We start from the raw sequence: 288358 nt of genomic DNA, 5'->3' as shown, positions 1-288358 counted from the left end.
GGAAGAACAAACACCAGCAATGCAACAACTGTGGATTTCCGGACCTGAGTACCTGTAAGACAAGGGGACCAAGTCCAATAGTCGCGACAGTGTCGAGAGTGGGCAGGAGCATAGGAAATGCCAGCTGAAGATGCAAGGAAGCTGCCACCGGTTGGAAGAAGCTTGGAGTTCTGCAAGAAAGAAGAGGACTAGGGACTTCTCCTTTGGAAGACTGATGTCCCACGTCGCGATGAAGCTTGCAGAGGTGTTCCCACGCAGAAAGCCCGCAAACAAGCCTTGCTAGCTGCAAGGGTCACAGTAGAGGTTTTTGGGTGCTGCTGTGGCCCAGGAGGGACCAGGATGTCGCCACTTGGAGGGGGAGACATATGGGGCGCCCAGCAACTCAGAGAGCCCTCACAGAAGCAGGCAGCACCTGCAGAAGTACCACAACAGGCACTTAGAAGAAAAGTGAACCGGAGTCCACGCGAAGTCACAAAAGGGAGTCCCATGACGCCGGAGGACAACTCAGAATAGTTTGCACTGCAGGAAGGAGTACCGGGGACCCAGGCTTGGCTGTGCACAAAGGAAATCCTGGAAGAGGGCACAGGAGCAGCTGCAAACCACGCGGTACACAGCAATGCAGTCTAGCGTGGGGAGGCAAGGACTTACCTCCACCAAACTTGGACTGAAGAGTCACTGGACTGTGGGAGTCACTTGGACAGAGTTGCTGTGTTCCAGGGACCACGCTCGTCAGGATGACAGGGGACCTAGAGGACCAGTGTTGCAGTCTTTTGGTGCCTGCGTTAGCATGGGGAAGATTCCGTCAACTCACTGGAGATTTCTTTGGAGCGTCTGGTGCAGGGTGAAGGCAGGCTACCCCCAGAGCATGCACCACCAGGAAACAGTTGAGAAAGCCGGCAGGATTAGGTGCTACAATGTTGCTGGTAGTCGTCTTGCTACTTTGTTGCGGTTTTGCAGACGTCCTGAGCAGTCAGCGGTCGATCCTTTGATAGAAGGTGAAGAGGGAGATGCAGAGGAACTCTGGTGAGCTCTTGCATTCGTTATCTGAAGAATTCCCCAAAGCAGAGACCCTAAATAGCCAGAAAAGGAGGTTTGGCTACCAGGTTTGTAGGATTGGCTACCAAGAGAGGTAAGAGCCTATCAGAAGGAGCTTCTGATGTCACCTGCTGGCACTGGCCACTCAGAGCAGTCCAGTGTGCCCCCAACACCTCTGTTTCCAAGATGGCAGAGGTCTGGGACACACTGGAGGAGCTCTGGGCACCTCCCCTGGGAGGTGCAGGTCAGGGGAGTGGTCACTCCCCTTTCCTTTGTCCAGTTTCGCGCCAAAGCAGGGCTGGGGGATCCATGAACCGGTGTAGACTGGCTTATGCAGAGATGGGCGCCATCTGTGCCCATCAAAGCATTTCCAGAGGCTGGGGGAGGCTACTCCTCCCCAGCCCTTCACACCTATTTCCAAAGGGAGAGGGTGTAATACTCTCTCTCAGAGGAAATCCTTTGTTCTGCATTTCTGGGCCAGGGCTGCCTGGCCCCCAGGAGGGCAGAAACCTGTCTACAGGGAGTGCAGAATTATTAGGCAAATTAGTATTTTGACCACATCATCCTCTTTATGCATGTTGTCTTACTCCAAGCTGTATAGGCTCGAAAGCCTACTACCAATTAAGCATATTAGGTGATGTGCATCTCTGTAATGAGAAGGGGTGTGGTCTAATGACATCAACACCCTATATCAGGTGTGCATAATTATTAGGCAACTTCCTTTCCTTTGGCAAAATGGGTCAAAAGAAGGACTTGACAGGCTCAGAAAAGTCAAAAATAGTGAGATATCTTGCAGAGGGATGCAGCACTCTTAAAATTGCAAAGCTTCTGAAGCGTGATCATCGAACAATCAAGCGTTTCATTCAAAATAGTCAACAGGGTCGCAAGAAGCGTGTGGAAAAACCAAGGCGCAAAATAACTGCCCATGAACTGAGAAAAGTCAAGCGTGCAGCTGCCACGATGCCACTTGCCACCAGTTTGGCAATATTTCAGAGCTGCAACATCACTGGAGTGCCCAAAAGCACAAGGTGTGCAATACTCAGAGACATGGCCAAGGTAAGAAAGGCTGAAAGACGACCACCACTGAACAAGACACACAAGCTGAAACGTCAAGACTGGGCCAAGAAATATCTCAAGACTGATTTTTCTAAGGTTTTATGGACTGATGAAATGAGAGTGAGTCTTGATGGGCCAGATGGATGGGCCCGTGGCTGGATTGGTAAAGGGCAGAGAGCTCCAGTCCGACTCAGACGCCAGCAAGGTGGAGGTGGAGTACTGGTTTGGGCTGGTATCATCAAAGATGAGCTTGTGGGGCCTTTTCGGGTTGAGGATGGAGTCAAGCTCAACTCCCAGTCCTACTCTGCCAGTTCCTGGAAGACACCTTCTTCAAGCAGTGGTACAGGAAGAAGTCTGCATCCTTCAAGAAAAACATGATTTTCATGCAGGACAATGCTCCATCACACGCGTCCAAGTACTCCACAGCGTGGCTGGCAAGAAAGGGTATAAAAGAAGGAAATCTAATGACATGGCCTCCTTGTTCACCTGATCTGAACCCCATTGAGAACCTGTGGTCCATCATCAAATGTGAGATTTACAAGGAGGGAAAACAGTACACCTCTCTGAACAGTGTCTGGGAGGCTGTGGTTGCTGCTGCACGCAATGTTGATGGTGAACAGATCAAAACACTGACAGAATCCATGGATGGCAGGCTTTTGAGTGTCCTTGCAAAGAAAGGTGGCTATATTGGTCACTGATTTGTTTTTGTTTTGTTTTTGAATGTCAGAAATGTATATTTGTGAATGTTGAGATGTTATATTGGTTTCACTGGTAATGATAAATAATTGAAATGGGTATATATTTTTTTTTGTTAAGTTGCCTAATAATTATGCACAGTGATAGTCACCTGCACACACAGATATCCCCCTAACATAGCTAAAACTAAAAACAAACTAAAAACTACTTCCAAAAATATTCAGTTTTGATATTAATGAGTTTTTTGGGTTCATTGAGAACATAGTTGTTGTTCAATAATAAAATTAATCCTCAAAAATACAACTTGCCTAATAATTCTGCACTCCCTGTATGTAGTTGGCAGTAGCAGCAGCTGCAGTGGAGACCCTGGAAAGGCAGTTGGGCAGTACCCGGGTACTGTGCTAGAGACCCGGGGGATCATGGAATTGTCCCCCCAATACCAGAATGGTATTGGGGTGACAATTCCATGATTTTAGGGTACCTGACAGTGACGTGGGAGATGTACTGGGCTGCCAGGCACACCATTTGCACATTGAGTGAGTGGAAACTTTTCTGATTCCTGAATACCTGTTCATTCTGGCGGGGGTGGGGGGGACAAACTCAATATGTGTTCCGTCCATCGCCCCAATAATATTGGGTATGTGTCCTATTCCATAGAATCCTGCCTTCACAGTGGCCAAATCATCCACCTGGGGGAAAGCAGTCTAGCTGCACATGTGTTTGACCAAGGCAACCAGAACCCTTGCCAGCACGATTGAGAACATAGGCTGTGACATTCCTGCTGCCAAGCCCACTCTCATTTGGAAAGAACCAGTTGCCAGGAAATGGAGCACTGATAGGACTTGCACAAGAGGGGGGATCCCAGTGGGATGATGGTTAGCTGATATCAGATCAGGCTCCAATTGGGCACACAGCTCAGTGACTGTGGCCCTGTCCAGTCTATAGGTGAGTATTATGTGCCTGTCTCCAGTGTAACTGACAAGGGGTCTGTACATGGGGGCTTGTCTCCTCCTTCTATTCATCCGCAGTGGTAGGTATCTAGGGACACAAGAGTGAGTAGGCTGTCACAATTTGAACAATGGAACCATCATCTCAGTGTACATAGAGCATTAATGTGATGGGACAGTGGGAATGGCAATATACGTGCAATAATCAGCAATGACGCAATCATGGACTATCTGAATGTTCTCCACCACTATAAAATGGTGACCGCCTGTTCTGTATCTAGGAACAGGTGGAAGTGAGGTAACTCTGCCAACGTTGGGCGTGGTGGCGGAAGGCGGTCTTGCATCTCCGTGCTAATCCTCATTGGCTAACATTGGGCTCTATGGAGTACAGTGGCCAATGGGGATCAGCGGCACCAGCGGCACCAGCGGCGGCAGTGACGGCGTACACTGCCGCGGACGTGACTGCCATTTTCTGTCTATAACCTCACTTGATTCCTGACTTTTCACAGGACAATACCTACACTGCATGTGCTGCTGTGACCTGTGTCTGGAACCTACCATGGCCTGTTTGACCAGGGAAAGGGCCCCTGCCTTCACTTCGCAGGAGTTGTAGCCTTTGGTGGAAGGGGTCCTGCCCCAGTATGGACTGCTGTATGGGCCTCCAGACCAACAGGTGAATACACCTTGGGCACGATGCATGTGCCAAGGTTGCATGGAGATGTGTGTGCAAGCATCGTGTAATTTTGGAGGGTTGTATGTCTGTTGGCAATGTAAATGGTGGACGCTGGGTGATGTGTGCCAATGGAGATCGAAATGGGATTTGTGGGCCACATGCGTGACAGGCTGGATTGTATGTGTAAGGTTGTCCTTCCATCTGTATCACCTCTGCAGGTCAGTGCCCATCAGAAGAAGGGATTGTGGCGTGCCTTCGCCAAGGACATGCTGACCCTGGGGGTCTACAGCAGGCGGAGCACTATTGTCGGAAAAGGTGGGAGGACCTGAGATGCTGGGCACGGAAGACCGTGGAGGCCCAGTTGGGGATGGCCTCCCAACGAGGAAGGGGTGCCCATTGGCACCTGACCCCCCTGACGACCCGCATACTGGCTGTGGCCTACCCAGAGCTGGATGGGCACTTGAGGGCATCACAGCAGCCACCATCTACAGTGGATTGGGGGCCCAACAGAGATCGTTCCAGGCTCTAGCCTCCTCTCTGATGGCAGCCATTGTCCCTGTTCCTACCACCCTCCCTCCAACTACTACTTCCCAGTACCAGTCTCCTCAACCCCAACCCATCCCATGCACACATACAGACAAGCATGCACACAAAACATCAGACAAGAGTAGCACAGTCAAACACAGGCAGCACACTTCAGGCCACAAGCACTCACACAAACAACAGACAGTTGCACACACAACAACATCCGCTGCCTCCACTGTCTCCCCCTCCTCCTCCTCTCTCACAGTCACATCCACACTCACACCTGCATGCACTGCTTCCACAGCCAGCACCACCATCACCACACCAAGCAGCACAAACACCTCACTAGTAGACTGTAGTAATCACAAATGGAAGCTGAAGTAGTAGATGTTTATTGCTTGACTCCTCACAACCAAACCAGCTCATTACAATCTCAACATTCCATGGTAAGCTCCAGGTTGGTCCAAAGTCCCAACATTCCAAGGTGAGTGGAATGTACCACGTTAACACATATAGGACATTAAGGGGGTCATTCAGACCTTGGCGGACGGCGGAGGCCGTCCGCCAATGTACCGCCGACAAATGACCGCACCGCGGTCAAAAGACCGCGGCAGCCATTCAAACATTTCCGCTGGGCCGGCGGGCGCTCTCCAAAAGAGCGCCCACCGGCCCAGCGGAAATGCCCCTGCAACGTGGACGCCGGCTCAGAATTGAGCCGGCGTAATTGCAGGAGTGCGACGGGTGCAGTTGCACCCGTCGCGTATTTCAGTGTCTGCAAAGCAGACACTGAAATACTTTGTGGGGCCCTCTTACGGGGGCCCCTGCAGTGCCCATGCCATTGGCATGGGCACTGCAGGGGCCCCCAGGGGCCCCGCGGCACCCCCTACCGCCATCCTGTTCATGGCGGGTTTCCCGGCATGAACAGGATGGCGGTAGGGGGTGTCTGAATCCCCATGGCGGCGGAGCGCGCTCCGCCGCCATGGAGGATTCAATGGGGCAGCGGTAAACCGGCGGGAGACCGCCGGTTTACCCTTTCTGACCGCGGCTGAACCGCCGCGGTCAGAATGCCCTTGGGAGCACCGCCAGCCTGTTGGCGGTGCTCCCGTGGTCGGTGACCCTGGCGGTCACCGGCCGCCAGGGTCAGAATGACCCCCTAAATGTGTACATTTCTAAGTTACTCTATTTATCTACACTGAATTATATATATACATATATACACAATAATTACATATTCTTGTCTCATGTAATGATTATAACATATCTCCTTCCCTTACGGAAGGAGTACATAGTCTCTCTGCCACAGTGGAGATTTCCGGTCACAGGAACTTACTCTTCTCTGGAAGGTATTCGAAACATGTCCATCATTGTCCACATTTTCCGTCTCTTCTTCCTGCCTGTCTTTTCTTCCACCAATAGGTACGATGCGGTCCATGCTCCAAACCTTACCATCCTGTAGTTTAACCACATTCCGATGCACTTCTTTGATCTTAATAGGATCGGAAAATTTACTTTCGCTACCCTGAGTGCATCTAGGAAGACGAACTTTCACCCATTGACCTACATGCCATGACCTGTTTTTGGTTCCAAATCTTTTATTGTACCACTCTACATATTTGTTTTGTTTTTGTTTGAAGCACTCTGCAGATACATCTCTTCGTTCACAAACGTGTTCACCACCCTTTAACCAATTAGGATTCAATTTGGTACCAGGCTGCCTTCCCTTCAGTGATTGGAAAGGTGACAAACCCGTGACTGAGTTCGGTGTCGTATGATATGACCACAGCATCTCATTCAGTGCTACTTCCCCCTGCATTCCTGAAACATTGGCTCTTTGGATACACTCTTTTACCACTCTATTCATCCTTTCAACTAAACCGTTAGCTTTCGGATTGTACAACGCCGTTTTAAAATGATACACTCCCCATTTCTTGAGGAATTCTTTCATTTTGTCAGAGGTGAACTGCACGCCATTATCTGTCACCAAGGTGCTTGGGATACCTTCTCTCATAAATGCTTCTGTAAGAAATTTAATGGCCTCAGCTGTGGTTATTTGGTTAACTATCTTGAACATGGTCCAGTGGGAGTGATAATCAACCAGGACAAACATGTACTGACCCTTGTTCCCTAGGTGACTCATGGGCCCCAAGATGTCAAGACCAAGCTTATCCCATGGCTTCACAGGAATGTTCACAGGAGACAAAGGAGCCTTGCGTATTGAGTGAGATTTATCACTCACAGCACATGCCCAACAATCCCGCACTACACTCTCTACTTCACCATCCATCTGGGGGAACCAGTACGTGGCACGCAGCTTGTTTTTTGTGAGGCTGCGGCCTAAATGACCCTCATGTGCCAGTTTTACCAGTTTGCTCCAAAGATAGCAAGGGGGTACAATTATTTCGCCTCTCATCACCAAATCATTTGAAATGTGAAGTTCAAATCTAACATTCCAATAACTCCTTAAAGGTTCTTCCACATCTTTTACTTTACCAGGCCACCCATTAACAATTCTATTCTTGATTAATTTCAATGTTGGGTCCCGTTCTGTTTCTTCTACCCATTCTTTTTTAGTAAGGCTAGCCAGATCTATCCACAAAATGGATTCACCCACTTGCAAATCCTCTTCGTGTTCCGTAACCTTCCCATTTGCTCTGTTACCTCCCGTAGATCTGGACAGGAAATCAGCAATGTTGTTTTTGTCACCAGGAACATACTCCACCTTAAAATTATACCCTTCCAAACCTAATAACCATTTGGCAAACCTTGGAGTAGCACGTTCCCTACCTTGCGTAGTAAATACATTGATTAAAGGTTTGTGATCCGTTTTGATCACAAACGGAAAACCCCATAAGAAAAATTTAAAATGAGTTATGGCCCAGAAACAGGCCAACATTTCCCTTTCAATTGTTGAGTACTTTCCTTCTGCCTCACTTAATGCTCTTGAAGCGAATGCAACAATTCTCTCCTGTCCATTAGTTTTCTGACATAACATTGCTCCTAACCCTTGGCCACTGGCATCTGTCGCTACATATGTTTTTAATTTAGGATCAAACTTTCCTAAATATGGTGACTTAATGATGGCTTCTTTAATGTCACAGAATGCTTGTTGGCTTTCCCTACTCCATACAATTGGAGTGTCTTTCTTCAAAAGTGTCCTTAGAGGGGCTGTAATTATGGCAAAATTTCGTACGAACTTCGCCATGTATTCGGCTAGGCCCAGAAAGGATCTAAGTTCTTGTTTGTTTGAGGGAGCTAAAGCTTCTTTTACCGCTCTCACTAGATCATATTTAGGTTTGACGCCTTCCTCCGAAATTGTGTGACCCAGGTACTCTACTGATGACACCCCAAATTGACATTTTCCTTTTTTAATTGTCATTCCTGCTTTGTATAGAGCTTGAAGAACACTCCTTAGAGTGTTATCATGCTCCAGCCTACTGTCACCATAAATCAATACATCATCTTGGAAGCACAAGACGTGTTCCATATCTTTCAAAATATTCTGCATGATGCGTTGGAACACAGCCGCAGCGGATGCCAATCCAAAGGGCATCCTGCGGTACCTGTAAGCTCCGAAAGGCGTAATAAATGAAGTAAGAGGACGTGATGATGGATGAAGCTCCACTTGATGATATGCTGATGAGAGATCCAAGACACTGAAAATTTTTGCAGGTCCCATTGTACTCAGCATATCATTGATTTTTGGTAAAGGAAACCTCTCCACCCAAATATTATTGTTCAAATCCCTCAGATCTACACAGACGCGAATTCCATGACCTCCTGATTTCTTAGTGATTACAACCGGAGCGACCAACAATGCACTATCAATTGGCTCAATAACTCCCAACTGCTCTAAACGACACAACTCCTGTTTGAGAGGTTCCTGCATCATGAGCGGTACAGGTCTGGCCCTATGTGCAATTGGAACTGCACCTTCTTTAACCACAATTTTGTGTTGATAATCAACTAACCGACCCAGTCTATCCTCGAAAAGGCTTGGAAACTCACTGCACACATTATAATCATTTTCCGTATTTCCCACCAACAACACCGGTTCATCTCTGTTAGGGTCCAAGCGTATACCTAAATCACGCTGATGCTCCCATCCTAATAGATTTGAACCCTTGCTGGTGAAATACACCTTACCTGTAGTTGATCTACCCTTGAAGGTTATGTACATGGACATCATTCCCTTCAGGGGTATAGGATCACTATTGTAACCACCTGGACTGATATCAGCTGGTTGTAACTCATATCCCTTACTCTTGAATTTACTCTCAAAAGTGTCAAAATTTATAAAAGTGAATGGAGAACAGGAGTCAGCATATACTCTTACACGTTCTCCATTAAGATTGATTTCACACGACGGATAAGTGGTCTTCAAGCCTGTGTTCTCCTTGCTCTCTTTCACTTGCAGGACAAATTTGCTGTGAATGTCTGGAGTATCCTCCACTTTATGTACAACCTTCCTCCCATAACTCTAATTTTTCTCTCCCTTACATGCTCTTGCATAATGCCCCTTGGTTCCACATTTCCTGCATATGCAATTACGGGCTGGACATTCAGAGCTGTTAGCTAAATGTTTTGCATTACCACACCTGTAACACCTGTTTCTAGAGTTCCCAAAAGCACTTTTCTTATTAGAAATTTCTTGAATTTTGATTTCCTCCATTCCTCTAGGATCCTTGCTATCTTGGTTAGATATAGTTCTAACCTCCTTTACTTCTTCCCCTATGGTAGAATTTTTAAACGCTCTTATGCATTCTGCTGTTTGCTCAATGCTTTTAGCTACCTCAATGGCTTCTTTCAAAGAAGGGCTCATAATTAACAGTTTCTCTTGTACTTTGCTATTATTGGTACATCTCACTAATTGATCTCTAATAAGAGAATCTTCAAGGCTACCAAAGTCACAAGTTGCAGCCAGACCCCTAAGACTGGCCATATAACTAGAAACTTTCTCATCCTTCCCTTGAATTCTACTGAAAAATGTATGTCTTTCAAGCACCACATTTACTTTTACACCAAAGTGTCCTTCCAATTTTTTAAGAGTCTCTTCATACACATCCAGTCCCTCATTCTCATCCTCCTCCTCTTCCCCTAAAATTGTCAGATTGTCATAGACTTTACACCCCTGTACTCCTAAATTGTGCAGTAAAATATGTTGTTTCCTTAGTGGAGAAAACTTCTCTCCTCCAATCGCTATCAAGTAAGATTCAAACAACCGTCTCCAGTCCTTCCAAATAGACTGGGTTCACCCATATCATTCAGGAAAGGAGGAGGTTGAGACATACTAGCGACAGCCATGGCCCACTGCTAGCAGTTACTCTTATACTCAATATCTACTTACAATGTCTATATATATATCCTTAAAAACCACACTAATGTAGCTCCAGTAACATTTAACTTGATGCTCCTCAATGCATTCACACAAAAATATACATTTTAACTTTTGCGTCTTTTCACTTAATTAATCAATCTATTCACAAACTCTTGTTAGTAAGTAATACACAATTGAAAAGTTATTACTTGACACAGATAGTATTTTCCAAAAGTTCCCTATAATGACTTCACCTTCCTTTCTCTGCAGTTTATACGGTCCTGGTACTTGGGAAGGCAGAGGTTAACCGCAAATGACTTCCCTTCCCTGCAGATTATACCGTCCCGGGTCTTGGGAAGGCAAAGGTTAACCACGCTGTGACGCTTGAGAAGAAACGCCACGAGCGCTCAATAAGAAATGCCGAGTTGGTGAACCGTCGGGAAATCCTCTGGATGACGCTCCGGAGAATATCACCAAGCGTCAAGATTATTGCTGCCGGGTTGCTGAGAGGTCAGAGATAAACTTTCGATGACCTCGAAATCACCCGCAGCGCGTTGAAGAATAAATGCCGCCGACTTGTTGACAACTGATTTACCGTCCTAGTAGTTTTACGGCTTGCCGCTTGAGGCGTTTCTGACGTGGTGCCTATTCCACGCCTGTTCCGTCTGAACAGCGTTACTGTCACTTCGATTTTTCTTCAAATGGTGCCTGTGCTGTCAGCGACGGCACTTACAGGATCTCGCCGTTCTGAGTAACTCCGGCTCTAATCTTCCGTGGAGGTGGACGATATTTATCTTGCTACGACACTTGCAGTCAGCACTACATGTGCTTTACACGTTGTGTGGAGCTTGGAACTTCTCCCTTCATAGTAGTTATATTCAGAGACGCGCAGGGTGTCTGCCTTTCGTCATCTGTAACCCACTTTCTAACACAGACGCCTGGAACTTCAGGAACACAGGTAGAAGTCTTCACAGCGCCCTTCCAGATAACTCAAAAGCCTCAACACAGCTTCATATATCATCAGGTATAGGGGTGAGGAGTCACACTGCCCCTGCGCAGTTCTTCAACCGATACATCCCATCCTCGTCGCCAAAAAAGAAGTTCTGTAGTAATCACAAATGGAAGCTGAAGTAGTAGATGTTTATCGCTTTACTCCTCACAACCAAACCAGCTCATTACAATCTCAACATTCCATGGTAAGCTCCAGGTTGGTCCAAAGTCCCAACATTCCAAGGTGAGTGGAATGTACCACGTTAACACATATAGGACATTAAATGTGTACATTTCTAAGTTACTCTATTTATCTACACTGAATTATATATATACATATATACACAATAATTACATATTCTTGTCTCATGTAATGATTATAACATAGACACCTCCACAACATCAATCCACGCGCCCCCTGTGTCCTCTCCCACCCTGTCTGCCCCCCTCCTAAGGGGCACAAACACAGGCACTCAGACACCCAACAGCCATCCACCTCACATCAGCACACTGCTCATGCACCTTCACCCAAGTCCAGCAGAGGTACTCCTCCAACAACCACTCCCTTAACCTCCACTCCCATCCTTCCTCCCTCATCCCGCCTCACTGTCCCTAAAAAGCCTTTACTTGCCCAACTTGACCTTGCCTTCCCTCCCCCAGACCCTGTCCAACCAGTAAGAGCATGATCTCAACGACCCAGCTCAGCACTTCAGCCAAACAGTCCACGGGGACAGTCGAGGCACCTCCTAGTCGTGGAGGCAAGAAAGTGAAGGATCCCACTCCACCTGCCAGGAAAGGGAAGGATCCCACTCCACATGCCAGGAAAGGGAAGGATCCCACTCCACTAGCCAGGAAAGGGAAGGATCCCACTCCACCAGCCAGGAAAGGGAAGGATCCTACTCCACCAGCTAGGAAAGGGAAGGATCCAACTCCAACAGCCAGAAATGTGAAAGGTTCCCACTCAACCACCAATGACAGCAGCGGTTCCCACTCTCAACCACCAATGACAGCAGCGGCTCCCACTCAACCACCAATGACAGAAGAGGTTCCCACTCAACCACCAATTCCCACTCAACCACCAATGACAGGAATGGTTCACACTCAACCATCAATGAAAGCCAAGAAGTCTTCACCTCCAGCTGAGACACACCAGCCCTCACCTCCAGCTGAGACACAGCAGCCCTCAACTCTAGCAGAGGCTAGGAGACACCTCCCCCAGCAAAGAAAATGCAGCCCTCACATCTAGCAGATGCTGCCCAGGGGACACCTCCCCAAGCAGAGACAATGCAGCCCTCACCTCCAGCAGAGGCTGCCCAGGGGACACCTCCCCCAGCAGAAACAATGCAGCCCACACCTCCAGCAGAGGGCATGTAGGCTACCCTCCAGGGACTGTTGTACAAGGAGCCCCCTCCAGAAGCAGTGGGCAAGTTCCCCACTTCAGAGACTGTGACCTTGCACTCCCCAGCATTGGGAAATGGGCATGGAGCCACCTTCAGAAGCAGTGGATGAGTTCCCCACTTCAGAGACTGTGACCTTGCACTCCCCAGCATTGGGAAATGGGCATGGAGCCCCCTCCATAAGCAGTGGATGAGTTCCCCACCTCAGAGACTGTGACCTTGCACTCCCCAGCATTGGGAAATGGGCATGGAGCCCCCTCCAGAACCAGTGGGCAAGTTCCCCACTTCAGCTGAGGTGCTCCCCTTCCCCTTGAGGTGCCTGCCCACTTCCAAAATGTTACCTCTGCACAGTTTGGTGCGGAGAATGTCAGGATCAAGTTGGGGCTTGAACGCTGCCCTGTGGCCATGTGGGCCTTTTGTACTTTGGACCGGGCATTGGCCCTTTATGGACAATGGTTCATGTACAATATTTGTCACTTCGGTACTAATGGTGGTTGTTGGCATGCAAATACATTTTAAATTCTGCCTTACTGTTGTCCTTGCATTATTATGACGTGGGTCCTGTGACATTGTTTTTCGTCTGCAGCTGGTTGTGTGTATGGTGTGTGTGGTGCGTGTGTGTCCCTCTCCTTTTCCTCCCTCCCTCCCTTGTGTGCTAGGCGGCTGTACTCACCGTCATCGTCTTCGTTGGCATTGGTGTTCCAGGTGGAGCATGGCATAGAAAAGCATCGGGAAGACCTGCAGTTCCAGTTCCATGGCGGCGTTGATCTTCTCTGTGTCTCTAATGGTGAGTCTTTGGTCTTCTGTGTGTGTTTCTGCCAGGCTTTTGAAGGCGTTGTTACCACCCCAGAAATCGTGGTGGTGTGTTGTTTCATAATATGGTCGGCGGTACCTTGTCTTGTGCCTGCCTATCTGTTGATGGCTACCGCCGTGGTCAGTGGTGTTTACACCCTGGTCGTTGGTGTGGTACATTGGCTGTCTACGGGAGTTATCACCGCCATGGTCATAATTTGGCGGTAATCACCTCCAGCCTTTTGGCGGTATTACCACCACTTTATCACTCACCACCAATGTCATAATGAGGGCCTATATGTTTATTACAATAGAAATTTAATGTTGGTGTTTGAGACACAGTAGTTGTACTGCTGACATAGTGAACTTAGGAATGTTCAGAACTTTGTTGACCACAGTCTACTATTTAACCATGTTGTATCATAATGGCTAGCAAGATGCCATAGTAACAAACTACACACTCCTTCTATCTCCGTTTTGCATATTTGATGTACTCAGACCTTACTGAATGCATAATGGTAAGCATCGGTGTGGAGTTCTGTTTAGGATTTGTAACTTTAACATATGAATGTACAGGTATTGAAATTATCCTGTATTTGTGTGTGCTGTTACTTGTGTAGCAGTGCAGCTATTTCCTATATGGAAATTCCTGTGTATTTTCATTGTTTCCATCCCGAATGTGAAACCTCCACACTCAGGGCGGAGGCCCCATAGTTGGGCCAGAACCAAACGATAATACACAGTACATGACAAACAGGATCTTGCTGGTAGCCATGGGCATTTTGGGCCATCCTCACCTCAGAGTAACATCCTCTGCCATCCTGCTGCTCTGTTTATCCCTGCCCCAAACATGGCTGAGGGACTTGAGGACAAGGGACCCCCTTACAGTGAGACAGAATTGAACATCCTGAGTGGGTGTTTATTTAGTACGCTCAGCTTTATGGGTGCCCTGATAACCAGCTGAGTAAGGGAGCGCAGACCCAAATCTGGTGAGATATTGCTGTGTGCTGCATTGCAGTGGGTGTGTTCTAGCAGCAGGGCAAGATATGGGTGTAAGCGCTGGGAGGACCTATTACACTGGGACCAGAGTTAGGCCCGGGGCATCCCAGGCATATCCTTCCATCCCCATTCACAACAGCTCCACATGAGCCCACTGTACAGGAGGGTCTTGAAGACTGCCTGGCCTACCCTCCATACTCAGCTGGAGGACTTTGGGTAGCCAGACCTCATAAGCTCAGGAACTGCATTATATGTTTTGAAGTATGATGTGAATGGTGAGAGAGATGTACCATCATGCGTCTTTTGTCACTTGTCACTTTATATGAGTAATGGTTGCAGTACTTATAAGGTCTATGCATCATATGAGATATTGGAATGCTGATTTTGCATTCTAGGACTTGTGGTGATCTAAACACTGCTATGTACATTTCCCTTACATTTTTGTGAAACGTGCACGTACTTAATCATGGCTAGTGAACTAAGGCCCTAATATTTGTTATATGCTATGCTGAATGAATGGCTTGGACAATGTCTACTGTGAGGTGTTCGGATGTTGTATGCTGTATCATGCATGCTTTTTTGTGTGCCTTGTGTCACCTTTCAATTTATCATAGTAATGGATGCAGTACTTATAAGGTATATGCATCACTGCAACTATTGGAATGCTGTTTTCGGTGGGCATTCTCTGACTTGTAGTGTTCTAAACACACCTGGGTAGATTTCCCTTACATTTGCATTTTTGTGCAAAAAAGCATAATCATGATTAGTGAACTAAAGGTCTTATAACTGTTGTATGCTATGGTAAATGAAGGGCTTGGACAATGTCTATTGTTGGTGTGTGAGGTGTTTGGGTGTTGTATGCTGTATCATGCATGCCTTTTGAATGTTTTTATCTTGCACATAAAATATTATTTTTTGTAGAATGAAGTGAAGACTGACATTGTGTTACTTGTCTCACTCAAAATTATGCAAACATATCCAAGGTGTAATAAATTTGCACATAATCTCAATAGTGGCACATATGTTATTTCAAATATATAGGTAGCTGTACTAAGTAAGCACATGTGATTGCCAGTGTGCAGCACAAAGATAGCAGTTTTGTCATGCAAACTGTGGTCCTTGCCATGTAGAATTTCTGTTATCAAGAAATATGGCAAAAATTAGAACCACAACTTAGAAAAAGTCATATCCAAGGCCTGTCTTGCATATGTATACCAAATTTAGAATGTATGTTGTGTTTCAATATGCAAAACAACAGCTGACACTTGATAGTAAGTGTACGACTGTTCACACTGAGCATTACAGGATAAATCTGGATCCACTTTTAGGTGTGGAGATATCCATCCAGGCTGTTTACTCTATTCGCTTGTAAAAGTATATAGGATGGGTACTATGTGTAAATGTCAGGAACCTCACATTCCCCTATTGCTGAAGGTGAAGGTTAGTAAATACTGAAGAGTATACTTACTTAAATTGAGAAAGATGTTGATGTGTAAGTCATTTCTGGATATTACAGCAACAGTACACCTACTTTTGGGACCTAGCAACATATTGGTTAGTGAGACCGACGAAGAACAAAGTCAGCACTTGCTTTATGTTCTCTTAACCTTTATTGTATATTGTACCCCAACTCCATAATTGTTTGTCTTAAATTGAGGTGAACCAGACTGGCCAAGGAACATCAGGACCAGGGACAAAGCCTGAGATCTTCAGCTCGTCGGCAGGCACGTCCTCTGGACACCACCTGTGAATAGGAGGAAGACCAACCAACAGGCGGGGTAGTGCACCCACCATTGACATCAGGGGCTGAGGAGACTGAAAGCGGGACATTGAGAGGGACACCACCAGTACGGGGATGAGAATATGGGTCTGCCCTGGCCCACAAAAACTTGAATTTTAAATGGTGTCCCCAGGGCACCCCCCATCACCATCTGGGCCGACCATCGACCCCTCCAAAACTCTTGAGGCCCCCATTCCATCGGGGCCTTAAGCTGCACCCCCTGCCACTCCTCCCCTCCAGGCACCTGTCCAGAAAAACTGAGGGAGACATATGCCCCCAACGCCCTACACCCCTCATTGTTCTACCCAAATCTCTTCATGTGCAGTTTATCCTATGGCTGCATCCCTGGAAGTGATGGTGCCATCTGACATTGTTCAGATTGTGTCCACTTGGGCCTTACAGGAGATCCAGGATGAACTCTGTTTGTTCTGAGAGAAACAGTCCAGACAAATGGACAATATCAGTGCCTCCATCACTTCCTCAAGTGGAGCCATAGGCGGTCAATCTGTATGGGGCCCTGTTAGGGGGCCCCTGCACTGCCCATGCCAGTGGCATGGGCAGTGCAGGGGCCCCCAGGGGCCCCACGACACCCGTTCCCGCCATCCTGGTTCTGGCGGTGAAAACCGCCAGAAACAGGCTGGCGGGAAGGGGGTCGGAATCCCCATGGCGGCGCTGCTGGAGGATTCCCTGGGCCACGGGAAAACCGGCGGGAAACCGCCGGTTCCCCTTTTCTGATCGCGGCTTTACCGCCGCGGTCAGAATAGCCCTGGAAGCACCGCCAACCTGTTGGCGGTGCTTCCGCTGCCCTCCGCCCTGGCGGTCAGAGACCGCCAGTGTTGGAATGAGGGCCATAGTGTCTGATTAATACCTACGACCTGCCCAGACCACCAATGTTGTGTCCCCCCAGTGCATCTTCCGTCTCTGTTTTCCCTGCTACACCTTGTGTTTTCCGGTCCCATGGGGTGTGTGGTCCTGCATCAGCCATCCAAAGTAAGTCCACAGTGCAGACGATCTAAACATCGTGGTAATGGAGGGCAGTGAGGATGGCCAAAGAATGGACAATGTTTTGACTGTAGATATTTGTTTTTACCCTTGTACATATACTGGTTCCCTTGACTCTTACTGACGTGTTTATTTATTTTGCCTATTGACCGCCAAATTCCTTTGCCCACTCTGCCATAAGATTTTATTTAATTTCCTTTCTCTCTTTCCAATGGACAGTGTTTTTTAAATTTATTTTCCTACAAAATGTTTTAAAAATCTAAACTTTTCTTCCACACCATCTTTCTGTCTTGTGTTTTCCATTATATATGCTGGAATCAAAGTACGGGAGTGTACATTGGTATATGTTTAGCAATACTTTATACATGATACTTTGTTACATTGATGGTCTCATTAATCTACATGTCTTACTTACACACATTTTTCAACATTTATTTGGCTTACAGCGAGAGTAAGCATTTGACCATCATCACTTAATGATCAATAGTAGTATTGAATTGAATTGTGAAAAAAATATTTTTATTTACAATAATTTTGAGCAGTTTCATTTTACAGTGATCACAGGGCATCTCTCTTGCAACTTCAAATTTGTGGTGTTGCAGATCTCTGTGGGTAAGTGCGTTTTCTTTGTTGGTGCCAATGTGTGGGTGGGTGTGGTGCATCTGCCTGTGCAGGTGTGTTAGCTTGCAAGGTGGAGGAAGACAGAGCCAGGTTGTAGGATGCTGGCCTGGTTTGTAGTGGGTACCTAAGAAACTTACACCTTATACCAGGTCCAGTTATCCTTTATTAGTGAAATGTAGGCAGTGTTCTAGCAGCTTATGATGTCTAGAGGTAACTGTAGCAGAGCAGCCTAGGCTGAACTAGGAGACATGCAGAGCTCCTGCAATACCACTATAGTTACACAGTACTAATACACAATAAAAGACAATACTCAGTGTTACCAAAAATAAAGGTACTTTATTTTAGTGACACAAGGCCAAAAATATCTTAGAGGCAATACTCCTTCTGGAGGTAAGTATTATACACCATATATACACTAGTAACCCAAATCAGGTAAGTAAGCAGTCATAGAATAGTGCAAAGAGTAGAAAATACAATAGATTGCAATGGGCCAAGGGGCAACACAAACCATATACTAAAATAGTGGAATACAAATCACAAATTCCCCCTAGGCACATTTAGGGGGTCATTACAACCCTGGCCGACGGTGTTAAAGCGGCCGTAAGACTGCCAACAGGCCGGCGGTAAAAATTTGGGAATTATGACAGTGGCGGAAACCGCCAACAAAGACAGCCACTTTAACACTCAGAACGCCACAGCGGTACAAACAAACAGCTCGGCGGTCACCGCCAACAGACAGGCGGGAGACAATGTACCGCCCACACTATTATGACAGGCCAATCCACCACTTTTTCCGGGGCGGATTCACCGCGGATAAAAACACGGTGGAAACAGGCATTTCGAATGACAAACGCTCACCTCTAGACACTCCACGAGGACAGCATGGAGCCGGAACTTCATATTCTCCCAGCGCTAGTCTTCCTGCTCTTCTACGAGGAGCACCAACGCCGGCGGCGAAGACCACTGCACCTACGACATAGGGGAGGCAAAAAACAGGGACACACACACTCAACACCCCGACCCTCACCCACTACAACACACACACCAATGCATATCTATACATTACAGTAACACCCCCCAACCCCCCTGGAAGAATGCAAAGACAAAAGGAAATGAGTGTAACTATTGCAATATAGCAAAAATCAGTAAGCAAAAATATACATATATATATATATATATATATACACTATAAACAAAATATATACCACGATAAGTAGTCCAGAACATGACGGAGAGAACACTGCAGGGGCATCAGATAGAAATACAACAGGCACCTCAGGGGGAAGGGAAGGGGGGGAACCTCAGCCGGATGAGTGCACAACGCCAGATCCACGAGGGGGCACCATGCCCATTGATGTATCCTGGGGAGTGCAAAGCCACAGTCTCTCAAGTTTCTACAGTGGGTGGTTTGCCCACTGTTCCATCCTGGGGAGTGCAAAGCCACAGTCTCTCAAGTCTCTACAGTGGGTGGGTTGCCCACTGTTCCATCCTGGGGAGTGCAAAGCCACAGTCTCTCAAGTCTCTACAGTGGGTGGTTTGCCCACTGTTCCATCCTGGGGAGTGCAAAGCCACAGTCTCTCAATTCTCTACAGTGGGTGGGTTGCCCACTGTTCCATCCTGGGGAGTGCAAAGCCACAGTCTCTCAAGTCTCTACAGTGGGTGGGTTGCCCACTGTTCAATCCTGGGGAGTGCAAAGCCACAGTCTCTCAAGTCTCTACAGTGGGTGGGTTGCCCACTGTTCCATCCTGGGGAGTACAAAGCCACAGTCTCTCAAGTCTCTACAGTGGGTGGTTTGCCCACTGTACCATCCTGGGGAGTGCAAAGCCACAGTCTCTCAAGTCTCTACAGTGGGTGTGTTGCCCACTGTTCCATCCTGGGGAGTGCAAAGCCACAGTCTCTCAAGTCCTGGGGAGTGCAAAGCCACAGTCTCTCAATTCTCTACAGAGGGTGGGTTGCCCACTGTTCCATCCTGGGGAGTGCAAAGCCACAGTCTCTCAAGTCTCTACAGTGGGTGGTTTTCCCACTGTACAATCCTGGGGAGTGCAAAGCCACAGTCTCTCAAGTCTCTACAGTGGGTGGGTTGCCCACTGTACCATCCTGGGGAGTGCAAAGCCACAGACTCTCAAGTCTCTACAGTGGGTGGGTTGCCCACTGTTCCATCCTGGGGAGTGCAAAGCCACAGTCTCTCAAGTCTCTACAGTGGGTGGGTTGCCCACTGTTCCATCCTGGGGAGTGCAAAGCCACAGTCTCTCAAGTGGATTACAGTCTCCACTGGTTCTGGAGGGGGACTGGTGCCCAGAGTGCAGCACTCACCCCGTGACAGTCCCAGTTGCGTCACTGCCCCTGCCGCTAATGGGCTAGCGGTGCTTGCCATGGCGGTCTTCGCCCTGTTCAGCGGTGCTTGCCATAGCGGTCCTTGCCATGTTAAGCGGTGCTTGAGTTGGCAGTTTCTGACCTGTTCAGCGGTCCTTGCCCTGGCGGTCCTTGCCCTGTTCAGCGGTGCTTGAGTTGGCAGTTTCTGACCTGTTCAGCGGTTCTTCCATAGCCGTCCTTGCTCTGTTCAGAGGTGCTTGCCATGGCGGTCCTTGCCCTGTTCAGCGGTGCTTGCCATGGCGGTCTTCGCCCTGTTCAGCAGTGCTTGCCATGGCGGTCTTCACCCTGTTCAACGATGCTTGCCATAGCGGTCCTTGCCCTGTTCAGCGGTGCTTGCAATGGCAGTCTTCGCCCTGTTCAGCGGTGCTTGCCATAGCGGTCCTTGCCCTGTTCAGCGGTGCTTGCCATGGCGGTCTTTGCCCTTTTCAGCGGTCCTTGCCCTGTTCAGCGGTGCTTGAGTTGGCAGTTTCTGACCTGTTCAGCGGTCCTTGCCCTAGCGGTCCTTCATGGGTCAGCTGGGCTGTGACTTGCGGGGCCCTCCTGGGCAGCTGGGCTGTGGCTGGCGGTCCTTCATGGGTCAGCTGGGCTGTGGCTTGCGGGGCCCTCCTGGGCAGCTGGGCTGTGGCTTGCGGGGCCCTCCTGTGCAGCGACGATGGGGCTGGCGGTGGCCTCCTGGGCAGCGACGATGGGGCTGGCGGTGGCCTCCTGGGCAGCGACGATGGGGCTGGCGGTGGCCTCCTGGCAAGCGGGGATGATGGCGGTCTTCTCCGCCCTGCTGCTCCTCCCAGACTTTGCAGGTTTCTTCTGCCCCTTCCCCACCTTGGGAGGAGTCACAGCTGAGTCCACACTCCCCCTGGGACCCCTGTGAGCTGCTTGGCTGGCTGGAGTCTTCCCCCTCTCCTGCCGGGCACAGTCCAACTTCTGGCGCTTCACAAGGGGGGGACTGGCTGTGCTGTGGCTCAGTGATAGACTGGCTGGCCTGGTGGCCGGTGCACTCCACATACCTGTAACAACAGGCACCACTGGTCCCGGAGATTTTTTGGCTGAGGTGCTAGTACGGGACCTATGAGTTGGAGGGGGGGATGGTGGGAAATAGGTTAAGGGGGGACAGGAAAAGTTGTTTGGACACACTGGGATGGGTAGCTGGAGGGGGTTTGGGAGTGGAGGAAGAGGTGGTGGTTGTAGGAGGTGTAACTTTTGTGGATTTGGGTGCAGGTGCATGCGCTGGAGGCTGTCGTTAGGTGGATGGCTGTTGGGTGGGTGTGTGCCTGCGTTTGTGTATCTTCGGAGGGGGCTTCACAGACACACTGGGAGAGGACACGGGGGACGTGCAAATGGTAGTGGGGTGGTGAGTGCACGTGAGCGGGGTGTGGTGGTGGGTCTGCTGGTGCGGGACGTAGTGGCTGTAGTGGTAGTGCATGCAGGTGTGATTGTAGACGAGACTGGGAGGGAGGAGGGAGACGACGAGGAGGGGGACACAGTGAAGGCAGTGGATGTTGGTGTGTCTGTATGTGTGTGATGCTTGCGTGAGTGCCTGTGGGATGTGTGGTGCTTATGTTTGCCTGAGCTTCCCTTGTGTGGTGAGGTGTGTGCAGGCTGGTCTGATGGTGTGCTTGGGATAGGCACAGGTACAGGGGATTGGGTCTGGATGGAGGAAGTTGGAGGGGGGAGGCTAGACACAGGGACAATGGCTGCCATCAGTGCTGAGGCCAGAGTTTGAAGGGTTCGATGAAGGGCAGCCTGACCAGAATGAATGCCCTCCAAGAATGCATTTATGTGTTGCAACTCCCTTTCTACACCCTGGATGGCATTCAAAATGGTAGACTGCCCAACAGTGAGTGACCTGAGGAGGTCAATGGCCTCCTCACTGAGGGCAGCAGAGGTGACAGGGGCAGGGGCTGAGGTGCCTGGGGCGAAGGTGATGCCCACCCTCCTGGGTGAGCGGGCACGGGGTGAAGGCTGAGGGGCTGCTGGGAGGGCGGTGCTGGTAGGTGGGGGTGGCAGCTGTACCTGTTGAAGTGAGGGGCACAGATGTTGCCGCCACCACAAGGGAGCTCCCATCGGAGGACGAGTCCGTGTCGCTGGTTGCAGATCCTGTGACCGCCGTGGTGCTCCCCTCGCCCTCCGTCCCACTGGTGTATTCAGAGTCCGTAGTGTGGGCCTCCATGCCCATGTGGGATGCAGCTTCCTCGTTCTCCGGTGCCACTGTACCTCCTCCTGATGATGCTAATGCACAAAAGAACAGGGAGACCGCAAAAAAAGGGGGGGGAACAGAAGAAAGACAGGTTGAGTGCATGGCTTACCGCTACCGTTGGCGGACAATACAGACACAGAAGCCCCCTGCACTACGTCGCGCTGTTGGACTCTACAGTGCAATTCCTGGGAAATGGCCTACAAGGCTATGGACGACATCTGCACACATAGATGACCCTGGGACATAAATTGCTGTACTTGGCACTCCACAGAGGTGGAGTGGGGGGCCACAGGGCCATGCTTTACGAATGGGCCTAGCCTACGGAACTCGCCCCGGCCTAGAGAAACCCACAGACCTCCTCCCCCACCCAGACACCTTCACTGCGCGCAAAGTCAGGTGAATGATAGTGTACTCACCCCCTTGTGTCTGCTGTGATGCCCTCGAGCGCCCATCCAACTCAGGGTAGGCCACCGCCAGGATCCGGAACATCAGGGGGGTCATGGTTCGATGGGCACCCCTCCCACGTTGGGAGGCCATCCCCAGCTTAGCCTCCGCTGTCTTCTTGCTCCAGGGCGAATGTCCTCCCATCTCTTCCGGCAGTGGGTGCTCCGTCTATGTTGGACCCCCAGGGTCCGGACGTCCTTGGCGATGGCACGCCAAATATCCTTCTTCTGGTGGGCGCTGACCTACATGAAATGTACAGGGGAAGAAGAGAAGTCATTACCAACTGCACCGTCAAAGTGAGTGGCCCACATCCCTACCCTTGCCATGTGGCACATGCATTCACCATCTTTCATGCACGCAGAACTCTGCCCCCTTCCTTCTTTCAACCAGCCCTCTCCACACAGGCATAGCCCATACAACATGCTTCCTGTGTATTTACCTGTTGGTCTCGAGGACCGTAGAGTAGCGTGTCCTGGGGGAGGACCCCGTCGACGAGCTTCTCCAACTCCTCTGCAGTGAAGGCAGGGGCCCTTTCCCCAGACGTACGAACCATTGTCTCTTCCAGACCGAGGTCACAGCAGCACTTGCAGTGTAGGTCCTCTCCTGTCGAAGATCAGGTATCGAGTGATTAAACAGTTAGAAAATGGCAGTCACGTCCGCGGCGGTGCGTACCATCACCACCGGCGTACATCGTCATTGGCTCCTGGGACCCATAGGGTCCCATGTTAACCAATGCAGCATTGCGCCGCGGTCTTCGACCGCCTACCGCTACGGTGTACAATGCCAGCGCAGTTCCCTCACATCCCATTGTCCCGCTATAGAGGTCAGGCAGCCGCATTTCAGGGGCCCACATGGCCTAATTACCAACTGCGTCACACATACCTAGGCCTACTCTTAACACACATCAAGCCAGAGTTTGTGTGTGATTGGTGTTCTGTGTAAACTGTGGGTACATACCTCTGAGTTGCTTGACTCTGTGCTCGCTGTTGTCCTTCATAGGCACCGTCCGCTGGGACATGTGAGGAGATGGTGGAATCCTCCGGTGTACCGACCGCTTGTGGACCTGTCAACAATGGAGGAAAGAAATTTGATCATCACCTACAGGTTTGACTGTGCCACAATACAGGAACTGTGTACCCAGTTGGAGCCAGACCTGATGTCTGCAATTCGCCATCCCACTGGAATCCCCCCTCAAGTGCATGTGCTATCAGTGCTCCATTTCCTTGCAAGTGGGTCTTTTCAAACATCTGTGGCCATGGCATCAGGGATGTCCCAGCCGATGTTCTCCAACGTGTTGTCCAGAGTGTTGTCTGCCCTGCTGAAAAACATGCGGAGCTACATCGTTTTCCCTCAGGTGAAAGACTTGCCTACAGTGAAAGGTGACTTCTATGCCCTTGGACATATCCCCAACATCATAGGTGCCATTGATGGGACCCATGTGCTTTGGTACCCCCCACAGGAGTGAAAAGGTGTACAGGAACCGGAAGAGTTATCATTCCATGAATGTACAGATATACCATCTGGAATAGCAGCATCCTGTATGTGATGGCTCAACTACAGAGGCACCGGGTGTGGCTATTAGGGGACTCTGGTTACCCCAACCTGTCATGGCTACTGACCCCAGTGAGGAATCCCAGGACCAGGGCAGAGGAACGCTACAATGAGGCCCACGGGCGGACTAGGAGGGTGATCGAACGCACCTTCGGCCTCCTGAAGGCCAGGTTTAGGTGCCTCCATATGACAGGTGGATCCCTATTCTACTCACCAAAGAAGGTGTGTCAGATCATCGTGGCCTTCTGTATGATTCATAATTTGGCTTTGCGACAACAGGTTCCTTTTCTGCAGGAGGATGGTCCAGATGGCGGTGTTGTGGCAGCTGTGGAGCCTGTGGACAGTGATGAGGAGGAAGCAGAGGAAGAAGACATTGACAACAGGGACTCAGTCATCCAGCAATATTTTCAGTGAAACACAGGTGAGAATACATTCCTGTCTACTACAAGTACTTTTACACCTCTATCCTGTCTGTCGATTTCACCCAGTGTATGGTCACTGAGTTGTCACTTTCCCTTACGGTTTCACAGGTGTGGGTTCCAATGTGTGTCATCTGCTTAGATTCCTCATGGACTAGAGCTGTGTGACATAGATATGTTGACATTACTATTTCCGGGAAATTTTGTCACTGTAATTGCAAATACACTATTTCAAAATCACAGACAGACTCCAGATCTTTTGGTGCTTTAGGTGCGTTTATTTACATACAAAATATTGGAAGGGGAAGTTAAATGGGGAGGGGTGATGGCGGAGCAGTGTCCATGGCAGAGTCCAGTCTATTTGTCTCATAGGTGCATTGCCTATCTGGGCATAGGAAGTGGAGCTGGGGCAGTTCCAATATGGACAGGGTGACAAAGTGGGACAGTGGGTTGACAATCAGGGTGGTCTCATTTCTTGGCGGGGTCTTGGCATTGTGCTCTGTCTTGTTCCTGGATCCCAGGGACCGCTTGCGGGGTGGTTCTCCATCTGCAGGGGGTGGGGTGCTGGTGTGGTGGTCCTGTGGCGGTGCCTCCTGTCCATTAGCACCGGCGGAGGTGGTGGGCAGTTCATCGTCCATGCTAGTGTCAGGGGCCCCTTGGAGTGCCACAGTGTCCCTCCTGGTGTTGAGTATTTCCTTCAGCACCCCTACGATGGTGCCCATGGCGGAGCTGATGGTTCTGAGTTCCTCCCTGAACCCCAAATACTGTTCCTCCTGCATGCGCTGGGTCTCCTGAAACTTGGCCAGGACCGTTGCCATCGTCTCCTGGGAGTGGTGGCATGCTCCCATGATGGAGGAGAGGGCCTCGTGGAGAGTGGGTTCCCTGGGCCTGCCTGCCCCCTGTCGCACAGCAGCCCTCCCAGTTCCCCTGTGTTCCTGTGCCTCCGTCCCCTGGACTGTGTGCCCACTGCCACTGCCCCCAGGTCCCTGTTGTTGTTGGGCTGGTGGGTTATCCTGGGTTCCCTGTAGTGGTGGACACACAGCTGATTGACGTGTCTTGGGGATGGAGGTATGGGCCCGCTGGGTGGGTGCTGTGAAGGTGTTACCAGAGGGTGGAAGGTCTGTGGTGGCCTGTGCCTGTGTGAGGGGAACCGACTGTCCCGAGGCCCACGATGGTCCGGGCTGGTCATCTGGATCCAGTTGGACAGAGCTGCTGTCATCACTGTGGGCCTCTTCTGGGGGTGGGGTGGAGATGTCTGGACCCTCCTGTCTGGTGACGTTGGGTAGTGGTCCTGCAGGGGTATAAAAGCTTAATTATTGCATCTGTGTGTGTCATTGTGGGCAATGGGTGGGTGACCGTGTACCCCAGTGCTTGCATTCCTATGTGGGGACTTGTGTGATGATGGTTTAGGGGGGTGTATGGGTATGTGCAGTGGGCATGCTTTAGTGATGGGTGTCCATGCGTTGGTGCTGCATGCAGGGCTTGGTGTTGGGATGGGTGGTTTGTGATAGTGGGGTATATGTGAGGTGGTGGAGTGATGAGGGTGAGGGTACGGGTAGGAGTTTGTGATGGCATGCAGGAAGGGTGGGGGATATAGTAGTAAAGATTTGACTTACCAGAGTCCACCGACTCCTGCGAGGCCCTCAGGATGCAGAATCGCCAAGACCTGCTCCTCCCATGTTGTTAGTTGTGGGGGAGGAGGTGGGGGTCCGCCGCCAGTCCGCTGAACCGCCAGGTGGTGTCTGGAGACCACGGAACGCACCTTCCCCCATAGGTCGTACCACCTCTTCCTGATGTCGTCCCGATTTCTTGGGTGCTGTCCCACTGCGTTGACCCTGTCGACTATTCTTCGCCATAGCTCCATCTTCCTTGCAATTGAGGTGTGTTGCACCTGTGCTCCAAATAGCTGTGGCTCTACCCGGACGATTTCCTCCACCATGAACCTGAGCTCCTCCTCCGAGAACCTGGGGTGTCTTTGCCGTGCCATGGGGTGGTGTAGGTGATGTGTGGGGTGGTGTGTGTGGTGATAAGTGTGGTAATATGTAGTGGTGTGTGGTGTTTTGTGAGTGGAAGTTGTGTGGGCGATGGTGTTGAGTGCCTGTGGATGCTAGTTTGTGGATGGTGGTGTCTCTCTCTGGCCTTCTTTCAAGATTTTTTGTCGTAGGGGTTTGTGGGTGATGTGGGTGTGTGTTTTATATTGTAATGGGTGTGTGGGAGTGGTGTGTGTATGTGTATCAGGTGTGTGTATTTTGAATTGTCCAATGTGGATGTGTTTTGTAAATGTGTGTGTACCGCCAATGGAATACCGCGGATGAAAGACCGCCGCATGGATTTGTGGGTCCTGATAGCGTGGGCGTATTTCTGTTGGCGTGACGGTGGAGGTTTTGTTTTCGACAGTTTATCACTGACCTTTGGTGTGGCGGACTTTGTGGGTGTCTGAATTTTGTCGGATTTCGAGATGTGGGTCATAATAGCTGTGGCGTAATTCCGCGGCCGCGGTGGTATGTTGGCGGTCTTATGCACAGCGGTAAGCGGCTTTTACCGCCAATGTTGTAATGACCACCTTAGTCTGTAGAGGGGCGCTGGAAGTGTAGGAAAACACCAACGGTAAGTAAAGTACCCCACCTCAGAGACCAGGAAAGCAGGAGTAAAGTACAGCAAGTTTCCTCAGGACACGCTACAAGTCATGATAAGAGATTTTGCAAGAACCAAGCAAGACTGCAATCAACAAACGATGGATTCCTGAACCTGAAGACCTGTGTAGAGACGAGACCAAGTCCAGAAGTCGAAGAAGAGTCCAGGAAGAACAGGAGCCCCTGCCAACCTAGAAGATGGTGAAAAAGTGGATTCTCCAGTAAGAAGAACAGTACAGAAGAGCACCAAAGAAGATGGCTGTGGGTTTCTGCTTGGTGCAGGTGATGTCCCACGTCGAGTTGTTGGATGCAGGCTGTTTGCGTCACTGGATTCCGTCAACAAGCCTTGGTTCAAGCAAGTACGCGGTTTGCATCAAAAAGGAGCTGCCTGGACCCAGGAGGGACATGGGGGTCTCAACTTGGACTGAGGAGACAGAGGGGGCTCCCAGCACTTCAGAGAGCCCTCAGAAGACCAGGCAGCACCCACAGGAGTCCCAGAACATGGGGACAAAGAAGATGCAAAGTGCAATCATCGCAGCACCACAGAGGAAGGTCCCACACCGCCGGAGAACAACTCTGCGAGTTGTGCATCACAGGATGGAGTGCTGGGCTACACTGTGCACAAAGGATTCTTGGAAGAAGTGCACAGAAGCCCAAGGAGCTGGAGAAGATGTGGTGCACAGGGGTACTGTCTCAGCACATGGAGGCAAGCTCTTACCGCCAACAGATTTGGACAGCTGGACCTTAGGACAGTCCTAGTCACATCGATCTACCACCAGTGTTCCAGGGAGCACGCTCATTGTCAGGAGAGTAGTCCCAGAGTACCGGTCGCCATCGTGACTGGAGCAGGGAAGTGACTCCGTCACTCCACGGGAGATTCCTTCAGTCCTTCTAGTGCAGGGTGAAGACAGGCAGTCCTCAGAGCGTGCACACCTTGGAAACTGTTGCAAATGCTTGTTGGAGCTGAAGTTGCAGGTCACATGACTCATCCTGGATACTTTGTTGCAGTTGCAGTGGTTCCTGGAGCAGTCTGCGGTTGATCCGACGGTTAGAAGCTGAAGCAGAGGATGCAGAGGATTCCTGAAGTTCGGGGAATTGGCCCTGGACAACGTGGGGGTACCTTTGCTAGTACAAGGGTGCCCTCACACACAGTAACTTTGCACCTAGCCTTCAGTGAATGAAGGTTAGACATATAGGTGACTTAGAAGTTGTCTAAGTGCAGTGAAAACAGCTGTGAAATAGTGTAGGCGCTATTTCACTCAGGCTGCAGTGGCAGTCCTGAAGAAAGGTTTGTCTGAGCTCCCTGTAGGTGGCAAAAGAAATGCTGCAGCCCATAAGGATCTCATGGAACTCCAATGCCCTGGGTACCTAGGTATAATATACTAGGGACTTATAAGGGGGTCCAATTAGAATTGGAATATGGAGTCACTAAACTATAATGACACATTTGGTAAGTAGAGCGAGCATAAACACTGGAGTGCTGGTTAGCAGAAATTCAGTGACACAGTTAAGAATATTGACAACACACACATAGGCCACAAACTATGAGCACTGGGGTCCTGGCTACCAGGAACTCAGTGAGACAGGCAAAACATACTGACAAACAGGCAGAAACTGGGGGTAACATGTCAAGAAAGATGGTACTTTCCTACAGGATAAATGCCTGTACAGGTGGGGGACGTGCCTTACAAGTGGGGGGCGTGCCTATGCAAGGAGGGGAGATGTGCACAGGTTTGAGTTGTCTGTATACATGGATGGGGGTGCCAGTGCAGGTTTTGGTATAGGTGGCTAGGTGGGGTGCAGGTAGGTGTTTAGGGTCCCCTCCATGTGAAGGAAGACATTGGAACAGTTTTACCATGCCCTCCATCATCTTCATGGATAAGGCATGGTGTCTTGCACTCTCTTCCGTATAGATTGATATTTGATTATGGTGCATCCTTGACATGTCTTAGCATGATTCCAGAATGCTGTCCAAGACATAGGAGTGTCTGTCAATCATCCAAGGGATTTCCTGCATTGAGTCTAAAATGTCAGACAAAGTAGCCCCTATTTCACAAATGCCCTGCCTCACATCTGCCTCTTGCTGGAAAAAATCTTCCTCCCACTGGCAAACGTGACCTGCCGGCTCCCCTCTGCAAAGGATGCCCTCTGATATGATCAGCAGGTCCACCTGCCTATGGAGGGGTGGTACATGGGAGGCTGTCGGGAGGAGATTCATGCCTAGTGGATACCTGCTCCTCACCAGTGGTACTAGGTCCTTCAGATGCTTGGGAGAAGGCCCAGAGTGCACCTTCATGGGAGGAATGTATAGGCAATGCAACATCTAACTTAGATGTGAGAAGATTATGGTTGTGTTGGGGTAGATGAACGCTGTGGCTGGTTGGCTGACTGTAGAAATGGGCAATCCTTGTAGGGGATGTGGGAAGTGCAATGCTGGCCAGACCTGATGTATGCTCCAGTTTCTTGGCCAGTAAGCCAATAATGTACTCTTGGTCATCCAGGGCCTCCGGTGCAACCAGCACCTGCTCATCTTCTTGCTCCTCATCCTTATCTTGTTGAGCAGTGCATGTCCTGATATTGCTGCTAGGAGGAGACTCAGGTTTTCTCCCTGGATTGCTCATCGCCCTCCACTGGTGAATGGCTTAGCTTCATCAAGCAACTCATTGTCACCAGCACCTGTAAGATAGAGGTTGAAACATTAGTATTTTCCATTGTATATCATGAGCTTCAGCACAAGGGTTGGTACCAAAATTATTTGCATTTATCTGATGTTCCACATGTGATCTGGTTTCTGTAAACCTGCATGTGACATGTCACACTGTAGCTTTGAGGTATTCAGTGCAGATGTGCAATATCACACTCAGATAGCTCCAGTCACAGTTCTCTTCTGTTGTGAGATCCCCATGATGTCAGCTGCTGTATCTGGCTCCCTTTTTGTGTGTCAGAAAACATGATCCTTAATCCAGCAGCTTCAGAAGGAAGTGACACCTTAAAAATGTTCAGCATTAATTATAAGTGAAGATGCAAAATAAATGCAGACATCTCTGAATATGTTGGGAACATATCACACACCAACATTAGATGCTTAGAAAAATGGCTATATCTGCTAATTTACTTTCACAATGATTTGGTTATTGTACACTATTTGGAAAATGAAAACTGACAACACTCAATGGCACACTCACCTGACAGGCAAATGCTAGATGGCCTTACTGCTGCATCCAGAACGCCCCCCAAATCCTAGGATGTGGTACTTTGGATTACCTAGGTACACCTCACAGCAGCTGTAATGATACAAAAAAATCCATATTTCTACACAAAGGATGATGTGTATTATTTGACATGTATGTGTCATCTGAACACATTTTCAACACAGTTAGTGCTACTCCTCTCCAGATGAAACAATATAAGCATTTTTAAATTTGAATGTAGAGTCATCCTTTCATTTTCCACAACATTATGAAGTAGTCTACTCATGTGGACTGTATCTGAGCATATGGAGATGGGTGACAACAGAGAAATTGGACATGCACCAAATACTGCTAACATGTCATCCAATATCATAGAATATGAACTTTCAATACAGTTTATTGTCAGTCAACTTAACCTATGTCACACTTGTACGTGGAGCAAAGGTCACTATGGTATGTGATTTCTGGGAAAAATCATAGGGTCTAAAGGATATGAGTATAATTTATTTTTCATTCTATTTGACACATTGTAAAGCCAACATATACTAGTTAAGATCACATGTGTGAGACTAATTTTGGAGTTTATGTAACATATCTATAAATTGTCTGATAATAATGTAGTACATGTGAGCCAATTCTGGCCAGATATACATACCAGGTTGTGTTGGTGGTAGTGATTGATCTGCTCCGTGACGTTGCCTTCCTACAAGTGCGGGAACCTCCGCTTCAGTGGATGAATCGCCTATGGCAGTATGTGGAAATTAAATGAAGAAGTCAACAGATAAATACAGAAAATTATGATTATGTACAACGTTTTACGTAGTTACTTTTTTGCATTTACAATACAATTCGGTTGGTTACTGATTCATGCACAATTTCATGTGCCAGTTACAAAACTACATTGAAATCACCAGCAGAGATGGGCCACTGTTTGGGACGGAGAAGTGGGTAGTTAACATTTGCAGTGCTTAGGATTCTAGGCTTGTAGTGTGACAGAAAAAACTAAACACATGAGAGTCAAATTCCTGTGACTTCCATGGTCGCATTTGTGGTCCATATTAAACGGTTATCAAATAAAGTCATTGTTTAATCATCACATATCACCTGGTACCACATTAAGGTTTTCATTCTCAGGCAGCCCATACAGCAGGTCGGGGTGCATGGTGGAGAGGACGCCCTTCTCAAGTGGTCTGAGATGGAGACGGGGTCTGGTTTGTTCACCAGGGAGAGTTCTGCACCCCCCTATGCTGGTGAACTTCTCCTTCATCCATCTCCCAATTCCTTCTGATATCTATGACAGACCAGGCATCCTCCCACAACGCACTGACTGCATTAGCTAACTGCTGCTATAATGGTACCTTCTTTGTTGCACTGCTGAGAAATGGAGGAAGAAAATGTAGGTTTTTGCAGTTCATCACTATAAAACTAACAATCAGCTGGGTCTCCTCCTTTTAGGTTCTTCTTCCTCCTCACATTTAGCATGCTGATGGCAAGGCGAGGCGTAGAGCTGGGAGGTGAATTATGGGTGTGGGAAAACCAGAGCCTTGGATGTGTGCTAATTTTATGTGGTTTACAGTGCATGCGTGGCAGGCGGTATTAATTGTACGCAGGAGGTTCTGCACCGAGGGCAGAGATTCCACACTTGGGGCCATATTTATACTTTTTGACGCAAAACTGCGCTAATGCAGTTTTGCGTCAAAAAAATTAGCGCCGGCTAACGCCATTCTGAAGCACCATGCGGGCGCCGTATTTATTCAATGACGTTAGCCGGCGTTAGCCGCCGGCGCTGCCTGGTGTGCGTGAAAAAAACGACGTACACCAGGCACCGCCGGCGTAGGGGGATATGGAGCTTGGGTGCCCAAAAATGGGGCAAGTCAGGCTGAGGCAAATTTTTCGCCTCAACCCGATTTGCGCCATTTTTTTCAACTCCCAACCCCCATAGAAATGACTCCTGTCTTAGCAAAGACAGGAGTCATGCCCCCTTGCCCAATGGCCATGCCCAGGGGACTTCTGTCCCCTGGGCATGGTCATTGGGCATAGTGGCATGTAGGGGGGCACAAATCAGGCCCCCCTATGCCACAAAAAATAAAAAAATAAACACTTACCTGAACTTACCTTAATGTCCCTGGGATGGGTCCCTCCATCCTTGGGCGTCCTCCTGGGGTGGGCAAGGGTGACAGGGGGGGTCCCTGGGGGCATGGAAGGGCACCTCTGGGCTCCTTCCGAGCCCACAGGTCCCTTAACGCCTGCCCTGACCAGGCGCTAAAAAACGGCGCAAAAGCGGCCGTACGTCATTTTTTTTGACCCGCCCACTCCCGGGTGTGAATTTTGCCCGTGAGTGTAAATACGGCGCACATGCCTCGGAGTGACTTTTTTAGACGGGAACGCCTACCTTGCATATCATTAACGCAAAGTAGGTGTCCACGCAAAAAAATGACGCAAACTCCATGGACTTTGGCGCTAGACTCGTCTAACGCCAAAGTATAAATATGGAGTTAGTTTTGCGTCGGAATTGCGTAAAAAAAAACAACGCAATTCCAGCGCAAACAGAGTATAAATATGCCCCTTGGAGCGGATATTCCACCCTGAGTGCTGAACACTCAGCACTGAAGTTTGAATCTTCACACATGGAAAGATACTACTCATAAATCCCTTTGTGAATACCGAAAAGCAGTAAAGTTAGACTTTTGGTCTAAACTGAGTCGGAAGGTTTGTGAAGCACTGTAGTAGAGTAAAGAAGCTTCCTGGGTGACCCAGGGTAGTAGGTTGAAAGTGAGACTGTAAGGGGCAAATTTATGAGAGGGAATGCATTGCTTTTGCACCATGCAATGTGGTGCATGTGCAATGCAAGCCCAAAATGTGGTTTATCAAGCTACCCAAGCCCACCTTGCATGGCCCTGAGTGGCTTGATAAATGCAGAGTAATGTAACGCAGAGCAAATCACTGTGTTGAAATACTCTGCCCCAGGAAAGCATTCCATAGATGTTGCATGGGTGTTCCCATGCAAAACCAATGCATTTTGACACATTCCCAGATTTACCAAAAGTGGTAGATCTGGGAATGCCAAAAATGGCACGTCTTCCCAGGTGAGGCATAACAAGGAGAAATATCTTTACTTTTCCTTGTTACTTCCTCTTTCTATATGTGCTGCATTATACAGCACACATATGAAGAGGAAAATGCTTCAGGGGATAGTTTTGGCACAGAATGTGTCTCTTCCTGCACACAACCAATCCTCCTTACAACGCAGGTGTGCAAGCGTACCTGCACTGGCGCTAGGCAGCCAAAACGACACCAGCACAGGGACAAAGGCAGGAATGTGCCATATTCTTTTAAATATGGTGCATTCCTGCTCTTCTCCGTCACACAGCGCAGCGTGTCTGTGTAATAAATATGGCCCCTATTGTCTAGCTAATGCATTGCTTGAGTGTTGAATGGTGGCGTAATTAAATAAGAAAGTGGCTTGCGACCTTTCTTACTTTGTGCAGATAAGAAAACTACTGATATTGATAATAATAAGTAAAACTTGAACACTTGTTTGTTCAAAACAGCCACTGATGTTGATTTTGCATTGAGTTCCCATACAAATCATATATATGTCAGAGTTGCTACACTTAGTCAAGCTTGTATTTAAAAGTGTAGCTTTCGCTTACAGTAAGACTAATAAAACGACAATGTAAAAGGGTTATTTACATGGAAACGAGTTAGCCTCAAGGTTTGAGGATAACTGGTAGCCCAATAACACAAACTGTATAAAAACTTCTGGTGTGAAATACAGAGGTCACCATAGCTCTGACACACTTCAGTTATGGCCGCCATCTGATGCCATTTGTTTGAAGCCTGCATAAAGGAGTCAGTCCAGAAGCAGGACAGTATGATTTTTTGTTACATTTTCAGTTACATAAAAGGCAACCTAGAAACTAAACATATCAGAGGGCACATATCTATAATACATAAGATAGCTCCCTTATCAATAGGGAAGAAAGGTTAATCAATATAAATATGTCTATGGTCAGTATTTAAATTGTGAAAGAACAAGTGCCACGAGCTATATTTTTCTCAGAAGGCTGCATATTCTTGATTACACCTCATGCCTCTTTCATCCACCATCTGATACATTATGACACTTTGGCCCTCATTCCAACCCCTGGCGGTGTGGCTGTCCACGGAAGCACCGCCAACAGGCTGGCGGTGCTTCATGTGGTATTCCGACCGCAGCTGTAAAGCCGCGGTCGCCCAGCCGGGTCCGGCCGTTTCCCGCCGGATTAGCCCCGGCTGGGAGAATCCTCCAGGGCGGCGCTGCAAGCAGCGCCGCCATGGGGATTCCGACCCCCTTCCCGCCAGCCTGTTTCTGGCGGTTTTCACCGCCAGAAACAGGATGGCGGGAATGGGTGTCCTGGGGCCCCTGGGGGCCCCTGCACTGCCCATGCCACCACTGGCATGGGCAGTGCAGGAGCCCCCTACCAGGGCCCCAGCATGATTTTGCAGACAGTGAAAAATCGCGACGGGTGCAACTGCACCCGTCGCACCCCTGCAACACCGCCGGCTCCATTCGGAGCCGGCTTCTGTGTTGCAGGGCCTTTCCCGCTGGGCCGGCGGGCGCTCTCTTGGCGGGCGCCCGCCGGCCCAGCGGGAAAGTCTGAATGGCCCCCGCGGTCTTTTGACCGCAGAGCGGTCATTTGGCGGCGTAAGTTTGGTGGGCGGCGACTGCTGCCCGCCAAACTTAGAATGACCCCCTTTATGTCACTTTAACCCCTCCTCTGCCAGGGCTTTTCCCCCTCAGGTGCCAGGCCCTTTTTTGGCTATTTGGGGCACTTTGTGCCTACACCCTCATAACGTTTTGTCCACATAAGCTACCCACACCATATTTGTGTCCTTTTTTCCAACATTCTAGGGATTCTAGAGGTACCCAGAATTTGTGGGTTCCCTGAAGGAGACCAAGAAATTTGCCAAAATACAGCAAAAATTTCGTTTTTTTCAAACAAATGGGAAAAAGGGCTGCAGAAGACAGCTTGTTGTTTTTTCCATGAAAATGGCACCAACAAAGGGTTTGTGGTGCTCAAATCACCATCTTCCCAGCTTTCAGGAACAGGCAGACTTGAGTCAGAAAACCAAATTTTCCAACATAATTTTGGCATTTTACTGGGACATTTTAACTATTTTTTGTGCTTTCAGCCTCCTTCCAGTTAGTGACAGAAATGGGTGTGAACCCAATGCTGGATCCCGAACAGCTAAACATTTCTGACAAGAAGATAAAGTTCTGAACTTAGCAAGAGGTCATTTGTGTAGATCCTACAAGGTTTTCCTACAGAAAAAAACAGCTGAAATACAAAAATATTGAAATTGAGGCCAAAAAGCAGCCATTTCTCTCCAAGTTTACTCTGTAACTTTTTCCTGCCATGTCAAATTTTCAAAAGCAATATACCATTACATCTGCTGGACTCTTCTGCTTGTGGGGATATGTAGGGCTTGTAGGTTCAGCAAGAACCCTAGGTACCCAGAGCCAATACATGAGGTGCATCTTGCAATGTGTTTTCATTGCTTACCGGGTATACAGCAATTTATTTGGTAAAATATAAAGAGTCAAATATAGGTATCAGGGAATCCTTTGTATTTCCAAAATGGGCAGTAGATAAGGTGTTGAGAAGTAGTGGTCATTTGCACATCTCTGAATTCCAGGGTCCCCATACTAGCATGCGAATTACAGGGAATTTCTCAAAAAGACGGATTTTTTACACACTGTCTTACATTTGGAAGGAAAAAATGTAGTGAAAGACAAGGGGCAATAACACTTGTTCTTCTATTCTGTGTTCCCCCAGGTCCCCCGATACAAATGGTACCTCACTTGTGTGTGTAGGCCTTATGCCAGCAACAGGAAACGCAACATGGACACATCACATTTTCCCAAAGAACACTCACGTGTGGATTTTGGCCTCTAGCTCAGCCGGCACCTAGGGACACCACCAAACCTGTGCATTTTTAAAAACTAGACACCTAGATATAAAGAAATTCAGAATGGGGTGACTTGTGGGTCTCTCACCAGGTTCTATTACCCAGAATCCTTCGCAAACCTCAAAATTTGACCCCAAAAAACACTTTTTCCTCTCATTTCAGTGATGGAAAATTCTGGAATCTAAGAGGGGCCACAAATTCCCTTCCACCCAACATTTCCCCATGTCTACCGATAAAAATGGTACCTCACTTGTGTGGGTAGGCCTAGTTCCCATGACAGGAAATGCCCCAAAACACAACGTGGACACATCACATTTTCCTTAAAGAAAACTGACCTGTTTTTTGCAAAGTGCCTAGCTGTGAATTTAGCTCAGCCAGCACCTAGGAAAATCTAGCAAACCTGGACATTTCTAAAAACTAGACACCCAGGGGAATTCAGAATAGGGTGACTTGTGGGGGCTCTCACCAGGTTCTGCTACCCAGAATCCTTTACAAACCTCAAAATTTGGCAAACAAAACACTTTTTTCTCACATTTCGGTGATGGAACATTCTGGTATTTGAGAGGAGCCACAAATTTCCTTCCACCCAACATTCCCCCAAGTCTCCCAATAAAAATGGTACCTCACTTGTTTGGGTAGGCCTAGTGCCCATGACAGGAAATTCCCCAAACACAACGTGGACACATCACATTTTCCTAAATAATACTGACCTGTTTTTTGCAAAGTGACTAGCTGTGGATTTTGGCCTCTAGCTCAGCCGGCACCTAGGAAAACCTAGCAAACCTGGACATTAAAAAAAACTAGACACCTGGGGAAATTCAGAATGGGGTGACTTGTGGGGCTGTCACCAAGTTCTGTTAACCCAGAATCCTTTGCAAACCTCAAAATTTGGCAAAAAAACACTTTTTCCTCACATTTCAGTTATGGGAAGTTCTGGAATCCAAGAGGAGCCACACATTGCCTTTCACCCAGCGTTTCCCCAAGACTCCTGATAAAAATGGTACCTCACTTGCGTTGATAGGCCGAGTGCTTGCAACAGGAAATGCCCCAAAACCCAATCTGGACACATTACAATTTCCCAAAGAAAACTGACCTGTTTTTTGCAAAGTGCCTAGCTGTTGATTTTGGCCTCTAGCTCAGCCGGCACCTAGGAAAACCTAACAAAACTGTGGATTTTTCAAAACTAGAGACCTAGGGGAACCCAGGATGGGGTGACTTGTGGGGCTCTTTCCAGGTTCTGTTACCCAGAATCCTTTGCAAACCTCAAAAGTTGGCAAAAAAAAAACACTTTTTCCTCACATTTTGGTGATGGAAAGTTCTGGAATCTGGGGGGAGCCACAAAGTTCCTTCCACCCAGCATTCCCCTAAGTTTCCTGATAAAAATGGTGCCTCACTTATGTGGGTAGGCCTAGTGCCCACGACAGGAAACACCCCTAAACGCAGCATGGACACATCACATTTTTACATTGAAAACTGATGTGTTTTTGGAAAGAGCATAGCTGGGGATTTTGGCCTCTAGCTCAGCAGGCACTTAGGGAAACCTACCAAACCCACACATTTTTAACATTAGACACCTAGGGGAACCCAAGATGAGGTGACTTGTGGGGCTATCACCAGGTTCTGTTACCCAGAATCCTTTGCAAACCTCAAAATTTAGTAACAATAACATTTCCCTCGTATTTCAGTGATGGGACGTTCTGGAATCTAAGAGGAGACACAAATTTCCTTCCACCCAGCGCTCCTCCAAGTCTCCTGATAAAAATGGTACCTCACTTGTGTGGGTAGCCCTAGTGCCCCCGACAGGAACTGCCCCAAAACACAACATGGACACATCACACATTTTCCTAAAGAAAACTGACCTGTTTTTTGCAAAGTGCCTAGCTGTGAATTTTGGCCTCTAGCTCAGCCAGCACCTAGGAAAACCTACCAAACCAGTGCATTTTTCAAAACTAGACACCTAGGCGAACCCAGGATTGGGTGACTTGTGTGGCTCTCATCAGGTGCTGTTACCCAGAATGCTTTGCAAACCTCAATATTTGGCAAAACAAACACTTTTTCCTCACATTTCGGTGATGGAAAGTTCTGGAATCTAAGAAGAGTCACAAAGTTCCTTCCACCCAGCATTCCCCTAAGTTTCCCGATAAAAATGGTACCTCACTTATGTGGGTAGACCTAGTGCCCACGACAGGAAACACCCCTAAACTCAACATGGACACATCACATTTTTACATTGAAATCTGATGTGTTTTTTGGAAAGTGCCTAGCTGTGGATTTTGGCCTCTAGCTTAGCAGGCACTTAGGGAAACCTACCAAACCCACACATTTTTCAAAACTAGACACCTAGGGGGTAAGGAAATGTTGGGGGATCCACACAAGCCACACCTCCCTGAACTCCTTTAGGTGTCTAGTTTTAAAAAATGTCTGGGTTTGTAGGTTTCCCTAGATGAAGGCGGCATCCAGGTCTAAAAATGCAGGTGCCCCCGCGAAACACAGGTAGTTTGGTAATAGATCATTTTGATGTGTCCACTTCCTTCTGTGATGTTCCAAACACTAAAATTGTGAAAAGAAACACACTTAGGTTATGTTAAAAAGACCCCTCACCCACCAACCAAGTTGGCGGCATGCTTCATCATCGGGGTCCCACCCGAGACACCTCTCATGTCATGGGTGTGCTCTGACGCCTGATTACAGTGGAGCAGGTTTTTTCATTTTTACCACACATACTGGTTAGATTTGGCACGAGGGTGAGTGATGGTACAGTAAATCAAATGTTATTAACAAGAGATTTCACAAAAATGAAATGCACTGTTATTAACTGGAAGGCCAAAAAACTGAACCGATGACTCGCAGCTCGTGAACAGTAAAGCCGTGACAAGGCACCAACCGCTTTATAGTTAATGCACCCACCTTTCATACATGACATGCACAAGACCATTCACGTCTCCAGCTGCAGGCCCAGCACATTACAACACTAGCATCAACAGACAGCGCCATTCGAGGGCCCATCACTTTCACATGCCCATATGCTTGATACAGCAAAGTGTCACTTCACGCACACCACCAGCCAAGAGCCACTCCACGCGCACCGCCTGCCAAGCGCCACTCCACGCACACCACCATCACTTTTTTTTTCAACATCAAAGAAACCAATTATAAATGAGTACAAAACTACAAACACAAAAGCTCTAACTAAATACATGACAGTAATGCCAAACTGAACATATAAAAATATAAAACAGGCAGTTTACGCTCACGGTATTTCCCAGAAATGGTTTTTTGTGTGGTAACACCTGAAACAGCCAGCCACACACAGCCCAGGCTTTGAAGGACAGTCCGGGCAGTGCATCTGGCTCTCCCTCCAGATACCTCTTCAGGCACAGACTCTACATTTCTTAACGGGAAAGTCTTTTTTTTGGAGTGAGAGGAATCTGATCAGGAAAGTGGCGATCTTTCAATCTAGCCACATCCTCCACCACTGCTACTCTAGGAACTCTTGCATGATCCACCACAACAAGGCTCTCTATCACTGACTCCTGAAATTTACCAAATTTCATCCTTGACTCAGGGGAACAATCCTTGAACACAATAAAAGCAATATAAATTGCAAGTTTGAACAAGATTGAAGAAATGAATCGCCAACTTTTTATGCCAAACGTAAGACTTATGAACAGCAGTGTAAGGTTCCAACCTCTGATCTACTCTATCAACACCACCCATGTGCTTATTGTAGTCTAAAATGCACAAAGGTTTGCGCACTTCAGCAACTTGACCACAAACAGCCACAGGTGAAGTACTCTCATCGTGGATGGTAGTTAGCATGTAGACATCCTACCTGTCTGCAAATTTCAGAGCTAGCAGCTCATTATCCCGCAAGGCACTGCACTGTCCCCTCTCAGGTTTTTTTACAGACAAGCTCCCTTGGATAACCTTTCCGGTTAGAGCGGATTGTGCCGCAAGCAACAGTGTCCACTCTGAACAATTCCTTGAACAACTGCACTCCAGTGTAGAATTTATCTACATGCAAATGATGACCATTGTTAAACAGTCATCTACCAAGTTCCCACACAATTTCTCACTAGCCCCAAAAGTGGGCGGAGAACCAGCAGGGTCAATACTGGAATCCCTATTAGTGTTCACCCAGAAATCATAAACATATCCTGTACTATTTTCAGACAGCATATACAATTTAATTCCATACCGTGCTTTCTTTCTAGGAATGTACTGCCTAAAAGCCCAAAGATCCTTGAACAGGACCAAAGACTCTTCCACACCTATTTCTTTGCCTGGAATATTCACCTCTGATAACCGATCTACAAAGTGATCAAGGATAGGCCTAATCTGAAAAAGACGGTCACAATCAGGGTGATCTCGTGGCGAGGCTAATGCATTGCCAACAAAATGCTGCATCAGAAGAAGAAGCAAATACCGATTACGAGTCATGGTTGCAGGAAATATAGCTGTTGCCATCAAGGGACTAGTAGCCCAATAAGAAGCCAGTGGCGGCTTCCTTATCAACCCCATCAAAAAAGTCAAACCCAAGAACTTTTTAATCCCTTCCAGATTTGTGGGAATCCACTGGGTAGCTCTAGGCTGAGGCCTAAGTCTGGCAGTGTTGTCCCTCAAATACTGTTCCACATACAAATTAGTCTGCTCAACAATCTCTTCCAAAAATACACCGTCATAAACAACTCAAAGAAATTGAATGGGAAAAAGGTTTCCGAATTTACTCCACACCCTAGGAGACCAGTAAAGGCAGTCAACTGTGGCTGTTCCATGTTCGGGGCAACCCAGGTGTCAGGTCTTCCAATGGGAAACCTTTCAGCCTCAGGCTGTTGCACCATTGGCACATTAGTGTCCTCCTCTAAAACAGGCCCTTCATCTGCGCTCAGAGTGGCTTCCTCATCAGAAGATTCCTCTCGGACAGAAAACTCACTGCCAGAATCTCTCACTTCCTCCTCTGCCTCAGATGCAGAGTCAGTCTCATAATCATGGTCAGAAGACGACTCAAAAAGCATGCCAACAACCTGCTGAGCAGTCACTCTGCAGCTAGCCATGACCCTTTCCAAGAAGTGTAACTTCACTAATGTGCCAACAACAACCAGTACTGTCTAAAATAAGTAGTAAAAAAATTGTGGCTTTATCACAAAGAGTTATGTACTCAAAAACTATTCCACTCACTTGCCTGAAAAAGATAGACTCACCAGAAACTACTCTGCACAGACACAGCATTCACCAATGATATCCCACTAAAAAGAAAAAAGAAAAGCAAAATAGACATAAGACAACACAAATATCATTGTGCACAAATCTAAGGACAATTTCACACACAATCCTGCCTTTAGTACATCACCTACAAACATATAATTCATGCATGGCAACAATACCACTTTGGAGTAAGTTGTTTTTACTTACCTAAAACATGCAACCACACAAACTACAGGTCAACCACTGTCAAAACCGCAGCGAGCCACAGTAAATGAAGCAAAAGCATTGAACTAGAACAAAATGGAGAAATAAACTGTTATATTCACAAATGCAAATACTTCGCCAGTTGGTAAATACCCCACCAACAAACATTTAGACATTTTCCCAGGTGTCTAGTGGCCTCTGCGCAGATGGGCCTAAAACAGCTAGGCCGATCTGCAAGGGGGGAAGAAATGGTGTAAATAATATTGGTCCCCTTTGGGGGGGCGACCCTTGCCCAAGGGGCCACCCCACCACACACAAAGCACACACAAGATCCCTGGCGCGAAGTGGATTCTGCCCCAGTTGGGGGCAGATGGGCCTAAAAAAAATAGGCTGATCTGCCCCCAAGGGGGGCAGAACTGCCCAACAGTGCATTGCCCTATTTGGGGGGTGACCCTTGCCAAAGGGGGCACCTCCAACACAAAAAAAGGAAAGAAAAAAATCCCTGGGCATAAAACAAAGGCCGATCTGCCCCCAAGTGGGGCAGAAATGGCATAAAATATATTGCCCCCTTTGGGGGGTGACCCTTGCCCAAGGGGCCACCCCCCCACACAAAGCAAACACAAGATCCCTTGCACGAAATGAATTCTGCCCCCGTGGGGGAAGATGGGCCTAAAAAAAATAGGCCAATTTGCCCCCAACAGGGGAAGAACTGCCCAACAGGGCATTGCCCCCTTTGAGGGGCAACCCTTGCCAAAGGGGGCGCCCCAACACAAAAAAAAGGAAACAAAAAAATCCCTAGCGTCTTGGGGGCAGATGGGCTTAAAATAATCAGCAGATCTGCTTCCAAGGGAGGCAGAAACGGCGAAAAACATTATGCGCCCTTAGGGGAGTGACCCTTGCCCAAGGGCCTCTCCTTGACACACAAAACATAAGTTAAAAAAAAAATCCATGGTGCCTAGTGGGCCTTCCTGCTGCCAGATCGCATCGCAATCAGGCAGCAGGAATGCTGAAAGAGACATAGAGGGAAAGAAAAACCCTTTCCGTTCCCTCAATGACTCTTTTAGAGAAATCCCTCCCCAGCCGGAGAAGAAACTCAGCTTCTTCTCCCTCGACGCACAGGAAGCAATTAGCTTTCAGCGCGTCGGACGGCGGCTAATGATGTCAGCGCGCGATCACGCGCTGACCTCATCAGATGGGGTGGGGAGCCAGGGTGGAAGGGGAAGCGATTCCTCTTCCAGCCCTGCCCTGGGGGGGGGGTGGGAAGAAGGCCCTCGGGGGAGCGCTAGCCCTTCCCTGAGGGCCTGGTGTAGGAAGTAACGGTTACGTCCTGGGCACCCGAGCGGTGCTGCCCAGAACATAACCATTACGTCCAGGGCACCCAACCAGTTAAGGAATTTGGGTGCACCACATCTGAAGGGATGACTGCTTACATCAGTCACTGCTCGGGGGAGGGAAATTGGGCTAGGTGGCGCATGGTGGGGAGGGTGCGGGGTGACCAAAACAAACTAATTAAAATCAAACTTACCTTTTTCCTGCGCTGTGCCGCTCCATCCTCTCCTCTTCCGTCACTGCAGGCAGGCACAGACTCCCAGTCTGCCCTGCGGCCATTCCTGATGCTTTTCAAAGCAGCGTCAGGATTGGCAGGCAGACTGGGAGCCTGTGCAGGCTCTCTCCAGCCCGGCAACACAGTGCTAGGTTGGAGAGATCCTACTGCACATGTATGTTTGGCCGGTCCGAGGAGGCCAGCTAAACATACATGCACAGTGAGGTGGAGGGCTGTGCACTCCCTCCCCATGTTATGCCCTTGGCCCACCCACTTTTATAGAAACAAGATAATAAACTCAGTTTATTATGTTGTTTCTATAAAGGTTTTGCAGCTCCTGCTGCTGGCGGGGGGTGATGCTCCTCCGCCCTAGCGGAGGAGCTGCCCCTGACTTACACGCGTGCAGGGTCTCTAAAGAGACAAAAGACAGGAAAACAGTGACAAAATAAGAAAGAGGGGAAAAAAGAACATGCAAAAGTGAAATAAAGAGACACAGAGGTGGTCATTCTGACCTCGGCGGTAAAAGGCGCCTACCGCCGGTCAGAAATCCTCCATAATCCCGCCGCGGTCGCGGAAACCCGCCACGGTCATTCTGACCCGCAGAAGGCAAACCTCCGAAAATCCGACCGCCACAACAGACCGCCAGACCAGCGGTCGGCGGAAAGGTGGAGGTGACAAAACCTCCACCGTCACGCCACCAGAAATACGCCCATGCCATTACGACCCACGAATCCACGCGGCGGTCATTCAAACGCGGTATTCCATTGGCGGGACACACCGGCGCGGTCAGAATACACACAAACGAACAAAACTCAGCCACATTGGACGATTTGAATCCCACACACCTGATACACATACACACACCACTCCCACACACACAATACAATATAAAACACACACCCACATCACCCACAAACCCCTACGCTAAAAAATTTGTAAAGAAGGCAAGAGCGAGACACCAGCATCCAAAAAATAACAGCCACAGCCACTCAACACCATCACCCACACACTATCCACACACAAAACAACACACACCACCACACTCAACTCACTTAAATACACATACTCCACCCCACACATCATACACACCACCCCATGGCACCCCAAAGACAACCCCGCTTCACAGACGAAGAACTCAGGGTCATGGTGGAGGAAATCGTTCGGGTAGAGCCCCAGCTGTTCGGCACACAGATACAATACACCAGCATTGCCCGGAGGACGGAGCTATGGCAGAGGATTGTCGACAGGGTGAACGCAGTGGGACAGCACCCCAGAAATCGGGAAGACATCAGGAAGCGATGGAACGACCTACGGGGGAAGGTGCGTTCCATGGTATCCAGGCACAACATCGCCGTGCAGAAGACTGGCGGAGGACCCCCACCTCAAACCCCACAATTCACATCATGGGAGGAGGAAGTCTTGAACATCCTGCATCCTGACGGCCTCGCAGGAGTCGGCGGAGGAATGGATACTGGTAAGTTGAAGCTTCAATACTGCTTCCCCCCCACCTGCATGCCAAATCAGACCCCAACCCTCACCCCCATCCTCGAACCCCACCCTCACCCCCACCCCCATCCTCACCCCCACCCTCACCCCCACCACCATCCTCACCCCCACCACCATCCTCACCCCCACCCCCAGCACACCTATTCCCCGCCAATGTCTCACCATCACAACCCACACATCCCAAAACCTAGGCCTGCATGCGTCCACTAAGCATGGACACCCATCACCAAAGCATGCCCAATGCATATACACATCCCCCCCACAAGCCACCCTCACCAAAGCCCCCACACACGAATGCCAGCACTTGGGGACACGAGAACCCACAGATACACCCATATGCCACTCATTGAAACTATAACCATACCTCTATACCCCTGCAGGACCCGACCGTCAACACACCGCGGCGGAGGGGCCAGAATTCTCCACACCCCCCACCCAAGAGGCCGTCAGCGATGACAGCAGCTCTGTCGACCTGGACACCGATAACCAGCCCGGACCATCGGGGACCTCTGGACAGTCGGTTCCCCTCACACAGGCCCAGGCCACTACAGACCCTAACCCCTCTGGGAACACCAGCACAGCTCCCACCCAGCGGGCCCATGCCTCTGTCTCCAGGGCACGTCAATCTGCGGTGTGTCTACCACTACAGGGCACCCAGGATAACCCACCACCCCAACAACAACAGGGACCTGGGGGCAGTGGTAGTGGGCACACCGGCCAGGGGGCAGAGGCCCAGGGAAACAGGGGAACTCGGAGGGCAGCTGTGCAACAGGGGGGGGAGGAGAGGCCCAGGGAACCCACTCTCCACGAGGTCCTCACCACCATCATGGGAGCATACAACCGCTCCCAGGAGACGATGGCGACGGTACTGGCCCGGTTCCAGGAGATCCAGGCACTGCAGGAGGAACACTATCGGGGGTACAGGGAGGACATCAGAGCCATCAACACCACCCTGGTTACCATGGTAGGGCTGCTGCAGGACCTCGTAAACACCAGGGCGGACACTCAACAACACCCAAGGGCCCCTGCCACTAGCCTGGACCAAGAACAGCCAACCACCTCCGCCGGCGCTAGTGGACAGGAGGCCCCCGCACAGCAGCAGCCCACCAGACCCCCACCTCCTGCAGGAGAAGAACCACCCCGCAAGAGGGCCCTGAGATCTCGCAAGAAGACAGAGTAGGATGTCAAGACCCCCGCCAGCAATGGATACCACCTGATGTCATCCCACTGTCCCACATTGTCACCCTGTCCATCCTTGAACTGCCCATGCTCCATCTCTCCACAGGCCTCTGGACAATGCACCTGTGTGACTGTTACTCTGGACTCTGCCATGGACATTCCTTCACCATAGCCCCCACCCACTTGAAACCACCCATCCCATTTTGAGCACTTCAATAAACACCTATTTTGCACCAAAATATCTGGAGTCTGGCTGTGATTTCAATATATTGTAATTGACATGACAGTGCAAATATGTCCTTGTACATGGTGAAGTCAACAAACAGCTGCCACAAAGCTGTAGTCCATGGGGAAACGAAGCACAGGACTCGTAGTGGGGACCCCAGATCTGAAATAGGGAGGGAAAAGCCAAAACTCAGTCATCATACACTGGGGCAAATAGACAGGCAGCAGAGATGCAGGAGAGTAGTTAACATTTACTAAATTATCTTAGAAATGTTACCTGTGTCCTATTGGAAGTACTGTTCAATGATTCTGTCCCTGTTGTCTGTTTCAGCCCCGTCGTCTTCCTCCTCGTCACTCTCCTCAGGTTCCACCGCTGCCACAACACCACCGTCTCGACCATCCTCCTGCAGAAAAGGCACCTGGCGGCGCAAAGCCAGGTTGTGAAGCATGCAGCAGGCCACGATGATGTGACACACCTTCTTAGGTGAGTACATTAGGGATCCACCTGTCATATGCAGGCACCTAAACCTGGCCTTTAGGAGGCCAAAGGTGCGTTCGATCACCCTCCTAGTACGCCCATGGGCCTCATTGTACCGTTCCTCTGCCCTGGTCCGGGGATTCCTTACTGGGGTCAGTAGCCACGACAGGTTGGGGTACCCAGAGTCCCCCACTAGCCATACACGGTGTCTCTGTAGCTGTTCCATCACGTAAGGGATGCTGCTATTCCTGAGGATGTAGGCGTCATGCACTGACCCTGGGAATTTGGCATTTACATGCGAGATGTACTGGTCAGCCAAACACACCACCTGGATGTTCATTGAATGGTAATTTTTTCTGTTCCTGTACACCTGCTCCCTGTCTCTTGGGGGAACCAAAGCCACATGGGTCCCATCAATGGCACCAATTACGTTGGGAATATGTCCAAGGGCGTAGAAATCACCCTTCACTGTAGCCAATTCGCCCACCTCAGGGAAAATGATGTAGCTCCTCACGGATTTCATCAGGGCAGACAACACTCTGGATAACACCTTCGAAAACATGGGCTGAGACATCCCAGAAGCAATTCCCACGGTTGTCTGAAATGACCCACTTGCCAAGAAATGGAGTACTGACATGACCTGCACCAGAGGGGGAATCCCTGTGGGTTGGCGGATGGGGGACATCAGGTCGGGCTCCAGCTGGGCACACAGTTCATGGATAGTGGCACGGTTAAGACGGTAGGTCAGGATAATGTGGCGTTCTTCCATTGTCGACAGGTCCACCAGCGGTCGGTACACGGGAGGATTCATCCGTCTCCTCGCCCAACCCAGCGGACGGTGCCTAGGAAGGACAACATGGAGCACACAGTCAAGCAACCCACAGGTACGTACTCACAGCTAGCACAGTAAACGATTCTCTATGCAGTGAATGGCGTGTCTGAGTGGCTATGCAAGGCCTAGGCCTGTGTGACGCAGTTGAAATTGAGCCATGTGGGCCCTGGAAATGGCGGCTGCCTGACCTGTGAAGTGTGACAATGGGATGTGAGGTCAATGCGCTGGCGTGGCACACCGCGGCGGGCGGCGGGCCAAGACCGCGGCGCCAAGCCGCATTGGTTAACATTGAAGCCTATGGGTTTCAGGAGCCAATGGCGAAGGGCGCCGGCGGTGGCGGGACGCACCGCCGCGGTACGCACCGCCGCGGACGTGACCGCCATTTTCTATCTACTTATCCACTTGCGACTTGAACTTTCACAGGAGAGGACCTATACTGCAAGTGTTGCTGTGACCTCGGTCTGGAAGGGACAATGGCTGCTACGCCTGGGGAAAGGGCCCCTGCCTTCACTGGAGAGGAGTTGGAGAAACTTGTGGATGGGGTCCTCCCCCAGTATGCGCTACTCTACGGTCCTCCAGACCAACAAGTGAGTTTAATTCAATCTGGATTTGGGGCCACGGGCTGGCTTGGGGGCCTGGCGGGGGGCCTGGCGGGGATGGGGGGCATGTTGGGCCTGGCGGGGGGCATGGCGGGGGGCCTGGCGGGGATGGGGGGCATGTTGGGTCTGGCGGGGGGCATGGCGGGGGGCCTGGCGGGGATGGGGGGCATGTTGGGCCTGGCGGGGGGCCTGGCGGGGATGGGGGGCATGTTGGGCCTGGCGGGGGGCATGGCGGGGGGCCTGGCGGGGATGGGGGGCATGTTGGGTCTGGCGGGGGGCATGGCGGGGGGCCTGGCGGGGATGGGGGGCATGTTGGGTCTGGCGGGGGGCATGGCGGGGGGCCTGGCGGGGATGGGGGGCATGTTGGGCCTGGCGGGGGTCCTGGCGGGGGGCCTGGCGGGGATGGGGGGCATGTTGGGCCTGGCGGGGGCATGGCGGGGGGCCTGGCGGGGATGGGGGGCGTTGGGCCACTGGAAAGGAAAATGCTGACAAACTTGAACGTGGTATTTCTCCCTCCCTGTACGTGTCACATAGGTCCGCGCCCATGAGAAGATCGGGATTTGGCGTGCCATCGCCAAGGAAGTCCGGACCCTGGGGGTCCACCATCGACGGGGCACCCACTGCCGCAAGAGGTGGGAGGACATCCGCCGCGGGACCAAGAAGACCGCCGAGTCTCTGCTGGGGATGGCCTCCCAACGTAGGCGGGGTGCCTGCCGTCAACTGAGCCCCCTGATGTTCCGGATCCTGGCGGTGGCCTACCCTGAATTGGATGGGCGCGTGAGGGCAGCACAGCAGACACAAGGGGGTGAGTACAAGCATTATCTACTCTGTTGTCGCGCAGTGGAGGTGTCTGGTTGGGGGAGGAGGGCTGGGGGTCCCCCTAGGCCAGGGCGATATCTGTAGGCTGGGCACCCCCGTAAGCCCCTGTGTCCCCAGCCACCACCCTCAGTAGTTTGTCAGTACAGCCATCCCTGGGCCGTGTCATCCATGGGTGCAGTTGTCAACTCTAGGCGTGTAGGGCATGTTCCACGGAATGCGTAGCGGACCCCAAGTGCGCAACTTAGTGCAGGGGGCATCTGTGTCTGTCATGTCCGCTAACTGTACCGGAGATCCATGTACTCAATATCCCTTTATTTCTCTCTCCCCCCCCCCTTTTTGTTTGTCTTTCTGTGCTTGTGTGCATCAGCATCATCAGGCGGAGGAGAAGTGGCATCGGGGCAGGAGGGAGCTGCATCTCACATGGCCCAGGAGGGCCATGCCACAGAGTCAGACTGGACCAGTGAGACGGAGGGCGAGGGGAGCTCCACGACGGGGACGACTGGACCCTGCAGCGACACGGACACGTCCTCGGAAGGGGGCTCCCTTGCGGGGGTGGCACCATCCGTGCCCCCCGCCATTACAGGTACAGCCGCCACCCAGCGCACCATCTCCGCCCTCCCAGCAGCCCCTCAGCGTTCGCCCCGTGCCCGCTCTGCCAGGAAGCCGGGCATCTCCTTCGCCCCAGGCACCTCAGGCCCTGCCCCTGTTACCCCCGCTGCCCTCAGTGAGGAGGTCATTGACCTCCTCCGAACGCTCATTGTTGGGCAGACTACCCTTTTGAATGCCATCCAGGGGGTGGAGAGGGAGGTTCATCGCAGCAATGCGTACCTGGAGGGCATTCATTCGGGTCAGGCTGCCCATCAGCGATCGTTCCAGGCTCTGGCCTCAGCACTGACGGCAGCCATTGTCCCTGTCTCCTGCCTGCCTCTACTAACTCCCTCCTCCCAGTCTCCTGTTCCTCTGCCTGTCCCACCCACACCATCAGACCAGCCTGCACACACCTCAACACCCAAGAGAAGCTCATCCAAACATAAGCACCACAGATCACGCAGACATTCACACACGCAACATTCCGATGCAGACATGCCAACAGTCACTACCACCTCTGTGACCCCCACCTCCTCGTCTCCCTCCTCCCTCCCTGTGACGTCTACACTCACACCTCCATTCACCTCACCATCAGCCAGTGTTTCCATCACCAGCACACCCTCCACTCCAGTCCGCACACGTGCAGTCACCACCCCCACTGCCATTTACACGTCCCCTGTGTCCTCTCCCACTGTGTCTGTCACCCCCTCTTCCACACCACACAAACGCAGCCACCCACCCACCCAACAGCCATCCACCTCACGACAGCCTATCCCTCCTGCACCTGCACCCAAAGACAGCAAACGTGACTCACCTACAACCACATCCTCTCCCTCCACTCCCATTCCCACTGTACCTACCACTCTCCATTGTCCCAAGAAGCTCTTCCTCGCCACTACTAACTTCTTTCCTGACCCTGAGCCCCCCCCTCCTTCTCGTCGGGGTAAGAAGAGCACCTCAGCCACCACCAGCCCTGCAGCCCCCTTGACAAGGGTGCAGGGGTATTGGAGCCCGCCAGCCCGCATGTCTGGATCTTCGCCCAGCAGCAAGGGGACAGCCAGCCCACCCCCTGGGAAGAGGAGCAGAAGGCGGAAGGGGCGACGCAGGAGCCCGCCTTCTACATCCCCCCTGGACACCACCCAGAGACAGTCACCAGCCACAGCTCCAAAGGGAGGAAAGGGACACAGGCCCACGACTAAGGAGGGCAAGGGCAGCAAGTCGGAGAGGTCAGGCAGCAGGCCTGCTGCCCAGGAGGAGCCCACAACCCCCATAGCCGCTGCCCCGGGAGGAACCGGCACAGCTGCCCCGGGAGAGCCCACCACCCCCATAGCCGCTGCCCAGGGAGGACCCAGCCCAGCTGGCCAGGAGGGCCCCACCACCCACAGCCCAGGTGGGCAGTGAAGGAGCACCATCCCCGCTGCCCAGGAGGGCACCACCAGGCAATTAGCAGTTGGCCATAGACCGGCCGCCGTCTCAAGAACCGCTGAACTGGGCCCTTCAAGGCAAGGACCGCTGAACTGGGCCCCGCCGTCTCAAGAACCGCTGAACTGGGCCCTTCAAGGCAAGGAGCGCTGAACTGGGCCCCGCCGTCTCAAGAACCGCTGAACTGGGCCCTTCAGGGCAAGGACCGCTGAACTGGGCCCCGCCGTCTCAAGAACCGCTGAACTGGGCCCTTCAGGGCAAGGACCGCTGAACTGGGCCCCGCCGTCTCAAGAACCGCTGAACTGGGCCCTTCAAGGCAAGGAGCGCTGAACTGGGCCCCGCCGTCTCAAGAACCGCTGAACTGGGCCCTTCAGGGCAAGGACTGCTGAACTGGGCCCCGCCGTCTCAAGAACCGCTGAACTGGGCCCCGCCGTCTCAAGCACCGCTCCGCTGGGCCCCGCCGTCTCAAGAACCGCTCCGCTGGGCCCCGCCGTCTCACGCACCGCTCCGCTGGGCCCCGCCGTCTCAAGAACCGCTGAACTGGGCCCCGCCGTCTCAGGAACCGCTGAACTGGGCCCTTCAAGGCAAGAACCGCTGGCCCTTTGGCAGACGTGGCAGGGCAGGATCTATCTCGGGCAGGGCTGCAGGATGTCCTCTGGCCAACTTGCCTCCTCCAGTGGCAGTGGGGTCTGTTATGGACTGTATGGACTGTGGCTTTGCTCTCCCCAGGATGGCCCAGTGGGCAGGCCACCCACTGTATGGACTGTTTGGACTGTGGCTTTGCTCTCCCCAGGATGGCCCAGTGGGCAGGCCACCCACTGTATGGACTGTATGGACTGTGGCTTTGCTCTCCCCAGGATGGCCCAGTGGGCAGGCCACCCACTGTATGGACTGTTTGGACTGTGGCTTTGCTCTCCCCAGGATGGCCCAGTGGGCAGGCCACCCACTGTATGGACTGTTTGGACTGTGGCTTTGCTCTCCCCAGGATGGCCCAGTGGGCAGGCCACCCACTGTATGGACTGTGTGGACTGTGGCTTTGCTCTCCCCAGGATGGCCCAGTGGGCAGGCCACCCACTGTATGGACTGTTTGGACTGTGGCTTTGCTCTCCCCAGGATGGCCCAGTGGGCAGGCCACCCACTGTATGGACTGTTTGGACTGTGGCTTTGCTCTCCCCAGGATGGCCCAGTGGGCAGGCCACCCACTGTATGGACTGTTTGGACTGTGGCTTTGCTCTCCCCAGGATGGCCCAGTGGGCAGGCCACCCACTGTATGGACTGTATGGACTGTGGCTTTGCTCTCCCCAGGATGGCCCAGTGGGCAGGCCACCCACTGTATGGACTGTTTGGACTGTGGCTTTGCTCTCCCCAGGATGGCCCAGTGGGCAGGCCACCCACTGTATGGACTGTTTGGACTGTGGCTTTGCTCTCCCCAGGATGGCCCAGTGGGCAGGCCACCCACTGTATGGACTGTTTGGACTGTGGCTTTGCTCTCCCCAGGATGGCCCAGTGGGCAGGCCACCCACTGTATGGACTGTTTGGACTGTGGCTTTGCTCTCCCCAGGATGGGCCAGTGGTCATGGAGTCCCCTCGTGGATCTGGCGTCGTGTACTCAAGTGGCTGAGGTGCCCCCCCTTCCATTCCCCCTGAGGTGCCTGTCCTATTTTCTTTCTGATGCCCCTGCAGTGTTCTCTCCGTGGAGTTCTTGTCGTGGGACTGGGCCTTGCCCCTTTGCACAGGACCCCTGTGATCCACGGACAGTGGTTGGACTACATTTAGTAGCTGTATATATTTTGTACATAGTTTATTTATTTATTGGGATTACTGGTGTACATATTTCAATATATCTGCCCGTTTATGATCTCTTCTTTTGGTCTTTGCATTATTTCGGAGGGGGGTGGTTTGTGGGTTGTGACAGTGATCTGTGGGAATGCATTGATGTGTGTGTTGTAGTGGGTGTGGGTGGGTGGGTGTGTGCCGGTAATCTTTTCCCTCCCCTGTGTCGTAGGTGCAGTACTCACCGATGTCTTCCGCGCCGCCGGGCGTGCTCCTGGTATATGAGCAGGAATAGGAGTGCGGGGATGACCTGCAACTCTGGTTCCATACTGCTGGAATCTCGCGTGGAGTGCGTAGAGGTGAGCGTTTTCCCGTTCGTAGTCTGTTTCCGCCGTGTTCTTATCGGCGGTGCTCCCGCCCCGGAAAAGGTGGCAGATTGGTGGGTCGTAATAGGGTGGGCGGTACATTTTCTGCCGCCTGGCTGTTGGCGGGAACCGCCGCGCTGTTTGTTTGTACCGCTGTGGCGGGCGGAGTGTTAAGTTGGCGGGCTGTGTTGGCGGTTCCCGCCAGGGTCAGAATTGCATATTTTAGACCGCCGGCCTGTTGGCGGCTTGGCCGCCGCTTTATCACCGACCGCCAGGGTCAGAATGAGGGCCAGAGTGTATGATGGTGAACGAAAGGGACAAGAGGTGGCCCAAGAGTGGGTATTCTTGGAATTCAATAACGAGCAGCTCCCCATAAACATAGAATGTGCAAACCTTTTGCTAAATCAGGCCCTATATTTGTTCAAGGCAGTTAAAAAATATCTTGTGTCCAAAGAAGCTCCCCCAGTTCCGTGCCACTGAAGGTAAATACTGTTTGAGAAGACAAACTGACCTACGAAAGGAACTTCCTGGAAAATGTGCAGTGTCATTCTCCTCCTCTTTAGCAACAGGGTTCCTGTGCCTTGCAGTACTTGTCAAGACTGATAATTCTGCCTATGCAGATCAGCATCATTTGAGCAGCAGTGTGTTTCCAGACTACTAAATGGCTTTGGTTTGGTTTGCTGGCCATTGTTGTAATTTTTGTTTTGATTAAAAAGTAACTTTTATATTGGGATTTTCAGTAAAAATGGCTGCATCTTCTTCAGCCCTTTTTCTATCATTCTTCTTAGGTGGCAAGATGAAATAGAGGAGGACAACAGCAGCAGTTCCTCATGACTGTTACCTTTTTAGGTTTGTGAAACAGTGAAGTTTCTCTGATATGGCCTAGTTGAGAAGCTGTGAGTATGCTGTATTTGTCCCCTCTCCCAGGGTTAGTTTGGAGAATGGAGCAGCCCAGGGCTGCATATTGGGCTTTTTGGGCTAGCTTTGGGTTACATTGGGCGCTAGGGTATACAGTATAAGTGGCCATTTTTGGGCGCTTGCCACAATTTTATGTTAACCTTTTGTCTGGCTGACAATAGGGTACAATTGTTTTTTCCAGTAGGTATTATAAAGGTCGTTGTGCAGGCTATAAATCATATAATTAGCAGCAATAGAATAGAGTGCTTACTGTGATGGCCGTTGTAGGCGATGTGCGAGTGGCGCAGGCTGTGGAGCTCCTGCAGGAAGTGGGACGTCTGCACCTCTTGATCGCGGGCCCTTGAGATGCAGGCTGCCGACGAGGAAGGCATCTGCAGGGGTAGCAGCGGTGGTGCGGGCTTCGGCCCCGCCAGGCCGCCCTCATGCTGGTGGGAACAAGGTAAGTGTATGAGGCTGCTCGCTTACACGCAGAGCATGGAGGTGGAGGCGGGGGAGCTGAGAGAGGTGAGTATTTTGAGTAGGGAGGGATGGCTAGATAGGGTGCCGGGGGCAGCAAGGGAGCATCTGGCCTTAAATATATTACAAATGCCCAGGAATACATACCTTGGCAGTAGGGTGCAAGGATACATGCAGGCATTGGAGTGGAGTGATGAAGAGAAAGGGGGAGAGAGGGGAAATCAGCATCTGGGCATTGAGCTGGGAGTGAGAACAGGGAAAGACAGGAAAAGGGTGACAAAGCAGTTGAAAGTGTACACAAAGAAGAAAGAGGAGCGGTTCCATAGTTGGTGAAAGAGGGTTAGATGTGATGGGTAGAGTTATACGCAGAGAGAGATCGCAGGAAGGGGCACGCCCTGTACAGCGCAAAAAGTCAGCCAGTACAATAGATCTGATGCATGTTTTCCAGACACCGGAAAACAGCAAAGTCAAGGACTCGGGGTGCTCAGTACGGCCCCAAGACACCGAGAAGAAGAGAAGGTGTGGCCCAGGATGGCCAGCCAGAAATCAGCGATGGACGTCAATATCGTTGCTGCATGAAGGCCTAGTCTGGCCTCGGCAGCGCACCTTGTCAGAGAGCAGGATTCGGCTCCTGGCCAGGAATATCACATTACGTCCCGGCAGGTGTCAGGGTGCAGGGAAGGAGGGCATGGTACGGCCCACCCCTATCAGGAGACTGACGGAGAGGGAGGCATGTTATACCCAAGGCTGCAGTGGCAGGCGGCACATTCTGCCACAGTTACAACATATGAAACAGTAGGGTACGGAGTCCAGCTTGACTATGAGGCGGACAGTCTGGAGGAAGGTGAATTGGTTGAGGATGAACAACAGGAATGGGAAGAAGAACAATGGTGGGCACAGGGAGGGGAAGGGAGGGGGAGGCTATTCTCATGGATCTTCAGTTACTATTTTTCAGGGCCGGCAAGCGTCAGAGGCAGCAACACAGGAGCATATGAGGTGCGCTAGAGCAATACAGGTGGCGAAGAAGAGGGCTCCAGCACGGGCGCCGATTCTGAGGCCAGGTAAGACAGGTGCAGGAGCGCCAAAACAGGTGATCATGGTTTCGGGGGGGGTGGACACAATAGAGTGGCAAGAACGATGATTGAGATTGCACTGTGGAAAGTATGTAAAAGACACCGGGTAGGCACAGAAATACAAGGCAATCAGATGAGAGATACGGAGGGAAACATTCAGGAAGACAAAATAGGTGACTGCATGGCAACAGGGGAGATGGGGGTGCAGGGAACACAAGCGACGGACATGTCTCACAACAAATCAGAGGGGAAGGTTATAGAGAGTGATGGGAGATAGGAACAGAGAGATGATTTGGCAGCACCCAAGGAAAGCAAAGAGTTTAAGGTTAAAAAGCTGCCATATTTTGGGGTTTCAAAGCCACTAAGGGCTCATCTGATGCAGGAAAAAATTGGGAATGGAAGTACGTGGAGATGATGAAGCTTCTACACAGGGAGCTAAGGGCAAAAGAAGGATCAAAAGAAGAGGAATATGTGTTGGCCAAACGTCCGAAGGTTCCCTTGACGATCGAGAACTGGACGGCAGCCTTTCTGATTTATGCAAGCGTATATTGTGAAAAACATCCAGAGAGGAGTGTAGCAATGTTTAGATATATGGATACTATCAGGAAAGTGCAGATTAATTATGGGGGTTACTCCTGGGCGCAATAGGATGATGAATTTCGCGCGGAAATAGCAGCAGATCCTTATATACAATTGGGGAGTTTGACCCTGATTTATGGCACCACACAATGGGTCCAGTCAAGTTTGGCAAGACCATTTTCACGGCCAGCGGGTTGCCGGTCGTGTATCATCCCTTTCAAGGTAAAGGACAGACTTGACAGGTGGGGATATGCAGGCAGTTTAATAAAGGTGTTTGCACAAGGGAGTACTGCAAGTTTCGGCACAAGTGTTCTAAGTGCGCGGGGAGACATGCATTGGTGCACTGCTGCAGTGCAGGGGAAACTCAAGCAGCAACCGGAAGCTGGGCACCAGCGCAGGGCTCTGCCATGCATCAGCAGTATCAGCAATCCTCAGGCTTCCGGGGTAGCCGTGGGCAACAAGGACCTGCAGGGAAAAGCGCATACGCCCATTAAAGTGGACAGAATGAGGGCCTGGTTGGCCCACTACGACAGGACAGATGACAATGGCTTTTTAGAGGAGGGATTTACATGGGGTTTTTGTTTGGTATACGAAAAGCCTAGAGTAAGGAAGTTGGCACAAAATTTTAAATCAGTAGCAGCTTCAAAGGAAGTGGTATGAGAGAAGTTGTTGAAGGAGGTCAGGGAAGGGCAGATGCCAGGCCCATTTGACGATTGGCCCATGCTGGACTTGATTGTCTCCCCCATAGGGTTGGTGCCTAAAAAAGAGAAAGAAAAATTCTGCTTGATTAAGCACCTCTCATTTGCCTCTACTGGCAAGGTCAATGGTGTTCAGAGGAATGGCCCAGGGAATGGAAGCGTGGAGGTAGGAGTATCGCTTTTCTAAAATTCTTTCCTTTGGTAGTGGCAGTAACTTTATGGGGACATCAGCTACCACATAAAAAGGTGCTGTTTCATATTGACAATATGGCAGTGATACAAATAGTTACTAGACAATCTGCCATGGACACACAGGTATTGAAGTTAATGTGGATATTTTTCTATGACAATGTTTGAAGCATGACATTCCATTCAGGGCACAGCACATACCAGGCGTGGACAATAACAATGCAGATTGTTTGTCTCGCTCACAGTGGGAGAGGATCCGTGGGTTGGACACGGCCACAGAGAAGGTCAGGAACTGGATGCCACTGGAGCTGTGGAAGGCCAGAGACAGAGGATGCTTCAACTGGTCCTAGATTCCTTTGCAGGGTCGACAAGACGGGTGTACAGTCAGGCTTGGCACGATTTCTTGGGGAGCGGGGCTCAATAGAGGAGGGAGGTACGGGCTAGAGCGGAGGATGTCATTCAGTTTATCATGGCATTAATTGAGAAGAGGCAGTCTTGCTTGACTATAGCTAGGAAGCTGGCGGGTATTGCATTCATGGTGAAGTTATTATGGGGATATGCCCCATCAGCGGGCGAGCTTGGGGTACGCATATTGGAAGGATGGGCTCGGGGTCAAGGGCACAGAGGTCCTAGAAGAAAACTGTTGACATGGGAGTTATTCTGTGCAGTATTGAGAGGTCTGCCTCTGACGTGTTATGATGAAGATTAGATGATTTTATTCTCAACGTTGATGGTGTGGATGTTTTTTGGTGCATTCAAGGTGTCTGAATTGTTGGGCAGCAGAAGGAACAGAGGTATTAGATGGGAAGAAGTATCTTGGAGCAAAAGGGGGGTGAAGGTATGGTTACACAGGTCAAAGACAGATCAGAGCGGAAACGTAACGGAGGTTTTTTTGCGTTCTTACCCGACAGAAGAGGTGTGTCCATTAAGATGGATGGGTCGGTTGAGAGCAAGGAGGACAGCAGAAAAGGGGGAAGTCTTCAGGCATCTATCTGGTCGTAAAGTAACAGTGTATCAGCTGTTAGCTGTTTTTCAGAAGGTTTTGGTGAGTATCGGTGTTGAGGCAACTGGTTATGGCACGCATTCCTTTAGGATAGTTGTGACAACGGAAGCAGCGTGAAAAGGTTGGGGGAGTGGCAGTATAAAAAGATTAGGGAGATGGACATCAAAATACTTTAGGTGTTACATATGGGGACAAAATGATTGTCGATAAAAGATGGATGGCTTAGAGTTCTTTTGTGTTTTTCAGGTGCTGTCCCAGGCCCAGACGTACCAGCTCTTACAGCTTGGATCATGGGTCACTCCTTTGAAAAATGGGCCTAAAGCCAGGCACAGGATAGTAATCTCAGTGACAATTTAGGATTTAATTCTGCATTACTTAATTTTCCCTGCTATGGGAAAGGGGGTATGAGATGGAGAGAGCTCCTACAGTGTCTAAACAAACTATTGATTTGGGGATAAGGTCCTGATTTATTGCTGATACACCTGGGAGAGAATGATCTCGTAGTCAAAAAAGGGGTAGTATTAATGCGTGGGATGAAGGATGACATTTTGGAGATTCAGAAACAATGGTCAGGAACGCATATAATTTGGACTGAGTTCATTCCGCGTAGCGTATGGAGGGTGGCTGTGAAACCAGCTGCGATTGAGAAAACTAGGAGGAAAATGAATAAGAAGATGAGGAGTTTTTGTAGAAAACACAATGTAGGGAGAATAGAACACACAGATTTGTCATACGAAGCAGTTGAGTTCTTTAGGGGGAACAGAGTAAATCTGCCATTCATCGGGATAGAGTTGTACCTCTTGCACATCTGGGATATTGTGGCTCAGATGTTGTATATACATTGGGAAGGTGACTTGTAAGAAAACCGGGGGTTTACGTTTTCACCGCATGCAAGCAGGGGACAGTGAGATCATGAATGGGGGGGCAGAAAAAGGTGAAGCAAAGCTTTGTTTTTCTGGTGGCAGTTTTCGCAGAGAAGTTGGCATGGGTTAGCCAAGTTCTTTGCTGTTGGCAGCGGCAATACTTACACAAAGGGAATGGGTAGGCAGGAGCACACCTGGGCGAGGCACACAGTTTAAGGGTCAGTAACAAGTTTAATTAGTTACAGGGTTAATAGTTACAGTTAAACGGGATGGGAGGATGAAAGCTTCAAAGGAGGAAATTTAACCCAAAGCAAGGGGTACAGCTTTGCAGTTTAAATTCCGGGGAAGGGACACTTGTAGGGGAGGGAGTAGAGGGGGAATTAGCCAATCAAGTTCAGAGTGAGGTTTTAGTTTTGTAAGGCGTGAGGCCAGGAAAATGAGGTGATGTGCACCTTTTTCAATAAAGCGACCTTTTTCACACAAAAAAGTGTCAGTGGTCTTTGCTTGTCCCTTATCCTCCAAAAGGGACTTGGGTGGCAGTCGACCACAGGGAGGTCACCACCCCCCCCCCCCCCCCCCCCCCGGGTTAGTTTGGGGAATGGAGCAGGCCAGAGCTACACATTGGGCTTTTTGGGCTATATTGGGCGCTAGGGTATCTAGGTGGCCATTTTTGGGCACTTGCCACCATTTTAGGTAAACCTTTTGTCTGGCTGACAATAGAGTACCCACATTTTTCCCCCGCCCCACCTCCCTCCCCTTGAGATCACAAATTGTGAGATTGGAAGCTCTTTCTCAGACAAGTTGAGCCAGCATAGGAGGTGGTTTTCTTGGGACAGGTGCACAGGGAGGGTATTATGTTGGGTTGTCGCTGGAGGCAGGTGCACGGGCGGTTTTCGCAGAGAAGGTGGCATGGGTTAGCCAAGTTTATTGCTGTTGGCAGTGGCGATACATACAGAAAGGGAACTTGTAGGCAAGAGCACGCCTGAGTGAGTCACACAGTTTAAGGGTCTTTAACAAGTTTAATTAGTTACAGGTTTAATAGTTACAGTTAAACGGAATGGGAGGATGAAAGCCTCAAAGGAGGAACTTTAACCTAAAGCAGGGGGTACAGCTGTGCAGTTTAAGTTGCGAGGGGAGGGACACTTGTAGGGAAGGGGAGAGAGGGGGAATTAGCTAATCAAGTGTATAATGAGGTTTTAGTTTTGTAAGGTGTGGGGCCTGGAAAATGATGTGATGTGCACCTCTTTCAATAAAGCGGCCTTTTTCACACAACAAGGCGTCAGTGGTCTTTGCCGGTCTCTTGTTCCCCAAAGCTGTTCCAGCGCCGTTTCTGGGAGAGTCTGCCTTCCAGGACATTTGTGCTTAAAAACAAAATGGAGTGACATGAATCCAGACACAAAATATCATACAATAGTGCCATCATGTGGCAAAGTACAAGAAAGCCATGCTGTAAAAAGGCGTTGTTACAAGATCATTCCATTCCGCACATCAATAGTTTTATGCACCAAGATTCTTTGAAACCTTAAACGGAGTGATCCCCGTTTAAAATGTACAGATGCCTCCACAAAGTGTAGAATTTCACGAAGGGAGCATATATTTTGACACTGGCGGTGTAGTGTTTTCACAGTAACGTGAATGGGATACGCGTGCAGGATGGAATCAAGGGCGAGTCTATCATGGAAATCTTGACGAAGCCAGTGAGTAAGTGGTAGGTACGTAGGCCTTCTCTCTTCCAACGATTTATTTACACAATCTTCTTTCTCCCCCTAAAATCTGCAATCTGTAAAATAGTTACTAATGTTCTTTTTTCACTTTCTTGCTTTTGTGTGTCCCTGGGATTTAAACAGTACACAAGGTGGGGTCGTCTGTCCACCCGAGTATCCAGGCGGGGGCGCAAGTAGACTTAAACGTTGCTGGAATGGAGCGGGCTCAGCTTACTATCCTATACAGAGGGTTTAGCGCTTTCTCTCAAGGAATTTTTGCATACAAGTGGAAATGCATTGTTGAATATACATTGGGCCAGTAGACTTATAGAAGTTTACATTTCCAGTTCTACTTTTAGGGACAGTCAATAGAAAAGGATGCATTCCTAACCACAGTGGGCACATTCCATTGGTCTCGATAAAATAGACCTATGAAAGCAATATATAGATTGTATTTGGACACTCTCCTCCCAAATTATGTTTAGGAATATTAATATAAACTGGTGCAGATTAAGTACTTTTCTCTAGTTATTAATCTGTTGCTGTTGTATTTCCAAACAAACAATGCCTTTCTATTATTTGCAGAATTGGAAAACACTCCTACTGTCTGTGATAGGGATGCATCACGCCCAGGCTTTATAACAGAAAGAGGGGTAAATTTAAAAGGTGGCGCTGCACCACTTTTCCTGTGCCACGTAGCACCACCCCTACCGCCACCATATGTGAGCCGTATTTAAAATACGGCGCACCATGGCACAGGATAGGGGGGCAATAGCATCAACATTTGTGACGCTATTGATGCACTGTTCAGAGTTAGCACCAACATTTTGGCGCTAACCCTGAACAGTACATAGGGGCCTATTGTAACCAATGGTGGGGCATATTTATACTCTGGTTGTGCCGAATTTGCATCAGTTTTTTTAAGCAAACTTCAGAGCAAACTTAACTCCATATTTATATTTTGACGCTAGACACGTCTAGCATCAAAACATAGGAGTTTGCACCATTTTTTGGATGCGTATACCTACCTTGCGTCAATGAGATGCAAGGTAGGCGTTCCCATCCAAAAAATGGCGCTATCCCCATACCGCCATATTTATCCTCTGAGCAAAAATGATGCACGGGTGAGATGCGGCTCCAAATAATGGCGCTAAACTTGCTTAGCACCCTTATTTAAGTCCAGGGTCAAACCAGGCGTTAGGGGACCTGTGGACCCATTTATATGGTCAAACGCCATGGAATGGGCCTACAGGTGCAAGCCCCGGGAACACCCCCACCCACATCAGAGGGACACCACAGGATGGGGGGGCCATCCTAGGTAAGTATTAGGGGATCTTTTTTTAAATGCCATTGGGGGACTAACAAAGGGCATGGCACTGGGTGCAATGGCCATGCCCAGGGTACACTGGTCCCCTATGCTGGCCATTGGGATGGTGGGCATGACTCCTGTCTTTTCTAAGACAGGCGGTATGTTTTAGGATGATTGTGTGCCTGGAAATTACAGAAGGCTGGTTAGCGGCATTATTTTTGCCGCTAACCAACCCGTCATTTTTGGGCGCACAACCTCCTCACCCCATACCGCCACCCCCACCCAGCTAGCATAATTTTTGATGACGCTAGCCCAATATTAGCGCCAGTGTTAATATTTTTGTCGCACAGATGCGTTAGCGCAGTTTTGCTGCAAAAAGTTTAATATGCCCCGGTGTGCCCCCTTTTAATGCCTGCTCTGAGCAGGCGTTAAAAATTACAGAAAAAATGGTGCAAAGAAATCTTTTAGATTTCTTTGTGACATTTTTTCCGACCCCTAAGAGGGGAACAACCACCTTGGATACATTAAGCCTGGTGCAGGAATATTGTGGCGCAAAGGGTTACAAAGTGGTACAATGCATGCATTGCGCCACTTTGTAAATCTCGTGTGGCGATTTTAGCATCGTTTGGCCACATTAGCATAAAAAAAATTACGCTAATGTGCACAAGGAGGAGCTAAGCCCTTTTAAATCTGGGCCAGAATGTTAATAGTTTTACATGGTGAACTGCATTTCAAGCTTCCTTAAAATATTCACAAACATTATATGCTTGGGAACTCCTGGAGCCTGAAGTGCAGCCCATGTATAGAAAGATGTTGGCACTAGTAGCACATGCAGCGTAGAAATAGGAAACAGAGGGTGATCAATCCTGATATCAATACATACAGACAGACCTCACTTTTATGTAACCAATATTAGAAGTTGCCAGATCCGGCTTAACATTTGGTACCCCTACTACTGCCCATTTCCCCTGGTCTCTGTGTTCGTGGAGCTAATGGCACAAAAAGAAAATTAAAGTAGCTCCAAGCATCATTTGCATCTGGCTATATACTGAGTAGTAATTAGGAAGGCGTTGGGAGGCTAACTGGGAAATTTGATTCAAACATATGAAGCCATTGGTGTTCACAGTTCACCATAGTATTTAAGAAAATTACTGTCAGTGACAGAAAATCATAGACGCTCAAATGTGCACCACACCCAAGGATACTTGCAGCATAAGCATTTTCAAAAATATTAGCCTTAGTGGGAAATATTTGCCAATTGGTCACGAAGAATTGCTTATTGTAACTTTTGTGGAATTTGCACATTTTCATAGATGGCATTGTGAGTTTATTTAAGTGGAGTTCTTGTTTGAGGATTAGGGATCATGAAAGAAGAACTCTCAGGGAAATGTCCGGTAGTAGCATAACAAAGATGTTCCGAAAAAGAATTATAAATGCATAAAAACTGACTAGTTTCTACCAGGTATTATGGGACTAAATCAGCAAATTTAAAAAAGTGTCTAATAAACAAGAGTAGGAGATGTGCAAAAAAGGTCGGAGTTGTAGCTATACTACTGTGCATTGTGTTGTGCCAGGCTGGAAAATGGGTTGGTTAGCTAAATCTTGAAAAACTGAACACCAATCTCTTTTGATTTTCAGAGTTAGAATACTGTCTCTTCTGAGCAAGAAGCAGTTGCTCTAAGAGTAAATGCCCACCTGCTATCCTAGCTCACTCCTTCCTGTGGCCCTTGATCATTGTTAAATCTCCAACTCTCAGAGCCTCTTTGTCAGTGGAGACAGAGTTAAATGTGACTTTTAGGAACAGGCTTATGGAGCAGCTGGACAGTCTCTAACCTCAAAGTGGCTCGATGTGATCAGCCTCAGTATTTCTTGATCTGGTGAACCTGCGAACCACTCAGACTCATGGTGGTGATCAGGACTCTAGAACCTCCTATTTGCATTGAAGGACAGGAAGACACAAGTATATATGCACTTATATATTAACGTCGTATAATCAGCTTAAAAATGATTTAAAGAAATTCTTGTTTACGCATATGAAGTTTACAATACTCTGATGAAGGTTTCGCCATTTTCATTCATTTTATGAGCACTATTACAAAATGATTTTCTTTATAGAACTCCTTAAATCACAAATTGTTTATTGTTTTCAACAAATTTAAGCAAACTACGCATGAATGTATTTACCATCTTAGTGTAATCGCTATAGCACTTTTAACTGCAACACTTTACAAAATGACATAAAGGATGTAGTGACGTAATTAGCACAGACTTGATGGACAACAGTTCATTATGAAGAAAAAAAGAAAGCTAAGGTTAGTGAAATTAAATACAAATCCATACATCATCAGAAAATGAGAGTAATGAACCAGCTCAATATAAATATGAATTACTCCCTTGCAAATAGTGAGTTCACAAGGAGTTATAGCTATGTCTCTTTCCAATAAATTAAATGTAGGGTGAAGGACCACGACCTGCCAGCTGAAAACACTGGAGAAATGTCGTCAGACAAGAAGGAACACAGCCAAGTCTCAAAGATACAAGGGCAACAAGACAGCAGTAGAAACACTCAGGCAGTGGCAGATGGTAAGTCCTCTCCTTTCTGCTCAAGTCTCTTAAAATGGGAGCAGAGTGGAACTAGGAGCCAGAGCATTTAAAAGTCAGTGTAATGACTGCAGTCCCTGATGCTTCAGACAGCACCTGAGACGAATTCCCCTTAAATCCACCCAATTAGCAGCAGGAAGTTACATCAGGCCTCTGCATCCTACCGAACTCTAGAAAGACTCAGAGATGTCACAGGCAGCAGTCCGAAAGTACTGGACATGAATACCCACAGTAAGACAACGAAAACTGAGATGATCTGTATTTTATGTTGACCGAGGCATCACACTAATATAGCCTGTGCGCAGAGTCCTAGGCCTGTCCCTGACAATAAGCAGTCCATGCCCTGTACTGTGACCTCTTGGGAGATCCCAAGTGCACCCCTATAGAGATAGTGGATTATTGTCCAACCCACGTTTTTAGCACATAAGGCAGTGTGACAGTATACTTGTTTTGTGATTCATAGCGTGACCAGACATTTTTAACTCTGTCAGGGAACCATTATCTTCTGACTCCCATAAAGTTCTGTTATGTGAGACTTAGAAACTTTCTCTGAAATCTAGTATGCATTTTGAGTGTGCGTTGGGGAGGTGGCTCCATTAGGGCTTTTCTCCACTGATTATTTTGGCCCCTGACCCCCCAATAAATGCATTAGTAAAACTTTTTAAATGTATTTTAAAGTGCAGTATGTGAGTGCAATACTCAACTGTTGCGATCAAGCGATTTGAGCGAGGAGCGCTCCTGAGGAAACCAGGCTGGCCTGAGGGGGTGGGGCTTAAAATTGCAACAATGTTGCCAGGCAGTCATTCTCGGTAGATTCCCAGAGCACCTAAGTGCGCAGGTCGGGTTGGACGCATCTTTCCTCTGGCCATCCCGACATGCACACTAGGGCCCTGATTCTAACTTTGGAGGACGGTGTTAAACCGTCCCAAAAGTGGCGGATATACCACCTACCGTATTACGAGTTCCATAGGATATAATGGACTCGTAATACGGTAGGTGGTATATCCGCCACTTTTGGGACGGTTTAACACCGTCCTCCAAAGTTAGAATCAGGCCCTAGATCTCAGCGTCAGCGCACATTAGTGAGCCGGAGGTGACTCAAAGGAGTAGCCCCTGGTCTCCGTACTGAGCGGTGAGGTCCACTGCCCAAGCCAATTCTGGCGCTGCAGCAACAGCAGGAGCAGCCCCGGATTGGCTTAGACTGAGAAGCAGCGGTGCTGTTACTGGGTCACTCTGGATTCTGCAACTGCAATGAATGTGCACGTGATGTGAAGCAGCGTGGGGGTGCAAGGAGAATCTCTCTCCCTGGCACCCTTTCTCACGCAGCACGAGGGGAGATCGGCCCGACCAGGCCACATTAGGCATTGGTTGCTAATCTATTCCTGCCAGCACAGAGTAGTGGTCTTAGTTGAGTGTCCACAGGTAAAAGTATTAAAAAATGAGTTGGTGGAATGAATAATGCAATAGCACACATTATTAGTCTGAGTGCGATGGAGAACAATGTCCCAAAAGTAAAGTAGGCAATGGGGAACAGGCATGATTTAAAATAAAACTCACCACAATGAACTTTGATGACGTTTTATGGTTTCACCATGTTGAACATGGTGAAAAATTAAACTGTGCGTCTTTGACCCCAGGATTAACACTTTTATGTGTTAACAACATTAAAGTTGGAGGAACAAGGCAGGTAAAAATGCTGCCTCAGAACAGCATATTTTAATGACACAGATTTTGAGAAATATTGATTTAAACAAGCAGTGACTGGCAATGTAATTGTTGATGGTGCTTTACACTCTGGGAGTCGTTCGACAAAAGGTTCAGAATCTGTTTTAATCAGTCTCTGGTTTGCTGTGCGGCTCAAGACTTAGGCCCTCATTACGAGTTTGGCAGTTTCCGGGCAAGACCGCCATGCGAAATGGCACCAGCATACCGCCAGTGGTGGCGGTATAGCAACCACCAGATTACGAGTCACAAAACACAAACCGTCCAAATACAGACACAAAACCAACACTGCCAGGCCAACCCACGGTAAAAGAGTGACTGGTCAACCGCCAGCCCCACCACGCCAAGACCATTCCGACCGTCATATTAAGAGGCAACCTCCAGCACAGCAGAACATGCACGGCGTAAACCGTTGGTGGTTCACTTCACGGCAGAACAAAAAGGCACAGCGGAAAGTAGCCAACACCACATTGGCTATTTCGAATAGCCCACACCTGATAACCATACACACACCACACACACACACACCACCATATAACTCCCCCACACACACCCACAATCCCTTGCGACAAATATGAGCAGTCACAGCCACACTCGAGACGAAGCACACCCCAAAGACAGCAAACACATATCACACAGCACACATTGCACAAATCAACACCACATCCCACAAGCACACACAGCCAAACACCCCCACATCACCACACAACCCGCACTGCACCCGACATACACACCACATACCCACCCAACAACATGTCACGCCAGAAGCACCCACGGTTCACCGAGAATGTGTTGCAAGTCATGGTGGACAAGATCATCAGAGTATAGCCACAGCTCCTGGGAGTCCAGGTACAGCAAACATCCATAGCCAAAAAGAGGGAGTTATGGCAGAGATCGCCGACAGTGTCAACACAGTCGGCACATACCCATGCACAAGGGAGGACATCGGGAAGAGATGGAACGACCTGAGGGGGAAGGTCTGTTATATGGCGTCCAGGCAGAGGATAGCCGGCAACAAGACTGGCGTTGTGCCACCACCTTCTCCCCTTCAGTTGACATCCTGGGAGGAGAAGGTTCTGGACATGCAACCCGAGGGCCTGATTGGCATCAGCGGAGGGCTTGATTCTGGTAAGTCATCAATACCCCCAAAGCACCAACCGCCCCTTCCCAGCATGCCTCCCTACCACTCTACAACCCACCCCACTTTCCCGTCACAAACACCCCACGCTCCTCCTCTGCATGCCACACCACCCCACTCCCACCATCTCTACTCACTCACTCCTAATGAATGGATGACAACCACAATGTGAAGAACCACAGCTCCCACAATCCAATCCAAATCAATGTCTGCAGAGCAGCAGCTGTCATTGCCATCACTGGGAAGCAAGTCGAGACACTGCATGCATCACAACAGAGACATAGCAACTACAGTCACACAACTAACATCTACCATTTCCATCCACAAGTACCGCTGCCACTGACACCCTGCAGAGGGTGCCAGGCTCAGACAGCCCTCCCCAGGATGAAGGCCCCACTGGATGTCTGGATGAGGATGACTTGCCTGAGCCATCTGGGGCCACTGGACAGTCCACCAACAGCACACCCACCCTGGACACACCGGACACCCCTACCAATGTGGCAACAACACCACAGCCAGACCCTGAACACCAAACCTGTGCCCCAAGGACCTTTCAATCAAAGATGTCCCCCAGTAGCACAGGGTCCAGAGTCATGGGCACCCACCCCAGACAGTGAAGGCCCTGCTGCTACTGGGAGTGGGCACATTGTGCCAGGGGCACAGGCACAGGGGGCCAGGGTAGTGGAAGAGGAACCATGGTCCTGGGCTCGGGACAGCCACACCAACTGACTGCCCAGGAGGTCCTCAACCAAGTCTTGGGTGTATACCAGCACACCCAGGACACAGTGGCCCAGATCCTCGCCAGTGTGAATGAGACCCACCGGCTGCAGGTGCAATACCATCAGGAGGCCATGCAACAGTGGTAGGCCCACAATACCACCATGGCCTCCATAGTAGGGTGCTCAAAGACCTGACCACTGTCATGCGTGAGTCCACCACCCCTCAGCAGGCTCTCACCACTGACCACATCCCATCACAGCCCTCCACGTCAGCGGCAGCCAGTGGCATAGAGGCCCCGCCACAGGACTCGCGGGAAACCAGCACCACTACCCCTGTAGCTGAGGAACCCCTACACATGCGAGGACATCCAAGTAGACATCCAGCTGTACAGGATGCCCCGATCACGACCACCAACAGGAAGTGACCCTCTCCTGAACATTCTCCCTTGTGTGTGACTGTGACACCCTTTTGACTGTCCACTCCCATATCTCTGTCTACCCATGGCCAGCAGACTGGACCTGGACTACCTACAGCTGGCCTCACCACTCTGATAATCTCCGCCACCATGACTCCAATCATCACCCCTAACACTTGTCCATCCCAAATAAATGACATTAAGCACAGTTCATGCCTAAGAATGTATTTGTCATGCATGAGTATGCATGGAACTGCCAATATGTGTCCAACTGGCAACCCATCATCCAGCACATGCATAGGAGGGTGACAGAGGGGAGAGCAAAATGCCAGGAGGTCGATCGTAGAGCAGCCTCAGGCTGGAGATATGTGTCAAGGGAAGCAACAGGCCAGGGAGGGACCACAGTACACCACTACATTGTCCTGAAAGTAGAGCAAGACAGGGACAACAATCACTGTAGGAGTCACAGATGCCAACTCCGAGCAAATGCACTGTAGGAACAGGTATCCAAGGCAGATATGGCAGTCAAGTCCACAACCGTATGGCCAGTATCAAAACACAAAAACAACACATACCAACCCAATGGTCCCACCCTCACAGCACCCAGTGCCAGACCTGACCCCATACACACTGCCACCAACAACAATGTAGCAGTGCCACCCAATTTTGACTCCCAGGATAGATGCTGCGCAGATGCAACAATCCAGTGTGGCACACAGATAGCATTTGAACTGGCAGCCAGGGAAAATTCTACATACACATTGATGGCATTAGTGCAGCAGCACAACAGCTGCCTAACTATAGGCCTGACCTGTACATCATGACTACCTAAGTAATGGGCATGTGTGACACCCCCCAACCCACCCAGAGGCATGGTGCAACCAATACAGTCAGTGGTCACAGACAACAGGTGGCATCATGGACAAGGCAGACAGTTGTAGAGGACACATACCAAACAGTTTACACATACCTGTATCTCAGCCAAAGTAATGTTGAATCATCTCCACCCTGGAGTCAGCTGCATCCTCATCATCCTCCTCTTCATCTCTACCCATGTTGCCTTCATCAGCCACTGGTACAGCTACCCCCTCCTCTGCATCCAGCAATGGGATCTGACACCTCAGGGCCAGATAATGCAGCATGCAGCCAGCCACAATGATCTGGCACACCTTCTGTGGCTTGTAGAGCAGGGCACCCCTGTAGTCATGCAAACACTGGAACTTGGTCTTCAGCAGGCCAAAGCACCTCTCAAAGACTTATCTGGTACGACCATGGGCTTCATTAACAGTCCGAGCAGCTGAATTTGGCTGCCTCACGGTTGTGCGGAGCCAGAGCAGGTTGGTATAGCCAAAGTCACTTGTGTGCATAGAGGAAAGAGGCATGTCAAGACCGGGAGGGTGATAGGACAGGGACACAAGGGTGAAGAGAGCTGAGGGGCACACATATGCAGGGGTACATACCGATGAGCCAGGCCCGGTCCCTCTGGAGTGGTGCCGTCATGTGTGGGACGCTGCTGTTCCGCAGGATGAAGGAATCATGCACAGAGCCTGGGTACCTGGCCGTCACCTGGGAGATGTACAGGTCCGCGAGACACACCACCTGCACAATGACCGAATGAACATTTTTGTGGTTCCTTTACACCTGTTCACTCCTCCTGGGTGGCATCAGGGCAATGTGGGTGCCATCAACGACCCCAATGACATGTGGGACATGTGCCACATTGTAGAATGCAGCCTTGGCAGAGGGTAATTCAGCACGTTGGGGAAACCGGATGTAGCTGCACAGATGTTTTAGCAGGGGACATAGTACATCCCTCAGGATATTGCTGAACATGGGCTGCGACATCCCAGCTGCCAGGCCCATCGTGACCTGGAAGGAACCTGAGGCAAGGTAGTGGAGGACTGACAACACCTGCACTGTGAGGGATGGCATTGGGATGGCGAATGTCAGGCAACAGATCTGGCTCCAACTGGGCCACCAGTTCCAAGATGGTCACACGGTTAAGGCGATAGGTGTGGATGATGTGACGCTCCTCCAGGGTGACAAGGTCGACTAAGGGCCTGTACACTGGTGCATTACTCATCCCCAACCGTCCATCGTACCTGGGAACAGGAGAGAGTGGGTATAATGACTCGCACCATGGACAGTGTTGTTGGAGTTGATGTGGCCGCAGGCCAGCATATGTCAGTCATGACACACTAACTTTCACACACATTACACATTGGACATGTAAAATGGCAGCCGCCTGTGTGCATGCATGGGAGAGATGGAAGTGAGGTCATCCCGCCGGCGTAACACGTCATGGTGGTAGCTGGTCACTACGACCGTGCAACTCACCATTGGTTAACACTGTTGCCTATGGGAGGCAGGAGCCAATGGTGATCACCGCCGGCAGTGACGGTGATGTCCATAGCAGCTGTGACAGCCATTTAATGTGCTCATGCTCACTTGACTCCTGAACCTCGTGCACTGAAGACCTCCACTGCGTGTGCTGCTGTGTTCTAACTCTGGTAGCCAAGATGCCATGTCCTGCAGGAGACAGGGCACCAGCCTTCACCCAGGAGGAGTTGGAGTGGCTCGTGGTCAGGGTCCTGCCGCATCAGAGCAGCAGGTGAGCCCAATTACATTGTCCTGCATGCGATTTGTGCACATGGGTATACCGGCCTTGATAGATGGCAGTGTTTATGGAGCATGGACATGGGTGAGAGACCTCAGGCTAGGTTGGGTGATGACGTTTGGGTGTGGAAGAGTGATGTGTGCTGTGCACTGCTGTCCAAGGGATGCCACTCTACATGACACTGTCTCTCTGTCTGTGTCACCCATGGAGGTCAGTGCCCATCAGAAGAAGGGGATTTGGCGTGCCATCACCAAGCAAGTACGGACCCTGGGGGTCCATGCCCGGTGGAGAACGCACTGCAGAAAATGGTGAGCGGATCTTAGATGCTGGAAGACCACGGAGGCCCAGCTGGGGATGTCTTCCCAACGAAGGAGGGGTGCCCATCAGACCCTGACCCCCCTAATGGCCGCATATTGGTGGTGGCCTACCCTGAGGGTGATGGGCACTTGAGGGCAGCACAGCAGCCACATGGGGTTAAGTACTCACTCTCACTTGCAACATGTGTTGGCATGGTGGCTCTGTGTTGGCATTATTGGGTAGCTGTGGCATGGATGCCAGGTACAATGATGTCCACTATGGGTTGTGTCCATCTGGGCAGGATTGGCATCACAGGTGTAGGTAATGCCATGCAGTCAGTGGTTGCGGGGCAGATTCCTCCAATGTTGAAACTGTGCAGCCACCTACCAGCCAGCTCATGGCAACAGGATGATTAGGCCTGGGGTGTCAGGGCATTGTGATTGGTCCTGGCCAACCACTGTGTCAGGGGTGGACCCAGGACCTCAATCAGCTGGCAGGCACTGCATGTGTAGTGGGCTGGGTGCACCAAGTGGTGACAATGCTACTTAATCTTAATCTGATCTCTTGCACTGCCTCCTAGGAGGCCGAGGCACATTGGACAAAAAAGCACTTGTAACAGTAACCCCCACCGGCACCAAAAACAGTTTTTATCTTTCTTTCTTTCTTTTTTTTTATTTTTTATTCAGTACCCAAGAAAATACAAGTATAATTCATCAAAATGGACAATCATAATATATCACAATGCGCATAACAAATAAAAAAGCATTTACCCAAATCTACAATACTGCTATACAGTAATTTCCTGTTAGCTAACCATTCACCCAATACCCCCCATATGTCTTGCCCTTTACGTCTCCCTCTCTTCCCTTTTCAATCATACAGGGCATGTTCCAACTGGTATATTGCCAGGAGGCGATTTAGCCAACTTTGATATGTGGGGGGTTGTTGATCCAACCATGCAGAGGAAATACACAATCGATACATTGACATAGCTACGAAGATAAACTTAGAAACAGATGACTGACTTAACTCCGAAACCCCGAGTATGACAACCCCAGGTGTTATTTCAATTTCTAATTTGGCAACCTCTCTAATAAACTGCCCAACTTTATCACGCAAATTCACCAGCTTTGTACAGGTGGCAAACATATGAATTACATCCACCCCATATAGCTGACATCTTGGGCAGTGCACCCCATCTACACGGCCCCACTGCATTAATTTCCCAGGCATAATACACAGATCGAAAATTGTTTTATAGTGTTGTGCCTGAAGGGATGCTGAAATCAGGGAGGTCCGCCCTAACTCAAGGGACTCATAAAAATCCTCCTCTTCCACATTCAACTTATCACGCCACTTTTTACTATGCTTAGCCAAATCCTCGGGTAAATCATCAGTCAATCTAGCATATATTGACCGTATCGTAATCTTATCAGAGGAGATCATCATCTTTATCGTATCAGAGGAGATCATCATCTTTATTAAAGGGTTTACAAACCCTGCTGCCCAACCGGTTTACCGGAAAATAAAATTCCTTACTTGTAGATATTTTAAAAAGCCCCTTTGTGCTAGACCAAATTTCCCATGAAGATTCTCAAACGTAGTGATTGTAGAACCCTCAATAAAGTCACCTAATCTTTGTATCCCCTGTTGATTCCACCTTTCCATGATATTATCTCAGAAACTATCAGGGAGAAAAGTATTATTCTTAGTCAAAGTATAGTAATTATATCTTCCGAGCCCGAATTTCTTCCACCAAGGACCCCAGTCTTTGAAAGCTGCATTTAGAACTTGAAACCAAACCTTCTTAAAGTAACTGGGCTCCAAGAATGTGAGCAATGCTCCATTTACAGCAGGCCAATTAATACCTCATAAATACTCTGGACGTACTCCCCATCATTTACCAGGCATCTGTTTTTAAACAGAGGTTGCAAATACTGCATTGCAGCTGCCGTCTGGTACAATTTAAAATTGGGAAGAGACCATCCGCCCTTTTCCCTTGGTAATGTCATATATTTACTAGCTCTACGTATCTTACCATACGACCAGACAAACCGCATTATGAGTTGATCCAGTTTCCTAAACCAAGATTTCTCAAATTCTAGTGAGATAGCCCAAAATAAATACAGCACTTTAGGGAGGAACATCATTTTTATCATATTGCACCGCCCCATAATTGTCAAATGTAAGTTGTTCCATCTGCTAAAATTATACCCTAGCATTATCTATAGTAGGCTGAAGGTTGATCCAGACAATCTCCTCTACCTGGGGTCGGATCTCAATCCCTAGATAGACTGCGTGTTCTACTTTTCGTGCATCCGACAGGCTGCAGTGTTCATTCAAAACTATCTGAGTCTTATCTGTATTAAGAAGATAACCAGAGACTGCCCCAAAACTTTCTGCAGCCCCCTCGATTTCCTTAAGGGCGAGATATGGGTTGGCGGTAATTACTGCAACGTTGTCTGCATAAGCCAGAATTTTTGTTGCCCATCTATAGCGGACGACTGCCTGAACATTAACATTTATTTCCAAGAACCGCCGAAAGGGATCTAAGTATAATGCAAATAATATGGGTGAACATGGACATCCTTGCTGTGTACCCCGCTCAATCCTAAAGGCATTTGAATAGTCTCCACCGATCTGTATTCTAGCACTTGGTTTCTTATATAGGGTCTTGACAGCTGTAATAAACCTTCCGCCTAGGCCATATACCTGCAAAGTGTCCCGCAGATACTCCCAGTTGACTTTGTTGAATGCTTTCTCAGCATCCAGCAGAATCATAGCCAAGGGCTCTGCTGCTATATGTGTAGCATCGAACAGCGCTACCACCCTTCTAATATGATTAGTTGTGTCCCTACCGGGGACAAACCCATGTTGATTATGACTGACCAACTTACTAATACACGCAGCCAATCGGGTTGCAAATATTTTAGAGTAGACTTCGCATCACTATTTATAAGGGTGATTGGGCGGTACGAGCTTAAACTAATTTGGTCCCTGCCTTTCTTTAAGAACACTACAATATTAGCAGAACCCCAGGATGGGGGGGGATTACCCATCCGGCCCTACAGCCTTCCCATTTGGAAGCGCTTCAAGCGCATCTACCAATTCTTCCATTGTTACCTCCTGTCCCAGTGTTGTTTGATCCTCTGTGGGAATCTGACCACCCAGAGTCACCCTCAGCCAGTTACTATCGGTATGCTCCTGACCAATATTAGCAGCACTATATAATTCTATGTAGTACTCTCGGAAGGCTTCCCTGATGGCATCGGGTCCAGCGACTATCAACCCTGCCTTGTTTTACACTTTTAAAACTGAGCCTAAAGAAACCCTTTGACGAGTCCGCATTGCTAAAATATGCCCTGCTTTCTCACTAAATTCATAGCATTCCCTTTGCCTTGTTAGAAATTTTTCAGCTGTCCTCGCCGTTGAATATTTTCCTAACAGCATTTTAGCTATTGATACCTGGTGTAGGGCATCCTCGACCCCAACATCATTCTTGATCGCCCAATAAGTTGCTCTTCTGCTACCTTTAATTCCCCCATGAGTACCTGAAACTGGGCTGCTGCTTGTTTTTGTCGCCTTACACTGAAACCGAGGGTTTCCCCCCGTATAGCTGCCTTTAATGTGTCCCACACTATCTCTATTGGGGCGGTTCCCATATTAAAATCCAAGAATTCCTTCAACCGCATACTCATATGCTGTATGTACAGGTAGTCATTCAGCAAAGCTCTCTCAAATGTCCAACCCTTCCGGAATCTCTGCCAGTCTTTTACCATAACCTCCAGTACTAATGGATTATGATCTGCCATAAAACGAGGGTATAGCTTAATCTCCAGTTCATCTAGAAATATAGGTGAAACAAGAAAATAATCTAGTCGTGCACATTTCCTATGAGGTGCAGGAAAATTGGTACAGCCCGAGTTTGACCTCTCCAAAGTTGGCCGTACGTCTATCAATCTAATTTCCCTTTGCATATTCTTAAAGGCCTGAAAGACTCAAGGCTTCCGCCCCGGGTATCTTTCCTTCCTAACATCTCTTAAGTTCTGTACTCCATCCCATGACCCATTAAAATTCAAATCACCGCATACAAGATACGGAGCGGGCCATACCGCTAATTCTGCAGATATAAAATCAAATAAGGAGGGATCGTCATCCACTGAACCGTATAATGAGCATAACGTGAATCTGACATTGCCGAATGAACAATCCATCAATACCCATCTCCCAATCGCATCCGCTTTCCTCCGGGTAACAACGCACCTAGTATTCCCTGTCAGGATAGCAACCCCCTTTGTTTTAGACATCTGCTCAGTACACTCTAACAGACGCAGACCCAAGGTCTCCAACAGATTTCTATCTGTCTTTTCTATGTGCGTTTCTTGCAGGCGATAAATATCCGCTTTTAACATCCTCAGGTCACCTGCAGTTTTCTTCCTCTTGCAGGGATTATTTAGTCCACATATATTTATAGATGCTATCCGGATTGTTGACATATAAATAGCTTTGATTGATTTGCATGACTAACTCACCATTATCAACATTCAACTTGCAATTTATACAAAAATACTTGGTTCTACATCTCTGCCCCTTTGTTACCATTTTCATAGCACAAGTTCCTAGCAGCAAAACGGTTTGTACTTGCTGATCATGTCTTTGACTGCATTTCTTTGGGTACAAAGTTTTTCCTTTTACTCCCCACAGTGGCGGCTTGCCCCCTCCCACAGCCCCAACCATAGCCCCCCACCCATCCTCATCCTCCCCCCATCCACCCCACCTCCCCCTCTTAACCCCCTTCCGCCCCTCCCAACACCCCACCTTGATGAACCCTCCCCACCAACCCCCTCCCTCAGAAGCAATCAGACCAAGGTTGGCCTGGATGTTAGTGTCCCCCAGATGCAGACCGCCGACCCACCCCAGACTGCCCGACTTTCCTCCCTGAGAGGCCCCTAACCTTCTTAGTCAATATTCCCTTCAAACTTCAAAGACCTCATGTTTTTATTTTTAAACCTTTTTCCTTTTTTTTCCTTTTTTCATTCCCTTTCCCCCCTCCCCTCATTATACCTCTTTGAGCCCCAATAAATATTCTTTTGCCTGAACCTCTGAATTAAACAGTCTAACTTTCCCATTAAACACTGTCTTTAAACAAGCGGGTTCGAGCAGGTACGCCTCTCCACCTTTGTCCTGAAACAGTTTGATCAACTGTCGCAGCCGCCATCTTCACTCTACAGTGACATGGCAATAGTCTGGTCGAGTAAAAAAGGTTACCCCCTCTCCACTACGTGGGGCATCAGGACGGGCTTTTTCAAATATGGCTTGTCTCAAGAGGTAATTACCAAAATAGACTAATATAGCTCTAGGATATTTAGACTCCCCTATGCGACCCTCTCGTCGTACTACTGGAAATCTATGCACCCTTTGGACCTCGGACTCCCAGTCCCAATTGATGAGCTCTGGGAATGCATCACCCAGCATTTTAATCATATATGCCCTGATGTCATTACCCTCTGCCCCTTCTGTAATGCCTAGGAACCGTAGATTATTCCTCCTCTGCCTATTCTCCTGATCTTCCAATTTCCACATAATATCACTCAATTGTCCATCATGTGCTGTAGTTTGTTCTCTCAGAGTCACAACGTCTGCCTCCACTGCCATTGTTCTCTCCTCCATTGTACTTAGTTTCTCTTCAATTTCTGTACATGACTTTACCACCTTGCAAACAGTTCCTTGTAACTGTTTCGTGGCCAACCTCGCCCGCCGGCTCTCTGCCCTTGTCTCGGTTTGCAGCTCCTTAATCGAGTCGTAAATAGACTGTAGCATTTCTGAGTCTGTGTTCCTGGTGCCAATACTAAGATCCGAGCTACATACCGGTGCATCGGCCCTTTTCTCAGCCTTGACCTGAGCCTCAGGGATATGCGCCTCTGCAGTGCTCATCAAATTAGTTCCTGAGTAATCCCATTTTAGTGTCTTTCTGCTCTGGGCAGAGAGCTCCACCCCATCTCTAATGGGAGTCCGCACCTTTAACCCCTTACTTTCTCGTTGTCGCTGTCGCACTGTGGACTCTGTTGGTGACAAAAAACTCCCTGATTCAGAGGATATACTAGCTCCAGTTTCAGTCAAGCTTTGGTTGCTGTTGGTAGAGTCTGAATCCTCAGTCAAAGAATAGAGTTTATCGCCTCCATCTTTAGACCAGTCAGGGACTTTCTTCTTTGTCCCAATCGCCTCAACTCCTGCCTCAGGTGATTGGGCCATATGACTTAAATCCCCTGCATCGCCCACTGGCGGACCAGTGGCTTTCCCTTGGCTAGCTTGAAGGACATCATAAATTTCTGGCTCAGCAAAGCTTGGTTGCATATTTTCACCTAGGGGTATATGCATTTCCTTATACTTTAACTGTGCCGGATGATCCTTACCGCCCTCGAGCAGCTCAACCTCAGCATGCAACCTAGTTAGAAGAGAGTCCTTTCCCTTGGCTATTTCTCTTGCATCTTCAGAATGCCCCCTATCCCCACCGTCAGCGACACGTTTCCCATTTAGTGGCAGTTGGGTGTCGACTAGAAGAGGCACAGTGTACTCGGGATTGTTCTCTTGCGAGCCCCCCTTCAAATAACACATAATCGTAGGTTGTGTCTTGTCTTCTACTGGGGTAGATGATGGGGGAATGCTGCTCTTAACTTCCTTAATTACTCCTGCTGAGAGTTTCCCACTCAGTTTCCCTAGTGTTGAGGCTGGGCTTCTACTTCTGGGGATCAATTCCCCATTAAGTTTCTTAATCCGTGCCGCTCGGGCTCCCTCCCCTTTCTCGCCAAGGTTTTGACTAATTTTTGGTGCCATAATTGTGCTAAAGTTACTGGGAAATATATTACAAAATTCACCAACTCTCGTTAACCAAAAATCCGCACTCCATGCAAACAATCGAAAAGTACTTGTGAGGCGCAGTTTCACTAACTTCAGGAAGGCCTGGCCATACATGTCCAATTAATCTTATTTTGGTTCAAAGTCCTGTGTATATTGTGTATATATTGGTAAAGTATTGATAAAGTATTCACTGCCCTTTAAATAAACACCTTGCTGCTCAGAGGAATGTCACATTTTGGCAGATACGGCACCTCACCTCGGATCACCACGCTTCCCTGTGTCCTTTTTATAGCCAGGCAAGGTACTGCAAAGTACTGCAAATTAAGGCAGAAGAGAAGGGGCCAGGTGCCTCGACTCCAGTGTTACCGGCGTCTCTCCCAGCGCTCCTCCACTGCCTCCGTTTCTAAACAAGATCCGTGCCACGTTCCGATGAACCAGAACGCACCAGTGAATCTGCTCACACTGCTTTCTCTGCCCTCTGTACTTGCTACGGGCAGGGGAAACAACTCGGTCCGCGAGAAGCAAAGCGGTGGGGGCACCAATCCAGGGGCCCCCCACCACAAACAAAGGGGAAAAAAAGAAGAAAAACCACAAAAAAAATCGGACGCGCGTGGAAACTTCCAGCGCGTCTACCCTGGCTGCGGCACCATGACGGCCGGCGTCTGTTGTGGGCGGGGCCTAACGGCCATCATCTACCTGAGCACCATCTTGCCTCCATGGAAATCTTTTATCTTTCTTTCTATTGAGTTATAAAAACTTGTTGTTAGCACTGGCAGGGATCACACATACTTTTTCCACTACATAGGCACTATGCACGCACCAGGTCATTGCTGCAAGCAAGGATCGCCTTTTTGCTGTTGTTAATGTGTTAGTGCGAGTGGCATCTCCCTGTTTCCAGGAGGACTGGTCTGTCAGGTACTCAGCACTGTTATCTCAAAGTCCGTTATGAAGGTCTGTGGTTATACTGAATAAGCAACTACCAACATCATTTTCATATGAAATCTCCTTATTGATTTCATAACTACACTTTCACAATTGCTTTATTAACCTTCTTGCTTTCTCAAATGTACTTAAAATTGCACCATTTGCACACTCTTTTTTAAAAAAAAGGTTCTCGGGGGAAAACGCCCTGCACCCCTCTCATGACCATCGGGCGCATTCGCTACACTTGCTACAGGTCACCCATCCAGAACTTTTACACCCCTCCAGTTTCAAATGTCACCAGCTTCATGTGCAGCATATGTATGGTAGTAGGACTCTGTTTGTATGTGAGAGTATGTGAACTGAAGCCAATGGGATTCGTTTTGGATGCCTCTGATTTGACATGCCACAAGATGGAGGATGAGGACAGCTTCTCCGCGCAGTGCTATTGTATTACCAGCATTCATGTGGCTGAAGATCTAGAAACTTACATGAGCAGGGTGGAGCCCGTATGTGTCAGCACAGAGATGGGCTACAACTACCTTGCCTTTGGGATCCATCTTCACTGGCCTCTGATGTGAGTGGCACCTACCTTAGTGTGGACTCCCAGAAGTGGGCCATGATATCGAAGAAGCCAGATTGCTGAACCAACGGCCCATTGAATTGCAAATGTCTGTTCCAGGGAGGCCATACATGCTGAAGACGTGAGCTGTGCCTGTTCTCCACTACAACTACTACGGGAACAGCACACAATAACAGCAGGTGTAGATGCTTCAGGTGCATGACATTACGACAGAACAGAAGTTAATAGCACATTAGGAGGTCGACTAGAACACTAAAAAATTGTATGGTAAAAGTATTGTAATATATCAGCTAAGGTGCTTTTTAATAAACTGTGTAACAATACTACACAAAACCTTTGATTCTGACTGACTGTAGTAGTCCATAGAACACAATGAAATATTTAGGATGAGATATAGTCCTATGATTTTGAGTGTGTAATAAAAGTAACCTAACAGATGTATTCTATACTCATTTTAACCTCAATTTTCTTTAGAACCTTTTTTCTTCAGCTAGTAAAGCTATGATTTTGTGCTCTGCAGAGCACTTGTCAAAGTCGTTTTAGGATTCTGTGAAGAACAAGTGATCTGTGTGCTCATTGGTGGCTCTTATATTAATCTTAGAAAGATGAAAAGCTGAAAAACCCTGCTGAGAATTGAAAACACAGAGATTACATAAGCAAATAGTTCTGTCAGATGTAAACTTCTTGTTACATATGTACCACACAAATTAATTTCTATATACGAGAATGAATCCAAAAGACACATAGGTCTGGGAAGCTAATTAAATAGCATGCATTTTAAGCAAATACCGATTACAATATTTAATTCAATAAAAACATAGGAGCTCTAAATGTGCAAAAGTGGCAACGTTTTCATGCAGGCAGGCAAAGTTAAAGACATAAAAAATAAACATACATAAAAAGGACAAATTACAATGCATTGATAACAGCCTGTCCAATCTAACTAGTTGTACAGTCTCTATTTTTTTTATTGGGCCCGATTCATCTGTTCTTGTGGGCCCACAAAGTTGAGATTCAGTACATGCAACTTAAAACATCATTGATGTTTCGACCCTAATATGCAGAGTGAATATTCTATGCATCTGAATGGGTCCCCATCAGGACTGAGTAGGGAACGACTTTATTTAGAAGAAAGACTATGAATGAACTTCCTTCGAACAAAAATGCTTCCTCCACACATATCCACCTAATACTGAAATTTAAAGTCACTGGCGATGGCTTAAAATGCTCAACAATTCAGGGAGAATCCCAGTTACTGGAAAGGTGCTGATAAAGGTATTCATGCATCTCTTCTCGATTCATATTACTTCATACCTTTATTGGGACCCTTTCCCACTCACTGGGATGTTTACTTAAGCTAAGAAAATTGAAACGCAGCATGTTAAACAAATTGTTTGAACAGTGCACAATACTGGCCAATATATCCACCTGAATAAAGTTGCATATCATGTGTATTAAATAGAACGATCAATAGAGTATTTGCTTTTTTTCCCTATGCCAGAACGAAATATTGCTTCTGTTTCACGTACCGCATTATGAATGGCACCATAGTAGTGAGAAAATTAAACAAGCTACTGCTACGTGCATTGTCTTTGCATATGCCATTTTAGCGTTATATATTCGTCCTTTGGAAAGCAAACGTTTTTCAGCTTTGGCTAGCACTGACTTGTAATCGGCCACCAGGATCACTCTAAACCTCCTACATCTCACGTACATCTCATTAAACCTCACTGACCTCCACAGGCTCCCTACACACAAACAAGCACAGTACAAATTTCTCAATCTCAACTACGAAGCTCTACACAACACTGACCCTGCATACCTCAATAGGTCTATCTCCTTTCATAAACCCACCAGACACCTCAGATCAGCCAGACACCTACTAGCACACATCCCACACATATACAGGAACAGAAGGTGGGTCTTCTACATTGTTGCTAAAGCATGGAATTACCTGCCATTACACATCTGAGCCTCCTCAACAAATCTTAAGTTCCGCAAGAAGCTGAAGATCTGGGTTTTCAATTAGTACCTCCAGTCGCCTTAAGCAAAGCTACACCACACCTGCTCAGTGCCAGGATACACTCCTGGGTGATAACGTGCTCTACAAATCCTGATATCATAACTTGAGCTTTTTCTTTGTATTTTGGTACAGGGAATGTTAGAAGGCCCTCCTGTTGCTTATTTATGCAAATGGTGTTTGTTAACAACAGGTTTCTTTCTCCTGATCATTTTAAGTATCCCAAATTACTGCACCTTGTCTTTGAACAGAAGCAATTAAGCACTGAAATCAGGTCTACAAGTCCATGGAGCGTTTTGAAAATATAACTAGTACAGGCTTTCTAATGCTGAAAATTTCTTCAGGATAGTTAGCAAATACTTGCTGGCCTTCCGACTAGAAGCCCCAGCCCAGCTAGCTTCAGCCACAGAAACTGCCATGGGGAACTAACCCAATGGGTGTTGCACACCTATCTCCAGGCTGCCGGCCCATGCTGGCAGTGGCGGCTGGTGACATTTGAAAGTGGTGTGGAGTAAACGTCTAGGTACGACTTTTGTGTAGCGAGTGAAGCGAGCAAGCTCAATGGACAAACGTGAGGTCCAGGGTGGATCCTCCTCCCATGAAAAAAATGAAAAATGATCGACAAATGGTGCACTTGAATGGAAATAGACTTTGTGAGAAAGCAAGGTTTATAAAGTAGTGGGAATGTATAATCTTAAAATATAAAACACACTAAAAACTGACCCATATATTACTGCATTAATGTGTTCACCCTTTACTTTAATGTGAGAATTGTACACTGCAACAACTTCAGGCCCCTTAAAGTGCATGCTTACCCATTGTCTTGTACCCCATGCAGCATCAGCTTCGGAAGAAAATGCTCTAACCAGGCTTTAGGAAGAACCCACAGCTGCTGGCTGCGGTCAGTCATACAGAAATATGTGCAGACAGGTCTTTAAGTGGGATGGAAAATGTGGGGGCTCTCTAAAAGGGAATATGAAAATTAGATTTCTGTGATTCCCATAGTGTGCCACCTGGCCTGTAGTTTTATTTTTCTCGGAGATGGTATTGCATTCAAAAATATAACACAATAACTGACATACACATACAACCTGTCAGTACTGTTGGCTTTGTCAGTGGGTGTTAGCTCTTTAAGATAAACAAGTGACAACAATGATTAGTTATGAATATTTAACATTAACATTGGAAATGTTTCAATTCTGAAATTATGAGACTGTGAATTAAATAAAATTGAGGCCTGTGGAAGGAGTAGGGCCTTCAGTTATGTGTGCTTGATGTTAGATATGTTTCCCTTTTTCTCTTCACATCTCATCCATCTGCACATTTTCAACCTCCTCTCTCCTCTTTAGCACCCTCTTTTCACTATTGCTTCAATGCACTTCTCATCTCTCTCATTTTACCACCTCAAACATACAATGCACTCATTCACATTTAAGTACCTTAATCCTTTTTGCTTTTGCCTGCAACATTTTTTGACCTCTGTGCATCCCTTCACACACATTTACATTGAATTACAATTGTAACTGGAATATGTGACAATTTTTCTGTGTGCTCTGCAGAGACACCAACACACTGACAGGCACTTTGCTTTACCTTCAGCCTCAGCACTCTCAAACAAAGCCCCTCATAAACACCTGGCACGAGTCAAAGTGTGCACTATGCAAGAGTAATAAAATGCACAAAAAAATACAGAAACAGAGCATGATGAAACAGGTAACTCTCTTGGCAAATGCAACAATAATTAAAACATGTGAAATAAGAGAGGAACTAAGGCCCATATTTATACTTTTTTGCGCCGCATTTATGTCATTTTTTTACGCAAACGTGGTGCAAACTTACAAAATATAATTGTATTTTTCAAGTTTGCACTGCTTTTGCGTCAGAAAATGATGCAAATGAGGCACTAAAGAAGTATAAATATGGGCCAAAATCACTTTTTAACATTTGTTGTTTGCATGTCAATCCATGTTTTTGGCATTAATGCTAAGGGCATGATGATCTGGCCAGTTATAAAGCCATACAGCAGATACATGCCTTTACTGTAGGCACATATTTCTCCCTTTGCACTTGAGTCTGATAATTGGATCAATTTCACAAGGGACCAAGAACCCTGCTTGTCTTTTGGATCAATTTTGTGAGGGAACAAATACAGCAGCTTCACTTCTAAAGGAGCCAGCGATTTGCAGCCAGGGCCTGGGGTGTCACAGTGGGGGAGGTTAGCTTGACAAGGGGTCTCTGTACAATAAAAATAACTCAAGATTAACATTACAAGACTTACCATTACCAAAGCCAAGGAACTAAATCACACGTACTTGCATCCAATCCTACTGCATGACGAATGGGGAAAGGGTTGGATCGATGCCTGCGAATGACAGACAGCTGCCCTCAGGCAGGGATGAAGACTCCGACGCCCAAAATCATGATGCAAAAAGCATCACTGGCCTATAGTGAATACTGCCATAGACTACAATGGAAATGAAGGGCTTTAGAGCAGCCAGACTTGCATAGTGCATTACAGTGCAGAAAGCTGATTTCCTGCCTGTCTTCCGTCGCCACTTTCAAGGCGAGGCGGGCCAGGCAGCCTGGGACAGATGGCCTAGACTTAAATGCATGGATTTGTTTTTAGGGTTCTGATCGCTATGATCGCATCTCTGAACAAATCAATCTATTCATTTTTTTTTGCTATAAATATGTAGGAAGTTCAGAGGGGTGCAGCCCCCCTCTGCCCCAAAGGAGAAACTGTCTGCTGGATGGCCATTTATGCGTGTTGCACATCGTGCCATGTTGATGTGATTTCATCCTTCGAAGAGGACACCTTTTATTTCTTTCAAGAAAACAAAATCCCCGTTGCTGGAGGAATATGCAGTGAAGTCTCCATTCAGGAATTCTGTCAACTCCCAGGATCTTGCAGAAGCCGTAGCACAGGTATGAAAGTACCATTTAACACAAGTGCATCGAGTAGCCACGACTGCCATGTCAGATTCAGAGGTTTTTGTGGGGCGGCCCTACAAACTGAAGGAGTGCTCTTCAGAGGACGAGGACCTGTTTCAAAGTTTCAAAAAATATCCTTTTGAGAAAGAGAAAACACAGCAGCGTTAGTATTAGGCACCATCGAGATAGTGGTATGAGTGGTGTTAGTGGTCTTGTAATTAATAAATAGGGTGATTTTGTTTTAAACACAATACATGAATGTTGTAGCTTGGCACAGGCTCCCTAAAATCATAAGGCCTTCTAAATAAAGAAAGCTCTGACCTCCCTTCTGATGGACTGCTCCATGATCCAAGATGGACACAATGGATCAAACATTTTAAAATCTGCATTGATGCAACAGATTTTACGTGATAACGTTTTTTAAACGTGACTTTGGCTGAACTGTGCTTGCTCTGATACTCAAGCTGTCACTTTTCAACTTTCTTGGACATGAAATTCACCTACATTTGGATATACGTGAGCCTTCTGATATACATCAAGCGCAAAAAGATGGCAATTATAGGCGATACTTGTTCCACTCGACATATTCCAATGAGCATTTACCTTTTAAAGTAGACAAGTAACACCTTTATGTAATTGGAGGTGGTCTGGGTGCACATCGGTGCCAGTGTGTCCAGCACCGCACAAGAAATATGGACGTTCTTACCAGACGAAGTGAGTGAATCATAGGTGCTGCAGGTAATGCTGGACCCTGGCTCCACAAATGTTATCATCTCTCGGTTATATGCTGCCCTCAAGACTGATAGACAAATATTACACCCACCTGCGATCACTGGAACGGGGACTTGGAGACCCCCCCTTGTAGTCGGAGAATGGGGACGTACACGGGCACAGGTGCAGAAGTAGGCTAGGAATGCCAGATTTATGCTGGCACAGTTCTATTATTCGCACGGAGTATACCTGACAACACAACGCCAAACCAGGGTTTACCCAACACGATCAATTGAGTGTGTGCAGTGTGAGTTGTCCCCTGCCAACATTAGGACACATTACATGGAGCTGCTGTAAGGTGAGGCCCTTCTGGAAGGAAACATGCCACGAGGTGTGAAGGTGATGGCAGTGAATGTGGGCTTAACAGTGAGACATTGCCTGTTGGGGCTGCTGCCACTCCCTAGGAAAGGTAACAAGATGGAATACAGATTTTCCCAGTTGGGGCTAGTTCTGGCCAGATTGTGCATTGGCATTCACTGGGCCAATCCTCCTGCCCAACACAGGGCAAATGGAAGGCTGTTTTTTGGAATGGGAGGTGGCAGAAGAGTTAGGCTCCGGAAGGTACAACCAGATGAAAATGCGGAACAAGACCTGGAGATTTGAGGTGCAATGTTAGACTTGCCGGGTAAGAATGGAGAGATGGCAGCAGACGACCCTTCACCAAGTTTATATGATGTTATTGCTGTGGATGTGCATGTGTCAGGAGATGACCCAGTTGGGTTAGATGGACTCCCGAACTACCCTTCCCCCCTGACCCTCCCCAGCACCCTTTCTGGATAGGTTGGCCGAGCATGAGCAGTTGAAATGAGGGCTGAGAACAAAATGATGAGAGGCAGCAGCACCCAGCTCCTGACTATGTGTGTGTTGATGGTCTCTGTTACCTGACTTTACTGTGGAAATGGTAGTAGCCTCATTGGCGAGAATTGAGTTATACCCTGACAACTCAGCAGTGCTAACTTTTGAATGGGACAACTAAAAACGATACTTCAAAGTTTCAAAACAATCGTTTCATTAAACATAACTTGTTGCTCAAGTTGGATTTTATGAAACTATTGCACAAATTACAACTTTAGAAAATTGCCACTTTGTTACCCAAAAGTTTCTAGTAGTGGTTTATGGTTGCACACAGCTGCTGTCCTTGAGACAGCATTCTGCAGTCCTGGTGTAGGTGAGAACGACTCTCAGGAGGAAAAATATACAGTAGTACCTACTGAGGAAAGAGGTGTGACTTTCTCCTGGCAGGATGGCCGGAGTGGGTGTGAGCTCAAAGGGCAAGCTTCAAAGGGGAATCCTTTGAAGGGAAAATAGTTGTCACACATGGATGGGTCTGCTCTTTTGTGATAGTAGAAAGGCTGTCATCTTGGGCAGAGAGGGAGAAGCTGTTCTGAAACCAGTTTTGCAAGGAGAGTGTAGCCCCCAGGTAGCACACATCTGGCTTGGGATAGGGAGCTCCACCCACTGAGTGAAGGGTTGGGTTGAATAGGTCATTCTGGAATAGCTAGATGCCACACTTCACATGAAGTTGTCCTCAGGTGGGAGCCGACCTGGTAGCTCGTTGTCTAGTCAGTTACCACATTCCCCTAGGCTTGTAATCAGCATACAATTGGTATCCCTGGCACCTAGACCTCTGATCACATCTGTAGTGGAGAGAGGACAGTAGAAGGACTGGCCTACTGTTCTTTTGACCCAGCAAAGAGAGGCTGCAGCAAAGACTGGACTGCACCTGCTACACCTTGGACTAGCAAGAAAGGACTGTGCCTGTGGTGCCGTTCTCATATAAAAGTCACCCATGAGCCCCAGACATAGAAAGTGATTCAAAGAGTCAGTTGACTGGCTCTCTTTGACAGCTACGGGGCCATAAAAGCTGAGAAGCCTGCACCCTTGAGAATCCTAGCGGCAAGAAGCTTGACTAGCGCTGGACATTGAGGTGCAGGCTGAGAGACCAAGTCCTGACTCTCAAACGTTGCACCCCAGTCTGCTAGTCCCAGGAGAGTTGTCAAAGTGTAGTTTGGTTGCCCAGCACAGAAATTACCTCAATGAAAATTGAATTGCTGTTTTTGCTGTCATCAGAGATAGCAGACCGATGGAAAGTTGTTTTGAGCTGGACGTCACCTGGACTTCATGGGACATCGAACCCCGAGGCCAAAGTTGTTTCCTCCCCTGTGCTTTAGAGGTGGCCACAGGAAAACCCTCAACACCTTCTCAGCATTCTTAGCATCTTTAGAATCAGGCAACCCTTGCATAAGGACTACTCCATTGACTTCTATGGTGGTTCTATGGAGGTTCATCCTTAGGACTTAGAACCTGACTGAAGACTGCTTTAGCCAACAGATAACTGTCCAGCTGCACCTGACTGGTCCCCATGACTGTCTTTGTATCCAAGTTGGTCCTCTCTAGTGTAGCCATATAGCTGTTTTCAAGTTGTTTGTTCTGGCTAACCCTAAACTGTGAGTTGCAGTAGATTACAAATATTTATTAGCTCTAGTGAAAAGCAGTGATTTGTTGTTTCTTTGAAAATTCATATCTCTGGAACCCTTGGGTGGATTTCTGTCACTAAGATGTCTGTTTAAATATTAGAATACAACCAGTCTTTATAAATTGGACTTGAATTTTTATTGTGGTGCTTTTGCTTCTTAGTCAAAAATTGTAGTACTTTTAAATGCTTTACACTTGTTCCTTAGATAAAGCCTGATGGCTCTCACACACAGCTACCCAGGACTAAGCTAAGGTTTTACAAAAAAAGAATGTTCTTTTATTATACTGTGAGGTTGCACAACTAGACCATATAATAAACCACTTTTCTCAACTTCTAAGCTAATTAATGAGCAGAGGGTAGGACCTTCTCTTTGTATGCAAATATTTGCAATATAAACTCCATTGTGAATTTGGTGGCAGAGTTAAACCATGAAGGTTTTTTTGATGTCAGCATGCCAATCTACTGTTTGACGAGTACTTGCACAAAAGACACAAATGTACAGACATAGCCAAATCTGACGAGCAAGTTGAAACACTGACAAAAGTGTTCCAGGCCAGCCATGATTCAGATACATCCTTCTGAGAGGAAGGCAAAGCGTAACAACAAAAACAGAAACACTACACCGGAGACATATGACAAAGAACCCACAGAACAACATGTGTGTGACAACATATACACTATTAACAGCTGCCTGAAAAAAGATCATCAGTAGACATTGGAATATTCTGCATTGTAGTGAAAAGCGATATCAAAATCCTCTGCAACCAAATTGGGACAGCGACTAAGGGACCCATTTAGAGTTTCATGGGCTAGAAGACCAGCAATAAAAGAGTGGAGCTTTCGTGCTTCCAAGCTTGTGATCTTCCTGCCTTAATTAGAGGATGCAAAAGCTCCATGATTAAGACTGAGGAGCCTCAGCTGGATCTCCCATTATGAACCTTTGAGCAGTAGCCCATCCACCACTGGGCCATAGGTGAGTGTACGTATGAGGAAAGAGAAAATGTCTGCTGCCACAAACACAAAGGGGGTCATTACAACCTCGGCGGTCTGCATGGCAGACCGCCGAGGTTGCGGGCGCCAGAATACCGCCATTGCTGGCGGTATGGCTGGCTCCCTATTTTGACATTTCCGCTGGGCCAGCGGAAAAGTCACATCAACATTGCCGCCGGCTCGTAATTGAGCCGGCGGCAATGCTGATGTGCAGCGCGTGCAGTAGCACCCGTCGTGCATTTCACTGCCCGAAATTCGGCCAAGTGCATGGGCCCCCTGAGTTTCCTTACCGCCAGCCTCTTCCTGGGGGTGCAAACCGCCAGAAACAGGCTGGCGGTAGGGGAGTCATAATCCCCAGGGCAGCGCTGCTTGCAGCGCTGCCCTGGCGGATTATCACCGTCGGGGCTAAAATGGCGGTATACTGCCGGCCCCGGCAGTGCCCAAATACGCCAGGATGCACCGCCAGCCTGTTGGCGGTGCTCCCGTCGTTTTCAGGGTCATAATGACCCCCAAAGGATTGTAAATATCCTTTACATCCAGAGAGAAAATGTCCAGGTCAACCAAACCTTTTTATGTTTTTCAGAAACAAATATTTTGTTTCTGATGAACAAAAATGCTTGTCGAGCAGGGAAAAAAGAAAACAGTAACTGCTCAACTCTGGCACATGCAAAGAAGGCAGAGAAGTCCCTGACTATGATCTCATAAATTGAAAGGTGACCTTCTGCTAGTGACACAGGGGCCTTGACTTCCACTGACCTGGTGGGTTGGCAAGCCACCTGCCAATGTCTAAATTACCTACTAAAGATCAATTGGTCCATACCAGAACTTAGAAATTAAATATGGGCACTATCCAAAGTACACTATGATCTCTCCGTCCGGTTCCTTGCCACTATCCATGTGGACACGAGGGTGACTATCCAAGTCTCAGACCTGTTCCCAGCACAGGCGACACTATCACCACCTGAATAGGAAGGTGACGGTGGGGAACCTAACAAAGTAAGATCTGAAAGAAGATATCCAGCTCCATGAAGCATCCTGGTGTTGGAAGAAGCTGACCACTGTCACAGTTGAAGTAGACATGAAAGACTTACAAGGAACATGAAGAGGCTGAACTTTCATGAAGGACATTACTACTGGGACCTGAGGTTGGACATATAGCTTGTTTGGATGGGGATTGTTACTGGACCAGAAAAGGAAGCCCAAGCCACAAGACTGCCAAGACTGGAAGTTGAACACAGCCTTCTCACTGAAGTCATAGGGATGAGTCACATACATTCAGCAGGAGGGTGGTAAGGCTGTAGTATGCAGCCAGGGGTGCATTTTGGAGCACACTATCACAAATATATTACTAAGGCATGATGTGGTTATGCACCATTATTTACAGACAGCATATTTTCAATTTAAATGGACACAAAAATTTCATGAAAATGTTAGTTGATAAAAAATATACTGCGCACAAACAATAATATGTTGAAATTTGTATTCAGCAAATATTTATCAGTTGCACATCACCATCGCAGCACTGTCTAGTCTTGTTTTGTTTTGATCCTAATAAAATCTTTGTTACCATCAGTCTTCTGAATTACCAAAAATGTGTTTTATTTGTATGTTCCTAAGTGTTGTTATATTTTGAAATATGTGTGCAGTTTTTTACAGGTATTTTAATACAGTTGTGTGTTTGAAAATAATGACATCCTACAGCCTTGCCCTTCCCACTCACTGTACTAGAACAAGTTTGGCAGTTAGTTTACTTTACAAAATCTTTGCGGTCAGAGAAAGAAAAGTAAACACCAGTCTCCATGCTAAAAGAATTGCCATAAATGTGTTAGAAGACATAGCCTGACAATTGACCTCTGTCTTCGAACACACAGCAAATATGACATGACAAAAACAACAACATTCCTCCTTAAGTAAAATGATGAGACAACATAACACAATAACTATGACACGAAAGCAAGGTAAATACGGCATCTTACATTAGATGGTATCTCAGCTTCTGGGACGGAGCTGGGTTACTCCGCAGTGCATACCTGGTGTGGGTAGACTGCCCGGTATTGAGGTCTTTCACTTGGTCAAGGGTAGGTTCGACCCGCTTAGAGCCTACTTCAGGAGGGGTAAACCCCTGCACTGGAGGAGAGGGTGATACTTGCGGGGAGCTGCTGGAGTCAGGCAATTATTCACAGTCAACGTCCAATGGGAGAGCACTGAGGTCTATCCTTGCGGAACTTGAGCAGGGGTAGAACTTCTTGAACATGGAAATATTCCTGGTGACCGTGGATGTTCCTCAGCAGGCAACAATCATGCTACCACCGCAACGCACAACAGTCCAGGGATTCCGGTCAAAAGGTAAATGGAACTTGCTGCCCAGTGACTGGTCTTTGAGCAGCACAGCATCACTGAATCGGAGGTTCGAGGCTTTGGTGCACCGATGGCGACTGGCTTTCTGACTCACACTAACCCTCCTGTTGTGCACTTGGAGATCATCTATGACTCCTGGCAGCCAATGGTGATGGTGAGGTATGGAGTCCACAACTGCCCTTCCTAGGGATTCATGACCAGGAGCTTTGACAGTGGTGGAGTGTGGAGTCTGTCTGTAGCTCTGCAGAAAAGAGTATATGGCATACTCTATGGGCCGGCCATAGGCAGAGGCAATTCGGAAGTGTTTGCATAAAGTGCTCTACCTCCCCGTTGGCCTGGGGCCACCATGGAGTGATTTTCCTATGTTTGATACTGGCTGATTCAAAGTAGGTCAGAAGCTCATGGCTCTGGAATGGAGGCCCATTGTCAGTCTTTACTTCTGAAATGAGGCCATGGGTGGCTAGGATCTTTTCGATCTTCGGCATCACTGCGTCAGCTGTCAGAGAAGAAAGAATCTCTATCTCGGAATATTTTGATTAGTCATCGATCATTACCATGGTATGCCACCCATCAGGGAGACTCCCGAAATCCAAACTGGCTGATACCCATGGTTGGCATGGCCCAACTTCTGTCTCTACGGGAGCAGGCTTACTGGGTTCCCCGGAGGCTTGGCACCATTCACAGGAGTGCACACGTTCTTCTACTTTTTAATCCATCAAGGGGAACCAGACTTTGGTCCGTAGGCAGATCTTCGTCTTCACCATCCCATGATGTCCGTTATGAGCCAGCTAGACTAATCGCTCCGTGAGGAATGAAGGAATGACTAGACGGTGGCCTCTCAGCAGGCATCCGTCAAGGTCAACAGATAGCTCATTCCAGACGTGAGGCAGACTTTCTATTACTCGCTTGGAGTTAGGGGTCAGCGTGGGTAGTTGTCTTTTTACAGCATTCCATTGATTCAATCAGGTAGCTTCCACGGCCCTCTGAAGACAATCATCTTGTCTGGTGGCTTCGATGATGGCCTCTATGGAAATAGGTAGTGGCCGGGACCTGTTAAATATGTACCTCACATATTCTTCCACCTCTTGAGCATCAGTTATTTTCTGTGCTGTGGATGCTTACGGATGGCGGGGCAAGTAGTCGGCTGGGTTGTTGGATCCTTGCCGGTAATCTAACCGGCATTGGTAATCTTGTAGTTGAAGTAGCCATTTCTCAATTTGTGGGGGGGCTCCGAAACTGTACCACTGAACAGTGGTATGAGGAGTTTATGGTCTGTCGTCACCACAAAAGGTTGTCTGTACACAGATAGGTGAAAGTGTTTACAATCCCAGTGTACCAGAATGGCCTCTTTCTCAATTTGCAAGTATCTTTGCTCGGTGGCTGTTAGTGATCAGCTCACAACTGCTATCGGCGACCAGGGAGTAATGCTGACCCTAGACCCTTGGGGCCTTCGTCGACTGCAATTTTTGCTCTCTTTGTGGGTCAAAATAACGAGGATGGTATCACTCGAAAGGGCATCCTTGGTGGCTTCAAAAGCAGCCTGTTGAGTCGACCCCCACACCCAAGGTTCTGAAGCTTTTGTCGGACTCCTGATAGGTTGAGTTACTGTGGAAAGGTCTTTGATTAAACAATTGCAATAATTTCTTATCCCCAGAAAACTTCAGACTTCTGTTACTGTAGTGGACAGGGACCCCTTTGATGTTTTGTACCTTTTCTGGGTCGTGTGTGATTCCATCCAACAAAAATGCATATCTGAAGAGTTGGATTCTCTCCGTGAGAAACTCACATTTGGTGCGGTGGAGTGTTAAACTTTACTCTTGGATCCTTTGGGAACGCCCCTCAGTCTGGCATGATGTTCAGTTATGGTGGTTTCTTGTACTAGTATGTTGTCACTGATATTGACTACTCCAGGAAGGTCAGCTTGGAGCTCCTGTATCACCTGCCGAAACACTTCGGCAGTGCTGGATATGCTGAAGTTTAGTCGCTTGTAATGGCGCAGTCCCACATGCGTTGAGAAAGTAGTTATGTAGCGTGACTCCTCTGCCAGGATTAGTTGGTGGTAGCCTGAACGTAGATCGAGTTTGGAGAACCACTGTGCTATGCCCAGCTCACCAATTAAGTCATCAGTGTTGGGAGTTAGATGCCTCTCTCGTTTGATGGCAGCGTTGGGAAGGCGCATGTCCACGCATATGCTCACTACCCCTGGTTGCTTGGGCTTCCGCGCCACTACAATGGGAGATACCCACGGCGTGGGTCCAGAGACTTTCTGAATAATGCCTGCTGACTCCAATTTGTCTAGTTCTTTCTCCACTTGAGGCCTGAGGTGGAACGCAACGTGCCAGTATTGGAGCGCTACTGGCTGTACAGATTCGTCGATGTGCAGTCGGATTTCTTTGCAACGTAGACAGCCAATGCCATTGAAGATGTCTTGAAATTGGTGGAGGACGTCAGTTATGGATTCTTGATGTACTCCAAATGTGAATGTGACGATCCCTGTGACGGAGCGTTGGCCTTATGCGATGGATGTCTCAAAGCAGCCCTTTAGAGCCAGGGGGGTGCTTTGTCCATAGACGTAGACTGTGACCCTCACTTCTCTTAGACTTGGGGCCAGGGTCATTTGGTGGTAAATTTCTGATGCTAATATGTTGAAGGATGCTCTGGTGTCTATAACAGCCAGGGTGGGGTGTTCGCCTACATGTATGTGGCACCGCAGTAGTTGCTTCGAGGGTCAAACGACATCCATGTCGCTGCTATGATCCAGCTTGCTCATGGTCATGTTGACGGTGGCTTTCTCTGTCTGCGGTTTGCTTGACCAGCCCCCTCCCCAAGGCAATTGCAGGCCCCAGGGACCCCATCCCAGTGATCATATTTTTTTAATAATGGAAGGGAGTGTGCCGCCTCCTCCCCAAGCTCCTACAGTCCCCGAGGACTCCATTCCCTAAGATCCTTTTTTTAAATTAAGGGGAGGGAGCATGCACCCCCCTCCACAAGCCACTAAAGGCCCCGGGCCTTTTTTTTATTTATTAGGGGAGGGTTGCATAGCTCCCGTCACAAAGCCTTTACAATCACGGGACCGTATACCACACAGCCCCTGGTGGGGTGCCACGGTGTCCATACAGGACACCCACAAAACACTACATTGGGGCCACAGGGGGAGTCCTAGGGCCACCACAGCACCAGCTGGCTCCCCAGCCAGCACAATATTGGGTGATAGTGGGAGCTAGCAACTTTCCTATGCTCCCCCCCACCCCCCCGGGCCAGAGCAGAATTTTCTAACACTGGGCAGGAGCAAGGTGGCGCTCCATGTCTGCGAGACTGCAGATAGGATATGATCATACTCTCCCAAGTGGGGACCCCACAGTGTCAATTAAGTCATCAAAGATGCTGTTTGCAATATCATCAGTTATGTCATAAATGATGACATAGAACATGTCATGAGTGCTGCAATATATGAGGTCATAAACAGTGCATGGCGTGGGCTTCAGATATAGTCCACCCTGCTAATTATAACTGCTGAATGTCTTTTTTTTTTTTTTTCAAAATGTGATGTTGTCCCTGACATAGTAAAATCTGTGATCTAAGTATCCACAAAGCTCCAAGGAATGCAGCGACAGAAAGAGCTAAAACCTGATGAGAGTCTAATTTAAGAATGTGAAGAGCGGTGGAATGCCTACGAACACCTAATAACCTACATGCAGGAGCAAGCCAATTCCTACGAGGCACTGTATAAGCAGGACAAACAAATAGAACATAAGGGAGATTTTCAGTGTGGGTGTTACATACTGGACAAGTCAAACCCCCCAAGACAACCATTTGTAAGTAAATAATCTTAGTGGAAGAGCCCCCACTTGAAATTGGACATAGAGCTTCCTATCTTTGGGGACCAGAATCTCATCCCAATAAGCTTTATACATATACACACCTTTAAAATCAATAAAATCACTTGTCACCCTAGAATGTCCCACACCGCCAACTCATCAGAGTCTACTTCCCTCCAATAGTGCTTCTTTAAATCTCCTTTAGAAAGGAAAAGGGACAATCCTATAGCTCATGCAACCCAAGCTGATATAATGCTTCTTTGATGTTTCTAAGCCAGAGGACAGTAAGAAAATGATCAGCTTTCAATGCAACCTGGAGGGCGGCAACATAAGTGCCTAGCTCCGGAGTAGTCAAAGCCGCCTCCAATAAAGGAGTGGATGCAAGCAAGCTTTGGTCCCGATTCCCCTGATATCTAAGTCCTTGAAAAGAGGGAGCAGGGGACTTCTCTGAGGCAGAGACACAAGATTCCTCAGAAAATTATTTTCAGTTAAGGATAAGTCCTGAATATTGGGAAAGCCCCATAATTCTGCACCAAAAAGGGCAGAAACTGAGGCTTTAGCTTCATAAACCTTAAGTGCCAGACAAACAGGTTTAGTATAACAGGAAGCAAACTCCTTGGTAAGAACACCTGCGACCTGCTTGTGCTTTAGTGCCTCCTTAGCAATGTGAGCCTTCCAGGACATGTTCTTTGAGATAGATAAGCCTAGATAGCTAAACGATTTCACCATCTCAAGTGGGGTGCTTTGAGGGCAATGTTCCTTTAAATGATTTATGCGGGTTATTCAACATCAGTTTGGTTTTAGAAGAATTGATCCCCAGGCCCCTAGCGGAACAGAACTCCTCAAAATGAATTATACGTTTCTGCAACTCACTCAGGGTCTTGGAGATCAAAAGGGTGTCATCTGCAAATAACAGAATGGGAACTTTGGCTGCCTCCAGAGAAGGTGCATCTGTCTCTGCCTGTGCCAAAAAAGAGGCAATATAGTTAAAAAATAATGAAAACAAGGTAGGAGCCAATACGCAATCTTGCCCTACACCCCTTATCACTGGAATTTTGTTAGTTGGCTGACCTTGATCGCCCCACCTGATACGAGCATAGTTATTCTGAGGAAAGCATATAAGAGGAGAGAGACTATGGGGGGCATTGCCATATCTAAAAGAACCTTCCACAACTTGGCACAGGGTACTAAATCAAACCCTGACTTCAGGTTTACAAAAGCAACATAGAAATTCCTTCCATCAATTAAAACCGTTTTCCAATAGAGGAGCGGGAACCTGAAGACTTGGGGGGTCATTCCGACCCCGGCGGGCGGCGGGCGCCGCCCGCCGGGCGGAAACCGTCCAAACATTGACCGCGGGGGAGCATTCTAACTTTCCCGCTGGGCCGGCGGGCGATCTTCAAAAGATCGCCCGCCGGCCCAGCGGGAAAGCCCCAGCAAAGATGAAGCCGGCTCCATTTGCTGGGGTGCGACGGGTGCAGTTGCACCCGTCGCGATTTTCAGTGTCTGCTTTGCAGACACTGAAAATCTTGATGGGGCCCTGTTAGGGGGCCCCACGACACCCGTTCCCGCCAGCCTCTTCCAGGAACAGGCTGGCGGGAAGGGGGTCGGAATCCCCATGGCAACGCTGCATGCAGCGCCGCCGTGGAGGATTCCCTGGGGCAGGGGAAAACTGGCGGGAAACCGCCAGTTCCCCTTTTCTGACCGCGGCTTTACCGCCGCGGCCAGAATTGCCCCAGAAGCACCGCCAGCCTGTTGGCGGTGCTTCCTCCGTCCCCGGCCCTGACGGTCCATGACCGCCAGGGTCGGAATGAGGCCCTTGGTCTATAGTAGGGATATTCCTGCGAAAGCCCACTTGAAGTGGGCTGAGAATATCAATGTCAGACATCAAGTCTTGGATCTTACCCAACAGACAATGACAAAATCTTTTTGTATACAATCTAAGAGACCGACAGGCCTATAGTTGCAAGGCAACGACCTATCACCCTTTCTGTGGATCGGAACAACATCTGCTCCTTTCCACTAACCTGGAATAGAAGCACCGGCAGCAATTGCATTAGATATAAGAAGAATATAGCCAGACCAAAAATCAATGTTGGTCAGGAATAGGTCAGCTGCCCTGCCGTGCTTGACCACGCCAAGAGAGTACACAACATCAGAGAGTGTAAACAACTGAGTGGAGGCAGAACTTTGCAATTGACCCATAAGGGCAGGAGAAACCCAATTGGACTCTCCAGCTGGAGTGGAGAGGTCAACAGAATTCAGTTGTCTAAAGTGTTCTTCCCAATCTGCTGCAGCAATATTTGTTGCTATATCCAATATTATACACATATATACATTTGTTGGAGCCATGTGAAACCAAGGACCAGAACTTTAAACTGTCTTTCTTTAGTGAGGCATCTTTTAATAGTACCTACCACTGTTCATCTAGTTCCCATTTGGCTTTGGAAATGGCTGCCTTATAAGATTTCCTAATCAAACGAATAGAGATAATGTTCCCTGATTTGAAGGCTTTAACCAATGATTTACTTTAAGCCCTGCATTCCTTATTAAACCAAGGTTGCTTGCCTTTGGGTCTGCCACTACCAGATCTGATACCTACAGAAAAGTGTGTCGCGATCCTCTTGAAGCAAGTGACATGAGATGATATCAGCTGATTATTGTTCACTACAGCTCCTGCCTTGATGTCAGATAGCAAAGAATTAGAAACAGTATTCATGGCGCATAAAATGTCTGGGCGAGCTATCTGGTGCCATTTCAGGTGGCATTTGTCATTTATCATACTAGGGTCCACCGGCAGAGTGGCAAAATTACTGAATGTAAGTGAGTGGTTGCAAAAAGCAAGCATTTGGACTGAAAGCTGATTGTGGTCACTTTCTGTCCTTTCGAGGACCATTGTATCAAGAACATGAGCCCACAATCTCACAATGACAAGACATACGTCAATTCTGCTTGTGTGATTAACTCCATTATACATATGACGACCATCAACATCTGATCTAGTCCTTCCATTGAGGGCCCTAAGCCCGAATTCGATGGTCAAGGCTGTTAGATGGACAGCTGCCTGCAACCACTTGCTAACAGGATAAATATCCAGAGGGAAAAAACCACACCTAACTAACTCTGTGCCCAGCAAGCAGGAGCTGGGAAACTGAACTCGCTCACTGGGAGTGGGGTTATCATCTGTTTCCTTGTCCACTGTCATGTGGGCAGGGAAACAGATGAAAGGATTGCTCCTGCAAGCAGGGAGCTGCATTTCTTGCAGCACCCTGCATGCAGATGCAATGCCAGCTCCTACAGGAGGCTGGGAGCCAGCTGGGACAACAAGGGCACTCAGGCTGCCCATATCAATGCACACTGGGTGCCCTAGGTGGGGCAAGGGTATCCAGGTGTAAGTGAAGTGGCCGGGCCCAGGTGATGGCCTAGTGAGGTGGCGTTCCCAGGGCCAAAATCGGCCTGGGGAGCAGGCCGCATGGTTCTCTGCCCCTTTTAGTAATTGGCCAGGACCTGGGGCATAGGGTCTCCAGGGCCAAAATCGGCCCAGGGAGGGGAGACATGCGCCCCCTTTTAATAAGTGTCTGGGCCCCAGGGAATAGGGGCACTGTGGCCCAAATCAGGCAGGTAGTGGGGCCCTAAGGGGGTTTGGCCAAAGGCCTTGCATGGAGGGGGGTTGGGAGATTATAGGGTGTAGGATGCAGGGCTGGCCAAAGGCCAGGCCCTGCAGCCAACCACCACCTCCGTACGGCCAAAGGCCATGCGTGGGGTTGGGTGTTTATAGGGGGTTGGCAAACCCCCACCAGGCATGGCCAAAGGCCGCGCATGGCGGTGGTTGGATCAACGTAAAGTAATTAAATATTACTTAACATTAAAAAAACATAGAAATTCACTGAGAAAACTAAAGGTTGCAGGGACGTTACAGTTAGGCAATAGAATTTAAAACGCATAGAAATAATAGTTGGGTTCATATTTTATTCGCACAAACCCATAGAAATTCAGCAGTTATACTTATGGTTATCTCAAGTAACTATAACTCAGGCTCTAGGGTGACTATGCTCGCGCCCTTGCCATGCCCTGCTAATTATCCCACATATTGCATCACTCGTTACATCTTCTATGACATCATTATTAATATTACTGTGACATTTGCAGAAAAGTATTGATGAGAAAACTGTGCGTGGGGTGACCCAAACCCCTAGAGCCAAAAAATATATATCAAGGGGAAGAGCGTGGCAGCTCACCTCTCCAAGTCGTAATATACCCTGGGGATCCCACCCCTGTGGCCAAATTCAAAGAAAAGGAGAGGGGGCCACGTGACCCCCTTCCCTGAGTCTAAACCCTTTAGCTGCTAGGCATCCCCCCAGCCCCCCACTTTCCAGTGCGGAGCCCTGTTTTGACTTTTTGGGGTAATTTGTGCTTAGGCCTTCATAACCTTTTGAGTACATAAGCTATCTGTGCCAAATTTGTGCCCTTTTTAACAACATCATCGGTATTTGAATGGTACTCAGGGTTTGTGGATTCCCCTGGAGGGGACTGAGTAAATAGGCATAGTAATGGCCAAATGTTTTGTTTTTTGAGAAAACATGCTCCAGATAAAAGTGCCTGATTTTTTTACCAAAAATGGCATCCGCAAATGATTTGTTGTACTAAAGTCACCATCTTCCCAGCTTTCAGGAACATGCAGAGCTGAATAAACGGGACCTAATTTTTGTGCCACAGTGTAGCCGGATGGCGGACTTCCCGGCTACATCCAGTGCCAATTCCCGATCGGAACGGTGCTCCGGAGGGCTCGCAGAGACTGAACCTGCTGAAGCCAGGAATCCAGATGTGCGGATTCCCGGTAACATACCTGTCAGAGGACGTAGATCGGAGCGAGCGGAGGAGGGCGAAGACGCTGGAGCCGGGAACCCGGATATCCGGGTTCCCGAGAGTTTAAAAAGAAAATAAGGACTACACGCGGTGCGCGCAGAAAGAGAAAAGGACGCCGAAGGGAGAGGAGCCGAGAATACGGGAAAAGACGATAACAGAGAAGACGAGAGGACCTTTGGCGCACATTTTGGGGAAAGAAGACCATTTAACGGTCGAGACAACACGTCGGAGGGACAGGACAGTCCCAAGAAGCCCGAATTCCGCCACGTCCCTGGAGGGAAGTGGCTAAAGCATGTACGGTCCTGCCTGAGGGACAAACTGTGATATATGGTGGGATGGAAGGAGGGTGGAGGAGACGAGTAGAGGGAGGGGGGTGGAAGGAGGGAGCTTGGGAAGGGAAAACTCACTAACAAAGAGAGACACTAACCACTGAGCACGGGGGGCAGAGAGGTTAAATGGTACTTAAAAGGGGACTGAGTACACATAGGTGTAGACACAGGATTCTCTAGCCCCTACATATTCATTCCTACTTCATTTATTTTTCTTCTCTTGGGAGAGGACACTTATACCCTTTCACCCTATACACTCTCTCTCTCTCTCTCTCTAAACACCCTCCCCACACGATAAAGAATACCAACCAGCTCACAAAGACACTACTTACCTGTCTTTCGTTCCTCTTTTTCCGGTCTTCCTGACAATACCACCGCCGGGGAACCATCTTCATTCACCAGGAATCCTGAGGGAGAAGAGAACAGAGGAGATCACCAGCCAGAAAGACCATAAATACTGACTATTATAAAGATATAAGTGCATCACAATAAAATCACATATATTCACCTACCTAATTGAGTATCGTTTTACTCCCTATGACAGATCACAGAGGACAATATGGAAGTGAAACCCACATTGGAAGATATGATACAGCAACTGGCAGAAGGCCAACGTCATCTTCAAATGGTATGGGAGGCCCAACAAAGGGAAGCCAAGGAAGATAGAGAGGCCCTCCAGAATGCATTAAAATGCCAGGCCACTATTATGGCAAACAATCAGTTGGTGCACGAAACGGCCCTACAAAAGCTGACGGACACCATTGCGGCTAGTAAGGTCCACCCTAACGTACCGAGCTCGGTCCTCCAAAAGTATCAAGAGGGGGAGGGCCCCGATGCATTCTTTACAAACTTTGAAAGAGTGGCTTTCTCCGCCCAATGGGAACGATGGGGTCAGTATGTGGCCCCCTTATTAACGGGTATCCTACAAACTGCATATCAGGCAGCCAATCCAGATGGGACAACCCCATATAAAGACATCAAAAAGAGTATCCTGGAACGGGTAGGACACGACGTGGAGTACTACCGCCTATGATTTTGGAAAATAAAATGGGGCCCTACCTAAGACCCCCGGACATTATATTATAAAGTAAAGGACCTAGGACTCAAATGGCTAGGCCCCATAGGAACAGAAAGGGAAGACGTTATAAAAGCGGTCATCCTGGAACAGTATTTTTACAATCCCTTCCTCCGCTCACCCGGAGTTGGATCCGACAGCACCCTAACGTCGATACGACTATGGCAGTTGACCTGGCCTGTGCCTATCACAGGTCGACTGAGTTTAAAAGTGGAACCTCTAAAATGACAATTCCGTCAACCCGGCTTCAGCCAGTACCTGCTCTGTCTTTTCCCCGAAAACCAGTCGAGGACACTACTTTGCCCAGAGCAGGTGAAAAATCCCCTATGCAGCAACCTCAGTGCTACAGTTGTGGCGAATGGGGACATATAGCACGGGTATGCCCTCGCAAGGTGGATAAAACAGAACCTATGGAAATCAGGATTACTAGGGGAAGAGTCCTATGCACAGGGAAAGGTAACCCCAGACACATGCAGGAGATAAGAGTCAATGGAAAATCCATTACAGCCCTGGTAGATTCAGGATGTAGTCAGTCCGTCCTCAGAACCGGTGTGATAGACCTGCCAGGGCATCAGTCACCACAAAGGGTTTCCATATGCTGTATCCACGGGGACAAAAGAGAATATCCCCTGGCCTCCGTTCGTATTGACTGGGAAGGGAGACAGGATGAGATTCACATGGGGGTTATGGACCGCTTGGTCGAAGACTGTATCTTAGGGACAGACTATATACACTTTCCTGAGGTATTACAGAGAGTAAAAACCAGAATCCAACCAGACTCTTCGTGGGCAGAGGCTCCCTTTTCAGGTATCCCAATAGAGAGTGAACCTATCCGTTACAGACCTACTAAACGGGAGAAGAGGCGTGAAAAACTGCTATTGGACACAAGAGAAGGAAGAGAACCCAGGGAAGGTATTGGGTACCATCCCAACTCCCTTACCCTCCTTCCGGGGCAGTCAACGGGAGGATCCATCCCTCCAACATGCATGGAAAGCAGCCAAAACAGAAAGTACAGGCGAGGTGGGTCCATATTTCCTTATCTACAAAAATCTCCTATACTGCGTCATCAAACATGGTAATAGTGAGAAAAGACAATTAGCTGTGCCCGAACCCTACCATACACAGGTGCTCTATCTTGCTCACAATCAGCCGGGAGGGGGACACTATGGTAGAGAGAAAACAGAAGAATATTTATTACGCCGGTTTTATTGGCCGGGAGTTTATGCACATATCCGACGGTATTGTACCCAATGTCCCAAATGTCAACTAGTAGACCCAGTGACCCAGAGAAAAGCACCATTACAACCCTTACCAATAATAGACATTCCCTTTTCTAGAGTTGGAATGGACTTGATAGGCCCCCTCCTCCCATCCACGAAAGGGCACACATACATTTTGGTTCTCGTCGATTAAGTCACCAGGTATCCAGAAGCCATACCTCTCACTAGCATGACGACCAGAAATGTAGCCCAGGCTATGATTGGCTTCTTTGCCAGGGTCGGGTTTCCCAACGAAATCTTAACTGATCAAGGTACCCCATTCATGTCCGCCTTGATGGCACACATCTGTAAGGGTTTAGGAGTCAAACAACTCAAAACCTTGGTATATCATCCCCAAACCGATGGCCTAGTGGAACGGTATAATCGTACTATAAAGTCATTATTGAAAAAAATGGTCTCAGAATCAGGGCGAGACTGGGATCGGAAGCTCCAACTGGTTCTATACACCATAAGGTCCCATGAACAAGCCTCTACAGGAAATAGTCCTTTCGAACTCGTCTTTGGGCGACAACCCCGCAGTTTAGTAGATATGGTGGCTGAGCTATGGGAAGAAGAGGCAGAAAGTGAAAAAACCTTATTAGACTATGTCCACGAACTTAAGTCCCAATTGCAAACAGTATGGGAAGACGTGCGCAGTCATATTGAGAAAGCCCAGTGCAAGCAAAAGAAGTACTACAACCAGGGTACGAAAACAAGACATCTCCAACCCAACGATAAAGTTCTCATATTACGTCCCAGTTCCGACAATAAACTATTAGCCAAATGGCAGGGCCCCTATACAGTGTTAAAACCGGTCTCTCCTGTTACCTACCTCATAGAATTATCAAAGAACCCAAAACGAGTACCAATCTATCATATCAACTTGTTGAAGAAGTGGGAGGAGACCACTATGTCTGTAACCCCTACAGCTACAGGTTTTCTAAAAACACCTGAGAAATCCTTAGATATTGAATTATGCCCCACCAACCCGGATACGTCCTCAGAACGACCCCAAATTAATCCTGATATCCTAGAACACCAACAAAGACAGTTAGGTTGCCTCTTGGCTCAGCATACCAGCTTCTTTTCAGGAAAACCTGGTAAAACAAATGTAATCCAACATCACATTAGAACCCATGAGGGTCAAATATTACGACTACGACCCTACCGTATTCCAGTGGCCCACCGACATCTAATTTAGCAAGAAATAAAGACCATGCTACAAATGAAAGTGATAGAACCATCTGTCAGCCCTTGGTGTTCACCAGTCGTACTAGTACCGAAACCGGATGGTTCTATCCGTTTCTGTATTGACTTTCACCGGTTGAATGCCATATCCCTTTTTGTTACATACTCCATTCCCCGAGTCGACGATCTGCTCGAGAAGTTAGGCAAGGCCCAGTATATGTCAACTCTCGATCTAACCAAAGGGTATTGGCAAATACTTCTAGCACCAGCGGACCGGGAAAAGACGGCTTTCTCGACACCCTCAGGGCTTTACCAGTTCACAGTACTTCCGTTTGGCCTGCATGGTGCTCCGGCTACCTTTCAAAGGTTGATGTACCACCTCCTAAGACCCCTCCAAGATTGCACAGCCGCCTATCTCAATGACATAGTGGTATTTAGCGAAATGTGGGAAGACCATCTTGACCATCTAAACCGTGTTTTCCATGTTCTACACTCAGCAGGGCTCACAGCTAATCCAAAAAAGTGTCATCTAGCCCATGATCACATCGCATACATCGGGTAGTTTATAGGGAAGGGACAGCTGCGACCTCAGAAAAATAAAGTAGAGGCTATCCAACAGGTACCTATTCCAACAACAAAGAAAGAGCTCCGCTCCTTTTTGGGCTTAATAGGGTATTACCGACGATTCATACCCAGATATTCCACATTAGCAGCACCCCTTACCGATCTGTTACAAAAAAAACAACCATCCAAAATATCAGCCTTGACATCAGAACAACTATCTGGTTTTCAACACCTAAAATACTGCCTCACGACTGAACCTGTCTTAAAGTGTCCTGACTTTACTAAAGTCTTTCATCTTCAAACAGATGCTTCAGACGTTGGATTAGGGGCAGTATTGTCTCAATCGGACGAGAGTGGTCATATCCATCCCATAGTTTTAATTAGTAGGAAGGTGTTGCCTAGAGAACTGCATTATCCAATAATCAAGAGGGAGTGTCTTGCTATCAAGTGGGCCACTGAGAACCTACAATACTACCTTTTAGGGCACACCTTTATTCTGTATACAGACCATGCACCTCCCACTTGGTTGGCCTCCCACAAGAACACCAACTCACGCATCCTCAGATGGTTTATGGAACTCCAACCCTTTTCTTGTCAGGTCCGACACATTCCAGGTGATCTCCAGTGTGCTGCGGACTATTTGTCCCGCTTTCCTGAAACCTCGGAACTGTATCAGTCCCGTCCTTGGGAAGGGAGGTGTAGCCGGGTGGCGGACTTCCCGGCTACATCCAGCGCCGATTCCTGATCGGAACGGTGCTCCGGAGGGCTCGCAGAGACCTAACCTGCTAAAGCCGGGAATCTGGATGTCTGGATTTCCGGTAACATACCTGTCAGAGGACGTAGACCGGAGTGAGCGGAGGAGGGCGAAGACGCCGGTGCCAGAAACCCGGATATCCGGGTTCCCGAGAGTTTAAAAAGAAAAGAAGGACTATGCGCGGCGCGTGCAAAAAGAGGAAAGGACGCCGAAGGGAGAGGAGCTGAGAATACGGGAAAAGACGATAACGGAGAAGACGAGAGGACCATCGACGCACATCTTGGGGAAAGAAGACCATTTAACGGTCGAGACAACACGTTGGAGGGACAGGATGGTCCCAAGAAGCCCAAATTCCGCCACGTCCCTGGAGGGATGTGGCTAAAGCAGGTACGGTCCTGACTGAGGGACAAACAGCGATATATGGTGGGAAGGGAGGAGGGTGGAGGAGACGAGTAGAGGGAGGGGGGGGAAGGGGGGAGTTTGGGAAGGGAAAACTCACTAACAAAGAGAGATACTAACCACTGAGCACGGGGGGCAGAGAGGTTATATGGTACTTAAAAGGGGACTGAGTACACTTAGGTGTAGACATGGGATTCTCTAGCCCCTACATATTCATTCCTACTTCATTTATTTTTCTTCTCTTGGGAGATGACACTTATACCCTATTCACCCTATACACTCTCACTCTCTCTCTCTCTCTCTCTCTCTCTAAACACCCTCCCCACACGATAAAGAATACCAACCAGCTCACAAAGACACTACTTACCTGTCTTTCGATCCTTTTTTTCCGGTCTTCCTGACAATACCACCGCCGGGGAACCATCTTCATTCACCAGGAATCCTGAGGGAGAACAGAACAGATGAGATCACCAGCCAGAAAGACCATAAATACTGACTATTATAAAGATATAAGTGTATCACAATTAAGTCACGTATTTTCACCTACCTAACTGAGTATCGTTTTTCTCCCTATCGCTATACCCACGGCCAAACACAGTTTTAGCATTTTTCTAAGAGGTAGGACTATTTTCCATATGTTTTGTGCTCTCAACCTAATTCTAGTTTGTGGTGGAAACCAGTGTGAAGCCCATGGGTGATCCATAAACGTTATAAATTCCTGGAAAGTAGACAAAATTCTAAATTTAGCAAGGAGTCATATGTGAAGGTCCCTTGTAAGGAAATGCCTCCTTGGCATGGTTACCCCCTGACTTTTTGCCTTTGCTGATGCTATGTTTTGAATTGAAAGTGTGCTGAGGCCTGCTAACCAGGCCCCAGCACCAGTGTTCTTTCCCTAACCTGTACTTTTGATTCCACAATTGGCACACCCTGGCATCCAGATAAGTCCCTTGTAACTGGTACCTCTGGTACCAAGGGCCCTGATGCCAGGGAAGGTCTCTAAGGGCTACAGCATGTCTTATGCCACCCTGGAGACCCCTCACTCAGCACAGACACACTGCTTGCCAGCTTGTGTGTGCTGGTGAGAACAAAACGAGTAAGTCGACATGGCACTCCCCTCAGGGTGCCATGCCAGCCTCTCACTGTCTATGCAGGTATAGATCAGTCACCCCTCTAGTAGGCCTTACAGCCCTAAGGCAGGGTGCACTATACCATAGGTGAGGGCACCAGTGCATGAGCACTGTGCCCCTACAGTGTCTAAGCAATACCTTAGACATTGTAAGTGCAGGGTAGCCATAAGAGTATATGGTCTGGGAGTCTGTTCTACACAAACTCCACAGCACCATAATGGCTACACTGAAAACTGGGAAGTTTGGTATCAAACTTCTCAGCACAATAAATGCACACTGATGCCAGTGTACATTTTATTGTAAAATACACCCCAGAGGGCACCTTAGAGGTGCCCCCTGAAACTTAACTGACTATCTGTGTAGGCTGACTGGTTCCAGCAGCCTGCCACACTAGAGACATGTTGCTGGCCCCATGGGGAGAGTGCCTTTGTCACTCTGAGGCCAGTAACAAAGCCTGCACTGGGTGGAGATGCTAACACCTCCTCCAGGCAGGAGCTGTAACACCTGGCGGTGAGCCTCAAAAGCTCACCCCTTTGTCACAGCACAGCAGGACACTCCAGCTTAGTGGAGTTGCCCGCCCCCTCCGGCCACGGCCCCCACTTGTGGCGGCAAGGCTGGAGGAAACAAAGAAAACAACAAGGAGGAGTCACTGGCCAGTCAGGACAGCCCCTAAGGTGTCCTGAGCTGAAGTGACTCTAACTTTTAGAAATCCTCCATCTTGCAGATGGAGGATTCCCCCAATAGGATTAGGGATGTGACCCCCTCCCCTTGGGAGGAGGCACAAAGAGGGTGTACTCACTCTCAGGGCTAGTAGCCATTGGCTACTAACCCCCCAGACCTAAACACGCCCTTAAATTTAGTATTTAAGGGCTCTCCCTGAACCTAGAAATTAGATTCCTGCAACTACAAGAAGAAGGACTGCTGAGCTGAAAGACCCCTGCAGAGGAAGACCAGAAGACACCAACTGCCTTGGCCCCAGACTTACCGGCCTGTCTCCTGCCTTCCAAAGAACCCTGCTCCAGCGACGCTTTCCAAGGGACCAGCGACCTCTGAATCCTCCGAGGACTGCCCTGCTTCGAAAAAGACAAGAAACTCCCGAGGACAGCGGCACTGCTCCAAAAGAACTGCAACTTTGTTACAAGGAGCAGATTTAAAGACCCCTGCAACTCCCCGCAAGAAGCGTGAGACTTGCAACACTGCACCCGGCGACCCCGACTCGACTGGTGGAGAACAACCAACTCAGGGAGGACCCTCCGGCGACTCTACGACTGTGAGTAACCAAAGTTGTCCCCCCTGAGCCCCCACAGCGACGCCTGCAGAGGGAATCCCCAGGCTCCCCCTGACCGCGACTGTCTGAACTCCATTTCCCGACGGCTGGAAAAGACCCTGCACCCGCAGCCCCCAGCCCCCAAAGAAACGGAACTTCTGTGCAGGAGTGACCCCCAGGAGGCCCTCTCCCTTGCCCAGGTGGTGGCTACCCCGAGGAGCCCCCCACCTTGCCTGCCTGCGACGCTGAAGAGATCCCTTGATCTCTCATTGACTTCCATTGAAAACCCGACGCGTGTTTGCACACTGCACCCGGCCGCCCCCGCGCTGCTGAGGGTGTACTTTCTGTGCTGACTTGTGTCCCCCCCGGTGCCCTACAAAACCCCCCTGGGCTGCCCTCCGAAGACGCGGGTACTTACCTGCTGGCAGACTGGAACCGGGGCACCCCCTTCTCTCCATTGAAGCCTATGTGTTTTGGGCACCTCTTTGACCTTTGCACCTGACCGGCCCTGAGCTGCTGGTGTGATAACTTTGGGGTTGCTCTGAACCCCCAACGGTGGGCTACCTTGGACCAAAAACTGAAAACTGTAAGTGACTTACTTACCTGTGAAAACTTACAATAACTTACCTCCCCCAGGAACTGTGAAAATTGCACTGTGTTCACTTTTAAAACAGCTTATTGTGTTTTATGTGAAAAGTATACATGCTAAAGTAATGATTCAAAGTTCCTAGAGTACTTACCTGCAATACCTTTCAAGTGAGCTATTACATGTAAAATTTGAACCTGTGGTTCTTAAAATAAACTAAGAAAAGATATTTTTCTATAACAAAACCTATTGGCTGGATTTGTCTCTGAGTGTGTGTAACTCATTTATTGCTTATGTGTATGTACAACAAATGCTTAACACTACTCCTTGGATAAGCCTACTGCTCGACCACACTACCACAAAATAGAGCATTAGTATTATCTCTTTTTACCACTATTTTACCTCTAAGGGGAACCCTTGGACTCTGTGCATGCTATTCCTTACTTTGAAATAGCACATACAGAGCCAACTTCCTACATCCCTCAAGATTTTCCCAAGGGAAATAACTGTTGAAAAAAAATATTGAAAATGAGTAGGAAAAACAGGCGTTTGTGACAACACTTAGGCCCTCATTCTAAGTCTGGCGGGCGGCGGAGGCCGCCCGCCAGACTTCCTCCCTCCAGAATACCGCACCGCGGTCGGAAGACCGCTGCGGCTATTCTTAGTTTTACACTGGGCTGGCGGGCGACCGCCAAAAGGCCGCCCGCCAGCCCAGTGTAAAACCCCCTTCCCACGAGGACGCCGGCTCAGAATTGAGCCGGCGGAGTGGGAAGGTGCGACGGGTGCAGTGGAGACAGTGAAATTCTTTGTGGGGCCCTCTTACGGGGGCCCCTGCAGTGCCCATGCCATTGGCATGGGCACTGCAGGGGCCCCCAGGGGCCCCACGACAACCCATACCGCCATCCTGTTCCTGGCGGGAGAACCGGCAGGAACAGGATGGCGGCATGGGATGTCAGAATCCCCATGGCGGCGCAGCGAGCTGCGCCGCCATGGAGGATTCTAATGGGCAGCGGAAAACCGGCGGGAGACCGCCGGTTTTCCACTTCTGACCGCGGCAAAACCGCCGCGGTCAGAATGCCCTGCGGGGCACCGCCAGCCTGTTGGCGGTGCTCCCGCCGACCCTGGCCCCGGCGGTAAGGAACCGCCGGGGTCAGAATCAGGCCCTTACATCTGTAACTTTTCATCACAATGGCAGATTGACAAAAGCAATATATCATTATGTCCACCAGACCCTTCTGGTTGCAATGAAATATATGGTTAGTAGTCTGTCTAAGAACCCAAAGTACCCAGTGCAAACAACTGAGCTCCATCGTTCAATGGTTTTTCATTGAGTATCAAGTATAGACCAGTTCTTACAGCGAAATAGACAGAGTGAAAAATGGGTATGAAGGACACTTATGCATTTCAGAAATGGGCATAAGACATAGAGTTTGGGATTGTGGTTTTTCAAAATGCCATTTTTCATATACACAGGCTTACATTTGAAAGGCACAAATGCAGTAAAATCCACTTGATAATATCAAATGTTCTACTATTCTATGCTCCTACAAGTCTCCCAATAAAAATGGCACCTCACTTGTGTGGGTAGGGCCAGTACCCGTGACAAGAAATGGCCCAAAATGCAACATGGACGTATCACATATTTCCACTAAAAACTACACCTGTTTTTCCAATGTGGGTAGCCTAGATTTTGGACTCTAGCTCAGCCAGCACCTACGGAAGCCTAACCAACCTATACACTTTTGAAAACTAGATGCCTAGGGCTGACTTGCGTGCCTCTCACAATATTTTGTAACCAGAATCCCCTGCAAACCTCAAACATTGACTAAAAAACACTGTTTCCCCATATTTTTGTGATGGAAATTTCTGGATTTTGCGGGTAGCCACAAACTTTCTTCAACTCCGCATTCCGCCAAGTCTCTCGATGAAAATGGTACCTCACTTGTATAAGTAGACCTAGTGCCCCTAACAGGAAACAGCCCAAAACCCAACATGGATACAGCAAATTTTTCCACCGAAATCTGACCCTTTTTCCTATATGGATAGCTGTAGATTTTGGACCCTATCTCAGCCAGCAACTAGGGAAACCAACCAACATGTACATTTTTGAAAACTAGACACCTAGAGGTATCCAGGGTGGGCTGGCTTGTGTGGTTCACGCTATGTTTTTTTTTACCCAGAATCCCCTGCATATCTCAAACAATTACTAAAAAAAACAGTTTCCTCGCATTTCTGTGATGGAAAGTTTTGGAATCTGAGGAGAGCCACAAACTTCCTCCCCCCCGGCATTATCCAAGTCTCCCGACAAAAATGGTACCTCACTTATGCAAGTAGACCTAGTGCCCATAACAGGAAGCAGCCCAAAACCCAACATGGACGGAGCAAATTTTTCCACCTACAACTGCCCCCCTTTTTCCGATGTGAGTAGCTCTAGATTTTGGACCCTAGCTCAGCCAGAACCTAGGGAAACCTGGCCAAGCTGTATTTGAAAACCAAACACCTCGGGAAACCCAGAATGGTGTTGCATGCGAGGATCTCATTAGTTTTTATTTTTACCCAAAATGCCATGCAAACTTTACCTGAAATCACACATTTTCCTTAAATTTCTGTGATGGGAACTTTCGGAATCTGCAGGAATCCACAAATTTCCTATCACCCAGCATTGCCCCACCTGTGCCGATAAACCCGCCGACACACTTGTGTGACTGGGCCTAGTGCGGTGACAAGAACAGATCAAAATAAGGACAATGGGAGCCTCCCACTGACCTCGGTTGGATCCGTTGCTGTTAATGGTGCTAGGCCCAACCATACAAGTAGGGCAGAGTTTTTATCAGCACAGGAGGAACAATGCTAGGTGGTAGGAACTTTGTGGATTCCTGCAGATTCCGGAAGTTACCATCAGAACAATGTAGGGAAAATACGAGAGTTCAGGCAAAGTTGGAGCTTTGTAGGGCATTGTGGGTAAGAAAATGGTGTAAGGCGCATGTGAAGTACACTCCCTAGGCTCCCCCAGATGTGTAGTTTTCAGAAGTGTCTGGGTCTAGTAGGTTTTTCCAGGTGGCAGCCTACACAAGCCCTAAAAGTTCAACGGTTCACCAATGTAAGGCAGACGATCTTGGGAGTTAGCCAAGCTTTCCTGCCCTATATGTAAAATCAACACCCAAAGTGTCAAATGCCCTCTTGCTTGCCACTGGGATGAGATGCTTTATTACGCAGGGTGAGCAGAAAGACTGTTGCCCCCTTCAGTTAGGGTGGGGACATAACCATGCCCATAGTGGTGGGCAGCCCACACCCCTTTGTTTTTTTTAAATTCCCTAACATCTAGTTGGCTGTCTGCACCCCCAGGAGGCAGATCTGGGTAATTACCCCATCTGACCCCAAGGGCGGCAGGAAGACTTTGTCCCCATTGATTTGGGGTGGGGCATGGTCTTGTCCATTGTGGGTAGCCCACCCCTCTTTTATAAAAACTATCCATGGTGTCTAGGGGCTTTCTGCCCCTCCTGCGGAGCAGATCGGGGAAATAACCCTAATCTGCCCTCTGTGGGGAGGCACAGAGACTGTTTACATTTGTCTTTGGGGGTGAGTGATATCATTGGCATTAACATTATGGCCAGCATCCACCCCTAGGTATGAAAAAAAAATAATCCCTGGTGCCTAGTGGGCTTTCTGACCCCCAGGAGGCGGGGGGGTCAGAAAGGGAGGTGGGAAGAATATTTACATTTGTGTTTTGGGATGGATGGGGGCATTGGCATGCCCCTTTTGGGCAGGCACTACTCCCAGGGTATGAAATCCCGACCTCCGGGCCCAAAGCCAATAAAAAAGAGGAGGTGGCCTTGCAGCCTCCCTACCTGAGTCTTATTAGACCCCGGGAATCCCATCCCCCGGGGCCATATACAATTAAACAGGGAAGGTGGGCATGCAATCCCCTCCCCTGACCTTATTAAACCCCAGCAACCCTATCACCTGGGGCCAACTAATAAGAGGTGGAAGCGCTGAGCCTCATTAGGCCCCAGGGAATGTGGACCCAATTCCCCGGGGCTGAAATGTAAAGAAAAGGGAGAGGGCCACACATACCCCTTCCCAAGATTTTATGGGCCCTGAGGACCCCATCCCCCAGGGCCGTACCTTATTTTAAAGTGGACTGGGGCCCTCCCTCTACAAGCCTATTTAGGGTGTGCCCCAGTGCCCATCTGTGGCAGCCACCAACCAAAACACTGAGGGCAGTGTGGTGCCCCAGGCCCCCTGTGGCCCCAGCAGGCTCCCTGCCTAGTACAGGTGCCAGATTTGTTCCGACCCGGATGGAGCAGCTTCTATTTACATACGCCCTCCGGGCGGGAGCAATATATGTTTCGTTTTGGCAGGGAAAGAGAACACAAGTCTGCTCCCAGATGGCAGAAGTATTTTTCAATCTCTCACCAGCTGTGAACAGACTTGGGGCCTCTTCTGTGGTGCAGTGCCCTGCACCATATTAACAAGGTGGTGTCAAACCACTTTTTGTGGCTTAACTCTGCCTTGTAAATACAGCCCCTTAACACGCATCACTTTGAGTGAAAGGGACACGTAAGAGGTGTTTCTGTAGGCATTCCACTGCAACACCCGTTGCATTTTGACGCGGCCCCAGATTATGAGATATCGTAAAGCTGAGGCAGCACCAAAAACTAATGCCACCACAGGGGTGGTGTTAGAGTGGCTCAAAGAGGAGAAATACTTTTATTTCTCCTCGTTTTTGCTTTTTCTATGTGTGCTGCATTCTGCAGCACACATAGAAAGAGCAAAACGCCATGAATGATTGTTTACGTGCAGGAATGTATCCCTTTCTGCACATAAACAATCATTAAATAATGCCAATTTGCTACTTATATTTGTGTTTCATCATGCAGCACACATAGAAGTAACAAATCACTATTATTGATTGTTTATATGCAGGAAGGGACATAAACGTGCACATAAACAATCATTCCCTATCCCTTTCATTAAAATCGCAGCCCATGGGTATGAGGTCCCTTTGGCCTTAATAGACTCAGTGAGGGGGCCAGATGCCTCCTCCTCTTAAGTAATATGTCCACCACCCGCAAGGGCCCTGGCCCACACAGGTTTTTTTAAAGGAGCAGTTGCCTGTGCTTTTTTTTGCCATGGATTTGCAGATCCAACACAAATTTGTGGCCACATTTTAAAAAAAAAGCATCTTCTGCCTCTGTTTGGGTCCATCTTGGACCCCACCATCAGGCATTGGGGGTCAGGATATTCCTACCCTGCCCATATATGTCTTTTTTGGGGGGTTTTATAATGCTTGGACTGAGTCCTGAATCTTAAGATGGTTGCCACCGCTTCCTGGTTGATGTGGTGGCAGCCAATCAGATTTCAGACTGAGATCTGTGGCCTCCACAAACCCTCAGCAATGTGATATAAACAATTTTCTTTGAGACTTAGGGGCATATTTATACTCTGTTTGCACCGAATTAGCATCATTTTTTTTACGCTAATTCAGTGCAAAACTAACTCCATATTTATACTTATTTATAAATTTATGGAGTTGAAGTCATTTTTTGGAAGTGGAAACCTACCTTGCCTTAATGAGATGCAAGGTAGGCGTTCCCATGCAAAAAATGACTCTATGGCCTTAACGCCATATTTATACTCCTGTGCAAAAATGGTGCACAGGAGGGAGGAGGGGTCAAAAAATGGGGCAAAGCTTGCTTTGCTCCATTTTTTAACGCCTGGGTCAGGGCAGGCATTAGGGGACCTGTGAGCCTCTTTCCATTGTGGAACACTATAGAATAATACCACAGGTGATCTCACCAGGCACCAGGGACATCCCCCCCACACCAGAGGGACTGCAGAGGATGGGGGACCCAATCCCAGCTAAGTACAGGTAAGTATTGCATTTTATGTGGTCCCGCTTACATGGCACTGGGTGCAATGGCCATGCCAAGGGGACCCTTGCCCCCTGTGCTTACCATTGGGGTGGTGGGCATGACTCCTGTCTTTTCTGGATGGTTTTGCATCAGAAAATGACTCTAGGCAGGTTAGACTCATTTTTGTAAACTCTAACCTGCCTAACGCCATTTTTTGGTGCAAACCCCCCCTCTTCCATAGCACCAGTCCCACCCGACTAACGTCATTTTTTTTTTACACTAGCCCACCCTTTGCACCGGCTTGCACCATTCCATAAATATGGTGCTTGGCTGGTACACAAATGGTGTAAGCCGGTGCTAAACTTTTTGGTGCAAACCTGCGATATTGCAGTTTTGCACCAAAAAGTAGAAATCAAGGCCTTAACTTTTCCAAAACTACTGAATGTTTTTACACCAAAACACAAAAGCGCTCTCTCTCGACCATACTCTAGCTTTTTGTCAAATTTGGTAAAAATCCTTTCAGTGATTTCGGCTGTAATTGTGCCTAAAGTTCCTGTGGAAAAATGAAGAGGTAAAACGTGTTTAGGGACCCACACTTTTTCTCAGCCCCACTGGATGTATCACCCTGAAATATTCCACGTACCAAATATTCAAAATGAAGCACTTTTATGGAAAGTTTTGTGGAGATTCATCAAATGGTGCCAACGTTATTAGCAATACAAAAAAAGGCATTTCCTATGGAAACACAATCCTAACTGAAACCACCAAGTAGGGACTGCCACTGGGTAGTGTGTGTGTGTGTATATATATTTTTGTTTACCGTTTAAAAGATTTTACCTGAACCTCAGTGAAGGCTGCTGCTTTCTTGCGGCTTGCAGCAGCATCTTTGATATGCCCTACAGGCTACGGCCGCTTCGGTAAGCATCGCCTCACAACCCACTGCAATCATGACTTGTTCCTCAGTGGTGGTGGAATCACAACGGTGATGTCTACCGTTGCCTTCTTGATTTGGGCATTAAGGTGTTTTCCCTTCTATTTTAACATACAATTTCTGGAATAGTTCCCTGACCCCCACACCCACCCTAAAAAACACAAATACTCCAACCTTCCCACTCACAAAATAAAACTACCCGATACCCCCACCCACCCCTAAAAACTACCCTGACACCTCCCACCCACCCTGAGCCCTAAAACCTACCCCAACCCCCCCCACTCGTCCTAAAAACAACCGACCTCTACCCCCAAAAAGTAAAACGACCCTGTCCCTAAAACCAAAATTACCTCAAACCCCACCCCGCCCCTAAACACCCAACCCCCCGCCCGCCCTAAATACAAAATGACCCTGAGCACCCATTGCGGCCCCTAAAAGCAAAATTACCCCAACATCCCTACCTCACACCCAAAAGCCCACCCCCAACAGCCCTAAATACAAAATTACCCCATCCACCGACCCTGCCCCTAAAAACAAAATTGCCTCGACCCCCACCCCGCCCCTTAAAAAAAAATAACCCAACCACCCCTCCCCCTAAAAACTACCCCATCCCTAAAAACCACCTCTCCCAGCCCCACTTACCTGACCGCGTCCTACCCTCCACCCGCCCCTAAAAACAAAATTTCTCCCACCCCTAAAAACCCTACCCTCCCACCCGCCCTAAATACAAAATTACCCCGACCCCCACCCCGCCCCTAAAAACCCACCTTCCACCCACCATAAATACAAAATTACCCCGAACACCCACCCCCACCCCTAAAAACAAAATTACCCCGACTTCGCACCCCACCCCTAAAAACAAAACTACCCCGACCCCTCATCCCGCCCTAAAAACAAAACTACCCTAAAAACTATCCTCCAGCCCCACTTACCTGACAGCGTCCTCTTCCGATGCTGACTCCCTTTTTCTCTGCCTTAACCACGCATGCGCATTGTACAGCACATGCGTGGTTAAGGCAGATAAAAAGGGAGTCATTGTTCCGGTAAGCATGTTGATGGCATTGCGGTAAATGCGTCTCGTTGCATTTGCCACGTCGTAAGTGATGTTTCCCCTATTGGAAATGCCTTAGCCTGGGCAATACCACTAGTATCTGACTCCAGTCCTCTCCTTGATAATTTCCCTTCTTTTTTGTCAGCATTTCATCAGGTATTTGATCACTAGGATCATAAACTTACTGCTCAAGAAGAAATCCTAAAACTGTTATAAGGGTCAATGGAATTGCGAACTTATATTGCAAGGTTTAAAGCCTGGGCTAGGTAAATTGATTGGACTAATTCTACATTATTTACCCTTTTTCTGAGAGGATTCAAATACCCTGCCTTCATCGTTACCAACTTTTAGTTTTGTTCTTCTCCATGGAGAACTCTTACTTAAGTCTGGTTCCATTAATGCCCCGATTCTTATAGATTGTGTTGCTTCAAATGTATATATGGACATCCAGTAGCCCTTCTGTCACCAGTGTACAAAATTAAAGAAAAAGCTCTCTGTAGCTGTTGAAGCCGTTGGTAGTACTCTTGTGGGGTCTGGTTTAGTCATCAAAGAGACTCAATTTGTACCTTTGAAAATAGCTGCCCAACATGAGTTCATCTCCTTTGATTTAATTGCCTTTCCACATTTTCTGATAGTCCTTGGAATCAACTGGTTGGCACGCCATAATGCATACATAAATTGGACTACTAGAAATATTTTTTAGGTTCAAGATATTGTATTAATCACTGTAAATTGCTCCAAAATCATTCAGAATATATACCATCGAACAATTCTCCCCCTGCTGTGGGTCATTTAAAGGAAATTTAATGAAGCTATCACAAGTTTGAAGATGTGTTCCAAGAATCTTAAACTTAAGAGTTATGGCGTCATCATCCATTCAGCTTGGCCATTGAAATTGAACGTGAAGCACTAGTCCCTTATGGTAGAATCTTTCCTTTGTCATTTCCAGAAAGGCAAGCACGTAGAGAATACCTGGATGCTAATCTAGCTAATGGGCTCATAGTTCCGTCTAAATCTCAGGCAGCACGTCTCTATTTATTATGCCCAAAAAAGGAACATCCAAATTATGTTCATGCATAGACTACAGGAGCCTAAACAAAGTGACTGTCAAAGGTCGGTACCCTCTACCCCTAATTTCGGATATTCTAGAAGCTGTACAAGGGCCAAAACTCTATACCAAGTTAGACATGAGGGGTGCCTATCACTTAATTCCGATCTGTTCTGACGATGAATGGAAGACCTCATTCATATCTCCCTTGGCCCACCTTTTAGTATCGAGTGATCCCATTTGGTCTGTATAATGCCCTTGCTCTATTACATTGCTTTATGAATACTTTTTTTCTGATTTCCTTTTACATACTATGGTAGTATACCTGGATGACATACTCATTTTTTCCAAAGATCCAAACAAAGCATGAAGAACACGTAAAGCAAATACTTTTGAGATTAGGTAAAAATAAACTGTTAACCAAGCCAGAAAAATGTATTTTTCACCAACTGACTGTTAAATATCTGGGATACATGTTAACATCAAATGGTCTTGCAATGGATGACAGAAAGGTGCAAGTTATTCTCAATTGGCCTTTAATTACGACACTAAATGAAACATAATATTTTCTGAGGCTAACCAACTACTACTGAAAATTTATTAGGGAAATGTCTCAACTAGCTTTACTCATACATTGAAATGTTCAAGAAGAACCACAACTTTCAGTGGTCACTTTTTTCCTCAAGAGCCTTTTCTAGATTAAAATCTGAATTTGTAAAATCATCAATATTCTGCAACAACCTGATATTAACCAACCATTCATAGTTGAAACAGATACCTCCGAATATGCCATGGGAGCAGTTCTAAATTAACTTAGCCAAGTAAACGAGGAACATTCTGTGGCTTTCTTTTCTAGGAAGTTCACTCCTGCAGAAAGGAACTATACAGTGTTGGAAAAAGAGCTCTTAGCCATCAACGAGCCTTTCTGGAATGGAGGCATTTTTTTCTTGGGCACCACATAAGGCGGCTGTTAACACCAATCATAGGAATCTTCAATTGCTTCAACAAGCAGAATGTCGAAACTGTCGACAAGCCCGTTGGCCTTTTTTTTCAAGCAATATGATTTTTTACTAACACACATTTCTGACACTGAAACGTAATGGCCTACTCCTTATCCACAAAATATTCAGAATCATCCTATCAGAAGGAGCCCGAAAGAATAATTAAGGCTTTTGTATCTTCTAAGACAACGTCTTTCCTAGATCAGATTTGCACTTGAACCAAACGTTTCATCTCACAGAAACTAAAGGAAGACCATTCTTACCATTAAATAAAACATACAAATGGTCTTATTTTTGTCAACAAAACTCTTTTCGTTCCATATACACATTTGCAAAAGATTATACTACGTATATTACCAGATTCATTAATTTCTGGTCATAGGGGAGGATGAGTAAACTAACATCTTAATAAAAGAAAGTTTTGGTGGCCTGCTCTCCATCGTGATGTGAGGAATCACATTAAAACTAGTGATGTGTGTGCCCAAAACAAAGCCACAACGCGAAAAAAGCAACGTTTTTACTAACACCAGAACTTCCATCAACATCTTGAGAGATTGTTTCTACTAATTTCGTCATAGATTTGGCACCTTCAGATGGCTGTATAGCTATATTGGCAACAGTGGATTCCTTTACTAACAAGGTTCCTTTTTCAGCTCTTCCAAGACTGCCCACAGCATTAGACATGGCCAAAGTGTTATATCCAGACTTATTTAAATTTCATGGCCTACACTCCAAGATTATTTCAGACAGAGATTCCCAATACATTCACCGATTCTGGCAGTCCCTATGCAATAAGCTAGGAATCCACAGGATTTCATCCTCTGTCTAATGGTTAGGAAGAAAGATTCAATAAGTCTCTAGAAGAATGTTTGCGATTGCATGTTTCTTCCACACAAATTGGAAATACTTACTTCCTGCAGCTGAATTCGCCTATAATGATGCCATCCACACTACAACAGATTTCTTGCCCTCTTTGTTCTAAAATGGTTTCAACCACAAGCTATCCTAACAAATCCTCATACCACTGATTCACTACCAGCTGTTCAAACTTATTTAAAAATCTTGAAAGATGGAAGACATCAGCTACTTCTCATAAGGCACAGGCTGTGCAAAGAAAGGAGGCAAATAAACATAGGCATCTTGCACCCCCATACAAGATAGAAGACATGGTTTGGTTGTCCTCCTTCAATCTACCACATCCCATCTGTTGGTTGGAATTCTCTCCTCGACACTTTGGTCCCACTGAAATCTCCAAAATCATTAATCCTGTAACTGTTTGTTTAAAGCTTCCTCCTTCATGGAGGATTCAGCCCTCCTTCCATGTATCTCTCTTGAAACTGTACCTCACTTGTAAGGGGCATGCTCTCCTTCAACATCCACCCCCATTTTCTCTTAGATGGTCCTCCAGGATATGCAGTGCAAGGTTTCTGTGACTGCCGGTATTGAAGGGATCAATTACAATATCTGGTGGACTGGAAGGGGTTTAGCCCTTGTGATCACTCTTGGGAGCCTTCTGACCAGTTTCATGCACCACGCCTTGTGGCCGTCCTTTTGCAATCATCCTATCCAAAGCTCTTAAGAGAGGCCATAGCGTAAGTCTTGCAGTGGCGTTTTTGCCGTGCCGTATAGGCTGGGGTGACTTCAGTAAACATTGCCACATGGCCTACGGCAATCATTAAAATAGTGTTGGCCCATGCCGCATAGGATTGGTTCCTCATTGATGGTGGAATTGTGATGGCATTGTCTACTGCCATCATCTTGGTCTGGGCATTAATGTGCCTTCCTTACTATTGTAACATATAATATCTGGAATACACAGGAGTGTGTTTATATATATGTATAAATATATAATATTCTTGTTATACCCCTTTTTAGATTCAACTATCTTGCCAATTATGATTGTTTATTTTGTCTCTTCCTGTTTCCTCCCAATCCAATATGGCTGCCATTTGTACCTCCTAGGTCATTTCCTCCATACCATTATATAAGCAGACTCAGTCCAGGAATTAGTTGTGTTGCAATTTATTGTTCATTACTCGCTCCTGGGCTCCGTAGATTCCACATTCTCCAGTTCTAAGTTCCTCCTACTTCACCTCAAGTCTCTGTGCCTCATCATCCTTCTGAACCTGCAGTTTTTCACCTTCAGCTGTTTTATTTCCCTGGAGCAGTTCCGGATGTCTGCTGCAATTCTGGCATCCGCTCCTGCCTCTGGAGGTAAGCAGCCTTACCTTCATACCAAGAAACATCTTCCATTATTGCCAAGAAGACAAGCCCTTGACAACTTCATTGTATTTGTCTTCAGATCACTGACACCAGCGGAATGTAACAAGTAGCTTCATTGCAGTCATGTTTTCAGATTCCTTTATGTGTGACATTTCCATATTTCCTGTGTGCTGTTGTCAGGCTCTCGCCTGTAATCTATTTTGATAGAGTGAAATGGACTACAGGAAAATTCCCAACTTTCTGGAAGACAAGAAGTCCCAACAAAGTCAAAGCCTAAATTGACCCGCTGGGAAAAGGGAATGAAAAGAGAAAGTTATTGTCACAATGTTGCTACTTCTGGGTCCTCTGAATTCCTCGCACTCTCTCCTCTGAGAATCAAACAACAGTAATTAGTGCAGGAATACCACTAGAAATAGGTCTGCAGCTTGTATGGTATATGAATATACGTACCTTGTATCTTCTCCTCGTTCTGTCTGATGTTAGTGAGTCGCTCAAAAATGTATCCACTCAATCTGAAACATAAAAACAGACTCTTGTGATTTTAGGTATGCCTGGGTAATCTTAAATGCATAATCTGTAATGTTTTACTATTAACATACCCATACTGTTGATCATGCTGGATCATTAAATGTTCTAAGGAACTTGCAGATATCCAAATAACGTAAATACATCCACAGTCCTGTAGATAGATGCATCTGCTCATGTCTTCAATAAACATAAACAATAGCCTTAGCAGCCTTTACATATTAAGACTCAATTCATGTGTATTAGCCCAGAATCACTACTTTCAAATAATAAAATAACAAAATAAATTAATTGTAAGGCAGAATAGCAAATGTACATGAAACTACTACATAAATGTCCTTTTGCGTTTTTTTAGGTTCCCAATTCATCACTATGTTCAATATCATAGCATCAAGAATGCCACAATCAGATAAGTGTCAATAGACACATTTGCGCCTTACCCCAGGAAGAACGTTGCAGGCTTTTTACATTGTTGTCTCTTTTTGTGTTTCCTTCTTTAGATCACGGAAGATCCCTCGAAGATGATGCAGCAATGAAGCCTGATGCAACCTGACATTGAAAATGAACCAGACGCTAAAAATCTCCACAGAATCCCAGGAAGACCGCAGGACGAAGGAGCAAGAATGAGAATGCAATAAATAGGTAGTGTTCGGCCGAGAAACAGGAAATCCTCTACAACGAGCGGCTTCCAGCAGTGCAGTGCACAGCCTTAAAGGCTACGCGCTCCACCTCTAAAAGGAACTGCACACTTGTGAACCAGCATTCGGGCAATCCCGAGTGCTGTGTGTGACTTAACTTCTGCTCTTGTCTCACTCCAGTCCTTTTACATAGACCATGTTTACCCCTCAAGACAGAGTCCAAAGCAACCAAAAGACAATGCACAACCATCTCTCTGTGGATATAACTTGGCCGCTTTTATTAACATAGAAACATGTACGATTGCCCATTAATATCAAAATCATTGTCCTGGCGAGGCATTAATTTCTAACACACAGCCCTCATAATCACTGCTAACATAATCACATTTCTGTTGTTACGTCATTACCAGTTGTTGGTGGTCTCATAAATCAAACCAATCAAATTCAAAATAAACAGGTCAGTTCTTACATCCAGAAATGGCAGTGACTGATTGGCCTTTGAGTCCTGGCATCTGCTTGTCATGTCTCTTTGACCCTTTTCTCTGTTGGCAATCCCACATTTCGTCTTGGAGGGGGCTCGCTCCACTGTGTTCGTTTTACCATGTTTCTCTGAGGGGGTAGCCTCTAGTTTTTTGGATTAGGCCCAGCTCGCTACCTTGCGTGTGTCTGTACCCTTCCATATGTCTTGGCAGGTCTGGGCTTCGAGTGCTGTGTTGCGCTTACTCCCCTTTGCTGGCCCCTTTTCACCCTGCCGTAAGGTATCCCCAGTTGAGTGACCTTCCATTAGCTCACTGCCTTACTAAGTGTGCTTACAGTCAACTTTGGTAAAACCTCCTTTATTATCCACCACGCTGCCTGAGAAGCTCACGTCTCTGGGCAGGTCCTCCCTTTTCTCTTTTGTTTTTGAGCAGCCTCACTGTGCCAATTCTGCAGCTAGATTTGTCCAGAAGATTTCCATTCCTTCTGATGATAGGTGCACACTGTCCGGCGCATACAATTCTGGGCATCTGGGGTGGATCAAGCCATGACGTATGCTCTCCAGCCCATTCGCTTTGCAGTACTTGCATACTGCAATGTTCAACTTTCTCGTGGAGTTGTCTACCGCCCTGCTCCATATGGCCCCTCGCCAGTTGATCCTGGGGATTATTTCTGACCATATGATTGTGGCGCTGCTAAAAAGCCTTGTTATTTCCATCAAACTGTGCCTGTTCTCGTTCAGGAGGACTTTTCTCCCCACTGGTGCCAAGTCGTTAGCCCCAAGGTGTATGATTATGATGTCTGGCTGCCTCTGCGCTGTCTCCAGTAACCCCCGTAGAGTCTCTGAGAGCTGGGCCCACCTCATGCTGGGGTGACCCCACCATCCGATGTGCGTCACCGTTAGATCTCTTCTCACCTTCCTGACGTTATGATTCCACCATGCCTGCATCCTATCAATAAAGGAAAGCCCAACCACACACACAGTCCTGGGTCGCGCACCTGTCAATATAATCAGAGACAACTTTCGTCAAGAGAACCTGGAGGGGGGGTGGGGTCCGTTTATATTAAATGTGGCCATACATAACTTTTGTATGCCTTTGAGCACCACCTTCCCACTGCTTTGATGGCGCTCTGTTCCAACTCAAAATCTGCTGCCGTTGTCGCCGCACCTATGCGAAAAGAATGTGACCCAAACACTGCTGGTTCCATGTCTCCCTGCCTTAATGCTTTGCGCATGACCGCCAATAACTGGCATTTGCTCAACCATTCCCCATTGCTGTGCATAAATAAGGGGACCGTCGAGGCAGGGCGAGTCGTCAGGTAGTCTTTTAGGCTGCAGACCGGACAGTACTTTGCCTGTTTTATGCAGCTGAGCTGAATCCACACACCCCTGCCTTGCTGGTCTGTTTTTGATCTCCTTAGTAGTAGGTGCATCCTGTCTGTCTCCAGTCTTCAATCTTCAGTCTGAAGGCAACTGTCCCCACCCGTTCTCTTAGCTGTGGCTACTATCTCGCCTATGCGAAAAGCCCCAAAGAAAGCTGTACTGAAAGCCGCTCTGAATAGACCTACCTCGTACGGGTTTTTGGCCACTGTTTCCATAGCATCTAACAGCAATGTCAGGTTTGTGAAGTCTATGGGGTGCCTGTTATCTTGCATTGGCCCCTCAAGGCGCTTCCAGCCCCTCATGGCTGTTCTAATGTAGTGTGAGGCTGTGGGGTCTATGCCCGACTGTAGTTTTGAAAAATGGGCCACCGCTGCCAGGTGGGCCTGCGCACCAGGACTTCGTCTTCCCCTGTTGGTAAGCCCATTTGATGAAGCGTTCCACTGCAGGTCTGGTGGCCACCGGATCCCTAAGTGGCGTTATCCCCCCGATTTTCATCAGTGGACTGGCGTATTTGGAGTACCTCTTATGAGTATCTGCGTTGAGCGGATTGTGAACTAATATTGACAAGTCCGCTCCGCTGAACAGTGCTATCTCATTGGCTGATACCCAGCTCTCTCTCCAAATAAATTTGCCAGAAAGGAGTCCCACATGGCCAAGTCACTCTTTACCACGTGTTGGTGTTTCTCACGCAAACCATATGTCAATCTGCTCAGACGCCTTGCAAAAACTCTTCCTCCTGGGATAACCCTGGTTGCAAAATTTAGTTTGCCCACCATTCTTTGTATTTCTCCAAGGGTTGCTTTCTGCTTCCCACGCAAGGACCCGATTTCCTCCCTTAGCTATGACACCTTGTCCCCCGGAAATCTGGATGTTCCCGCGATTGAATCAAGCTCAATGCCCAGAAAAACCAGTGCTGTCGCTGGACCGACTGTCTTTTCTTCTGCCAATGGGGCACCTAGCTCTTTTGCCAGGATTCGGAAAGACCTCAGTAGGCTAGCGCATTTGCCTGTGCCTGCTTTACCCACAAATAAGAAATCATCCAGGTAGTGCATCTTTCCCCCTGATGGATGTGTCTTATGTAGAGCCCCTTCCAAAAATGTACTGAATTGTTTGAAATATGCGCACGAGATGGAAAAGCCCATGGGCATGGCTTTGTCCACATACAGCTCCCCATTGTGCTGAAAACCTAATAGGTGAAAACTGTCTGGATGTACTGGTAATAAGCGGAAAGCTGACTCAATGTCAGCCTTTGCCAATAATGCCCCTCTGCCAGCTGACTTCAGCAGATCAATGGCGTCGTCTACGGTGGCGTACTCCACAGAACATGATTCAGGGAGGATACCATCATTTACCAACGCACCGTCTGGGAATGATAAGTGGTGTATGAGTCTATATTGTCCTGCTTCCTTTTTTGGCACCAAACCTAGCTGGAAAATGATTAGGTCTTTGGGCGGGGGAAAGGCAAAGGGCCTTCGATGCGTCCTAGCCTCAACTCTTTTCCTATTTTTTGCTGAACCACCTCTGGGTGCTCCAGCGCCGATTTAAAATTTCTGCTGATTATCCCCGCTACCTGGCCTCTAAATGGAATCTTGAAACCTTCTTCAAAACCTTTTACTAATAGTTGAGCATCTTTTTTGTTGTAATAATCATTTGCTAACTTTCTCAGCATGTGTGTATTGATTAGGGATTTTGCCAGCTGAAAAGTCCCCCAACCTCCGGCTTCCTGCCTCGTTGATAAACTTCTGTTAATGTTTTTTCTTCCTTCCTTTTTTGTCTGCTCGGTATTTGCTCTTTCTGCATGCTGCTGCCGGATGGTCTCCACCACATGATGGACAACTGTGCCTGAACTTACAACCCTGTCCCCATGTGCACTCATCTGTCTCGTATTTCCAAAAGATTGCCTGTGACCCCTTGTCACCCTGACCTTTCCCCCTCTGCCAGAATTTGAATTTGTGGAATGTCTTGCATTTCTCATGTTTCCCTTTGTAGTACGTACCCCGAAAAGGCTTCTCCCCCCTCCCAGACCAAGATCTGACCTCTTTGGCTACCAGCATCTTATGTATGTAGTTCGACATGTCCTCCTCATTCCACTCCATCTCTGGGTGGGCCTGCATTTTTAACCTAAAACTCTTAGCGTATTCTAACAATCCATCCCCAGGGAATTGCCGGTGTGCCTCATGAATTTTGGACTCATGTAACATAGGTCTGCTGCGCAGTGCGGGAACTTTTCCACTATTACACAAGCCATAATCCTGAAGGCATCCAACCAATTTTCAAAATTTCCTTCCTGACTCTCTTTCTCTCCAGCCTATCTTCATCTTTTTTATCGCACATTTGGAGGAGGGAGAATATATGAATGAACTCCTTCTTCCAATTTTCTTTCTCTCACTGCTAGCGGTATAGCATTTGCCAAACCTGCTGATTTTGTGGTCATTGTGGGGGGGCCCTACAGAGGGTCTTGTATAGGCCTAAGGTGACTGCACTACAATTTAAGGCGGATCCTTTTCTCTGCCTCCTTGCCCCCAGACTGGCGTGGTGTCCCTTGCGGATGCCTGCTCGCTCCTAACTTTCTCTACTTCCTGGCCTTCCCCCTTGTTAAGGCTCACCTGTTTCCCCCCTCCCTCTGCGCATTCTTGAATCTGCCCTGCTCGGCTGCCTTGAAATAGCAATGGTGCAACAGACATAAAGCACTCTTTGAATATTGCGCTTATATGCTCACCATCGGCAGGCTTCACCATGCTGCTGCTCCCAGGTGCTTCCATCGTCGCTGGTGTAGTGGGTGGCAGTTGGGAGTCCCTTGACTTCTCTGTAGCCTTCCTTGTTGGCTTTCCTTCTATTTTCTGTTGCTTTCTTGTTTTTCCATAGGTTCAATCACTGCGCTTGGGCCCTCTGCTGCATCCAATAATGAACCCTGTCAAGCTGTTGAAGCAACTTCCCCTGCTGAGACGTTCTCCTCCATTTTTGTGCGCAGCCAGTCCTTACCACGATTCAGAGCCCCTGCCCTCATGTGTGCCAAAATCTTTTCCAGCTCATCATGTTGCTCTCCACCCTCATTTACTTCCATGTTGTGCTCTGTACTCATCTCCTTATCGGTAATACGGAATCAAAAACGATATGTACTTCTTTGTATCATTTTTTTTTTTAAATGGTCCTTAAATTTCCATGCTTCACAAAAATGCTGAAAAACGAAAGTACGATTGAAAAATGCCCTTGTACCCTTAAGAGAAAAAAAGAGAGGCCATCAATGGCCATGCCCCCCTAAGTTCGTGCTGCACACAAACGGTTCCTCCCCTCAAAGGTGTGCCAGTTTAATTTAATTAGAAACTCTAGTCCCGCCCCAAATACCTCTGTGCTGGCAATTGTTCAGACTTCCCCCGTGGGGTTGGCATGCCCGAGCCAGGACGTCCTCCACATGGGGCGCTGAAGGATGGGCGTCTCCGGTGATTGCAAAATGCTTCTATGCTGGCAAAAGGGTTGGGGAGTCGCTTCGTCACTCAGGTGGTCCTCCGTGTGGCTCTCTTGACAACAGGCGTCACCTATGATTGCCACGCATCCGTGCCGGCCCCCCAGCAAGGTAGGTGATCTGTAGAGTCACGTCACCGCTCGGGTGGACCTCCATGTGGCTATCTTTTTACAGCAAACGATGCGGGCCCCAGGGGCATCCACGGCACAGCCCGCAAAAAATCCAGTGAGCTTGTTGCTCTGGCGTCTTCCCGCAAGTTTGGGGGTGCAGCGGTGATCATGGGGCCTCCACATGGTGCCTTGCAATTTTAGTAAGACAAGAGAAGGGGGAGTGACCACAACAGGAATCGACCACCGAGGATCAGTGCTGCTCGTGGGGACAAAGTTCTGCTGCAAAATTTGGGCAAAGGGCAGGCACAAATGGCCCACAAATGGCTTGGCCCATCGGGGAGGTCCACCACACCGACAAAAACGATGCCGAACAGAAAAGGGTCTCCTGTCTGGTTTTCTTTCACTCCTTCTCACGCCCTGTCCTGGGTCGTCTGTCCACCCTTCAAATGGACAGCACGCTCTAAATGGTGCCTCCCTGGCCCCAAGCACGTATTCCCCTGCCTCCTCATTGAGGGGTTTGAATGCCTCAAATCCCCCCATTCTTCGGTGTTCTTTGGTGTCAGTCACACCTACCCCCCACAGCTTGGTGCCTTGTGGGGGTGGCGTCCCCAGGTTAAGGCGGTCACCTCCGTATCCAAGGCGGCCGTTATGGCGCCGGCCCTTCATGCCTCCTTCGGGGCGGCCCTGCTCTTTCGATGCTATATGTGTAACCTTTTGAGTGAAACTTTATCACAAAAAGTACAGAGCTGTTTTGCCCAGGTTGTGAGATAGATTTCAGAAAGTAGTCTCTTATGTCTAATGTATTGGACTGCAGACAGATTTATAACAGCTGTGATGCTTCTAAAAGCCAGAGCACAGGGCAAAGTCCTCAGGGCTATGTTTGTTTGTCTGGGATAGGTTTTGCTTTGGAATCCTTGGCATTGAAGGTAGTAGTCATCCCATCATAAAACCACAACTACAAATCCCAGAATGCAACCTTTACTGGATGTGCTACTCATTCAAGGAATTCAGAAACATGATAGCCCTGTATGCAAGGTCACTCTGGAATAATGTGTAGCACACTCTTAAACCATATAGCAGTATTTTAGTGGCAGGACTTTATTAAAGTTAAATATTTCGGGGCTGAGTTATGTGCTGTCAAATGGAGTAATAAACGTTACCATGTCGGAATACTTTACTCCATGGTGAGGGTACTCCAACTGCTATATTTAGAGATGTCCACTGACCTTAGGTTCTGAATTACAATTTAGTTAAATAAAAAATGATTGAAAAGCCATAGCACTGTCATCCAACAAAGATAGCTTGTGAAATTCCCAAACACAGTGGGGAACACCTGTAAACATCTTTCTAATTTATCAGCACAGGGCATCCATGCCAGCTCACAAGAGGAGTTAACCCCTAACATCCAAACAAAATTAGGTATTGAGAATTAAATGTGTCATACACATACTTAGGAAATTAGGATATGCTTTTCATGGTCACTAGATTGCCATGTGTAATGTGCAACTGCCTCAGACAGACATGTGAGATGTGTGCTTTTAGTCAATTTCTTTTTAGATCGAAGCATGCTAGACAGAGCAGCTGTCTGGTTTGCTACCAAAACCTTGAGGGCAATGCATTCCACTCACTGCTTACCATTACTTTTGTGTTTTTTAACTCACATTTGAGTGCTCTCTATTTGCTGGCTTTATTTGTTTTAGGTTGTCCCGCTTGAGTACCTCCCTCTTTTGCTGCATAGCCTATTTACTGTATTCTTCCACAGCTCGCTTTCGGCATGTGCATTCAAAGACAGAGGTTAAATAACAGGCACTGTCGTCCAAGGGAGCTTGATGTTTACTTTTCTTTCCCTGACTCCAAAGTGAGAGGATTTATGCAACAATCCTACCGAGTTCCCATGTAAGAGGAGAAGGTGTAGGATGTCGTTTTTTCTAGCACACAACAAAATTTAAATGTCTGTAAATGAACTGTGAAAATATTTCAGAATATATCAGAATTAGGAAAGCACAAAGTAATTACTTTTTTTGTAATTCTGAAGTATGGTGGAAACAAATATTTTAAAACAATCAAAACAAATTGGTGCACTAACTGATGCCATTTCTACACATTATGGTTTGAAAGCTGTATAGTTGTATCAGTACAACTGTATGTGTATGCAAATGTAATGGTCATTTCAATTGAAAATGTGTTGTCTGTACTGGCAGTGTACTACCACACCATGCATACTCCACTCTACGCAACTCCACTCTACTCCACTCTAAACCAGTCCAGACTACAACACTGTACTCCACAACACACTGCAACACTGTACTTTCCTCTATGCTGCTCCACTCTACACCATTCCACTCTACGCCACTCTGTTCTACTCTACTCCAGACCACTGTACTCCACTCTATGCCACTCCACTCTACGTCGTGCCACTCTGCGCCAGTCCACTCTAGGCCACTCAACTTTATACCACTCCATTCTACATTATTCCACTGTACGCCATTCTAGGCCACTTCATTCTATGACAGGACACTCCACTTTATGATACTCCATCGCACTCCACTCTATGGCACTATACTCCATTTTACACCCTGCCACTCCACTCTAGCCCACTCCACCACTTTACTCCACTCTATGCAATGTCACTCCACTGTACGGCACTCCATTCTATGACACTTTACTCCATTGTGTGTTACGCCATTGTATGCCTCTCCACTCTATGTCACTTCCCTCTATCACATTCTACACCACTCTACTTCACTCTACGTCACTCTATGTCACTCCACTCTATGATACACCACTACACTCTATGCCACACCACTAAATGTCGCTCCATGCCACTCTATGCCACTTCACTCTACAACCCTCTATTCCACTCTAGTCCCCTCTGCTTGTTGCCGCTGTACTCTAAACCATTCTACTCTACTCCAATCTACGCCACTCCACTCTATGCCACTCCACTCTATGCCACTCCATCCGACTCCAATATACACCACTCCATTCCACTCTGTGTCTCTCTATGACACTCTACTCAACTCTAGGCATCTGTATTCCACTCTCTACTCTACACCATTCTACTCTACTCCAATCTACACCACTCCACCTCATGCCACTCCACCCCACTCAAATACACACAACTCCATTCCACTTTATGCACTCTATGACACTCAACGCCACTCCATGGCACTTAACTCTAGACCACTGTATTCCACTCTATGCCACTTCTCTCTAGGCCACTCTACTCGACGACACTCCACTCCACCCTACGACACTTTATTCCATTCCACTCTACTCCACTCTACACCACACCACTTTACACCACTTCTCTCTACAGCACTCTACACCACTCTTCTCCACAACATTATGTGGCACACCACTCTATGGCACTCCACGATACTCTACGACACTCTATGTCTCTCTATGCCACACTACAATACTTTATGCCACTCTATGATACTCCACTCTACGACATGCTATGCCACTTTACCCTACTCTATACCACACCATTCCACACTACTCCACATTGACACTTTACTCCACTCTATTTTATGCCTCTCCACCTTACGGCACTCCACTCTACAACACTTTACTCCACTCTAATCTACACCACTCTACGGCCCTCCACTCTACGTCACTTCTCTCAATGATACTCTTCTTCACTCTATGCCACTTTACTTCACTCTATGCCACTCTACTTCACTAAGTGCTACTTTATGCCACTCCACACCACTATATGCCACTCCACGCTACAACACCCTACTCCACTCTGCTCCATGCCACTTTATATCATTCTAATCTACTCCAATCTAGACCACTCTATTTTATGCCACTCCACTCCACTCTACCGCACTTCACTCTATGCCACTTCACTACACTCTGTGCCATTCTATGGCACTGTATGCCACACTATGCCACTCTACTCTCCTCTGTGCCACTACACACTATGGCACTCCACTCTATGATACTCTACTTCATACTAGTACACTCCACTTCACTCTACTACACACTACTCCATTGCACTCTACTTCACCCTTTGCCATGCCACTCTATGCCACTCTTGCCTCTGACACTTTGTCACTCTTCTCCATGACACATTTACAACACTCCACAATACTCCACGCCACTCTACAACACTCTTTGCCACTCTACAACACTGTATACTACTCTATGACACTTAACTCTACAAAATTCTACACCACTCCACACCATCCTACTCCACTCCATGCTACACCACTTGACTCAGATACTTTACTCCACTCTACATCACTCTACTCAACTCTACGTCCCTGTACTCTAAATCACTCCACTATATGCTGCTCCACTCTACGCCACTCTACTTAACTCCTTGCTACTCTATGACATTCCACTCTGTTCCCCTCCACTGCACTCTAAGCCCCTCCAATCTACACCCCTCCATTCTATGACATTCTACTCTACACTCTGCTCTATGCTACACCACTCCGCTCTACTCTAATCCACTCTACTCTATTCTACTCCACTCTCTGACACTTTACTCCACTCTATGCTATGCCCATCCACTCTATGTTATGCTACTCTGACACTCTACTCCTCTCTATCCACTTTACACCTCTCCACACCACTCTACTCCACTCCATGCTTTTCTATGCCGATCCACTCTACAACTCTCCACTCTACTCCCACTTCATGCCCCTCCTCTCTAAGCCTCTCCAATCTACTCCACTATACAACACTCTACTCCACTGTACAACACTATACTCCACTCTATGCCACTCCACTTTTCTTCACTTAATGCCTCTCCGTAGCATGACACTATGACCCTCCACTCTATGACTCTTCCAGTCACTCTATGCCACACCACTTTTTGCCACCCCACTCTACACCACTCCACTCTAGCCACTCAGTGCCACTCCACTCTATACCACTTCACCCTATGCCACTCCACTCAACGCCATTCCACAACTCTACACCACTCCACTCTATTCCATTCCTCTATATGACACTCTACAACACTTTACCCCACTCTGTGCCACAACACTGAATGCCCTTCTATTCCATTTTATGTCTGTCCACTCTATGCCACTCAACACCAGTCCACTCTATGCCACTCCATGCCCTCCACTCTACACCACTCCATGACACTCTGTGTCACTCCACTCTATGCACTTCACCCTATGACCCTCTAGGCCACTATACGTCCTTGCACTCTTCTTTAATCTATGCCGCACCCTCTATGCCCTGCTATTCCACTCTACACCCGCCACTCTACACCTCTTCACTCTATGCTCCTCCACTCTGCACCACTATCTTCTACACCACTCCACTATACTCTTATCCATGACACTCCCCTCTACTCTATGAAAATCCACTCTACGACACTCCAGTCTGCAACACTCGGTGGCATTCTACGCCACTCCACGGCACTCCACTCTATGCCACTCCACTACATACCAATCCCCCTACATGGTGGAGTGTTAATTCCTGTTGATGGTGTTAACGCAAATATTTTAAGTAGAAAATATTATTGAATGATTGCAATGAAATACAAAGTAAAATGATTAATGTAGAAAAATAATGTGCACGTTTGAAATTGTGACTTCGGAGAGCGATCACCAAAATTCACAAATTATATTAAAGGTGCAACCAACACATGTGAAATATTGAAAATGTATTATATTAATGTAGTAATATGTCATATTGAGAGATACATCCTATGTTTTGCAGTGTATTGTAGGGCTTACCTTGACTAAAGTCTTGGCCTAGTTTTGCCAGGCCTGGTGCGGAAACTGAATCTCTAACGTGCACTGAAAATGCTGAAAAGCTGAACTAACCGTGAACTGCTCATTGTTTAATAACATTTGCTCAGCTGAAACCTTTGTATGAACCGACGGACAGGAGATGATAGAATTGGAATTGTAGCAACTTAACGTGTAAAGCGCTCTGAGTGTACTTTCCCAGGATGCAAACAATGAAGACACTGACTGGAGAAGAAGATGCAATATTTTCGTTACCTGATGACCCGGATGATGATGACATCATACAGTGAACCAATCAACAACCTGAGAACTGTGTAATAATAGAAATCATAGATCTGAGGTACGAAAATTATTGGGTAGAGAAAAACCATATGATTAATTGACCAATTAGGAATTGGGGGATAGTCTGGGTGACTTTGATATAACAATGTGCAGAGGGGATAGATTTCAGACCTTATCCCAAAATTGATGCGATATTGAGAAGAAGATTCAAGATTCTGTCATTGGGCTCATACTCTTTGAGAGCCTGATGTGATGCTGATCGACTGATGACCTGAAGACGAAGACTGACTTTGTTGATGATCCATACCGAGGATAGGTAGATATGACAATGTGATTGTATTACCTTTTGTGCCTTTTCTTTCTAGGTACCAACTGTGCTGTCTAATAGTTTTTCTCTTAGCTAGATATTTTCCAAATTCATGTTCTAAACTGTTTTCGCATGAAGTCCCACATGCTGATGCTAATATGGGTTAGATGAGGTTTCCTACTCTGGAACCCAGCCAGAATTACAGAGACAAATGATTGATGGACTGATTTGCTGAACTCTGCTACTTATGTGACACACTTGCCTTTGGTTCTATTGATGACTCATGCTAATGCCCTAGAATATATTCTGATGCAAGTTTTGATTAGGTTATGCTTTTGCCGTTTACAAATGAATTAATGAGAAATTTGTTAGAATTCAATAAAGTTTTTGAAATAATCTCATGATTTAGTATTGTAACAAATAGGGAAATAAAATTGTTAAACATACACTGAATATGGTTATTCATGGCTGAAAGGTCATGGTGTGATGATCATTAATTGTTGATTAATGACTAGATTAATTATTATTGAATTTTGTGTATTAATTAATAAGAAGCATTCGTCCCATCATAGCTAGGATACTCCATGCGAATCAAAAGGTTCATCGACCTATGCGCGTCTCCTTGTAAGTTTACTTATTAAGAACTAGGCGCGCTAACAGTTTTTGGTAGCAACATGATGGTCAGTTTCTTTGGAGAACTAGTTATGTGGTTTTGGTGGTAGTTTGAGTTAGGTTAGTTGTTCAATATTATTGTGATTTGGATTTTGTTTTTCGAGATGGCAATTGTAGCAAGAATGATGTCCCCGTAAGCTCCGAAATTACTTTCCCAGATCCTGGATCCTGCTAGTAGAGTTGAGTATGTTCTCGGCGTTCTAGCGATAGTGTGAGAGTGATAGATTACGCTTGCAAAGCTTATGCAGATCACAGGTGAATTATGACATATGAGAGAAATGTGAGACATGTGAGAGAATGTAAGGAGTCTGAGTACTCCAAATGAAGTTTTAGTAGGAGTGTGCGTACTCCGCAGTATGAGAGTAGGGAAGTCGTCGAACTTCCTATGTGTGTGGTGCTTTGTGCTCGCTGTCCACGCTGCGTGGTCTAAGACTCCGGAGTAAATTGACAAGTGTAGGAGACGCTTAGTTATATGTTGTAATCTGTCTGGTTTAAGTAGGTTGATCAGGCGTGGTCAACAAGTCGGTGTGTGGTTTAAGAGAGTAAGAGAAAAATTTCGACTGAGATTTGGCGAATCCTATGTGCACCAGGACAGACCCATTGATCAGTTGAGAGTAAAATTTTCGGTTTGAATTTTGCTTGCGAATGTGGGAGACTGAGAAAGAGGAATAGATGCATGAGCGAAAGGGCCATCAGTGAAAATCCGTAAGGTCTCTGAAGCGATTGTGTAACCTTCCTGTAGTAAATTAGCAGATTTGTTTTTGGTTGGTGTTTGGTTAGTGCTCGCAATAATTTGCATTAGTTTTGTGTGAATTTGAATTTGGGAGGACGAGCCGCAAGACTTTGTCAGCCGCAGTGCGTGTGAGTGTGACCTCATTTGAGCCGCACTGGGATAGGTTGGTTAGCAAGAAGGGTCGCGCACGGATTGGCAACCATCCGTGAGAGGCAATTGATTGAGAAAGTGGGTGAAGGGGTTCTTGGGAGTAAAAGTCATTTCCTGATTTGATTCGAATATACAAAAAAAAATAGAAAGATGAAGTCTTTCAAAGCATTAAAGAGTGCTATGAAGGGAGATACATACATTAAGGCGACAGTGGGGGAGCCTACCCCACCGGATGGTTCTCCGGCTTATATTGTGATGGAGGAGCGAGGTGTCACGCCATGTCTTTGGTTGAAGCAGTGGTGCAAATTGACAGAGAAACAGGGAGTTTTAGCGTTTCCTGAGCATGGATCGTTTAATTTGAGAATTTTTGATCAGTTGCGGATGCCGCTGTATGATACAAGGCCCCTTCCGAGACCAGCACAATTTGAGGCTTTAGCAGTTTGGGAGCTCATAGCGAGACAACAGCAAGAGATAATGTTTCAAAGAAGAATAAGAAAGGTGGAGAAGTCTTTAGCAGGAGCCAGATGGGATTGGGAACAAAAGAAGTGGAGAACAGTGACATTGCAGGATGTTAAGTTGTTTCCTGCTATCACAGAGTAAAACAAGGCAGAAGGGAAAGAGGAGACTAGCAAAAGTGATAAGAGTTTGTCAGGGAGTAAAAAGAAGAATAAGGCCTACATAGAAGAAGAAGATTCAGATGTTGAGGATCTTATTACTTAGGTGCTGAGGGACCTACCTCCACCATATGCGGTGCATGAGGGTGTTCCGAATACTAGTTCTGCTCCAACTGCCACAGCACAAGTGTCAGGGACAGCGGGACCAGCGAAAGCAGATAATGGACAGGTACAAGGGGTAGTGCAGAGTACTCCTAATGTGTTGACTACTTCAGTAGTCCAGGCACAGATGCATCCACCACCAGTACAAAGAATTTATCCAGAGATAGCGATGCTTGAGACAACTTCGAACTTAGTAGTTCCCACCGAGCAAGTGGTTCCGAGACCATTGTTTGTCATGACTTAGCGGACTCCGATGTTGATGCCTCAGGCACATCCGCAGGGTTTGCCGAAGTTTACCCCAATGACAAGAACACAGTCAGATGTGGCTCCAGTGATGAATCAGAGCATGGGAGTAGGCCTACCACAGAATGCGGGTATCAGAGCAGCTCCAGATGCAATTTCACTACCGATTACTGTTGGTCCAGTGGTACCATTATGCGCACAGATGAAGCCGATCACAGGAGAACAGGGTGAAATGTCACAGAGCATTGTGAGGAGGGGGTAAGAGAACATGTTCAAGTAGTTTCATCTATGGTTCAGACATATGATGGATCAAGGTCAATAATGGAACTTAGTCCACTTGTTGCACTTCCAGGTGCTGCATATGTTCCGAGTGTAAGTCAGAGCTTGAAGCTTTTGACATCGCAAACTCCAGGCGCAGTGGTACAACAGGTGCCATTGCCAAATGCAAGTAATATTACATTACAGGGATTGACAGCACAGCAGCTGAATGAGTGGCTAGACAGTCTGAATACTCCACAGATGGGGCCAAGGGTGATGAGCAGATTGATCGCGTGAGGCTGGCTACAGAAATAACTGAACTAGTCGAGGGATCAATGGGAATAAATAGGTTAGAATCCTATACTGAGGAAGAGCTGAGATACTTATGTCCGAGAATCACGAGAGAGGTGAGCAAGATACATCAGAGATTGGCAGACTTGGCAGAAAAACATGATATAGAAATTGGGAAAACGAAGCATCTGAAAAGAAGCTATAGGTTAGATTTTGAGGTGAAGGATTTTGAACATATGAGATCAGCTTTGATGAAAGCACATCTCAAGGAACTATTGCAGAGTGCTCAGATTTGGGGAGCATTAGAGAAGTGGGAAGGCAGATGGGTGAAGAAGAAGGATAAACGAAAACGAGATTCACAAGAAGGGTCTGAAAGCGTTCAGAAAGAGAAAGATCCAGTAAAAACGTTGCCAATGAGGGAAATTCCAGGAGGGCAGTTTGTTCATGTTCCTTGGCACAGGAGTGATATTCTGTCATTCACAAATGATTAACCAAAGCTGAGGGAGAAACCGGTTGAATGGTATCAGCAGACAGACAGATTTGTAAAGCTTTCAAAATGTCTGTGGGAAGACTTGAATACTCTGTTGGAGATAGTGGTTCCAGCTGATTTGTGGGTTGAATGCAAGAGGGCAGTAGATTGGCCAACAGGTGAACCCCAGAGGGATAGAGTTACAGGTGCACCATCACCTGAAGTAATTAAACATTATTATAAGGTGATTGAGTTCCTAAAGACGAGAATTTCCCCTAAAAATATTGACTGGCAGAGAATCGACAGGACAGTGCAGGAGGTAAAAGAGTCAATACATGCGTACTATGAGAGATTGTTGAAGGCTTTCAAGGAGTACTGTGGTAAGAAAGTGATGGAGCCAAAAGACATGTTGCATTTTGAATTCAGATTTGTGGAAGGACTGAGACCTGAAATAGGTCAGATGATTAGGAGTCATTTGATTTATTGACAGGCAAAGCCGATTGATGAGGTGTTGCAGTATGCAAAATACTGTAGTGACGAAATTGAGTTGAAGCAGAAGTTGAAAGAGAAGCTAATGGTGATGCAGATTAAGGCAGCTCAAACAGGAGTGCAGGGAGTTTTTGTGCAGCAGATACCGCAGCAGCAGGGAACTTTTATGTTCCAGCCTCAGGTGAGAGGTAGGGGTCGTGGAGTCAATATAAATCGTTGACTGGATTTGAGTACTGTAGTGGTTCAGAATGATGTGCCAAGTATGAAGAAAATGTTACTGTGTCACATTTGCATCGCCAAGGACATTGGAAGCGGGAGTGTCCGACGATGGTGCAGAAAGGTGTTGTTCAGCAAAATGGTGAGGTCAATACATTTCAAAATGTGAAAGTCCCAAGAATGAGAGGTCTTAATCCAAATGTTCAGAATAACATGAATGAGGTGCAGAATTTTCAACCCATGCAGCAGGTGCAAATGCCTTGTGCACAAATAACACGGTTCTAACCAATGCAGCAGCAGGTTCCTATGATACCTAGACAGCAAATGCAGATACCTCAAGCCCCGTTGGAACAGCAACAGATGATGCTTACTCAGCAGGTCACGGGTCAGAGACAAGCCAGAAGTAGTGACACAGTGCACCAATTCCCATTGCATAGAGAGAATTAAATAAATGGTGAATGGATGAGTGATAGTTCGGATGAGGAGCCAAGTATGCTTGCAGCCTCATTATAAGTAGATCAGAGAGAACCTTTTGTGAGAGGGAAGCTGATGGGTCATAAGGTCTAATTTTTAGTGGACATGGGAGCTACACGCTCTACAGTGAGGAGTGCAGTAGTTACGAACTTACCTCTTTCAGGAAGAACAGTTCAGGTTGTGGAGGTAGCGAATAAGCATTTGACAAATCCGATCACAGATCCAGTACAGGTTGAAATTGGCGACTTCCAGGGACTGCATAAGTTTGTAGTCTGTGATTCAAGTCCAGTATCCCTACTGGGAAGGCACTTATTTTGCAAGACCAAATGCTCGATTACTTGTTCAACTACTGGAATAGAGGTACGGACAAATAGTGATGATGAGGAAGAACTAAATCCAGAAATTGAAAATGAAACTATTAATGAGGAGTACTGGTTGATTGAGTTTTTCCCAATGTTTATGGTAAAAGAGCTTCATGCAGATTTGCGGGGAACAGTGCGGAAAAATGTGTGGGACTTGTCAGGTAAAGAAGTGGGCTTGATCAAGGGAGTGGAGCCGATTAAGTTTACTTTAAAACCAAATGTAGTGTTTCCGCAGCTTCCGCAGTAAAAAATGCACAAGATGTTTTGATGCAAGTAGCACAGATAATTGGATATTTCTTAAAGCAAGTAGTTTTGAAAGAAGTGCTGAGGAGCCCATGTAATTCACCAGTAAGGGGTATGAAGAAACCTTGTGGGAAGGTGCGAATTGTACACGATTTGAGAAAAGTAATGACATGGTGGTTAAATGTTGTCCTGTGGTGCCAAATTAAGCAGTAATAATGTTCCAAATTCCATGCAATGCAGAATGGTTCACAGTGGTTGATTTGTCACAAGCTTTCTTTTCTGTGTCTCTTCATGAGGATAGTCAGTTTTTCTTTGGTTTCAAATACTTAGACAGAGTCTACAGCTGGTGCAGGCTTCCTCAAGGGTACACGGAGTCTCCGTCCTTGTTTAATCAGATTTTGAAAAATAATTTGGAGTCATTGGGACTACCGTACCATTCGACTCTGGTGCCATACATTGATGACTTTCTGATTGCATCCAAAACAAGGTACGAGTGTAAGTACGACTCGATTGCCCTATTGAATCACTCAGGAAAATTTAGACAGAAGGTGTCACCTTTAAAGTTGCAGTATTGTCAAAAGTCAGTGAAATATCTGGGACACCAAATTGAGAAAGGGTCAATGAGGATTTCCAGAGAAAGGATTACAATGCTATTGCAAAGAAGTCCTCCGACTTCACAGAGAGATGTCAGAATGTTTTTGGGAATGGTAGGTTATTGTCGTCAGTGGATTCAAAATTTTGCTGAGATTGCCAAGCCATTGCAGCAGCTGACATATAAGGATGTTACAGATCCAATTACATTAGACCAGGACCAGATTAAAGCATTTACTGAGTTGAGAGAGAGTTTGTGCAGAGCTCCAGCGTTGGGAATGCCTGATTACACAAAGCCATTCACATTGTTTTGTCATGAACGTGATGCTTGTTCTTTGACTGTCTTGACACAGGTCCATGGAGGTGCTTATCGCCAGTAGCCTATTTTCAGCAACCTTGGACCCAGATGCAGCAGCCTTACCAGGTTGTTTGCGTGCAGTTGCCGCAGTTGGTCAAAGCCTTTCACAATGTGAGGGAGTAGTGATGGGATACCCTCTGACGGTAATGGTACCTCACTCGGTTGAGATTTTACTGACAAGGACAAAAACACAATATTTGACTGGTACCAGACTGACAAGGTATGAGACAAGAATATTAGGTGCTCCAAATGTAACATTCAAACGATGTACAGTGCTGAACCCGGCAACATTACTTCCAAGTGACACTGTTGAAATTGAAAAAGAGGAAGACGTTCAGCATGATTGTCTTGAGGTAACAGAGTTATGCACAAAACCAAAACCTGACATCAGAGATACACGATTGGAAGAAAATGACCAAATTGTCTTTGTTGATGGTTCATGTCTCAGAGATGGTACAGGAACATTAAGAGCAGGCTATGCAGTGTGCACATTTACAGGTACATTAGAAGCTTCTTGGCTTCGAGGCGTATATTCTGCACAAGTAGCAGAATTGGGAGCTCTTACTACAGCATGCCATGTATCTGCTAGACTGAGAGTCACTATCTATACAGATAGCGAATATGGATTTTGAATTGTTCATGATTTTGGTCAATTGTGGTCACAAAGAGGTTTCCTGACCTCTACCGGTTCACCAGTAAGAAATGGCGCCAGGATAAAGGAATTGCTGTATGCAATACAGTTGCCAGAAGAAATTGCTGTGGTGAAATGCAGTGCACATCTAAAATCACAGGACTACGTGTCACTGGGAAATGGATATGCGGATCAAGTCGCAAGGTTTTGCGTATTGAAATGTATATCGTTCAAAGAAAAGTGGGAGTTGATGTCTGAAGAAGACACTACATGTACGGGTTTTGCGTTAAGGGTGATTGACACAATGGAAGAATTGAAAACCTTACAAAGCACTGTTGACAAGGAAGGAAAGAGATTGTGGTTAAGGAAGAATCAGATAGGCACTTCAATAACGAGGTGATCAAACTTTTGTGTGCAGCACTAAACATTGAGCAGAAGTTGGATTGTAGCTACCGCCCTGAAGCATCAGGACTAGTGGAGCAGATGAATGGTACCTTGAAATCAAGAATTGCTGAGATGTGTGCAGCTACAAATCTAAAATAGGCAGAAGCATTGCCGTTGGTATTGATGTCAATGAGAAATACACCTGACAAGAAGACAGGACTATCGCCTCACGAGATTCTTATGGGCAGAGCAATGAGATTGCCAGCAGTTCCAGCCAATGCACTTGTAAATATTACAGATGCTATGGTGTTGGACTACTGCAAGGGTCTGGCTGATGTGGTTCGCTCTTTCTCTCAGCAGGTGTAGGCCACTACCCTACCACCAATTCACGATCCAGGGCACAACCTGAGAGCCAGCGACTGAGACGTTGTCCAAAAACATGTTCGCAAGATGTGTTTGGAGCCACATTGGAGAGGACCTTACCAGGTGATTCTAAAAACTACGACAGCTGTGAAGTGTGCAGGACTCCCGAACTGGATTCACACGAGTCACACGAAGAAAGTGGCATGTCCACTGGATCATGAAGAAGTGTTGTTGAGAGCACCAACAATGGTGAAACAGGTTGCTGCACCTGAACCAGAGAAAGAACAAAGAGAGCGTGAAATGGAACAAGAGCTTGTGGAAGATGGTTCTATCACCCCTGACGAAAGTGAAGAATTACAGGAGGGTGCGGGAGAATCAATCTCAACGGATACAGCAGGAGAGCCTAGCTCAGCAGGGGTTCTCCCAGAAGCAGACAGTGCTGAGAAACAAACAGAGCGAGTGCCAGACCAAGAAGGGAAAGGAGTAGAGAAGGATTAAAGTCAAAGTGATCTGACTCCTCCTGAGACTGTTGCAGGTCCATCAAGAGAAAACACCACAGATAAAGAGAAGGAGAAGAGTCCAATCCTGAAAAGAAGATCGAGAAAAGGAGATCATTCTCCTGAATCGCAAGTAGAGAAAAGAAAGGAAGTGGTGATAAATGAAACAATAAAGGAAGAGGTAGATACTACGAGAAAGGAAGAATTGAGTGAAAGAGAATTGAGTGATGATCAAAAATTGAAGAGGAAGAGAATAGCAAGTCGAAGATACGCAGGTCCTGAATGGGCATACACAACTACAAATGAATGGCAACATGAGTCTATGTCCTTTTGTTTTGATAGGGAAGTTCTGAGGCAGTATTTTGATGTAACCTGAACTTACGCTGATGCACCCTATCCTGATCTATAGGCATCCAATGATAGCCAACTGGTCCGACTCCATGGTGATATGATGTGTGGAATCCTCAAGGCAGGGCATATAGGGCATATACTTTCTAATCGATATCATGCCAATTCCTTTCACAAATTGACTGTTTTCTTATTCCTTCAACATACTTACATAGGGTAACTCTGGATACGCACCTTTGGTATTTCAGATTATAACCATTTGGAGTTGTCTCTCAGCCCCCCCTACAGAATAACCTGTGGGATATGGTGCATTAATGCGGCCTTCATCACCGAGGGAAAGAATTTGACATTCCTGTACAAGGAATCATTTCTAATGTACTCTTTCTACCTTTGTTGACTTCATTTTATCAGCCAAGGGACATTATGGCAGCTGCAGAACACATTTTAAAGTGTTTTTTCCCAACATTCACTGTTTAAAGTACATACTGATATGGGAAAAAATTCGGGCTTTATGTGAGCTTTCTAATTTTTGTACAGGCAGGGCACTAAACTACCGGTCACTAACCAGCTAGGTGGCAACTCTACCTGGGAGCTATGCTCCCTCTAAGCTGCACGCCTGTGCATCCGCACAGAAGGAGATTTATCAGTGCGCAGGAGGTCATGAAGAGCACGCATTGCACAAGCTTTTTTTGGGCCGTAAATCATTGAGCAAGCAGTGAGATCTTTCCATGCTGTGTGAAAAATAGAATGAAACAGAAACAGTCTGATTTCTCAGAAGTAAGGGTCTGTTTTTCTCATTGCTCATGCTTTAAGTCTTGTTCTGGCTACCAGTGCTTTTTGGCATCTCTTTTGAATCATCTGCAGACCCAAGCTCTTTCGGTTTCATCCATCAGCCATTCCAACCCTCGTTCTTTTAAATGCATGTTATTCCTTCACAGCATGGAACATCATAGGACGCTTTAAGGTGGACTCAAATGTGATCATTGTCGGGGGAAAATACACCAGCTTTGTTTCGCTCTCAGTATGTATGAGAATCATGCAGTTCTGCAAGACGTTTTTAGCACTTATGTGCATTGGTGATTCATTTGGACGTGCAAACATGTTTAAACTGCCTTTTAATGGTACCAGTTTACACTGCTATATGAACACGATGTTGCAAATTTTGGAAGTAATGTGTATTTGGGAAACAGGTTCTGAAAGGTGGCATCAAAGCAGTGGAAGCAGTAAAATATACTCCTTGCATAGCATGTAAAGTTACAATTACTGTAATATTACATTAACATGCGTTTTGACAGTGCCAGTCCCTTATTCGCATGTATGAACTTTTCTGATATCAGTGTGGTGACAGTAATATGCAGAGAGTGACAAGTTTAAGAGTGATTAAGCGACCTGATGAATGTGAGTATGAATAAGTGCACGAGACAGAGCAAAAGAAAGTGAAAGTGATTAAGCGAGATAGTGGGCACACAGAAATTTAGTGAGCAACAAATTAATACTGAGAGAGTTAAGAGAATGTCTAAGCATGTGTGTGAAGGTGAGTGAGAACGTGGGACAGTGTTATCTTCCAACAAAAGAATGAGTGAGAGAGAGCGAGTGGGTGACAGAATGTGAGCAATTATTGACTAAGCATGAAAGATTGAGACTTAAGTCTGAATGAGAGCACGTTTGAGGAGGGACAAATATTATTGGACCATGGTGGGATGGAAAGAGAGAAGGGAGAATGAGACAGGGGACAAGAATTGTATGGCCCAGTAAGTAATAGGTATTCTGTTGACTAGTAACCAATGAGTCAAACATATACAAGCAACACCTACAATTTATAACACATTTTACAGCTTTTAAGTCTGTAGCTGAAGTAAATTAAGCCATGCATTTTGTCGTACATTAACAGTTTGACAGGCCTTCTGTGGCACATAAAAGGAAGGGCAAGCAAAATAACTATGTGCATCTCCATGGAAATATTAACTGATAAGCACAGTAGGGACACAGAAATTCACACTGTATTAGCACCTGACATATTTCCCTGCTACATCTATTCTGATGGACGTTTCTCTGTTGTAATTGTCATGACTATTTTATTTTCTTTCACAAAATGAATAATGGGTGATATTTCTTCTGCATGTTGGTGTTGCAATCTTGTTTTTTCAGATAGCTGTAATTTCTAATTTACCATCCACATTCAGAGCTTCTGACAAATATGGTGTTCATTATAAGTAAATATTTGTATGCTGCAGAGGAATGTGCTTCTAGGAGTATTGAAGTTTGAATGATTTTATGAGCTTCCATTGATAATAGGCTTGAATTTAGTTTACTTTTTAGCTGAGATAGTTAGAAAATATGCTTAAAAATGTGTAATGTTGTACCATTTTATGTAAAATGGGGGCCTGGCCTGACTCTCGCAATCATCACACAGAGTAGTGTATTGCATGCTCACATAGGGCCAGATGTAGGAACATTCCGAATTGCAACCCGCAAATTGCTAGTCAGGGCAACTCTCAATTTGCTCTGAAAAAATGTTTGCAGTGCAATTCCAAAAGGGTGCAAACTGCGATTGGTTTTTGACCGCGTTCGCGGTCACAAAGCAGTCCTGCATTGCACTGCGACTCGCAATTAGGAACACATCTTCCTAATTGCAACTCGCAAACCCGTTTTGCGATTCGGTAACCAGATAACCGAATTGCAAAACAGGGTTTGTGCATTGCAAAGTGCTTTTTGCACGTCGCAAACAGCGAAATTGCAAAAAGCTTTGTACATCTGGCCCTTAATGTCTTACCTCAAAGTGCTGCGGCACACACACCAAAAAAAAGTGCGCCCATAAACAGTCTATTACCGCACACAGGTGAAAATAATTAGAGGTAATATTGCCTGGGAGGCATCTAACATGGTGATGCGAAGTAGGCCACGGCTTTCTTTAGAAATTATATTACGCTGTAACTAAAGTTGCTATGAAGCTGTTACACATTTTTCAAGTTCTTTATTGCATTTTAGAAAAGTACTAACTTTACAGGTATATTGTATACTCGCTCAAACACAACAGCAGCATGGTTGTACAATGACATTCGTTACTCATCTCTAGCATTGGTGGTCTCATCGTACTGTTATACATTAGCGCATGAAACATCTAAAAAATGCCAGAATAACACTTTGTTTTAGACTCGTGTCATTTCTGGGCAGGCTGACATGACCTGGGTGACGGAAACACAAACACAGATTGCAAGTATTTGTTGTAAGTGGGAGGCAGCAGTGGTGGATGGTGCAGGGTAGGTTCACCTCATCATGATCCATGGCTGACGTAGTACAGGTTCTCCTCGCTCTGGTTCGCATTACCTCAGTGTGTGCACTTCAGCTCCTCAGGGATGCAGCGCCCATTGGGCAGAAACGGCTTTAGGAACTCCCCACCCACCTCCCAGTCAATTACCATGGTCTTGGTAAGGGCTACCAGTCAAGGTAAAGCGCTCTGCTCCACTTCTATGTTTCGAGTTGGGAGCAGCTTCTTGTCGTGCAAAGGCCACCCCCAAAGGGGGCATAAAGGGCCGGCGCCGTAACGGCCGCCTTGGCTCGGAAGGGACCGGTCAAACCGGTTTGGGGGAGGGGGGTGCAAACTTGGTGGTGGCACCCCCCCCCATTGTTACAAGGGGGGGAAAGGTATGAAAATAAAGTGACCAATGGGGTAGTTTGGTGTCTTTCAAACCGCCCCAATGGCGTTTCTGAAAGTCCAAACAAGGGGGCGAAGGGAAAGCATTTAAGGGCACGTTTGTCCTGATGAGGTTAGTTCATGATCGGGACAACACGCTTTTTGACGTCAGAAGAAAACACGGATTACCACAGAGATGGCTGAGGTCATCCTAGGTGTGACTATACAAGGCCCCATCTCTGCACCCCAGATGTGGCTGCATAGTGACCGCTCACCTGGGCGACGCGACCCTGCAGTAACCCCCGGTCCCAGCGCATCTGTGGATCATCGTTGACTTTCCAGCTCCTAGAGAACGTGCCGCCCCCCTCTCTGACCGACCGACCAGCTTCACTGCGGGGGCCCCTTCTTCAACTCCAGCGGCATCTGCAACAGCTTCTCCTGGGGGGGGACCGCTTTACAGAGCGACGCGACCCCGCAGAGACCCCCGGTGCCGGCACAACCTCGTTGCTGAAGGCGAGTTCTTCTAACAACAAGGAGACGCGATCTGCAGCGTCCGCACCAGTTCTTACTCCAGGGGACAGCGTATTGGCGCGACGTGACCCCGTGGAGACCCCCGGCAATGGCACGTCCTGCCCGCTGAGGGAAAGTGCTCACCACACTGAGGAGACACGACCAGCCGCGTCTGCACCATCTTCTACTGCGGGGGACCGCGCATATGCACGACGCGACCCCACAGAGACCACCGGCACATCCTTCCCGCTGAGGGAAAGCGCCAGGCGGCTTCCACTGCCCCACGGGGGTAGAAATTGGCACGAACCAGCGCAGTGATCAATACAGCAGACAGGGGTTAGAGGCGGGATCGATGCAGCCTCAAGACTGTCTGGCGAGGGACTAACCTTGAACTCACTACTGGTTAGCCGTGGGCAGGACCACTGGAGTTTCAGCCATTCGCTCACCGCACAGAGGAGACGCGACCAGCTGCGTCCGCACCAGCTTTTTACTGCGGGGGACCTCGCATATGCGCAATGCGACCCCACAGAGCCACCCGGCACGCCCTTCCCGCTAAAGGAGAAGGCTCACTGCACCGAGGAGATGCGACCAGCAGCGTCTTCACTGGAATCCTGCAACGAGGGCAGCTACCATAGGCCTTTGCACTTCAGCGAGGTAGACCGAAAGCCACAGGACCCGCGCCTCACACAACAGATATTTGGCTTCACTGCCTGTGTGCGTTACTTACTGGTTATTGCGGGGGCCACATGGCGTCCTAAATTAAACTATCACTTCTGCCACTCACCCCCTTTTCCACAGCCCCCCCTTTTTGAACCACAAGTAATCCCCAAGGACAAAGGTCAGGCATTGTATCTTCAATCCTACACATCATGGAAGAAGACCAAGTACTAGAGCAACAGGATGACTTGGAGAGGATGCTAGCGCATATGAGGGCAGAGGCACTGAAGCGCAGCAAGGATTGGCTGCATGCAAAAATGGAAGAGAAAGGCAAAGAAAATCAATCACAGGACTTTTCAGCCCCAGTCTGCTCCACCTTAGCAGAAGAAACAAGTACATCAGAAGGTATTTTGCCCCCGCCGCAGAAGGCAAATAAGCGTCAGAGGACGGAGGGAAAACCGTCGAAGAAGACAACCTAAAAAGCAAGGGGCATGGTTCAAACTATCGAGGAGCATACAACGACGTCACCAGTGTCCAGCATATCACAAGTGCCGACAGAGGGTGAGGATATAAGCGCGATACTTAAAGAATGTTTTAAATAACTGGCGCCATTGCTGTTTCGAGGGAATGGGGCAGGACCAGGCACAGAGGGGATTACGCCCATAGGCAGGCAGTCAGGCAGTCAGGCACCCAAGCAGTTACAAAGAGCGTCTTACCCCAGGCGACCCCCTGTCAGCATGGAGCGCGAATAGGAATGTAATAGATACACCAATAGGTTTAGATAACCCACCCGAGTCATACGGAAGTCCATCCCTGGGACCCCCAGCTATGATGAAAAGAGCTGCAGGCCTGGCAACGGCCATCCCGCTAGCAATAAAAGAAAGAATATGGAGAAAGGAGTTTATAGACATTTTTACCCTGTTGGAAATCCAACTAGAAGGTTTCGATCTTACCGTATGTGATAAAAAGGAAGATGACAGGAGGGAGAGGAAGAGAGCTAGGAAGAGGAGGAATTTTGAGAACTGGTTAGACGCTTTCAGAATATTGGCCTGTGTTATAGTAGAAAAATTCCCACGTTGCGCGGCTGATCTCTCGTTGTACGAATCCAAATACATGAGGCACACCGCCAATTCCCGGGGGATGCCTGGTTAGAATATGACAAGAGTTTTAGGCTAAAAATGCAGGCCCACCTAGAGATGGAGTGGAACCAAGAGGATGTGTACAGCGACATCCACAAGATGATGGTTGCCAAGGAGGTGAGCTCCTGGGCCGGCAAGGGGGACCATTCCTTTTGGAACGCCCAACACAAAGGGAGGCATGACAAATACAAAGCACCATATAGACACAAATCCTGGCACAGTGCTTAAGGGCAGGGCGACAAGTGACCGCAGGCCATCTGCTGGAAATTTGAGACAAACGAATGTACCTGTGGGCAGAACTGCAAGTTTAGACACAACTGCTCATCTTGTGGGGGGAACGCCCAGAGGCAGCATGTAAAAAACACAGGCACAAGTCAGACAAAAAGGATAAGAAAAAGAGACAGTAGCGCCAATCCTTCAGCCAATCTTAATACCAACCAGTTGAAGTTGAAACTGGCCAAGTCCCACAATCAATACACAACTCTTGAGAAAACTAGCTAATGAATACCATAACAAAAATGATGCGATTACACTAGTGAAAGGCTTTGAGCTGGAGGGACCCCCAGAAACCTGAAATCTGCCAAAGAACACCCACAGGTAATCCAGCAAAAAATTGAAAAGGAATTAAGGCTTGGCCGCATTGAGGATCCCCTGACCGCCCCCCTCCCTAAAGACCTAATCATCTCACCATTAGGGGTGGTACCCAAGAAGGAAGCTGGCCAGTTCAGACTAATACATCACCTATTATTCCCTGAAGGCACATCAGTCAACGACAGCATTCCAGAGGAAGCTTGCTCGGTAGGTTATGCCACAGTGGATGATGCAATTGACATGATCAAAACAGCAGTCAAAGGGACACTATTAGCAAAAGCGGACATTGAGTCAGCATTTCGGTTATTGCCAGTACACCCGGACAGTTATCACCTGTTAGGTTTCCAACACATAGGGCTGGTGTCCGTTGACAAGGCCATGCCAATGGGTTGCTCCATCGCATGCGCCTACTTTGAACAATTTAGTACATTCCTAGAATGGGCATTACACATGAAACACCTGACAGGGGGAAAAATGCATTAACTGGACGATTTCTTATTTGTAGGAGGGGCCAACACAGGGACATGTGCCAGCTTACTGAAGGCTTTTTAGTCTCTATCTGAGGAGATGGGCGTCCCCTTAGCAGCAGATAAGACGGTAGGCCCAACTACATCGCTAGTGTTCTTGGGCATAGAATTAGACTCAGCCACCGGAACATCCAGACTACCAGAGGAGAAAGTGGCTGACCTGAAGGCAGACATCAAGTCCCTGCTAGGGAAACAGAAAGCAACCATAGGGGAATCGCAGAGGATGGTCGGCAAACTCAACTTCGCAACCAGGGTGATCCCAGCAGGCAGGGTGTTCGTAAGGCGGCTAAGCAGACTGACATCAGGCCTGCACGAAAAGCATCACCACGTGAGACTGGGAGCAGGGGTTAAAAGCGACCTCGCCATGTGGGATTCCTTTTTGGAGGAATTTATCGGCCGGCTCATCTGGAGAGATGACTGAATATCAGCTAGAGAGATTTCACTATTCACAGGCGCCGCCGGGGGTTGTGGTTTCGGAGCTGTCCTGGGCAGGGATTGGTGCGCAGGCAAGTGGCCAGCCAGATGGTACGTGCTAGGGATCAACAGAAACATCACATTCTTGGAACTATTCCCCATCGTGGTAGCCATGACAATCTGGAAAACCCAGTTGCAAAACATGAAAATAACTCTGTGGTCCGACAACCTAGGCGTGGTCAAGGCGATAAAAATGGGTCCGCCTCATGCCCCAACACGCTGAGGCTTTTGAGGCATTTAGTACACATCCAGCTCAAAGGCAACCTGGATGTCAGGGCAAGACATGTCCAGGGCATACAAAACTCACAGGCGGACACCCTTTCTCGTTCCCAGATGGACAGATTCAGGAAGCTCGCCCCGGAAGCAAGCCGCAGGATGACACCTTTTCCGGCAGAACTGTGGGATCTGGCGGAACAGACCTGTCTATATTAGTGAAGAATGCATTCAAACCAGAGACACACAGAAGGTACAACAAATACGTCAAGGTCCTCATGGAAATCAGGGGTTTAGAATCGCTGACAGACCCGGCAGCAACCAGATCAGCAGCGGAACAATTCATCATGTGGGCTTTCAAACAGGGGAAAACAAAGTCCTGGGCCCAAGCGCACTTGCCGGCGGTGGCCCATTATTCAAAGCTGCAAACGGGCACCGATCCCACCGTCTCGCATTACATCAAAACTGCAATGAAAGGCTGGAAACATCTTGAGGAGAATAAAAAAGACACCAGACACACCATTGATTTTAGCAAACTGACTCCTTTAATAGATTCACTACAAACTATAGCAGAAAACCGGTATGAGCTGTTAGTTTTCAGAGCAGCTTTCGCTACAGCCTTCTTCGGGGCGTTCAGAGTGGGCGAGTTGGTGGCATCAGCGAAAAAATCAGGAGGCAACAGTTGCCTGCAAACAGATGATTGCCATTTAGAATCAGACAGGGTGTGCTTAATACTGAGACGATCAAAAACTGACCAGAATGGAAGGGGTACCCGTATTGAGCTAAAATGCATAGATCAAACAAAGTATTGCCGGGTTTGCAGCCTAAGGGATTATTTAGATATACGCCCCGGTGGACCAGGCCCTTTGTTTAAGCATTCCAACAGGGATTACCTGAGCAGATTCCACTTCACCGCCGTCATACGGAAAACGCTGGAGAGGGGAGGCCTGCCCTCATCAGAGCTTAGTTCACACTTGTTTCGCTTCGGGCCGCCACTACGGCAGCCGGTTTAGGCTTAGATGCAAACGCCATCAAAGCAGTCGGCAGATGGCAGTCAAAAGCTTACAAAAGTTACGTTCGCCCCCACATCTGTTGTGATGGTATTATGTCATTGCATTGGCAGGTGCACCTCCCAAGCCTATGTGGGTAATCGGGCATTCATTTATATCCAGATTACAAGCATGGTGGAAGCAAAACATCAATATCAACAGGAGAGACGGACCAACAAAAACGATCAGATGGTGGGGTTTTCTGGGCATGAAATGGTCCCAGCTCCAGCAGACCTTACACAAGCTGTTAGAGACCGCTCAAAGACACCCCTGTACGATAATCATACACCTGGGGGGGAACGATCTGACTACATTGGGGAGAAAGGTACTCCTGAGCGAGATCAGGCAGACACTATGGATCCTTACTAGGCTTTACAGGAACACCACCATCATCTGGTCAGAGATAATCCCCAGGATCACATGGCGGGGGCAACATCATGCAAAGCATTAGATAACTCCAGGAGGAAACTGAACATGGCGGTTGCCAAATATTGCAAAGTTAACGGCTTGGAGAGCATCTGCCATGGTTTGATCCACCTCAGGCAACCAGAACTCTATGCGGTGGATGGCGTACATTTGTCAGCAGAAGGGATGGGTATCTTCTGGTCCATCTTGGCAGCAGGAACGGATTGACCAAAAAAAAAAATATATTATTATTTTCAGTGGGGGGAGCTGCCAGGAGACGTAAGCCTCTCTAGCAGCGTGGCGGAAAGTAAACAAGGTTTTACCAAATAATTGATCGGAAAACACAGCTAGTAAGGGGGCGTGCAAGCAAAAGCCACACACCTGGGGATGCCCTATGGCAGGGTGTAAGGTGGCCAACTAAGGGGAGTAAGCGGAACACGGCACTCGCAGCCCAGACCCGCCAGATCGGATGGCAGGGCATATGTACACGCCAGGTAGCAAGTTGGGCCTAATCCAAAGAACTTGAAGTTACCCCCTGCAACAACATGGTAAAACCAACTCTATTGGAGTGAGCCCCCTCCAAAAAAGCGAAATGTGGGACTGCCTAGAAACCGATGGGAAAAAGGAGACATGACAAATGGAGGCCAGGACTTGAAGGCCCAGCAGTCACTTACTGCAAATTGTGAAATTTTGAATTTAGAATTTATTAAGTGAAGAAGCTGATGTTTTAATTGTCATAAGTACGGATTTTATTTGCACTGATTGAGTCTCATGCTCAATATACATCATCGCGGGCAGTCGCACGCTTGTCCACATTAATAAAGCGGCCAATTTATCCACAATTAAAAACATTGTCAAGTCTGGGTTCATGCATGCCGATATGTCATGTGTAACGTAAATGCATAAATGTTGTTCCATAATGCCAGCTCTGGAGTGAGATAAGTGTGGGTGTTATTCCCTACTTGAGGTGCCCCTGCTGTCCACTCCAGGCACTGCCTAACCGTTCACCTTTCCAGGAAATTGTGTATGTGACCACAGCAGCAGAACAGAAAGCTGTTGTAATCGGATCTCACCCCCAACCCCAAACAGACAGCAGCGTTCCTCTGTAGCACTCCCAAAGCAAGAAGAGGGAGGCAATAATCCCCATCACAGTGCTAATGAGATACAGAGACAATTGCATAGTTTAAAAAAGCATTGACATTAGAACAGTGCATGGCATTATAACACCGGTATTAGAAGCACATTTTGTTTTCTAGTTGCAGGCTAACCACTCTTAAATGCAGTCAGTGAGGAAAAATACAATATCCTGACATAACCAGTTTGAAGCACTACATAAACGAAATATCATAGCATGCAAGCATATGCATCTGTATATAGCTAGGCATATCTGTCTTTGACAGGGAACTAAAGTTCCAGCTCTAATTCCAACAGTGGCATTTCTGCTTTTCATGCTTCAAGGACCGATACTATGGTTAAGACTACAGACCATATGCGATCCGGCATAAGTATAAAATATCCTGTAGCAAATGCTACACAGAACACAAATACACACATGATACATTCACACAATGAAAAAACAGGTTTCAAGAACGTTTAAGGCTGCATACTACAACATCTGTAACACCGATAGATAAAAGGACTCTGAAAGGAGTCAGTTACATTGTTTTAAAAAATCTATTCCATTCTAGTTATCTTAATTCTACCTGAATAAAGGATAGCATAACGTCATGTGCTTGGAGTAATGATGGACAGTCGCAATTAGTTAAAGGACTCGATGTTTTTATTGAAAAGCACTTCAAGTGATGCACTTACATTTTTTTACAAACTATATTTTTTACGTGCTACAGCCTGCACTATTGTATCCTTAACTCTGGGTTAATGCTTTATTATAAGTGGACCTTCAGTGACCAAGGCCCAGATCACAATTGGACTAGTTAATTCCGATATGTGCGTTAACTCCTGTTATGGCACATATCTGAATTACAGCGGTGGCTGCTGCATTGCGCAAGGGGAGGGGCGGGGGAGAAGGACACAAGGTAAAAAAATAAAAATAAAAGTAATTACCTTGCCTCCCTCCCTGCAGCTTTGTGCTCCTCTTCTTCTGGTGGCCCAGCAATCACTGCTGGAACACCAGCACAGGCCCCCCAGCAATCCTGGCGTTACTTTCAAGCAAAGCCTTACATGAAAGTGTTAGTGCATCGGACCTTAATAAGTAAACTTACAAGGGGGCGCGATTAGGTCGATGAACCTTTTGACTCACAATTAAGATGTTCCCACCATAGACCCAGTACATACAGATCAACAATCAACAATCCATAACCAATCACCAACAACCAATAATAATCTATGACATTAGTAGCTTTTCTCTAAAGGTGTAAGCAAGCATGTCAGACTATTCGTGTGAGCATTAGCTGTAGGTTCAAAGAAACCTCTAACCAATACTATGTCATTATCCTTAGCTACTCTACTCAAATATCTAATTATAGGGACAAGTGAAAACACAACTTCATGATTTGAATAAAAGTACTGGATGTACTCCTGCTTATAGAATCTTGTTACTAGCAGACTACAACTTATTCCATGTGTTAAAGGCAAACTAGGATATGTAACTCCTTCCTCCACTGAAGAAGGAATCTGCGTACACACATAACAGTTCCTCACTTCCATCGTCTCAACATACTCACTCAATAAGCGATAGAAGACATTAGAAGAAAGTCCTCCTTGCACATTAGTACCGCCATGTAAATATTTCTCATCTAACCTGAATCTCTCTATTGCTAATAGTGTAGTAGTTGTCTCAAAAACAGAAGTATGGTTGGCTTCACTCTTATCAAGAACAGACATACCCACAATCAATACCACAAACAATATCCCACACATAATCACCAAACCAATACTCGTATATTTACAGCGTCTAGTATTTCTATCCTGCTGGCTAATGTTACTCATGATCTGTAACGAATCAGAAAGCAGAAGAAAGATTGAGAAAAACTGCAGCAAAAATAAAAAACAAATGACTTGTTTTTTCGGCAGTTATTTACAGCTTTGACAGAACCCCTTGTCAAAAATCGGTAAGCACCTTGTCAAAATCAGGTTTCAAAAGTCAAATCAGGTTATTAATGTCTTTTCCGGTTACCTTCAACAGTCTCTGTTTCAAAAAGTTTCTCTCAGATTTTTTCAACAGTTCAGTTCATCAACTTCTTTCAAGTGTCAAAATACTGAACCGGAAAGTCTCTGTCAAAAAAAAAAAGACAAACATTCTTGCTGCCATTCACTTGTAGTTGCATACGCCCGTTCACATCTTCGACTTGCTATTCTCTTTCTTTTCAACTTTCGATCACCATTCAACTCTCCCTCACTTAGATCTTCTCTCCATGTGGTGTCTACTTCCTCCTCGATTGTTGTTCCAACAACCACTTCCTTTCCCTTTGCTTGTGACTCCGGCCACTTATCTCCTTTCAGTGGACCTTTTGTCAGTGTTCTTTTCAGAGTCGAACTTGAAACTTCTCCTTGCTCCATGGTGTTTTCTCTTGACGGACCTGCAACTGGTTCAGGAGGAGTCAGATCACAGTCACCACAACTCCTTTCCCTTCGGTGTCTGGCAATTGCTCTGTTTGTCTCTCAGGATCATCTGCTTCTGGGAAAGCCCTCCTCTGAATAGGCTGTCCTGCTGCCTCAATTGAGATAGGCTCTCTGTCACCTTTCTGGAGGTCTTCTCCTTCGTCTCCCACAGGAGTGACTGAACCATCCTAAACGGGCTCAGATCCGGTCTCAGTTCCTCTTTGTTCTCTTTCTGGCCATGAGACTTGTTCTGCTGTTGTTGGTACTCTCAACAACCCTTGTTCATGATCCAGTGGACATGCCACTTTCTTCGTGTGACTGATATGAATCCAGTTTGGAATTCCAGCACACTTCACAGCTGTGGTAGTTGTCAGAACTACCGGGAATGGTCCTTTCCAACAAGGCTCCAAACATGTTTTCCTCATGTGTTTCCAGACCACAACCCAGTCTCCGGCTCTCAGGTTGTGCCCTGGGTCATGGATCGGTGGCAGTGTGGTAGTATCCACCTGCTGAGAGAAGGAGCGCACCACATCAGCCAGACCTTTACAGTAGACCAACACCATATCACATGTAATGTTGGCAAGTGCATTTGCAGGCACCGCTGGCAACCTCATGGCTCGGCCCATAAGGATCTCATGCGGCGACAATCCTGTCTTCCTGTCGGGTGTGTTTCTCATTGACATCAAAACTAAAGGCAATGTGTCAGGCCATTTCAAATTCGTGGACGCACACATCTTTGCAACTCTCGACTTCAAGGTACAATTCATCTGTTCCACCAGTCCTGAAGCTTCAGGGCGGTAACTACAATGCAGCTTCTGCTCAATGTTCAATGCTGCACACAGTAATTTAATCACCTCATTGTTGAAGTGACTTCCCCTCTCTGATTCCAAAGAGATCAGAAACTCGAAACGCTGTATCAGTTCCCTAAGCAGTAGTTTCGCTACTGCAAGACTGTCATTTCTTCATGTAGGGAAAGCTTCTATCCAATGACTAAAAATGCAAACAATCACTAACACATATCTCAAACCTCCACACACAGGCATCTCAATAAAATCCATCTGCATTCTGCAGAATGGACCTCCTACTCTTCCTCTTCCAATGTGGCTCAAATTAACCACTGTCCCTTGCCCTGCGTTCAATTGTTGGCAAATGACACAACAATGGCAAACTGCTTCAGCACCTGTCTAAACTTTGGGTTGAACCAATCATGTTTGAGCTCCCAAATCGTGGCATCCCTCCCAACATGTGCTTGATCATGATAATACCTAGCCATTTGAGACAACAGATTGGCAAAACAAATTGACCTTCTTCTGAAACCCACAATTCATCTTGTCTTGCACACATTTCATTTTACTCCATGAACGTTTTTCCTCTCTGTCAACATTACTCTGCAACATTTTCAATTCCTCCAAAGTGTTAATTACTTTCAATGCAAAACTTGGACATGTTTCAGCTTCTTAAGGTAACAATTCCCACTTATCCTTGAATGATATGCAGTTCAAAACGCAAAACCTTGCAACTTGATCCATATATCTATTTCCCAAAGACACAAAGTCTTGCGACTTCAGATGTGCACTGCATTTCACCTCAGCAATCTTTTCAGGCATTTGTATAGCATGTTACAGTTCTTTAATCCTTTCACCATTCCTCACTGGTGAACCAGAAGAGATCATTATAGTCAGGGGATGTCCCATCACAATGCCTTCACACTGTATAAGGCTTTGACCAGCTGCTGCAATTGTGCGCAAACAACCCGGTAAGGCTGCTGCAACTGGGTCCAAAGTAGCTGAAAAATATGCTACTGGGTGGTTTACACCTCCATGGCCCTGTGTCAAGACAGACAAAGAACATACATCAGGCTCATGTACAAACAATGTGAAAGGTTTCTTGTAGTCAGGCATATCCAAAGCTGGGGTCTTGCACAGACTCTCTCTCAATTCAGTGAACGCTTTCATTCTAGCCTGGTCTAACACTATGGATCAGTGATTTCCATATGAGTCAGTTTCTGCAATGGTCTCGAAATGACTGAATTTTTTTTAATACATTGGCGACCGTAGCCTACCATCCCTAAAAACATCCTGACATCTCTCTGTGTGGTCGGGGGATTCATCTGCAATATGGTTGTAATCCATTCTTTGGATATCTTTCTTGATCCTTTCTCAGTCTGGTGACCCAAGTATTTCACCACTTTTTGACAGTATTGCAATTTAAGCAGAGACACTTTGGGGGTCATTCCGACCCTGGCGGGCGGCGGGCACCGCCCGCCGGACGGAAACCGCCCAAACACCGCCCGCGGTCAAATGACCGCGGGGAGCATTTTGACTTTCCCGCTGGGCCGGCGGGCGATCTTCAAAAGATCGCCCGCCGGCCCAGCGGGAAAGCCCCAGCAAAGATGAAGCCGGCTCTGAATGGAGCCGGCGGATTTGCTGGGGTGCGACGGGTGCAGTTGCACCCGTCGCGATTTTCAGTGTCTGCTATGCAGACACTGAAAATCTTGTTGGGGCCCTGTTAGTGGCATGGGCACTGCAGGGGCCCCCAGGGGCCCCACAACACCCATTCCCGCCAGCCTGGTTCTGGTGGTGAAAACCGCCAGAACCAGGCTGGCGGGAAGGGGGTCGGAATACCCATGGCGGCGCTGCATGCAGCGCCGCCATGGAGGATTCCCTGGGGCAGGGGAAAACCGGCGGGAAACCGCTGGTTCCCCTTTTCTGACCGTGGCTTTACCGCCGCGGTCAGAATGCCCCGGAAGCACCGCCAGCCTGTTGGCGGTGCTTCCTCTGCCCTCTGCCCTGGCGGTGAGACACCGCCAGGGTCAGAATGAGGGCCTTTATGACTATTCTTTCCCAAATGGTGCAACAGGGCAATTATATCATAATTGCAATCATCCTTTGTTTTTGACGTGACCAGCGAGTTATCAATGTACTGTACCAAAGTCGAAAGGAAAGGCAATTCCAATGACTCCAAATTATTTTTCAAGATCTGATTGAATATAGAAGATGACTGAAAATCCTTGAGGAATTCTGCACCAGCAATAAACTCAATCCAGAAATTTGAAACAAAAGAGAAATTGGCTGTCCTCATGAAGAGGCACAGAAAAGAAGGCTTGCGACAAATCAATGACAGTGAACCACCCAGCATCACATGGAATCTGGAACATTATCACAGCTGGATTTGGTACCACAGGACAACATTTGACAACAATCTCATTTATTTTTCTCAAATCCTGGACAATTCAGACCTTCCCATAGGACATTTCCAAACCCATTATCGGTGAATCACATGGGCTGCTCAATACCTCCTTCAAAACCCCTTGCACTACAAAGTCTGCAATTATTTGGGTGACCTTCATAAGGACATTTTGTGGCATGTGGTACTGTGGAAGTTGAGGAAAGACTGTGCTCGGTTTTACAGTGCCTTTAACTGTCTCAACTCCGTTTATAAGACCTATTTCTTTTTCTGTCAAATCCCACAATTTCTCTTTAACAGTTTCCTGCAAATCAGGATGAAGCTCCTTCACTGTGAACATCCGGAAACATTCAATCAGAGGGTACTCCTCATTTGTAGTTTTACCTTCCATCTCTGGGGCTTGGTCATCTTCATCATCACATTCATCTGAATCTCGATACTACCATTTGAACAAGTAATCAAGCACTTGGTCTTACACAGCAAGTCTCTTCCCAGTAGGGATACTGGACTTGGGTTGCAGACTACGAATTTGTGCAATCCCTGAAAGTTGCCAATTTTAACCTCCACCGGTTCTGTAATTGGGTTGGTCAAATACTGATTTGCTACTCCTACAATCTCAACTGTTTAACCTGAAAGAGGCAAGTTTGGAACTTCTGCACTCCTCACTGTAGAGCGTGTAGCTCCCGTTTCAACCAATAATAAAACTCTGTGACCCATAATCTTTCCTTTCACATAGGGACCTCTCTGATCTACTTCTAAGGCAGTTGCAAGCACACATGGCTCCTCATCTGAACTGTCGCTCATCCAATCATTGTTTATTTAATTCTCACAGTGTAACGGAAATTGGTGCACTGTGTTATTAGTTTGGTCAAGCTTGTGACCCGTGACCTGTTGAGAAAGTATCATTTGTTCCTGTGGGGCTTGAGGTATTTAAATTTGCTGTCAAGGTACCATGGGAACCTGCTGCTCCACTGGCTGCAACTGTGGCATTTGTACACGTGGCATATGCACCTGCTGCATGGGCTGAAAATTCTGCATTTGATTCACATTATTTTGAAAATTTGGGCTAGGACCTCTCATTTTCAATCCCCCCAGGTTCTGGAATGAATTGATGTCATTACTTTGCTGAACAACACCTTCCTGCACCAGCATCGAACACTCACGTTTCCAATGTCCAATGACTCCGCAAACGTGACATGGCAATAATTTCTTCATTCCCAGCACATCATTCTGAACCCCTACAGTACTCAAATCTGGACCATGATTCATATTACCTCAGCGACCTCTACCTCTCATCTGGGGCTGAACCATCATATTTCCCTGCTGTTGCTGTGGTAACTGTTGTGGAAAATTCCCTTGCATGCCTGTCTGAGCAGCTTTAATCTGCATCACCATCGCCTTCCCTTTCAGCTTTCTCTGCTTCACCTCAAGCTCATCACTACAGTACTTTGCATACTGCAACACCTCATCAATCGGCTTTCCTTGCCAGCAAATCAAATGACTCTTAATGATCTGGCTAATTTCAGGTCTCAACCCTTCCACAAATCTGAACACAAAATGAATCATGTCTTTCACCTCAATTGTCTCTGTACTACTGTAATGCTTGAACGCATGCAACAGTCTCTCATAGTACGCATGTATCAACTCCTTTGCTTCCTGAACTGTCCTGTCAATCCTCTGCCAATCAATATCCTTGGGCGAAATTGTTGTTTTCAAAAACTCAATCACCTTATAGTAATATTTCATTACCTCAGGAGACGTTGCACCTGTATTTTTGTCTCTCTCTGGTTCACTTGTTGGCCAATCTACACCCCTCTTGCACTCTATCCACAGATCAGCTGGAACCACAATCTCTAGTAACATATTCAAGTCCTCCCACAAGCACTTTGCAAGTTTCACAAACCTGTCTGTCTGCTGATACCACTCTACTGGCCTCTCTCTCAATTTTGGATAATCATTTGTAAATGACAGAATGTCACTTCTGCTCCAAGGGACCTGAACAAAATTCCCTCATGGCATCTCCCTCAGTGGTAAACTCTACACTGGATCTGGGCTCTGCTGCACGTTTGCAGTCAGTTCCACAGAATCCCTTTTCTTTTTGTCTCTTTTCTTCACCCATCTGTTTTCCCATTTGTCTAATGCTGCCCAAGTCTGGGCACTTTGGAGCAATTCCCTAAGGTGTGCCTTCATTCCAGCAGATCTCATGTGTTAAAAATCTTTAGTCTCGAAATCTAATCTGTAACTCCTTTTCAAATGCTTTTTTTTCTCTGTTTCTACACCGTACTTCTCTGCCAGGTCTGCAAGTTTCTGATGCACGTTCCTCACTTCCCTTGTAATCTTCGGACACAAATACCTCAATTACTCTTCTGTGTAGGATTATAACCTGTTCACGCCCATAATGAGCTCACCGCTTCCAAGCTCAGCCTAGCATAATTCAAACACTCCTCTCCTTTAGTAGCAATCTGCAGAGTATTCAGCTTGTCTAACCATTCGGTCAACTGCTGAGCTGTCAAACCTTGCAATGAAATTGTACTGGCCTAGACTGGTGGCACCTGCTGTGCCAACAATTTCAAATGCTGGCTAACGTTTGACCCTACCATAGTATCTGGAAACACTCTGAATGGACTAAGGTCCAACAGTGATCTCGATCCGTCAATAGTCTGTCCCACAGAAGAGACTACTTGAGCATTTTCGTTATGTCCTCTCCTCATTACATTCTGGGACATTGCACCCTGTTCAAGTACAGTGGGCTTCTTCTGTGCAACTAGGGGTACGGCTGGACCAACAATAATAGGCAACGATATAGCATCTGGGGTCTGTCTGGTACTTATGCTCAGTGGGAGAGTAATTCCCATGTTCTGATTCATCATAGAAGACACATCTGACTGTGTCCCTGTTACTGGAGTGAATCTCGGCATGACTTGTGGTTGTACCTGGGGCAGTAAAAGTGGAGTTGGTTCGGTCTGAACCAACATTGGTCTTGGGCAAGCCTGTTCCATAGGCACCATTCAGTTCAAAGTTGTTTCCATAATGGGCACATCAGGGTAAATTCTCTGAACCTGTGGCGGTTGCACCTGGCTTTGTACTACGGGAGTTGTAGGCTCATTAAGACCACTCTGCATCGTATTCTGTGTCAGGCCATCACTAGCCTGCATCGGACTCACCATCCCGTTAACTCTGTATCAGGGCTGTAGGGTCAGCACTAGTACTCGCACCACTCGCATGTGCTGTATATGGTGGGGGGTGATTTCTCAATAACTGCATAAGAAACTCATTATCATATGACTCTTTCTCCATTGTCGAAGACTTTCTAGCCTTCCTACTTTCAGGCAGACTTCTGTCAGTCTCTCTCATAGCTTTCCTTCCTTCTTTCTTATTGCCTGTGTGATTTCCAGAAACAACTTAATTCCGTGGAAAGTCTCCGTTCTCCAAACTCTCGGATCACTGTCCCACCTAGCCTCTGCTAAAGTCTTTTCTGCCTTTCTCATCCTCCTCTCAAATTGCTGTTGCTGTGTAGCTACTAACTCTCAAATCGCTAATGCCTCAAACTGTTCTGGTCTTGGAAGGGGCTTTGATTCATATAGCACCATTCTTAAATGCTTCAAAACCCTCAAATTGAATGTCCCATTTATAGGAAATGCTAAGTTCCCATCTTTCTCTGTCACTTTGCACCATTGCTTTAGCCAAAGACCTGGCAAGACACCCCTCTCTTCCAATACAATGTAGGCTGGTGTACCTTCTGGCGGTGTAGCCTCTCCTATAATCATAGTAATATACATATCTGCCCTTAAAGCACTCCTTAGAGCTTTGAAAAATGTAATCTTTTCGACCTTATGTTATTCAAAATCAAGGAAGTCCAGGAAGTGACTTTTAATCCCAGAATTCCTTTCACCTATTTTCTTGACCAATTGCCTCTCACGGATGGCTGCCAATCTGTGCATGACCCTTCTCACTAACCGACCTATCCCAGAGCTGCTCCAATGATGTCACACTCACATGTACTGCGGCTGACAAAGTCTTACAGCTCGTACTCCCAAACTTCAATTCACACAAAACTAATGCAAAATTGCAAGCACTAATCAAAAAACAAAAAACAAATCTGCTAGATTACTACAGGAAAGGTAACCCAATTGCTTCAGAAACGTTATGGATTTTTCACTGTGTCTTTTCCCGCACTTACAGCTACTCCTTCTTTCTCAGTCTCCCTGATTCGCAAGCAAAATTCGACCCGCAAATTTTACTCTCAACTGATCATAGGGTCTGTCCTGGTGCACATAGGACTCGCCAAATCTCAGTCGAAAAAATCTTTCACTCACTTTGACTCACACTCTGACTTGTCGACCACGCCCAATTGACCTACTAAACCAGACAGATTACAACATAAAACCAAGTGTCTCATACACTCTCAATATATTCCGGAGTCTTAGACCACGCAAGGTCTATACATCAACAACCACGTGGACAATGTTTGAGCACAAAGTGCCACACACATGTGAAGTTGGACGACTTCCCTGCTCACACTGCGGAGTATGCACACTCCTTCTGCAACCTCATTTGGAGTACGCAAACTCCCTAAACCCTCACAATTCACCTGCGATTTGCATAACCTGTGCAAGCGCAACCTACTTCGTTCACACTGTCACTAGAATGCCAAGAACACCCTCAAACAACCATTAGCAAGATCCAGGATTCTGGGAAAGTCATTGCTGGACTTAGGGAAACATTGTCTCTCCAATTAACATCATTGAAAAATAAAATCCAGATCTCAGTGATATCTCTGCTATCGTCTCTGTCGGTACCTGTTACTCTATACTGGACATCTATGGTAAGCTCTTAAGGAGCCAAACCATTACCTCTGTCACTATCTCCAGTAATGCCTGTTACCCTATACCGGACGTCTATGATGAGATCCTAAGGAGTCTAACCATTACCTCTTCTACCATCTCCATGTTAGCGCGTCGGACCTTAATAAGTAAACCTGCAAGGGGACGCAATTAGGTCGATTAACATTTTGACTAGCAATTAAGATGTTCCCACCATAGATCCAGTACATGCAGATCAGCAATCCATAATCAATTAATAACACCAACAATCAATACTAATCAATGACATTAGTAATCAATAGAGTCAGTAATTGTCACACACCATGACCTTTCAGTCATGAAAAACAACACCTTTAGTTAAAGTTAGGATATTTATTTCCCTATATTAACAATGCTAATTATATGAAAATTAGTCTCAAAATCAACATAAACAACATTGGCTGTCTAAAGCAGCAGAAGAAACGTAATCTAATCAAAGCTTGAACTACGACACATTCTAAGGTTACAGTGCAAAGTAATAACAAAGTCAATTGCGTCAACGTGACATTTCAGTCATGAATAACCACACCTTTAGTCAAAGTTAGGATATTTATTTCCCAATATTACCAATGCTAATGTTATGTAAATTAATCTCAAAATCAAATGAAACACAAACATAAACAACACTGTCTGTCTAAAGTGGCGGAAGAAACGTAATCTAATCAAAGCTTGAACTACGACACATTCTAAGGTTACAGTGCAAAGTAATAACAAAGTCAATTGCGTCAACGCGATCACATACATTTAGTTTCAGCAAAGAAATTCATCAAACATTATCTCCTATTGGCAGACTTTTCATTAGTGAGAATACTTAACTAACGTCAGATTAGCATCAGCATGTTGGGCTTCATGCAAAACAATTTAAAAACACAAATTTGGAAAACATCTAACTATGGCTCTATCAAAACAGTGCAGTTGGTACCTAGAAAGTAAAACAAATAGACATAATCATCAACATTCTAATTCATAATACCTATCCTCAGTATGGATCAGCAAGCAGAGTCAGACTTTGTCCTCAGGACATCAGTCGATCAGCAAGGCATCAGGATTCAGCATCAAAGTTCAGAAAATGCAAAGTCTTTAAGCATTAAAGTTAAGCACGTCCCTTGTCAAGATGCACAATGAGCAAGAAAATGGGCAGTGACCTGCCTTCTCTTGGTGCAGTCTCCTTAAGTTCAAATCACTAAAACTACTTCCCAAATCCCCATTGGTCAAGGGAGTGCATGTTCACACTATGTCCAATAATACTAAAACTTCAAATCTATGAATTCTAACACTACTCCATTACATGTCGCTGAGTGGTCCCTCCTGCAACGTCCTCATCATCCGGCTTGTCAGGTAACAATATTGTTGCAGTTTCTACTCCAGTCAGTGTCTTCATTGTTCTAATCCTGAGAAAGTGACTCTTACACACAATACACAAAAAATGTTACATTAGCAGGAACAGCATCTTCTAGCAATCGGTTCTAATGAGAAACTTCCTTCAATGAGCACATTCAAACAATACAGCGGAAAATCACAGTTGAACTCTCTAGGACAGCCATTTATTAAACCATTTATTAAACGTTAAGAAAGACAGCTTGACATTAGGTCTGGCAAATAGGCTAAGACCTTTGCTAAGTGAAGGCCTACAATTAATAAAGCTAATGCATAATGCTTAACCTTTACTATGACATATTAATACATTAATCCAACATATACTCAACATTTCATATTACTAATTATGAGAGAATACACTTCCTGAACAGTGGTGGCCACTCATCGTGATCACATTTTTAAATGCGTGCATTATTTTTCTACGTGATTATATTTTCTACACAAATCCGTTACTCATAATACATGAAACTCTTGTTAATAATTTTTATTAAAAACATCTGCACTAGCAATAGCAGCACCAGAATTGATCTAAGCAGCAGTGACTGCCGCTCAGACATGGCCCTGGGGTCTGTGCAGTTTCTCTAGCCCAGCTGTTAAACACAGCCAAGCTGAAGAAACCTAAGTTTGCATGTGTGTTTGGTCGGCCTGAGACGGCCGGCCAAACACACATGCGCACTTAAGTGCACTCTCCCCTCCTCCTCCTCCCCTCACTTCCTGTGGCCTAGTCCCGCCCCTCCCTGCTGGCTGTGTCAGAAAAATAAGACGATCTATTGTTTTATTTGTTTGTTTCTGGCACAGCCAGTGGGCCGATGCTCCTTCGCCATAGCGAAGAAGCCACCCCTGCTGAATTACAAGTTTTGCAGCAAGCATCAGAATCTCACACTTTTCAATTGGTACATTTTGGATGGGAATCATGTTGAAAATGCTAGGGGAAACATGCTGATTTGGTGTGGAGGGCACTCAAATCTTCATGTTATGCCACATTGTTTTGGGAAAAACCCATAATTGATGCTTTTTAGCACAAGTGATAAAGTCAGATTCCTGCGGTGTCAGATTTTATCAAGTGGGAGGAGGCATGGTATTTGTATACGGAAAGTGGTAGAGTCTGAATATGTGTCCTTTTTCATGTTTGTTTAGCAGAGGAAACTAGCTTACAATATTGCCTTTCCTCAATGGCTTTTTTTTTTTGATGGTGTGTTTACTTTGTACACGTTTAGTTGCCTGATGTAAGTGTGCTGCAGTGCCAATATTGTAAGAATGCACATTTTACTCTGTGAATAGACATTCACTGATCAGAAGTATATTCTTTTGTGCAACTGTACATTGATAGGCTCAAATACTCTTTGGTTGTTTAAATGTTTATTGCTTATGATGACCTGCAACAAGTTGAATTGTGTTGTGGTTACTTTATTTTATAGTGTTATACCTTTGATAGGGTTCTGGAGTGCTTCTTAGTGGATGGGTAGCAAGCAACTCCAATGGTTTTGCTTTGCTGGAAGAGTGAGGGTGTATAGGGTAACCTGAATGGAATAAGAATTACTGTCAGCACTGTGGACTCATGGGCCGATGGCATGGCCGGACTGGGAATCCAAAGCCACCCTGGCAAATTTTATCTGACCAGCCGCAATTAGGTGCACAGCGAGAAAGCCCAACCCCTACAATGGGGCTTGAGGGGCTCTGCCCCCCCCCCCCCACGAAGATTTGGAAAAAATTCCAAAAACTGTATTTATACAAAACATTTTTGATAATATATTCAATTGTATTCGTTTTTAAAACATGGTAAATGATGACCTTACTGTGCACAAGGATACAGCAATCTTTATTGGGGCTCTTCAATGATTCCCTCACCATCACCCACTAACAGTGCCTCTCATCTCTCCATACCCCCTCTCTCACATGTATTGTATTTGTTTTATAGAGCCTCTCTTACCAGCAAAGGGTGTTGGAGCACTTTACATCACATCACACACCCATACAGAGACAATGAATCATACTTGTAAAAATTTGTGTATAGAAAATGTTGCAAAAGACAAAGGGGACTACAAGGTGTAGAATTCACATGCCATCCATACTAGTAGGCATTATTAAAGAGTGCTTGATCTGGGGATGCAAAAACTTAGGGTTTAGAACATAACAGAGTGGATAGGGTTGAATTTACTAATAACAATTTATTTCTACCTAAACAAACCCCTTTTTAGAAAAATGAGGATAATAAAAGACTGGGAAAACATAACTTTCAAACCTGTACCATACAGTTAGCAAGTAGCTCTTTGATGGCAGTTCATAGGTTACTGTTCTAGATTATGATTGTAGTTTATGAAATGCACAGTAACAAAATGATCTTTGTGACAAAAGCAATATCCCACTGAGCATTGCACATAAAATACTATTCTGTAATCTGCATAGTACACATTCTTTGCAGCAGGCTTATTATCCCCCTTTGTGAAGTTAGATTAGTCAAAACTGTCACTAGATGAAACTCCAATCTCTCTCAAGGAGGTACATTAATCACCAGGGTAATCTTGGCACTTTTACTGTTGCCTGAAATTTGTTGGATATAGAAGGAACTCTGCAGTGCTTATAAAACTGCTGCAGTGCTACAAAACTGACCCCCCAGTAACAAAAGTGGCGCCACACTCTTCCAGCCTCCCAGGGAAATGCCTGATGCCCTGTACGACCAGTCCACCCTTCGCTGATAGTCTCATGATACAGCACATATTTAGCTGTGCTTACATTTGGAGTGGACTGTGGATGAGCAAGAAATGTGGTCACTAACATTATACATCCCGAAGTTGTCATGTTGGAGGGTTTAAAGTGTTACCTAGTTATGTTGTGGGGCATGGTAAGCAGAGGTGTGCTCTTGTCATCTTGTAGCAATATTGCAGTTTCACTTAAGCTTGATGTGAAGCCAAAATGAGTGAGATATGCTAAGACCTACCATCTGTATCTAGGTGAATGTCTTATCTCTTCCGGACTGTTAGGGTGTGGTACTGCTTTGCAGTATGGATGTCACCTATTAGTTGACGGTTGTCACAAAGTGTTACCTGCCAGAAGTGATGGACCTTTGGTCTGAGGATGGAGGTTGCTGTGGGACTTTCATCTGAAATAGTATTCTAGGCTATCAGTTTTCATGACAAGGTGGTCTGCAAGGGCCTCACAGAGGGTGGTAGAGTGTTCTTAGTAGTGGTGTACATTGCGTTATGAACTTCTAAGAGGAGCCTGTTGTCAAGCTTTCAGCAAAGTAGTGTGGTGCTAACAAGAATCCCACTACCTCTCTGTCGATAGGTAGAGCATATACACACATCAACCAGGTAGCATGCAAGGAAAAGGTGGAGGAGAAAGAAAGACACCTGCCTAACTCTGAAGGCACAAGGTAACAGGAAAAGGTGTGTAAGAAATTACAATCTTTTGTGTGGTGAACCCACAGATTTTTGCCCTGTCTGTTTTTGCTGCCATTTACCCCTGCTAACCAGTAGTAAAGTGGCTGTGGTTCTCTTTTCAGCATGATGAATTTGGTATACTTCTAATTGGCATTTTTAACTTTCCTATAAGTTCCTAGTATATGGTACAGAGTGCATCGAGGGCCTGTAAGTTAAATATCACTAGTGGGCCGCAGCACCTATTGTGCCATCCACTACAGTGATAGAATAAACATGGCTTCAGGCCTACTAATTTTGCATGACTAAAGCAGATTTTAAGATGTAATTCGACTTGTCCAAATAAACCCTTTGAACAAGTCTACACTTTCCTTTTGAAATTGTAATATATGACTCCTAAGTTGGACCTATTGTCCAGAAGGCAAGGTGCATGGTAATTAAAAGAAGGACATGTAGAAATGTAACGTTAAACATATCCTTACAGGAAAAGGGCCCCAAAACGTTTTTCACTGTAGGAAAATACCAGGATGCAATATTAAACGGAAGAAAGTTATCTCCGACTAGGAAAAAGATAGAAACTTCATTCTTGGTCTCTTTGTCATATATTTTTTTTTTTTTAAAGAGGGCACAAGATGAAGCAGGGTTTCACCATCCTGAATTTAGGCAGAGAGGAGTACGGTGGGATTGTTTGTTTTAGGGCACAAAGGAAGTGCTGCAAAAGTGGGTAGGGTTATCCTCTGAACCTTTAGCCTATTGTTTAGGAAGGGGCAAGAAGTCACCCCTACCCACAAGCTAGTGCCAGACATAAATAAGGCACCCACAAATATGACATGTACTGTCCTCAAAACACTACTAGTCCTGTGGAAAATCAGAAGAGGGCTGAACTTGCAGTCTGAGAGCTTAGAAGAGCTCCGAAAGACTGGACCTGCTCTTCCTTTTGTACCCCAAAAAAATAAATCAACTCCAAAGGTTAAAAGGCTGATCTCCAGTTCAAGCTACAGGGACATGACAAACTACAAGAAACAAGAGGCCTTTCACGTGGCATCCCAGCAACCAGTTTCAACTGGACTTGCCCTGGACCCTGCTTGTGGCTCCAGCTGGAGTGTGTCTTGACCCCCAAGTGCTATTCCTCATAGAATCTTGGGCTGTGTAAAACTGCAGTCCTCCTAAAATCCTGAGAAACCAGGGACTTGGAAACGTTTTGACTCCAAAGATATTGGAGGACCATGACAAATCTGCTGAGCTGATCTTACCCAGGTTCATTGCCACTCGGCTAAGGATTCAGGTATCCTCCACGAAGACCTTTTTCATATCACAAAATACAATTCAGAGGGACCTTGTGGTCAAGGTATTGGCCTCGTGAAGCCCTCTTCGGCTACAGCCTGCCACCCTACCCCAATGGTGGAATCCGAGCTTCAAAAAAGAAACTGTATTCAAATGTAGAAATCTTCACTGGCCATGGTGTCAAAATTATTTGTCAGGTGAAGAACCTTTTTTGGATGCAAAATTTGAATTCCTCCCACTCAGAGCTACTCTGGCAAAAGTCAATAGCTTCACCAGGACCTCGTCCAACAACTAGGCAACCTCAGGGCTCCATCCCTGACCAAAGCTTGCTGCCTTGACCTGCTGAATATTTTGGACTTCCCCTTAAGAGACTGAAGATAACATTTCTGACGGGTTCGAACCTGGATTCTGTAGCCAACCCACTCTCATCGTGTTTGCCTCAAATCACACCTGGGTCCCAGTCTACCCCGACCAGCTGACCAAAGTTGGCGCTTAACACATTTTGCAACTAGTTTTACTCAAGCGTTTAAAAACTCATATCCTTTTTTTCCCTTAATGGATTTTTGTCATTTTGGTGGTATTATATTTCATAAAATGTACTCTATTTTTCAAAATTCGTTTGAGATTTTGCTTTACTTTTGACTTTATTACTGTTTCAGTACTGTATAAATACTTTACACATTGCCTCTAAGCTAAGCCTGTCTTCTCTGTGCCATAACTACCAGGGGCTTGAGCTACAGTTCGTTTAGTGAAGGGAGCAGTAATGGTGGTGGCTGATTGGATTGGAAAGCCATGCTGCCACATGGAACATTTCCAGGCAGTTTCTCAAACCTGCACCTAAATACTGCTTCTCCCTAGACTGCCCTAGAAGCTGTAGGCCTAACCTTGAAATGAGTTAATGGTAAAGCTTGTGGTCTAATTCTTACTCCATACCTCTGTTGCACTGTTCTTCACCAACTTACAGCCTACCTTAAAGCCTCTAATTCTGTAATCTGACCAGTCTCATACCTGCATCATCTGCTTTCTCTGCTTATGGTTCATATTATCCCTTCCTGTAATGTTAACCTGACCTTGCGTCGCATTCCTGACACCTGCAAAGTTATTTCTAAGGGCATTATGCTTTGGAGCTCTGATGAGAGGTGCATCCCTTTTGATGTTTGATGTCTGCTTTGTTGATGTCTGCTTTGCAGACAGTGAAAATCGCGACGGGTGCCACTGCACCCGTCGCACCCCTGCAACTCCGCCGGCTCCATTCGGAGCCAGCTTCCTCGTTGCAGGGGCTTTCCCGCTGGGCCGGCGGATGGCCTTTTGGCGGTCGCCCGCCGGCCCAGCAGGAAAGTTGGAATGACCGCCGCGGTCTTTTGACCGCGGTGCGGTCATTCGGCGGTAACCGCATGGCGGGCGGCGACCGCCGCCCGCCGTGGTCAGAATGACCGCCTTAGTCTCCATTGGTCTTACTAATCTACCCAGTTTCACTCATTCTACTCTGGCCCACTTTGTCTCACTCAGTCCCAGTCCTTTTCACTCATTCTGAACTGCTCAGTCTTACTGTGACTCAGTCTCACACACATTAACACTCAGTTACACTCACTGTCATTCTACCTCACTCGCTCATATTCATTCTCACGCATACTGGTCATTACTGTCACTCATTCTCACTGATTCTGACTCATTCCTTCACTGACTTTACCTCACACACATAGACACACAAACATGCTCACAATGCTGGGATTTCACCAGCCCTGAACAGTATCTCTGACGGCTGGCGCAAGGACCTTCATGGACCTGTGTCAGCGTCAAACTGTCACAAGCTGTCTTAGCTTGTTGCTGTTTGTTGTTTGTTGCTGGACCCGAAGCAGGTCTGCATTTTTTTTACTATATCAAGAGTAAACAATCATTCACTCTTGAGACAATAAAAATGGACCACAAAATAAAGGGGGTGTAGTGTAGCTGTAGAGCCCATAAAGAGAGCCGCCACTGATACAGGGACATCTATCCATCAAACCAATCCATCCACTCAATCATCAATCCTTTACTTGTCAATCCTCCCTTTCATCCATCCATTCATCCATCCATGCAATCATCCATCCATTATTTTGTTCATCCATCCACCCTTTTGCTCCATCTATCGATCCTTTCACTCTCTCCATTCATCATCTTTCTTTTAGCTCATTCATCTATCCACCCTTTTACTAAGCCATCCATTTTACACCCATCCATCCACCCTTCGTCCCATCCATCCAGCCATTCATCCATCCATCCATTTGCCCTTTCACTCAGCCATCCATCCTTTCACTCACTCATCCATCTATCCATTTATTCATCTGTCCATCAATTCATCCTTTCACGCATCCATCCATCCTTTCATCCAGACATCCATCTACCCTGCCTTTCAATCATCCATCCATTGTTTTACTCATTCATCTTTACATATATCCTTTCACTCATCCATTCTTTTGCTCATCCATCCATGCTTTCACTTCATCCATCCAGTAATCCATCTGTCCATCCATCCACCATCCCTTTCATTCATACACCCTCCCAGCCATTCACTTCGATTCTTACGTCCATCCTTTCACTCATTCATCCATGAATCTATCAATCCACCATTTCATTCATCCACTCATTCTTCTTTTCACTCAGTCACCCTCCCTAGTTAATTATGAGCCTTTGCATCTCTGCTGAGCTACAGACAGGAGAGACCCATCAAGAACCCAGCCCCTCTGTAGCTTCTAAAGGGGCAGGGAGGGAGGTTTGAGGATGCCCCTGATGCAGGCAGAAACTTAACTGCACGCTTACCTCTTAGTCCTCTAGTGCTTTTGTTGTTCGCAGCTGGTTACTTCCCTCTCTTGGGCCTCTATGGCGAGATAAGAAGCACTCTGTTGTACACAGCTCCATAACGTTTTTGTCAAAGTGAAACCACATGCAGTACTAAACACCTGTTACTGCTAGGAGAGCAACCCCATGCACACCTTCTACAGCCTGCCCCTCTGTGATGACCAACAAACTGTTGCTACCCACTCCCTCCTTGTCTCATCAGCCTGCCCCATCTCCAGCCATTGAAGTGGATGGAGTTTTGTAACTCCTCCCAGGGCCATTATTTGTGTACCCCCAAAGCAATAGAATCACTTGCTTTCTAATTCAGCACTCCCTCTCCGATGAGGTCACTGCAGTATCTTGTGCTTGCAAGAAAACCTTACACAGTTGGTACTTGCAAAGTAGGACACCTGCAAAGTTCACCCAATAGTTTCAACACACTGCCTCAGAGCAGTGATTTATGTTTAGCTGCTCTGTGTTTATTTCCCCGTTCTTGCCTCTCCCCAGGGGGTGGCAGCGCAATGCGCCTTTTTGCCCATGAACACCAGTCACCCCTGGCCTTTATCGGAGGAATCAGATAGCCTTCTCGTCTCTGATGCAACTGAGATATCAAGGAGGAAGGAAGTTGATAGTTGTGTATGATGAAGCGGAATGTGTTTGAAGGTCTTTGGAGAGTATTGTTGATCTTTAAAATTGTAAAACATGCCCTGGTGGGCATGTTAGCATTGAAAGAGCTGAAGTGTTGGTCTCTCCAGTTGACAGGAAGATTTGATTTCCAGTCACAGTGTAGAGACCTGGTGGAGAAATGATTACATCCAGAGTATGTCCAGCTGAGTGCATTGTTGCTGAGGCAATTTGATAGGAGCTGAAATTCTTCAATTTGACAGGGTGGTTCATGTTAGGGTGAGTTTTATATTGGTTAAGCCAGATATTCAAGGTTCCCAGGATGTAGAGGTTCTTGTGGAATTTGGCCTTGTTGAGGAGGGCTGAGGAAAGGAGCCTTGTAGATAGAGTGGGTTTTCCCCAAGACATTGTTTTTGTCATAGGCACACAAGTAGCTGGCCATAGGTGAAAGGTAGAGAGCAATGGAAAAATCATAAATGAAGAGGGCACGACAGAGTGGGTTAGGAAAGAGTGAGATTTCATGATTAACGGTGACAGTGAGACAATTGGGGTGACAGAGGGAGAGAGAGATTTAGAGATAAGGGCAGACATATTTGAGCAGGCTAAAGAAAGCCCCTGGGAAGCCTGAACTGACCACTCACTCCATAGAGTCTAAGGGCAGACATCATAATAGTTATGTTTAGCTGAAGATGTACCAGGAGGAATAGAGAGGGATGGACTGCCTTCTTTGAGGACAGTAACTGTGACTATGGTTTAAGAGGGTGGGAGTCAGAAGGCTGGGCTTATAGGAGAGAAAATGCTTCAAATGGAGATTACTGATTGTAGGTATTTTCTGCCTTGGAGTAATTGCTTCATTCTCAGACAAGCTGTTACTATACCTATGAAAATAAAATGAAGATGGGTTTAGACTTGCATGCACTATTGTTTAACATTTTCATGAAAGGTATTGCTGCCTAACAATTTGATCCTACTAGCATTTATGAGCGTGTTCCATCTTTCGGTGCCAGTTCTATACCTCAATGGGCATTCATTCACTAAATGCCAGAGGTAATTGAAGTTACTTTGACCACTTTTATTGGCATACGCAGCACAGGGTGACTGTTTGACACTCATGTAGCTGTTCAACATATAGGTATTTGCTGCCCAGCCTTAAGGTGGAGGAGAAATAACATAAAGAAACAGGGCTTTTAAAGTGCTGTTCGCATTTTGAGCTTGCCACTGTTGTCATGACTCCTGAGACAATTTGTGGCATGAGTACCAAATGGTAAACAAGGGCAGCAATTGCTACTCCTGATAAACCCTAATGCAATTCCATGTATGACGTGAGAAGCATGGCAAATCCTTCAGGACAGCAAATCTTACCAAACATCGGTTGCATTCCAGTATATATTCCTACCAAATATTTCAAACCAAGAAAATGTGATGGGAGTTATGTCAGTACCAATAAATACATTTTCTAAATTCATTCTGTGTGTTACAGAGCTTGGACATGAGACATTCCCACTGGACAGCATGACAGGGGTTTATTATACTAGCATCCTGTTCTGTCAATAGCATAAAAGTGCAGGTAAATGAAGCATTAACAGTACAGTAACTCAAATGTGCATAAACTCCACTGATTTCTAACATGATTCTAAACCTTCCTTTGGGAAAGGCTTTTGCTGCCATCATTGCTGCAGGGACTCGAAGTCCCACAACTCAGTACCCCAGGAGCGGGAGGGACTGGCAGCGGCGGCTGCCACAAATCTCAAAGGGTGTGCAGGGGAGATCAGGGACGTGGCAGGAGGGAAAATAAAAAAAAAATCCTAATGGTTTTTTTTTAAACTGAACTTCACAGACGCCGCTGGACGCCTCGTGATCCTGTTCTCTACTGGTGTCCCAGCATTCACTGGGACACCTGCACAGGCTCCCCAGCAATCCTGGCGCTGCTTTCATGCTAAACCTAGCATGAAACCAACACCAGGATTGGTCTGAGGGGCTTGGGCTGCCACTCAGACACAACCCTGGGGTCTGTGCAGTTTTTCCAGCCTGGCTGTTCAACACAGCTGGGTTGGAGAAACCTAGGTGCACAAGTGTATTTGACCGGCCTAACACAGCCAGCCAAACACACATGCCTACTTAGGTGCACTCTCTCCTCCTCCCCCTCTCCTCTGCCCCTCCCATGTCCCAGCCCCACCCCTCCCTGCACATGCTGATGGCTGAGCCAGCAGCTGTAATATAAAACGATAATTGAATATCGTTTTTTTTTTACTGCTCCTGGCTCTTACCCAGGGGAGCTATCCTCCTTTGCCATTGCAAAGGAGCCGCCTCTGGGGACTGGTTCATGTTTCTCCAGTGCAATGCGCTATAAAGCACTTTGTCAACTACTGCAGTGTGGGTCGCTTTTGTTGCCATCATTGCTGCAGGGACTTGATGTCCCACAACTTAGTGCCCCAGGAGGGGGAAAGGCTGGTTCCTGTTTCTCCTGTGTTATGCGCTATAAAGCACTTTGTCAACTCATGCGACGTGGAACGCTTTTGTTGTCATCATTGCTGTAGGGACTCGAAGTTCCACAACCCATTGCCCCAGGAGGAGGAAGGGCTAGCTCCAGCTTCTCCCCGTCACATGATATAAAGCACTTTGTCAACTCCCATGGCTCAGAATATGGGCTGGCTGCGCCTGTCAGCTCCAGGAAGAGCTAGGGCAGGGCCAGATCCCTTTGCGTTTCTTCTGGACCTAATTGGTACTTCTGGCAAGGCCTCTTTTTAGCATCTAGGTATGGACTTGTTTTCCTCTCCTGTATCATTTCTTTTTTAAACTCTCCCACTGGGGTGGGAATTCATCTCCCGGCATGCTTGGATTTGAGGAAAGGCTGTGGAGTGTATTTGGGGCACTGGACTATCGCTTCTTGAGATGCCCCTCTCTTATTTTCTCCCAGCCCTGTTTCTTCTTATGGTCTTCCTGCTGGAGGGGGCTACATGTGCCAGAGTCTGAAACTACACCTCCCCAACAGCCCATGCAAACAGGAGGAGAAAGGGTGGCATACTACGCTCTACGGCCTATATTTAAGGAAACTTAGCACCATCTTTGCGCCATTTATTTTGACGCATAAGCAGTACTAACCTGGCCCCATATTTATATTATGTCACTAGACCCATCTAGCAAACAAGCACAAATGATGGACGGAATAAGGAACTAATCAAACATTCACCCCCGGTCACAGATCTGGGTTTAATTCATCAATTCTTTTGCTCACCATGCCACCCCAGTTTGGACCCAGCCATATGCAAATCAGTCTTGACCCTGTTCGCCAGGGGAACAGTCTAGCCTAAACTGCCAAGCCAGGTCCTCCCTGAACCGAAAACAAGCATCCTGGGACCGGTTTCAGGGTATCACCCTTCATCAGCCAGGCTAGCTTGAATCCGGTGGCAAAGTGAGCCCGGGACCCACGTCTGGGCATACGCGGTGCACTGGGACAAAAGCAAACAAACACAAATGATGGACGGAATGCGTCTAGCAACAAAATATTAGAGTTTGTGTCATTTTTTGGGGGCTCCATCCCACCTTGCATCGTTTAGAGACAATGATATGCAAGCTAGGAGTTTCCTTCCAAAAAAGGACGCTAGACCTCCAGCGCCATAATTACTGCCTGATAAAAAAACGACGCACATTAAGGAACCGGTCCCAAAAAATGACGCATAGTCTGATTAGCGTAACATTTTAATGACTGGTCAGACTAGGGTTTAAAATTAGGCTCACACACTACTACATAAGGAAAACACACAGAAGGAGCATTGGCAACCCCCTTGACAACATGGAACTTTTAATGTTCCAGCTTGGCACACACTGCAAACGACAGCCACAACAACAGGTCCTACCAGCACCACTGCAGCAACTCCAACCACCACCACAGCAGCCTCAAAGGTAGCGCAGAAAGCGGGAGAGGATATTTTGACAGCGTGCAACCATCCTTTGCACTCAGGGAACAAGATGTCATCAGGATCTGCTGTCTGAAGAGGGAGGCCATTGTACTCCTGCTGCACCACATTGGGCCAGACATCACTATAAGGGTGGAAACTCCAACAACTAGTCCACCCATGACCAAACACCTGGCTCTGCTCCAAATGCTGGTGTCAAGATTGTTCCAGATAACTCCTTCTCGGCCTTTCTTCCAAAGGTCCTGGACGCAATCATCTGCCTCACACCCCACCACATCTGGTTCCCCAACACCTAGCAACTGCAGCAGGAGATCAAGCAAGGTTTCTACCAAATTGCTGGGTTCCCGCATGTGCTGGGTGAAATGGACTGCACCCATGTCCAACTTGTGCCACCTGCTGTAACAGAACACCTCTACAGGAACCACAAACACACCCAACCTATATGCAGGCCATTGTGGACCACTCTGAGCTGTTCACAAACATCCTAGCCAAATGTCCCAGCAGTGTCCATGATGCCTACATATTCTGGCACTCCACCATCAACGAACAGTTACAGGATGGACAATATGGCAATGGCCTACTTGTTGGTAAGCCACCATACCAACACACCAACCTTGTAGGACAAACAATACATACTCCACACTAAACACACATAGACAACCCATATGCCACATGCCATACTACGCCACATTCAATGCGCATCATACACACATACACCCATATGTATATAATACAGCCACAACCTGACTGGCACACCACGTGAAGGACGGGTGGAGCTATGTCTCCTTGACGTACAGAATCTGGGCCCAAACCACTACAAGTGTCCACTGGTTGACAACTAAATTCAGATCCCACACGCATTATACATAATAAGGAATAGCTTAGCGATGTGAATGGCATGGACCATGTCACCGTAAGGAAAGTCACATACAGGCACAGACCCACATTTGCCATGGTGTAGAAGCCTCCAGTGGCATCAATATCAAATGCCATCCAATTGTAGCCATCACCAACTACACATCACCTAAACATACCAGATATACACAGTTTGTCCACCTTCACCTGTCTGATGCATTGTGACGCACACATATAAATACAACATCACCAACCATGAAAGACCATGTAAACCTGGATATTCCACAACTCCCTAACATGATACCAGGATACCAACAGGGCACTGTGGCAGCTGGACTACTGACAGCGTACTGGGAGAGGCCAGAGATGGATGTAAATGATGAGACATGGGACTTAGAAGGACTGGTGATGCGATGCAGGGCATTGCAGAAAAACACATCATTACCTCTGCTGTTACACAGGTGTCTGAAAACGCATGCATACATCACAAAAAAAAAACATACAATGATGCCACGCTGTGATCCACATGCAGATGGCAGCCAGCAATTACCAACAACAACATTTTGAGCAAGGGAGCTTTTCCACGGGAAAAAGGGGTGGGAATCACCTGCTACACAGGGCACAACACCTGTGTCATGGCACACAACACAAAAAATAGGTTCAAAGTTTCTGAGCATTACTCATCTGCAGGTCTAAAGTGAAGGTACTGAGGGCCCTATGTCAGAAAAGTGGTGCAGCATCAACAGCAGTGGCACTGTAATTTTGCTCCTTTGCCAAACCGTACTGCCACCATGTGGGCCCCATATACAATAAACGGTGCATCATGGTGCAGAATAGTGCAGTACTGTCAAGATAATGGATCCCATAGTTGGACTCTGTAGGAGTATTGAGAACATACCTGACCATTTCATGCAAAACTTCGCACTTGTATAGCACACAACTCACCCGTTAGGGTCTCAAGGCACTGTACACATACCGCTGTGGAACCCCTCCTGGCTTTTCCCTGTGAGGCACCCACTCCTGGGCAACCTTCAGGGTGATGCCAGGCATCCAAGCGCTGTCAGGGCTGTTGTGGAGATTAAGCAAGCTATTGCCCAGGGTTACAGAGAGGGGCCCATTAATTAGATTAGGCACCGAGGCGAGAATAATCTGGTCCAAGGGAATTCAGCCCAAGACCGACCGAGGCGGGAATTGAACCCTGGCCCCAGGCCAGATCTCTGCATCAGGGTCTGGCGCTCTAACCATTGTGCACAGCACATAAGGACCCATTCAAAACTATGGTGTGCCCCTCCTAACGCCTGCTCTGTGCAGGTGTTGAAAGTGTCCTCTGCACCAGGAGGCTAGTCCTCCTATTGTGTGAATCGTACCCTTGTACACATGATGGCTGGCACAGGCATAATCTGCCACTAAGGGTCACTAAGTGTCACAGCGCATGCATAGTGCTCGATGGTAACATGGTGGCCTGAGTTTGGCCTCATAGGGCTACCATTGTGTCAATACAAATGACACTATTGTACTGCAAGGAGGTCGCAGGATGCACTAACATTAGAACACAATCTCAAATATGAACACAACATATAATTTGCATGGTCGAACTGTCAGTCCAGATTTAATTTGACAGTCACCAGGTCGCTGACCCACAACCCATGATTGTGATGTCCACCACCTCACACCAATGCAATCATTCAACAAAACAGGAACACACACAATACCAGATGCAAGTCTGAGTCACCGCTCCACCTAAAACTAACATCTGCCATGGCTCTAATGACACCACAAATATGCATGACAGCCACATGTTCTCACATTCCTTTGCAGCCGACCAAGTTTACGGCATCCAGCCCGGGGTGATAACTCCTTTTGGCAACCCAACAGCGGAGGAAGAGCGGGCATACAATGAAGGGCACAGAAGGACATGAAATGTGCTGGAGAGAACATTTGGGCTCCTGGAGTCAAGGTTCAGGTACCTGGCCCTGGCAGGAGGAGGCTTGTTGTATGCACCACACCTGGTATGCAAGATGATCCTTCTATGTGCAATCTTGCATAACATATGTATTCAAAATAATGTCCCCTGGAATGAAATGGTAGATGTCCCCAGTGAGGAAGAGGATGACAATGGTGCAGCACAGGTGGAGGGAGAACAACATAACACTGCTGCAGGAGTTCGCAGGAGACAGCAAATTGTACTGAACTTCTACACCTAGACACTGTACAGCAAAAATCACCTGTAAATATCACCATTAAATCACTTTGCACCAGATTGTCCATGGTGCACTGATTCTCTGATACATGTAAAATTGTAAAGTTGCTCATTCTGCAGAGAGCAGGAAAAAACCACAACAGTTACAAAGAATGTCGGAACATAGGTTGTGATGTAAGAGGGTCTAGTGCCTCCATGCCACACATTAGCGTCACCTAACGCACGCTTATTTGGCTCTCGAAGGCCTAGATCCATACACCAGAAATACAAAGTGGCGTAATGTAGGCATAGTGCCATTTCCGACCCCTTGCGCCACATCGTGGCTACGCTAGGCAAGATGTATGCAAGGCGGGCTTACATACGGTAGGGGCTGTATCAAAATGATGTACTTGAAAATAAGGAACTAAACTGTGTCACATCTCAGGTGGGTAGCTGTAATGCCCGCACTGAGCAGGTGTGACTAGGGTGAACACCATTAGTATCAATGGACCATCATAGACTGGTTAGGGTAAGGGACAAAAGTCTGACCCTAACCCTGCATCGTATATCAATGGTGTTACATACCCTGAGCGCTATTGGCCCCAACCCTGCCACATGGTGTGCTGGCTCACAAATATACTACACACATGTTGGCTGTGGAGTGCACTAAGGGTCACAAGACAAGTGGAGCAGCAATGGGTGCTGATCCACTCTCCACACATATGCCCCATAGCCAGGAACGATCAATGAAATCAGAGAATGCACTACCACATTAATGTGTGGGTGGAATGTAAGCAGAGTCTGTAGCGCTTTCAATATACATTCTTAGACACATGTCACACAATTGTGTTGTCTTGACATATGCCTGCAGTTTATCTGGAAATACATGTGAAGACTATTGTAACGGTGTTTGGCCGAGGTAGGAAAGGGTTAGCAATTACCCACTATGGTTGACCTACTGGGACAAATACTGTAAAATGTCTAGGTCTCCCACATGCCAATCCGGTTTGGGATGTGCATGTAAGTCTAGCAACGTCCAAACATGTCACAAACCCATCCTAAATTGTATGGGTGAAGAAGGAGAGAGAAATCTTGCATGCGGCAAATCAAATAATCATAGCTGAGATGACTTCACACACTAATAAGATACACTCATGGTGAAAGTGACATGGGTTGTGGAATGCAATTGTGAATGCATGCCCGTGTACACCAAAGGATGTGTAAGAACAGCTGAGAGACTCCCTCACACACTTGGAGATACAACATGGGGAGATCACTTGGACACTACCCGAGTGCTGTGGCTGGTGTACTGTCATGTGTGTGTGTGGAAGTCATGTAATGTAGCAAAGCCTGGAAATGGGAGGGATACTAAAAACACATAGCCAGTAGTAGAAGATGTGACAATGTGGTAGACCCACAATTATGTGTTACATCACATATGTACACTCCCAGCACACATGTGGTAACATGTATGTGGAAAAAGTCTACAAACACATGCACATACGCAAACGGTATCAGTCATCGCATGCATCACACACACATACAAACATATGGGAACACATTCTGATGTTACCCCTACATATATGAATGCACATGCACACACAGGTAGCCATACCATACCGACTACATACATGCATAGCCCCTGTAAGAAGGTATGTGAATCTGGGTTCACTGTCAGCCATTCCAACAAAATCCATGCATTCCCGTTATGCGTAAAAAATTTAGAAGCAAACAGCGATACTCCATACTTCGTTAATAAAAAAAATGACGCCTGGCCCCTGCGCGTCCATCGCAAGTCGACAGGCCTTGTCAGCCTTCATGGGAAGGAATACCATGCATGACTGTCATGTGTCAAATACTTTCATGTAAATGCCAATACTCCATACTTTGCTAATCAATAATATTACGCCTGGGCCCTGTGCATCAATCGCAAGTATACAGGCCTCGTCAGCCTTAATGGGGAAAAAACATGCTTGACCGTCATGCTTCAAAAAAACAACGCATATCAGAATACGTGACGCACATGCCCAGAAACTGATGAAACAGGACTTCCTTGCTGCAAACATGGTACAGTGATTTTAATTTCACTTTTACTTTACAGTCTTTTTGTCTGAGATTGTGAGAGGGAGTGTGGAGCTGGTGCTGGTTGAGGAGTGGTGGTTTTTGAGAGTTTTGTGCTGTGTCTTGTTGCTGTCCTGTCCATTGCATCGTTTTGCATCGTTTTGCTGAGTCTTGTGTAGTGGTTTTGTCCTGTCATAGTAATTGCATTGTCGGTGGTTGTCTTCGGGTAGCATAGTCTGTTGAGGTATTTGGGGTTAGATGGGGTAGGGTTTTATTATTTTTATGGCTATTTTACTTGCAGTGGAGGGAAACTGCAATTTGTCGGGGAAGGGGAGAGCACAAAGGATGAGTGGAGATGAACTGGGAGGGTTCATCTAGCTTCCCATGATGTTGATTATGGGTGGATGGGTCATCCAGGGCTACCAAACAGAGGCACAGAAGCTGCGGTGGGGCAAGGTGCTCCATCACCTATGGCGGATCTTTGGTGTTGCACACACCGACCACCAAATCAAACACCGTTGGGCAGACCTCATTTCACGAAAGCGAGATTTACTGGATCACCTGGTGATCGGATTGGAAGACCAGTTGGTAAGTACCCCTTTTGAATTGCAACATCCTCATTTGCATGTGCATGCCAGGGGGACATAAGGTTGACTGCAGCATGTTTTGTCAAGGGTCAGGACAGGGGTTTTTGTCTTAAGCAACAGCATTTAAGAGAGCTAGCTATGTACTGGGTGCAGACAACTTGCACATTTCTCTTTGTTAATTGTGTATCACATATACCCCATAAAGTGTCAAATATCAGACACACATGTGCAATGTGCAAGGTTACATGTTTCATAAGCACAAAAGTACATGTCCACCATGGTCATTACAACTGTGTAAATGGGGTAAGTAAAGTTGAAGTGATGGGAAACATGACTCAGGAGTATTGTGAGTCATGGGTGTGTGTGTGCCAAGAGTCATGTATGTGCATAGTGACATGACGTTTACACAAATGTAAACAGGAGTGATTACCTCATGATGCTACATCTATGTCTAATTTTTTTTAAGGTAATGCTGCCAAAGGAGGCAATTTCAAGTGCAAGCATTGTGGCAGTGTGAAAGGCTGGTGTCACATGACGGCAGAACTAGGCCTGAGGAATGGAAGCGGTGCATTCCTGCTGAAGGTGGCACCCAAAAAATATAGCCTCAACTTCAATTTGGTTATACTGTTCCTTCACTGGGGTCAACTTCTATATCTGACTAAAGCTGGTTAATTAGATGACTGATCCTTCGTCATCAAGAAGTAAATGTCCACTTTGGACGTGTAGCATATTCATGTACGGTGCCAAACATGCCAAGTGCAACCATACTGACAGAGTTCCCAACTTCAGTGTCCTGACATACACCATGGAGTGCCATATGTTACAAATGGCACGAACATGATGAAGGTATGTGTTGGTACTATGTTAACAAAAACAGGCAAGCATTTGAGTGTTTGGCTGCTTCTTCACGTAGATCAACCTCAAGAGTCAATGTTTTAGCCAATGGTCCTGTCCCCATATATTGCTATATATGCATATATGTATCAGAAATATGTACATATGTTTGCCATCCAAATCTGTGCATGTTCTTGTGTAATAACTATGAGCCACATATGTGTGAAACAGGTGCAGCACAGTTCTGTGTCAACATCAGCAGCACTGCGCTGCACTGAATTTGTAACACAGGCCTGCCCCGTATTACAGAGAGTACGGGGCAGGCCTGCGTCTTTCCCTGCACCGGCACATAAATCTGCAGCCTACGAAAATGCAGGCATGCTTGGACCACAGTGCACATGTGTCTGTGTTGAGGGGAATGTCTATGTGCAGGTAGGTATCCCTTCCTGGACATAAACAGTTTACATTGGCAATATGCCACTTCTATGTGTGCTGCAGAATGCAGCCCACATGGTAGTGCCACGATATCCGTTATGCTATTTTGTTAATGTGCAGGAAGGGACACCTACGTGCACATAAGTAAACATCCATGGCATTTTACCTCTACTGTGCGTGCCTTTAAATGGTGCACACATATATAAAGCAAGAAAGAAGGAGGTATCAATGCATTCCACAACACTTTGCTATGCTGGGCTGTTGTTAGACTTTTGGTACTAGCAACAAGTAAGATGGCTTCAACATCTGGGGCAGCATCAAAAGCAATAGGTGTTGCAATGGGACGGCCACTGCAACAACACTTGCATGCCCCTCTGATGCAGAATACTGTGTCATGCTGCCCCATATGTACATGGAGGCATTACACTACAAAAAGGTGCATAACATATCCTTGTAGATATGGTGCAGTGAAAAGCACCACAGAAGCGTCCGGGAAAGTGATGCTCTAGTGGTGCCAGGGCCTCCTGAATCTTGCCCTTTGTCTTACAGACAGAATTGTAATGTTTGGCAGTTGATCAGTCCTAACACAAAGTTGACTTGCTTACTCAGCTTAACAAGTTGAATGTGTAACAATTGTCCATGCATATAAATGTTTAAAAATCATTAAGCTATGTGTCCCTGTCATGTCTTCCAGGTGGGCCTCCACCCTGCACAATTGGAGAGGTGTCCCAGTTTGAAGACTCCGATGTAGCCAGTAAGTGTCACCTTGTGCGTCACATGTGTCATTCCAGGGTTTTGTGTGGGAGGGTATGATGTGTGCAATGTAATGTTGAAATGTCACGTGTGACCAATGAGATGACATCATCTGAGTTAGGATATTGCCATCATGTCGGATGCATTGTTGAGGATGTAGATTAAGTTGATTGTTGCACAAGTGCCAACCTGTGCTGCTATAGAATTGTGGGTGTTAGGAAAAGGTAAGCATGCCCACATACACAGTGATGTCACTCAAGATATGTCTCAGAGGCGCTGTTTATCTGATTAGCATGCCTGTTGCAAACATAATTGTCACAGCACTTTTTACAGCACTGTGAGCCACACGTTGCTTTAAGTTACTCAGGAAATGATACAGATGATGTACCTGTGTAGAGGTCTCTGAGGGGCTTATGAAGGAGACACTTGCACCACAAGTGCCTCACTACTCTTCAGAAATTAAGCCTGGCAGTGGCTGTGCAAGGAGCCTTATTGTGCTGGGCAACAGTCAGTTGAGTACACAATGAGAATACAACTTTGCTCCAGGTGGATGTGGGGCATGTCTTCAGATTGTAGCAAACTAGATGTGTGCAGATTTACAACATGATCTACCCATCAAGATAATTGTGAGTGAGCTTGGTCACTTCACGTGGGTCTAGAATGTGGATTCTGAGTGTATACCGGGGACTTAGGAGATGTCAAACATGCATGTGCACATGTAGTTCAATAAGAAGGAATACTGTTGCTGCACCCACTGCAGTGCCACTCTTCCTGTGTACCTTAGGGCATCCATCCATTTAGCCACCATGTGTAGGCTGCATAAGAAATTTTGCACACCATACCACAGGGTAGGGGGCAATAGGTACAAAATCTGTAGACAATATAGATGTACTGTTCAGAGTTAGGGCTAATTATGTGGGCACTAACCCTAAACTGTACATAAGGGCCCATTGTAAGCAATGGTGTGCCTCCTTGTAACGCCTGCTCTGAGCAGGTGTTGACCCAAGGACACATGAATGATGCATTGGTGTTCCTTAGAATTCCCAGTGCTATTTTTCCTGTCAACCTACTTGGTGAAACACACCTTGCATCCATGATGCCTGGCCAAGGCTTAATGTAGCCCAAGGGATGTCAAAGTGGTGGAATGCATGCATTCTGCCACTTTGTGACTATGGCATAGGGATTTGGGACTTGTTGGGCCACTTGATCCTCACTGATATGATGACACAAATGTTGCGCAAGGAGGCACTAACGGTCAACAATGGATAGCCGTCAACTTAGTGACATGTACATGATACCGTAGGTGGCTGGTAGGAAGTTTAGTCTTGAATTGGAAATTGACATTGTTGTGGAATGTCTAGCGGACAGCTTGTGTCATCTGAGGATGCTGTGTACATTGCATGTTTGTTCTACCTCTACCCAAAGCAGTATTTGATGTCATGATCTTCTAATGTTTTAGTTGCCACTATGACCTCAGCACAGAAGTGTGCTTTTGAAAAGAGTGCAAAGCATTTCTACCACATCATGGAGGCACAGGCAGGGTACCAGGAGATGGCCAGGAGGTCTCAGCGGGAAAAATCTTTGGGGGCTTGGCTTGCCTTTCCACATGGGGGACCTCCAAAATAGGCCACAACTGTGCATGGCACATCACAACATCAGGAATCTGGGGGGCCACATCTGGTCTAACCCCCTCCACATCAACAGCACCTATGCCTACTCAGCCATTGCAACAGCCACCTGCAGTAGCCATATCCTCAAACTTTGAGGCAGACATGAGCAGGGACAGGGCAGCCATAACGGCAAGGTTGGACCAACTTGAGCAGGACAATGCTTAAAATTACAAGTTGCTGAAGTTTTGTTAAAAAAAAAGCTGAAGAAGCTTTAATCATGTTAATGCACAGCCTCCTAGTTCCTTTCCTTCTCCCATTGTATATTGTTGTCAGTTTTAGTGGGTTTTAGGTGGGTAGTGATAGGTTAGTCAATACATTGTTAGTTGTAGGATAAAATAAGTATAGTTGGGGTGGGTTTTAGTATTATTTTTTGTTTTGGGGGGGCGTTGGGTAGGGGGTTATGTATGGGGTTCTATGTCTTTAAAAAAAAAAAATCCATAAAAATATTAACAAAAAATAAATATTTGTTTAGGATATAGGTTAAGTTAGTATATGTGTAGCTTTAGTTAATGTTGTCCTACTCGTATCTTGTCTCTTAAGGGGGGTGGGGCACAATGTTTAGTGTGTGGCATTAAGGGGGTCATTCTGACCCTGGTGGTCACCGACCGCCAGGGCCAACGACCGCGGAAGCACCGCCAACAGTCTGGCGGTGCTTCCATGGGCATTCTGACCGCGGCGGTACAGCCGCGGTCAGAAACGGGAAACCGGCGGTGTCCCGCCGGTTTCCCGCTGCCCCAGGGAATCCTCCACGGCGGCGCTGCTTGCAGCGCCGCCATGGGGATTCCGACCCCCTTACCGCCATCCTGTTCCTGGCGGTTTTCACCGCCGGGAACAGGATGGCGGTAACGGGTGTCGTGGGGCCCCTGGGGGCCCCTGCAGTGTCCATGCCAATGGCATGGGCACTGCAGGGGCCCCCTAACAGGGCCCCACATTGATTTTCAGTGTCTGCCAAGCAGACACTGAAAATCGCGACCGGTGCCACTGCACCCGTCGCACGCCTTCAACTCCGCCGGCTCCATTCGGAGCCGGCTTCCTCGTTGAAGGCGCTTTCCCGCTGGGCCGGCGGGCGGCCTTCTGGCAGTCGCCCGCAAGCCCAGCGGGAAAGCCAGAATGGCCGCCGCGGTCATTTGACCGCGGTGTGGTCATTCGGCGGCTCCCGCAGGCCGTGCACTTACCGCCGCCGGCGGGAGTCAGAATGACCCCCTAAATGTTTAAGATACATTTTGATTATGATAGATACGTGTAGGGGTAGGTTTAGATACGTTAGTATAGGTTAGTTTAGTGTAGGATGGTGCTAGATTAGGTTTTAATAAGGTGTTGTTTTAAAGTTTCAATAAATCCTTTTAGTTGTAGGCAATTAGGTGTTAGGGTTTGTGCACAGCAAAGAGCATGTCCCCTCTCACTGCACTAGTGGGTTCTGTAATAGCTCCCTTTTAAACTTACTATTGAAAGCCTTTCTTGTTATCTCACCTTCCCCCCCCCCTTGGCTTCTGTGTATGTTGTTTAATGTGCTGTTTTGTTTACACATTGGGCCTTGCTTTTACCAAGGCTTCTTTAAAACACTCCTCTCTAGGCCATGTGTTAATTTAACTCATTTGCATAATAACTGAAACTCTGCACACCTTTCAAGAACATGTGCAGCATGTGAGGACCACACCCAGCTCTTCAAACCACACCCAGCTCTGCACACCTTTCAAGAACATGTGCAGCATGTGAGGACCACACACAGCCCTGTCTATAAAAGGCAGCCCCCGAGCCTCGCCCAGTGCTTGTGCTCGTCTACCTCCCGCTTACCTGAGGACAGATCCCTCGGCGCTGGCACTCCTGCTCTCTACAGACTTTCATTGGCTTCAATGGGCGCAGCTTCTGGCTCTTCCTTCTTCCGGTTTCCGGTTCCTCCTTGCCTCAGCCTCTCTCCTACAAGCAACCTGCAAAAGAGAAAGAAGACAAGGTTAGACTGATCAGTATCTCTTGCCAGCGACAAGTAAGTGCAAAACTTTTATTACCTGAAAGAACTTTGACAACAATTTCTGGATTCGTGTATAGACAATTTGAAACAAGATACCTTCCACGAACATTGTGATTCAAACTCTTTGTTACAACAATACTTTGCGGAACTTTGTGAAGCAAACATTTTTTTATAGAACTTTTAAGAATCGAACCGTGGAAACCATTAACAGCAAGGCAAACAGTAAATCAAGGACTTGCACAAATTACATGCTGTATTTTGACGTAAAAGTACAGTATTTGTTTTATAAAAGATTCTGGAAATATGGGAAAAGTGAGTCTGCTATTGGCAATTTAGGCTTTAGTTATATTAAGATGAATGTTTGATATTGATAATTCTGATAACAGTATTTGTTTAATGTTTTAGAAGCTTTAGAGTAATAGAAAGCACATCCCAGAGCAGTAACACATTCCAAACCTGGAAACTAGAGACCAGGATCCAAGAGGTACTTTTAGAAGAAAATTTCTAATAAATAAAGGGATAGTCAGGAACCCAGTTAGGAATAGGATGTACTTATCTGTTCTTTGTTTATGTTTCATTAGGCACCAGTTTCTACAGAAGTCAGAGAGGGCCGCAGATTTGTGCAGCACTTCAACAGTGGAAACGCAAGAACGCTGTTGTCTCTTTATTTTATTTTATCCACTTCCCCCCTTCCCTTGAGCTTCTGTTCTTAGTGCACTGTTTTAAAAACTAGTGTGCTGGAACAAGCAGTTTCAGGGTGGGGTCGGATTGTCTTCAACCTCCATCAGAACTGAACAAGGTCTCAGGTGAGCTGGGCTTTGACATTAGGGGTCCATATTCATTGAGTGTCTGGATGTTCTCATGTGTGCATTGGCCAAGTTAGAAGAATGCCTAAGGATATGCTTTCGCTATTGATTTACATGTATGACGATGTGTATCCCATATGACCAAGGAGCTGTCAGATTGGCAATATGACATCAGCTACTCAAAACATTTGTCATACACAGTTCCTGACATTCACATTGTGTATGTAGACGGAATCTTTGATAGGTAAGTATGAAACTTCAACTATCATCGCTGCCAGAGGTCTGCCAGAAATAATCTTGTAAAGTCTGGCGCATATTACTTATATGTATTTGAGGTATGTATCCTGGCACACCAACAGCTGACCGTCACTGATCAAATGTGCCTCTTCTGTTCCACACATATTGGTTGTACTGGTGCACTCATCAGGGAAAATTACACATTTGGTTCTGACCCATGCATGCCATATGGCAACTTGCATGGATATCTGTTTAATACGTGCTTTTAAGGCTCTGTAAGTTGGTTGTAGCCCACAACACCACCATTCACCTTTTTCATGTTAGTGCCATAGTGCGTGGCTTTGTCTCTGACAGTAAACCACACATGTAATTAGGTTATGTCCTCATTTACATAGCTTCATACAGTGCATACATTAAGATGAGTTGATGGATCAAAGTTAAAGTTGAGATGATACATGTGAATATGGAGATTTATTTATATGTGCAAGTGGATCTTCCAATGCACTACAATGTCCATCCGGTAAGAGTCAGTTTGTCTGCTCGGCAGGGGGGGACTATGGATATAAAACAAGGCTTAGGCGAGAAGGTTGTCTCCAAAAATAAGAATGCCTCATTGGACAGGTTTTTTGAGAAAGGGAAGGACATACTGGTGGGGGATGTAGATACCCCCCCCCCCACAGCCGTGGAGGAGGTCGATCCCCTAGTAACCGAGGAGATGGCAGCTATAGATGCCCCCCCCCCCACATGAAGGTGGGGAGAGGCAGAGTGATGTTGTAGATGTGGCGACTTTAAAAAAACAAGGTACTGAGAGTCAGATGGAGCAGAGGGAGAGCGTGCAAAACGTTACGTTATTACCACAGGTGGTTATGGGAGGTCACCAACAATTGCAACAAGAACCTCTTAGTGGTAGTGGAGATTCGCCACTCCCTGGCGGTATAAGAGTGTTAAAGCAGAGGCCGGTGATATTACGTGATAATGAGACAACACAAGGAGACAAGTTTTTTTCATTATCAGATCATTCAAGTTGGTCAAGTAATGAGCAGCCGGACTTGGAGGCGGATAAAACTTCTTCTGAATTTGAATCTGAGGTGTCCTCCTTGGCACTGGGAAAGGAATTACATGAGAGTAGCAGGAATGCTACCGTTAGGAAAAAACAGAGGAAGAGAAGTGAGCAAGTAGGACCTAATAAGCACTCCATTAACCCATTGGACACTAAGGTGGTCATTCTGACCCTGGCGGTCTTTGACCGCCAGGGCGGAGGACCGCAGGAGCACCGCCGACAGGCCGGCGGTGCTCCAATGGGGATTCCGACCGCGGCGGTAAAGCCGCGGTCGGACCGGCACCACTGGCGGGGTCCCGCCAGTGTACCGCCGCCCCATTGAATCCTCCGCGGCGGCGCAGCTTGCTGCACCGCCGCGGGGATTCCGACCCCCCCTACCGCCATCCAGATCCCGGCGGTCGGACCGCCGGGATCCGGATGGCGGTAGGGGGGGTCGCGGGGCCCCCGTAAGAGGGCCCCTACATGTATTTCACTGTCTGCTTGGCAGACAGTGAAATACGCGACGGGTGCAACTGCACCCGTCGCACAGCTTCCACTCCGCCGGCTCGATTCCGAGCCGGCTTCATCGTGGAAGCCTCTTTCCCGCTGGGCTGGCGGGCGGTCTGAAGGCGACCGCCCGCCAGCCCAGCGGGAAAGTCAGAATTACCGCCGCGGTCTTTCGACCGCGGAACGGTAATCTGACGGCGGGACTTTGGCGGGCGGCCTCCGCCGCCCGCCAAGGTCAGAATGAGGGCCTAAGGGTCTTCAGGGGCTTCAGTGGGAGTATTCCAAGGATGATTTAACTCTTTACGACAATGGTGAAAAACAGCCCAATCCTGTGTCACTGGAAACCATATATCAAAGCATTATGGAACACCGAGAGGAATCCAAATTAGAGAGCCGTAGGACTCAAATGGCTTGCCGTAAGATGCAAATCCAAATTCGTCGAGTGGCCAAGACATGTTCGGAGTTTACCACACGGATGGAAGAAGCAGAGACCCGGATCTCGCGTCTGGAGGATGAGGCTGGATCTCACCAATCGTCTCGAGAAGCGATGGAGAAACAACTTGAGGACACTCAGTGGAAATTGACAGATTTAGAGGACAGAATGGGGAGAAATAATCTGCGCGTCCTGGGGTACCAGAAGGACTTGAAGGATCAGACACACATGGTCGCACTTTTTAAGGAAGCTTTTCCGGACTTACAACAGTGGGATTGGGATAGAGAGGTTCAAAGAGCCCATTGATTTCCTTTTAGTAAAATAGGGCCAAACTCAGAAGGAGGAAGTGGTAGACCTAAAGTAATATTAATCTCTTTGCTTAACTATCCGGCAAGACAGGCCATATACGACCGAGCTCGACCCAATGCTATTGCCATAGTACTGTTGAAAAAAGGCGGAGGCTCCGTCAGTTAATTCAGCCACTTCAAAGTAAGGGGGCACAGGTTTTTTTATTAAATCCAGCTAAACTGAAAGTAATAATGGATAACAGGACCCACTACTTCACGTCAGAGGAGAAAGCAAGGGCTTTTTTGGGTGGACTTAATGGTCCGGTTTCTTAAAATAGATTTCCTGGATTAAGACACAGGGTGGGGGCAAAGTGGAAAGGGTTTGGAGTTAAGCCCTGAGAAGTCGAGCTGGGGGTAAGAAAGAAACCTCTTAGGATTAATCCCCCCTTTTAGAAAAACTTAGATAAGGAAAGAGGAGAGAGAAAAAAATGTTTTGGGGATAAAACAGGGTTCAGATAGAGAGAGATAGAGACAAAGAAAGGGAGAAAAGGTAAAAGGTAAAAGAAAAATAAAATCATGCACTGGGTAGGGACGGTCGGAGCGGAAGCTTTACCATCATCAGGGACAGTGAGATCCCATACTCTCCATAAACTGGGTGTAAGGGTAGGGGTAAGGGGGGGTGCAGGTGGGTGGGGGGGGTGGTTGTTAGTAGGGCTGGGGTGCAAGGGGCGGGAGGATGGGAGAGGGGTGGTGGGGAGTGGGGGGGGTACTAATATAGGTAGGAACGTTCAGAATACTTTAATGAAGACATATCAAAAGAAGAGGATGTATAGGACTCAATATCAACAAGTTGGTTTATTTAAGGGAGAAAGTAATGACGTGAGACTGGTACATCAAACTGAGCGATATGGCAAATAGATTAAGGATTTGTACACTGAATATTTGTGGCCTTAATAGCCTGCAGAAAAGGAAAAGAGTGGCAGCTGGCCTTAAATTAATCAAATCAGATTTATACTGCTTGCAGGAAACACACATTGCATGGAGTAAGCGAGAGCTCATACGATAGCTTGGGTTGATACCTCTTGTTTGTACCAGGCAGGAGGTATCGACACGTGGGGTGACGATACTTGCCAGAAATAACAATGTGCATGTTTTCAGATCCCGAGCAAGCAATGATGGGCGATGGGCTCTCATAGAATTATCCGTGAATACATTCAAATTTACCCTCTGCACTATATATGAATCAGTTTTTGACGAGGCTGAGCCTGTGGATACGCTGAACATGGAACTAGTCGGATGGCCCTTACCAATAATTATTTGTGGTGATCTAAATATTCATTTAGAGGTAGGCAGTAGTAGCATGGGCACTCAGAGTTTATATCAGGGACGAAAGCCCAAAGTATGGAAAGCTCTAAGGAGGTTAGTGAGGGAACATGGGTTGAGGGATGTTTGGGAAAATATTAAAACTTTAGATCCAGGGTATACCTATTACTCGTTCCCACATGCCAAATTAGTAAGGTTGGATTACTTTTTTACATCACAAAGTTTAATTTGTGGGGCTGAAATAGAATGTAAACCCAGATTCTTATCAGATCATAATCCGCTAATATTGTCTATAATAATAAAGGGACCATCTAATCCGCGTCGCGTATGGACATTTGATAGGAAACTGTTGGTTGACCCAGGATATATATCCCATATGAAAGAGTGGATTCACCACTTTTTTTATACTAATAGGAATACGGCAGATCAAGGGATGGTATGGGACTCATTTAAAGCTGCGGTGAGAGGTGAAACTCTTAGCTATAGTTTGGGAATACAGAAAATCAGGGGGAAGGAAATCGCAGAACTTCAAGAAAGATTAATAACAAAAGAGAGGGAATTAGCTAATAAAATTGCTAGTACAGAAGACATTACTCTCACTCAGACACAGATGACGATTCTTAAGGCTAAAATAAATGCTTACTTGAATAAAACAGTGGCAGCCGCTTATCATAGTCACTGATTTGAGTGTTATGAATATGGTGAATCCACAGGAAAAGTCCTAGCTAGACGGGTCAGACAAAAGGCGGTTAAACAAAATGTTTTGAATATAATTGATGGTAATGGGCGGAACCATACAGAGTTAGAAGGAATTCTAGAGGTTTTTAAGGGTTATTATCAGGATCTGTATAGAGAAGATATAGGGCCTGATTCTAACTTTGGAGGACGGTGTTAAACGGTCCCAAAAGTGGCGGATATACCACCTACCGTATTACGAGTTCCATAGGATATAATGGACTCGTAATACGGTAGGTGGTATATCCGCCACTTTTGGGACGGTTTAACACCGTCCTCCAAAGTTAGAATCAGGCCCATAATGTACTCTGAACAGCTACAAAAAGAGGTTAACGAATTTCTGGGGGAATTGAAAAGTACAAGGCTCTCTTCTGAGGAACAAGTTACATTAGACGCACCAATTCGTATCGATGAGATAATTGGGGCAGTGAGTTCCCTGGCAACAGGGAAAGCTGCTGGGCCGGATGCAATACCACTTGAATTTTACAAGACTTTCTTGATAGACATTAAAAAGGACATACATAGTATTTTTTGTATAGCACAGACAGGTCAGGCGCCTTTATCATGGGAGTGTGCAAGTATTATAGTGCTAAAAAAAAGGACAAACCGACAGAGCTCCCCAGTTCATATAGACCTATATCCTTGTTAAATGTAGATGGAAAGATTTATGCAAAGACTCTGGCCAGTAGATTGGCAAATGTGATAGTCAGGTTGGTTAAAAAACAACAACATGGGTTTATTCCGGGCAGAGACACAATAGATCATATAAGAAGAATAATATCCATGTTTGATCTTGCAGAACTACATCAAACAAATTTAGGATTATTACTTTTGGATGCTGAGAAGGCATTTGACCGTGTATCGTGGAAGTTTCTATGGGAAATCATGTGTTGGAAAGGCATAGGGAGTGGATATATTACAGCTATAAAAGCTTTATATGTAGCCCCAAAAGCTAGAATATGCATCGCTGGTTTGGAATCAGATACTATCTCAATCTCTAGGGGGACTAGACAAGGGTGTCCATGTTCCCCCTTACTCTTTGCTCTATACATTGATTCTTTCTTGCTGAGATTAGAAGAATGCAAAAATATTAAACCTCTATCATATCATGGAGAAACATATAAGGTGTTTGCATATGCTGATGATGTAGCTATAGTGACAAGCAATACGGAGGAAGCTATTAAAGCAATAGAAATAGAGGCAAGAGAGTTTGGAAGATACTCCGGATATAAGTTGAACTCAGATAAAACACAGATAGTATGTACTGAGCACGTTTCATTAGTAGATAAACGGCTGGTATCTGAAGCGGTGTATCTGGGGGTGAAGATTACATCAGTAGTTAATCGATTGGTGGAAATCAACTTTATCCCACTATTAAATAGAATAAAGAGGGATTTAGATCGAATGCATAATTTGCACCTGTCACTAGAGGGTCGCTGCAATGTACTGAAAATTATGGTTCTGCCAAAAATCCTATTTTTATTTCGGGCCATTCCCCTGGAGGTTGATCAAAAATGGCTTAAAAGGCTGGAAAAGATGGGGAATAATTTTTTATGGGGATATGCTAAAACGAGAAGGGCAATGAAGTATATGACACTTCCCAAGGACCGAGGCGGGTGGTCAGTCCCTAATTTTACATTGTATTACTATGCCTGCTGTCTACAACATATGGATGAACTTATAAGGGGAAGTTTCAAGGGTAATGAAGAAGTAAAACCAACCCCTATTTATACTATGATGGCGGGTGGGGAGGCAAGTGGTTGGTTATCAAAATTTGAGGAACCAAGTTACTTCAAAAAAGTAAGATTTAAGCCTTTTTTAGCCGCCTTCAGGGTTTGGGCTCAGATAAAACGGAGTATGGGACTGGGAAAGATTACGGCTTATACACCAATGAAATTTTCAGGTATCTCAAATCACATCTTTAGGGATCCCATAATAGATTTTTGGCGTTCTAGGGGAATAAACAAAGTCGGAGACTTGTATTGTAAATCCGGTTGTAAATCATTTACGGAATTGCAGTCCCAATTTGGCTTACCTAAGTCCCATTTTTTAAAATTTTTGCAAATACAAAATTTTTTACAGTCTCAGAAGTACGGCAGAGTACAGTTGTCGGAGATCCCGGTAGTTGAGGCTGTTAAAAATGGTGCAAAGATTGGCAAGCTATATAAGTTACTAACAGAGTTACAAGTAGATGATATGGTACAACAGAATGAGCGATGGATTGTACGATTTGGGGTGGCTGGAGAGTGGGTGGACCAATCTTTAGCCATGGCTGATACAACATTTCTTTCAGCTAATTTGAAAACCCAGCATTACAAAACATTGATGGACTTATATTATACTCCAGCAAAGCTGAAAAAGTGGGGGACATCCTCTGGAAGCTGCAATCGATGTGGGGGAGTTGAAGCTGAGATAACGCATATGTTTTTTGCATGCCCAATGTTGCAGGGAATATTAAACGAGATAGAGGTATTCCTTAAGAAGATCACGCATTGCAATATTCGGGTTACTGTTATGCTGGTAGTATTAGGAGTCGTGGACTCACCCGAAAGTATGGAACCTGCACTGTATAAAATAAGGCGATTTTTATTTCTGTCAATGGCAATATACCGCCTATGTATTGCCACAGATTGGCTCAAAAAAAGAACCCCCCACGTTTGAGGGTTGGCGCTCTAGATTACTTGCCATCTATAACATTGAATTTTAGTCTTTATAAGTTAAAGGGTCATAAGAAGAGATATAGAGGAGAACGAATGTGGGCACCATTGACTAGATGGTTGGAATATCAAGACACAGTGTAAACATTTTTTAATTGTTTCGATATGTGATATACACAACTGTTTTATTCTTTAAGGTCCTCTTTCTCCCGTTGTTTCGTTTGTGGTTTTTTTTCTGTTTTTTTCTTTTTTTTTTCTTTTTTTTTGTTGCTGTTCCGTTTCTCTGCACGGATATACTATGTCTTCTTCTCTTGTTTATTTCTTGTATAACCCCCTCCCTCCGACATATTAAAATAAAAAATAAAAATACAAAAAAAAAAACAATGTCCAGTTCACAGACCCCATGAATGATCCTGAGCCATTTGTTGTACATTCAGAGTCCAAGGGTAAGGGACACGTCATGAGGCATGGGTAGAAGGGTGCATTAGTGAGGAGCTGTCCCAATTGACAATATGTAGGAATTGAGATAATGACAGTCTATAGCAGATAAGTCCACAATGGTTGAGTGAAGAGGGCACATTGCCAGCTGCCACAAAACTGGCATGATCTCAACACAGAACTAATGAGATACTGTCCATGTGGCACATACTGGTGCTACTGGGTGATTTTCCATGTGAATGCTGATGGCAGATGAGTTGTCCTTATTTGAACTGAGGTACCTCTTCAATCCCTCTAGGAAGTCTGACATTCTCTCCATCCCCACACGCACCTGCTTGGCCAGATCCCACTGGACTCCTACCACTGGCCTCTGAAAGCTGATGTCTGGGTCCATGGAGTCCAGGGCTGTGGCAGGACTGGTTGGTGCTGTGTGTTGATAGTTGGGTGGTTCATGTGGAGACCCCGCAATGCTTTGTATCCTCTCTGCGACTGGAGGTGGTGTCTGGAGGGATCCTAGGACATTCTGGAGAGTATCTTCATTGATGGTCGGCAGCTGGTCATCCATGTCATCTGTAAAATCCAGGACAGGCAGGTCGGCTGGGGGTAAGGCATCATCCTCTGCAATGAGATTGTGAAATGTCAATCTTTGACTGTAGCGACTGTTGATATGGCTCATCATTTACATGCTACTGGAGGCTCAGTGACATGTTACAGACCCCAGGTTGTAGTTGTTAATTATGTGTTGCATTGTGCATCACGCATGGGGCAACCTTTTAAAGTATTTTGTGCATTGATCCCACACCACCACATTATTTGCAGGCCCCTTGCCCCCATCCACTGACACCATGGTAGCACATTGTTTACCTTCCTAGTCAACATGGTGGACATTCCCACAGTAGTGTAATGAGTGCTGTCACTCTTTTGGTGCTTTACTGCATTGGCACCATGAATGATGGCACTAGTGCAGCACAGCACAGGGAGGCCCATTGCTTACAATGCTTGTGTTTCTTTGTGATCTGCCTTTCGCAGGCCCGACACATATGCTAACTGGATGGCACATTGTCAGCACCATTTGTTCGTCCCTCCCTACATTAGGGACATCTCCTTGCATATAGCATATCTGCCACAGGCATATGTTGGTGTAAGGATGTACAATGTGGATCAATGCAGGCATTTTGAGACTTTGTTAACATGGCATGAGGGGAATGGGCAGCTTGGATCCACATGGCCAACTATTTGTATGATGGTACAGTTGCATTACGGGCTAGTGACATTGTGCCCGTAGTGCAACATTGATGCCACTTGTGCCTGTTCTTACGCATGAAGGTATCCCTTTATGCATAACACAAACCATTCACACAACACAGAAAACCTTGTTATATGGTGAAATTGAAGCTACTTGTACAGCAGCACAAATGTTGATCACACACATGCCCCATATGTTGTATGAGTTCACTTGTGTGCCCATTCCCAAATGGCACATCGAGGTGTGTTCGTTGTTGTTGTTGGGCCACCCTGTGTGGATTGCGTTCCACATGTTGTACACTGAGGTCCTGATTTTTTCTTAAGTGGCGCAGCTTGGTGCAGCGGCAATAATAGTTGTACTGTGTCACTTTTGAAACACAGGAATGCGCTGTGTTTTCTGGAATATGGCACACCCCTGTTTTTCCCCCTAGCACCTGCGCAGATTTGTTCTCCCTGCACCAATGCAGGCATTCTTGCACCATAGTGAAAGGGTGCCTGCGTTGAGGGGATGGATTGTTTTGCAGAAAGGTGTCCCTTCCTGCATACAAACAATCTATTATGGCAAGGTGGCATTTCTATGTGAGCTGCAGGATGCAGCACACATGAGAAGGGCAATGATATGAGGAGGATGGAAAGCATTTTGTCTTGTTGTGCCATCCTGTCAACATCAGGGCAGTGCACGCTCTACAGGTGAGAAAAAATGCAAAAACCCAGCCTTTATGCAAGAGCATAATTTATGCATTGTGGTTATATGCAGTACATTAACCTTTTGCATTGCAGACTTTAACCTTGAAAAACACTATTAATGATGTTTGCAATAACTGTTCATTTGCAATGTATTGCTGCAGGCTTACTGAGTGTGTTAGGGCGTGGTCCCTTTCTAGGACCTTCTAGAAGCTTTCCCTGCAGCATAACTGGGAGTGGTTTGTGTGCTGGGCCAGACTCTATATAAGGGAGCCAGCCCAGCTCCACGTGCTCACTATTCAGACGTCCCGGTGCAGAGCAGCAGCAACTTCCTGAGCTCCTGTTCCGGAGGCCTACCTTGATGTTCCAGGCCTGCCCCGCATTATATTGGTGATCCTTGAGCAGGGTGGTAAGGCGGAGGTCGGGCTGGGCCCCCGACCCTGTTCGCAAAGACTCTTGAGTTTTGGGCCCACTAGTTAAACTTTCAGAGTACGCAAGTCATTGCTCTCATGTGAAACTTAATGTTCAGATCGGCAAAAGCTTGCGCGATCATTTCATGGCATTTGCATATTCTTGTTCGAATCAGCAGTGTACGCGATTCATTCGCCGCATGTAAAACTTGGTGTTCAGATCGGCAAAACATTGTGCGATCATTTCATGGCATTTGCATATTCTTATTCGAATCGGCAGTGTGCGCGATTCATTTCCCGCATGTAAAACTTGGTGTTCAGATCGGCAAAAGATTGCACGATCATTTCATGGCATTTGCATATTCTTGTTCGAATTGGCAGTGTGCGCGATTCATTTCCCGCATGTAAAACTTGGTGTTCAGATCGGCAAAAGCTTGCGCGATCATTTCTTTGCATTTTCATATTCTTGTTCAAATCGGCAGTGTGCGCGATTCATTTCCCGCATGTAAAACTTGGTGTTCAGATCGGCAAAAGCTTGCGTGATCATTTCATAGCATTTGCATATTCTTGTTCGAATCGGCAGTGTGCGCAATTCATTTCCAACATGTAAAACTTGATGTTCAGATCAACAACAGTGCGCGCGATCATTTCATGGCAATTAAAACTTCGATATGTAGTGTTTGTTGAAGTGTACACATGTATTCTGGGCTTTTGGATTTTCTGTGAAGACGCTAAATACAAAAAGTGACATTCTTTGTGCCATCCTGGGGAGTGCAAAGCCACAGTCTCTCAAGCCTCTACAGTGGGTGGGTTGCCCACTGTTCAATCCTGGGGAGTGTAAAGCCAACGTCCCTCAAGTCTCTACAGTGGGTGGGTTGCCCACTGAACAATCCTGGGGAGTGCAAAGCCACAGTCTCTCAAGTAGATGCAGGTCTACACTGGTTCTGGAGGGGGACTGGTGCCCAGACTGGATGAGTCTCCCCGTGAAAGTTCCTGTCCTGTCACTGTCCCAGCTGCACATGGGATAAGGATGCCTGATGTGGCGGTACATTCATTCCTACACGGTGCATGCCCTGTTCAGCGGTGCTTTGCCATGGTGGTTCAGGACTGTTCAGCGGTGCTTTGACATGGTGGTTCAGGACTGTTCAGCGGTGCTTTGACATGGCGGTCTTTGCCCTGTTCAGCGGTGCTTTGACATGGCGGTCTTTGCCCTGTTCAGCAGTGCTTTGACATGGCGGTCTTTGCCCTGTTCAGCGGTGCTTTGCCATGGTGGTTCAGGACTGTTCAGCGAGGCTTTGACATGGCGGTCTTTGCCCTGTTCAGCGGTGCTTTGACATGGCGGTCTTTGCCCTGTTCAGCGGTGCTTTGCCATGGTGGTTCAGGACTGTTCAGCAGTGCTTTGCCATGGTGGTTCAGGACTGTTCAGCGGTGCTTTGACATGGCGGTCTTTGCCCTGTTCAGCGGTGATTTGACATGGCGGTCTTTGCCCTGTTCAGCGGTGCTTTGACATGGTGGTTCTGATACTGACATTGGTGTGTGGCATGACGATTTCCACACTGGACATTGGTGTGTGGCATGACGATCTCCACACTGGACATTGGTGTGTGGCATGACGTTCCATCATTGGCCAGCGGGGCTGTGGCATCCTGGCCCCTCCTGGGCTGTGACTCTGGCGGTGGTCTCTGGACCAGTAACGATACTTGGGCCCTCCTGGGCTGTGACTCTGGCGGTGGTCTCTGGACCAGTGACGATACTTGGGCCTCCTGGGCTGTGACTCTGGCGGTGGTCTCTGGACCAGTGACGATACTTGGGCCCTCCTGGGCTGTGACTCTGGCGGTGGTCTCTGGACCAGTGACGATACTTGGGCCCTCCTGGGCTGTGAGTCCAGCTGTGGTCTCTGGACCAGTGACGATACTTGGTCCCTCCTGGGCTGTGACTCCGGCGGTGGTCTCTGGACCAGTAACGATACTTGGGCCCTCCTGGGCTGTGATTCTGGCGGTGTTCTCTGGACCAGTGACGATACTTGGGCCCTCCTGGGCTGTGAAGTGACGATACTTGGGCCCTCCTGGGCTGTGACTCCGGCGGTGGTCTCTGGACCAGTAACGATCCTTGGGCCCTCCTGGGCTGTGACTCCGGCGGTGGTCTCTGGACCAGTGACGATACTTGGGCCCTCCTGGGCTGTGACTCTGGTGGTGGTCTCTGGACCAGTAACGATACTTGGGCCCTCCTGGGCTGTGACTCCGGCGGTGGTCTCTGGACCAGTGATGATACTTGGGCCCTCCTGGGCTGTGACTCCGGCGGTGGTCTCTGGACCAGTAACGATACTTGGGCCCTCCTGGGCTGTGACTCTGGCGGTGGTCTCTGGACTAGTGACGACGGTGCTGGCAGTTGTGTCTGGACCGCCGGAAATGATGGCGCACTTCTCCGCCGTGACACTCACAACAGGCTGGGCAGACTTCCTCTGGACCTTCCCCACTCTGGCGGTGGTCTCTGGACCAGTAACGATACTTGGACCCTCCTGGGCTGTGACTCTGGCGGTGGTCTCTGGACCAGTAACGATACTTGGGCCCTCCTGGGCTGTGACTCTGGCGGTGGTCTCTGGACCAGTAACGATACTTGGGCCCTCCTGGGCTGTGACTCCGGCGGTGGTCTCTGGACCAGTAACGATACTTGGGCCCTCCTGGGCTGTGATTCCCAGTAACGATACTTGGGCCCTCCTGGGCTGTGACTCCGGCGGTGGTCTCTGGACCAGTGACGATACTTGGGCCCTCCTGGGCTGTGACTCCGGCGGTGGTCTCTGGACCAGTGACGATACTTGGGCCCTCCTGGGCTGTGACTCCGGCGGTGGTCTCTGGACCAGTGACGATACTTGGGCCCTCCTGGGCTGTGACTCCGGCGGTGGTCTCTGGACCAGTAACGATACTTGGGCCCTCCTGGGCTGTGACTCTGGCGGTGGTCTCTGGACCAGTAACAATACTTGGGATACTTGGGCCCTCCTGGGCTGTGACTCTGGCGGTGGTCTCTGGACCAGTAACGATACTTGGGCCCTCCTGGGCTGTGACTCTGGCGGTGGTCTCTGGACCAGTAACGATACTTGGGCCCTCCTGGGCTGTGACTCTGGCGGTGGTCCCTGGACCAGTAACGATACTTGGGCCCTCCTGGGCTGTGACTCTGGCGGTGGTTTCTGGACCAGTGACGACGGTGCTGGCGGTTGTGTCTGGACCGCCGGAAATGATGGCGCACTTCTCCGCCGTGACACTCACAACAGGCTGGGCAGACTTCCTCTGGACCTTCCCCACCTTTTTTGGAGTTACAGCTGACTCACCAATCGCCTTCGATCCCATTTCACTTGTTGACCCACCAGGAGTCTTGACACTGTCCCGTCGTCCACTCTCCAATTTCGGAGCCTTTACAGGGGGTGGGCTGCCAGTGCCTTGGCTCCGGGTCCTACTGCCTGCCCTGGTGGACGGTGCACTCCAAAAACCTGGAACACGCACCACTGGTACTGGAGGCTTTTTGGCTGAGGCGCTACACCAGGGCTGATGAATTGGAGGGGGGGGGGTGGGGGCAAAAAGGTCAATTTGACATAGGGAGAGTTTCTGACGGACACTGGGATGGGTAGCTGGAGGGGGTCTGGGAGTGGAGGAATAGGAGGTGGTTGTAGGAGGTGTCACTTTAGCTGTTTTGGGTGCAGGTCAGGTACTGGAGGCTGTCGTGAGGTGGATGGATGTTGGGTGAGTGATTGCCGGCGTTTGGGTACTTTGGGAGGGGGCGTCACTGACACACTGGGAGAGGACATAGGGGACGTGTAAATGGCAGTGGAGGTGGTGAGTGCAGGTGAGCGGCGTGTGGTGCTGGGTGTTCTGGTGCGAGTCCTAGTGCCTGTAGATGTGGTGCATGCAGGTGTGTGTGTGTAGACGAGACTGGGAGGGAGGAGGGAGAAGAGGAGGAGGGGGACACAGTGGAGATAGTGGATGTTGCTGTATCTGTATGGGTGTGATGCTTGTGTGAGTGCCTGTGGTGTGTGTGGTGCCTATGTTTGCTTGAGCTACTTGGGTGTGTTGACTTGTGTGCATGCTGGTCTGTAGGTGTGCTTGGGATGGGCTGGGGTACAGGGGATTGGGTCTGGGTGGAGGAAGTTGGAGGGGAGAGGCTGGACACAGGGACAATGGCTGCCATCAGTGCTGAGGCCAGAGATTGCAGGGTTTGCTGAAGGGCAGCCTGACCAGAATGAATGCCCTCCAGGAACGCATTACCGTGTTGCAACTCTCGTTCTACACCCTGGATGGCATTCACAAATGGTAGACTGCCCAACAGTGAGTGACCTGAGGAGGTCAATGGCCTCCTCACTGAGGGCAGCAGGGGTGACTGGGGCAGGGCCTGAGGTGCCGGGGCGAAGGTGATGCCCACCCTCCTGGGTGAGCGGGCACGGGCGAACGCTGAGGGGCTGCTGGGAGGGTGGTACTGGTAGGGGGGGTGGCGGCTGTACCTGTAGAAGTGGTGCGCACAGATGGTGCTGCCACCACAGGGGAGCTCCCATCGGCGGACTAGTCCGTGTCGCTGGTTGGTGATCCGGTGGCCGACGTGAAGCTCCCCTCGCCCTCCGTCCCACTGGTGCATTCAGAGTCTGTGGTGTGGCCCTCCATTGCCATGTGGGATGCAGCTCCCTCGTGCTCCGGTGCCACTGTACCTCCGCCTGATGATGTTGATGTACAAAAGGACAGGGAGAGCAGGAAAAGGGGGGGGGACAGAAGAAAGAGAGTTTTAGTGCATGGCATACCGCTACCGTTGGCGGACAAGACAGACGCAGCAGCCCCATGCATAACATGCTGCTCCTGCCCTCTGCACATGCGAATTCTGGGATATGGCCTACATGGCATTGGTGGAAATCTGCACACATGGATGCCACAGGGGCAACTATACCTCAACTTGCCACTCTTCTGAGGTGGGGTAGAGTGCCACATGGCCTACATTACGGAGGGGCCTTGCCTACCTAACTCGCCCTGGCCTAGGGACACCCACAGCCCACCTCCCCCACCCAGACCCCTCCACTGCACGCAAAGTCAGCAGAATGAGGTTGTACTCACCCCCTTGTGTCTGCTGTGATGTCCTTAAGCGCCCATCCAACTCCAGGTAGGCCACCGCCAGGATCTGGAACATCAGGGGGGGTCATGGTGCGACGGGCACCCCTCCCACGTTGGGAGGCCATCCCCAGCTGAGCCTCCGCCGTCTTCTTGCTGCAGCGGTGAATGTCCTCCTATCTCTTCCGGCAGTGGGTGCCCGTCTCTGGTGGGCCCCCAGGGTCCGGACCTCCTTGGCGATGGCACGCCAAATGTCCCTCTTCTGGTGGGCGCTGACCTACATGACATGCACAAGGGAAGAGGAACAGTCATTACCAACTGCACCATCAATGTGTGTGGCCCCCTCCATACTCTGACCATGTGGCCCATTTATTCCCATGCTTTACTGTAGTATGACTTCTGTCCCCTTCCCTCTTCCACCCAGCCCTGTCCACCCAGTCCTAGCCCCTACAACGTGTTCCCTGTGTACTAACCTGTTGGTCTGGAGGACCGTAGAGTAGCATGTACTGGGGGAGGACCCCATCCACAAGTTTCTACAACTCCTGTGCTGTGAAGGCAGGGGCCCTTTCCCCAGACGCAGCAGCCATCGTCGCTTCCAGACCGAGGTCACAGCAGCACTAGCAGTGTAGGTCCTCTCCTGTCGAAGGTCAGGTATCTAGTGAGTGAACAGATAGAAAATGGCGGTGACGTCCGGGGCGGTGACGTCCGCGGCGGGGCGCATCATCACCGCCGGCGCACCTGTTCATTGGCTCCTGTGACCCATAGGGTCCAATGTTAACCAATGCAGCATTGCGCCGCGCTCTACGACCGCCTACCGCGACGCTGTGCAACGTCAGCGCTGTTACCCTACAATCACATTGTCCCAGTTTAGAGGTCAGGCAGCCGCCATTTCAGGGGCCCACATGGATTCATTTTCAACTGCGTCACACATACTGAGGCCTACACTCAACACACATACAGGAAGGGTTTATTGTCTGGTGTAGTGTTGTGTGTGACTGTGGGTACATACCTGGAGGAATAGTGACTGTTTCTTCGCTGTTGTCCTTCTTAGGCACCGTCAGCTGGGACATATGAGAAGATGGCGGAATCCTCCGGTGTACCGACCGCTGGTGGACCTGTTGACAATGGAAGAGAGACATTTAATCGTCACCTACCGGTTTGACCGTGCCACAATCCAGGAACTATGTACCCAGTTGGAGCCAGACCTGATGTCACCAATCCGCCATTCCGACTGGAATCCCCCCTTACGGGCAGGTGCTGTCAGTGCTCCATTTCCTTGCAAGTGGGTCTTTTCAGACAACAGTGGCCATGGCATCAGGGATGTCACAGCCTATGTTTTCCAACGTGTTGTCCAGAGTGTTGTCTGCCCTGCTGAAACACGTAAGGAGATACATCATTTTCCCTGAGGTGGAGGATTTGCTTACAGTGAAAGGTGACTTCTATGCCCTTGGACATATCCCCAACGTCATAGGTGCCATTGATGGGACCTATGTAGCTCTCGTCCCCCCCGCAGGAGTGAACAGGTGTACAGGAACAGGAAGAGTTATCATTCCATGAATGTACAGATGGTATGTTTGGCAGACCAGTACATCTCGCAGGTAAATGCTATGTTCCCTGGCTCTGTGCATGACGCCTACATCCTGCGGAATAGCAGCATCCCTGATATGATGGGTCAACTCCAGAGGCACCGTGTATGGCTATTGGGGGACTCTGGTTACCCCAACCTTTCCTGGCTATTGACCCCAGTGAGGAATCCCAGGACCAGGGCAGAGGAACGGTACAATGATGCCCATGGGCGGACTAGGAGGGTTATCGAGCGCACCTTCGGCCTCCTTAAGGCCAGGTTCAGGTGCCTCCATATGACAGGTGGGTCCCTATTCTACTCACAGAAGAAGGTGTGCGACATCATCATCGCCTGCTCCATGCTCCATAATTTGGCATTGCGACGCCAGGTGCCTTTTCTGCAGGAGGATGATCCAGATGACGGTGTTGTGGCAGCTGTGGAGCCTGTGGAGCCTGTGGACAGTGATGAGGAGGAAGCTGAGGAAGAAGAAAACGACAACAGGGAGTCAGTCATACAGCAATATTTCCAGTGACACACAGGTGAGAAAATTTTCATTTTTACCATTACATTAACTTTCACACATCTACCTCTATCCTGTACCGACATTTCACTCACTATTTGTTAACTGAGTTGTCCCCTTCCATTTCAGTTTCACAAATGTGGTAACCTACGTGTCAACTGTTTGCATCCTTGAAGGGCTTGTGATGTGTGACATAGGTATGTTAGCCTTCCAATGGGTAACCCATTATGAAACTGTAATTGATAATACAGAATTACAAATCATAGACTGACTCCAGTTTTTTTAGTGTTTCAAGGGTGTTTATTTAAGTGCTAAAAAATGAAGGGGGGTTGTAAAATGGTGATGGGTGATGGTGGAGGAATGTCCATGGCAGAGTCCAGTCTATTAGTCTCACAGGTACATTGCACATCTGCCCATTGGAAGTGGAGCTGGGGCAGTTCCGATTTGGACAGGGTAACAAAGTGGCACAGTGGTTGTCCGCCGCCAGTCCGCTGTACCGCAATGTGGTGCCTGGATACCGTTGAACGCACCTTCCCCCGTAGGTCGTTCCACCTCTTCCTGATGCCCTCCCTATTTCTTGGGTGCTGTCCCACTGCGTTCACCCTGTCCGCTATTCTTTGCCATAGCTCCATCTTCCTGGCTATGGATGTGTGCTGTACCTGTGAGCCAAATAGCTGTGGCTCTACCAGGATGATTTCCTCCACCATGACCCTGAGCTCCTCCTCGGAGAAGCGGGGGTGTCTTTGGCGTGCCATGGGGTGGTGTAGGTGATGTGTGGGGTGGTGTATGTGTTGATGAGTGTGGTGAGTGTAGTGGTATGTGGTGTTTTGTGCTTGGATGTTGTGTGGGTGATGGTGTTGTGTGCCTCTGTGTGATGGGGTTGTCTATTCTGTGCTCTCTCTCTCTGGCCTTCTCTCAGAATTTTTGGTCGTAGGGGTTTGTGGGTGATGTGGGTGTGTGTTTTATATTGTGTTGGGTATGTGGGAGTGGTGTTGGTATGTGTATCAGGTGTGTGTATTTGTAATTGTCCAATGTGGCTGTGTTTTGTGGATGTGTGTGTATTTTGAGCACGGCGATGTGTACCGCCAATGGTATACTGCGGTTGAAAGACCGCCGCGTGGATTCGTGGGTCGTAATAGCATGGGCGTGTTTCTGTTGGCGTGGAGGTGGAGGATTTGTTTCCGCATGTTTATCGCTGACCTTTGGTGTGGCGGTATTGTGTGAGTGTCTGAATTTCGGCGGATTCCGTGATGTGTGTCATAATAGCTGGGGCGGTCTACCGCGGCCGCCACGGTGTATTGGCGGTCTTCTGCACGGCGGTAAGCACCTTATACCGCCAATGTTGTAATGACCCCCATGGTCTCTTTGAATACACCGTCATGCCCTTTGGACTGTGCAATGCTCCAGCAGCATTTCAATTTTTCCTGAATGACGTCCTTAGAGAGTATCTCGACATATTTGCAATAGTCTATATCGATGATATTCTGATCTACTCTGACAATGAAACCAAACATGTACAACATGTCAAGAAGATCCTCACAGCTCTGCGAAATCATCACTTATATTGCAAACTAACCAAGTTTGGGTTTCATGTTACCACAGTTGAATTTGTAGGGGTTTCCTTACCCCTCAAGGTATGGTCAAGGCAGAAAAGAAAGTACAAGCTGTATCTGATTGGCCCACTCCAAAGACTGTTCAAGATGTACAGTGCTTCCTAGGTTTTGCAAACTTTTATCGCAGGTTTGTATACCATTTCTCTCAAACAGTGGCGCCAATCACCAAGTTATTGAGAAAGGAATAAAAATGTGTTTGGTCTCCAGAAACGGACCGAGCCTTTTCAACTTTTCAACTTTGAAAGAAGCTTTTTCCACTGCTCCAGGCTTGACTCATCTTGATGTGGATCATCCATTCATAGCTAAAGCAGATGCCTCAGATGTGGCAATTGGTGCAGTCTTGTCACAACGAAGTAAAGACACTGGCCAACTTCATCCTGTAGCTTAAATGTCTCAAAAGCTGAACAAAGCTGAACAGAACTATGTCATTGCTGAAAAAGAGCTTCTGGCGATCCGTGATGCCTTTAAAGAGTGGAGACATTATTTGTTGGGTGCCAAGTACACTATCACAGTATATACTGATCATCGCAATCTCCAGTTCATGAGTTCAGCTAGACTTTTGACTCCTCTGCAATTATGGATGCTGTTTTTTCCAGAGTTTGATTTTGTGGTAACTTTTCGTCCTGGTAAAGACAACCGCAAAGCAGATGCCTTGTCCCGCCAAGAGTCTACCACGTTGCCTACAATCCAGCCTTCCAGAGCTATCATTGCTCCAAACAAAGTCCTCTACATCATAAAAACCGAAGACTTCTTTGAAGACATCCGTAATTCCTTCACCATTGAGAAATGGCAGGCATGGGCTCAAGCAGATCCCAAAAGATCAATCAAGCAAGTACTACCTTTCCATGACACTCGTTTGTTCGTGCCCACTACCAAGGTTCGCAAGTTGGCATTTCATTGGTTGCATGTTATACCTATGGAAGGTCACCCAGGGAGTCCTACTTTTGGTGGCCTACTCTGACAAAAGACATCAATACAATGGTCACTAACTGTGAAGTCTGTGCTCGCATCAAGACAAGTCATTCAAAACTAAAAGGTTTGTTGCATCAGCTTCCAACTCCATGTCGACCTTGGGAACACATCTCTTTAGACTTCATTACTGGACTACCAGTGGTTCAACAGCACTCAGTAATCCTTGTGGTGGTAGATAGTCTCATGAAATATGGACATTTCATTGCCTGTAAGAAATTGCCCACCTGCAGTGAACTGGCAACCATCCTACTGAATAGAGTGGTCGGTTATCACGGGCTGCCAAAAATGATTCTCTCCGATCGAGGATCGCAATTTGCATACAATAACACGTTTCACACCTCCACTGGTGTCACACCCTTTTTTGGCTTGTTTGGCTATCATCCTGAAACCTTGCCCATCACAATTCCTTAAGAAAGTTCTCTTACACCAGCTGTGTCAGAAACGATTCAGCACCTCCACCAAACTCAGAAACGGATTCAACAGCATTTAGAAAAAGCTAAACAAAAAAACATAAAGCACTACGACAAGAAACATTGTGAAGGACCTCAGTATCAACCAGGTGATAAAGTGTGGCTTTCTACAAGACATATAGGCCCACATTACAACATTGGCGGTAAATCCCGCTTACCGCCATGCAGAAGACCGCCAACACACTGCTGCGGCGGCGGAATTCCGCTACAGCTATTACGACCCACAGCTCAGAATCCGCCAACATCTAGACACCCACACAAGTCCGTCACACAAAAGGTCAGTGATAAACTGGCGATAACTTAACCTCCACCGTCACGCCAACAGGAATACGGCCACACTATCACGACCCACGAATCCACGCAGCAGTCTTTCAACCGCGGTATTCCATTGGCGGTACACACCGCCGCGCTCAAAATACACACACACTTACAAAACACAACCACATTGGACAAATCGGAATACACACACCTGACACACATACACACACCACTCCCACACACCCAATACAATATAGAACACGCACCCACATCACCCACAAACCCTTACTACCAAAAATTGAGAATGAAGCACAGAGAGAGACACCACCATCAACAAACTAGCATCCACAGGCACACAACACCATCACTCACACAACATCCACGCACCTCACACAACACACACAAACACATCCCCTCACACATCACAACACACACCACCTCACACATCACCCACACCACATCATGGCACCGCAAAGACACCCCAGGTTCTCTGAGGAGGATCTCAGGGTCATGGTGGAGGAAATCGTTCCGGTAGAGCCACAGCTATTCGGTTCACAGGTGCAGCACAGCTCCATAGCTAGGAAGATGGAGCTATGGCGCAGAATCGTAGACAGGGTCAACGCAGTGGGACAGCATCCAGGAACACGGGATGACATCAGGAAGAGGTGGAACGACCTACGGGGAAAGGTACGTTCCGTGGTCTCAAGACACCAGATTGCAGTTCAGAGGACTGGCGACGGACCCCCACCTCCTCCCCCACAACCTTCAACATGGGAGGAGCAGGTCTTGGCTATATTGCATCCTGAGGGCCTCGCAGGAGTAGCTGGAGGAATGGACTCTGGTAAGTCAAATCGTAACTATTACATCCCCCACCCTACCTGCATGCTATCACATACACCCACCTTCACCCTCACCCCCAAAACTCCAACACCTCACATATGTCCCATTATCACAAACCCCCCATCCCAACACCAGGCCCTGCATGCAACACCAAAGCATGGACACCCATCACCAAAGCATGTCCACTACAGATACCCACACCTATACCCAAACCAAATATTACACAAGGTCCTAGACAAGAATGTAAGCACTGGGGTACAGGGTCACCCACCCATTGCACACAATGGCACACACAGATGCAATAATCATGCCTTTACACCCCTGCAGGACCCTTACCCAACCTCACCGGACAGGAGGTTCCAGACGTGTCCACTCCCCCCACAGAAGAGGCCCACAGTGATGACAGCAGCTCTGTCCAAATGGATCTAGATGACCAGCCCGGCCCATCTGGGACCTCAGGACAGTCGCACTGGCACATGCCACCACAGAGCCTCCCCCCTCAGGAAACACCAGCACAGCACCCACCCAGCGGGCCCATACCTCTGTCCCCAGGACACGTCAAGCAGCAGTGTGTCCACCACTACAGCGAACCCAGGCAAACCTACAAACCCAAGAACATCAGGGACCTGGGTGGCAGTGGCAGTGGGCACACGGGTCAGGGGACAGAGGAACAGGAAAACAGGGGAACTGGGAGGACTGCTGTGCGACGTGGGGAAGACAGGCCCAGGGAACCCACTCTCCACGAGGCCCTCTCCAACATCATTGGAGCCTACCATCATTCCCAGGAGACAATGGCAACGGTACTGGCCAAGTTTCAGGAGACCCAGCAACTGCAGGAGGAACAGTGTTTGGGGATCGGGGAGGAACTCAAGTCCATCAACACCACCCTGGTCACCATTGTAGGGGTGCTGAAGGACCTTGTGAACACCAGGAGGGACACTGTGGCACAACAGGGGGCCCCTGACACTAGACTCGATTATGAACTGCCCACCACCTCCGCTGGCGCTAGTGGACAGGAGGCACCGCCACAGGACCACGACACCAGCACCCCACCCCCTGCAGATGGAGAACCACCCCGCAAACGGTCCCTGAGATCCAGGACAAAGACAGAGAACAATGTCAAGACCCCCGCCAAGAAATGAGACCATCCTGAATGTCATCCTTCTGTCCAACTTTGTCGCCCTGTCCATCATTAAACTGCCCTAGCTCCACTTCCTATGCCCCTATGGACAATGCACCTGGACTCTGCCATGGACATTCCTCCATCATCACCCCTGACCATTTTACAACCCCCTGCACTAATTTGCACTTAAATAAACACCCTTGAATCACAAAACAATCTGGAGTCAGTCTGTGCTTTCCCAAATGTGTATTTGCAATAACTAAGGAAAATAGCAATGTCCATTGTATTGCCAACATACCTATGTCACACAGCTCTAGTCCATGAGGTAACATAGCAGAGGTCACACAGTGGGACCTGCATCTGTGAAATGGAAAGGCAAAGTGACAGGTCAGGGTCCATACACTGGGTGAAAGTGACAGACATTTGATAGGTCTAACAATTGTATGAGATGTAGGAGGCAGTGATGTCTTCTTACCTGTGTCTCACTGGAAGTATTGCTGGATCACATTGTTTCTGTTGTCGATATCCTCTGCTTCTGCCTCCTCTTCTTCACTGGCCACAGGCTCCACAGCTGCCACAAGACCTCCTTCTGGACCATCCTCCTGCAGAAAAGACACCTGTCATCGCAAAGTCAAGTTGTGCAGCATACAGCAGGCCACGATGATCTGGCACACCTTCTTTGGTGAGTAGTACAGAGAACCACCTGTCATATGGAGGCACCTGAATCTGGCCTTCAGGAGGCCGAAGGTTCTTTCTATAATCCTCCTAGTTCGCCCATGTGCCTCATTGTAGTGTTCCTCTGCCCTTGTCCTGGGATTTCTCACTGGGATCAGTAGCCATGACAGGTTGGGGTACCCAGAGTCACCTGAAAATATAGAGGGACAACTGTTAGGCACACACTAACCCTTAGGGACAACCCCAGACCCAGACAACTATTCACACTGTATAGGGTCCTTGTCCTCACCTATTAGCCACACACGGTGCCTCTGGAGTTGCCCCATCACATAAGGGATGCTGCTATTCCTCAAAATGTAAGCGTCATGCACTGAGCCAGGAAACTTGGCGTTCACATAGGAGATGTACTGGTCGGCCAAACACACCATCTGCACAATCATTGAATAATAGCTCTTCCTGTTTCTGTACACCTGTTCACTCCTGCGTGGGGGTACCAAGGCCACATGTGTCCCATCAATGGCACCTATGATGTTGGGGATATGTCCCAGGGCATAGAAGTCACCTTTCACTGTAGGCAAATCCTCCACCTGAGGGAAAACGATGTAGCTGGGCATGTGTTTCAGCAGGGCAGACAACACTCTGGACAACACGTTGGAGAACATAGGCTGGGACATCCCTGATGCAATAGCCACTGTTGTTTGAAAGGACCCACTGGCCAGGAAATGGAGTACTGACAGGACCTGCACTAGAGGGGGGATTCCTGTGGGATGGCAGATAGCTGAAATCAGGTCTGGCTCCAACTGGGCACACAGTTCATGGATTGTTGCCCGATCAAGTCTGTAGGTGACTATTACATGTCTCTCTTCCATTGTCGACAGGTCCACCAGCGGTCTGTACACTGGAGGATGCCGCCATCTCCTCACCTGCCCCAGAGGAAGTGCCCTATGGATGAGAACAGCGAGCACAGAGTCAGCCAACACTGAGGTAGTAAAAAAATAATTTATTGCACACATTTGTCAATCCGCTATGTGCCTGTCTCTGTGTGTATGCAAGGCCTAGATATGTGTGACACGTTAAAAATGAATGCCATGTGGCCCCCTGAAATGGCGGCTGCCTGACCTGTAATGTGGGACAAGGGGATATGAGGGAACTGCGCTGGCGTTGTACACCGTCGCGTTAGGCGGTCGAAGACCGTGGCGCAATCCTGCATTGGTTAACATTGGGCACTATGGGTCCCAGGAGCCAATGACGATGTACGCCGGCGGTGACGGTACGCATCGCCGTGGACGTGACCGCCATTTTCTCTCTGTTCACTCACTTGATACCTGACCTTCGACAGGAGAGGACCTACACTGCAAGTGCTGCTGTGACTTCAGTCTGGAAGCGACGATGGCTCATGTGTCTGGGGAAAGGGCCCCTGCCTTCACTTAGGAGGAGTTTGACAAGTTAGTGGATTGGGTCCTCCCTCAGTACACGCTACTCTACGGTCCCTCAGACAAACAGGTGAGTACACTTTGAGCATGCTGTATGGGCACTGCCTGTTTGGAGTGGTGTGGATGGAAGATACGGGGGGGACTGAGGTCTGCATGAGCAGACAGTGAGTGTGTGTTCGTCAGGGCAAGGGTGGGAACGTGGGCCAATGACTGTCACGGTCTGGAAGGTTAAAGTTTTTCCTTTTTCCTTTTCCACTGTACTATTCCTATGGGTCAGCGCCCACCAGAAGAAGGATATTTGGCGTGCCATTGCCAAGGACTTCCGGACCCTGGGGGTCCACCACAGACAGAGCACCCACTGCCGGAAAAGATGGGAGGACATTCGCCGCTGGAGCAAGAAGACAGCGGAGGACCAGCTGGGGATGGCCTCCGAACGTGGGAGGGGTGCCCGTCACACCATGACCCCCCTGATGTTCCAGATCCTGGCGGTGGCGTATCCGGAGTTGGATGGGTGCTTGAGGGCATCACAGCAGCCACAATGGGGTGAGTACACTCTCATTCAGCTGACTCTGCGCGCATTAGGAGGTGTCTGGTTGGGGGAGGTGGGTGTTGGGTTCCCCTAGGCCAGGACGAGCTTTGTAGGCAAGGACCCCTTGTGAGGCAGGCTATGTGGCACCTCAACCCCACCAGTGTTAAGAGCCATCTACACCTAGTCAGGCTCCTATGACCTCCATGTGTGCAGCAATCGGGCATAGGCCTTGTACCCCATTTCCCTGTGATTAATTAGGGAACTCCAAGTGCATGGCGTAGTGCAGAGGGCTGCTGTGTCTGTAGTGACCGCGAACGGTAGCGGTATTGCATGCACTGAACATGTCTTTCTTCTTTCTCCCCCCCCCCTATTTGTGGTCTCTCTGTTCTTGTATGCATTAGCATCATCAGGCGGAGGAGCAGTGCCACCGGAGCAGAAGGGAGCTGCATCCCACATGGCCCTGGAGGGCAAGACAATGGAGTCTGAGTCTGAGTCAGTGGGACAGAGGGCGAGGGGAACTCCACAGCGGGAACAGGGGCAGAGACCAGAGACACCGACTCCTCCTCCGATGGGAGTTCCCTTGTGGTGGCGGGCCCCTCTGTGCCCACCGCATCTACAGGTACAGCCGCCACCCCCCCTACCAGCACCGCCCTCCCAGCAGCCCCTCTGCGTCTGTCCCGTGGCCGCTCACCCAGGAGGGTGGGCATCTCCTTCGCCCCAGGCACCTCAGGCCCTGCCCCAGTCAGCCCTGCTGCCCTCAGTGAGGAGGCCATTGACCTCCTGAGATCCCTCACTGTTGGGCAGTCTACCATTCTGAATGCCATCCAGGGTGTAGAGAGGCAGTTGCAGCAAACAAATGCATATCTGGAGGGCATTCATTCTGGCCAGGCAGCCCAACATAGAGCATTTCAGGCTCTGGCCTCAGCACTGATGGCAGCCATTGTCCCTGTGTCCAGCCTCCCCCCTCCAACTTCCTCCACCCAGACCCAATCCCCTGTACCTCAGCCTATCCCAAGCACACCATCAGACCAGCATGCACACACCTCAACACACAAGGGTGGCTCAGGCAAACATAAGCACCACACAAGCATCATACCCACGCACACATACCAACATCCACTGCCTCCACTGTACCCCCCTCCACCACGTCTCCCTCCTCCCTCCCAATCTTGTTTCCACTCACACCTGCATGCACTACATCCTCAGCCACTACCTCCATCACCAGAACGGACATCACCACACACCGCTCACGTGCACTCACCACCCCCACTACCATTCACATATCCCCTGTGTCCTCTCCCAGTGTGTCTGTGAGCCCTCCTCCCAAAGTACACAAACGCAGTCACACACCCACCCAACAGCCATCCACCTCACAGCAGCCTACAACCCATGCACTTCACCCAAAGTCACCAAATGAACACCTCCTACAACCACTACCTCTTCCTCCACTCCCATACCCCCTCCATCTACCCGTCCCAGTGTGTCAAAAAACCTTTTCCTATCAAATATTGACCTCTTCCCTACACCTCCCCCCCTGTCCGTCCCCTAGGGCCCACCTTTCCACCTTTCCAGGTCCCAACCCAGCACCTCAGCCACCACATCACCGGGCACAGTGGTGCCAGCAATAACGGGATTTTGGACTGCGCCAAGCAACAGGGCTGCCAGTGTCCCAAGGAGCGAGGACAAGGACATTCTGCCACCTCCAAAACAGAAAAAGTTGCCCACATCCCAGAGGGAGAAGGCCAAAACACCTGCCACCAAGGGCTCAGTCAAGACAAAAACTGAAAGTGGCAAGTCAGCTACGCCACCATCCAAGGTGGGGAAGGGCCTGAAAATCAAAGGCAGGTCCACGTCGACGCCAACCTGCACGGCGGACAAGACCGCCACTGACACCGCCACCTGCACCGCCGCCACAGACACCGCCGCCAGCACCTCAGACACAGAGCCCTTCACCAGCACCGCCGTCAGTGAGCCCGCCACCAGCACCGCCGCTACTGACACCGCCGCCAGCACCCCAGACACTGAGCCCTTCAACAGCACCGCCTTCAGTGAGCTCGCCAACAGCACCGCCGCTACTGACACCGCAACCAGCACCCTAGACACTGAGCCCTTCACCAGCACCGCCGTCAGTGACCCCGCCGCCAGCACTGCCAGCGGCCCCGCAACATCCTGAGCCAGTGGCACCACCGCAAACATGGCTGCCATCCCCAGTGCCATTCTTTCTTATGGGAGAGCACGCCAGGGTAGGTGATATTGACCGTGACCGGCATTAATGAATAGTGACCGTTTGTGGCATGCTACTTCCCAGGGTGCCCCCCCAATGATGAGGGATGGGCGACCTTTTTGTTCATTATTTTTGATAGACAGTTTACTAGAATGTAAGTGACTGTAATCTATTTATACATACACAAAGTAGTTTTGTATTTTACTTAATTAATATTTAATTCCCCTTAACTTATTATGAGTCAGGAGAAGTTTTGTTAATCATTGGTCCTGAAGAAGCATCATAGGACCTGTATAGACCACCATACGCGAAACATGTTGAGCATGTCTTAGGGGATAGGTGATAATTTCCCATATCTCCGTGTTTAGTTAGAAAGTGGTTGAGCATGAATCCTCATTTTCCACTTTCCTTTTGCTTTTAATCTTGGTCTTAGCCCTTTCCTTCTGATACATTAAATAGTGCTGATTCTGGTGGGGCTAAGAACCAATTTTAACTTATCAGTCTCCTGCCAGAATGAGTGCCTGACCTCTACAACTATCTAATGAGTGTTTATCACAACGGCAGCCACTTATAAAAAGATCTCCGGCAAAGAGCCCCCGAACGAGGAGGCCGTCAGATATTGCAGTGCCAGTCTGACAAGGAGCAACCCGATGATGAAGCATGACATCCATTTGGATGTGTGAGGGCACTTGCTCCTGAACATTCATGTTCCCCTAGATTTATTTTTCTTGGAACAGTGTACCTATTTAGTGTGTGATTTGCCATCCCCAGTGGTCAGTCGTACGAGGCTGGTGGTCAGCTCCAGGAGCATGGGCAGCTTGCATGTTGCACCACCGTCAGTGCAGTGTCACATCCACTACCTCAGTCCTTGGCAGGATGAAGCACTCTGGGCACAAAGCCCCCTCCAGAACCAGTGGGGAAAGGCATCCACTTGTGATACTGTGGCTTGGCACTCCCCAGGATAAAGCAGTGGGCAAACCACCCACTGGAGAGACTTGAGAGACTGTGACTTTGCACTCCCCAGGATGCAGCAGTGGGCAACCCACCCACTGGAGAGACTTGAGAGACTGTGGCTTTGCACTCCCCAGGATGCAGCAGTGGGCAAACCACCCACTGGAGAGACTTGAGAGACTGTGGCTTTGCACTCCCCAGGATGCAGCAGTGCACAAACCACCCACTAGAGAGACTTGAGAGACTGTGGCTTTGCACTCCCCAGGATGCAGCAGTGGGCAAACCACCCAATGGAGAGACTTGAGAGACTGTGGCTTTGCACTCCCCAGGACACATCAATGGGCATGGAGGCCCCTCGTGGAGCTGGCATTGTGCACTCATCCGGCTGAGGTGTCCCCCATTCCCTTCCCCCTGAGGTGCCTGTTTCATTTCAATCTGATGCCCCAGCAGTGTTCTCTCCGTTTCGAGTCTGGTATCTAGTGTGGGCCTCGCCCATGCATTTTGGGCCCAGTGGTCCAAGGACTATGAATGGTGCACTACCCGAACTTGCATAGTTGGTGTACATAATTGTTTATACTGTATTTGGAGTTTTGACTAATGGATTTTTATTGATTACAATCGTTACAATCATTTCCTTTTGTCACTGCGTTCTTCCAGGGGGGGTTGTGGGGTGTAAATGTAATGTTGCAGCATGTATTAGTGTGTGTGTTGTTGTTGGTGAGGGTGGGGGTGTTGCATGTGTGTGTCACTCTCTTTTCCCTCCCCCTCCCCTGTGTTGTAGGTGCAGGACTCACTGTGGTCGTCGCCACTGTCTTTCGTGCTCCTGGTAGAGGAGCAGGAATACTATCGCAGGGAGTATTTGGAGTTCTGGCTCCACCGCGTCCTGGTTCCTCGTGGGTTGTGTAGAGGTGAGTTTTTCCCCTTCCAATTCCTGTTCCCGCCGTGTTTTTGTTCACGTTGAATCCGCCCCGGAAAAGGTGGCGGATTGGCCTGTCATAATAGTGTGGGCGGTACATTGTCTTCCGCCTGTCTGTTGTCGGTGGCCGCCAAGCTGTTTGTTTGTACTGCTGTGGCAGTCGGAGTGTTAAAGTGGATGTCTCTATTGGCGGTCTCCGCATCTGACATTCATGCTCCACAACTAGTGAGGCACTTTCATTGTCTTAACCTAGGCAAACCAGGCCCTAGAGCGTGTTTGGGAGAGGGAAGTACTGTCAACATCAGGACAGTGCGTGCTATACGGGCGAATATATGCAAAAACCCAGCCTTTATGCAAGAACATAATTCATGCATTGTGTTTATATGCAGTATGTTAACCTTTTGCATTGCAGACTTTAACCTTGAAAAAAACTATTAATGATGTTTGCAATAACTGTTCATTTGTAATATATTGCTGCAGGCTTACTGAGTGTGTTAGGGTGTGGTCCCTTTCTAGGACCTTCTAGAAGCTTTCCCTGCAGCACGACTGGGTGTGGTTTGTGGGCTGGGCCAGACTCTATATAAGGGAGCCAGCCCAGCTCCACGTGCTCACTATTCAGACGTCCCGGTGCAGAGCAGCAGCAACTTCCTGAGCTCCTGTTCCGGAGGCCTACCTTTATGTTCCAGGCCTGCCCCGCATTATATTGGTGATCCTTGAGCAGGGTGGTAAGGCGGAGTTCAGGCTGGGCCCCTGACCCCGTTCGCAAAGACTCTTGAGTTTTGGGCCTACTAGTTAAACTTTCAGAGTACGTGAGTCATTGCTCTCATGTGAAACTTAATGTTCAGATCAGCAAAAGCTTGCGCGATCGTTTCATGGCATTTGCATATTCTTGTTCGAATCAGCAGTGTGTGCGATTCATTTCCCGCATGTAAAACTTGGTATTCAGATCGACAAAAGCTTGCACGATTATTTCATTGCATTTGCATATTCTTGTTCGAATCGGCAGTGTGCACGATTCATTTCCCGCATGTAAAACTTGGTGTTCAGATTGGCAAAAGCTTGCACGATCATTTCATGGCATTTGCATAGTCTTGTTCGAATCGGCAGTGTGCGTGATTCATTTCCAACATGTAAAACTTGATAAGCACAATGCAACCACGGCACACAGATGTAAAGTCCGATAAATTAACAAGGATTTGTATCTCTAGTAGGATGCTGGATTGTAGAAATAATAACTAAGTGTCCCAAGTACGTTGAAAAAGGTGTTTTTAATTGGAGGCACAGTTCACCTCAATACAGATAGTGCGTTCTTCAAGATACAGCCAACACGTGTTTCGTCACTCAGGTGACTTCATCAAGGCTAGACCATCCGGCCAGCTAGGAAATGTTGAAGTACCAGTAAAAGGCTAGTGCCTGTAAATCTGGAATGATCTGTAACTGGTAGTATCTCTAGAACAAGGGGTACTTGAAGTTCCACTAGTAACTGTGAAAACTGAGGAGGCCCTGATAAGCCTAAAAACCACGAAGACCGCGTCACTATGCGGAGCCGGCAAAGTGGTCCGGTCGATCCAAATACAAAGTATTATCGGACTATACATCTGTGTGCCGTGGTCGCATTGTGCTTATTGTTATTGTGTACATTGGTACTCAATTTTGTGTCTACTGGGTAGTAAGGCACCTGACTACGGGCACCAACATTGGACTGTGCTTACACTGATTTATACTGTGTTTACTCCCTGGATGTGCGGCACCTCTCCCCTTACTACCCCTTTTTCTTTGTCTTAGGCCTAGCTTTGTCCAATGTAAAACTTGATGTTCAGATCGGCAACAGTGCGCGCGATCATTTCATGGCAATTAAAACTTTGATGTGTAGTGTTTGTTGAAGTGTACAAATTTATCCTGGGTTTTTGGATTTTCTGTGAAGACTCTAAATACAAAAAGTGACATTCTTTGTGCAAATTAAGTTCCTAGTACAACTCCTATTGTTTTCCTGGGAATATTTCAGATTGCCTTTGTCCTCATGTTTTAAAATGCAATGTTTGTTCTGAAACATTATTCTAGAAGGTTCTTGTACTCCTAGATAGTATGTGACATTTCATGAAAAGCCCATATGAAACATTGTATTAATCATTCTTGATTTTTTCCAGGTACCCAGAGTTCATCAGGTCTAGTGCTAGTCACTTCTTAGGTTATCCATGGATATAGTATGAGAACGCTTAGAACCATAGTCTAGTGAAAGTCACTGTGATTATATCTTGATATTGTGTTGTTTAACCATTTGTTTCCTACAGGTCTCCTTCCCAGCTGTTCCCTACCTAATCCCCTTTTCCCCCACTTGGACTCTCTCAGGCTCTGTGATACTTCTATCAGAGTTTTGGAGCTGTCTAGTGGTGGACATGTTGGGAACGTGCAAAGGCCCCTGGGATCTGGTCTCCCTGAAACATCCTGACACCACCCCTGGGGTAGTGTTGACTTCAGTCACAGTCTTTGGTGAACATGTTGTCTAGGATCTGAGGCAACAACAATATGCAAAAGGAGTTGTTGTGGCACAGTCACGGCTACACTGATTGCATTTCCCTTCCAGGCAAAGTGCTGCATGTATAGGGGCCACATTTACAAGGTGGTGTTAAGCCACAGTAAGTGACTTAAGACCACGTTGTGTTTATGTTGGAGTGCATAGCGCCACCAGAGCATCACTAAAAGTGAGACCTGTGTGGCGATGGTGTCTTTTGATTCTGACCCTATGTGTCCCAGAAAAGTCCTAGAAAGTAGCACTGGTAGTGCTGCAAAAAATTATGACAGGCCTGGCAGTAACAGCATTTCGGCTATCGCCACACAGCCCATTGGAGACAGTTACAGAGAAACCAAAAAGGGGAGGGAGTGACAAATTGATGTTACTCCTTGCTAGATTACCCTCTACAAAATCTTTCACAGTGTGGTGTATGTTTACCCCTAATTAGCTGAATATGTCAAATTGCCATTCTAGTTTAGTGAGCCAGCACCCTGCTCAGCAGGAATAAATAGAACTTAACCCAGTTAATTTTGACACCTAACATTTCCCTAAATAACTCCAGCATGTAGATTAAAGGCTGGAAAGAGTCCAATTCCTTGTGCAGATCTATCAGGGCCTCATCATCTATGTATAAGGATATCACATGCCACCAACCAAACACATTTCTGCCCTGTGAGCAGCTCCTGTGCCAGCTACCCACACTGCCTGGTGCCTCTGTCAGCCTCTTCCCAGTCTGCTGAGTAGATGCAGGGTGCTGCAGGACATTTTTGCTGCTCCTTGCCACGCTTTTTGGACTCTTTGTGGCCTGTGCCCCCTGCTGCCCTCCTCTTGTTTTTTTTTCACGCTCCCCGAACTGCCCTCCTCCCACTGTGGCCCTCCCACCCCAGGACCTACTTAATGGCAGTCGCAGCGCGGTCGCAGTATGAGCGCAATGCTGGCACGCTGAAGGCACACCAAGGGCAAACCTGTCTGCACCCATCTTCGCCTGGACCACATCCAGAGCCAGTAACCCTGGCTCTCCCACCATCCACAGATATCCTGCTGCTGAACTCTGGGCCATGGACCACATGAACCGGGACAATAACTGCTGCATCTCCTACCCCCCTGAGCATAGTCATACCCTTCACATGCCTCCAATGTCAATTCACCTGCAACACCGAGACCCTCACCGCTCCCACACCTCAACCCTCCAAGCCCAAGAAACAAAGCCAATGCCTACTGCTCAGTGCATTATCCTTCTGCAAACATGCCACGGAAATCTGGGACACGGTATCCACAGTCAGACCGGACCTGGTGTTCATCATGAGACCATGCTCATGCCCACATCTGCCCACGACATCACCTGCGCCACCCCGTAAGGATACAAACTGATCCAGAAGGACCGTCACAACAAACATGGAGGAGGCATCACCAACATGCATAAGGATAACCTCTTGTGTACCACCTTCGAAGAAGAGGCATCCCATCTCATGGAACACCTAAACTTCATAATCCAAACTGACGTCAGAATAACCATCAGGGGAACTCTCGCTTACAGACCCCCAGGGCCCCACCTCACATTCTGCAAGGATATCACTGACCTCATAGCCCCCTTAGCCATGGACTGGACAGACTACTTATTCCTAGGACACCTGAATTTTTATCTAGAAGATCCCAGCCACCACAACACCACCAACCTCCTGGACAACCTAAACAACATCAACCTCAAACAAGTAGTCACCTGCCCCACACACACACTGTGGGCCACACCCTGGACTCCATCTTCACAGCCAGCAATAAAATCAAGTTCATCCACACAACCACACAAACTTCATAGTTGTGCTGAACAAATGTCATCTCTGCCTCAAAGAAGCAAAAAAGGTTGCCCTAGTCAGCTGTATTGAGGAGAGTACAACCTCCCAAAGGAACTCTTCAAGATCGTTATAGTTCTCCTACCCAGCAACCACCGAAAACACAATCTAACCCTCTGAGACTCTCTGGAATTCACTAGCCAACTATTTTCATAACAAAATCACAGCCATCTACAGACACTTTCACCCCCAGCCCACCAACATTGAACACCTACTGACCCTGCCTGGGGACTCCCCATCCAGCTGATCATGGACTGAAAGCCACTATCCACCTAGGAAACAGTCACCCTCATGACTTCAACCAACTCTGGCTCACCCAACAACCCATGCCCACATTACATCTTCAACCTTGGCGAGAAGGAAATCAGCAGCATCCTCGCACCCATCTTCAACACCTCTATCAGGACTGCCACCTTCCCCGAAGCATGGAAACAAGCAAAGGTCAACCCGCTCCTGACGAAACCTTCTGCTGATCTCAGCGAACTAAAAAATTTACACCCCATCTCTCTGCTCCCCTTCCCAGCCAAGGTCCTGGAAAAAGCCATCAACAAACAGCTTTCCAAACACCCGGAAAGACACAACCTACTTGAGGTTCCTGCTCCAACTACAACACCGAGACCACACTTATCGCTGCAATGCATGACATCAGGCTCCTCCTCGACCACCGAGAAAAAGAGGCTCTGATCTTACTAGACCTCTCTGCCACGTTCAACACCATCTCCCACTTCACCCTCACTACCAGACTCCAACCCAAATTATGATCTGATGTAACATCCTCAAAAGGATCCCTGCCTTCATCACAGGGACAACTCCACCTCAGAGACAACTTCAGCAACGCCATGACACATGTCACCTCATGGATGAAATCCAACTGCTTTAAAGTGAACACGGGCAAGATGGAGGTGATCATCTTCGGAAGTAACCCCTCCCCTTAGGACGACTCCTGGTGGCCCTCCATGCTTGGACAACCCCCGACACTGACTTATCACACCCACAACCTCAGCATCATGATTGACAGAAAACTCACCTTCAAACAGCAGATAAACGCAGTGGCCTCCTCCAGCTTCCACAACCTCTGCATGCTACAGAAGATCTTCAACTGGATTCCCATCGAAACCAGAAAAAAGGGCAGCCAAGCCATCATCACCAGAACACTAGACTACGGAAACGCCTTCTATGTCCTTCACCCCCTCCAGACCATCCAGAATGCATCAGTGAGACTCATCCTAGACCTCCCCAGAAGGTCCCACATTACCCCCCCCACCTCAAGGGTCCACACTTGCTGTCTGTGCCCAAGAGGTGCAAATTCAAGGTTCTTACAATCGCATAAAAAAAACCTCCCTAATATCGGACCAGCCAACCAGGCAGCTCCGTTCGACAACTCTCAAACTCACTCATGTCTCTAGAGTCCGAAGCAGCCACAGCAAGGGGTGCCCCTTCTCCTATCTCGCTGCCAAGAACTGGAATGACCTCCCCTCCCACCTTTGCACCTTGCACACCCTTCTCAACTTCAGGAAAAAGCTCAAAACATGGCTATCTGAGTAGTAGCTTGGACCCACAGCGACAACCCTGAGCGCCTGGATATCCCCAAGGTGAAAAGCCTCGCTTTACAAACCTATGATTGATTGATTGTCTAACAGCCTCTGAAAAAGCAGGCATGCCATTGGTTCCATAGCATGAGCAATAGGGTATCAAATACCTTCTCTATATCTAGGGATACTACCAGGTTTCCCTCACCACTTTCAGAGGAGTTTCTCGTTAGTCCCAGAAGATGGCAGAAGTTCAGAAAGGTGTTCCTTTCTGGTAGAAACCCATTATGGTCTGTATGGACTAATGCTGTAATCACAGAGAGCAGTCTGTTAGCCAGCATCTTCCTCAATCTCTTGTAATCTAAGTTAAGGAGAGATAGTGGTCTGTAGGAACATAAATGAGATGGATTGCCTCCTGGCTTAGACAGTACTACTTTCAGTGCTTCCCTTAATGATTCTGGTATTGTGCCCTCCTCCCTTGCCTCATTATAGCCCTGTAGCAATTTCGGCATGTTATGTACTCCATATGTGGGGTAAAATTCAATGGCTAGACAATCCTCTCTCTGGGTTTTACTAATTACAATCTGGGGTATAGCTGTGCAGACGTCTTCCACCTGCAGTGGCTCCTCAAGTTCACTGCGTTGTAATGGATTTATTAGGGTGATAAGAATCCCTAGAATATATTTGCGCAAGTGATTTGTAGCAGCCCTTGTGCTCGTCCAATGGAAGGCACTGTAGTAATCAACAAAGGCAGAATTTATGCTATCTTGGACTATGTTGCCATCTGCAGATCTGATCACCTCTATTGGGGCAAACTAATTCACTGCTCAACAACCACACCAAACTACATCCAGGTCTCTCTCTCCCCAACTCCATATTGATGGGCAAAGTACTCCTTACAAATGAGTTTCCCCAACCTGTCACCCAGTTTGGGGTGTGTGCAACGTAGTTCCTGCAGCCGTCCCACCAGTGCAGCCTGTGTCATGTCGCCGTGTCCATCTGGTGCAGTTCAGGTTCAGTGCCCAAAATGTTCCTCAGTAAAGCCTGTTTAGTGCACCATATGGTGTAAATGCAGTGGCCACACATGATTACTTTGAAGGCCTTCCATTCTTTGGCCCTGGATGAAGTAGATCCCTCATTTCCATTAGAATATTGTGCGATGTGTGTTCCTGTAGATTGTCAGAAGAGAGTATCATGCAGATCCTCTGTTTGGAGCCTCCAGGTTGGGAATTTTGTTTGCACCCTGCTCCATTAGAGCACCATTTTTAATGGGCAGAGATCTGAGATAATGTATGCAAGTTACTCTGCTTCTAGTATTGGTGAGCACAGTTGTTGCTAGAAAAGGACAGATTAAGTTGTGTGCGAGTATCATGCAGTGAGGTGTATTAGTATTTTCTGAGGGCGGGTGAATCAGCCTCCATATATTTTGTGTTCATCTGCTGTTTACCCAATGTTTAAATTGTTGTGTCATTCTAAAGCATGTAGCTTCCTCCCTTGGGAGATAGATCTGTTCATCTCAAAACATCTGGGACATAATTACAATCCCCTTCCCATATACAAGGCACCTCTGGCTTGTATATCAGCACTGATGTCAGCTGATCAAGAAAATCTGAATGGTTAGTGTTTGGTGCATACATTACCATTAAGATCAATAGTTCTCCATCTAGTTATCCTTCTATCACTACATGTCTACCTGGTGGTCTCCTCCACAAATGTGACACGGAGTGAGATCAAATTAACACAACCACACACAATCTGAGAAGGATGTACCATGAGGCTGTCATACATAAGCTCAATAATCTAGCCTTAGAGACTGTCTGTAATACTTGGCAAACAACACAAGCAAGGATTTAGGAACTGGATGACAATTATTACAAGATATCATATTGGGTGGCAAACTGTGATATGACCAGTAAAACAACAGTAGCAATAAGAGACCTAGGAGGAATACATAAATCAGGCATGCACATTATCACTCAAGCCTTTATTGACTTTGACAAATTACTTGACACAGCTCTAGATTGAGAGTGGAATCACCCCCTTGGGAAGGGAAATGATGATCCTAGCCTCATCCTCAGTGGACAAAAAGACATTCAAGGCCCCACTTACAGAATTGGAGCTTGGTGATGCACCTCAAAATTGCCTTTAGGGAAACCACCAAGCCCCATTAGCTTTCCTGGAGATTTTTTTTTTTTTTTAAAGCAGCCATTTTAATTCCAATCTTCTTACCATTTTTCTTAGGAGCTGTCCACATTGGTTTATTTCACTATGACCTTAAAGGTATTATTATTCCTGTAATGCTGACACCAGACGGGCTCCTCAAATTCAGCTTGTCATACTAGTCTACCTCATTAATAAGCATTGAGGTTAAAATCTTCACCAAAACACTGGTAAAAAGACTAGTGAGAGTGGAGAAATCTCTGGTCTACCAAATGACCTTACGCCAGAAATATCTATGACACAATGCCTACAGAGTATTCGGATAGCATTAGCCAGATCACAGAAATACCCCACCCCCTGTCTTACTTCTGATAGACTTTGAGAAGGACTTTGGGTCTCAGAGGCGGGCTTACTCTGGCAATTATTACAAAGAAAGACCTTTACCCCTAACTACTTACCCTTGGTTAATACGGTATACACTAACCGCTAGGCTCTGGTGAAAGAATGAACATTTGTTTAAACACATCCCTTGTGAAAGGGGCACTCATAATGGATTCCTACTATCACCATTGCTTTTTGTGTTGGCCATGGAGCCGCCGGGTGGAGTGGAATGGGAGAGGCAGCTTGGAGCAGAGATTCCAAATGGCGAGTGGACTTTAAGATCTAGTGTTGTGATCCGCTATCTAGGAAGCACCAAGGAGAGACTGAAAACTGTTTTTGGGTTATGATGACCATCCTTTGGGTTCAAGGTGAACTGGGACAAGTCCACCCTAGTGCCAGTTACAAGAGAGGACAGTGATTCTACTGGGGGAAGGACACATTGAGATACAGGAAAACCCATACAGGTATCTGGGATTATACATTTCTACTGACCTCAGGATCTATTGGTATCTCATCATGCCTCCATATTAACCAGACTGCAGAGGCATCTTAGGAATTGGTACAGTCTCTTGATCTCTGCTTTGGGCCAAAGCATGCTGTTCAAAATGCTTCCATAGCTCCTCCATCTAACACATAATTGCCCACATGATATCCCAAACAGTTCCTTCACAGCCCCCAGGGCAGTGGTACTTTAATTTCTGTGGTGATGGATGGCTTGAGGGTGTCCTGGAATAAGTGGTTTCATAAGATGGCAGTCTCGATGTGGACAATAGCACCTATGCTGTTGGTGGGCAAAGCTTCTGGTCAGAAATGGCTGGCATTTTGGGCCTAGCAATGATCTTGTGATTGGTCTAAAACTAGACTCATTTGAAGGTTGGTGGCAATCGATTTTCTGTATGGTGAATCTGACCACCCTCACCCTTAAGGGTGAGGGTGGTGAGGTTCCTGGAAAGAGACACAACATTGGATTGTGCATAATAAGGTATGCATAATAAAGTTCATACGGTATCCTGAGTGCAGAGGGGTGGGTGTGTAACCATGGAGCCAGGGCCAGAGAGATAAACAACAAAATATGCTACAACTATTTCATTGGTCTTTTATTTTCAAGTGAATGTATACAAAATATAATGAACACTCCTTAAATGAAACATAAATGCAAGTTAAAGTAAACAATGGGAAATGTACTCTTGTATGTTTCGAGGGTTCAGTTGGTTGAGTGTGTAACCACACAGTGACAGAACTACTTTGAGGATGACACAGTAGTGGCATACTATTTTATACTTTAAAATAAGTAGGACAACAGATTGTACTAGACTCATGATGCACAGCCAATGCCCAAAGGCTACAAAGTAAACAATTTAATCAGTCCTATAGCAAGGCATCATCTTATAAACAACCAAAACAAAGAACATTTGAGACAAAACAATATGTCATTATACAAAGGAGTTTGATTGCTTGTCGATCAATCGTGTTGTGTAAGTGTGCTTCACACTTATAGGCCGCTTGAGGCTGACATTTCAAGCATGTACATTTTTTGACGCATGTAGAACAAAACCCAATGTACTTCGGGGGAACACACCATTCATCAAGGGTAACTGTAAATCACAAATTGAAACATCACACACACACATATATAAAATGTTTGTAATTGAACCAGTGATGTTTCTTATATATATATATATACATATATTTACATATATATATTAAAACAAAAATCATTATACAGCATTAGAGAGGCAATATTTACCAACTTCTCATGGCAGGTATAACGCTGGCACCATCCATCAACTCGAAAGGTAATTTATTTTCTTATTTCTTGTAAAGAACATATATAAGAAACATCACTGGTTCAATAACAAACATTTTAAGAAAACCTCAACAAGTCCCATCTGATCAAATGTATATTAGTATGTAACTCATGTAGTCCCACTTTAAGTGCGATCATCCCTAGCAGATTACTAAGAATATATTGCCCCAAAATAATGCGATTGTAAGAAATCCTATGAACAAACGTGTCAGTACATGATAAGTATCAGATGCATGCTAGGAACCAAAAGAAAAATGTAAATGTGTAAATGAGCCATGCTTAAAAGCAAAGTGACCATTCGGCGTGCCCCACATATGTGGCGAGCACTCCCAATAAACCCTTCTTTGTAATCCATGAAGCGTTTAACACATTGACAAGCGCCGCCATGACGGTGATTCCTGCCAATGTTATTAAGATCTCTAAATGTGGAGGACGGGCACTCTGACAGGGAGAGAGGGTATTTCACTCGTCCTAACGGAGTAAAACCATCCTCTGCACTGTCAACCAGGCTCTTCGGGTTTAAAATAAAAACAAGCACTTTGAGAATATATATTTTAGAAATACACATTCAGACTATAATTAGTACAAAACTTTTATATGCATTTTGATTAAAAAGACACTCTAGAAATTAGTTGGTATATGAACTCTTGGGCACCAGGAAGCCTCGAATGACTCAGTCAATTAAAGCCATGTTCTAACTCCAGGCACCCTTTAGATTTGCTGATTAATCAACTGCACATATTTACATTTCTTTCAGGTAGCAGGTAGCATGGTGAAAATTCTTGCTTCTTCTTCCACTCTCATTTGGTTCACTGTACAGAGGACCCCCATGGTATGAATTCCACCACTTCTGCGTGGTCTCCTCAGATTTTTTAACTTAGCTGGACCCTATATTTTTACTGGCTTTATAACTCCATGCCCCTTACCCATACCAACCAGTAGCAAAGTGCCTACGCGCCCTCTTTCTGCATGGTTGAACTGGCATAATCCTAGCTGCTAAACTTAATTTACCTTTAAGTCACTATTATATGGTACTAAGTTTACGCAGGGCCTGTAAGTTAGGCTGCAGTGCTTATTGTGCCATTCACTAATGCAGTGCAAACATTGCTTCAGACCTACCATTACAGCCTGACTGTAACAGTGTAAAAACTGTAATTCAAACTCTCAAAGACTATTGCTAAGTCAAAGCTTCAATTATTAAATGTAGTAGCTCACCCCTATGTAGGACTTGTAGCTCACAAGACAGGGTACATGGTATTTAAAAGTATGACATGAAGAAATGTAATGTTAACTTGTCTAGCACCCAAACGCCATTTTCAATGTGGCAGGCCTATCTGTCCTATATGGAAAATCAGAATATTGATCAGAATACTCCTACTGTATCTCTGGCAAGGGTGTAGTGAAGCATCCAGTATAACAGCTTAAGTGGGGGATGCTGTGGTGGCAGATTCAATTGTTTTATGTAAAAGTAACTTTTAGAAAATTACCGTTTCCCTCCCCAAAGTCCTGGGAGGCTAATTTCTATTGGTTCTCCAACTTCTCCACACCAGTAGTCAGCTGCGTGAATAGCTGCAAAATGCCTCCCCGGAGGAAGCAGTAGGCTGACTCTAAAAGAGATGCAGGGCGAGGGCTGTGGGCATCCTTTTTTACACAGCAGTGTCAAATCCTGCTTGAGAGTCAAATCCTGCTTCACAGGTCTGCTGGGTTCTCTTCTAGTACATGAGGCACACAAGGGGTGAAAGCAAGATTCCAAGACGATTCTTGTGGACCTGCTGTCTGGTTATTCAAGGACTATGGCGGTCATTCTGACCCTGGCGGTCAAAGACCGCCAGGGCGGAGGACCGCGGGAGCACCGCCGACAGGCCGGCGGTGCTCCAATGGGGATTCCGACCGCGCGGTAAAGCCGCGGTCGGACCGGCAACACTGGCGGGCTCCCGCCAGTGTACCGCCGCCCCATTGAATCCTCCAAGGCGGCGCACCTTGCTGCGCCGCCGAGGGGATTCCGACCCCCCCTACCGCCATCCAGATCCCGGCGGTCCGACCGCCGGGATCCGGATGGCGGTAGGGGGGGTCGCGGGGCCCCTGGGGGCCCCTGCAGTGCCCATGCCACTGGCATGGGCATTGCAGGGGCCCCCGTAAGAGGGCCCCTAAATGTATTTCACTGTCTGCTGCGCAGACAGTGAAATACGCGACGGGTGCAACTGCACCCGTCGCACAGCTTCCACTCCGCCGGCTCGATTCCGAGCCGGCTTCATCGTGGAAGCCTCTTTCCCGCTGGGCTGGCGGGCGGCCTGAAGGCGACCGCCCGCCAGCCCAGCGGGAAAGTCAGAATTACCGCCGCGGTCTTTCGACCGCGGAACGGTAACCTGACGGCGGGACTTTGGCGGGCGGCCTCCGCCGCCCGCCAAGGTCAGAATGAGGGCCTATGTGTAGGAAGTTGGCTCTGTATATACTATTTCAAAGTAAGAAATAGTGTGCACAGAGTCCAAGGGTTCCCCTTAGAGGTAAGATAGTGGCAAAAAGAGATAATTCTAATGCTCTATTTTGTGGTAGTGTGGTCGAGCAGTAGGCTTATCAGAGGGTAGTGTTAAGCATTTGTTCTTCACACACAGGCAATAAATGAGGAACACACACTCAAAGACTTACTCCAGGCCAATAGGTTTTTATATAGAAAAATATATTTTCTTAGTTTATTTTAAGAACCACAGGTTCAAGATTTACAAGTAATACTTCAAATGAAAGGTATTTCACACAGGTATTCTAGGAACTTTGAATAATCACAATAGCATGTACAGTTTTGGCAAGAATGGCAATAAGCTATTTTAAAAGTGGACACTGCAAAAATCAACAGTTCCTGGGGGAGGTAAGTAATTGTTAAGTTCACAGTTAAGTAAAACACTTACAGGGTTCAAAGTTGGGTCGAAGGTGGCCCACCGTTGGGGGTTCAAGGCAACCCCAAAGTTACCACACCAGCAGCTCAGGGCCGGTCAGGTGCAGAGGTCAAAGAGGTGCCCAAAACACATAGGTTTCAATGGAGAACAGGGGTGCCCCGGTTCCAGTCTGCCAGCAGGTAAGTACCCGCGTCCTCGGGGGCAAACCAGGGGGTTTTGTAGGGCACCGGGGGGACACAAGCAGGCACTGAAAGTACACCCTCAGCGGCACAGGGGCGGCCGGGTGCAGAGTGCAAACAGGCATTGGGTTTTGTGTAGAAAGCAATGGGGAGTCCTAGGGGTCTCTTTAACAATGCAAGCAGGCACAGGGGTGGGCTCCTCGGGGTAGCCACCACCTGGGCTAGGCAGAGGGTCGCATGGGGGTCACTCCTGCACTGGAGTTCGGTTCCTTCAGATCCTGGGGGCTGCGGGTGCAGTGTTGGTTCCAGGCGTCGGGTCCCTTGTTACAGGCAGTCGCGGTCAGGGGGAGCCTCTGGATTTCCTCTGCAGGCGTTGCTGTGGGGGCTCAGGGGAGTCATCTCTGGCTACTCACGGGCTCGCAGTCCTCCCTGTAGTGTTGGTTTTCCGCAGGTCGAGCCGGGGACGTCGGGTGCAGAGTGGAAAGTCTCACGCTTCCGGCGGGGAACGTGAAGTCCTTAAAGTTGTTTCTTTGCTTCAAGAAAGTTGCAGATTGTTGAACAGGGCCGCTGTTCACAGGAGTTTCTTGGTCTTTGGATGCAGGGCAGTCCTCTGAGGCTTCAGAGGTCGCTGGTCCGTGTTGGATGTGTCGCTGTTGCAGTTTTCCTCGAAGTGGGGAGACAGGCCGGTAGGGCTGGGGCCAAAGCAGTTGTCGTCTCCGTCTTCCCTGCAGGCCTTCACGTCAGCAGTCCTTCTTCTTGTTAAGGTTGCAGGAATCTAGTTCCTAGGTTCTAGGGCCCCTAAATTCTGAATTTAGGGGTGTGTTTAGGTCTGGGAGGGCAGTAGCCAATGGCTACTGTCCTTGAGGGTGGCTACACCCTCTTTGTGCCTCCTCCCTGAGGGGAGGGGGGCACATCCCTAATCCTATTGGGGTAATCCTCCATCCACAAGATGGAGGATTTCTAAAAGTAAGAGTCACCTCAGCTCAGGACACCTTAGGGGCTGTCCTGACTGTTGAGTGACTCCTCCTTGTTTTTCTAATTATCTCCTCCAGCCTTGCCGCCAAAAGTGGGGGCAGTGGCCGGAGGGGCGGGCATCTCCACTAGCTGGGATGCCCTGTAACGCTGTAACAAAGGGGGTGAGCCTTTGAGGCTCACCACTAGGTGTTACAGTTCCTGAAGGGGGAGGTGAGAAGCACCTCTACCCAGTACAGGCTTTGTTCCTGGCCACAGAGTGACAAAGGCACTCTCCTCATGTGGCCAGCAACATGTCTGGTGTGTGGCAGGCTGTCAAACACTAGTCAGCCTACACTGGAAGTCGGGTATGATTTCAGGGGGCATCTCTAAGATGCCCTCTGGGTGTATTTTACAATAAATTGCACACTGGCATCAGTGTGCATTTATTGTGCTGAGATGTTTGATACCAAACTTCCCAGTTTTCAGTGTAGCCATTATGGTGCTGTGGAGTTCGTGTTTGACAGACTCCCAGACCATATACTCTTATGGCTACCCTGCACTTACACTGTCTAAGGTTTGGCTTAGACACTGTAGGGTCATAGTGCTCATGCACTTATGCCCTCACCTGTGGTATAGTGCACCCTGCCTTAGGGCTGTAAGGCCTGCCAAAGGGGTGACTTACCTATGCCACAGGCAGTGTGAGGTTGGCATGGCACTCTGAGGGGAGTGCCATGTCGATTTAGTAATTTTCTCCCCACCAGCACACACAAGCTGTGAAGCAGTGTGCATGTGCTGAGTGAGGGGTCCCTAGGGTGGCATAAGACATGCTGCAGCCCTTAGAAACCTTCCCTGGCATCAGGGACCTTGGTACCAGGGGTACCAGTTACAAGGGACTTACCTGAGTGCCAGGGTTGTGCCAATTGTGGAGACAAAGGTACAGTTTAGGGAAAGAACACTGGTGCTGGGGCCTGGTTAGCAGGGTCCCAGCACACTTTCAAATCATAACTTAGCATCAGCCAAGGAAAAAAGTCAGGGGGTAACCATGCCAAGGAGGCATTTCCTTACACTATGCTTTTGTCCTACCAGACTTTTGTCTATGGGTTTACATTTAATCATTGGGGCACACTTTAAAGTGGAGAGAACAGGTTGCCAAAGCAATCTTTGTGGCTCCGCTGTCTGGATGCTGGAGTAGTCTGCATTTGTCCTACCATACTTCTATCTCTGGTTTTGTTCTGGGTACAGTGGCTCCCTCAAACAGGATTTTAGTGTTAAAAGTGAGAGGAAACTGGGATTACTATTTTACAACCCCACCCACCCACAACCAAACCTCACAGCCCAAGTTTATGATGGCCAAAAACGTTCACAATCTTCAAAATGCCAAAGTAGGAAGGTAGGGCTGGCCCCGGTAATTTTTATCCCATTGATTATTGCATTCCCAGAAGTCATTTCTACCCACTAGACAGTACCACACATACATATGGCACCTCCAGGCACCTTCTTCAGAACACCTTCTGGACCTGCAGAATATCAGAAGAGGGATGTACCTGCCGTCTGTGACCAGACAGGATCCCTGAAAGAGGTGATCTGCTCCCTCTTGTGCCCAGAAGAAAAAAAGTGGACACAAAAGATCATAAGGCTGTACTCCTGTTTAAGATACCATATTACAACAAGCTACAAGAGGCCTTTTTCTGAAAGTACTCACTGACTGATGACAATTGAACCTAGACTGGACCCTTCTGTCAGTCTCTGCCTGACACTGTGCGAGTCTCTAAATACCTCCCCTGAGGTCCTGGGAAATTTAGAAGTCTACTCCTGTGTTGGAATGCTATTTAAAGGAAAAAGTCAGAAGATAAGATCTTTGACCACAATGAATAAGCTTGATGTACCTGACTCGCTCTCCATCGCAGTTGTAAAAAATTGGGTTATTAGTTGAGAGCAATAGGTACCCACCTCAAGTAATAATCATAATCCTTGTCACTGTGAAACACAAAATTCACTAAATAAACCTGAGTTCAACCCCCTGGTATCTATCACACAGAGCAGACAGGTTTAACTTAGTGGTACTGTGTAAAGTAATTATGCAGTACTTAAATTGTAATAAAGTTGAAATGTAAAACAATAAAAAAAACAAAATGAATTAGAAAGATTGTAATCAATAAAATGACATCACAATGACAAATATCTATTAAGGGAAACCGGAGAAATTACTTTTTTTTAATAGTTTTAAGTAGAAGTTGTAGCAAGAAGAACAAAGTGCCAATGATAGTCAATGGTCACAGTAGAACACTAGGTGCAATTTGACAATGACCAAGATGGAGTGTGGGTCAGATATACCAACCAGGTTCTTCCTGGGCAAAGATTTTACCTTCTTACTTTCGTCCTTTAAGTCTCAATCAACCAAAGGAGTACACTTCTAAAGCACCCCCCCAGAAACTCAGGGAGTTACTTAGAGACACTGAGGGTGGCAGGCAGAGGCCACAAGGAGATTATAGTCAAGGTCTAGTTGCCACTGGTCAGGTCCAGTCCTTTAGGGCCGTTGTCAGGTCTCAGTCAGCAGAATCAGTCCTCTTCTGATATTCCACAGGTCAAGGAGTGCTCTGAAGTGGGTGCCTGGAGGTGCCACATTTATGCCTGGAACAAACTAGTGGGTGGGAATGACTCCTGGGGATACCCTAACCAATGGGTGTGAGAAAATGGGGCTTTTTGCAGTGTCCCCCCACCCCCCCAGGTTTTGCCCACATTTTTGACAGATACTGGTGTTTCCTAACTCTAATTGTACCCTGGGCTCTGCTAACCAGGGCCAGGGGTCTGTTTAAAAATGTATATGGTAATTACATATAATTTCAATTTGTACTGACAGCCTACCTGTAAGTCCCTATTATATGGAAGGGCATGTAGGATTAGAGGCCCAGTAGATTTAATGCACTTAAGTGCGCACTGATGTGGTGCCTGCTGTCAGTTTAAAAGCCAGTCCTGCCTTTGCAGGCTGGTTTTAAAATACAACTATGTCCAAATTAAACTTTGGAACTAAAGGTACTTTTAAAGTCTTAAACTACCTAATTTGTACATATAAGGCACCTCTTAGATCTGCCCTAGGTGGCATAAGGTACCTAATAATAAGCAGGTACATTATAAAAGATGTTTTATATGCCCTGCTGAGGGGAAACTGCCAATTCCATTTTCCTCATTGTAACACTGTGGCTTCACAGGCTAAAATGGGAAAGCTTTATTAAACGTAATAAAGTCTGTTTGACAGGAGTGAGCTAGAACAGTCATTCAATGTGTCAAAACAATAGTTACAATAAATCCAACTACTTGCCAAGGTTAGATTTACTATAAATATTACAGGACAGTAGGTTTAGAACTGCTTTCCTAAAGTTACCTAAAATCAGCCCTGTAGCAGCCTGTCCTGATTGATAAACCTTTGACAGGCTGAGCCAAGCTGCTCTGATAAGTTGTGAAGTGGCCTGGGCAGAGACAAAGGAGACATCTGGTGGGAGTAGATCTGGTGCCTGCAGATGTCAGGACAAGAAGGGGGCTGGGGAGCCCAATTTGTCTTCAAAGGGAGAAGGCAGATAGTGCGAAACCCAGGCCAACCCCACTTCCTGGACCCCCAGCCAGATAGGTGCCCCTGTAATTGAATTAGGAGAGGGCTGGAAGGGGAGCATAGGGGAAAGTTTGCTACACCTGTGGATGAGTTTAGCCACACCTGAACCTTCGGGAGAGAGTTTCTCCATTTTAGATTTTTGTGGAGCAATGCTTTCTGGGACAAAAATATGCCACACTTCCAAGAAAGTTGTCATCACGAAAGTGGCACCCTGTAACCAACCGGTCAGAGGTGCCTCCTGCTTGCCATCCCAGAGACCTGGATAAATATGGGGGAGCAGCCCTGCTACTCAGATCCCTGCTAGATGAATTCTGAAGAAGAATGACTGCCCTTCTGAACTCTTCTGGGCTTCACCAAAAAGAGAACATTTCCTTGCTTCCAAGACTCAGGAGTGTACTCCCTCAAAACAACAGGTAGAAAAGAGCTACCAAGAGTCACCTGCATCAATTCCCGCAAGAAGAGTCTAGCTGCACTACCACTTTTTGCCCCCATTTTCAACTGGTGTTTTCTAACTCTGATAGTGCCCTAGGCTCTGCTAACCGGGCCCAAGGCTAGTGCTCTGATTAAAAAGGTATATGGTAATTGGTACAAACAACCTACCTGTAAGTCCCTAGAATATGGTAGGGCAGAAGTTTCCAACCTGTGGTCTGCTAACCCCAGGGGGAATTGTTGTCCAAACTCTCCAAGTGGCAACTCAGAACTTCTAGAACCTTGATGGGTGTTGTGGACCTTTCAAGATACCAAAAAGATCTTCTAGAAGATGCTCCAGAAGTTTGGAATCATTTGGAGAATTTTTGGTAAAAAACTCCATCAGTTGACCGACCTATCATCGATAGTCAGACCAGTGACATCGAACCACAATGGCCTGAAGTTCAGGGTTACCCCCCTGAAGCTCCAGAGCTCTTCATCGTCAACGATGAGAACCAAGACCCCTAGGAATCACTGAGGCCTCACGCTGAACCAAGCCGCTGTTGTCAAACTACAACCCTGCCTGCAGAGAAGACTTGCTTGATGCCCAGTGAAAAAGAACTTAAAAAGTGACTAAGAGCGAAGGTAAAAATTTGATCGAGGCCTACCGCTCAGTGTAATCAACCCGTGCTCCATCGCGGTTGGCTTTAAACTTTGACTTTGTCCCGGTCAGGCGCGACCTGATAGCCGGGTTTGATTCTTTTCACTTTTTGGCGCTAGAAAGCACATTTTTGTATCTCCGGGTCCCTACATTGGATTTTTGGTGTCATTTTAAAAATAAAAATATTTTCTATTTTTAGAAATCAGTGTTAGAATTTTATTGTATATTGTGTCTTACTTATTTACGTTTTTGTTGATATTAAATGCTCAACATACCTGTCTCCTTAGTTAAGCTGATTGCTCGTCAGCTAAGCTCCTAAGGGTTGTGCATAGATTAATTTATTGAGACTCTGACTGGCCCTTATTTGTGAAAGTAGTTGTTGGATCTGGCCTTTTTTACCATGTCATTCCCCAAACTTTTTGTCTTCTCCTCCTAATTTTTCTGACCCTTTTTGGCTGACGTTATGACTCTGGGCACTTTACCACTGCTAATCAGTGCTAAAGTGCATGTGCTTTCCCTTGTACTTGGTATGATTGGCTTCTACCTGATTGGCATATTTAATTTACCTGTAAGTCCCCTGTAAAGTGGTATCTATATACCCAGGGCCTGTAAATTAAATGCTACTAATGGGCCTGCAGCGCTGCTTGCACCACCCACTGAAGTAGCCTTTCAAACCTTTCTCAGGCCTGCTAGCACAAGGCCTGCGTGCACAGTTTTCTGCCACAGGGACCTGTCATCTAAACTTACTTGCCTGGCCCAAAACTCCCCTTTGACTACATGTAAGTTACCCCTAAGTTAGGCCCTAGCTAGCCCTATGGGCATGGTGCTATGTATGTAGAAGGCAGGACTTGTGCCTAGTAATGTGCCCCCCTGCGCTTCTTAGCGCAGTTGCTGTGAAGGAGATTCACCGCCACAACACAGGCTCATTGAAGTTGCCCAAGCGCTTTGGCAAGCGCACTATCGTGGAGGGATTCACCGATGTGACCCGGGTGGATCTAGCACGTTCTTGCGCGCTCCGTGTTGTGCCCCCCAAGGACCTGAGCACTGAGACGAGTGCCCCCGGGCACCCCCAGGAACCTGCTTGTGTCTTCTCACCGCTGCTGCCCGGGAAAGGGCTGGAGGGCTAGAGCAGTGCATCAGGTGCGGCTGTATCGGAGCAGGGTGGAAGCCTCATTGAAGGCCTCTGCTCCGCCAGGCCCCAGTCTTCAGAGGAGCATGAGCGGGGAAGGAGACCTCTACAGAGGATCCCCGCCCACTGGGTCCCCCTCTTCAGACATAGAGATCGCGGGCGGGAAGAAGCCTCTCCGGAAGCACCTGCACTGTCAGGTCTCTCTCACCTTTTCCCCATGTGGGGTTTTCATCCTGCTTGTCCCCCCACCTTCATGGAAGGCCCGTAGTGGCCCAGAGGAAGAACCCGAGGGATCATGAGTCCCAGGAGGGGCCCGACCTACAAACCCGAGGGGGTGTGTGCCGCCCCTTCCCCCCAGAATCAACACCCGGCCCCTGTTTACGCATAGGAGTGCCGGGGGGCCCCCACCTTGATCTTTAGAACTCCCCTTTTACTACATGTAAGTCACCCCTAAGGTAGGCCCTAGCTAGCCCTGTGGGCTGGGTGCTATGCATGTAGAAGGCAAGACATGTGCCTAGTAATGTGGCCTGTCCTGGTAGTGACAAACAGCCTATTTGGTTTCTCACTGCTGTGAGTGGTGCCTTCTCATAGGATTGCATTGGAAATGCCCTCCCTTATGTCTAGGGGATATGTCTGATTTAGGAAGGGTAGCATAGGCATGTTTGCTATGGTTGCAATGGTGGTTACAAATGCTGCTTACTGGTGTAATTGGAATTTTTATTACTATTACAGAAATGCTACTTTTAGAAAGCGAGCCTTTCTCTGTGCTCATGACTGGTGTTTTGCAGCTTGACTTCAATCAAGGTCTGGGCAGAGTGACAATTGGGCCTTGTGCATACTTCTCAGACAGCCTATACACAGGGAGGGTGGAGGTGTCACAAAGGTGCATCTGCATTTTGAATAGTCTTCCCGGGCTGAGAGAAGGGGGAAGCAGGGCACACCTGCATATGTAAAGGCTGTGCCCTGGCCTCACACAAAAGGGTTGTTTACCCCCAGCTGATGTCTGGAGCCTGTGCTGGAGGAGAGAGAGGGGACACCCCCAGAACCAGTTGTAGCTGGTTGAAACCCTCTCTCCTCTCCATTGGAAATGCTTGACAAAATTGAGTATAAGTACAGGGGATTTTTCCCCACAATTTAGACATTCTTGGGACATCTTCACGACCCAAAATGCTATGACTCACCAGGACCCACCTTGGACTGCTGCTGCTTTGTTGACCTGTGACCTGCTATATCCCTAGGAGGAACTGCTACCCTCTGCACCCCTTGTGCTGGCCTGTTGTTGGGGCCTTCTAGCCCTGTGATTCTCATCCCCCACCTTCTGTCTCCAGGGGCAGTGTGCCATGGCCCCTGACCCCTGAAACTAACCAAAGCACGAGGAGTGCTTCTCTTCTGGAGAACGCTTTTCTGTGCCCCCTTGAGCTTCTTAGTGCAGTCGCTGTCAAAGAGATTTACAACCGCAAACCAGGCTCATTGAAGTTGCCCCAGCGCTTTGGCAAGCGCACTATCGTGGAGAGATTCACCACTGTGACCTGGGTGGATCTAGCCCATTCAAGCGTGCTCCGTGTTGTGCCCTCGGGGGACTGGAGCACTGAGAGGAGTGCCCCTGGGGCACCCCCAGGAACCTGCTTGTGTCTTCTCACCACTACAGCCCAGGAATGGTCTGAAGGAGGGCTTGCACACCGGATCGGGTGCAGCTGTATCGCAGCGGGGCGGAAGCCTCATTGGAGGCGCCCGCTCAACCACATCCCAGTCTTCAGAGGAGCATTAGCGTCGAAGGAAGCATCAACGGAGGCTACCTGCCCACTGGGGCCTCCTTTTTAGGCATAGAGAACGCGGGCGAGAGGAAGCCGAGGTCCCCGGTCTCTCTCTCCTTTTCACCCGTGGTGGGATTTTCATCCTGCTTGGTCCCCCTCCCCCTTAGTTGAAGGGCCTGTAGTGGCCCAGAGGAAGAACCTGAGGGATCGTGGGTCCCAGGATGAGCCTGACCTACAAACCTGTGGGGGGGTGTACCGCCCCTCCCCCATGGATCAACACCCAATCTCCGTTTGCGCACAGAAGCGCCGGGGGCCCCCCATCTTGATCTTCGTGGCACAGGAGGTGCCATCCATAAATAAATCAGGTGCATACCCTAGCCAACCAGAAACCCCATTTCTAACACTAGTGTTATTTTTTGTTGTAGGTACCTACCTGCACCTATTAATAAACAACTTTCCAACAATGGGATAAAGGCTACCTGGCTAACCCTACCCACTTTGGGCTTCTTCAAGATGGAAGAAGTCTTCAGCCACACTAAACATGGGCTTTGAGAGCTGACAGTGTGTTGCTGGGAGCAAACTATGGTAATCCTAGTTCCCTCACACATCCAAAACTAAAAACCAGTTTTAAGCAGTCCATGTGTCCCCAACACACTCAAAAGACAGAGCCTGGTAGGAAAACACTGAGGCCCATATTTATACTTTTTTAGCGCCGCATTTGTGCTACTTTTTGACGCAAAAACGGCGCGAACTTACAAAATACAATTGTATTTTGTAAGTTTGCACTGTTTTTGCGTCAAAAAGCGGCACAAATGCGGCGCTAAAAAAGTATAAATATGGGCCTGAGCTTCATGCAACCAGACAGTAGCTTCACACACCTTGTTTTAGCATTATGTTTCTCTCTATTGAAGTGTGTCCCAAATATCATAAGAAAACCCTCCAGCAGCACTCTCAAGCTGATCATGTCACCCCAGCAGAATCTGATACTCTGAGGTCAACAAGGTCCCACTATGATGGAGGGCAATATGACTGGAGTGACAAAAATGGATGCAGGTCTAGGTGTTAGCTACATCTGCTTGTGATAAGGTGGTTCTCTTTGAAGTTAATCAAGTCCTTGGGCCAGCTTACAGGCCATCCTGTCAAGGGCACTACATCGCCCCACACCCAAGGCCTTTTGTAATTGTCCTGGAAGCAAGTTTGTAGGAAAGTACCCTCTGATGTCAGTATGTTTTTGACTGTGTCAATGGGATCCTGCTAGTCAGGACCCCAGTGCTTATGGGTTATGGCCTGCTTGTCAGTATGTTTCGCTGATTTCTAAATTGTCACTGGAGTCCTGCTAATCAGAACTCCAGTGCTCATGCTCTCTCTGTTTCTAAATTTGTCACTACATACTGGGGACAGAGTATTGCACTCCAAATTGGCATACTGGTCCCTCCTTATAAGCCCCTAGTATATGGTACCTAGGTACCCAGGGCATTGAGGTTCCAGGGGATCCTTATGGGCTGCAGCATTTCTTTTGCCATCCATAAGGAGCCCATACAAAGGTTTCTACAGGACTGCCATTGTAGCCTGTGTGAAATAGTGCATGCGCTTTTTCACAGCCATTTTCACTGCACCAGGTCACTTATAAGTCACCTATATATCAGGTCTTTTAACCCTGAAGGCTGGGTGGAAAGTGCCTGTGTGTGGGGGCACTCCTGTACTAGCAGAGGTGCCCCCACATTGTCTAGGCCCATTTTCCCAGACTTCGTGAGTGCGGGGTCACCATTTTAAGTGTGCACAGCACATAGGTCAATACCTATGTACAACTTCCCAAAGGTAACTCTGAATATGGCCATGTAAGGTGTCTAACAACTGGGAATTGTACCCCAATACTGATTCCAGTATTGGTTGCACAATCCCATGCACTCTGGGGGCTCCACAATAGACCCCCAGTACTGCCATACCAGCTTTCTGAGGTTTTCACTGCAGCCCCAGCTGCTGCCACCTCACAGACAGGCTTCTTTCGTCCTGGGGTTCGAGCAGCTCAATCCCAGGAAGGCAGAACAATGCATTTCGTCAAGGAGAGGGGTGTTCCCTTTGGAAATAGGTGTTACAGGCATGGGTGGGGTATCCTCCCAGAACCTCTGGAAATGCTTTGAAGGGCACAGATGGTGCCCTCCTTGCATAATCCAGTCTACACCAGCTCAGGGACTCCCATTCCCTGCTCTGGTGCGAAACTGGAGAAAGGAAAGGGGAGTGACCTCTCCCCTGTCCATCACCACCCCAGGAGTGGTGCCCAGAGCTCCTCCAGAGTGTCCCTGAGTTTAGACATCTTGGAATCCAAGGTGGTGGGGCACTCTGGGAGCACCTGAGTGGCCAGTGTCAGCAGGTGACGTCAGACACCCCTCCTGATAGGTGCTTATCTGGTTAGGTGACTAATCCCCCTCTCAGGGCTATTTAGGGTCTCTCCTCTGGGTGTTTCTTCAGATTTGGATTGCAAGACTCCAGCAGGAATCCTCTGCATCCTTTACTTCATCTTCTACCAACGGATCAACCGCTGACTGCTCCAGGAACTCTACAAAACTGCAACAAGGAAACAAAGACGACTTCTGCAACATTGTAACTTCAGCTCCTGCCTGCAACTGCAACAGTTTCCAGGTTGTGCGTCCTCCGAGGACTGACTGTCTTCAATCTGCACCAGAAGAACCAAAGGAATCTCCTGTGGGGTGATGGAGTCACTTCCCGGCTTCAGCAGGCACCTCTCTGCAGCGATGACCGGTGGCTTGGGTCCCCTCTCCATATAACAGGCGTGGATCCAGCAACAGGGGTGGTGGGCTAAAGTGACTCTGACAGTCCCGACGTCCAGCTGCCCAACTTTGATGAAGGTAAGAGCTTGCCTTCCCATGCAAGACAGTACCCCCTTGCTCTAAGTGACTTGCAGTTGCCAGGGCTTGTGTGCGACCTTCCAAGAGGTTCTTCATGAACAGCACAGCTTAGGCCCCCAGCACTCGATACTGTGATGCACAGCTTCCTGCGTGGTTCTCCGGTGGCGTGGGAATTCTTTGAGTCATGCTGCATGGGCCTCCATTTGCACCTTCTTTGTCCTCATGCTGTGGGACTCCTGTGCACACTGCCTGGTCTTCTGAGGGCTCTCTGAGTTGCTGAGAGTCCCTTCTGTCTCCCCCTCCTGGGTAGAGGCCACCAGGTCCCTCCTGGTCCTGGGCAGCGCCATTTTCCAGTAACCGCAAGCTTTGCGTGTGCCAAGGCTTGTTGGCGGAATCCAGCATAGCAAACCAGACTGCATTCATCCATCCAGCATGGGACATCTTCTGCACCAACCAGGAACCGCATCTGTCTTCTTTGGTGCAATACTGGCTTGTCTTCTCACCATGATTCTCCTTTAGCACCTTTATCTGGGTTAGCAGGGGCTCCTGTTCTCCCTGGACTCTTCAGTGCTTTTAGGACTTGGTGCACTTCTTCCATAGGTCTTCAGGCCCAGGAGTCCATTGTTGGTGTCTTGCAGTCTCTTTTGGTTCTTGGACTGTGTTCTATCACAACTTCTAGTGTGTTTTAGGAAACATGCTGTGTTTTACTCCTGCTTTCCCGGGCTCTGGGTTGGGGTATTTTACTTACCTTTGGTGTCTTACACTCCCGGTGCCCCTCTACACACTACACTTGCCTAGGTGGGAAACCGACTTTCGCATTCCACTATTTTAGTATATGGTTTGTGTTACCCCTAGGCCCATTGCAACCTATTGTGATTTTCACTGTTTGCACTATTTTCTGACTATTTACTTACCTGTTTCTGGTTTGTTTTTGTATATATTGTGTAATTTACTTGCCTCCTAAGGGAATATAGTCTCCAAAGTGTTTCTGGCCTTGTGTCACTAAAATAAAGTACCTTTATTTTTGGTAACACTAAGGGGGGCATTATGACCCCAGTGGTTGTACCGCCAACAGGCTGGTGGTACATACCACCACATTATGACATTGGCGGGTTGGCCGCAGCCAACCCGCCAATTTACTGTTCCTACCGCCATAGTGGTAGCAGATAACAATCTCCAGCCCAACGGCCACTATTGTACCACCAGCAGCATTTTGACCCTGCCTACCACCATGGTTTTCGTGGCGTTCGCAACACCATGAAAACCATGGCGGTACTGTAGGCCCTACCAGTGACAGGGAATTCCTTACCTGTCACTGGTAGGAGGCTCACCCACCCCCCCAAACACTCCCCAGATACCCCCCCACCATCCCTGCATCCACGCTCCCCATCTTCCGATTCCCCACCCCCTTATTCAAGCACACTCACAGACACACTGACACTGACACACCACGCATACACACACTAACTCACACTGACATAGATGCACTTATTCACGCATGCATCCATTCATTCTCGCACACATCTGTACACACACTCACACTGACATGCAGACACGCATTCACATTTCCATTCATACACGTATTCTCACACATGCATACACCTACGCAAACACCACTACATACACAGTCGCATACACCCCCACACTCCCACATTTATGCACACAACCCCACACACACACACACACACACACAACACCCCTCAACCTCCTCCCCTGTTTGAAGCCCAATTTACCTACATCCAGGAGGTCTTCCGGCATGGAAAGGGACGGGGTGCTGCTACCGCCAGAAGCGCCCGCCAGCAGAACACCGCCAGGCCATATTATTTGTCATAAAACGGCTGGCGGCGTTCTACTGGCGTGCCGCTGCTGGTGGTAGCTTGCCACCTTGCCACCATCCACCAGTATGGCCACAGCTGGATTTCCGCTCTTCTTGTGGCAGAAGTCCGGCTGTGGTCATAATTTAGCGGACGGATGTTAGCCACAGCGACGGTCTTTTGGCGGCCGTCGCTGTGGCGGTAAGGCCAATGTTAAAATTAGGGCCTAAGTATTGTGAGAAATGTGTGAGTACGGTGTCACTACAGTGGTATTGCAAGAGTTTTGCATGTCTCCTACTTCAGCCTTGGCTGCTCTGCCTACAGCAACCTCTAGACAGCCTGGCTTCTAGAAACTGACTACATTTCACTAATAAGGGATAACTAGACCTGTTATAAGGTGTAAGTACCCACTACAAACCAGGCCAGCCTCCTACAAAGTTCACCCGTTATTCACCCATATTAAAATGCTAATTATTGGGTGGCAAAAGCTGGAAAGCAAAATGTAGATGTAGGGCCTGATTTAGATCTTGGCGGTATTACCGCCAATCCACCGCTGCAGAGGACTCAAAAACACCTCAATTCAATGGTGTTCTGCCCATTGTATTTGCATGTTTTCCAGCTGAGCCGCAGACCTCCATGACGGAGTGCTCTTCCTAGCCATCAGACTAGCGCGTTCCTGCTGACACTGTTTAGATGTCACAGTCCTGCAAGTGGTGTACTGGTGGCAGATTGTGGACAGAGAAGGACAGTCACCGGACCCAATGGACATCGTACAATGGCCGTGGCTATGGGACAGAGGTAAGTCACACACATGCACAAACTGTACATTTGCCATATCTGTATACACATTATCTATTGCCATTCCAACACCCCACAACACCTACATGTCAAACACACATATTGCCAAACGTCCATGACACAACACACACACACTATTGACACTGCACTCATACACAACACAACCACAACAGCCAACACAATAACCCTCACAACTACACACTCCTCTACATAAACACACGCAAACATAAGCACAACTACACATGTCACAACAACAACCACCACACAACACCAACGCTCACCGGTTTTGCACACAGCAACACAACACACACCCAAACATAAACAACAAACATCAGACCCATATGCAAGTGGCACACATACAAACACAACATCACCCACTCCAGCTCCTTCCACCTAAACCAGGAAATACAAAACACACACACATACACATACTGACTCACAAACACAACTGGACTCAAAATATCACAGGTACAGTTTCACTTGCAATATGCACGCATAGGCATGGTGACTAGTGTGATGCCATTGTTATTTTTATGCCAGCTTTCATTTGGCAATGAATACTGACATCACAATAACAATTGTGTATGTGTGCTATGTGTGTCTTGAACCAGCGTGTCCCCATCAGTCCCAGACCCAAATGTGTTGCTGACATATGCATGTCAGAGATATTGGGAATTAATGCCCTTGGCATGGATATTTCTGCAGGTGTCCTGAGCTCATGTGCAGTGCCTAAAGAAGGTGCACAGTTCATGCAGAATCCCTACCTTCGAGTCTGGCGATGGTAGAGTCCTGTGTCCTCTGTGGTCCAGTGGCAGCAGTGACGGCAGGTGATGTCATGCAGGACAAAGTCAGCATTCTAAAAGTTACTTTTCCCCACTATCTATAAAAACCCGGCTTCATCTTTGAATTGGATATTTAATAACTATTAAAAATACTTGTTTAATTATTTTTCTAGTTAGACTTATTCCTGAGATATAGTGTTGGTATTTCGTATTGCATCCCAAAGCCTTCCTATGGAGCAATCAGCCATGCTACAGTGAAAATGGCTTTGATGGGCTAGTCACTGTACAACCATGTGGAACATTAATATTATACTTGTCCTACTTTTAAATACCATGATTCCTGTCTGCATCAGCACAAGGCCTAACTTAAGGATAACGTATTAGTATCTAAAATGAAGGTTTTGGGGCCCGACAATAGGGTTCATTTTGACTGAACAGTTCGAATTGGCAGTTTAAAAACTGATCTGGAAGGCTAAAATAGTAGCCCTGGGATTTTTTTTTCTGTCACTGTAGTGGGTAGCACAAAGTATGTTGTAACCCACTGGTGACATTTAATGTACAGGTCCTGGTACACTTTGTACAATATACCAATTTTAGCATGTTGAAAGGGGGGCACAAGTATTTTCCACTGGTTAGCAGGGGTAAAGTACACAGAGTTATATAGACCGCAAAAATAGGGTGCAGACAAAAGGCTAAAAATATTCAGGGTGACCCATTAAAATGGGCACATTTCCAACAGCGGTCACACTCAAATTGCAGTTACATCCCTGTCTACCATGACCACAGACTGTAATTGGTCCTTTGTGCTTAATAGCACTATTTCTACTTAAAACTTTAAAACTTCATATCTTCAATTCCCCTTATTCTATTGTTGGTATTTTGGTGCCATTTTTTAATAAAATTTCCCTCTCTGTTTCCTAATTGAGTTTGTGATTCTTATTGTTTGCATTTTAATGCTGTTATTGTTTTTTACTACATAAATACTTCACAGATTGCCCTAAGTTAAGCCTGAATGCTGCGTCATGGCAACCAGGGGATTGAGTTCAGGGTTCACCCTGACAATGGTTGTGATTATTCATTTAGGTGGGTTGTCCCCCACTTCAAATAATCAATTTCTCACACCGACCCTTCCCTTTTAGCTAGAGGCACCTCACAGGTCTGCATTAGTCATTTAAAATCAGATGTTTTTTAACAAAAAGTAGAGGAAGTCTTTTTTGTAAAATTAAAAATGATTGGGACGATAGGAACCAATAAATCCTGTCTACTTCGACTACTGAATGACTAGAAGGTCACAATGTCATAGGAACACCATTATGGCAGAGCTCTTGGCTCCCACATGTAATGACTCTCAGGAGATTAAGACGTTGTGATTGCACTGATACTTCAACACTGGGGGATGTTTGCAGTCCAAGCCATCTTAAATCCATTGAGACAATAGCAAAGAAACATGACTGTTATGTTGTGCATTTGTTGTTTGTTCTGACCCACTGCCACTTTTTATTAGGGGTCTTTGCATATATTACCCTGTCATGTGATTGCGTAGTGGCTGCGACCGTGACTGGGTAAACCTAGTGTAGTAGTCATGACATGAATCGTAGAATAAAGAACATCCTTTTATTGAGTTAAAATGTAGCAAAATCACCTTAGTAAGCCACGTTCACCATTTTCTCCTCCGTTCAACCCCAACCGTCATTCCCTGGATTCGATCGAACATTTCCCTTTCCAACCTTCTGACACTATGCTGTAAAGCTAAATAGAGTGTGACATAAACATTGCCTCCTATTGTAAACTGCTTTACATATAATGTGAACATAAACAGATTTAACAATTTTCCTATGTAACATTGAGATACTACATAGAGTTTATTTTTTTAAGAAAAACAATGCCATAAGAACATCAACCCAAACTTTAAGCAGAATTAATCCAACATAGAAACCAATACCTATGACTAAATAATAACTTTACATTCCATCTATAGAAATAGAAATCTCAATTAATGTCATTACAAACTCTCCAAGGTATTTTACGTATTCTATTGCTCTTATGAATCATTACTTCTTGATGGCCAGCATCTTTATGATCAGGAATCACACCATTGTTTGAGTCATCATTGTATTTGTTTTGAAACTTAGCCACCTTTGACTTGTTCCACAACTTGTTCCCTTCCACCCGTATGGCATTGCCATGTACAACTTCTACCATCACAGGATCCAAATATTTAGAACTGCCTTTCTTGACAAATGTTGGAACCTTGATACGTACCCAGTCACCTTTAGATGAGGAGAACTGTTTTACTCCTTTCCTTTTGTCATAATATGTTTTTTGCTTACCCTGACTTCTATTAGCATTTAATCTAATTATGTCATCACAACTGCCAGTATGTGCCTGCTTCAATAACTTAGATATCCAACCTGCCTTAAATTGCGTAACTTCTAAGAGCTTCAAAAGGGGACACTCCTGTGGTTGAATGTGGTGTGGTCCTGTAGAATCGGACCATGGTTTAAACTGATCCAAACACATCACCTCTATTTTTCACACCCACTTAATACAATCTCCGAAACTCGATTAAAGCTTCCCACTAAACTATTTGTTTGAAGCTGATAGAGTGAACATTTTAAATACTTTACAGAACACTCTTTCAGAAAAGATTCAAACTCATCTGAAACAAATTGTACTCTATTGTCAGAAACTATTCCTTCGGGAAACCCTTCATTCATATGTCTCTTCAGAAATGCTATTACTGATCTAGAATTTGGTTCATGAACAAACTTCTCGTAAGCCCACTTTGAGTAATAGTCTGCTAGGACATAAGCATAATGGAGATTGTGATTAAGTGTAGTGAATCCTAGTTTGTTTTAACGGGATAACAGGAGTTAGCTTAGCCGTAGGCTTGTAAACTCGTGCCCCCGTCACCCAGTCACTTTTAGCCTACCTAGCTTGCTCTGTCTTAGTCCATTTAATTATTTATTTCCGTTAAGATGGCGGCCTTGTTTATAGTTGGGCCACTTGTTATGGGTACTATTATCAGTGTCACTGCGCCAAGGCGTCAAGATCAAGCACGAAAGACAAACATACAGTAGGCATTCACACTTAGGGATTTTCCCTCTCTATACTTTCGAGGGATTGTTGATATTAATTGCCGTCCCAAGCATGCCTGTTATCTATTGTTATGAATAACACTTATGTCAGGGGACCTTGTAGATCTGTATAAATACAACACACTTTTAGACAGATAATCAGAGGGATTCCGACCAGAGGGCATCGCCACCATCGCTGATACCGATGCTGCAGTCATCTTGACGCTGACCCAGTCTTCTTGTCCCTGCGGAGTCTGAGATAGAGACCTCATTCCAAGGTAACGAGGGTTGGGGGCTCCTCTCATGGACACGGCTTTGGCAGATTAGGTTTAACGAACCCAGCTCTCCTTTTAGGTAGGAGGTTAGACCTATTCTCCTTAGGGTATTAGGGCTTATTCCATCTTATACATATACATATATTTCTTTCATATATTGTACAATGGTCGGGGTCTTTATAACAATGACTCTCTTCTTCACAATACTGTTGCTTGGTATATTCATTATCCTAATCATTGCAGTTCATGCAACTTATCACAAATTGCAGTTATGTTGAATAAAAACTATTATAACTTCACTGCATCTGTGTTATTGCCTTTGTTTGTATGAGACATAATAAATCTGTGAGAAAAGGGTAATTTCCGTTTAACCACGACAACCCTGAGAGATCTTACTTTGAGTCCATGCGTAAGCGACTGCTACAAATCACCTTTTACTATTTTGTTTCTGGTGAGGTACTGCTAGTAAGCCGGTAAGGTTTGGACGACAGTTACAACTAGTTGTAGGAAGAGACTTAGGGTGTCATTACAACATTGGCGGTAAAAGCCGCTTACCGCCGTGCAGAAGACCGCCAATACACTGCGCCGGCGGCGGGAGACCACCACAGCTATTATGACACACATCACGGATTCCGCCGAAATTCAGACACCCACGCAAGTCTGCCACACCAAAGGTCAGCGATAAATATGCGGAAACAAATCCTCCACCTCCACGCCAACAGAAACACGCCCATGCTATTACGACACACGAATCCACGCGGCGGTCATTCAACCGCGGTATTCCATTGGCGGTACACACCGCTGCGCTCAAAATACAAACACAGCTCCAAAACACCGCCACATTGGACAAATACACACACCTGATACACATACACACACCACTCCCACACACCCCTACGACTGCAAATTAGAGACGAAGGCCAGAGAGAGACAGCACAGAATAGATAACACCATCACACAGAAGCACACTACACCATCACCCACACAACATCCACGCACAAAACACCACACACCACTACACTAACCACACTCATCAACACATACACCACCCCACACATCACACACACCACCCCATGTCACGCCAAAGACACCCCCGCTTCTCCGAGGAGGAGCTCAGGGTCATGGTCGAGGAAATCATCAGGGTAGAGCCACAGCTATTTGGCTCACAGGTACAGTACACATCCATAGCCAGGAAGATGGAGCTATGGCAAAGAATAGTCGACAGGGTCAACGCTGTGGGACAGCACCCAAGAAATAGGGAGGACATCAGGAAGAGGTGGAACGACCTACAGGGGAAGGTGCGTTCCACGGTATCCAGGCACCACATTGCGGTACAGGGGACTGGCGGCGGACCCCCACCTCCTCCCCCACAACTAACAAAATGGGAGGAGCAAGTCTTGTCCATCCTGCATCCTGAGGGCCTCGCAGGAGTCGTTGGAGGTACGGACACTGGTAAATCAAATCTTCACTATCATATCCCCCATCCTACCTGCATGCTATCACACACCCCCACCCTCACACCCTCCCCTATCACCCTAACTCCTCACTAATCTACCCATAACACCAACCACCCATCCCAACCCCAAGACCTGCATGACACAACTAAGCATGGACACCCATCACTAAAGCATGCCCACTGCACACACCCACAACACCCCCCAAACATCACCACACAAGCCCCCACACAGGAATGCCTGTACTGGGGTTCACGCACACCCAACCATTGCACACCATGAAACACACACATGCAATAATCATGTACTTATACCCCCGCAGGAACCCGAAGGAACGTCACCACACCAGAGGGTCCAGACAACACCACTCCACCCCCAGAAGAGGCCCACAGTGACGACAGCAGCTCTGCCCCACTGGATCTTGATGACCAGCCCGGACCATCGTGGGCCTCAGGACAGTCGGTTCCCCTTGCCCAGCCACAGCCCAACACCGAGCTTACACCCTCTGGTAACACCAGCACAGCACCCACCCAGCGGGCCCATACCTCCCTACCCAGGACAGGTCAATCAGCGGTGTGTCCACCACTACAGGGCACCCAGGCTAACCCACCACCCCAACAACAACAGGGACCTGGGGGCAGTGGTAGTGGGCACACGGTCCAGGGGACGGAGGCACAGGAACACCGGGGAACTGGGAGGGCTGCTGTGCGACAGAGGGAGGACAGGCCAAGGGAACCTACTCTCAACGAGGCCCTATCCTCCATCATGGGAGCATACCACCACTCCCAGGAGACGATGGCAACGGTCCTGGACAAGTTGCAGGAGACCCTGCGTCTGCAGGAGGTGCAGTATTTGGGGTTCAGGGAGGAGCTCAGGACCATCGCCTCTGCCCTGGGCACCATCGTAGGGGTGCTGACGGACATTCAAAAGACCTTGAGGGACACCGTGGCACTCCAAGGGGCCCCTGACACTAGCCACGATGATGAAATGCCCACCACCTCCGCCGGCGCTAGTGGACAGGACGCCCCGCCACAGGACCAACACACCAGCACCCAACCCCCTGCAGACGGACAACCACCACGAAAGCGGGCCCTGAGATCCAGGAACAGGACAGAGCAAGATGGCAAGACCCCCGCCAGGAAATTAGACCACCCTGATTGTCCCCCCACTGTACCACTTTGTTACCCTGTCCAGCTTGGAACTGCCCCAGCTCCACTTCCAATGGCCAGATGTGCAATGTACCTGTGAGACTAATAGACTGGACTCTGCCATGGACATTCTTCCACCATGACCTCTCCCCATTTCACATCCCCCCTACATTTTTATGCATTTCAATAAACACCCTTGAAACCTCAATAATATTGGAGTCTGTCAATGATTGTGAACTTTGTATTGTCAATTACAGTGTTAAAAAAGGTTACCAATTGGAAGGTCAACATACCAATGTCACACATCACAAGTCTTTCAAGGGTGCAAGCTGTTGACACGTAGGTTACCACATTACTGAAAAAGAAATGGAAGGGGACAACTAAGTTACCAAATAGGGAGTCAAATGTAGGTACAGGATAGAGGTAGACGTGTGAAATGTAATATGATGTGAAACATGAAATTGTACTCACCTGTGTCTCATTGAAAATACTGCTGTATGACTGACTCCCTGTTGTCGTTTTCATCTTCATCAGCTTCATCCTCATCACTGTCCACAGGCTCCACAGGCTCAACCGCTGCAACAACACCGTCATCTGGATCATCCTCCTGCAGAAAAGGTACCTGGCGTCGCAATGACAAGTTATGAAGCATGGAGCAGGCGATGATGATGTCGCACACCTTCTTCGGTGAGTAGAATAGGGACCCACCTGTCATATGGAGGCACCTGAACCTGGCCTTCAGGAGGCCGAAGGTCCGCTCGATCACCCTCCTAGTCCGCCCATGGGCCTCATTGTACCGTTCCTCTGCCCTGGTCCTGGGATTCCTCACTGGGGTCAGTAGCCAGGACAGGTTGGGGTAACCAGAGTCCCCCAATAGCCATACACAGTGCCTCTGGAGTTCACCCATCATATCAGGGATGCTGCTATTCCGCAGGATGTAGGCGTCATGCACTGAGCCAGGGAACATAGCATTTACCTGCGAGATGTACTGGTCTGCCAAACAGACCATCTGGACATTCATGGAATGATAACTCTTCCTGTTCCTGTACACCTGTTCATTCCTGCGTGGGGGGACCAGAGCTACATGGGTCCCATCAATGGCACCTATGACGTTGGGGATATGTCCAAGGGCATAGAAGTCACCTTTCACTGTAGGCAAATCCGCCACCTCAGGGAAAATGATGTATCTCCTTACGTGTTTCAGCAGGGCAGACAACACTCTGGACAAGACGTTGGAAAACATAGGCTGGGACATCCCTGATGCCATGGCCACAGTTGTCTGAAAAGACCCACTTGCAAGGAAATGGAGCACTGACAGCACCTGCACGTCAGGGGGGATTCCAGTCGGATGGCGGATTGGTGACATCAGGTCTGGCTCCAACTGGGTACATAGTTCCTGGATTGTGGCACGGTCAAACCGGTAGGTCACGATGACATGTCGCTCTTCCATTGTCAACAGGTCCACCAGCGGTCGGTACACCGGCGGATTCCGCCACCTTCCAATATGTCCCAACTGACGGTGCCTAAGAAGGACAACAGCGAAGAAACTGTCAGCATTCCTCCAGGTATGTACCCGCAGTCACACACAAGACTACAACAGACAATTAACCCATCCGGGAAAGGTTTTGAGTGTAGGCCTCGGTATGTGTGACGCAGTAGTAATTGAAGCCATGTGGGCCCCTGAAATGGCGGCTGCCTGACCTCTAAACTGGGACATTGGAATTGTGGGGTAACTGCACTGGCGTTGTACACCGTCGCGTTAGGCGGTCGTAGAGCGCGGCGCAATGCTGCATTGGTTAACATTGGACCCTATGGGTCCCAGAAGCCAATGAACAGGTGCGCTGGCGATGATGATGCGCACCGCCGCGGACGTCACCGCCGCGGACGTCACCACCATTTTCTATCCCTTCAATCACTAGATACCTGACCTTCGACAGGAGAGGACCTACACTGCGAGTGCTGCTGTGACCTCGATCTGGAAGCGACGATGGCTGCTGCGTCTGGGGAAAGGGCCCCTGCCTTCACTGCACAGGAGTTGGAGAAACTTGTGGATGGGGTCCTCCCCCAGTATACGCTACTCTACGGTCCTCCAGACCAACAGGTTAGTACACAGGGAGCACGTTGTATGGGCTAGGCCTGGGTGGAGAGGGCTGGGTGGATGAGGGAAGGGGGCAGAGTACATAGAACAGTCATGCATGGGGATGAATGGGCCACAGGGATAGAGTTGGGAGGGGGCCAATTACAACGACGGTGCAGTAGGTAATGACTGTTCCTCTTTCCTTGTGCATGTCATGTAGGTCAGCGCCCACCAGAAGAGGGACATTTGGCGTGCCATCGCCAAGGAAGTCCGGACCCTGGGGGCCCACCAGAGACGGGGCACCCACTGCCGTAAGAGATGGGAGGACATTCGCCGCTGCAGCAAGAAGACGGCGGAGGCTCAGCTAGGGATGGCCTCCCAACGTGGGAGGGGTGCCCGTCACACCATGACCCCCCTGATGTTCCGGATCCTGGAGGTGGCCTACCCGGAGATGGATGCGCGCTTGAGGGCATCACAGCAGACACAAGGGAGTGAGTACAACCTCATTCTGCTGACTTTGCGCGTAGTGGAGGGGTCTGGGTGGGGGAGGTGGGCTGTGGGTGTCCCTAGGCCAGGGCGAGTTAGGTAGGCAAGGTCCCTCCGTAATGTAGGCCATGTGGCACTCTACCCCAGCACAAAAAAAAGGCAAATTGATGTATAGTTGCCCCTTTGCCATCCATGTGGGCAGATTTCTACCATTGCCATATAGGCCATATCCCAGAAATTGCATGTGCAGAGGGAGCACGAGGGAGCTGCATCCCACATGACCATGGAGGGCCACACCACCGACTCTGAATTCACCAGTGGGACGGAGGGCGAGGGGAGCTTCACGTCGGCCACAGGATCACCAAACAGCGACACGGACTCGTCCGTCGATGGGAGCTCCCCTGTGGTGGAGGCACCATCTGTGCGCCCCACTTCTACAGGTACAGCCGCCACCTCCCTTACCAGCACTGCCCTCCCAGCAGCCTCTCAGCGTTCGCCCCGTGCCCGCTCACCCAGGAGGGTGGGCATCACCTTCGCCCCAGGCACCTCAGGCCCTGCCCCAGTCACCCCAGCTGCCCTCAGTGAGGAGGCCATTGACCCCCTCAGGTCACTCACTGTTGGGCAGTCTACCATTGTGAATGCCATCCAGGGTGTAGAACGAGAGTTGAAACATGGTAATGCATTCCTGGAAGGCATTCATTCTGGTCAGGCTGTCCTTCAGCGAACCCTGCAATCTCTGGCCTCAGCACTGATGGCAGCCATTGTCCCTGTGTCCAGCCTCCCCCCTCCAACTTCCTCCACCCAGACCCAATCCCCTGTACCCCAGCCCATCCCAAGCACACCTACAGACCAGCATGCACACAAGTCAACACACCCAAGTAGCTCAAGCAAACATAGGCACCACACACACCACAGGCACTCACACAAGCATCAGACCCATACAGACACAGCAACATCCACTGTCTCCACTATGTCCCCCTCCTTCTCTTCTCCCTCCTCCCTCCCAGTGTCGTCTACACACACACCTGCATGCACCACATCTACAGGCACTAGGACTCGCACCAGGACACCCAGCACCACAAGCCGCTCACCTGCACTCACCACCTCCACTGCCATTTACACGTCCCCTGTGTCCTCTCCCAGTGTGTCTGTGATGCCCCCTTCCAAAGTACACAAACGCCGGCAATCACTGACCCAACATCCATCCACCTCACGACAGCCTCCAGTACCTGCACCTGCACCTGCACCTGCACCCAAAACAGCTAAAGTGACACCTCCTACAACCACCTCCTCTTCCTCCACTCCCAGATCCCCTGCAGCTACCCATCCCAGTGTACGTCAGAAAATGTCCCTATGTCAAATTGACCTTTTTGCCCCCACCCCCCCCTCCAATTCATCAGTCCCGTCGTAGCGCCTCAGCCAAAAAGCCTCCAGTACCAGTGGTGCGTGTACCAGGTTTTTGGAGTGCCCCGTCCACCAGGGCAGGCAGTAGGACCCGGAGCCAAGGCACTGTCAGCCCACCCCCTGTAAAGGCTCCGAAATTGGAGAGTGGACGACGGGACCGTGTCAAGACTCCTGGTGGGACAAACAGTGACATGGGATCCAAGGCGATTGGTGAGTCATCTGTAACTCAAAAGAAGGTGGGGAAGGTCCTGAGGAAGTCTCCCCAACCTGTTGTGAGTGTCACGGCGGAGAAGTGCGCCATCGTTTCCGGCGGTCCAGACACAACCGCCAGCACCGTCGTTACTGGTCAGGAGACCACCGCCAGAGTCACAGCCCAGGAGGGCTCAAGTATCGTTACTGGTCAGGAGACTACCGCCACCGCCAGAGTCATAGCCCAGGAGGGCCCAAGTATCGTTACTGGTCAGGAGACCACCGCCAGAGTCATAGCCCAGGAGGGCCCAAGTATCGTTACCGGTCAGGAGCCCACCGCCACCGCGGGAGTCACAGCCCAGGAGGGCCCAAGTATCGTCACTGGTCAGGAGACCACTGCCAGAGTCACAGCCCAGGAGGGCTCTGGTCAGGAGACCACCGCCACCGCCAGAGTCATAGCCCAGGAGGGCCCAAGTATTGTTACTGGTCAGGAGACCACCGCCAGAGTCATAGCCCAGGAGGGCCCAAGTATCGTTACTGGTCAGGAGACCACTGCCACCGCCAGAGTCACAGCCCAGTAGGGCCCAAGTATCATCACTGGTCAGGAGACCACCGCCAGAGGCACAGCCCAGGAGGGCTCAAGTATCGTTACTGGTCAGGAGACCACCGCCAGAGTCATAGCCCAGGAGGGCCCAAGTATCGTTACTGGTCAGGAGACCACCGCCGGAGTCATAGCCCAGGAGGGCCCAAGTATCGTCACTGGTCAGGAGACCACCGCCAGAGTCATAGCCCAGGAGGGCCCAAGTATCGTTACTGGTCAGGAGACCACCGCCACCGCCGGAGTCACAGCCCATGAGGGTCCGGAATCCCACAGCCCCGCTGGGCAATGATGGAACGTCAAGCCACACACCAACGTCCAGTGTGGAGTTCGTCATGCCATACACCAATGTCCAGTGTGGAGTTCGTCATGCCACACACCAATGTCCAGTGTGGAGTTCCACATGCCACACACCAACGTCCAGTGTGGAGTTCGTCATGCCACACACCAATGTCCAGTGTGGAGTTCGTCATGCCACACACCAATGTCCAGTGTGGAGATCATAATGCCACACACCAATGTCCAGTGTGGAGTTCGTCATGCCACACACCAATGTCCAGTGTGGAGTTCGTCATGCCACACACCAATGTCCAGTGTGGAGTTCATCATGCCACACACCAATGTCCAGTGTGGAGTTCGTCATGCCACACACCAATGTCCAGTGTGGAGTTCATCATGCCACACACCAATGTCCAGTGTGGGGATCGTAATGCCACACACCAATATCCGTACCAGAACCGCCATGGCAAAGCACCACTGAACAAGGCCAAGACTGCCATGGTGAAGACCGCTGAACAGGGCAAAGGCCGCCATGGTGAAGACCGCTGAACAGGGCAAAGACCGCCATGGCTAAGCACCGCTGAACAAGGCCAAGACTGCCATGGTGAAGACCGCTGAACAGGGCAAAGACCGCCATGGCAAAGCACCACTGAACAAGGCCAAGACTGCCATGGTGAAGACCGCTGAACAGGGCAAAGACCGCCATGGTGAAGACCGCTGAACAGGGCAAAGACCGCCATGGCTAAGCACCGCTGAACAAGGCCAAGACTGCCATGGTGAAGACCGCTGAACAGGGCAAAGACCGCCATGGTGAAGACCGCTGAACAGGGCAAAGACCGCCATGGCAAAGCACCGCTGAACAAGGCCAAGACTGCCATGGTGAAGACAGCTGAACAGGGCAAAGACCGCCATGGTGAAGACCGCTGAACAGGGCAAAGACCGCCATGGCTAAGCACCGCTGAGAGACTGTGGCTTTGCAATCCCCAGGATGGCACAGTGGGCAACCCACCCACTGAAGTGACTTGAGAGACTGTGGCTTTGCACTCCCCAGGATGGCACAGTGGGCAACCCACCCACTGAAGTGACTTGAGAGACTGTGGCTTTGCACTCCCCAGGATACATCAATGGTCATGGAGCCCCGTCGTGGATCTGGCTTCGCATTCATCTGGCTGAGGTGCCCCCCTTTCCCTTCCCCCTGAGGTGCCTGTATTGTTTCTATCTGATGCCCGGCAGTGTTCTCTCGGATTTTGGTCAGGTATCTATTGTGGGCGTCACCCATGCATTTTTGGACTGTTGGTGCACGGACATTGTTGTGTACATCTCTGCACTACTTCTTGTATTGTACATTTATTTATGACTGATTTCGTGAAATACATATCCGTAAATTTTTTGATGAGTAGTATATTGGCACAATACAAAGTTTGACCGCTATTCGCATTGTCTTTGCATTCTTCCGGGGGATTGTGGGTTGTTACTGTGATTTTTGTGACTGCATTGGTGTGTATGTTGTAATATGCGAGGGTGGGGGTGTTTGGTGGGTGTCCCCGTAACTTTTGCCTCCTCCGTGTCGTAGGTGCTGTACTCACCGGTTTGTTCTGCGCCTATGTCGCTGTTGGTCGTAGATGAGCAGGAATGCAAGGGCAGGTAAGATTTGTAGTTCCGGCTCCATGGTGTCCTCATTCCTCGTGGGATGTGTTGAGGTGAGCGTTTTCCCATAGCACAAGCTGTTTCCGCCGTGTTTTTATCCATGGTGAATCCGCCCCGGAAAAGGTGGCGGATTGGTGTGTTGATGATGGTGTGGGAGGTACATTGTCTTCCGCCTGTCTGTTGGCGGTGACCGCCGCGCTGTTTGTCTGTACCACCGTGGCGGGCGATGTGTTAAAGTGGCTGTCTTAGTTGACGGTTTCCGCCAGGGTCGTAATTCCCTTTTTTTGTCCGCCGGCGTGTGTGCGGTATTACCGCCAGGGTTGTAATGACCCCCTTAGTCACCTACAGACGAAAGTACTGTCATCCTGAGACCAGCAGTCTTGCTCAGAGCAAGAGTCCAAACTACGACATGGCGCCACCAACGATGGTGTTTAGATGGTGACTATCACTGTCTCACAGACAACAGGTACCCTCAGTACCATTATACGGAGACGTCTGTGGTCTTTGGGAGAATCCTCCTCAGCCAAACAGGTAACACCTAATTAGGCTGTAGGTTTTTCGAGCTCGAACTCACAAAAGGAAAAACTTCCCCTATTTTGGTGTTCCGTTTCTCTAAACAACTATGGCTAATACCATAGACATTCCTGCAAATGCTAGACATGCACTTACACAACATTTATTAGCGCATGGCCTTACGGAAGAGGGCAGGGATGTTACTCTGATTATAGAAGCGACTGAAGCATACCAAACAGAAACATTTTACTGTTGGGTTGCCTTTCCTGAGGCTGACCAACGAACGCACACATTTCACACTTATGACATTGCGGACGTACCCGTAAGATACGAAGCATACCAGTATCATGAAATATCGCTCACATATCAAGAGCATCAGAACTGGTTTGAAGGCGCCCTACCACATGTACTACGACGGGTGAGGCTAGGTCCTTTAAGTAATGAAGGGCCTATATGGCCCATGTTTGCCACATATACACCTCACCCAGGCATACAGACTATGCAGATCGTAGATTTAAGAATATTAGATAATGAATTAGTGGCATTATATAGACGATTGGTTCAGTTCGTAATGCGAACATTGAACACTACACCAGCGCGTCCAGCACCACCAGTAGCTGGTGGATATCAATTGGCTACTGGGATTAATCCACAAACAGTGCATACTATTATGGGTAAAGTGCCCACAGAACGAGAAAAAATACCGTTCTGGATTGCTCAGAAAACAAATCAGCTGGAAGCTGTGTTCCCCCATACGGGGCCACAGGAGAAACATAGATTGCTCACTATGTGCTTGCCATTCGGGATGGTTCCCTCGGTGGATGAATGTGCCACTTGGGGTACAGTCTTCGCTGCCGTTTATACTACCACACATGGTACCCCTACACTTGCCATTTACCGGAAGTGTTAAAACAAATACAAAATGAGCATGGGGCTGCACCGGCCCTGGATCTGGGGATGAAATTGATGCGTAACTTTGACGCCGCCTCCTCGATAATACTAAGTAATATTAAAGGGGAAGCGGTGGCACTGGCAATACGCCAGCGTCTCCGGGAAACTCCAAATGTGGAACAAGAGAGACAGCTACCGAAAATAATCTCCGATACCTATACTAGTATAGGACGGGATGGGTTGGGAGCCAAACCTAAAAAATTGGACATACCGAGTACCGCCCATAAGGAAGGTACAAAGCAAGCACAAGAGGGCTCTAAAAAGCGCTGGGATGAACAAAAAGATTTCAAAGACAGGAGAAATAAAAGAGCTGATTCTCCACATCCGGAGTACTCCGAAAGGAGGTATAATCTCAGGAATAGGGATAACATTAGAACTCCAGACAGATATACTGATTCACGTCCCTCTCGTTCCTTTCAGGACGCACCGGATAAACGTAGCGAGAGAGGGGGCCGTCAAGATCGACGTCCGGAATACGTGAAAGAAAAGAAAGACTCGCAGTCTACCAGTAAAAAAGAAGAAAAGACTCCTCAACAAATGCCACAATTTAAAAAGAAGAAAGTGGCAGCACTGACCGTTAAAAATGCCAGTAGTATTGAGAACACTGTTGAGGAACAAGAGGTGGGCAGTGACTCAGTTGGACAGCGTGGCAGAGGTCACGATATGTCGCCAGAGTCTGAAAGATCATCTGGATGCGACAGCAACTAGCGATTACATCGCGGTTGAGACGGCGGATGGCCGCGTTCTCCCACTCGTTCGGGTGTATGATTTAACAATTCAGATAGAGGGAGACGTGGAACGCATTATTTGTGTAATATTCTGGGATGAACTTACTAGTGATATTCTGTTGGCCGAGAGAGACTGGCCACCTGAACAAGTCTGCATGCTCCCACATGGGGAAGATGTCATTTTGCCTTCTTTCTCCGATCTTGTTCCGGAGGCAGACAAAAAAGCCTATGCTGCTGAATGGGCTTTAGCGCAGGCACCTGCGTTATACCGTAATCATGTAGGTTGGGACAAGGACTCTCCTTGTCATGTTATTCCCGTTCGGTCTACACCACACCCGCAGCCACAATACCCTGTTAAACATGAAGCGAAAGCTCCAGTGACGGAGATACTGTCACAACTTGAATACCAGGGAGTAATTGAGCCCTGTACATCGGCAATGAATAATCCGCTATTTCCCGTTGCGAAACCTGATCATTCATATAGAATAGTGTTTTTTTATAGACATTTAAATAGTCATACACGCACACATGCTATACAAAATTCACACAGCACAGCGCTGATCAATAATATAGTGCGTAAAAAATATAAAACTACATTGGATATATCTAATGGGTTTTTGTGCCAGAATTTAGCACATGAAAGTAGGGACCTAAGTGCATTTTCCTTTGGTTCTCAGAAACGCTTTTGTCATTTACCCCAAGGCTATAAAAACAGCCCAGGACTGTTTTCGGCCCGTGTAACATCAATCTTGCACAAGCTTGATTCCGATGCATTATCCTATGTGGATGACATCTATCTCACTGACGACACCCTCGACATTCATCTTGCAAGGGTCGATCGGATAATTTTGGGATTTGCAGCCTTCGGCTATAAATTTAATTTTAAGAAAAGCAAGATGGCCTTTCTTAGTGTATTGTTCCTAGGATATGAACTATCAAACGAGGGAAAGAGCCTGGCCCCGCACTTCCTAGAAAAATGTGCTCAGCTACAGCCTCCAAACATGCTTAAGAAATTACAGTCATTATCTGGTGCACTTGGATTTACCTATGTCACCTTTAATGAGGGTGACACGGTGCCGATAGCATACAAATCACATTTGTACTCGAATGCAGAGAAACGTTTTGCTCCTACTGAAAAAATTCTGACAGCAGTTCAGATGGCCGTCATAAAGGAGAGGCCACTTGCCCAGGGGAAGCGCATTATTGTTGTCTCCCCGGTGCCGGCCTTAGAGGCTGTCACTAAAACGAGCGTTCCAAACGCTAAAGCATTACATCCACGCTGGATTCAATGGGCAACGTCTCTGACCGCCACTGATGTTGATTATGTGTTTGACCCAAGACTTCAGACGCAAGAATTTCTCCAGTATGAACAGGAGTACCCCGCTCCTCTACACATATTGCCAATAGACAGTTATGATACCATAATTTATACTGACGGATCGGCACAACCGGCTGTGGGTACTAAACATCAATACTCGCCAGCTTGCGCAGCCGTGTGCAGGGTAATGGAAGATGGAGTTTTCCATCCTCACAATACCTACACTCAGACCTTAGGGGACTGCACAGCCCAGTTGGCCGAGCTTAAGGCTCTTCTTCTAGCGCTCGAACATTCAGAGCCAGGAACACAGACTTTGATCGTCTGTGATTCATATTACTGCGTCCAGTCATACAATGAATATCTCAATCATTGGAAACTGAACGGATTTAGAGATTCTAAAGGGAACACTATTAAACACAGAATGTTGTGGGGAAGGGTGGCTGATCTTAAGGATAAGCTACCATGTGTTCATGTAGTTCATACATTAGGGCACCAACGTGTAGGAATACACGTTGCTGGCAATACATTGGCTGATGAAGCAGCCAAAGCATCAGTAGCTACGGCTTCTGTGGCTGCAGTGACTCGTTCTCGGACGAGGTTGAATAATGAAATACTGATTGCTGTTAAAGCTTCGGCTGCAGGCAAAACGCTTCCGAAAGGATACCCTACGAACTATACTTATCATATCAGTGCACAGAATGTTGCTTTTGCAACGATTCCTGAGGTAGGTGATCGAGTGATCCCAAATGAAGACCAAAGATTAGGGCTGATTACAGCTGCACATGAGGGTGTCGCTTCTGCACATGCTGGTATACAGGCCACTATCACCATTCTACAACAACGGTACTGGTGGCCTGGCCTATGCAGACGGACTAAACAGTATGTCCTTTGCTGTGACATTTGTCAGCAGATTAAGGGCTCAAATATCAAATGCCCTCAGTAGACATCTCTCTTAGTGTCAGACAAGCCACTCCATTGTGTGTACCTGGACCATTGTGGTCCCTTGCAGCCTGATGGTGAATATAAATACATTTTAGTGGCTGTAGATTCCTGTTCTAGATTCCTGTGGGTATGGCCACAGCGGTCGGCTGACGCCCGGACTGTTATAAAAAATTTGCTGATCTTTATCGGTACATATGCGGTTGCAGCATTCCATTCGGACCAGGGCCCTGCATTTGCCTCTAAAGCTTTCAGGGACACCATGAGAACGATGGGTGTTGAACTCCATTACTCCTCACCATACCATCCCGAGGGAAATTTGGTCGTGGAGAGGCGGAATCGGGATCTAAAGCAGTCCTTAACAGCTCGAGTATTAGGTTCAGGCCGCAGTTGGTTACATCACCTGTATGGGGTCCAGAGAGCACTGAATAATCTGCCAAGACGGTCCTTGGGGGGAAAGTCTCCATATGAGGTTGTCTTTGGGACAACTACTGTATGTATGTCCCCGATCTTGATGCCCCTGGTATGGTGGCAGCAGAAACACCATTTGACATAAAAGAACGTCTTGCTGTTTTACAGGAGCTTCAACAATTCCGTGATGATAAATCATCTGGATGTGCTGCCACCTTGGGAATAAGGGAATTGGCGAAAACTTCGACTGGCTGGATTCCTAACGTTGGGGATCTGGTTCATGAGAAGATCGCTGTGAAAAAAGAGTTTGACGTTTTAACAAAAAGTAGAGGAAGTCTTTTTTGTAAAATTAAAAATGATTGGGACGATAGGAACCAATAAATCCTGTCTACTTCGACTACTGAATGACTAGAAGGTCACAATGTCATAGGAACACCATTATGGCAGAGCTCTTGGCTCCCACATGTAATGACTCTCAGGAGATTAAGACGGTGTGATTGCACTGATACTTCAACACTGGGGGATGTTTGCAGTCCAAGCCATCTTAAATCCATTGAGACAATAGCAAAGAAACATGACTGTTATGTTGTGCATTTGTTGTTTGGTCTGACCCACTGCCACTTTTTATTAGGGGTCTTTGCATATATTACCCTGTCATGTGATTGCGTAGTGGCTGCGACCGTGACTGGGTAAACCTAGTGTAGTAGTCATGACATGAATCGTAGAATAAAGAACATCCTTTTATTGAGTTAAAATGTAGCAAAATCACCTTAGTAAGCCACGTTCACCATTTTCTCCTCTGTTCAACCCCAACCGTCATTCCCTGGATTCGATCGAACATTTCCCTTTCCAACCTTCTGACACTATGCTGTAAAGCTAAATAGAGTGTGGCATAAACATTGCCTCCTATTGTAAACTGCTTTACATATAATGTGAACATAAACAGATTTAACAATTTTCCTATGTAACATTGAGATACTACATAGAGTTTATTTTTTTAAGAAAAACAATGCCATAAGAACATCAACCCAAACTTTAAGCAGAATTAATCCAACATAGAAACCAATACCTATGACTAAATAATAACTTTACATTCCATCTATAGAAATAGAAATCTCAATTAATGTCATTACAAACTCTCCAAGGTATTTTACGTATTCTATTGCTCTTATGAATCATTACTTCTTGATGGCCAGCATCTTTATGATCAGGAATCACACCATTGTTTGAGTCATCATTGTATTTGTTTTGAAACTTAGCCACCTTTGACTTGTTCCACAACTTGTTCCCTTCCACCCGTATGGCATTGCCATGTACAACTTCTACCATCACAGGATCCAAATATTTAGAACTGCCTTTCTTGACAAATGTTGGAACCTTGATACGTACCCAGTCACCTTTAGATGAGGAGAACTGTTTTACTCCTTTCCTTTTGTCATAATATGTTTTTTGCTTACCCTGACTTCTATTAGCATTTAATCTGATTATGTCATCACAACTGCCAGTATGTGTCTGCTTCAATAACTTAGATATCCAACCTGCCTTAAATTGCGTAACCTCTAAGAGCTTCAAAAGGGGACACTCCTGTGGTTGAATGTGGTGTGGTCCTGTAGAATCGGACCATGGTTTAAACTGATCCAAACACATCACCTCTATTTTTCACACCCACTTAATACAATCTCCGAAACTCGATTAAAGCTTCCCACTAAACTATTTGTTTGAAGCTGATAGAGTGAACATTTTAAATACTTTACAGAACACTCTTTCAGAAAAGATTCAAACTCATCTGAAACAAATTGTACTCTATTGTCAGAAACTATTTCTTCGGGAAACCCTTCATTCATATGTCTCTTCAGAAATGCTATTACTCATCTAGAATTTGGTTCATGAACAAACTTCTCGTAAGCCCACTTTGAGAAATAGTCTGCTAGGACATAAGCATAATGGAGATTGTGATTAAGTGAATGAAACGGCCCAACTAAAACAATCCCTAACTTCCTCCATGGACTTGTCGGACATTCTATGGGTTCTAGTGGAGGTGAAAATGTCTTGACAGACTTATCACTGTTATAACAGATCGTACAATTTTTTACTATTTGATCAATTTTTTTGTCCATATATGGCCACCAAAAACAATCTCTAATTCTTCTTTTTGTGAAGGTGGTACCCAAATGACCCTCATGTGCTTGTTTTATAGTTTCAGTACATCTGGTGGAATTCATTTGTTATTCCTTAAAAGAACCTTGTCTTCACTGGTAAGTTCCTCAGAAATCTTACAGAATGATTGAACAGTGACTGCTAAAGCCTTCTCCTGAGGCCAACCCTCTCTGACATATTTCATGATCTCACACAAATCTTCATCCTTCTACAGTTTAGATTTCCATCCTTCTTGTTAACAAACATTCACCTGTTCTATTTCAACCGAAGTAACCAAACAATTTTCATCATCATAATTCTCTCCTTCTGTGCTCTTAGTTAAGATCGTATGTCTGGACAAATAATCAGCTTTTACATTGTTACTCCCCCTAATATATATGCCTCAAAGTCATATTGCATTAATTTGGCTGTGAATCGTGCAGTTCTGGGAGTGTTTGTTTTATTGTTTGTTCCATTAAGAATTGAGACTAATGGTTTGTGATCAGTCTTTAATAAAAAATGCCTGCCCCGCAGATAACTTCGGAATATTTCTATTGCCCACAGACAAGCAAGAAGCTCCTTTTCTATCATAGAGTAAAATGTTTCAGATTCTCTTAAAACTCTATGTGCAAAACCAATAGTGTGTTCTACCCCATCTCTTTCTTGTGTAAGTACCGTACCTAGCCCAATCTTACTTGCATCCACTATCAAACAGCATTCAAGACTTTGATCATAAGATTTCAATACACCAGCCTTAGAAAGTTGTACTTTGTTGTCACCAAACGCAAAAGCACACACTGAATTCCACGTAAAAGTTGTTTTATCTTTCAATCGATGTGAGATCGGCCTAAATTTTGTCACAAAATCTGGAATAAAACGTGAGTAAAACTCACACAGTCCTAAAAATGATTTAACTCCTGTTTTGTCTTTGGGTGGGGGTGCATCAACAATGGCTTGAATAAACCCCGGTTTTGGGTGAATACCATCAGAGGAAATAACATGTCCCAAATACTCCAATAAGGATTTAGAAACTCACACTTATCTCTTTTCAGAACAACCCCATGTTGTTCAAAAATGTATAAAATCTGAACTAAAATTTTCTTGTGAACCTGTATATCTGGTGCATGGATTAATATATCATCCTGAAAAATACATACGTTCTTAACATCTTTAAGTAACATGGTCATTATTTTCTGAAATACCGAGGCCACAGATGCAAGCCCAAACAGCATGCAGCAGTATTAGAATGTCCCAGATAGCGAAACAAAAGTTGTTAAATATCTGAAGTCATGTGTCAACTCCACCTGATGGTATGCTGTAGCTAAATCTAACTTGCTAAAGACTTTTGCCTCTTTTACAGTAGATAACATCTCATTTATTTTGGCAGAGAATGTGAGTCCACCCAAATCTCTTTGTTTAGTGACCTAAGCTCAATACATACCTTCAGGTCCCCATTTTTTTCCTCACTACTACCAATGGAGAAAGCCATAAGGAAGAATCAATAGCTTCGATAATTCCTTTGTTCTTTACATTTTCAAGTTCTTTCTCCAAATCATCTCTAATGCTAAACATAGCACTTCTCAGCGTATGCTTAACTGGCCTAGCATTTTCTTTTACTTTGATTTTATGTTTGAAACCCTTTATTTTTTCTAGTTCAACAGAGAAAACTTTAGGAAATTTGTTTAAAAGGCCTTCTATTTCATCCGAATCTCTGATCACAGTTACTTGATCACTGGTGCCTGGTCGCAAAATCATTCCAAACAACCCTTGATTAAACCAACCTGAAATGTTTAAACCCTTTACTGCCACATACATTTTTCGATATGTCTTCCCCTTAATTCTAAATTCTCTTCAAAGCACCATTGGAGGTCAATCTTTCTCCACTCATAAGAAACAGGAGCTCTGTCCGGAGGAAAAAGGGTACGCTTCCCCCAGTTCCTACAAAATAGTTCCTGAGTGATCATAGGGTTCCTGTCTCCCGAGTCAACCAATAGAAGTAACTGTTTGTTGCCAACCGACATTACATTGTTACTCATCCACCTTTCACTTTGGCACACCTTATTATAATATCCAACCTTCTCACAACTTCTGCATTGAACATTTAAAGCTGGAAAAAATTTGACCCCATTTTGATGTAGCATATTACCACACCTAAAACACACATTCCTTTGCTTAAAAAATATTTTGGTTGGAGTACTTATTGCACATCAAGTTCTGCATAACATTGCGTACAGATGTTTTGATTGTTTTCCCTTTTTTGTCTTTACTTCTGACCACACTGACTTTACTGTCTATAGACTTCTCCAATTCTTTAGTTGATTTTTTGGAAGATTCAATTCTTTTTTCAACCTGGATCATTTCTACCAACGATGGATTGTCTAATGATAATAGCTTTTGCTTAATGGATCTGTCTGTACATTGACATATAAATTAGTCACAAATCAATTGATCGTTCAAGATTACAAATTGACACTCCGCTGCCAATGTTCTGGTTCTGAGAGCAGAAATGTAAGTATCTACATCCTCACAGGCCCTCTGATCCCTTTTGAAAGATTTGTGTCTCGATACTAATGAACTGAGTGGAGCATCAAACCTGGTGCTCAGTTTCTTTATTGCCTTTCATATTCATACATTTCTTCTCAATCAATATTTTGAATATCAGGTAAATGGTTATATATAGCTCATTCTTCAAAACCAATTGAAGGAAAAAGAAGATATTTTTTCCATTCTGGTCTAAATCGTGCTGCCTATAGCTCCTAAATATGTTTCAAAAGCATTATGCCTTTGTCTCCACAGTATACGTGGTTCTCCTGGATTTTCTAGAAAAGGTGGCAGTGAGTTAACTGACTGCACGTTTGAAAATGCTTAAGATATAAGGGTACAAATTGCACTTGAATAAAATAAGAATAGTTATATTATTTTCACTTGACAGATTCACCTGTATCAATTTCCTTTGTGTGTTAATAATGACTTTTTCTTTGAAGGAAAATAATCAATACTGAACACTCCCTAAAAAAATAAGGAAACGAGAAAATCTTTGTCTGTAAAACTGTCATGTATACCTTTATCCAAAAAGAAATTCACGAGGAGTTCAGTGATGTGCGCAATCTGCACAATACTTTTGTATAGAGTTTAAATACATATATAATTTCCCTTCATTTATCTTCTTTTATGCCAACGAGCGTCACAGACACCCTGCGTTTTGTTTCTAACAGTGATGGTTCTTGTTCCTAGGAAACAAACGATGTACACGTGCACATGCAAACGAAATTGGAGCAAAATCGCAGGTACATTTCCTTCTTTTATGACTTGTGAACGTTCCGTTCTACTGTGGATCAACTGATTGCCAAATGTTTCGTAATTGGGTTAGTAGTTGATCCTGAGGTGACAACTCGTCGCCAAATATGTAGTAGTCACGACATGAATCATAGAGTAAAGAACATCCTTTTATTGACTAAAAACGTGGCGAAAACACCCCAGTAAGCTTCGACCACCATTTTCTCCTCCGTTGAACCCCAATTGTCATTCCACGGATTCGATCAAACATTCCCCTTTCCAACCTTCTGACACTATGTGGTATAGCTAAGTAGAGTGTGATATAAACATTGCCTCTCATGTAAACCGCTTTACATATAATGTGAACATAAATAGATTTAACAATTTTCCTACGCAACTTCGAGATTCTACACCCAGTAAATAAATATATCTGCTTTTCCGTGGGAAAGACAGAATAGCACAGCAACGGAGTGTCACTGGTCTTTATTTTGCAGCCCTGACACTGCGCGACCAGCAAATGTATGCACCCGAGTTTAGGCCCACACAACAACTTGCGACAAGTGGTTCCCCGCCGCCATTTGAATGCATGAAGCGTGCAGAGAGCCCTGCATGGCCTGCTGTGCCATCTCCGCGGTCTCCCCGAAACCTTGACTGACAGCCAGGAGGTTAAGCATCGCTCCTTGATTTCACCACCTCACTGCCCAGGCTCTACACGCTCCTGCATCTAGTCCTGGAGCCCGGCACACTACAAGCTAGACCATGCCCAGGCTCCACCCTGAGGCCGCCTTTGCCCCGAGTGGTTTCTTATGCACATGGACACACTACAGCAAAGCTCTGCCTCCCGGCTCGGCAGTACCAAACCTGCGACTGTGAGTTTTCTTCATCGTCTTTAAGATGAACTGGTTCGCTTACAATAGCTTATTTGGCTCCTTGTTCCACATATAATGCCACAACTGTGTATATGAAGGCTTGTGAGGGACATGCTACATTTTGCCACATCAATTATCACCACCACGTGGCCACTGACTTTTAGCTCCATCACTGCTCACATTTTATGACCACCATCATAGGAGACATAGGGCCTGATTCTAACTTTGGAGGACGGTGTTAAACCGTCCCAAAAGTGGCGGATATACCACCTACCGTATTACGAGTCCATTATATCCTATGGAACTCGTAATACGGTAGGTGGTATATCCGCCACTTTTGGGACGGTTTAACACCGTCCTCCAAAGTTAGAATCAGGCCCATACTCTTTACTGCCTGTGTTAATAGCAACAACAAAAAAGAAAAACAACAAGAAGGAAAATAATAACTCAAATAAGATAAAAGGGAGGGAAGCGGACAAACAAAGATACCTCACAGAAGTGCATTCCTGCTGGGGAACTCTCAGCTCTACAGCACCAAGATGACATCAATTCCCGCGCTCGAATCTTTCTTCTGCGATGGACCTCCATCCTCTCCTGCAGCTAAGTGAAGAGGTTGGGTAGAATGCCTAGAGAGATATTTTGCAGCACTGAACATCAAAAACATCAGGAAACGACCTTTGCTCCTACACTTGGAAGGGGCTGAAGTACACAATATAGCATGGTCTCTTGTGGAAGTGGGACCACCGCACACTTGCAACATGCTAAAAGGAGCACTCACAAAGCACTTTGAACTACTTGCAAACCCTGAATATGAAAGGTTTCTACTACACCAAGAGAGGCAGCAGCAGGATGAGTCGGTGAACGCATTCTACGCTCGTTTGGCCAGCACGTGCACTCTGCTGGATGCCGAAGATGAGCTCAGGGTGCAATTCGTACAAGGTGCTTGTCTACCAAATTGCAGGAAAATATCCTCTAGGTGCTAGGTATGTCAATGGCCAATATTCTGAGATTGGATCACTCTAAAGAACTGTCCATAGTCCGAGTAGCACACATGGAAGCTTCTCTCCAGCTGAACCTGAACCATTTCACGGCCTTACCACCGCCCCGCAAGACAGGATGAAAGTTTGCGCAAACCCAGCCACGACCTCAAAAAATATGCCACTGGTGTGGAGGCCCTAGCCCCACCAAGGATCCTGTTCAGAACAAAGGAAGAGGTGTTTGGTGTGCAAAAAGATGAATCCCTTTGCAAAGGTTTGCAAGTCCCCAACTAGCAAATCCACGCCAAAGACCCAAGTTGAGCAAGTCCAAGAGCTGCCAAGCACGCCAGACAGTGATGATGGAATGGACGGCGATGACATGGAAAAATGGTGCACGTCATCCATGCCTTGAACCTGACAAGAGGAAGGGACGCCGCATTCCCAAATGCATGGTCATTGTGGAAGGACATCCCGTCTCTGTGCTCATCGATACAGGTGCCAGTATTCCAGGCCCTTCCAGGCCCATCACCACTCTGACTCACAAATACGCGGGTGTATGCTTTTGGCTCGTCAACACCGCTACTCCTAGCTAGAGCCTTCACAGCTAAGATCATGCATGAGAATCATACTACGATAGCCAGAGTAAACGTCACCTGAGAACAGGGGTCGGGGATGCTACTATGCTGCAGGACAGCTGAACGTCTTCAACTTGTCAGCCATTGACGCCTTGATAGCAGACTACTCCAAGCTGTTCGAAGACATTGGATGTCTCAAAGACCAAATGGTGCGCCTGCACATAGACAAATTGATCCAGCCTGTTGCCCTCCATCATCGCCAGGTGGCGTTTCATCTCCGTCAGGAAATGGAAGCTGAGCTGCAGACGCTAGAGGAGGCTGACATCATCGAGCGGGTTGAAGGCCCCATGCCACAGTTATCCCCGATAGTCATAGCTTGCAAGCCCAAACAGCCTGGCAAAGTCAGGATCTGTGTGGACATGAGGCTCCTCAATCAGACAATTCGCTGAGAAAGACATCTGACACCAACAGTGGATGATATAGTAGCCAAAGTGAGTGGCTCCCAATGGTTTTTGAAAGTGGATCTCCGGGCCGGCTACTACCAGTTGATGCTGATGTCCGAGTAGAGGCCAATCACCACTTTCTCCCCTCACATAGGCCTCCGAAGATACAAGTGCCTCAGCTTCGGAGTCTCGAGCCCAGCTGAGGTGTTCCAAGACACGATCCAGGGAGTGTTGGCAGGGCTCTCCGGCATCCTTAATGTCAGTGATGACATCCTGATACATGCCCTGACCCTTGAAGAACACCTAGAGAGACACCTACAGAGTCTATAGGCCACTTTCCAATGGCTCCTAGACAATGGACTCCTGCTACAGCGTGAGAAGTGTGCATTCCTCAAGAAGAAAGTCATTTTCCTTGGCTATAAGTTCTTGAAGCCCAAACAAAGTCCAGGACATCCGCTCCGCACCTGCACCCACCAACATCACTGGGGTAAGAAGCTTCTTAGGGATGGTAACTTATTGTGGATGGTTCATTTCCAACTTCAAAGCTCGCACTGCTCCCCTCTATGAACTAACGAAGTCCACCACTATCTGGGAAAGAGGGCCCCATGTAAGAATGAGCATTCCAAGCTAGAAAAGATGCCCTGTCTGAAAACACCACCCTGTCGTACTTCAACCCCCGAAAGAAATCAGAGCTGTCTGTAGAAGCTAGTCCCACAGGACTGGGATCCGCGCTCTCCCAGAGGCAGAAACAGGTGCTGGGCCCCTGTGGCGTACACCAGGAGGCCACTTACGGGCACAGAGCAGAGATATTCTCACATAGAGAAGGAGGGCATTGCCATCGACTGGGGATCTCAACATTTCCATCAGTACCTCTATGGTCACCCATTCACGGTCAACACGGACCGCAAGCCTCTCAACCCACTATTTTCGGGATCTTCATCCAAGCCACCACTGAGGAAAGAGAAATAGAATCTGCAGCTCCAAGAGTACTGTTTCTCTGTGATCTATCCGCCCCAGTTCATTAAATCACACCGACTACCTATCCCGGCATGCTTAATCTGCTACTACTTGGAGGGAGTCAGAATCAGAGGATGTTGAGGAATATGTCAAGCTGGTAGTGGAAAGATCAAGACCACTACCCATCTCACTGGAAAAGATCGTCACAGAAACTCAAAAGGATGACTGCCTCCAGTTGGCTGTGACCGCCATGTCCTCTGGTAAATGAGACAAAGTAACGCACAACCTCTCCGGTCGCACACCGGAAGCAGGGCAGACCCTCACCTCCCTCGGACCATCTGGGATGAGCTGGTGAGATTTCCAGAAGGTTGACTGCTGAGAGGGCCATGCATTGTGATACCCCAGGCCCTCCAACAGTGGGTAGTGGATCTTACTCATTCTACCCACCAAGCCATTGTGAAGATAAAGGCCAGGTTGAGACACAAAATCTAGTTCCCCGCGTTGGATTATTTGTTAGAAAAGACTGTCAGTCAATGGTCAATGTGCCAGAACACCGATCCAACTAAGACTCCTTCACCTGTCATAACACCGTATATTCCACCCATCCCATGGCACCACGCTAGTGCAGATTTTGGCAGCCAACCGGACGGTCACCACATGGTCATCGTGGTGGAGAACTTTTCCAAGTATCCGGAAATAGTGATATTTGATACCACATCACCCAATCAAACCATTCCTCGCATTGAAAAGATCATGGCCTGATACGCGAACTGCACATGGACAATGAACACCCATTCACCAATCAGGATTTCACTGACTGTCTCAAATCACGTAACATCCAGTACCAAAGAATTACACCTAGTGGCCCCAAGCAAATGGGGAAGTAGAACGCCTGATGAGAATGTTGAACAAAACCATTCACATTGCTGTGGCTGAAGAGAGAAATGTGGACTGTGCCCTGTATTCCTTCCTCCGAGAATACTGGCGAACTCCACATTCCACTACTGGAGTCAGTCCCAATGATTTGTACATCAATCATCCTGTGAATTACACTATACCTCACTTCACTTAGAAACCCCCTCTACCATCCAAGATAAAGGTGGTCATTACAACCCTGGCGGATGGTGTTAAAGCCGGGGGTAAGACCGCCAACAGGCCGGCGGTAAAAAAAAAAGAAATTACGACCGTGGCGGAAACCACCAACAAAGACAGCCACTTTAACACTCCGACCGCCATGGCGGTACAAACAGCGCGGCGGTCACCGCCAACAGACAGGCGGAGGACAAAGTACCACCCACAGTATCACAACCTACCAATCCGCCACCTTTTCCGGGGCGGATTCACCGCGGACAAAAACACTGCGGAAACAGGACTTCGAAGGGAAAACGCTCACATCTACACACCCCACGAGGAACCAGGACGCCATGGAACCAGAGCTGCAGATCCTGCCAGCCCTTATCTTCTTGCTCCTCTACCAGGAGCACGAACGCCGGCGGCGAAGACCACAGTGAGTACTGCACCTACGACACAGGGGAGGGGGAGGGAAAAAACAGGGACACACACACGCAACACCCCCACCCCCACCCTCACCCACGACAACACACACACTAAGACATATTGATACCTTACAGTTACACCCCGCAACCCCTCCGGAAGAATGCAAAGACCAAAGAAAATGAGTGTAACCATTGTAATACATTAAAATCCAGTACGCAAAAATATATATATATACACTATAAACAAAATATACACCAAGATTAGTAGTCCAGGTAGTGCTCCATTGAAGTCCGTGGAACACTGGGCCCACACGGTATGGGCGGGGCCCACACAAGATCCCCGACCATGACGGAGAGAACACTGCAGGGGCATCAGATAGCAATAAAACAGGCACCTCAGGGGGAGGGAAAGGGGGGGCACCTCAGCCGGTTGAGTGCACGATGCCAAATCCACAAGGGGGCCCCATGCCCACTGTTCAATCCTGGGGAGTGCAAAGCCACAGTCTCTCAAGTCTCTACAGTGGGTGGTTTGCCCACTGCTTCATCCTGGGGAGTGCAAAGCCACAGTCTCTCAAGTCTCTACAGTGGGTGGTTTGCCCTCTGCGTTATCCTGGGGAGTGCAAAGCCACAGTCTCTCAAGTGGATGACAGTGTCCACTGGTTCTGGAGGGGCCTTTATGCCCAGAGTGCTTCATCCTGCCAAGGACTGAGGTAGTGGGTGTCTTTCTCCACTGGTTTTGGAGGGGGCTTGGTGCCCAGAGTGCTTCATCCTGCTCGTGATGGACTCAGTAGCGTTACTGCCTTTGGCGCTCATGGGCCAGCGGTGCTTGTGGCGGCGGTGCCCTGTTCAGCGGTGCTTGTTGCGGCGGTGCCCTGTTCATCGGTGCTTGTGGCCGGCAGTGCCCTGTTCAGCGGTGCTTGTGGCGGCGGTGCCCTGTTCAGCGGTGCTTGTTGCGGTGGGGGTTCTTTGCAGTGACTCAGCTGCTGGCGGTCCTTCATGGCCCAGCGGGACTGGTGCTGGCGGTCATTTTCTGGCCCAGCGGGGCTGGTGCTGGCGGTCCTGTCTGGCCCAGTGGGGCTGGTGCTGGCGGTCATGTCTGGCCCAGCAGGGCTGGTGCTGGCGGTCCTGTCTGGCCCAGCGGGGCTAGTGGCAGTGGCCTCCTGGGCAGCGGGGATGATAGCGGTGGCCTCCTGGACAGCAGGGCTGGTGATGGCGGTGGCCTCCTGGCCAGCAGGGCAGGTGCTGATGGTGGCCTCTTGGGCAGCGGGGATGATTGCGGTGGCCTCTTGGGCAGCAGGGCAGGTGCAGCTGGTGGCCTCTTGGGCAGCGGGGATGATGGCGGTGGCATCCTGGGCAGCAGGGCTGGTGATGGCAGTGGCCTCCTGGGCAGCAGGGCAGGTGCTGGCGGTGGCCTCCTGGGCAGCGGGGATGATGGCGGTGGCCTCCTGCGCAGCGGGGATGGTGGCGGTGGCCTCTTGGGCAGCAGGGCAGGTGCTGGCATTGGCCTCCTGGGCAGCGGGGATGATGGCGGTCTTCTCCGCTGTGCTGCTCTTCCCAGACTTGCTGACTTTCTTGTGGGCCTTCCCCACCTTGGAAGGTGTCGCAGCTGACTCCACACTCCCACCTGTACCCCTGGGAGTGGCTTTGGTGGCTGGAGTCTTCCCCCTCTCCCGCCGGGCACTGGCCAACTTTTGATGCTTCACAGGTGGGGTACTTTCCGTGCTGTAGCTCCGTGCCACACTGGCTGTCCTAGATTCTGGTGACTACAGGCACCACTGGTCCCGGAGACGTTGTGTGCTGAGGTGCTAGGTTGGGACCTGGAGAGTCGGGCCCTAGGAGACGGACGGGGTGGGGGAGGTGTGGGAAAGAGGTCAAGGTTGGACAGGAAACGTTTTTTGGAAACACTGGGACGGGTAGCTGGAGGGGGTTTGGGAGTGGAGGAAGAGGTTGTGGTTGTAGGATGTGTTTGTTTGGTGACTTTGGGTGAAGGTGCATGTGCTGGAGGCTGTCGTGAGGTGGATGGCTGTTGGATGGGTGTGTGCCTGCGTTTGTGTATCTTGGGAGGTGGCGTCACAAACACACTGGGAGAGGACACAGGGGACGTGTGAATGGCAGTGGGGGTGGTGACTGCATGTGAGCAGGGTGTGGTGGTGTGTGTGCTGGTGATGGCAGTAGTGGCTGTAGATGTAGTGCATGCAGGTGTGAGTGTAGACGAGACTGGGAGGGAGGAGGGAGACGAGGAGGAGGGGGACACAGTTGAGGCAGTGGATGTTGGTGTGTCTGCATGTGTGTGATGCTTGCGTGAGTGCCTGTGGGATGTGTGGTGCTTATGTTTGCCTGAGCTTCCCTTGTGTGTTGACGTGTGTGCATGCTGGTCCGAAGGTGTGCTTGGGATAGGCTGAGGTAGAGGGGATTGGGTCTGGGTGGAGGAAGTTGGAGGGGGAGGCTAGCCACAGGGAAAATGGCTGCCATCAGTGCTGAGGCCAGAGTCTGAAAAGCTCGCTGAAGGGCCGCCTGACCAGAATGAATGCCCTCCAGGAATGCATTTGTTTATTGCAACTGCCTTTCTACACCCTGGATGGCATTCAAAATGGTAGACTGCCCAACAGTGAAGGACCTGAGGAGGTCAATGGCCTCCTCACTGAGGGCAGCAGGGGTGACTGGGGCAGCGCCTGAGGTGCCTGGGGCGAAGGTGATGCCCACCCTCTGGGTGAGCGGGCACGTGGCACAGGCTGAGGGGCTGCTGGGAGGGCGGTGCTGGTAGAGGGGGTGGCGGCTGTACCTGTAGATGCAGAGGGCACAGATGTTGCCGCCACCACAAGGGAGCTCCCATCAGAGGACGAGTCCGTGTCACTGGTGTCAGCTCTTGTCCCCGCCGTGGAGCTCCCCTCGCCCCCGTCCCACTGGTGAACTCCGAGAACCTAGTCTCGCCCTCCAGGGCCATGTGGGATGCAGCTCCCTCCTGCTCCGGTGCCACTGCTCCTCCGCCTGATGATGCTAATGCACACAAGAACAGGGAGACCACAAAAAGGGGTGGGGGAACGACAAAAGAAAGACATGTTGAGTGCATGCATTACCGCTACCGTTGGCGGACACAACAGACACAGAAGCCCCCTGCACTACGCCGCGAACTTGGGCTCCACTGTTCAATCCCTGGGACATGGCCTACAAGGCTATGGACGACATCTGCACACATGGATGACACAGGAGCCTGACTAGGTGTACTTGGCACTGTACACAGGTGGGGTGCCACAGGGTCTGCAAGAACAAGGGGACCTAACTAGCACACTCCCCCTGGCCAAGGGAAACCCACAGCCCACCTCCCCCACCCAGACACCTCCACTGCGCACAAAATCAGCAGAATGAGAGTGTACTCACACCCTTGTGGCTGCTGTGATGCCCCCAAGCGCCCATCCAACTCCGGGTACACCACCGCCAGGATCCTGAACATCAGGGGGGGTCATGGTGCGACGGGCACCCCTCCCACATTGGGAGGCCATCCCCAGCTGGGCCTCCGCCACCTTCTTGCTCCAGCGGCGAATTTCCTCCCATCTCTTACGGCAGTGGGTGCTCCGTCTGTGGTAGACCCCCAGGGTCTGGACGTCCTTGGCGATGGCACGCCAAATATCTTTTTTCTGGTGGGCGCTGACCTACATGAATTGTACAGGGGGAAAAGAAAAGTTATTACCAAATGCACCGTCACAGTCATTGGCCCCCATCCCTACCCTTGTCATGATGCACATGCACTCACCGTCATTTCATGCATGCCTCAATCTCCCCCCCCATCTTTCATCCACCCCACTGCACACAGGCATAGCCCATACTGCATGCTCCCAGTGTATTTACCTGTTTGTCTGGAGGACCGTAGAGTAGCGTGTACTGGGGGAGGACCCCATCCACGAGTTTCTCCAACTCCTCCAATGTGAAGGCAGGGGCCCTTTCCCCAGACGCACGAGCCATTTCTCTTCCAGACCGAGGTCATAGCAGCACTTGCAGTGTAGGTCCTCTCCTGTCGAAGATCAGGTATCGAGTGATTGAACAGATCGAAAATGGCGGTCACGTCCATGCCGGTGCGTACCGTCACCGCCGGCATACATCGTCATTGGCTCCTGGGACCCATAGGGTCCAATGTTAACCAATGTTAACCAATGCAGCATTGCGCTGCGGTCTTCGACCGCCTACCGCAACGGTGTACAACGCCAGCGCAGTTACCTCACATCCCATTGTCCCACTTTACAGGTCAGGCAGCCGCCATTTCAGGGGCCCACATGGCTTAATTTTTAACTGCGTCAAACATACCTAGGCCTTGCCTCAACACTCATACAGGCCAATTTTCGGATTATGATTAGTGTTCGGTGTAAGCTGTGGGTACGTACCTCTGAGTTGGTTGACCCTGTGCTCGCTGTTGTCCTTCAAAGGCACCCTCCGCTGGGACATGTGAGGAGATGGCGGCATCCTCCGGTGTGTACAGACAGCTGGTGGACCTGTCGACAATGGAAGAAAGACATGTGATCATCACCTACAGGCTTGACCATGCCACAATCCAGGAACTGTGTGCCCAGCTGGAGCCAGTTCGGATGTCAGCTATCCGCCATCCCACAGGAATCCCCCCTCAAGTGCAGGTGCTGTCAGTACTCCATTTCTTTGCAAGTGGGTCATTTCAAAGAACAGTGGCCATAGCATCAGGGATGTCCCAGCCTATGTTTTCCAACGTGTTGTCCAGAGTGTTGTCTGCCCTGCTGAAACACATGCGGAGCTACATCGTTTTCCCTCTGGTGGAGGATTTGCCTGGAGTGAAAGGAGACTTCTATGCCCTGGGACATATCCCCAACATCATAGGTGCCATTGATGGGACACATGTGGCTTTGGTACCCCCCGCAAGAGTGAACAGGTGTACAGAAACTGGAAGAGTTATCATTCAATGAATGTGCAGATGGTGTGTTTGGCAGACCAGTACATCTCCCATGTTAATGCCAAGTTCCCTGGCTCAGTGCATGACGCTTACATCCTGCAGAATAGCAGCATCCCTTATGTGATGAGTCAACGCCAGAGGCACCGTGTGTGGCTATTAGGTGAGCACCTGGAAGCAAGTCAGTGGGGATGGTTGTCTGGGTCTGGGGATATCCCTACAGGTTAGTGTGTGTCTAACAGTTGTCTCTCGCCATTTGCAGGTGACTCTGGTTACCCCAACCTGTCATGGCTACTGACCCCAGTGAGGAATCCCAGGACAAGGGCAGAGGAATGCTACAATGAGGCACATGGGCGAACTCGGCGAATAACAGAGCGGACCTTTAGCCTCCTGAAGGCCAGGTTCAGGTGCCTCCATATGACAGGTGGATCCCTATTCTACTCACCAAAGAAGGTGTGCCAGATCATCGTGGCCTCCTGTATGCTTCACAACTTAGCTTTGCGACGACAGGTGCCTTTTCTGCAGGAGGATGGTCCAGATGGCGGTGTTGTTGCAGCTGTGGAGCCTGTGGACAGTGAAGACGAGGAAGCAGAAGAAGAGGACATGGACAACAGAAACTCGGTGATCCTGCAATATTTCCAGTGAGACACAGGTAAGAATACAAACCTGCCTACTACATGTACTTTAACACTACTACCTCTCTACTGTCTGTCATTTTCAGCCAGTGTATGGTCTCTGAGTTGTCACTTTCCCTTACGATTTCACAGATGTGCGTCCCACAATGTGACATATGCTTTGTTTCCTCATGGACTAGAGCTGTGTGACATAGGTATGTTGACATTACAATTGAAAGAGCATTTTGCCACTGTAATTGCTAATACACTAATTCGAAATCACAGACTTACTCCAGATTGTTTTGTGCTTCAAGGGTGTTTATTTAAGTGCTCAATATTGGAGGGGGTTGTAAAATGGTGAGGGGTGACGGTGGAGGAATGTCCATGGCAGAGTCCCGTCTATTAGTCTAACAGGTGCAGTGCCCAAATGGGCATAGGAAGTGGAGCTGGGGCAGTTTGAGGATGGACAGGGTGACAAAGTGGGACAGAAAGATGACATTCAGGGTGGTCTCATTTCTTGGCAGGGGTCTTGGCATCGTTCTCTGTCTTTGTCCTGGATCTCAGGGACCGTTTGCGGGGTGGTTCTCCATCTGCAGGGGGTGGGGTGCTGGTGTGGTGGTCCTGTGGCGGTGCCTCCTGTCCACTAGCGCCGGCGGGGGTAACAGCATAATTGCATGAAATGGGCAGTTATGCCTACTGAGAAAGTGTCCAAATAGACATTAAAAGATGTTGGTTCCTTGGCTGAAGTATTTTAATCCGGAAGGTAAAACTTGGCGTAGGGAGTGCAAGGAAATGCCTCCTTATGTATGGTCACCTAAAACGTTTTGGACTAATGTTGCTGGTTTTTCGACTCTGAGAGTGCACTAAGGCCTGCTAACCAGATCTCAGTCTTTGTTTCCTGACCTTAGAGTGTGAGTTTCATTGGATTATGCCCAAGTAGCATCAGCGAATTCACTTGTAAGTCCCTAGTATATGGTACCAGGGTACCCAGGGCCTGTACGTTAGGGGGGTTACCCCAAGGACTGAGGCACTGGTTTTACCGCCCTGAGTGTGACAAAGGTAAAATATGGCTTCTAGTCTGTCAATGCAGATTGGAAGGGTAGCCGTAAACTGCTGGAGAGACATGCAAACGATTCCCAGGAAAGGAGACAATAGAAGTCTGCTTGGGAGAGAAGTGTTACCTCTTCCTGTTAGGAAGCCTCACAGGTGTTAGCCCAAAATTTGAGCTTCAAAGGAGACACTTTGGAGAGGGGTCCCTGTATTGTTTCTGGAGACAGGCTGGCAATTAGGAAGAAGAGGAGAAACCTGGATCCTAGAATAGCTAGATGCCACACTTCACAGGAAGTGATAATCGAGAGGGAGAGAACCTGGTAGCCTATTGACTACCAACTGCATCCTAACCTGAGGGCATTTTCTGAGCATAAATGAGGCACCTCTGACACCTAGAAATGAGATCTCATTGGACCGGAGAAGAGGACCAAAGAGGAAATGTCATGTGCACCAACGAACAGAGTCTGCACTGATGTGGACTGCACCTGCTGAACTTGCTGGTTAGCAAAGGTGAAAGGACTGTGTCTGCTGTGTCCTGCAAATGGAGAAGTCATCTCCAGAGTCCATTCGAAACAAGAGACTCCAAGGGTAAGTTGGCTGACCTCCTGTTCGCTGCACAGGGCCACAACAGCTGAAGAATCCTGATGTGCCAAGTTAGTAGCCCAGATGTCCGCATAGTCTCCACTCAGCACTGTGCAGCACAAAAGACCAGGACCCAAAGCTCAAAGTTGCACCCAAGTCTGCTGGACCCAGGAGAATCGTCAGAGTTCAGCTTGGTCATCCAGAAGGCGAATTAATGTCCAAGGAAGGATCCTACTGCATCCGCAATATTGGATAACTGCTAGCCAAGTGGTGACTGGGCTTCTGTCAAAACTGAGGACCTCAGGGGACGTTGACCTATGTGGCAAGGATCTCCTTAGCAAGTTGTGGACTGAGGAGTAGCCACAGAAAGACACCTGTCTACCGCAACACATCCACGGCATTCTTGAGCAGCTTCATCATCCTGTATGTCTTGCATCAGGACCACTTCCTTAGCTAGACACCTATAGCAAGTGAATAAAAGTGACTGAAAAGAACTGAAGACTGCTTCTCGCTTCGTGATTACTGTTTCTAGGAACCTTCCTGGTACCCTGGGCCGGCTGGCTCCTTGCTGTGGTTACGAAAAGAACAGATAATGAACGGAATGCTGAACAAATCAAACATTCATCCCCAATCACAGATCTGGGTTTAAGCCATCATTTGTTGCTCACCCCGCCACCTCAGTTTTGGCTGGACTGCTCCCATGGTGAGCATATGGCTGGGTCCTAACTGGGGTGGCATGGTGAGCAAAAGAACTGATGGATTAGACACAGATCTGTGACTGGGGGTGAATGTTTGATTAGTACTGCATTCCATCTTTCATTTGTGTTTGTTTTCTTTTATTGCCCTAGGTGTGCTGGGTATGCTCAGATGTGAGTTCCGTGCTCACTGTGCCATTGGATTCAAGCTAGCCCAGCTGATGAGGAGTGATACCCTGAAACTGGTCCCAGGATGTTTGTTTCTGGTCCAGGGAGAACCTGGCCTTGCAGTTCAGGCTGGACTGTTCCCATGGGGAGCAGAGTCAAGACTGATTTGCATATGAATGGGTCCAAACTTGGGTAGCGTGGTGAGCAAAAAAGCAATGGATTAAACCCAGATATGTGACTGGAGGTGAATGATTGATTTGATCAGCATCCGTCCATCATCTGTTCTTTTTGCTTATCCTTGCCGTGGTTGGTCACCTGAAGTAACTGGAAGCAACTGCATTGATACTTAGCTAAGTTGTTCCTGAAATAAATTCTAATGTCAATTTCTTCGAATTTGCCAATGCTTGTTTGTGGTAAGTAAAAGATATTTACTGTACCTTGTAAAATCTGCATCTCTGGAAACCACCAAGGGATCTTTTTCATTTTGGTGTCTACAAATACATATAAATGCAGTCTATTTTTTATAAATTGGTGTCTGATTTCTTGACTGACTGCATTTCTTCTTCAGTTGTGTTGGTGCTGTTTAAATGCTCTACAAGTGTTCCTTTGTGTATGTCTGATTGCTCAGAGCCACAGCTACCCAGTGTTGAGCTAAAGTCTTCACATACAAAACACACTGGTCCTCAAGGGGTGTAAGTGTATTACACTGTAAAGTTGAACAACTACACCATATTATACACCCCATTTCCTCACACTATGCAAGTACTAATCAAACAGATTGTTGGAGCTGTTAGCCTTAGGGTGGTCTTCCCCCAACTTTTCTGCCTCCCTCTCGTTTTTGGTGACCTTAGGACTGATAACCAGTGCTGAAGTGCGTGTGCTCACACCTTAAAATATGGTGATATCGGCTTGTCCCAAAGTGGAATATTAAATGTATTTATAAGTCCCTAGTAAAGTGGTACTACATGTACTCGGGGTCTGTAAATCAAAGGATACTAGTGGGCCTGCGGCACTTATTGTGCCTCCCACTTAAATTACATTTTAAACATGTCATAGGCCTACCATTGCAGATTGTTTGTACAATTTTAAACTGCCAGTTTGACTTGGCAAAATAGACATTTTGCGAGATGCAAACCTTCCTTTTTCATACATAGAAATCCCCCCTAGGATACTTCCTGAATGGCCCAGAGTGTTCAAATACTAGGACATGTGCTTTTAAGGTTTACATTACTTAGTAGTGAAAAGCGCTTATATTCGTTTTTGGGGTCGAGCCTGCAAGTGCATTTGCTAGCGCATGTGTCTAGCTTGCGAGACTCTGCTGTGCACAGCAAAGTACTTGAAGTCTGCCTGTTGTTTATCATTAGTTGGCTTGCGTGGCACTCTTCTCTACCGCCTCATAATTTGTCACTGCAGGCTAACCATTATTTTCGTTCCTCTCTGTCGAGGCGAGACCAAGCACTGATTAATTCAACTTAATGAGTGCTCATATGCCCTCGACATGATTGAGGTACTATTTAGTTCTTTTAACTTCTAGTGCTCTGCAAACAGAAGGCTTGTGACTGGCAAAATCGTGCCCACCAGGGCAAACAAAATTGCAACGTTTTATTTTTTTACAGCTAACTTTCTTTTATTTTGCCAAGTCATTTTTTTCACTTTACACTCATGTTTTCTTTTGGCTTTTGTCATGGGTCATGTTATCAAAAGATGATGATTGTCTTGTTGTAAAAATTGAAAAGCAACATTGTTTCTATATTATGTGTAATTTCTGAAATGATGCTTTAATACATAATAGTGTAGTACACACTAATCTACCCCACTCCAATCTGCCCCAATACAGTCCACCACAATGCACCCCACCTCACCCCCAAACCAATCAACCACACCAATCCAGACCACTCACCCCATACTAGTCTACCCCACTCCAATTCACCAAACTCTAATCCAAAACAGTCTGCACCACTCCAAAACAATCTGCCACACTCATTCCAAAACAATCTGGCCCGCTCCAATCCAAATCAATATGCCCCTAATCCAAACCAAAACAATATGGCCCACTCCCATCTACCCCACTCCAATCTGCCCCACTCCAATCTAAAACAATATGCCCCACTCAATCCAAAACAATCTGCCCCACTCCACACAATGTGCCCCATTGCAATCTGCCGCAACCGAATCCAAAACAATATGCCCCTCTCCCTTCTACCCCATTGCAATCGAGAACAATCTGCCCCACTCCAGTCCAAAACAATTTGCCCCACTCCAATCTGCCTAACTCCAATCTGTACCACTTTAATCCAAAACAATCTGCCCCACTCCAATCTGCCTCACTCCAGTCAGCCCCACTTCAATCTGCCCCACTCCAATCCAAAATTATCTGTCCCACTCCAATCCGCTCCACTCCAATCTGCCTCACTCCAATCTGATACAATCTGTCACAGACCAATCCACCCCACTCCAGTCTGTTCCACGCTAATTCAAAACAATCTGTCCCACTCCAATCTTCCCCATGCCAATCCAAAACAACACTCCCCACTCCAATCCAATCCACCTCACCCCAATCCAATCCACCTCACTCCATTCCGATTCACCCCTCCCCAATTCATCCCACTGCCATCCAATCCAATCCACCCCACCCCACACCAACCCAATCCAGCTCACTCTAATTCAATCCACCCCACTCCAATATTATCCACCCTAATACAATCGGCCACTCTCCAATCTGTCCCAACTGCACAACTCCATTCCAACACAATCTGCCCCACTCCAATCCAAAACATTCTGCTTCACACCCATTACTCCAATCCAATCCACCTCACCCCAATTCAATCCACCCCACTCCATCCCAAATCACCCCACTTCAATCTACCCACACCACCTCAAACCATCCCACACCAATACAATCCACTTTAATCCACCCAACTCCAGTCCAATCCAGTCCACATTAGTCCACCTTGCTCCAGTCCAGCCCACCCCACTCCAAACCACATAAATCTACCCCACTCCAATCCAGTCCACCCCTCTCCAATCAATCCACCCCAATCCAATCCACCCCCATCCAATCCAATCAAGCCAACCTACTCCAAACCAATCCACCCCACTTCAAACCAATCCACCCCACTCCAGTCAAGTTAAACACAATCCAATCCACACAGCCTACTCCATTCCACCCAAATCCACTCAATCCAATCCACTCCACCCAACCCAACCCAATCCATCCCAATCCAATCCACCCCACTCAATCCAATCCACCTCACTCTAATCCACTCCACATCCAATCTACCCCACCCCAATCCGATCTACTCCAATCTGATACACTCCACTTATCCACTCAAGTCCACCCACTCCAGTCCACCCCACTCCAATCTACCCCACTCCAATCCAATTCGACCCACGCCAAGCCAATCCTCCTCACCTCAATGCAACCCACCTCACTCCAATCTACTACACTCTGATCCACGAAACTCCAACCTAACCCACCCCAGTCCAACCCAGCCCACCCAATCCAAGCCACCTCACCTCAAACCAATCCACCCTACCCTATTTCAATCTACTCCAATGCACCCAATCCACTCAAATCCATCCCACTTTACCCCAATCCAATCCAACCCAGCCCAGCCCATCCCAGTTCAGTCCATTACACTCCAATCAAATCCATCCAACCTACCCCACTCCAATCTACTCAACTTCAACCCTCTCCAATCCACTCCACCCCACCCCACCTCAATCCCCAATCCACCCGACCCCACCCCAATCCAATCCACCCCATTCCAGTTCAGTCCATCCTACTCCAATCCAATCCAGCAGAGTGGAGTAGGGGGAGTAGAATGTCAAGCAGGAGTAAGTTCATGACCCCCAAGAGGAGCCCCAAGATTCTGTACCCTTGGCGTGGCCTCAGCAGAGCTAAATTGAAGTTGTTGGGCTCTTTGCAACTGCAAATGTGCCAGTTGATGCCAAAACCTTGTTGCTCACACTGTCTGCCGATGCAAAGTTCTGTCAACCCGACTCTTTTTACAAGAACATCGTCCGCTCACAGGGAATGCCTCCAGGAAGCCCCGAACCGACCACTTGCAACAACAACATGATGTTTGAGCCACAGCAACGATGATTTGCAATGCCGGGCCTGCTGTTTGCACTACGTCGGCAACTGTCCTCAATCCCACCCTGCTCCTCGTTGCCCCCTCGACCGCGAATAGGACTTTTTGCGCTGGACAGAGAAGGTAACTTTCCAGCATGACTAACCTGGTCCCTGTATCCGACCCGCATGCCATTCCAGTCAGACTGAACTTGTGACTTTCTCCCTGTCTTGCACAACCAGATAGCTGCCAGTGCTTTGAGGTTTTTGGCACTATTTTCACTTACATTTTTAAAAATGCATATCTCTGGTTCTACTGATTGGATCTTTGTCAGTTTGGTCTTGCTTTATTTATTACAATCTACTCTACCTTTCTAAGTTGGTATTAATTCCTTTTTTGTAGTGTTTTCATTTATTACTGTTTGAAGTGTTTCACAAATACTTTACACATTGCCTCTAAGTTAAACCTGACTGCTCTGTACCAAGCTATCAGAGGGTTGAGTCCAATTTTATTTGGGGTTTGCTTGTGACTGCACCCTGACAAGGATTGTGTTAATGCTTAAGTAGGGTTTCATTCCCCTCGACTAGTATCCCAATTTCCTCCACATGTCCACTGAAAACTGGAGAATGAGGTTTGCAAATCCATATGGTGTAATTTTAATATATACCTCAACACAGGATTAGCAGAAAAACTTAACTTGATGGCAATTGCTTGTTGTTGTTATTAGGAAAACCGATAAAAAACAGTTTATAAAAATGTATTATCCCAGTAGGTTCAGTTCAAATGGAAACAACAACATTAACAAATGGCTGATTGATTAACAAAATGTCCTGGACTGCAAATAAAAGATTTCCAGTGACATAGCTGTCATTCCTATTATTTTACTCTCACAACATATACATTTTGAAGTTGTTTTGTATTTTAATGTAATATACAATGAAATGTATTGAACTGGAAGAAAACTATATTTTGCTTTTAAATATGAAAGAAACAAAGAGGTGGCTGTTTTGTTCTACACTCATGGTCACATCTGGTGTTAATACATAAAGAATATAGCATCACTTCAAACTAATTTAGAATAATTCAGATTTCATGGGAGCCTCATTGAGGGCCAGTACAATATCCTGTGTTGCAATGAATGAGACAGGATAAATGCAAAGGTCAATTCAACATATCATATATAAGACTCCCAGTTTACTGTTTTTACTGATTTTTGCAGATAAATACAAGAGGAAAACAATGTGTTTCCTGTCTGTAATTATTTTAAAAGCAGAAAAATATTTAAGATTTTGCTGCTTGTGAAAGACTCTAGATGCTGTCTTTCATGAGCTCCGGGCAAAAGCTGCGCAGATAGATAACATGGGGAGTTAAAAACCAGGATGATTATTCCTTAAATACAGGCATATGTTAACCCCCATTTGCATTATAATGCTAATATGCACCTGTGGGTCTGGCGCTTAGTTATATGTGGCTGCTTACTTTGCTAAATCGCAACAGGCATCCACGTATGAGTGCACGTCTAAAAAATAAATAAATGTGGAAATATACCATTTTACAACTCCGTTTATTCTCAAAACACAAAATAAATATGGATAAATACCCAAAAGATGGGGAAAAAATATGAATAAATACAGATGAAAATGTTTTAAAAATACCGTAAAACCGCCAGCCTTCATCATATATTATGCTCACATTATATGATCCACATTTCTGTAGAATATGAATATTTAAAGAGAAGGTGCTTCTGGTGATGGCGCAGTACAAGTGCAATAGTCCAACCAAGTAAACGTGCGCAAGGATTGTTTAAATGCAGAGTTCACCGGTCACAATAACTAAATATGTACCAATAACGGTACAACAATGCAAATCCCACAACATATAAGTGGCTCAGTGGTAGTCTTTCGACATTTTGAATCTCTTAATTACTAGTAACTCAGTGGTAGTCTTTCGACATTTTTACCCTCTTAATTGCTTACAAGGGGACTTAATCGAGACAAGCACAGGCAGCATGCTCGATATACAGTGATAATTAAACAAATATTAATTTGTGAAAATTTGGGAGTATTTGTTATTCAACCTGTATAATCACAAATAAACAAACTCATCAGACTCCTTCCG

General features: G+C 47.5%; 1 long non-coding RNA gene across 1 annotated transcript; it reads left to right on the top strand.

The window, feature by feature from the left end:
• Positions 1–127385: 127385 nt before the first annotated feature.
• LOC138258712 (uncharacterized) lies at positions 127386–286287 on the top strand. The gene is made up of 3 exons (XR_011198519.1): positions 127386–127470; positions 184176–184235; positions 286201–286287. It is a non-coding gene; the product is annotated as an uncharacterized lncRNA (long non-coding RNA).
• Positions 286288–288358: the final 2071 nt, after the last annotated feature.

The sequence above is a fragment of the Pleurodeles waltl genome, chromosome 9 (genome assembly GCF_031143425.1).
Source record: "Pleurodeles waltl isolate 20211129_DDA chromosome 9, aPleWal1.hap1.20221129, whole genome shotgun sequence".
NCBI lineage: Eukaryota > Metazoa > Chordata > Amphibia > Caudata > Salamandridae > Pleurodeles > Pleurodeles waltl.
This window is presented reverse-complemented; position numbering and strand designations above follow the sequence as displayed.